We start from the raw sequence: 288,358 nt of genomic DNA on the forward strand, positions 1-288,358 counted from the left end.
GAATTATTCATTACTAAATGAGCGCGGATCATGTCCTTGTACAAGTATCATCCAAGGCCCTCCAAGGTCAGTCACATAGAATCCATTATGGGACCCACAAGAGGAGTGGATTTCATGTGAGTGGCTTTAAAGGGCCTTGAACGGTACTTGTGCAAAGACATGATCCGGTTTCTGAATGAGCACGTTCTTGTAGGTATATGTTTATAAACATATAGAGACATGCACAAAACACAACCAAACAACATCTACACATACCCACATGCATAGTAGTTTGGGACTAACTTATGGCAAGAGAATACATGCATGCACACACTAAAGAAGACATGTATGCATGCACGTGTATAGTGACTATTCATTGGCGGAAACTACACTTTGACATCGTAACAATCCTTCTCATTATATTTCATTAGTGATGCTTGTTATGATCTTTCTAGAACATGAGATATGATGGTTTATGGGTCTCGGTAGATTGGTATTTATCCGTAGGGAGATGTATAGGTACACCGCCTGCATGTAGTAAGGATGGGGTCATTTCAAAAGGAAAAAAGAGAGATAGACACAGTAGGATGCGCATGCATTTCCTTATCCATATTATTAAGGGTAAATTACATATGCCTCCCCTGTACTTTGTCCTAATTACACATTCCTCCCCTTGATTTTCCCACCTTACATACGATTCCCCTGTAGTTTTCAAAAATTACTAATTCCTCCCGTCGTTAGCATCCGTCTCGTATGTGCTGACATGGCATAATTAGATTTTTATAATGCCCAAACTAACCCTTGGTCATTGTGAGATGAACCATTTACCCTTTTGATAAAAACCAAAATAAGAAGGAAAAATTTGCCCTTTCTCCTCTCCCAACTTCATCTTCAACCTCGAACCTTGTAATCGCTGCAACGATACCCCTACCGTGCCGAGTATTTATGCTCACAAAGTGACCATTGTTGTCATTCGATTGTTTTACGGGTTCTAAAACGATTCCTTCCCAAACCGGTTTCTTTTTCTTTCTTTTACAATTATTAGAAGCCCTTCTCCATTCTTGTATTATAGGATTCAGTTTCTAGTTTTAAGTTTCAGGGCAGCCAGCCCCCATTCTTGTATTTGTGGCTTGTTAACGCAGAGAGAGAGAGAGAGAATGGAGTTGCTTCTTCTTCTTACGCTATCGAAACCCATTCCCACCTTCAGGCCTCAATTTCACCAACTTCTCTTCATTCCATACGGTTCTCTGCACAAGGTATGCTCTCTTTGTGTGTGATTTCGTACACCTTGAAAAAGCCTGGATTTATGAATTACCAAGTAAAGGAAACAAAAATTCCATTGAAAAGAGTGATAAAAAAACTACCAATTATGTTGGTGGAAGTGAATCTTTGGTGCTATTTTGGGTGAGAAGGGAATCAAACAAGGAAAATGCTGTTAGAATTCAAGAAGGAAAGACATAAAAGCACCGCCGAAATAAGAAGCAGAAAGAAAATAATCGGATCTTTCATCTTATCTCATCTATTGACAGATAAAAATTCAAAAGTCGATAAACAAATAAAACAAAAAGAAAATTTAAATACAGAATCTCTGCAATCGCATTGAATTCCGTCTTCTCCTTCAATCTCTCTCTTTCTCTCTAGTCTCTCCTTCCCGAAATTGATTGCCCCTCGGTCGGAGAAACCAAAGGGCTCCTTCCGCCTCTCTGTTTCTTCTTCTTTCTTATTTTTCTCTGGCAATTATGGAGAAGATGATTTAGATGAAAGACATAAATATAAACGTGGGTAACCGAGAGGTTCACGGTGTTTTTTCTTATGTGAGCGGGACGAGGTTGCTACTGGTTCGGTTTCTAATGTTTTAGTCCTACCGCAGCAACCTTTGGTGATCTTTTACCAATCGGTATCCCTTCTTTCTCCTCTAATCTCTTCTTATTTGTTTGTGGTGGCGGCGGGCTGCAGTGGTGGCGGTGATGGAGGCAGCGGCAGCGCAGTGGTGGCGGTGGTGGTGGTGCAGGCAATGGAGTAGGAAAGATATGAGTGTTTTAGGTTGAAGATGATGAGAAAGGTAGAATTGAAAAAGCAGTTTTAATTTGTTATTCTGTGATTCCTACGTGATAGAACAAGAGATGCTCCAGCGTGTTCAAGCAGAGCACTGGAAGATTGAAATCAACACCTTCTCGCTGTGCTCTTCACGCGGTAATGGAAGCTATGATGATGAACCCATCTGCTTTCGGTCTTTGCAAGGCGTGAATTTAAAGTTTTAGGGAATAAGAGTTCGAGGAGGAGGAGGCGGCGAAGTGGTGGCGGTGGAGAAGGAGGCAGCGGCGTGGTGGTGGTGGTGGTGGCGGCGGTGGAGGAGGAAAGAAATGAGTGTTTTAAGGTTGAAGATGATGAAAAGGGTGTCATTGTAATTCAACTTGTGTTGTTTTAGAACAAGGGTAATATTGTCTTTTCAAATCATTAACTTACAGCAAACTAACACCGTCAGCCATAAGGGGTCAAAATGTAAGGTGGAAAAATCAAGCGGTGGTGTAATTAGGGCAAAGTACAGGGGAGGCATATGTAATTTACCCTATTATTAATGTTACCCAACTGACGTACCATGCAATTAGAAGGCCACATGTTTATGGACATTATGTCAAAGAGGCTGGGGCCTGTTTCGTGCAAAAGTTTTTATGGCAAAATACACTTTTTGGGTGATAGCTCTCATTGGGTACGAAAGTACAAGGTGAGTTTGTGGTTGGGAATGGCATTTGCGTGTGTTTTTGGGATCTCGGAAACAAGAAAGGAGAATGGGAGATGGGAAAGAAGAAAGGTTTGGGCACATCTCAAGCAATAGTCAAAGGTAGGAGATATGAAAACTGTTTTCTCGGCCATTATGGTAGTGAGGCTTTCTCTTTCTAGATGGTGGATAAGCTGCGAGGCTTAATTTGGGCCAATCAGGATTGCTGAATTAGCATCCTAAGGGTCAAGTAAATTGGCCAAAGGTTAGACACATCAGCACCTACAACAGCCAATACAGCCTCTTGACCTGTGACAAGTCCAGGTATGTTCTCTTTGTCCAATGGATACTCCAGCTCCCGTCACGGCTGGAGGAGAGCCAGGTCCAGGATTCACCCACAGATCTACCGTCATATTACATACCACCCTATATGTTAGAGGTGCAAAATGTCCTCGACTGTTCCCAGACACTCATCGAATCACAATGATGGCCATTAGTGAAGGAATTCCTCTTGACCATGGGTGAGGGGAAATTCATTCCTCCCACTAATGTAATGCACTCTCACTGTAAGAATTTCATGGTGACATTTGATTTTTATAACCATTTATCATTTCTGTTACGCCGCAACTCAGATGAGACTGACAATTTGTAAACGGAAAGGCTCCATGGTTTTCTATTCACATGTCAAGTTTCTGCCAAATCGGAGTTGTTCACATTGTATGACAAACAATATAGGGTGCAAGGGGCTATATGAGAGTGCATGGGATTACATGAGAAGATATGCCATTATATGGAAGGGTAAATGATTGAATTTAAATCTGAAATTTATCATGTGGTCAATCTAGATTATTTCCTAGATATCCAATGGTCAAATTCACTACATCACTCTTTCAAGAGGCAGAATGAAAACCATGGTTACAATGCATTTGTCAATGGTGACAACAAGATTTTCCCTTAATAGATTATGAATTTGCACAGAATAGAAAATAGGCTTGAAAATTTGAAACTGAACTAGAATGTTTTGTTTGAATGTGCAATGAAATGAGAGAGTATCCTTCTAAGTTCCATAGAATGGAAATAGCGAGTGAATTGAACTGAACTTACACTGCTTTGGATAGGTTGCTAGTTTTCAGTTGGTCACATTTTGGTAAAAGTAGTTTATACTAAGTAGGGTACAGAAATTTGTTTAAAAATAAATCTAAATAAAGTGAGGAAAAGGTCCATCAAAAAAAAAAAAAAGTGAGGAAAAGATGGAGTTAATAAAACCATTACATAGGCTTAAGAAAGTGAACGATGCATTCAGAACACAAGCCATGAAGTATACAATGATAGTAATCCCAAGGGACGCAAAAGAGTGGAAAAAGGCAAAAGGAAAATTGAAGTAGAGAGGGAGAACAAGTTCAAAACAAATGAGGGTAAAGGTGAAAGAATTTGTAAAAGAATAGAGAAGTATCATATTAGTTGGGTTGGGTTTGGATTGGTCTTGTACAGGTTGTGCGGGTATGGATTTGGTGCTGATTTAGACTGGCTGGCTACGGTTTGGGTACAAATGCTAAATTAACTTATTGCATTCTTATTTGTCATGCAATGTCAATTCAAACAACCATTCCAACATATAATTTTCTGGTATAACAGATTGGTTAAATTCCAGCATTCAAATTGATGTAAATTAAAACAAAACAACCAATTGGCACTAAAAATAGAGATTTCCTATGTTTGATCTGCACAACCAATAAAATGAGTTCAGAAACAATCATTTTTTCAACTCCCAAAGGACACATAATTAAATCAGCACCAGAAAAGAAAATCTGAGAGAGAGAGAGCATTAAAATCAGGTTTAGAGCTTACAGATTAGAAACTCAAGCAGGAGGATCAGAAATGAAGTCCTTCAGCATCTGGAATTCATAGTAAGATTAGAAGACAAAGGGAAGACAGGGTAAGAATGATGTTCTTCCTCCCAACTGTTGGATTCCTCTGTCTTCCTCTCCCTGCAAATGAAGCTTTTGTTTCTGGTTTTTACGAATACTTTTGTATTGGATAAACTGGCGTTGAGGAACACAGAGTTATAGATGCAGTTTTCACCAGGCAAGCGAACAAATTTTCTTCTTGGAGAGAGGGGAACACGAAGAGCTATGGGGAGAGAAAGAAGTACTCTCCAAAAGGCACACCAATCACCCAAGGAGTGAAAATGGGAGAAAATAAAATTGAAGGGTAAAAGTGGAATGCTAAAAATGAGAGTAGACGAAGTTCAAAAAAACCTTTTTTATATGGTGCACAGATAACAACTAAGATTTCAATTCATTTGAGTTATGCACTTGGGTCTTTTTATCCAACATAGGGAATAGTGTAACTCATATCTCAGTTGAAATAAAATCTACCAACATTCACTGATGAAAAGCTAGAGTTATCAACCAAACCAGCCATGAGTGCACTACCAAACAACACCCCCCCCCCCAACCAAGGGGGGAGAAAAACAAGAAAAGAAGATAGATGCAGACCTTAAGGTTTGCTAAGAAACCAAGCAACAAGGGACCATCACATACTGCCCCAAATCACACCCAAAACTGCAAACTGGGTATTCATCCATCCTCAAAAAAGTTTTAAGCCCAGCTCCATATACACCCGTTTGACCTGTAAAAGATCATAAAGCAGATTATGTTTTCCCTTTCCCTTTCCCTTTCCCTTTCCCCTTCCCCTCCCACTTCCACTTCCACGTCTCTGGCCTCGTACTGAGAATCATCTTGATTCCCTACTACAAGTATCCATTCCTTTCCCAAAAAGGCATAGCAAAGCACCAAAATTTTCAATCATTTTATCAGCATTAGAGGCACCTTCCCTATGAAGTCTGTCCCGCCCTTCTGGCTTTTTGAAGAATTGACAGTCCTCTTCATTCTCTCCGTCTTGGTTCTTGTCTCCATACTCTATTGATTCACCGCTCAAAGCATAACCCAGATATTAGTCAAGCCAATAAAGTGATGGTAATAACTTAATTATTGCAGTAGAGAGATGATGGAACATTACTGGGCAGGAATTGGAAATAACTCCGAGCACCATTTGCTGAAGCTGAAGTTGAATTCGTCTCTGCCAAAAAAAACACAATAAAAAGTTTCAAAACTCCACGCATTGGTGAGTATATAATCAAGTTTAAAGTTGTTTCATGGGATTACATATTTGATAAAAAAATATCAGGAAATTAAATTTAAAAAGGAAAAGAATTCAATCACTTCAGTGGGAAATCCACTCAACTTTTTACCCGTCCACATCTCTTTCGTCAATGCCATGGACAGGCAGAAGCTCGCATGTTTCATCACTGACAAGTGGGGAAAAAGAGTGTAACCAAAGAGCAATCATGAAGTAGAAAGAGGCAGTTGATGTGAGAAGAGAAGCAGCATTCCATAATCCATATTCATCCTACTTTCTACTGTAATTTTTCATAGGAGAAAGGTTCCAAAGGACCAGGCCTCAGGAGTTACTAGAATGGTTTTAAGGCAATAACAAAGATTGTACAATGCCTTGCAATCTGACAGAATATCAACTCCAGAAATCATCAGACTACAGTTGACAGAAGAATGAAAAGTTGGTAATTTACAAATAAAACCTATATGAAAGTAAAGCTTCAAGGGCACTTCACAAAAAGACCTTACTTTTAGGGCTGAAGAGTACTGTCAACACAAATCATGCTCAGGTTGATTGCAGCAGTTTTCTCTACTAAAAGAGCTAGTAACATACAACACATTCATCAGGTCAGTGAATTGATTACCAGCAACTAAGCACATCAGTCAGCTAAGCTTAGTCTCTAGCAAGGGCATTTACGTTGGGCTATAACAGAAGCTATAATTTTATCAGAATACATCTTATGTATGCCTTATAAAGACTTTGTATTTCTTACATCTTATTGTATACCATGTACTTTAGTCAACCTCAAGTCCTTTTAGCTCTCTGATGGTATCAATAGATTCAATAGGAGGATATCTGTACAAAAATTCTTCATTCACAAATTCTATTTTGATTTATAATAATCTATGAAAAGAAAGGAGGAGTAATGTAGTCCTAGATAGGTAGGAGACCTACTAGGAGCCAAACAACAGGATCAAATAAAAAAAGGGGCTGCTGGTTCGAATGGACAGCACTAGGATTTAGGTCAATTCCTAGGGTTAGGGTTGGATATTGGGAAAGGGGTTTATAGGGTATTAATGGGCAGGTCTAGGGGGTCAATATGGTATAAAAATAATAGGATTTGGGAAGGTTTTAAAATTCTGCAGTTCTGGACAGAATTGTGTTGCAGGTTTTGGGTTTCAATGGAGTGAAGGAATGGAGGGGATAAAGTGGGAGTTTGGGGCTGAAACTTGGATCGAGTGTCAACAATGATGTAAGGGATGTATGCTGAAAGTTTGGTTTGAAACTGATGGACAGATTTGGAGTTATGGAGGTTTCCTAGTAGAAGTAGGAGAGAGGGGTAAAACTGTAATTTCAGACAATCGGCTGGGTGGATGGTGCTGAAATTTGAATCGAGTCTCTCTTAGGGTTTGAGAAAGACTTGATCAAATTTTTAGCAGATTCTAATGGTTAGATTTGGCTGGGCAGAATTCTCACGAAAATCACCTTGTATGTGACCTTCTAGAAGGAAGAAGAATAGTTGCAGAATTTCTTACTTGTTACAGGTCTTCAATGGCAACAACTTTGAAGATGAACAATGGGGTCTCCCGATCTTCACAATGCAAGGAGATAAGTAGCAGCCCTCCCGATCTTCATAATACAAGGAGTCGATTGGAGATCCACCAATCCCTTCAACCTTGATATTACTCACAAGGCAACCTTGATATTACTCACAAGGCACACTCACGATGGAGCAAAGGCAGCAACAAAGGCAGCAAGCATAAAGCTAATTTTTATTAATCAAATTCGTATACAATGCTGGCCTCCCTTACAAACTTATATAGAAGACTCAAAAATAGACTTAGACATTAAAAAGGAATGGCCTAACCTTATCCCTAATTTATTAGGCAACTTAAACTGACTAGGAAACTCAAATAGACTCAAAATAGAGTCCTAATGACTTAAAACAACTTAAACTACTTAAAACAAAGAAGATTCCCTAGTAGCCAATAGGATATAAGAACCTCTTAGCCAATAGGATCACTTCACTTAAATTAGACCAATTGAACCAATTGGATGCAACCAATTTAAACCGGTTCAATTAAAAACACAAAATAAAAACTAAGTATTGGACTAATCCCGTATGCAACCTATATACCCCTATTTCAGGCCCACTAAAGTGGCCTAATACATAGAAAACCCTTGGGAACAAAGGCCTAACATATATATATCCCAACCCTACACTTATTCCCAATGAAACAAGCCCTATTTGATGATGAATCTGCATCAACTCTCCCCAACTTGAAAAACTTCGTCCTCGAATTTTGTAGTGATGAGGGGGAATCAACATGCGATCAGCAGCTTTGACCATCCCCAAACAGAATTTCGGTGAAGCGGGAACATTGGGGATAAAGTCTTCAATGCATGGAGCGTTCTCTTCAAAGAACCATAGTGGCATAACAAACTCTATGTGCTCGACCTCTTCAAGAACAACATCTTGGATGTCGATGATTTCTTGTGGAGTGTTGTCAATCACCACTTCATCTTCCATGTCCTCAGCCTTGTCTACTTTGCCCTCTTCAGTAGTTTCTTCTACCATTGTGTGTTGGACCTCCACATCAATTTGATGGCCGAGCTTCTCAACCATGATCTCAACTACTGGTGCAGCTTGGTCTACTTGAATTTCTTTAGCTATAGGTTCTTGAATCTCTTCAACACAAACCGCTTTAGTAGAATCTTTTGTTGGTACATCTGCCATAGGTGAAACTTCAAACACAGTCGACGTCACTTGCATTTTAGTTGACATGTTTGGCAGTCCTTGTGGCTGTACAGTCGATGTGGTCACCTTTGGTTGTAATCCTTTTAGAGTAAACAAATGGTATAGACGCTATCGATCAGGTAGGACACACAAGTTGTTTTCCGGTTCAATCCAACCTTGTCGCTCGTCCAACCAATTGCAACCTACTGCAATAAAGATCCTTGGAGATGGTACCGGCTTACACCAAGCACCATCATGATATGAAGAATACCCAAATTCAACACAGACTTTACCTGTAGGCTCGATGCAAATCTCTCCTGATTGGGACAACATATCCACCACGGATTGTGAAATAATGTTGTTACGTCTCCTCTCATCAACAACTAAGATGGTTGTGCTCCCATTGGGTAGACGAACTTGGGTCTTGAAAACGAAGGGAGGTGGGTCTTTCAAGGCTTGGTTGGAGCTGCCCTCCGCCATAGCTTTGATACCACTTAATGTAGTCCTAGATAGGTAGGAGACCTACTAGGAGCCAAACAACAGGATCAAATAAAAAAAGGGGCTGCTGGTTCGAATGGACAGCACTAGGATTTAGGTCAATTCCTAGGGTTAGGGTTGGATATTGGGAAAGGGGTTTATAGGGTATTAATGGGCAGGTCTAGGAGGTCAATATGGTATAAAAATAATAGGATTTGGGAAGGTTTTAAAATTCTGCAGTTCTGGACAGAATTGTGTTGCAGGTTTTGGGTTTTAATGAAGTGAAGGAATGGAGGGGATAAAGTGGGAGTTTGGGGCTAAAACTTGGATCGAGTGTCAACAATGATGTAAGACATGTATGCTGAAAGTTTGGTTTGAAACTGATGGACAGATTTGGAGTTATGGAGGTTTCCTAGTAGAAGTAGGAGAGAGGGGTAAAACTGTAATTTCAGACAATCGGCTGGGTGGATGGTGCTGAAATTTGAATCGAGTCTCTCTTAGGGTTTGAGAAAGACTTGATCAAATTTTTAGCAGATTCTAATGGTTAGATTTGGCTGGGCAGAATTCTCACGAAAATCACCTTGTATGTGACCTTCTAGAAGGAAGAAGAATGGTTGCAGAATTTCTTACTTGTTACAGGTCTTCAATGGCAACAACTTTGAAGATGAACAATGGGGTCTCCCGATCTTCACAATGCAAGGAGATAAGTAGCAGCCCTCCCGATCTTCACAATGCAAAGAGTCGATTGGAGATCCACCAATCCCTTCAACCTTGATATTACTCACAAGGCAACCTTGATATTACTCACAAGACACACTCACGATGGAGCAAAGGCAGCAACAAAGGCAGCAAGCATAAAGCTAATTTTTATTAATCAAATTCGTATACAATGCTGGCCTCCCTTACAAACTTATATAGAAGACTCAAAAATAGACTTAGACACTAAAAAGGAATGGCCTAACCTTATCCCTAATTTATTAGGCAACTTAAACTGACTAGGAAACTCAAATAGACTCAAAATAGAGTCCTAATGACTTAAAACAACTTAAACTACTTAAAATAAAGAAGATTCCCTAGTAGCCAATAGGATATAAGAACCTCTTAGCCAATAGGATCACTTCACTTAAATTAGACCAATTGAACCAATTGGATGCAACCAATTTAAACCGGTTCAATTAAAAACACAAAATAAAAACTAAGTATTGGGCTAATCCCGTATGTAACCTATATACCCCTATTTCAGGCCCACTAAAGTGGCCTAATACATAGAAAACCCTTGGGAACAAAGGCCCAACACATATATATCCCAACCCTACACTTATTCCCAATGAAACAAGCCCTATTTGATGATGAATCTGTATCAAGGAGACATTAGCAAGACAAAAGGATAAACAACTAAAAAGCATGGATGGCACTCCCTGACCTAAAATAACCAGGACTCACGAGTCACGCCAGACCAGCTAATGCAGTATACGTCAGCAATTTCTTCCCCCTCTTTTTTTTCCCTTCCTCCTCTCTTCCTCTTCTCAGTTCTTCCCACCCACCCCCCTTTACACCCTTCCTCCTCTTCTTCTACTCAGTTATTCCCACCCCTTTTTTTTTCTTTTTTTTTGTCTTTTTCCCTTCTTCCTCCTCCTCCCCTTCTTCTGGCCTATTGCTTTCTTCTTCTAGACCTGAACTCTACAGCTAACAGGTCCTATCTCTTCAATGCTCAATTCTATTCTGTTTTCTTCTACTTCTGATTTCTTTTACTCTCTTCTTCTCCAACCCATCAAGTCAAATTTAGTATTCAGTTTGTTTCCTGCTGAATATAGTTTCTGGAATCAAATCTGCGATTCAGAGTTCTGCTTGAATCGTATCTGAACTGCTTCTTAGATCTGATCATCAAAAACAGGGTTTGTCCTAGGCTATGCATATTTCAAATTCTGTTAAGTGCTAATTTTAAGTGTTCATTTCAAGTATTTGTTTTTTCTTCAAAATCTGTTTGTCACTTGTAAGTTCTGATTTATGGTGGATTATGGTTTCTACTGGATGATGTTTCTGATTCACTGTTGATTGTTCAATTTATTTAATAATTAATTTTATGCTTTATTTTATGAATGTTCAATTTAATGGTAATTGGTTTATTTGACTCTTTTAATTTATTTATAATGTTTCTGATGTAGTTTTGTAGTCAGTGACTCATTGTTCTATCATATTGCATTGTTATGGCTTCTATAATTGATTTTCAATGTGCCATAAATATTGATTATTGATGTAACATACAAGGGGGATTATTTCATTGCTATATAAGATATAATGGATACATATAAATAGATGGTTCAGATTTATCTTGTGATTTCCGGAAACATCACATTCCTTTGTTGCTTATTATTATTAAGCAACATAAAGTTAATGCAAAATAGTTGAAACACATAGTATGGCCTTTTCAACCTAGTCGGTGAAAAGACCAAATTGAATCAAAGCTCTATTTACACATGCCCAATCTAATTTTCTAGGTTCAATTGATTTGTTAAGAAAACATAACTTAATGAAGAATAAAAAAACCTCAGAATAGCAACAAATATTCTGCATGCTGATCAAGCATTTAAGAACATTTTAACATACATATAGCACAATGAACATCGTCTAAGAATAAAATGGTAAATGATACATATACAAGGGAAAATAGGGAGGCAAAATTTTATCTTACCTCTTTGCCAATCCAACAGCATTCCGGAGTGGGAGAAGGCTTCCAACATGAGTTATTGCCTCAAAACAGGGTGGAAGTCCTCGGATTCGAATATCCCTGAATTTTTTCTTCACAGGGTCATAGAAAACCAGACATTCACCTTTATACGACATCAAAAGTTCACCATTTTTCATCAATCTTAAAGGTTTAAAATGGCTACTGTCTCTGCCCGAATCTTTCGATGAGATGACATATTCTTTAGTCCAAGACCACTTTATTCCATATTCTTTCATTACCCATATCTCAAGCCGCCTATCGATTGAATAATCGAATAAACAGAGATGTTCCCCTAACACACCTAAATTCATTCTATCGCTCCGGCCACCGAGGATGAAGTCTGGCGGTGGCGGAACAACTCGGAATTCTTCCTTACCCAAATCAAAAGATACAATCAGTTCTCTATACTCATCCGTCATCCAATGAAGAGCTCCATTCACGAATGCAGGCGATGATTTTCCACGAAGTGCATATGGCACATCTCCAATATGTCTCCATTTACCCAAACTAAGTGAGTACACTTCGCCTTCCAATTTAAAAGTCGAAGTGCCACTTCCACACCCAAGATCAACTGAATGGAACAACATCCTTACCACCTTAAACTCATTAGCCACCTCATCATAGCCAAAACCGAATACAATGTCAATATCAGTACGCTTATCAGGCTTCGGAAGCGAAATGTATTCCCCTGTAACAGGATTGCAGACAAATCGAGGACCATAATACATTGGATCCGACAAACAGAGCAAGCCATTACAAGAACCCACAACATCAAACTCCTTCTTTGGAGAGGAAAACAGGGGATTAGCAAAAACAGCACGGCCATCAAGAGTATCATCAGGAGTATCATGTTGTAACAAGTAAAGCGGTGCATCAATGCAATACCTACCGTGAAGCAGAAGGCTGGGAGGAATATCACCTTGGGTTGCCCTATTATGGTGCATTTTGATAAAATGACGGATGTGAGTAATGCGACGCATATCCTTACACACGCTTCTGCACCTTGCGAGGGTCTTGATAGGTAATCGAGAAAGAATGTCGAATGCAACTTCCGAAGGGAGCTTCGACATCACTCCGATGTCCATTGGCTTCTCTATCTGTTCGTCCTCTTCTTTTTGGAGAATAGCCATCTCGTAGGTATAGTCATCGTCCTCTTCCTCTTCATCTTCTTCTTCTTCTTCGTCATGGTAACCAGGGAGAGGGTAACCATAAAACTTAGCCCAGTGAGTCTGGTCACCACCCCAGTGACTGTAGTCACCCCTGTAGTTACCTTCCTCGTCGTAGCGTAAAGGATCGGTATAATCATCGTAGCTGAAGGGGTTGGAGAAGTCGATGTCATCGAAACCTATACCGTCGGAATCGTAATCGAAATCGAAATCGAAATCTTCACTTCAAAAGTACTGTGGATAACTTCCTATGTTCATGTGAGGACCAACCTCTGCTACTTCTTTGTTCTTCTGCTTCGCTTGGGGGTTGCTGCTTGAGACCATATGGCTTTGATCTTCCTTCCCTTTCTCCTTCCCTTTGTTGCATGTTTCTCCCATTTTGGAGAGGTTCCTTCTACTTCTACTACCACCCATTGGGTCTACGAAGTTTGGAGTGGAATTGGCAGAAATGCTTTCGCGGTTTTTCCAGACCTAAACAGTAGAAAACAGTGGATAACGAAATGTGAAGGACTAAAGGAACATTGCGTGGAGTCCAAGAAAATATGGTTACTTGGCTCCTGTCCAGGGAGCTCAGCGCCCAAGCACGCCTAGGGGCATCCAAGGGTTTGCCTGTGCTGCACATATCTCGGTATATACCTATGGATGTGTGCAGCATAACCCAACGGCTGGATGCTCTTTGGAGAGAAGCTCAATCCACTTATGTACCAGACAACTTTGGATCGGGCTCTTCTCCTTAGAAGGCATCACCCAAAGAGTGCCCAATGAAACATCCAATGGTTGGGTTGTGCCACACACATCCCGATGTGTGTCCCAAAAGTTTTTCATAGCCACACATGTGGAAGAATCCCCTTTAGTGGACAAAATATACAAATTCTTCTCCCACCAAGATTGATGGAATTCAAAATATTAAAAAAAAAATGGTAAGAAATCAACATTTGATTTGGATAGTCGGTGCAATAGTAAAGGTTGTTCTATTGTGACCAAATAATCACGGGTTCGAGTTTGGAAACAGTCTCTTTGCAAAAGCAGGGGTAAGGTTACATACATTATGACCCTCTCAAGACCCCGCAGTGGCTCGTACCCCTTTTTAGGGGAAAGAACTCTCTCCTCCACCTGACCAACCTCTTCGCTACAGCCATCGATACTATGGGTGGACTGGGACTTATTAAAGATCTTCTGCAATAATGTCTAACAGCTTAGGAGAGGAACATGATAACCGATCTCTGCATCTGTCTTCCATTTCAGTTTTGTGCTTCAAATCCTTCTGTGTCGGTTAAGGGTGTCAAAATCAAACCGAAATTGTTTATCGAAATCGAATCAAACCTTTTAAACTAAAACCAAAAAACCGTTTAATAAATGATTCAATTATGTTTTAAAATTGAGACCAATTAATTAATCGATTTAAACTGAATAAACTGTTTAACACTCTTAGTTTTCCCTACATAAAACCAACCTCCCAAATTTTCCAGTCTAACATCACAATAATTACCTAAGGTTCTTTATAAGCAGCAATCCATTTATTAAATATAATTCCTGGAATCGTTTCCTTTTACAATAAAACTATCTCTATTACAAACTCACCATAAGAAATAAAAACAAACCCACAAACAAATTTACATTGTACTTATCATACATGATCTCACATTGTATGTAAATATTAAGCAGTATAAGAAACCTAACTTCCACTTCCTCTCAAGGACAAGTTGGGGAAACACTCCCTATTTGAGTCCATTTGACATTCTCACATGAGGTAGTAGCTCTTCCCCTTACACTTACTAGATTAATATCTTGCAATGAAATCCCAAAACATGGAAAGCTCTTGCTGCAATCAAATTTCACAGCCACCTCTGAAGCACTTGTCCCTTTGATGTTCTTATACATCACTTGCTTTACTTGCACCGCCGACTTCTGCTGCGAAAAAGGATCATCAAACCAAGTTCTTAGTAATTAAAGGAATCAAGAGCTAGGTAGGCAGAGTCCTTACCAGTTCCTTGCATGGCTCATCTTCATCACAGTAGTTTTGATCTATTATTATTGGATTTGTGACATTGTACATGGCAATGTTTTGAAATATGATGTTGTTTGCACTCCCAGATCCTCCCTGCACAGTAAATTAACAAACGTGTGAACATTGTTACATCCTTATCATTCAAGAATGCAAAATCGCCGTAGAATGTATTCCAAAATGCATACCAAACACAGCATAACTGTACTTACTGGCCAAGTCTTGATTCTGACCCCATTTGTGGTTCCAGAAAGTCTAGCTCTATCGACTATCACATCTGAAACATGGGCTTCTTCATTACCTGCTCCCAAGCTTCCAATGCTAAATTCATGACCATAAGAAGTCCAAAGAAATATTAGGAAAATAGAAAATAAAATAAATTAAAAGATGAAAGTAGAAATATTTCAGCTGGGATTTGTTTTAAGGTTAGGATTTGAGTCCTAATACCTGATCCCATGACCTGGTCCACAGGTTATGTCAGAAGCTTGAACCTTTGAAGACCCACTTACAATTGAGATGCAGTCATCACCTTAAGCATATAATAAAAAGAAAAGAAGTTCATCAGCTATATAACTTTTTCCTCTAAAACCCAAATTTGAATTTTAAAAATCATAATTGAGTACAAGTTTTTTTTACCTGTTTTGATTACACAACTCTTGATCAGAATGTTTTGTGTCCCTGTAACATGAATTCCATCTGTGTTTGGGCTGTTTTCTGGTGCAGTTATCATGAGATTGAAAGCTTGAACAGTGACACAATTCTCAAATTCAACATGAATTTGTTGGGAGTCTTTGATCTTGAGGTTTCTCACCAGCAAGTTCTTGCATTCCAAAAAAGTTAAGGCCTGTAGAAATGAAGAATTTCAATATCTTCTTTATAATATATAGAAAATTTAGTTAGGTTCTGTTTATTTTCCTGTAAAAAGCCCAAAAAATAGAATGTGGTAGGTTGAATTTCTATGAATTGGTTTGAATTTTAGTTTATGGGAAAAGGTTGTGCTCGCCGCCAAGGTGCCCAGCATGTGTCATTCTATCTCCTCCCCTGCCCTCCTGTACCAGTCCAGCCCTGTGATTGATTCTTATTTTAAGGAAAATTTTCTCGTTTAAGAAAATGTATAAAAGGGTTTTCAAAAATAATTTGAATGTGACATATCATTATGTCTTTATCGAAAGATGTCATTATCATGTATATTTTTCAAATACACATATGAAATGACTCTACTACTCTCTTTAAAAAAAAAAAATTGTGTCATAGTTAAAAAAAAACAAAAAAAACAAAACCAATTGAAAAGCAAGGATTCATGTAGCCAACCCCATATAGGTGGGATTTCGTTGAGTTGTTGACGTTGTCATTGTGCTCTATTCTTGTTACTTTTTACTTCTATTCTCTTAATATTTTATATCTATTAGAATCCTTGTAAGGCTGTTGTTGGTGTTGTTGTTGTCAATAAGAAAATACAAATGGCTTAGACATAAACATACCGTGGGCGCAGACTTGCAAGGCTGCCAGAATCAAATATGGAAACAAAATTTAAGAATAGTTAGTCCATAAATGTAAGAAGATAATGGGATTGTATAAAACTAAGGGCCTGTTTGTTTGCTGGAAAAAAAGGGGTGGGATCCATCTGTAATGGGGTGAGTGAACAAGAAACGCAATGAAAGGAAAGGGAAGGATGGGAAAAGTGATTTTTGTAAGCTTCACATTAATAAAATAACCAATTCCCTCTTTTCCCTCACAAAATCCTACCTAAAAGGGAGTGAGAAATCTTGACTGCCACGTCAGCAGACAATCTTCTTAAATTATGGAAAAATTGTCTCCTCACTTCTCCCATCCAACAACCAAACAAACATGGGTTTCGATGTTTTATGAAAAACTTACATTTTTTCCACCAAACAAACGGGCCTAAGAGAATTCAAAGTGCTAAGTACTTACAAGTTTTTTATTGACTTTGCAGGAATTTTGCCACCATATATTTCCATTGCCATTGATGATTCCACCACCTTCAACTATTAAATTTTGTATATTTTCAAATACCAGCCAATGTTGACGATCACTTTCGTAGTCTGCTCGATCATCTGAAGCTTCAATTGTTCCATAGACCTGCAGGTATATAGAAAAGAAACGATTCTTATCTTGCATGGAGCAACCATTCATGTAAGAAGCTTCTTTATTTCTTCTTCTTCTTCTTCTTCTTTTTTAGTGGGGGAGGGGTGTTGGTGATGGTTATAATAATCTCACCATCATTGTAAGATCAGATTTGCAAGGACCAGAGAACGTAATCGGCTTAAGAAGATAATTCTTGTTTTGAGGCACAACAACAACAGCAGGGGAAGATGAACAAGCTACCTTCCAAGCCTTCTTAAATGCCTGAATGAACTCAATAAGCAAACAATCAATTAAGTTTAATATAATATATTAAGTAGAAGAAAATTAACCAAAAGATTAACAAGGATTTAAATTATAGTACACACCTCTGTGTCATCTCTTCCATCACCTTTAGCTCCATAATCATCAACATTAACCACTTTAACTGAAGTAGCAGAACTACCAACTTGATCAAGTTGCTCCAAGGCAGAAATTTCAGTTTTTTCATAGTTTATAAGGTTCCTGAAAATGGGCTCAAACTTCTTGTCTCCATCATTAATGGTGCTGAAGTAAGTAGGATAGGCATGGGTGTTGTAAACAGAGGCTTCATTAAGATAAGTAGAGGGTGATGGGTCCTCTTGCAAAATGCTATAAGAGGAGTTAGAAGATAACAACAGCATAAAGAGTGGGAGTAGTTGTTTTTGTATACCCATTGTACCCTTCACTTGTAAGAGACAAATAACAAAAAAATCCAAGAGATGTGCAAGATTGATTGCTTAGATAATTTGAAGGATTGTGGTGAAATCATGTTATGATAGAGGTTATATATTTATAGGAAGGAAAGATTGCTTAGTACCCATGTTTGTCTCTCTCTCTCTCTCTCACACACATACACACAAACACATACATGTATAGAAAGGGATTGTTTGTGTCAAAGTTGTAAGAACCAACCATTACTGATCATGATCTTGTAGGTATATGTTTGTACATTTTTTTTTTTTTGGGTAAACTATGTTTGTACATTTTTATTTTTTTTGGTAAGAACTATGTTTGTACATGTATAGAAATACAAAACACAACTAAACAACATCTACATATACCCAAATGCATAGTAGTTTGTGACCAACTTATGGGTAGAGAATACATTCAACCACTATGGAAGACATGTACATACCAGTAAGCAAGCAAGCTTCTATACATTTATGTACCATGTCCCATGCATTAATAAATATGCATGCACATAGCTGTTTGTGACCTAGTGGACCAGTGGTCGCGGTTTTGAGTCTGGAACCATTCTTTTCATAAAACAGGGGTAATTAAAACTGCATACATTGTGACCCTCCCTAAACGCCGCAGTGATGGAGGCCTCGTGCACTGGATATGCCCTTTTTTTTATGTTGGTCAACATAAGTACCATGCATTAGGACACATGGTTATGGGGATTATGTCAAAGAGGGCATGTTTGATTCAAAAGTGTTGAAAGCAAAATCATACTTTTTGGGTAATCTATCCCATAGAGTAAGAAAGTAGAAGGTGACTTGTGTTAAGGAATGTATTAGCGTGTGCTTTTGAGAGCTTGGAAAGAGGGAAGGTCTGGGTTTGGACTTTGGAGTAGTGTCGTTTGAGACTCTTAGGTTAATACTCTTTTAAGTCTCTATTGTTTGTGACATATGAGAGGGAAGACTTTAATTAGGCTATCTTCTAGATATGTTACCTTATAATTTCCTCTCTCTCTCTCTGTATCTATTTCTCTTTAGTTGATAAGACTACTAAGGTTGGAAACAGTGTTAGGTCTCAATATAAGTACCCCATCAGATGGGGCAACAGTTTGGGAATAGGAATTTCTGGTATATACATTGAGCGAGCTGATTTAAGGCATATGATCTACATCATGTCTTCCTATGACAAATGTAATATCGACACGTAGGATAAGGTGATTATATCAGATGTGATCGCGAGAATTGTCTTAATTAAGAGTCGTGCCGCCCTTTTGTCTACTTTTCAAGGTTACTTAAGTGAGATTCCTAATCGTCACTCATGCTGAATTCACAATCAATTGACTGTGTTGTATGAAGCAAAACTGAACAATTGACTGTGTTTATCTTGTTCTTGTTAGTAAATCCTATAATTATTAGTTGATAATAAGAAGCAATTTGGTTCATAACAGAGAGAGAGAGAGAGAGAGAGAGGTTTAAGCTCAGCCAGGATATTGTGTTTCTAAATGCCATTGGGAATTTGATTACACATTAAAATTTATACAGGCTTTGTCTCAATTCCCTATTATCAACTAATAAATGGGAAGATGATTTTTATTTCTCACATGCTTCACAATCTTGAATTGATACTTAGACAACTTTAGGAGATCGTTTCAAATATTGCTTTGAGTTTGAGGTATGGGCCTTGGAATCATGTCATAACTCATGAACAAGTGACTTTCTCCATCAGAGTTTCCTTTTTCCTATTTCTGATGTGCACACTTAAGCATAGAGAATTCATCATTCATTAAATGAAATGGCTTAAATACTTCAAGGTTAGATGGGCGGCCATCTTTGCTCAATGGCTGGTTCCTTGATTTAAGCCATGTGGAGTGCTGACGTGACCAAATACGACATCGAACGAATCGGCCACCTGTCAAATTTTGCAGGTGCTTTATTCAATGTATATAGGTAATTTCTGTCGACGGCAATACTATTAACACCAAGTAGGTAACTACTCTCCTATTCATCAAGTCCTTCACGTATAGCTTTCCTTGTAGTTTGAAAACTTGTTCATAGCAAACATTGTAAATAGTAGAGACTAGTAAGTAACATGAGGAAGGGTTTCCAGAACATTGACTCTAAATGAAATTTCAAAGCTTTATATGTTTACACTACAAAACCTGTTTGGACTGAAACTTGATACATGAACTTGGGTAATCTGTCTACCCTGCTAACCCTTGATTAATAGGAATTTCATGGAACATATCTCACGCAACAGTCACAGATGCACAGCCAAAGGTAGGAGTTATGGAAACTGTTTTACCGGCCTTTTTGGTAATGAGGATTCATCTTTCTAGTCTTCTAGATGGTGGATAAGCTGCCAGGATTAATTTGGATCAATCAGGCCTGTTGAATAAGCATCCTAAGAGTCAAGTGAATTGGCGAAAAGTTAAAAGACACATTAGCACCTACAACAGCAATTCAAAGGCATATTTGGAAATACATTGAATATACAAATGACATTAAATCCCATATATATACAAGCCTACGCTAGCACCTTAGGATCTCTCTCTCTTTTTTATTTCATAAACTCCATTTGAAGCAATTAATATAGAACAACATTAACAAATGGTATTAAACCTCTCTAAAGATAAAGGGTCCTCATCCTCACTCCTTGGCCAAATACACCCAGCCAGCCAGTTTTAGTATTGGTTTAGCTACCAACACATGAGCTTGGGTTTGGATTAGGCTGATCGAATAATGGCCTTTAAGTTCAAGCAAGTTTTAGAATTCGTTCAGCTTCCAACCCAAAAGCTCGGGTTCAATTCAGGTTGATCAAACTGTGGCCTTTTGATTGCTGGCCCTGTTTTTATTATCTGTTTTGGACCTCGCATGGCATCGAAACATTTTTTGCTTGGAGAGCACAGAATTGTCCAGTATAATGGTTTGTTTAAAGTGGGCTTCGTAATATGTTTACTTCCACAATGAAATCAGTATGGCTATGATGCCAGAGTGAAAAGAACAAAATGCCTTCCTTCATACTTGCATGCATCACTTAATTAAACTTTGGTAGAAAGTTTAATTAAACTGCAGAGCAAAATCAAACTCAAAAGTATAATAAGATTTCAATTAATAACAAACATTAGTCATACTGCTCAGGCAATGGATAGATGAAATTCCTGCTCGGCAATGGGCACTTGCGCATGTTAATTTCCATAGTTCTGGAATCAGGAAGCAAGTTGCAAACCGTCAACAGCGAAATAGAACCCAGCAGCAAAGAATGAAATTCACATGATTTTAATGGTGGAGCAGCCAGGATCATATTGCAGGCCCACAGAACAGAAACCCAATGATATTGGATACCTTGCGTTGGTCACGCATGAATAAATTGACTGATTTTTACCACCAAAAAATAAAGTCATGTTACCACTATGATATGATGGTGATCTGCAGAACACTGGAATGCTGGACAACAATCAAAAGAGGATGAAAACTGATACAGAAGCTCAATTGAGTGGATGTATGTGCCAGCAGATTTTCAGCAGTTGATAGGATCACTTAGAAGATTATATACAATAATCAAATCCACCTGAATAGCAGAAAACTTGTGCAAAGGCAAGAAGCAATATTAACAGTACTAACAGTAGTCAGTAGCAGTAAGAGTAGAATAAAAGCTAACAACAATTAATAAAGCAGCAGCAACAAAGCAAAATCAATCTGGCTATGACCCAGATCTTCATTCAATTCTAGAAACAAGCCCCCAGATCTTTTAAAAAGAACTGCTACAACCAATAATTGTATAGCTACAATAGGAATCTAATGACTTAGACTAGGATTTTTAACACTTCAACCGATTCCTCCTTAACCTTGCTCATGGCATCTACCTGGATTCAACAAAATAAAACAAAAGAATTAAAATCGAGAAAGTTAAATTTGTCTGGATTCTTGGACCTACCAACTGGACTTCATAAGTCGGCCTATTACAATATGAACCTTCAAAAATAAAAACATGACAAATAAACAAATCAAACTATCAGCAATTCATCACATAAAACCAGATATATTGAAAGGATCAAAAATCTAGATCCTCTACAGGATCCTCCAGCATCAACTACACATGCATAAATGCATTACAACATTAAAAAAAAAAAGTCTCCAAAAATACTTATTAAATTATATAATATACCAATAATTTAAACCAACCTTAAACTAATCTTAATATGTAAAGAAAATACAAGTTGAGTGGGGAATCTGTGCTTCATCTTTTATCTGGTGTTATTTCTATAGGGTGTTCTGGGCCCATTAGTCTCATTTATCAAGTCATCCAGTACCGAATTAGCAGATCTATCTCCAAGATTTAATATATATATATATATATTCAATGCCCACTCAAGAGTCCAGGCTCTAGGTTGGCTAGACACTACAAGAAGGAAGTGAAGCTAAGCTTTTCAAACCTGGAGGGAATTTACAACTTAAATTTCGTTTTCACCCACAATACCTTTCAGGACTAGGATTGGTTATAGAACATCCTCGGCCCTTCCAAATAATTCAATTGATGGGCTATCTATTCATTACTCTAACTTCCAATTGACAGATGGTTCTTCAACCATGTTGCTTTATATGACGGTTGAACAGAGATGGTGCAGATACCAGGATAAGATTCTTTCATATCCTAAACCTTACAGGAATAACTGCTTGGGCATGCCCCCAAACTTATCCACAGACTAAATTCAGGTCAAGTACCGTCTGAAATTCAAGTCAACTCTTATTCAGGAAGATTTCTCAGTAAAGATATCTAGCTGAAATGGTGGAATTGTTAAAAATGTCCTGCATTAACCAAACACTCAGAGAAGCTTCATTTGACATCAATAAACTAGCAATACAGATAGACCCTCTTTTTCTACACTACCTCGTGGAAAACAGAGGTGCAAGAGCTTCAAATATGTTTCTCTTACATAGTGGACGAATATTACCACTTGCAAACTCAAAATATAGATAACCATAATAGAAGACTCAGAAATCTAAAATGAATAATAGGTCATTGGTTTTAAGAAAAATCATTAATCCAAGATGCTATAACTGTGTGTTCGTGAATTTGATGTATTCTCAATGCCTGTTGTGTGATGACTGATGCTAACTTTCACCGCCATGATTGCTATTCCAACCCGAGACGAACTTAAAACCCAATCCAGATCCGCAACCATTGAAACCGAATGCCTTTTACTTCTCACTTGAAGAGCAAACCCAAGATCACAAACTACTATACTACCCTTTGGCTATTGCTGTCCTGTTTGGGAGTCCAACAGAAATCAAATGGTATCACTCCAATAATCAAAATTGCAAGTGATGCTAATGCCCATGCTACTTTTCTTAGGAGATGAACTTGTGCATGCCGATGCCCATGCTAATTTTATCCTGAATTATATATGGAGCGCCAGAAATCATATAGTGTTTAGACCAATGGTGCCATCTTGTGCAAACTTTGAACTATATTGCTAAGCAGAATGTCAGAGAAGCATACATCATAACTTAACACAACAAAAAAGCTCTTGGGTATTAGTACCTAATGATCTGGCGGTAACCAAAAAGAATTAAATCTCTTATGATTCTAATTATCGTAGTTCAGATCCACAGACAGAAACCTAGTGATGTTGGATTCTTATCAATGGATGTAAGTCTGAAGGAGTAATGAATACCATGATATGTGATGTAGACTTATAGGTCTCTTTTTTCTTTTGAGCTTCGTCCTCATCAATATGTGGCTTCTGATAATTATATTAGGAAGAAATTTGTTCATGCCTTCGTAAAATCTTCATTGTGCCCACTCACATGGGTTCAGACCCTTGGCCTCGCAAGAATTTTGGCGTTTGGGTGAACTCAACAAGCCTGATCCCAGCTAATAAGTGTATTAGTGTAGAAGTGGGGGCATAAGGATAAGGCCTCAGGCGCCAAAAAAAAAAAATTTGTCACCTACAGGTCATGACATGCAACATCCCCCTAAACTTTAAATCTATATGTGGAAATTGGAAATGATAGTTTACCTTCCAAGATAAACTACTATAATTGATGCAGAGAAATCACTGAACAAGATTTGCTTTAGTCAAAGTAAGAGTTGGGATGTGTTACACATATATTAGGCTTATGGTCCAACGGTTTTCATTTTTAATGGGTCTAAGGAATGGGTGGGTAGTAAGTAGAAAAAAGATTGCTGTTTTGGGGGTTCAGTTTCTACTTTGTGACTAGAGAGAGCTAGCTTTAGCCAAAAACTAATTTCAAATTTACTATTGGTGGCTAAACTCCTAGATAGTTTCTAATTCTGTTCTAGCTTCTAGACAATTTCTATCATAGTTAATTGTTTGACCTGTAATGGCAACACCATGCATTCAGGCCCTCTATTGACCATGTTTTAATGAAAAGTTTTGGACATCTTCATGGCTGTTGGGATTCATAGAGATGCTGATAGGGGAGGATTCTTCCAAGTTTGGTTGGATTCCCAAAGCTGCCGCATGTGGATTCCAGCAATTCTCTCACTGTTTTTCTTGCATTCTACTTCAGAACTTCTTGTTTAAGTTCTCAGATTGTCAAATTAGGTCAGCAGTTCTGATTCCCTGTTTAGTTCACTTCATAATTGATATCCAGTTTCTGAACATATTTTAGTCAATCTGAGAAACATCTCATTCTTTATCCATCCAAAGGTCTGACCACAAGGGCCACTAGACCAGGTTTGAGGTTCCACAGATGAGTGATTAAATAATTATTTTCTCCTTGAGCCATAATTCTGAGTTCTGATTTCTGTTGTTTCTTAAATCAGATTTTTAGCCTTTTATTTCTGTTACCAGATTAGTCCTGTTTAATAGTACTTAATCATTCCTATTACCTATTCTGTCCCTAGACCATTGCAGTTTCTTCTGTAATTCTTAAATTAGGGTTAGGGTTTTCAGGTTTGGGTTAGCCTGGCACAAAGTGCTGCCCTAGTTTACAAGGGTAAAAGAAGGGAAGCTTTTAGAATCCAATATATAGATGGTAGTCTCACCCAATATGGTACAAATACCTAATTTGATTAGTGATGCAGTGTATTAGCCCTTCCAAAAAATCAACTATACACAAGACAAAAGACTTGTAAACACTAAAGAACAAATCTAGTCATTGTTAGATTGTTCATAAAAAATCATTTTCAAGCAATAGGACACCAATTGGAAGACCACTTGAACGCACCAATCAAACTGTCCAAATTAATTCATAGTTGGGACTTCGACCTGGATGGAAAAACTTTTGCCCAACTTAAAAGCCAGTTTTCCCTGCTGATTGATAAATATAAATCTTGTCCCAATTAGCATCACATGTGCACAAATTTAACTAGAAAATGCTTCTGCATCAATAAATAGGAAAAACACAGCTTTACGAGAAGGTACCACTTCTATAAAGCAGAGCACAGGCTCAGGGGCTCATATGTAGACCCAATCAGCATCACCGTATTATAAGTCAACGAGGAAATGCATTTGCGATTATTATATATAAGAAAGACAACTGTCTGAGGAGGTACCTGTTATACCCGCACCCCGGGAGTATAATTAATTATTAATTCTTCCCCGTGACGTGTAGTTATCAGTACCACGTATGCCGGTGAGTTGTTCTCACTGGTGGTCAAACCCAGCTATATTGACCATAGTACGAGGTTGCCTGTGGAAACTAGTCGGGACCACAGAGGTTGCACCTTGACGTGTCGGGGTAAGTAGTTGACCAAATTTTGTTGTGTGCTTACTGCCCTCTCAAAGCCCTCGAAGTGTGGTCCAAAGGCCCTGACCTCTTATGGTGGGAACCACCTTCCTACTCGCATCGGAGGCAAGGTTATTGGCTGCCTCCGACCCGCATCCAATCCGCTAACAAGGACCCTTGTGGGTGAGACCCCGTGGCTAAGGTGCTATTGGTGCCTGCCATGTTTGACCCTACCCAAATAGACCCTAGGTTACACTTATGAGGCCTTATCCAAATAGGCCAATAAATGTGAAGTCTATATGAGAGAGAGGGGTAAGACTATTCCTTAGTCTTTCTTTTTTCTTTCTCTTTCCTAACCTAATCGTGAAAGGAGAGGAGAGCTTTGAAGAGAGGAGGCGGCAAGGAGGAGAAGGAGGAGAAGGAAGGGAAGAAGAAGAAGGAAGCGGCTGCTTGGGTTTGGAGCTTTAAAGAGGGCACCTCGTGTGTACCTCAAACCAGGTAAGCCAAGTGCCCTTTTCCCCCATTTTCTCTCTTCCCCCTTGCTCGTTTGAGCTTGGGTGGTTCGTTGGTTGCAGCCCCAAGATGGGGATTTCTTTTTGGAAACCCAAAGGGTTAGCTCGAGCCATGTGTAGTTTCCCCTTGTAGGATGCTATCCCATTTTCATTACAATCCTATAAAGACCTCTATTTTGACCTCTTGCTGAATCTATTTGATTCTAAAGCTTCAACCACCAAAGAAAACCCCAAATCTGGATTTTTGAGCTTTTGATCCTTTAAACCCCCTTAAATCTTTGAATGTTGGGTGTTTCTAAGACCCAAATAGACTCCAAGACACCCCTCCCTTGTCCCTTGAGGCTTAGAGAACCAAATGGGACAACCCTGGGCTTTTAAAGACCTTGAAATCACACTTGGGTTGCATCGGAGGCAAGCTGCGTGAGTCCGATGTTTGCCTCCGATGTGTCCCGAGCTGCGGGAAGGTCGGAGGCAAGGTCGGAGGCAAGCTGCCGAGTCGACGTTGCCTCCGATGCAGTTTTTAAGGCTTATAACTTATGTAAATGGTGGGGTTTCTCTATGAGGCCTCCCCTACACTCTCTCACACTCTTATTCACTTCCATAGGCGCCAACATATGTGCAATGGGGTGATTTTAAGCGGAATCGTTGCGCTTATACAAATTCCATTTGAAGTAATTGGTGAGTGGGTTTGGGTATTGTTTGAGCTTGTTTACTATTGCTTATTCATGCATTTATGAATTATATTGTGACATTATCATTCAAGCATGATTGCATATTTGCATTTATTCTTATTCGATGATGATGATTTGGATGATATGGATTTGTGTTGGGTTACGGTCCGGAAATCGCACGGAACCCCAATTACGATGGAATTGTATATTGCATCTCATTCTTGTCTGTATGCGCCGTGTTGTCTTTGGTACCGGTGTTAGATGGAATGGGACGTTGACACACCGGATGTACCTCTCAACACGATAGGATTCATGTAGTATATCGTGGTTAGGCTCGGTTCCTATGCTACGACCCTTACCAACAGGGGTTTAGGTGTTGGGTAGCGAGCACTGCTGCTGTGGAGAGTTAGAGAGGCCAGGCCGGGGTAGTAATGGTTATCGGGTCCGCCTCGGGTGGTGATGACTACGACCGCGGGCTCCATAGTAATAATTGAGGTTGCATTGTGGTGAGAATGGAAGGATCCACAATGTCTTCCCGAGTTATTGCGAGTAGCATATACCCATTGACTTAGCATTGTGTGTTAGGTGGTAAATGGCTCAGTTCCTATGCTACGACCCTTACCAACAGGGGTTTAGGTGTTGGGTAGCGAGCACTTCTTGCTGTGGAGAGTTAGAGAGGCCAGGCCGGGGTAGTAATGGTTATCGGGTCGCCTGCGGGTGGTGATGACTACGACCGGCGCGGGCTCCATAGTAATAATTGAGGTTGCATTGTGGTGAGAATGGAAGGATCCACAATGTCTTCGAGTTATTGCGTAGCATATACCCATTGACTTAGCATTGTGTGTTAGGTGGTAAATGAATTAATAATAGCATGCACCATGGACTATTTGTGATTGTGTGATTGTGCATCCCCTTTTCTCTCTCACTAGCTCGGTGGAGCTAACCCCGTGTACACATTCTTTTTAGATTTGGATGCGAGATGATTCTTGTGGAGCTAGAGACAGTGACTAAGGATCATGGCGATGGTTGCCCCATGATGATTGTGCCTACGGCTATCTTTGTTACGGGATCGTTCCGTTTTATTATTTTTGAGCATTGTGTTTTGTACAAACTTTTATGTTTTACCTTTTTGGTAGCTACTTGATGGTCATAGGAATTTTGTAACTATGTTACTTATTATCATTAGCCAATGAACATCTTATAGTTATTTCTTTTACGCTTAGTAAACTCGACCTATCTCGGAATGTAATATTCCTTTGTCTTTCGCACTCTAATATTATTGTATTGTAATATTGGTTTATGGATCGTGAGTTGGCCTGCATCGAGATCTGGCGGTGAGGTGGGATGACGCGTGTCACCCCAATCATACCCCGATATTGTATTCTATCCCTTGTCGGGATAGGGGTGTGACAACATGGTATCGAGCAATGATGCTCTGCACCGACCACGATCTTGCGGACTCTTGATTTACTCTCCACAATTAGGTTCTAAATTAAAAATCTTCAAGAACATAAATGATTGTGTGCGGACATAGGAGAAGCTGATTGTGGTGAAACAAGGACTTAGAAGATAATAGATAACATGGAACTTAGGACTTGAACCCATAGGTCGTTAAGCTACAACTATGTAATTGCTTGGTTGAGTCTTAAGTAGGTCATAGATGGGCAACTATATGTTAAAATTCATAAACAATAATGAATCAATTATAATCAAGCACAATTATCAACAATGATTTAAACAAGAGAGAATTAATCAAATACATAGAGATACATATAAGATTAATTACAAATATCCAATTGTTCCAAATCTTCTTGGGAGGCAATCATATCCTTCCTATTTCAACATTCATGATTTCATCTTTTCCAACAAAAACATATGACTCCATCCTGCTCAATCAAGAGATACTAATCTAAACACCATAATTGTTCGATTCTCTGTTTGGGCATAAGCTGTGCCTTTCCCAACTCGAATGCAAGACCCCATTTGTTCCAATTCGAAACTTTTGATTCTGGTTATCTCGGATTAAATATACAAGTCTACCATTTCTAAAAGTTCCCAGTTGTTCATCCTAAGACAAGAACTAGAAGAACGATCGGGATAACTTCAATTTGTTGAGAGAAAGTTGGGATAGTCATTTGCACCACCGCCACCATCGCGACCAAGAAAGGTGTTGATGTCATCTACCCCTCTCTCGATACCCTCTAGGCGCCGAGTCGGTCGAAGAGTTGCTTCGTGACCTCATCGAAGCCATCCACCACTCGAGGTTCAATCGCCTTGATGGTCGTCGAATGTCAATACCTCCCACGATGAAGGTATAGGGATTCCTTCTAGGTGAACAATAGGTCTTTGCTCCTCCAATGGACATTGATAATGCCGGCCAAGCGTGTCTTGCGTGAAGGCTATAGGAACCCCCTTTACATATGAAACAACCCGATAGTTTTGTGTGCCGGGTTCCGGTGTTGATTTGCATAGAAATGTCGGATGAGTTTTGGGTAGTATGGTTCGGAAGGTTGAGAATGTTGGTCCACCCCAATGCCTCAAATCTACTGCCCCACCTTGTAAGCTTGAGATCATCAACACTACATTCCGCCCTTCCATTATATTTTTGAAGCGGAAGTAGTCTCGGTAAAGCTCTTGGTCCTCTATCTTTTGGAACCATAGTGGATCTAGGGACAGTTGGTGCAATTTGTTCAACGCATGCACGTGTGTTCTTGGAGCCATTGATTGTTTTAACGCAGCCAAAAGCCAAGTAGATAGCAAATTAATACCTTGAATGCTAAGGCCTAAGTAGATGATCAATGTAAGGTTATGGGGTTTAAAACCTAGCCTTTGATTCTTTTCCCAAGGCAATTAAGTTATAGCAGGATTCTTAGGCTAGAAATTTCTGATTTTTTATCAAATTGTGATCTAAGAAGTTGGAGAAAAAAGAAAGGCATGGCCATTATGTGAATGACATGATAAATAATGAAGATTCATGGTCATAATATGCCTAAAAAGTAATATTTTATACAAAATAGTGGGTTCAAGCAAGAAATGGGTTTATTCAATCATGGAGCATGCCTTGAACTTCAAAGAAAATTTTCAGATTTTGTGGTTGAAAGTTTGAATCTTGGGAAACAAGTAAATATGATTTGTGACAACTCGGAATGTAAGCTAAGCCCTATCTAGTAAGACCGAATCAAATATGGCAAAAGAGAAGAGGAAAGATTCTAAGGATTTTATCAACAATCATGTATACAAGGAAATATGTTTGAAGATAAGACAATGTGATAATTTTCTATGAGATTTTATGGCATGTAAAAGAATTAGATTTGAACTTGGAGAGTTTTCCCAAAATATTGTGAATTGATAACTTTACCACAATCAAAACCCGAACATAATCCTAGTAAAATTCAACTAGACTTGACAAACATAGCAACATCTCTAAAATGCTTGCAAAGACTTGAAAATTTATAAAAGATGCAATAATCAAACGAGATCCAACAACTTAGTGCCATCGATCAAATAGGGCTTGATTTACATCTAAAAACCCTAGTTCGACCAATCGATTTTGGCATGGACTTGGTGTACATGGCCATGGGATTTCAAGCAAAATCAAGACATGATCACAACTTGAGATGATTCATCCCAAATCCAAGAAAGAGAAAGTAGGAATGAGAAGAAAGTCATATCATGAACAAGTAAGAGTTGAACCTTGAGGCTTAAGATTACAAGAAAACCACCTAAGGGGAGCTTGAGCGAAAGTCCCTATAGAGCTTTTTCTCCCTGCGGTTATGTCCTTTTCTTTGGAGCCAAAAATGAGTTTTAAAACTCGTGGCTCTGTTTTGTTAAAATTCTACGAACAAGCGAGCGAGCGGATCCACTTGTCGTGAATCCGCTCTGCACAACACTCGAAATTATCATTTTAAAGCGTGCGGATCAACGAGCAGATCCACACTCATGCATCCATTCGTAGATCCGTTTGACTTCAACTCTCTCGCCTTTGAGACTTACGAGACCGGACGAATGAGCGGTTTGCATTCTACATCCGCCGTTAATCCGCTCTACCTATTTTCACGAGGAGCCACGAACGCACCCGGATGCCGTCGCTTGTGAGTCCACCCGATTTTCTTTTAAGATTTTGAGCCTATTTTGGAGACCTTTTGACCACACCTATATGTGATGATCTTGTGCCTATACCCTAGATCGGACACCCCTGTTGTGTGACCCATTTGTGGGGACCACATGAGTCTAGTTAATACCTAAAAATTGAAAGAGGTTAGGACTTGTACCAGTGGGCCAGCTAATAAGAACTAGCGAGGCATTGGTAACTTGTGACTCCTCTCTTACCTAAAAGGAGAAGAGTTACCCTTGAGGATGAAGATCCTTAGACCCTATGAATGTAAGGACTCAAACCTTATGGATAGGGAAACCTAAATCTATGCGGGTAGAGACCCTTAAGGGGGTGCGTAGAATCTAAACCTGTGGGTAGGTACTAGGAAAGGAAAGTAATAGGCTGGTTTGGGCTATTTATTTGAGTAAGCCATGAAGGTCACGTGTATTTGGAAGTCACTCATAACACCTCAAGCTAGTGATGACTCTATTTGGACTTTACTTGGTCCATCCAAACCTTGTTTAGACTCATAGAGAAAGTCCTACACGTGATTCGACTTTCCAAAGAAAGGACTTAGCGAACCGTACACGAGAACTTCTTGTTAGTGGATTGACCTAGATGATGGATATGTCCATAGGAATTTGAATGTAATTATTGAATCTATGCCTACATATTGGTGTGATATATATATATAGTTATCCCTTAGAACCTTGGACTTGTGTGACTAGAGTGATTCTACGGTACTATAAGTATGACTTACCTCGACCTTCTTTGTGAAACTAGTTGGAGCCACGACCTTGGTTGACCAAACCTTAGGGTAATGAATAATGAATTTAATGACCGAGTAGGTTAATTTATTGAGACTGCTTGAAGAGTTGACTTGGACCAAAACTATTAAAGGGTTATTGGTTCTCGAAAGAGGGCGATGTGGACTCTTCCTTGTGGGATAAGCTGTGTAGTAGGTTTAAAGGTTGTGAAAGTTGAAAGCGAAGGATGTAACAAGACCTTCTCCAACGACGCAGGATATGAATGGGGTAATGGATCACCAAATGCGTTCCCTCATGGGAGTGAACAATAGGAGATTCCATCAATATTCCAAATCATTCTAAAGTTGGGTTAGGTAATGAGACAACCGAGATGTGAAAGCCTTAGAATGTAAACCCTATGTTGGGTCATGGGACAGGTTAAATCCTATAACCCAAGAATGACCAGAGCGAAGGCTAGAGTGGTATCACCGATCTGGAAGATCTAGGGAACCTTTGTTCCTTGAGACTTAACTTAGTAGTTGGAACCCTGTTTTCCTAGGGTTATTGTGAACCACACCCCTGTGGTAATGTGACCCTGTAAGAAAAAGAGAGTTGTGGAACTGACTTGCGTGACATGTAGGCACTGCCTCATCTTGACCCGACCTTTGACTTAGTTTAAGATGTGGGTGACTTGGGATGTTGTTATCCAACAACCCTTATCACTGAGACCCTAGGCGCCTCAAATTTCGGGGACGAAATTTCTTGTAAGGTGGGGAGAATGTTATACCCGCCCCAGGAGTATAATTAATTATTAATTCTTCCCCGTGACGTGTAGTTATCAGTACCACGTATGCGGTGAGTTGTTCTCCTTGGTGGTCAAACCAGCTATATTGACCATAGTACGAGGTTGCTGTGGAAACTAGTCGGGACCACGGAGGTTGCACCTTGACGTGTCGGGGTAAGTAGTTGACCAAATTTTGTTGTGTGCTTACTTGCCCTCTCAAAGCCCTCGAAGTGTGGTCCAAAGGCCACGACCTCTTATGGTGGGAACCACCTTCCTACTCGCATCGGAGGCAAGGTTATGGCGCCTCCGACCACCGCATCCAATCTGCTAACAAGGACCCTTGTGGGTGAGACCACGTGGCTAAGGTGCTATTGGTGCCTGCCATGTTTGACCCTACCCAAATAGACCCTAGGTTACACTTATGAGGCCTTATCCAAATAGGCCAATAAATGTGAAGTCTATATGAGAGAGAGGGGTAAGACTATTCCTTAGTCTTTCTTTTTTCTTTCTCTTTCCTAACCTAATCGTGAAAGGAGAGGAGAGCTTTGAAGAGAGGAGGCGCGAGGAGGAGAAGGAGGAGAAGGAAGGGAAGAAGAAGAAGGAAGCAGCTGCTTGGGTTTGGAGCTTTAAAGAGGGCACCTCGTGTGTACCTCAAACCAGGTAAGCCAAGTGCCCTTTTCCCCCATTTTCTCTCTTCCCCCTTGCTCGTTTGAGCTTGGGTGGTTCGTTGGTTGCAGCCCCAAGATGGGGATTTCTTTTGGAAACCCAAAGGGTTAGCTCGAGCCATGTGTAGTTTCCCCTTGTAGGATGCTATCCCATTTTCATTACAATCCTATAAAGACCTCTATTTTGACCTCTTGCTTGAATCTATTTGATTCTAAAGCTTCAACCACCAAAGAAAACCCCAAATCTGGATTTTTGAGCTTTTGATCCTTTAAACCCCCTTAAATCTTTGAATGTTGGGTGTTTCTAAGACCCAAATAGACTCCAAGACACCCCTCCCTTGTCCCTTGAGGCTTAGAGAACCAAATGGGACAACCACGGGCTTTTAAAGACCTTGAAATCACACTTGAGGTTGCATCGGAGGCAAGGCTGCGTGAGTCCGATGTTTGCCTCCGATGTGTCACGAGCTGCGGGGAAGGTCGGAGGCAAGGTCGGAGGCAAGCCTCTTGAGTCCGGCGTTGCCTCCGATGCAGTTTTTAAGGCTTATAACTTATGTAAATGGTGGGGTTTCTCTATGAGGCCTCCCTACACTCTCTCACACTCTTATTCACTTCCATAGGTGCCAACATATGTGCAATGGGGTGATTTTAGCGGGAATCGTTGCGCTTATACAAATTCCATTTGAAGTAATTGGTGAGTGGGTTTGGGTATTGTTTGAGCTTGTTTACTATTGCTTATTCATGCATTTATGAATTATATTGTGACATTATCATTCAAGCATGATTGCATATTTGCATTTATTCTTATTCGATGATGATGATTTGGATGATATGGATTTGTGTTGGGTTACGGTCGGGAAATCTGGCGGAACCCCAGTACGATGGAATTGTATATTGCATCTCATTCTTATGCTGTATCGCCGTGTTGTCTTGGTACCGGGTGTTAGATGGAATGGGGCGTTGACACACACCGGATGTACCTCTCAACACGATAGGATTCATGTAGTATATCGTGGTTAGGCTCGGGTTCCTATGCTACGACCCTTACCACTAGCAGGGGTTTAGGTGTTGGGTAGGGCACCTTTCTTGCTGTGGAGAGTTAGAGAGGCCGAGGCGGGGGTAGTAATGGTTATCGGAGTCGCCTGCGGGTGGTGATGACTACGACCGGCGCGGGCTCCATAGTAATAATTGAGGTTGCATTGTGGTGAGAATGGAAGGATCCACAATGTCTTCCGAGGTTATTGCGATAGCATATACCCATTGACTTAGCATTGTGTGTTAGGTGGTAAATGGCTCGGTTCCTATGCTACGACCCTTACCAACGGGGTTTAGGTGTTGGGTAGCGAGCACACTCTTGCTGTGGAGAGTTAGAGAGGCCAGGCCGGGTAGTAATGGTTATCGGGGTCGCCTGCGGGTGGTGATGACTACGACCGGCGCGGGCTCCATAGTAATAATTGAGGTTGCATTGTGGTGAGAATGGAAGGATCCACAATGTCTTCCCGAGTTATTGCGGTAGCATATACCCATTGACTTAGCATTGTGTGTTAGGTGGTAAATGAATTAATAATAGCATGCACCATGGACTATTTGTGATTGTGTGATTGTGCATCCCCTTTTCTCTCTCACTAGCTCGGTGGAGCTAACCCCGTGTACACATTCTTTTTAGATTTGGATGCGAGATGATTCTTGTGGAGCTAGAGACGGTGACTAAGGATCATGGCGATGGTTGCCCATGATGATTGTGCCTACGGGCTATCTTGTTACTTGGGATCGTTCCGTTTTATTATTTTTGAGCATTGTGTTTTGTACAAACTTTTATGTTTTACCTTTTTGGTAGCTACTTGATGGTCATAGGAATTTTGTAACTATGTTACTTATTATCATTAGCCAATGAACATCTTATAGTTATTTCTTTTACGTTTCCGTAAACTCTGACCTATCTCGGAATGTAATATTCCTTTGTCTTTCGCACTCTAATATTATTGTATTGTAATATTGGTTTATGACTGTGAGTTGGCCACTGCATCGAGATCCTGGCGGTGAGGTGGGATGACGCGTGTCACCCCAATCATACCCTGATATTGTATTCTATCCCTTGTCGGGATAGGGGTGTGACAGTACCACTTACACCAGGCGGAACTAGCTCATTCGTAGAGCTGTTCAAATCTTTTATCAGCCATCTGCAATACCATCCCTGTGATGAAGGTGCTAACCCTGATAAACCCTTCTCTGGTTCTAAACCTGTCATGTTTCAAATATGACATGACAACCAAACGGTGGGATGCCCCACTTAAATTGTAGAATGGATTAGAGAGGTCTTATATGGCATAAGAAAGAGCACCCGAGACACTATTCAGGTTTAACAGAACCAATTTGATCCTTAATTCCTCCCCCCTGTTACCCAGATACTGCAGCCGCCATGCCCAACTGCTGACTGCCGAGAATGCATCACTGAGTCAATTAATCCCAAGTCCTTTCAAATCTGATCCCTAAAAGGGAAAAAGAGAGGAGAGGAGAGTCAGGAAGAAAATGGAAGAGGTAAAGTTACAGAAGAAGAAGATCAGGAGAAGGAGAATGGGACAGAAGAAGAGACATATGAATCAACCAGAATCAATTGATTGAATAGGAATATTTCAGGAAATAACAATAAGGATGGGGACGATTGGAATAAGCAAAAGGACTAAAGGAGTATTTATGTAAATTACTTAGAAGATTACATCTTCTACCCTACAATAGAGAAAACAGACCAGCAGAAGAGGAAGATCTAGCAAGTAGAAATTCTCTCATATGAGCCATCGTTTGACCAGAAATTTCAGGGGTCTAATCCTAACCCAGGCTCCTCTTGAAAGCACCCAATTGCAGGCCCAAAAGATTATCCAATAAAATATTATAAATGCAGCAAACAGACTCAGGCGGTAATGCTGAAACAAGGTCTGAACTTTGCTATGAAACTCACACCAAAGGGCTTATATGGGCTAAGGCTATGAGGCTTAACTCGCCCTAAGATAGCAATTCTATTCCCCAACTATGAAGGTGGAAGGGTGAGTAATGAGAGAGATCCAAGTCTCTCTGTGGAACTCAGATTTCGGTTGAACTATAATAAGGAGAAAAGAAGAGGGAGGGAGGAAGGAATAGCAGATAAGAAGAAGAAACACTAGGAGGAACTTACCGGAAGGGGGGGAGGATGGAATTAAATGGAGGAGCAGAAGAATTCGGTTGACCACCAGAATCACATGCACACCACAGCTGTAAAGATATCTCAAACCCAACCAAGAAAATTTCTGAGAGATTCTTAGTAATGATATCAGTGATAGCAATCAGATGAGTCTTGGGTAACCAATCCAACCAAGAAAAAGGGCTGCAACCAACTTGTTTTCAGAAAAATACTACCTGCAGATGGTGAAACAAAGGCTATGGCACTGAAACTAATTGATACCATCAGAATAAAAGCCTAGTGTTGGTCAATTTAACGTTACAAACAATAATCTCACCAAAAACCTTTTATTGGATCATTATCCTAGAGGTTTGGCGGGACCAAGGCCAATATGGATTTGCCTACGTGTACATTTCATTGGTGATAGAAATATCAGAATTCTTGTTACAAGGTAATGTCACAAAGAAAATAAAAAGAAATAAAAAAAAAATAAAGGTTTGATGATTAAACCATGTTTAGTTAAGGCTTTGAAGCAAGTCTATTATTCAATGCAGATTGAACTTCCAAGAGAACAGTAAGCATATGGACTTTCATCTGCCAAGATGCAGCAAAATAGCAAAATTGAGAACTTGATTCAAATAAGGCACTTCAGTGAAGGAAAACCTACACCAGTGAAGCTCTTCACTCCATCACTGCAACACCACCCACAGCCTTGAGCTTCTCTATAATATCATTTGCCTCCTCCTTGGTTACCCCTTGTTTCAATAAGATTGGTGCCTTCTCTACTAGGTCTTTAGCCTCCTTCAGTCCCAGACTGGTAAATGCTCTTACCTCCTTAATCACCTTGATCTTTGCTGCCGCATCAAACTTCTCTAATTTCACATCAAATGCTGTCTTCTCTGCCTTCTTCTCCTCAGCTTTTGCAGACCCACTTGCAGCTCCCTGAGAACCCAAATCCATGCCTTCTGTTGATATTGGCTGCATCTTGGGATGCCTAAGCTTGTCTCTAAGTGTAGGACCAATCTGCTTGAGTTCCTCAGGGGCTAGAGCAGCAATACGCTCCGCAAGCTGGAGGATCTTATCAGAAGGTGGGGGTTTGGGACCATAGGGATCATAAAAAGCAGGATACTTGTACCTCTTAGGCTTGGCCTTAGGATCTCTGGGAACAAAATCAGGTTGGAATAGACGACATTGTAGTGGACCAGTTATTTTAGAAAGTGTGGGAGGGGCACGTACAACTTTGAAAAATGCAAGGAGCTTCATGGCAGAGGCTGGTGAAAGCAAAGATTCACGAGATGAAAACAGCTGGGAGAGGGAGACTATTTAAACCACCAACCTGCAACATTGAGTGCAAAACAAAGGCACTAGTTGTATATGTCACACTGTTTAACAATCAGTAAGTCCAGTTGGAGCTCTCTTTCCTACAAAAGAAAGGGGAAAAAATTAGAAAAAATGGGATACACGTTAACATAAGTTACATAACTAACTAACAAAAAACAAACAAAGCATTCTCCATTTTGAGGCATAAGAGCACCTTTTTAATTCATCCCTGAATATGAATGGACCATATCCTGTAAGCATAAGAAGCATAACACCCTCATCTAGAACTTAAAGAAAAATCCTAAAAAATGTGTCTAGTTTCTTTGGTATTTTCCACAGTATGTATGTTCAGGAAAAAACAAAGGTCCCAGAAACGTTCAGCCATTGTTCAGTTTGAGATAGGGGAAAATGAAATAGTAATAATAAAAAAAAAGAATGCAAAGCTTTTCAAATGCAAAAGTTTAGGTTTTAAAATTTTCCATAGCATCAAATATTTGTCTATATATTTGCATGTAAATATCAAGTCTCCTGATTTCCACACATCCAATTAATTATCAAATTCTAATAATTCATATGTAAAAAATATCAGCAACACAAAGGAGGGAGGGGAAGAAGAGGATATTATCTATTGGATTATGATCTCAATTTCATAAGTTAAACAACCAAAATGACTGCAGAGACTATCATCAAGCATAAAAAAAATCAAGTTGAAGACCTTAATTCAAACAAAGGACTGAAAGTAAAATGTTTAAAATCACAGATGCGGCACAGTGAGCATACTACAATAAAAGGACTGAAAACAAGAGCATACAATGAGTAGTGATATTCCTACGAAAGTAAATACAGTTAAAAACCAAATCAAAATGAACGCACTTTAAAAGTAAAAGCAAAATTCTGCTACTATGAATTATCAGAATACAGCCTCACTAGTCACTACCCAAGATTACTCAGGGTAAATTCTAGGACCACTTTTTCTCCAAGCATGATGATAGTGAAATCCCTTACTGTATTGAAGAGCACATTGATCTGCTAGGGATGAGATCTCAGATACGATAAAGAGGAGAGGAAGATGGCGGAACAACAAAGGGACAAAATGCAGAGAGTCTCTGTTCAGGGAAGGAAGACCTTCCTTTCTCTTTCCTCCCTCCCAAGTTAAAACCTAAAATCCATTGGACTTATGAAGCAAATAACCAAACAAGAAGCCACCCAATCGTTTCAGAGTGGAACAAATGCAGAAGCGCTTGTAGATTCCATTCAAACATTTGAAAGAAAGCCATAAAAAGAAAGGAGGTTGAGATGGAGAGAAAGGTCTTGTTTATTTCTAACCCTTTTTCCGTTACGCCGCTGCCTTAGTTGCAGAGTCGACCGTCAGTGCCGCTCACATCAACGCTGCTGTTCCACTACCTCAGATACTGACGGAGGAGGGAGTCTAGGGACTGAGGGAGAAAGGGTATGATGGGCTTTGTTTTGGGGGGCGGGGGTGCTCATTGGCAACGAGGGAAACAGGGTTTAGACGTGCCGTTGGAGAAAGAGAAGCAATATATGACGTTTTTTTCGTTTGTTAAAAACGGAAAGGGCCGTATTCAACGCGTTTCAAGTGGGGTCCGAAACAAGTCCCTTTGCTTGGGATACATACGGTAATTAAATGGTCAAACAGTAATAATAATACTCTTAAAAAAATCCGGTGTAATCAAATGTGTACGGCAATGATACGGTACATGTTTGCTATATGTTTACTGCCGCTTTGCTAGTAGATGTGTTGCTGAGAGAAGTGTTGGCTATATATGACATTGCTTGATGGATGTGCATTGTTCTGGACATATGCTAGATCTCATTGAATCCGATAACTTACATCTTATTAGGTTCTTATCGGATGGAAACACACCTTCGTTGTTGCTGATACGAACTATAGTTGATGATGATATTTCTTATTTATCATCTATGTTTACATCTTGTATTTTTCGTTTTGTTCCAAGGGAGATCAACATTGTGGCTGATTCCCTGGCCTGGATAGCTATGTCGGTTATATGCTTGACAGTTTGGCTTGTATCCTTTCCTTGGTTTCGTGTAGGATGTTCACTCTCCAACCTTGAGTTGTAGCATGATACCCCTTAATAAAGTTCCTCAATTTACCACAAATAAAAAAGACAATCAGTTTAGGAAAATTATCGGCAACACCCCCTTACTAGCCCATTAAATTAATGCCAATATGGGTAAAGGGTAGTTTAATCATTTTCATTCAACTAAGGTAATCCCGTTAGTTTTGGGGCTAAAATTGATTTTAGGGATGAGCAAAGAAGGATTCGATTAATGAATGTATGTAGGGACTCCATTAAGTGGTGGAAATTCTTTTGGGATGAGAGGCTGGGGCAATCAGCCTCTGAGAATGTTATGAACGTTTTAAGCTCTTTTCTTCCTTGATACTTTTTATCATTGAAAAAACATTTTAGACTTGGTAATCCACGGTCAAATCTTAACCCCCTCTCTCTCTCTTATTAATTTGATCAAGAGTGCTAGTGTTCAACATGGCCTCAATCTCATAACTTTTCTTCCATTCAACTCCCTAAAAAATCATGGTTGGGCAGACAAGCTATTTCTGCTAAAAGAGACAAGAATATCTGTTGCCTCTCAACATTTGATCTCATTCTTTATTCTCAATTCGTAAGATTTAAGGTTTTCCCCCTTTCCAGTATCTTAAACATTAAGAGTACAAGATTAAAAATAAATAAATGCCTAACACTTGGTGGATTTAATGTGGAACCAACTATATCATATCCTACTCAGACCCAGGCAGAAATAATAGGAGTAGGTGTCTATACATGAAGCCAAGCCATATCGAGTATCGATCCATCAGCAGCCATAGCTTTAGCATCTATTATCATTTGGAGGCAGAATGACCTCCCACTTATCAAACAATCACCAATTACATTCCAGTTTCCATGAAATTATTTTGAAATTATAAACTTTTAGAATTCAGAACCTATGCCATCAGTTGCCAGACCGAACCTGAGGGTCCAGTTCTATACCAATAATGGTGATAAGAGGATGCTTGGATTGCTAAGGTGGTAATGTACAAGCATCAATAACACAACTTGGGTTGAGAGAGAGAGTAAAATCCCATTTGTACATTAATGGAAAATGACATAGGTATCAGTAATCAGTATCCATGACCAGGCAATTTGGAGCAATAACAGAAAATGAAGAGACAACAGGCAATCCAAAATAGGATGGAGTTTCATGCACCATAATGCTCACAGGTATACCTACCAAAAAAAGGGTAAAAAAATTCACTGATATCCCAACAGTTGGAATAATGGAGTATAATTCCTAAATTTACTTTTCAGTATTAATTGAAATATCGCAGGCAACTGATTCCCGTTGAGGCTCCAAACACGTCTATGCAAAAAACAACAGTCACCTGCCACAGCAAAATTATAAACACGAGAATAAGCTTTTCATACCAATGAATACATCAAACAAAGAAAAGAGATGCTGAACATTTCAAACTCTATGATAACAACACCACAGGATTGAAAGAAAAGAGAGTAAAAATTTTTAACTCTACCAATCAAGGGTATCTAAAAAAACAACATCCAGAACATCCCTCAAAAATGCCTGCCGTCAACGAGACATGAGAACATGATTCCTCTCAACCATGCAAATAAGACCAATATATCATAATTTCATGCAAAGTTCAAATTACTAAATCTTTCATCACTGAGAACAAAGATAATACATCCACAACTTCCCTCAGAACGCCTATTATCAACCTAGCATGAAAACAAGGTCCCTCAACCTTTGCAAAGGAGCCTGCAAAGGGAGCACCCATCTTTCAGAATTTCTTGCAAAGTTCAGATTACTAAATCTTTCATCACTGGGAAATGTGGATTTAGGGGAGCACTTCCATTTAATCATTATCATAGATACAGAGAAAGTTTAGGCATGTTCAGAAATAGCAGGGGAAAATCTATAATCAGTCAAAGACAAACATCCAAAAGTTAATCACAGAACAATTATCCAGGTATTATTAAACTCTCCATATAGATTTGCAAATTTATGGAGCCTAGTGTCCAAATAAGCACAAAACCAGAAAAAACTTGAATGACCATCCAGAAGTAAAAAGAATATAGTTTCCATAAAAAGAAAACATACTCATTAAGCAACACCAATATATCAGGGATGATGCAATATGGTCCATGGCAAATACAAAAGTATTTGGAAATGGAACCCTAATGGTTGTTAACAAGTCCCCTTATATTTTCTTTCTTTTGAGTGTGGGATTTTTTTTTATTTGGAGGGGGTGTGTGAAGGGTATAGAAGAAAAAGAACAGAAATAGGAATCTAAGCAAAAGAAAACATACCCATTAAGCAACATATTGATACATCAGGGATGAATGCACTCTTGCCCAAGGCGAATATAAAAAGATTTTGGAAGCGGAGATGCAATTTCTGTTAGTAAGTCCCCTTCTTTCCTGTGCACAATATTTTTTCCTCTTTTTTTTTTTGTTGGGAGGGGGAGAGGGATGGGGTGACGATGGTGGTGAAGGTATAGTTCAGTGCCCACACTTCATCTAAAATCAACCTCTTCTTCCCTTGCTGCTGATCCAATAGTCCATTAATTAAAAAAAAAACACTATTCTGCTCATCCTTTCGCTCAATTATTGAAGGAGGAAGACAAGTAGTCTTATTTCTTGAGCATACAGTTCCAGTATTGGAATAAGTAAGACAAGGTATCAGTTAGGCCTTAAAATCCTCGACCAATTGGTCCTTCACTTAAAGATGTGGACATAAAGCAAGGACAAAAAAGAAGTCCAAACGAGTGCTATGCCCAATGCCCAAAGCTCCACCTCTCTTCAATTTTTAGATACAACTCTGATACCTGACATCACCAACGAATCCCCCATAGAAGCAACTTCATGGGAAAAAATCTACCACCATTACCCCAGTTAAATCCTACACTTCCAAGTTCAAATGCTAACTATGTTGATCTGACTCCTCTCCTCCAACAGAATGGAACTTGGATTTACAGTTGGGCTGTCTCTGCAAACAAGGAATAATAAACTGAGCCCAGCCCATGTCACAATGTGTCCTAACAGAAACCAATAAAGGGTACTACTCTCAAATTATAACTACACCCAAATTCATTCCAACCCAACCCCTCTACGAAGGACATTTGTTTCTGCTTTACATTTTGAATATCTGGAAGGACAGGAATCACTAAATTTCTAATTGTAAGTGTAGATGATGTTTCATATTTCCAAGAAATCAGAATAAAGATAATTTTTTGATCATCTGCCCACCAAGTTATGGGCCTAAGATTATCATTCTTCACCTCTAGGTGAGAGAAAACCCTTATCAGTCCCCCCTTTTTTTTTTTTTGGTGGGGGGGGGGGGGGGATGAACAGGAGGTTTCTACTTTCTAATAATAGGTCAGAAATTAAGTTTTGGGGCCTTGAACAAGGACTTGGTTCACCGGATATTCTAAACCAACTTCATCCATCCTTAGTAGGGGAAGCATCAGATTCAACTCAACTTAAAAAATAGAAAAGTACTTCTTTTGGGTTGCTCCCAGTTGTGATCTTGGGAATTCTATTTAGAAACAACCAAGAACCATTAAAAAAAATTGTCTTTTGACTCAATGTATGGTGAAGCACATACACTTCCCTCGTTCAAGACAGAATGGATAGTCCAACCATATATTAAATTCTAAGAACCACAAGTTATTGTAAAATGAGTACATGAATCAGAGGGTATAATCCTCTGAGGAAAAAATCCAAAAAGCTTACAAGAACATCTAGAACCACATCTGCTTGCTATGAACCAGAATATACAATAAAATAGAAAATAATTCAGACAGCTCATGACCAAATCTAGAACTGATGCAACTTGCAACAGAAAGTTTGCATAAATATTCCGCAATTTTTGTTAACATCAAATGGAACTTCAAGGAGGAAAAAACAAAAAGAAGAAGACTAACTTTGCAGTAAGATTTATCGTTTTCAATATGTTTTACACCATAAATTTGGTCAATTGCACTTTCAATATGGATGATCTGAGAACAAAATTAGAAAAGAATTGTACGCGCAAAGTAAACTTTTCATGAGTCATGACCATATACAAAAAACAGGATCATATCTCCTTGTAAACCCAGTTTGCATCTCAGTATTTCTGACTAGTAAGACAAACAAACTACCAAAACACAGAAAGCTGCAACTGAAGAAAATTCAAAAAATAACACAAACATAAACTAAAAAGGATTTCATTCTGTTCAAAGCGAAACAACTGCATTCAAATGTAGAGAAAATTAGCTTCAAATAAACAGGAAAGTCAAAACAGATTCGTTCTTGTTTTTTCCTTATTATTGTTATGGACAATGAATGAATGGTAACAGCATAAGATGGTAAACGCACCATAAAACCTGGTATTGAGAACAGTATCAGAAAATTTAAAAAAAAGAGGCATCTAATTAAACTTCCAAACAGACCAAAGAGACAAACCTAATCAGGAAGGTGAAAGCTCCTTTCAGTCGACCAGCACTTCACTTCCTGCCACAAGTTTTAAGGTAAACATAAACAGAAGGCACAGAAACAGAACTGTTAGTTCGAAACTAACTCATTAGTTCAAATACAGGAGCATTTACCTAAATTTGGCCCTTGATCGCATCCTTTTGACAGGAATTTCAAGGCTTTCCACATTAGCCCGACTCTCCTCCTCATTGGTTTGGGCATCTGATACCGGCTGTGAATCTGAAGACTTTGCATCATGCCCTCCATCTGAGACAGTTTCTTGGTTTGCCAAACTTGTGTTATTCTCATCCTGCTTACCAGCTAGTGATTCTGAACCCTGAACCTTCACCTCTCTTCCTTCTTCCCAATTATCCTTGTCTCCTGGCTCCACTTTATCTCTTACAGCTTCACAGCTCTCAATTTTTTGTTCACCAAGAACCTCAGGATCTTCTTCTTTATTGCTCCGAACTTCAGACGTTTCCTGGCTTCCATCACTTGCTTGCTTTGAATCAAATCCTGTCTGATTTTTCCCATAACCAGGATCTTCAGATCCTTCCATAGTGATTTTTCCACCAGTTTTCTTCTTTTCAACTATTTCAGGAAGCACATCAGCTTCCATGTCCTCTGAGTGCACAGTCTTCTCATCCTCAGCATTCCTTTTGACTTTTGGTTTAGACTTGCCCTTTTCTGCTGCCTTTGATGCTTTCTTTCTCATGATCTTTCCCTTCTTTTCAAGTGGTTTAACATCATTGACCTCAGTAGCGACCACTTTTGCAGACTCTCCACTTACCTCACTGCCATCGGAATCCAATTCTTTTTTACCAGGGTGAGGTTCAGCCTCATTGTGATGTTTCTGGGAACTAGCACCCACAACTTTGTCCATGTTGATTTCATCCATCACTATCTCCTGCTCAAATTTTTCACTTACTTTGTCATTAGCATCCAAAGCCAGATTTCCTTCGGTATCAGTATCTTTTCCACCTTGCAGCTTTGGATGCCTTTTTTTGGAAGCCTTTGAAGGTGTTCTCTCAATCCTAGCATACCTTTTCACTGGTTCAGAAGCCTCTTGCTTTTCCAAATTATGTGCTTCAGCAATTTGCACTCCCTCAGATTTTTTAGGATGTCCAATAACCTGTGTAACAGCATCATCTATAATACGTGAACCCTCATTTATAATGTCTCTACTCTCCCCACCATTATCTGGAATCTCACGATTAGGCTCCGATCTAGAAAATATAGTGAATCCCTCACTCGGCATAATTTCAAGCTCAAACCTCTCCGTCATCAAGTTTAACTCCTCTTTGTCACCATCGTCATAGAAAACACGGTGGAGCTTCTTCTCATTGTCAAATGATTTTATCTTTCCCAAAAACCACCTTCTAGAATCAGGCCAGAAAACCTTAATTCTCTTCCCCACAATTCTCTCAAAATCATTCACACTCAGTAAAACCCTATGGAAGGAAGGTATATCCTTCCTTGGGCGGAGTCTAGACGACCCCAGTTCAGGTGACTGGAAAAATGCCTCAGCTATTTCTTTGTCTGGGCCTCTTTTCCGTTTCTTAGCAACAGCTTTAGACATTTCAATTTTCTCAAACTCTTCAATCCCAGTCTCAATAACACCTGTTAGTTTCTTTTCCTCAGCTTTATCTACTGTTTTCCCTTCTATTTTTTCCATTTTGTATCCCCTTGTGTTCTCTTTGTTGCTGGTTTCCATAACTTGTGGTTTACCAGCAATGGATTTCTGTTTCTTCTTCCTATTTACCATCTCTAGAAACTAAGAAATCTAATTTCAATTCCAAACTTTCAGTATCAACCCCAGTAGGAAAATCAGATAACCATGTAACCCTGCAAAACCTAAGAAAGGCTTCCAAGGTTATTTCATCTAGAAAAGCATAGAAATGCATAAACCAACCATTCAAAGAACTCCTCAAACATAAAAACCCTAGGAACCCCGAACCCCCCACCCCCTTCCCCCCCAAAAAAAAAACCTTTAATCGTTAAATCTTTTAACAAAAAAAAAATTCAATCTAGAAGAAAACCCTAACTATGTAAATCTTCACAAAACTAATAAGCTCTCTCGAGCATACCTGCCAAATAAAGGTGTACAGAAAATATAGTACGAAATACAAGCATCAAAAGAGGAACTGAGAAACCCTAAAATAAAAAACAGAAATACAACCTAATACCAAATATCTCAACCCATAAACAACAAAGACCGAATTTTTTAGTGAAACATTTTTTCAGAAAATTTACCATAAAACAAGCCTAAAGCAATGCATAGAAACCCTGATTTATCAGATACAAAGCTACAAAACCCTAATAGTGATATCTGAACCCATAAACAACAACGATCGAAACTTGCAGTGAAACTTTTTTTAACGAAACTTACCATCCAATAAGCTATAGCAATGCAGAGAAATCATATACTAAACCATAGAAAACTCAGAAAGACGAAGGAACATAAAAGGAAAGAGATACCTCTCAAGAGCTTGCGTTTCTGGGTTTCTGCCCCGTCGTGGGTTCCAAATGCAAGCTGAGAGGGTTCTTATGCACATGAGTGGTATAAGGAAAAAAGCCATCTCAGCTACAAAAAGAGCGGGAAAGCAAGGGTAATTTGACACGTGGCAATAGGTGATTTGTGTATAACAGGAACAGGGATACCTAGGCGCCTAGGCGGACTTGTTTAGGCTGGAAGGACTGGTGGACGAAGATGAGTGCCTCAGTTCTTCCCACTCCCTATTTATGGAAACTCAGCATTTAATTTTGATGCATTGGCGGGTGTTTAAAGTCTATTGTTTCAAATCCAAGACAGGTTCGGTTCGACCATAGTTTTTTGTATTGGTTCCCTTTGGTGTTTTATACCGAACCAGAGAGGTTGAACCAGGCAGATCACCTTGTGAAACTGAGGTAATTAGCTCATTGCGAAACTTCACATATATAAAGAGTGAAAAGGTTTTTTTTTCATTGAGATGCCTTTACATGGGAAGACTTTTTTGCCATCATGGAGTAGTTTTTGGTTAAGTGAACTGATGATTTGACAAACTAACCGATTGATAGATGGAAGATTACCTAGATAACTCACTAGTTAGATGTTGTAAACAATCACAATCATATGGTCCGCCTTGTATGATGCGTTCTTCCTTGGGTTTTTAGTGTTTCTATTAATTCAATGCGATTTCATTGGCTTTTATGTTTCATGGCTTTTATTTGTTTTCATGCAGTGTTTTAAAAATTGGGATCCAATTGACCGATTCAGTTTGAAATCAATCGAGATCGATCCTGATTCAGATTAATCCATGTATAGAAACTAGGGTTAGGGCATTTTGGGTTGATTCTGATTGATTACTCACTGATATTAGGACCAGAATCAGATTCAAATCCCAATTCCGAGCTTTTAAACCCTGACTTTAGGATTTCAAGTTTTACGTTCTATATGTTCAAATTCAATGGTTTTAGGAACAACAACTCGGCCTTATCCAAGCTAAATGGGGTTGGCTACATGGATCCTTGCACTTCAATTAGCTCTATCAAGATCATATTTGAAACAAGGCCTAAGCCATGCATGTCTTTCCTCACCACTTCTCCTAATGTCATTTTATAGGTCTGCCCCTGACTCTTTTAGTTCTTTCAATCTGAATCAAATCACTCTTCCATACTAAAGCATCCAAAGGCCTCCATTGAACATTGTCATGACACCTCAAATAACTTTCTCGTAGCTTATCATGTATCGGAGCTACTCCCAAATCAGCTCTGATATGATCATTCATTACTTTATCCTCCCTGGTTTTGCCACTTATCCATCTCAACATCCTCATCTCTGCTACACTGAGTTTATCGATATAATGATTCTTAACTGCCCAACATTCTGTGCTATACATCATAGTCAGTTGTATAATTGTCTTATAAAATATTTTGTTAAGTTTTAAAGGAATACGACGACCACACAACACTCCAGACGCAGCCTTTTACTTCATCTATCATATTTTACTTCTCTACCAAACATCATCCTCTATCACATTCTTTATTTATTATTAAACCCAAATACCTAAAACAATTACTTTATGGAATCTCCCTCTCATCAATTTTCACCATCTCATTATCTGTCCTAGTATAACCAAAGTTATAAACCATATTCTTTGTCTCATCAATTTATGATTAGGTTTCATATATCTAAAATAATCACTTTCGAATATGCACTTACTAATTTACATATTCTTTTATTTTTCTTTACTTCCCCACATATCTCTTGCAATTTCATTTTCTTTCACTTTTGAACTTTCTTGACAACAAGCATAGTTTAGTATTGGGTTCCAATAAGAAATACTAAAATATAGTAAGAATTCTATGTAAAATTTTGATTAGGAGATATATATTTTACTTCTTAATATTTCCAAAAGAAGAGTGAGATATAGATTTACAAAAAGTGCAATCTTCTTGCTGGTTCAGTTGTTAATAAAGTTCCACATGCTGTCTTTCACATTGTTAAACATGACATTTTTTTTTTTTTTACCAAAACAGGGGTTAAATTGAGACTCTTGCATCCAATTAAATAGAATGTGGCTAAGCTTTGTGTTTTAATAGTTAGAAATTTCATGAACTTAAAAGCTTTAGCATAGCAATGCAATCCAATAATTTAGTATCTCAAAATGTTAACATTTGAACCACCAAAGTAATAGTTACTTTTGTTTCTTGTCCTCCCACTTTTCACTCTTTAACACACCCATTAGTACTGTTTAGAGTGAGGAAAACAATTTAATGATGTTAGATACAACCTCAATAGATTAAGAGAAATTTCACATAAACTTTTTATTTTCTTCTAGGTTTTTATCAATAGATGAAAGGATGTAGTGGTAACTAGCTGATCATTAAACCAAAAATAGAAAGAAAGAAAGTATTGGATACCATGACAAAATGATATTCTTTAGCTCAAGAATTTCATTTTCTTTTTTATTGAATAAGACATACCTATCTTGTAGGACATGGTTTTCCTTAAGCCATGCCAAAGGAGGAGTTCCTTCACCGATGGCCATCATTGCACTTGGATGAGTATCTGGGAACATTGAAGGGCATTTCGGACCTCCATCATATAGGGGGAGTAATGATGCCCTTAGATTCGTGAGTGAATCTTTTACCGTGGGTGTAGGAAAACTTTTCCCTTACATGTATCTAGGTCATGCATGTACCAAGAACAATTTGCGTGATAACATGATTGAAAATCTATACATTGAAATTGTACTGTTGTGATGTGTATATCAGATATAAAATTCATAAGAATGTAGAAACATGCATAATAAATTCCGTAGTCGATTATGTGTGAAAACTAAAAAGATTGTAACCAAGAAAGAAAGAAAAAAAGTAGTAATATAATTGTAATATGGAGTAGAAAACCATCAAGGGACAAAAAAAGAAAGAAATTAGACAAATCTATTGATATTGAATTGAGAAGTTTGGGAAGCCTTATCTTGCATTCATCATGTTGGCTCAAATCCATGGTTTGGGTCGCAGAAATAGAATTATCTTCTTCTACAATCTGCAACAAATTATTATTCAAGATGAAAAAGATCTTTTTTTTAAGTGAATTCATTGAAGAATGCATGCGATTCTCTATTGAAGGACGAAAGCTTCGATTGAATGCTCTGAAATCGAATGAGATCTAGGGTTAGTATTTGGTTATTTAGGGTTTTGGTAAAGAAGAAAGAGAATGAAAGGAAGAAAAATGAGCAAAATTTATTAGGGAAACAAGTTTTGAAAGAGTCTAGAATCATCGAACGTATCAAATGCATTTACCAAAATACCCTTACAGTACACTACGGTACCACGTGACACCCAACCACTTATTGAATAACCATTGGTATTGACTACTAATGGCTACTAAAACTAGCCTGATTGACCAACCCAAATCTAAACTCTTCCAAAAAGGATATTTTGGTCATTTCATAAAAGCAAGTCGAATTTCTTTTTGGATAGAGAAAGATTTAAGTAAATTTATTGATATAAAAAAATGCCAAATTCATACATTTTGAAGTAATGTGAGTAACCAAAAAAAAGCAAATGAAAGTAATGAACTTTATAGTAATTATAAAATGTATATTTTGAAAATCTATTCCACCGAGGCATAAAAGAAATACCACAACTTCTTGTGGAAGTATTGTTCATGAATTTATATAAAGATTTCTATGTTTTTCTATTTTCCATACAAAGGCACTGCACTTTAAGTATTTTGCTATTCTAATTCTTATGACTTGTCACCTTAAATGTTGACAACTGTATGGCGACTAAATTAAAAAGAAAAAGGTTGTAACCTTGTAATCTTGTATTAGTCCTACTTTAGTAGGGTTTCAAAAGGGGTGGACTGGAGTTGGTCCTTACATTTGGTATTTTTTGCACAAAGTGGCCACTAACAATTTTTACATATTAATTTAAAGGGCAAGAGAACGCTAACTGGCTGAGTAGCCCTTACACCAGCACCAGACCAATGAGGGTGCGCACAAAAGCATAGATTTGGATGGGATTTTCGATTTCAATGGGGACTGAACAGGTGCAGTAACCATGCGACTGGTAAGCGTTCTTTCTCTAAACTAAATTAAAATATTTACTAGATATTGGTCATGATCTTATTAATCACTTCAATTGACCTTATGCACCATGTCTTTCTTTAGTCTTTTCAGTTATTCCCTTCTGCATCATATCAACAAGATTAAATAATCAAACTCTGTTACATATGAAAGACCATTCCTTCACAACTTTCTTAGTGACAATGGATGTTATCCTATATTACCATGAGAGGATTATAGAAAAATTTTACCATAAACTTACTGCCCATAGTAAACTTCATCTTATCAAAACTACTCTTCCATTGAGAAAGTGTGGTACACACTTGGTTTAGTCCTCTCTTAGTATGAGTAGGGTTTCATTTCAGCTTATAATTCTCTCCAAATAAGCATGTGGTGGATTCTCCTTTTGATGGAATAGTTCTTTAAAGGTTTGGACACACTTCATAAAATTTTCCCACTCCAAGCATCTTCAAACACCCTAATTTTCTCCTCATTTCAGTCTTTTTTAGGATTCAGTTGCAATCTATCCATCCCAAGCTTCCTTATACAATTTTGGGTCCCAGAGCCTTTTGCTTTCTCACAAGTCTCTATAGATTAAGTTCTCCTTCACCAATGATTGGTGATTTGACCTTGTGATGGACTCTAGTATGATTCATGTGCTTGAACAATCTTGCTACCACAGAAAGACTTGCTTGTCTTTACATTCCAGCTTCAGTAGGGCCGGCCAGGTCAACAAAGTCAATTTCAGGGCCATACTCCCTACAGCTAACACAGTGTAATGGGTGGCTGGCTTAGCACATATTTGAAGCTAATGAACAGAAACAGGAACCAATCCCATCATAGGAACATTGCTAAAAATAGGCTTTACTTGACACAAAAGAAGGCACTGCATAAGATCAATAAAGATTACCACTACTACTAGTATCAGTTTTTATAACAAAGAGCAAAGCAAAACATTTCTCTACTCGTTCCCCTGAAGAAGATTCCCCCCCCCCCCCCCCCTTCCCTGTCTCTTTACATACATTAGCATAGCAGTGATAAATCAGATACATCCCCAACTCTCACCATGTACACCCTATACATGTCCTCCTTACTCTCTCTACAACCCCCAAACCTTGCCATCTCCCCCACAATCATGAAGTTTACTTTGTTTTTATGTTCTTCGGTTTCAAATCTCTGGTAATTAAACTTGGATTTCCACAGACCATCTGTACATCTCCTCCTCAGGGAAGGGGATGGTCAAAGTCAGTAGTCCAGTGTCAGAGTTGTAGCTGAATTCGGTTTTTTGGGTACCCACTGTACACTTCAGGGGGCATTGGGATGAGTAGGCGCCAAACCGGCCACATCCCCTGACTTTGAGGACTATAGTTGCAGATGGCGACCTATTCTCACTGAGCAAACTTGGATGCTCAGGTGGGACTTCACCACCAAACAGTTCTGATTTCTTCTCAGTATCCTTCCGAACTACAAATTGCTCCACAGACCCACCGGAGTTGAACATGTCGAGCAGGCCTATGGGTGCAAAGGAGATGTTGGCTGTGATTTCCTGCATCACAAAGAGCAGGGGAGAGGATAGGAGGGAAATTATCTTTATGCTAGAATAGGCATGTATGCTGTTGGCCAAATAAGAATCTGTATCACCATGAACAGAAATAAAACTTTCAAAGCTGGGGATCATTAAGGGCTCACCTTGAGGGGACAGAAGTGGAAGAGCTCATACTCCAGGACCTTGAGTGTCACAGGCAGTGAAGCAACTTTTGGTAGCCGAACCAACTCCCCTGCAGTGGCACCAATGTATCACATTAGTACACATTTGTCTCTCTACCACCATGAAACTTTTTTGTAGTATCACATAGTTGAGACTCACATCCAATAAGACTTTACTCACCTGATTTATGGGCATAGACAATTGTTTCACTATTCCATTCAGGACCAGCAACATGATCCATTACTTCAACATCAGTGGCGCGAACAGAGCCACTGAGGTTCCCAGGGGATGCATCGTGGATGCGTGCCTTCTTGGCAATCTTGCACCACCCAGCGCCTTGGCTGTTGAACACACCCACCACACCAGAGCATTTGTTTGTGTTCCATATTTTGAGCAAGCTGCGCATCTCATTTCCAAATTATATGTTCCAGAACATGCTCTTTAACTGCTGAGTCTTAAAGGAGATACTATGATTACTTTCATATCGATCACTAGACAAGAAGATGGAAATGGAGCAAAGAACCTGGTTCTATCCCTAGCAGGGTCCACAAACAGGCAGTCGCGAGTGGGCCTTCCAGGGAGTAGGGCACGCAGCACAGACCCATCAGGAAGGACCAGCTTCTTCAAGAGCTCGAAGTTGTGGTTGCCTGGCTTATCACTGGTCAAGGCCAAACAAAAAAAAACATCATCCTCCAGTAAGACTCAACAGACTGAGAAGACTTCAATCCCAGCTTTGCAACCAAAACAGAAGCTAATTAAAATGCTTACGAGGAGGCAATTTGGGTGTTAGGTGTGAAAATTACCTGACATAAATAGCACATCCGCCAATGGCTCGAGCAGCAGCATGATACTCTCCGGCTGGGTGTAGGCTCTGCAGAGTAGTTGTCAATCATATCTATCTTTGATTGTTGAAACTACTAGTGGCTTTCAACTACCAGTCAATTAGTGCAATTACAAAGCAAGACACCGATGATTACTTACGTGGAACATATCCCAGTCGGGTTGCATGAATTCGCCAAGGAAAAGAGTGTTGTATGCCACCGAAGCAATGTGGATGGTGTGAGATGCCGGGTCCCTGGGGTAGAAATCATCAGAAGCTCTCACCACGGCTGTCTGCTGGGCACTGTAAATTCCATCGGTGTTGTGGCACATGCAAGCAATGCAGCCATTGTCGGGGAAGTTGTGAGCAATAGAGGTTTCAAGGGCCTGGTGGTAGGCACGGGTGAGTGCAACACGACCACCATGGCCTGCTCCAAGGGTCTCAATGATGTTCTGGACGTCGACCTTAACTCCATCGATCCCACAGGAGGCAAGGTAGGCATGAAGCTCATTGTAGAGGTTAAACACCTTCTTTGGGTTAAGAAGCCCAAGACCGTGCACGGCAAGGGTGTCTATGACAGTGTCTGGCTGGTTCCCTAATACTCCTGGTGACTGAACTGGGTATGCCAATGCAGTGTCGTAGTGTTCCATGCCAGCAGCAGCCGGTTTCACCCCACCCCAATAACCGGCAAGAGCATGCTAGACGTATACAAATCTGTACAATATAACAAGTAGATTACACAAATTAATCAAGTTAGATGAGTTGATTCAGTTAAAAGATATCTACATTTATTTTTATGCTACAATCTTTTGCATGTAGAACCTCACTCCCATTGCCTCATACAATTGGTGAGCCCCATGAATGCTTCTTAGTTCCTTAGTGCGTTTGGGCAAGTATTTGAAGAGGGTGGGTTTTGTTTCAGTTAATTATAAACACCCAATCAGTTCATTAATTGGAATGAGGAAAGTAAATGAGGACGATGGACCACTTACTTCACATTGTGATTTTGCTTGGCTTCGTCTATCACGCTTTTTAGACCTAGCAAATGGTCGTTCTTGCTTTCCTTTTGGAACTTCGCATTTTCTTCTATTCCGGTGAGTCTGCTAGCGAATCTATTACGGATCAATTCAATTGAAAAAAAATAAAAATAAAATCAGAGCCAGTCAAAATCTATAGAAGCAATATATTTGAAGTGCCATCTGATCTGATGATGATGAAGTAATTCATACCAGGAGAAAGGGAGAAATATTTTACTGTGCTTCTTCTTGGACAACGCTGTTGGTATCCTTCACCTCGTTACCAATCTGTTGCCAACCATCATCGATAATCAAGAAACGAGGAGGCGCCCCACCCTCAGACAGGCTGCAAAAGAAAACTTAGTTTAATTAGTAATCTCTCCTCAGTGTACACTACTGTCTCTCTCCCCTCTTCTTTAGATATTATGGAAGAGGAAGAAAAACAACCTTCTCAGGCCTTCTTCGACGCCCTCAGCTGTGACGTCTGTATAGAAAGCATCCAATGTGCACCAGCCAAACCAGTCAAGGAAAGAAGGTAACTGCATCACCATAAACCGGAAAAGAGACCACAAAAATCATTTTGAATGTGAAGGTCATGCTTCCAAGAATTAAATGAAACTTACCCTTTTCTTCTCCCTGTGGAGGAAAGTTTGCATATGTTTTTCAATGGCCCTGTTTTCACAAGAAAACAAGCGAATGGATAGTGTCTATCATCCATTATCCCCACAATTTCTGCGTTAGTTGTAGGGGCTGGGAAACTCCCCACTCAGAACGTTTATAGAAACTCTCTTTCAAGATCTTCCCTTCAAGGACACGAGGATTTCCTCTGTTTCTTATTCCAAATTTCAAAAAAGAGAAGAAAGAGGGACTTACATTACAGCTTGGTTGATGACTGTTGAGAAGTACTGTTCACGTGAACAGTGATTTGGTTGATATGTGTATCTTCTATTTTCCTAGTCCTAGTTGGAGTCTTAGTATCTAATTATATCAAGTTCTAATTCTACTGAGAGTTATTAGTCTTAGTTTCAATTTGAGTTGTTAGTTCTAGTTCTTTTCCTATTATAACTTGGAATTCTATCATGATTAAGAATTCCTAATTTGATTAGGAGTTCCCTTTTCTATTTGTAATTTCCTCTCTATTATAAATAGAGGGGCTTTCCTATCAATAAAGACAAGAAGTTATTATTCTCTCATTCTCTCTTTTTTTCTCTTCTCTCAAGTTACTGGTTACAAGTCTTAGGTTTTCTACATGGTATCAGAGCTAGGCAACCAGTGACTGATTCTCTCCAAGATTGCCGGTTTGAGAGTCGTTTCAAGGTTCTCCGATTTATGGAGAAACCCTAGTTCATAAAAAAAGGAGAACTAGGGTTTCGTATTGGTTTCTTCTTCTAGTTGTTTCAGCACCGCATGCCATCATTCTTGGTCTGCATCTGCTGTTACTCTAGGGTTTTTTGGAGCTTCGAATCTGCTATCGTTTTCTACTGCTGCCATGTTCGGATTTTCCATGGTTATCATAAACTGTTGCTCGAGTTTACTTCTGAGTCGAAGATTACTGATTTTATTCACTAGTTCCGATCAAATTTGCAGTCGATAGTTGAGGAATATAAATTTGCTGCTGAAATTCCAGGTTACTTGTTATTTCCTTCGATTTTACTGATAGGGCTCTGGTTCTGCTGAATCCAAGATTGCTACCTCAAGTCGATGCTTTGCCACTGCTGATTCTTCGAATCCACCTCTTTTCTGCCTCTGGCTGTCGCTGCTATGGTTATAGTATTTACTGGATCGAAGGATTGGTCAATGGCTGCATCGATTCTGCCCAATTTTTTGAATCAGTTCTATCCAACAACTGGGAGATTGTAGATTGGAGTTTTTTTGCACATCGGTTCTTCTTTTTTGAAGATCGATCAAGTCTCCCCTTCTGGAAATCCCTGCTTGGTTCTTTTGAATGCCATGAAATTGATGCTTTGTTCTTGGTTCATCGATATATTGCGTTGATCTGCTGGAGAAACCAGATACTGCAATCTGACCTTGATTTTATTCTCTATTGAATGTGACTTTGATTTGGAGTAGCGAAGAAATCTCCCTGTTTGCTATCGAATTGAACTACTAGAGCCGTCAGAAGAGATATTGGTATGGTCGATTCTCAAGTTTCCGCCTCTGGTTCACGGTGGAGATGGGAGACCGCTGCTATTCTTCAAATCTCAGGTTTCCTTTTCCGCTGGATTTGCTGGTTCTGTTGAATCGTAAGAAAGGAGATAACATCATTCTCTATGATTTTTTTATTTTATTTTAACCTAATTTTCCCATATTACCCCCATCTTATGTCACTATACTCATATCACGTTAGCTCTTGTTGCCTCCCCCTTCCTCACGTTTCCTTTATCTTTTCCTTTTAAGTTTTAATTTATTAGGTATTTAATGCTACTAACCTACTACCTAGTACCTTACCATTTATTATTGTCCATCCTTTTTATGATTATTTACATCTTGCCATTAAGAGTTTCCTCATTCCAAGTATATCCCCCATCTATAAATCCAATTCCCTACATGACCCATTACTTTCTTATTTACCAAGGGCCCCTTGCAAAATTCTGCTTATTTACAAAACTACCATCCCTTATTCCACTTTATGTTATTTGCAATTTTGCCATTCCTCTATTTGACTATCCAATTGACCCTTGAAAATTCTAGTTTATTACCAGTTTATCCTTAGGCTTGGATTGTATTTAAAAGTGAATTTTCATCAAATTACAGTCATGCCATCCTTTTTTTTTTCCAACACCGTTCCCTTTCAATAATGCTAATTCCCTTCATATCCCAAAACATACATTTGGTATTTACCCATAACCTTTGGAAACTGCTGGTAAATTACAATTTTGCCATTCCTTCTTTTTTACTTACCCATAGCACCTTTGGAAAATTCTGAAATATTATGTTTTTGCCCTATCTCTTACATCATCTCTATTATGTCCACGTGTACTACACGTGAGGAGGGGATTATGTACAGTACACCTGCAGACATTGTAGAAGCAGAACTTGCAAGAACACTTGGTGCAAAGTATAGACGATTAGAGTTTTCACCATTGCCAATGGGTATCTACTTTGTTATTGGGTTGAGTCTGCCGTAAGGGGGAGATTGAAGTATTGAAATATTAAAGATATTTGGTTGTTGCCTATTTGAGGACTTTCAGTTGGGTTGATACAGTATTTTTTCCGCTGCTTGATTCAGTTTGTTTTCGCTACTTGCTGCTCTAGTTATTTCACTTTAAGATTCTAAGTCACTATGACAATCTGAGATTCATCACTAGATAGCTATTGAAGATCGTTGAAAGCTGTCTTTTTTGGAAGACATTCCAGTCCCGATTTGCTGATCATGTCTGTCTAAGTTTTGAAGATCTATTTTTTTAAGTTCTTGAAGGTTTATTTGGGAACTGCATTCATATGTCAAGTTGGATTCTACTACAACTTAATTTTTTTTTATTTTGTTCAAGTTGGGCATTAGTACCTTGTATGCACCAACTTGAGGGGGAGTGTTAGCATTATTAGGAGTTCTTTTTTCTTTAGTTCAAGCTGGATTTTCTTTATTTATTTATTTATATAATCCAGCTTGAGGGGGAGTGTTGAGAAGTACTATTCACATGACACTGTTCACGTGAACAGTGATTTGGTTGATATGTGTATCTTCTATTTTCCTAGTCCTAGTTAGAGTTCTAGTTTTTAATTATGTCAAGTCCTAATTCTACTGTGAGTTGCTAGTCATAGTTTCAGTTTGAGTTGTTAGTTCTAGTTCTTTTCCTATTGTAACTTGAAATCCTATCATGATTAGAAATTTTCTATTTGTAATTTTCCCTCTATTATAAATAGAGAGGCTTTCCTATCAATAAAAACAACAAGTTATTATTCTCTCATTCTCTCTTTTTTCTCTTTTCTCAAGTTATTGGTTACAGGTTCTAGGTTTTCTACAATAACTTTGAAAGGATTAGTCCCAGCATGCATATAGACCATGTGAAGTCCTTGGTTGGTCCGAACAGCATTGTCTCCTGCAAAATCAACCACAGCACAAACGAAAAACCCAATCGTTTTGGTTCTTCCGAACTCCACCTTTTACTTTGTTTTCCAATCCAAATCCTATAAGCTTCATAAATTTTGACTCATTGTATGATTGATTGATTGATTGATTTCTCCAACTTGAATTGTGTTTCCATGACAGAAAGCTCCGACCCCCCAAAATTCGAACCGTACATTTCCGTAAGAGGTAATTTACTTACCACTCTCAAGGCAAATCTCTAACTCATTCTTCTCGTTGCCTTGAAGAACAGCACGGAACTGGCCTTCAAGGATAGGAAGAAAGACAGTGTAGACAGTTGGTGTGTCCCCTTCATTGGCTTCATCAGCGTTGCCTTCTTTGCTCTCGATGAGCAAGAATTGGGTCTCCAGGGGAACATCCTTCCCACAAGTTCCCATTCTCTGTGTCATCCACCATAGCTTGAACCGGAAACAACATATGAAACGAAGACCCCTGTTGAAGCAAAGCAATCAAAATGCGCTTGAAAAAGCTAGTAATGGCGTAATAATCAAATTGTACAGTGATTGAACTCACTCAAATATACCCAAGGGGAAAACGTGGAGGCTTTTTCTAGCAGTCGCCGTTGCACCTATGAAGGCACCTGCAACGAGCCCCTCGGCGGTCCCGGGTGTCAGCACAATATTGTCGGGCAAATTCGTCAGTATAGTTTTCCCAAGAACGACTAAGTTTCCATCGACGATGGAGATTTTTGGAGTCACAGTCATCTTCGATATATTCTTACTATACACAATAAAGCAATAACAACAATATCAATCACCTCGTGATCCATCAAAAAATAAGCTGAAGCAATTCTTGCTAACATTTCTACCACCCCAAAGAAACAAAAAACAAAGAAAGACCTGTTTGAAGCAGAAAAAAACAAGATTACTTAAAGCAATACACCCTGCATATCAAGTTTGGAATCAAACTACAAGAAACCGATAATATACCCAACAAAATCTTCGTAAACCCTCAAATAAAACTCACCTGAAAATCATCAGTCGGCGAAGTAAGAGTTGTCGAGGTCGAATAAGAAAGAGAGGGAAGCAACAAATTCGAAAAACAGAAACGAAAGATGAACTCCAAAAATCACAATATACCAAATGCACAGAACGAACTAAGAAACGCTGGACCGACTATGTCCATTTTATAAACCGGAACCGCTAAACATTGGGCTGTCTTATTATTCTTATAACTTGGGGGATCTTCTTGACAATGACACATGTGACATGCCATATGAAAATAAATTTTTTACTGCTTATGCACTTCCACGTGTTATTTTCATCGATTTTGCCTTAGGTGTTAATCGATCCTGTTTCATCGATTTAGCAATGAAGAAAGACATGCAAAGTTTAGTTATTGTTTCTAATATGACGTTAAATAGAACTAATTGGAGGGCAAATATCGCGTAATTGATCCTAGTTAATATGTTTAATATGATTTCTTGTTGTGACGCGTTGTGTTTCTTTTCGTCTTTGCAAGGATCCGTGTAGCGGACCTGATTTAATTGGAATAAGTATGAGTTATTGTTATTGTTGTTAATCAATCTGATTTCAGTTCTAGATCAATTCAAATTATGAAGACTGGAAATCAAAATCGAATCATTTATTTAAAACATGGGCAATGGCCTTTTTTTATCCTCTCAAATGGTCAAGCATTAGGTATAAGCAAATCTATATTTTTCCCACTTGATTCAACTTCTGTGGGTCTATTATATCTCAGTTCTGAACAAAGACAAAAGTTAAGTTAGAATGTATTATCGATCTCAAATGCATTCCAAGAATTTATAGCAAATGCAGCCTTCCTTTTGCACCAACCTGTAATAGTAAAGTTTTACCCCAATTCTTTTGAATCCTACAAGTAAGGGTATCAAATTTCAGCTTGAACCAGTTAGATCGACTGAACCTGAACAGTTCCAACCTGAAACCAAATCGAACCCTTATTGGGCTGGTTTTGGGCTGGACTTTTGTGAAATCACAAAAAACCTTGCCAAACTGGCCAAAACAGACTGAACCCAATACATAAACCAATAAAAAATCAATAACCAATCATACAACCCTAAAAATATTTTTTTTTTCATCGAAACTGAACCAAACAGAGGCCAATATCAAACCGATAAAAATGTAACCAACAAAAGCAGAACCAAACCGAACCAAAACAGAGTCTCCTCTTATCGGGCTTGGTTTTAGTTTGGCCCAGTCTAGCCTGAAGATCAGTCCAGCCCGACCAAAATGAACCGTACGAACCAACCGATTAAAACCCCTACTCACAATTGAGCTGTTTAAGCCAATATACTTTGCATATATCACTGGGCTTGAGCCCAGTTCTTTTAGTCATTGGTCCATAAGGATAGGGTATGTCTTTAAAGCCCATTCGACCCATGCCCTCACAATTATAAGCAGATGGGTCCCCTTAGGCCATGAATGCGTCCACCTAGAGATTTAGACCCCAAGACCCTACTATGATTATGGGAGGAAACCAAATTAAAGTTAGGGATAATGCTGTTATTCCAAATCCAATAACATATGGTTTTCACATCCAACTACTTTTTAAGTCTATTTATTATTGGTAGACCCAAAAGGCTAAGAGACTTAAATAAAATTTAATCCAAGTTAAACTAACTACCAATTTGATCCTTGGGGGGTTCGACCAATTACAAGAAAGATTGGTTAGGAAGGTGGAAAGAAGATTTCCACCAATCCAAGGCCTGATAGCTTATAGATACAGTTAGTTGCAATTCTCTAGAGGGGATCAAGAATCAAGTAAATGGTCTTTTAGTATTTAGTAGTAGAAAGTTAGTGGCAGTCCATTCAAGCACAAATCTAGGATTACAAATTAAAGAAAATCTAAAGCCTAATTTAGACATTTTTTGAGATTAATTAGTGCTTCAATGACTACTATTTCTTTTATGTTTGGGTCTTAGGATTCTCTTTTTTTCTTTCTTTTTTTTTTTTTTTTTTTTAAATAAAGAAAAAAAAAATGAATGAGAGGGATCCACAATATTGGGGGTGTGGGGGTGGAGGTAGTTGTAGATGAATTTTGTTGTAACAGTTTTATATTCTTTGGAATAAAATATGGTAAGATTTGTTGGGGCCCCACCTTAGATGAAAATTTCTCTATCAAATCTGCTTATAGGTTGGGCTATCAGCTATCCTCTTGCTACTCCAAGTCAGTTGGAAAAGCACTCTCTACTCCAAAGGAGGTTTGGAGAATTTTGTGGAACTCCCCTATCCACCTAAAGTAAAATCTTTTTTTGTAGAAGGCGGGGGGTTATGGAGTCTTGACGAAACTAAAGCAGAGATGTGTTGTTTAGTCTGATGTTTATCTTTGATGTCTATTATCTTGCAAAATCTGGAAGCTCAGAAATGCAAGAGTGTTTAAAGCATCCTTCACCCCTTTAGATCTTGGGTGGATATGGTAAATAGAAGTGTTGGTGAAGTTCTTTCTCTTCTCCCAAGTACTGCCTCTTGTGAGAAGCAAGCGCACACGGTCTCGAGTCCTCCTCCCCCTCCAGTTGAAGCCCTATCTATCTTCATAGATGAGGCAACTGCTTCTAGGACTAGGGTGACGGGAGTTGGGTGCATTGTACTCAGACCATAAGAACCGAGTTAGGTTGATTACTTCCAAGGCCTAAGGATCTATTTGTCCACAAAATTTCAATCCCACTTAATACACCATGTAGCAAATATTTGTGTGATCCATTATTTTGTCATTTGATGTGCTGTTCAGGAAAACTACTCCCAAAAAAATACATGTTTATGTTTCAGTTTTTTTTTTTTTTTTTCACATGAAAAGCAATACAAATTCATATTTGTCAACTTATTTTGCTTAGCATGGATTATGTATCCACAAATTTGGGGACATCAAGTTGCAACCATGGAATTAAATCTCGGTATCATATCTTTTTTAATCAGATCCAACCAACACCAAAAAGTGGGGTTCCCATTAGAAGAGGGGACAAGGGGAAATTAACAAGATGTCAAGCATCTGTTGGGAAAGGTGGGGGGAGGAAGAGTCGAACAAGCAACCTCTCCCAAGACTTAAGCCACAGCTATAATGCGAATGGCAGCCACCACCACGCCAAGAGATTGCTTCCCCGTTTGTTTAACTTGAGTTCATGAACAAAACTGAATGCAGCTAAAAAGAGACCATCTTCATCTTCCCATCCCATTCGGAAAGAAAAATCAGAGCCAAGCACATCCACAACGAAATATAGAGAGAGGTACACTAAATTTGGAGAAAAAAAACCAAATATAGTTATAGTTGGCTGGTCTTCATCTTTTGTCACCCCACATGAAAGATATAACTTAGGCATAGTGATGGAACATTACCTTTCATCCCATGTGGGTGTGGCCATGGATGTTTCACTGTTTTGCACTTTTGAGGAGGTAGGGAATCTTAACTCCATACAGTAACAATGCAAATTACTTTGTTCATGAAAGGGCGTGTGAGCCAAATTACATATTTACAACCAAAACAATCTTCCCACATCTTAATTCTAAACTTAGTTCTCTCCTGCAATCCCTCATCAAATACAAATAGCTACAGTATAGCCCACTTCTGAAACATATGACAATCTCATCTCCATTCTTACAACTTCCCTCCCCCCACCCCCTACCCAGAATCCAAGATAAGAGAAAGAAAGAATAAAAAGAAATTCAAGAACCCATAAAAACAAACAAAAAAAGAGACGAAAGAAATAGGTGGGGGAAAAAAAAAACGAATTTTGATGACAAAACAAAAGCACAACGAATCTGTTTCGCTTTCATTTTTCAAAATTATTTCTTCTCTTTCTTGTTTCATCTGCCCTCATTTGTTGTTACCTGCAATGACCCATCTTTCATCAATTTCAAACTCAAAGTATTGAACCGTTCTCGAGAATACTGCCTTGATGCTTTCCTCCAATCTGTGCCTGCCTTCATCATCGCAGAAAATTCTTCATAACTAATGCGTCCATCCTGCAATTGTTCAATGATCGAGAGATTGGGTTATAATCAACATACTATACATGTATATATGTGGAAAATGGCATATAGATATGTAACACCAACCTTGTCCGTGTCCACATCGCGAATAATGGCATTGATGACTTCCTCATTGTTACCGACTTCATCAGCCAAGGCTTCCCGTAGCTCTTCAATCTCTATGTAACCACTCTGGTTTTGGTCAAAAAATGCAAAAGCTTTACGAAGATGCTCATCGTTCTCAATCTTTCTCATGTGTACTGAAACAGCGACAAATTCTCCATAGTCCAGAGCTCCATCACCATCCACATCGGCCTGTAAAATCAGTTTCAAACTTTCAAATTAACAGAGATGCCCCTTCATATAATGCCAACTAGCAGGCTCTTTAAAATAAATCAATAGTCTTGTGCATGATTTTTCAAGCTGCTAACTAACATTCACACAATTTCCACTCATCAACAACCCATCAATACAAGTAAATAAGATCTTGTCCCCATATCTCATAGAAATAATTGGTAGGGATATGATTAGAAGGTTCTCAAATGGGAAAAGAAAAATGTGTGGAAAAAAATCAAAATTTTCAAAAAAGAAAAATAAAAAGATGCAGAGTAAACCATGGGATGTACTTACAGCCTGCATTAGAATCTGGAGGTCTGCATCAGGGATAGGGTGGCCAAGATTTTTTGCTCCAGATCTTAGCTGCTCAAGGTTGATCTTTCCAGTTTTTGCAGTGTCCATCATCTCAAATGCTTCCTTTATTCTAGCCACTTCCTCATGTGACAAATGTTCAGCAATCACCTGTGGAAATGATAATTTCAGCTCAATGTCAACCATCAAGGGGCTCTACAATTCATATAGGAGAACACCCAAACAAGATAGATTATGTTCCACAAGCTCTGTAGCCTTACCCTTAAAGCTCTTTTTTTGAGCTTGTTCATTACAGAGAATTGTTGGAGTCTAGCTCTGACATTTTCACCCAGATTGACATCTGGAGCCTTCTTCGCATTTTGCAACCAAGGATGATCTGTATTCAGAAGTTCAGGACAGAAAAACTTTTTAAGTTTTACAGAGTTACACTTAGCCATGCTTCAACAAGAAGCAATTTTAAGTCAAAAGTGCATTACTCTATTTAGATGAGACACTAATTGTACAAGAACTGAACATTACCAAGTACTTCCTGAGCTGTCAATCGCCGCTTTGGATCTGGATCAAGCATCCTCTTCACAAGGTCTTTTGCATTATCAGAAACTTTAGGCCAAGGGTCTCTCTTAAAATCTATCACTGAGCGAATGATAGCCTGTGCAACTCCTTGCTCAGTTTCTGCATGAGCAGAATGCACATATTAAGGAAGGGGAATGAGTGATAAAATGAGAGATTCAGTGCCAAGAATATAGGATACAGAAACTTCTGATTGATATCATTACCTTACCTTCCTCCCCCCCCAAAAAAAAAAAGAAAAGAGCAATGCATATATCTTATACCCTAAATTTTATGAATCCTTCACAAACTGTACCAATGTGCACTTATTGACTTTGTATGGCCTCAAGTAAAATACGCTAGAAATAGAGAAACTGTCTGAAATGAAGAAAAGTACCTGCCCAGAAAGGTGGGACACCACATAATAAAATGTAAAGGATCACTCCAGCACTCCAGACATCAACCTCTGGGCCATAATTTCGCTTCAGAACCTCTGGAGCCATGTAGTAAGGACTTCCAACTATCTCTGTAAACCGCTCACCTGTGGGGAAAGATAAACCTTAGTCCATGATTGAGTGGAAATTTTCACCAAATCAAACGATATAGAACAAAAAAAAGGCAATAGCAATACTACAAATCAATACCTGGTTTAAAGAAAACAGATAACCCAAAGTCAATTGCCTTCAGGGGAGCTGTTTCCTTCTTGTTTGCAAATAAAAAGTTCTCAGGTTTGAGGTCCCGGTGCATCACCCCATGTTTGTGGCACATCTGGCAGGGAAGTAAGGAGACTAATGTCAACTTTAAAGGAACAACTTGAACACAGAATAACCAAACAAAAAAGGTCAATCTCAATTTTTATTTTCCCCTCAAAAGAACATAAATTATTATTAGTAGAACCCGAAAGGGAGTAACTGATACTAGATTCCCAGTACTAGTTATTTCCAAGAGGAAAATGGAAGCAAAGCCAATAGGGAAGTTTCAAAATACTGGGTAGGAAATAAAAATAAAATATAGGATAAGGAATAAAGATCAAGTGACAGGACTTTAGTGGGAACCTTGGACAAAGAATCATGGATAACCTAGAATATGACTCAGACTAAGGAAGAGCTGTGATAGGAAGACAAAATCAGTCATGTTTCCATTTTTTCTGTAATTGACAAGTGAATAGGTATCTCCCACACCTACTAAAAATGTAAGATTGGTGTGGTCTGGGGACTCAGAAGGATTTCATAAAGAGAAAATCCCAAAAATAGATTCTGTGCAAAAAGGTGAGAACTTGAATTCACCAGTTAAAGATTCGATTTCCAGAGATCCAAGCACTAAAGCTAGTTCAACCAAGATCCCCAAATACTTGGCGCGATCAAAATCATTATCAACAAATAAAAGCAAACATCTGTCCATAGGTGGAACCTATAATTACAATAATACACATGGACAAAGAACTGAGCCTTCAATAAGAGCTCCTCTCTTGATATTAAAACCCAAAATTTGCATCAAGGAACAAACAACCATAACCCCACAACAAATCAAATCAAATCAAATGAACCAGATTCAGAGTGAGATCTTAGGCATCAGTAATTAAATACGAATTCATCATTAAACGGAGAGATTGAATGGATCTAAGTGATCTAACCTGAACAACTTCAACGATGGTTCGAGTAACAACGGCAGCGGCCCGTTCACTGTAGTGTCCCCTCGCAACGATTCGATCGAACAATTCACCGCCTTCGCACAGCTCCATCACTAGATGGACGGCATTATCATCCTCGTACGTATCCTTCAAGCTCACAATATTTGGGTGTTTGGGCAAATGTTTCATGATCTCCACCTCTCTCCTCACATCTTCGATATCTACTGTACTTCTCAGCTTCTTCTTTGAGATTGATTTGCAGGCAAATGCGGCCTCTGTCGATTTGTCGGTGCACAAATACGTGATCCCGAATTCACCTCTACCAAGCTCGCGACCCAGCTCGTATGTGACCCCAAGGTCTCGACCCGTCGGATTTTTCAAGACAGTTAGCTTGTGTCCACCTCCGGTTCCATGATTCGCAGCATAATCAATCGAGAAAGGGTTGGGCTTATTTTTTTTACCCTTTTGCTTCCCCGACGAAGTCACTGGCGTTGCACAGCAATTCCCCATGAATCACAACTTATAATTTTCCAATTCTTCTGATGTCCGAACAAATCAAAAGACAAGATTTGGAAGGGGCGTCAAACGGTAAGAAAAAATATCCAATCTAAGGCTGCAGATTTTTTTTTCCTTGCAAAATTGTTGGAATCCAGGCACAACCTCAAGAACCCAATTTTGTGTAAGAACTCTCGCGGCTCTGCAGGGATAAACGCTGGAGAAACGAAGAGAAATATAAACCTTGGTGGAAGGACGAACAGAAAGAACTTGGCCTCCTAAAATTAGTCAAAAACCCAAGAAGCAACGAAGCAGAAGACGGGAGATTAAACACACAAAAACCCACCAAGATGTTCAGATTCCACCGCGTAGGAAAAGCAATCTGAGGGAAACCCAGATGGATTCAAAGATCCAAAGGTGATTTAATGGAACAAAGGAAGGGTTTGGGAAGAAGAGGTTGAAAAATTCAATTTAGGGTGCGAACACGCCATGAACGAGAGAGGGTCAAAGCTCTTTCGGAGAGACTTCTCTCTCCCTCTAAGCATGTGACTCCCTTCTCTTCCTCTCCCTCTCTCTATCTCTAAACTCTTTCTGTGAATTCAATAAAAAAAAAAAAAAATTTGAGAGAGAGAATGAAGAGAAACGCGTTCCTCTTCTCTCCTCCCAAAATGTCCAAATAGAATCTCAGAAATTTTCAGCAACAAAACAGATACCTTTCTAGAAATGCCCCTGAATCTAACAAATATTTCATGATGCATTAATCTTACCATAATACCCTTTACCTTTCTGAAATGACAAAAATGGCCACGAGAACAAACCAACTGATTAACTACCTACTTTGGCTTGGATTAAAGTGGATGGACAGCATGAATCACTGAGATGGCATGTGATCATTTTCAAGTTGCCGTTGAGTTCTACAGATAAGGATTACCCAAAATGTAAACAGTTGGGTAAATTATTGGTCCGCGTTCTCTATGGGGGAGCGTGGCCCTTGTGCGCATCTAAGGCCCAATGAAAGCATGCACATTAGCATCATGCATGGGGATGAGATTTCTGCCTTTCATGGGGGCAGGATGGTCATTTTATCCTCCTCTGTGTTTGCGCATCAACGAAATGTATTTAAGGTATCTCATGTTTATATATCAAGTTTCGAGTAACTTATTAATTGGTACAACTTAAAATTGATTATTTTTTCAATTTTACCATCTCACCTCCGCTCCATCTTCACCCTCTCGCATCTACTTTCCCTTGGCCCTCCGGGATTTGGCTCCTCTCCAGGGAGCCCATTGCCCAAGGAGTGCCCAGGGACACATCCAACGGCTGAGCAATCGTGTACAAATTCTGATGCATACAGGTCAACATGTGATATGCATCGAGATGTGTGCACCGTAGCCTAGCCTTTGGATGTGTCCTTGGGCACTCCCTAGAGAGGAGCCGGATCTTGGCCCTCCGCCACTGTCTCGCCCCTTCATGTCATTTGTGTCACTTTCAAAGAATGGGAAGGTTGGAATTTTCAACCCCCATCGGTCATCCAAGTATAATTGTAAGAATCAATGGTTCATGCTAACCTAATTATACTTGAAATGGATTAGATCAAAGTTTTCATAAGCGAACCAAAAGTTTACCCCAAAAACTTCGAGTTCTAGTTTTTGTCCTCTGGTTCTTTAGTCTTTACCGACTTTGACTCTTTGAGGAGAAAATCAAGCACACTTGGAAAAAGCCACAAACCTAAAAATTACTGTGGTTTTTTTCTTGAAATCATTTTTAATTCGATTTAGTTTTAAGAATAATGATTCGGATTAGCAAACCAATTTTAGTTGAGCTTTGACTTTTGAATGATTAGACCATGAGGATATGATCATGTCACCATTTTCTCTCCTTGCTATTAACTATTTTTTGTGAAGCATAACATTAAGATTATTTTTTATTGTTTATAACAATGGAACTTCTGCAATAAAAATTTGCCCCCGCCCTTTGTTTTTCTTTTATGAATGTCTAAATTAGCGAATACAAACTCTAAAAATCAGAATTTGCTTGATTTTCATCTTATTTCATATTTTTCTTAAAAAAAAACTGTTTTTAGCAATATTAAATAGATTTTCTTCAACTATATAAATGGTTGATCTGATCATTTTAATCATTGGATAGATAAAGTATCTTTTGAATAAAATATAGAGACCCATCTCAACCAGGCCGACCATGCATTAGACTCTTACCGTGTATGTTCATCAATTTAAATTGCCTTTTTTTAAAAAAAAAAAAAAATTTGCTTTCAACCATTTTCTAGACCATTATTTTAACATGTGAAAAATTCTACCTCAATATGTGTATAAGATGATATGGAGAATATGTCCACAAAGATTAAGTGTTAATCAAATTGCCACTTGGAAAATATAGCTAGTCAATATAAGATTCTTTCATCTTTCTTCTTTCAAATTTCATAAAGGCTATGACATACAAAATTTATTATTTGTGCTAATAAAAGTGAAATACATTACCTTCATTTTTTCATTTGATGTACAAACATTTAATAAAGAAAACAAATATATTAATCCCACGGCATTGATTTGGAGATCGACCACTATCGACTTATTTAAATATTGCTCACGGATCTTAAGCATCATAAATCACATAAAATGGTGAGATAACAAATATGAAGGATTTTATCTAAAATGTGATTTGACTATGACATCATAGAAGCAAAGGAAATTTTCATAGATAAAGGTATCTACAATCTATTTCTAGCTAATTTCATAGGCACCCATAATATTTAGAGTTCAAATTGATTACCCAACCATTTTTCCTGACATCATATGTTCCTTTAAAAAATAAATATTTACAATGAGGATATATATTCCGTTTATACTTACTCCCAAACGGAGTCTTTTTTGGAAAAAGGAATTGCGAAGAAAAGAAAAAGACAAGGCGTTTGTGTTGATTAGGTCAAATTATACTGCTTATCAATCCCATGCTCTTGATCTCCCCCCTCCTTCAACCCAGAAAGAGAAGAGCTAGTTTGTATACATTTCCATGTCTCAACACAGGACTTAGAAGCATGTTAATGATCCTTAGGGTTGCCTTAATTTTGAATGGAAATTAATGCTAAGGAATCAAGCTTTTCTTGCATCATCCCTCCAATCGGTTTAAGATCAGAGTTATTCTTAGGGCATTTGTAGTGTTTCCAAGCACTAACATCCTCTACGGTTAATTTTGATAAAAAAAAAAGAAGGGAGTGGGATAAATCATATTCTTATTTCATTTGTTAATGTTAAGTTCAAGGTGCCAATAGTTGTGAATCAATTAATAAATCATCTTCTATTACTAAAAAAAGTTTGATAAATCATATTCTTATTTCATTTAAGTATCAATAGAGTTGTAAATTATTTTTTTTTGCCCCTTGTTTTATTCCTAAATGTTATTTAATGCAGTACTTAATGTAGGGATAAAAAAGATTTTCAAAAAAGTGAAAATCTTTTAATACAACATTTAATGAAGATCTTATATTAAATAACAGATTTACCCTTATTGAATGAAAGTGCCAAATTCTAAAGACACCTATTGAGGTGACATTAAGACACTCCAAATTCTAAAACATGTTTTTCAAATCCATATTCTGTATTAGCATGTCAATGGGTTTAGATTGAAATACAATATGGGTGTTGAGATCTAGCGGATTCAATGGTTCTTTCTTTCTCTCTTATCAAAAAAGATAAAAAAATATAGAATTTAAAAAATTATAACAAAACTTTCAAATTCTTAAAGATCACCTCATATCCTTTCCAAAGTGATGCAAAAAAAGGGTGGAAAGTCTTGATGGTGGCATTTAGCAATTTTATTTAATCATTGAGGAGCTGGGGTGGAGTAACACGTTATTTACAAGTGGATGTGTCCCTTTCTAGTTGAAGAATTGAATACATATTCACATTCTTAATGTCTTACTAACACTTTATGGAAGTAATTATTAACATAGTACATACAAAAAATAGTAACAAAGAAAATATAAAATATACTATTGTTTGAAATTGAATTCTAAAGAGGAAGCTAAAAATAAAAAGAGGCATGACAATGGCAAAATCCATTCATAATCCCGTTAATATGATTACATTGAAAATACTTTAAATTTGCTAGTTTATTTTTTTACTTTTTATTTTTTTTTTTTTTTTTTAATTTTAAGTGAAAATGGTGCTTCAATTAAGTTATTTATTATTGTAATGTGATTCCGATTAGATGCTATATATGTCATTTTCTCTTCGACTATCAAGTATCAAGAAATTATTACAAGAAGTTTGTTATTTTAATAAGTCATTACATTTTTTTTTTATTATTTTCCATCAATTGCGTATATGTTTTTTTTTTTAATTAATTAATTTTTATTGAAACATGCAATACTGAAGAACCTAACCAAATTGTAATTTAGATTCTTAAGTTTCTAAGAGCCTTTGTTTTCCATTGTATCTACGGGCCAAAATATGACTATTTATCATCTATAGTTGAAAATAATGACTTATATACAAAAACATTACATAAATGAGTCATTGACATAAATGTTTTCTTACTTTCTTATCGTTTTTAGAGGGGGTTTTTTTGGTAACATCCTTTTTAGGGGATTAGTAAGTGGAAAACGAGTAATGCGTTTTATCAAGTGGGGTTTTCCATAGAAAAAAAAAAAAACACATATTCTATCTACAAAACAATAAATATTGTAGGTGAAATAAAACTCATAAAAAACACAAAATTAAAATGACCCAAAGCAATCATAAACAAAACACACCAATTTGCTTTCAAAATTTTTAATTTGGGGGAAGACTTCTTTATTATTTAGAAATTTAATCTTTTATTCACTTTAAGAGAGGAGTAAGGCTTATTTATACTTTACCCCCTAAAACAATGATTTCCTTTCACAATCATGGTAAAAGAAAATTATCAATCAAGAAACCATATCCTGAATCATGAAATGTTGAATTCTTATCCTCTGAAAGCTATGAAAAACATGCATTAGTCATGAAATGAATTTATCATGTGAATTCTTGTCTTTTTAAAGCAATAAAAAACATAATATAGTGAATAATCAAACAAGGAAACTTATACTAAATAAGGATATCAAATGGACCATCTTTTGAATTCTGATCCTTCTAAAGCCCCTATATAGTAACATAATAGAAGTGAATTATAATTCATGAAACCATGAACTGAATCATGAAATGGATCATACCTTGATTTCTTGTCTCTATTCCAAATTTCTTGAGTAGGATCTTAAGAAATACAAAATTACAAGTCTTGTATAGTTCTTATAGTAAATGTATAGGGTTTTACTGACTATACACCGATAAATATTTTTCCACCTAGACACAACCTTGGATAGTGATCGAGGTCTATTCTAGCAACCGCTACCATTGTTGAATTCCTGATTTGTACCCTTTTTCAAGAGTGTTTCTCAAACGAGTCTAGATCAACTTCTCGTACGTGATTCATGTATAGTTTCATGAAGTGTGTTCTTTTTCTTCTACAATACCCCTTTAAAAACTCTCAATAACATCATGGAGAGATATTTATGAAATCTAAAAAACACAGTGTCATCCCATAACTGCATGTAAAACCTTTACGTGCATGGAAATCATCTGAATTCTTATCAAACATGCAAATCTAGAGGGGGGTAGTTTCATCAATTAAAAGATTAAGGCATTTACTATGGGGCTCGCTGCTTTTGGTGTAAAGTTTTATCTAAAAAAATTTACTTGAAAAACCTTTACGTGCATGGAAATCATCTCAATTCTTATCAAACATGCAAATCTAGAGGGGGGTAGTTTCATCAATTAAAAGATTAAGGCATTTACTATGGGGCTCCGTCTGTTTCAGTGTAAAGTTTTACCTAAAAAAAATTTACTTGAAAAACCTTTACGTGCATGGAAATCATCTGAATTCTTATCAAACATGCAAATCTAGAGGGGGGTAGTTTCATCAATTAAAAGATTAAGGCATTTACTATGGGGCTCCGTCTGTTTCAGTGTAAAGTTTTACCTAAAAAAAATTTACTTGAAAAACCTTTACGTGCATGGAAATCATCTGAATTCTTATCAAACATGCAAATCTAGAGGGGGGTACTTTCATCAATTAAAAGATTAAGGCAGTTACTATGGGGCTCCGTCTGTTTCAGTGTAAAGTTTTACCTAAAAAAATTTTCCTTGAAAAATTTTGCATGTTGAAAAATTTTTCGATGTTTAATTTTTAATGAAAATAAATATTGAAAAAACTTTTCTAACATGTAAAATATTTTTTTTTTGAAGTACAGTTTCAAGTAAAATATGTTTTTTTTGGGTCGAGAATATCTAACCCGCTAAAGTCTACACTAAAAGGTAGAAACAGAGGTAGGTGACCAAACGAATAGGGAGAAATTTCAAAAAGGGTAATATCGTAATTTAACCTTCGGCTCATCTAGTCAACGTTTATTGTGGACACGTTGGTATCCTACCGTCCGCTCATCACGGGTTCCTTTATTACTCTCCAGCTCCAACCTTTCGGCGATTATTATCCATCTACGTGTCAAATCAAATTGGCCACAATAACCGTTACACGGGCAGACCTTTCTAGAAGATTCCCAACCTACAACTCTTTTGTTAGGTAATACTCCGGTAATTATTCGCTGTCCAAATCATTCCTATCCTTTCAACAAATAACAACATGTCCTCAGTTTCATAACGAGGATAACAGTGGATAAAGAGAACAAACGGAAGGGTAATTGCGTCAGCATAGAAATATTCAGTTGTGTACACATTTTGACGCTTGGAGATGTCGTGGATTGACTGGTTACCGTTATATTTAAAACATTTTAAACGTTTTTCTTTGCTTAATTAAAAAATAAATAAATAAAGCGTCTCCGTGGGCCAACAGGAAGACGACTCTTTCTATTCAGTCTGATTGACCATAATACCCTTTGTCGTTCCAAGAATACTCAGAGAAATCAGTAAAAATGGGGTATTCTTGTAATGTCGAAGGGCTTTTATATCAATAACTGCCTCCAAATGAATTCGCTGTCGGGGTAGTTTCGTCATTTGAAGAATAACAAAAAGAATAAAAAAATGCATCAAAAGCACCGCCCCCTTTGAGCTGGTCAGTCAAACTAGACGATTTGACTTCGAATATTACGTTTTCTGGAAGTTTTTAAATTCCGCCTTAGGATTCCAATTCAATTGGGATTACGATACTCTCTCAAGTGATGATGACTCAGCAGTATAACCGTCCAAGTGGCATTTGATCATTTAATCAAAATGAGTCCTATGGAATCGGGAAAATTATCACCTCCAGTTTGCTGACCGGCTCAATTCTCCTCTAATAGGGGGATGGTGGACCCCACCCAGGCAAGGTGTTTGGGCATGGGTAGAGAGATCATTTCAGCTCCCCTTTGTTAGAGGAACTGGGGAACTGACCCGGGCAGCCAATTGGAGGTGATAAAGATCCATGGAATCGTATGTCTGGACATTGATAACCTTTTATGCTAATCATGCGGTGGATGATTACCTAAAACCACCTAAATCTAATCTGACAGTTCTAGTTGTCTAAGTAATTACTCTTGTTTGATCTCACACCATTCGTGGATGTAGGACCCATCTTCAGAGTGCATGATCCACAACTCATGGACGATGTGAGTTCTAGGAAGAGGGTACCGAGGTGGCCCAAGTGGGGAGTGGATCCCTACTCCTTTGAATGGTCATCAAGTTTTCAATTCTATCTCCCGAAGAAAGCTTTTCAAGGAGTTTAGATCAACTCTCCATATGTGAAGGCTTCATGTACAGTTTCGTGACAACATGTGTCCTCTTGTTTTCACAAATTCCCCTCCATGTTACTATTAGGAGTGTTTAGTGGGGGCATTTATGGAAGAAAAAAGACATGCATCGTCATGACACCTTATGGGAAGAATTTAATTGTTCGATCTGATGATTGAAATAAGTTTAGAAGAATTTAATTGTGTGGTAGTAAAGTGGTTTACCATTGGGTTGAACTTTTGAATTTGGATTATCATTGCATCAATAGGACCAATGAAAGGAGTCTGCCTTCATTGTAACCGTTCAACACGTCTCCTTTTTGCTTCTAGAAATGTTTCCCTGTGTGCTCTAAATGGTAGGGGTGTTTGGATGGGACATGTGTTGAATACTGCTTGTACATGCCATAAATGACCTCTAGTTTTAGTTGTACTTGCATTTGTAGACTTCTACAGGTGACTTGTAATGATACATGCGCAACCCATTTATGGACCTATCTAATATCTCTCAATACTAAAAAAACAAACTTAGATGGATAGCTTGATATAATTTTACCAAAAAAAAAAACTGATCAATGCAGTCTTATATTTTGCTCTTTAAATCTTCTACCCTCAATTATTAATGAGAAAGCTTACAAGTTAAGATTTTTGCTAATGACATACATTAATATTCAATTGAAAGATTAGTTAATAGTTTTCAGCTGGAGTATTCTTCAATTGATCATTCTCTTCTCTTTTTTGTTGAAACCATCTTTGTTTTTTCTATTTGAATTGCGATGTTAAGTATTTATTCATATAAAAAGTGAAATGAAAAGTATAACCGAAGGGGAGGGGTGAGTTTTCTAGTCTTCTTGACTAGGTTGCTTCTACGATCGACACATGATTACTACTATGCACCAGATCAATTGCGACTAAAATTTTATGGATAAGTAGATCTTAATTTTTCTTGTTTATTTAACAAGTTTCAACCAAAATAAATTGGCCAAGTGGCAAAACATTGGATTATGTGTGTCTTGGATTCATGTCCCTGTTTCGAAGATTGACCCACTCTAACATATTTTGGTGGCGACCAAAATAAGAATTTTTCTGAGATTTGTGATGGTAGCAAAGGACTTGGGCCGTTCGACCTGACCCAATGGGTCGACTTGATGGAGGAGTATTTATATGCCTTACTCGCCTTGTTGTAAAGTGAGTGAGATTTGGGGTTTTTTGACTTAGGGTTTCTGGGTGAGAGCTTGCAGCACCGTTTTGGGTGTTCTTAAGAGATCTCAACATTGTAATTTTCTTCCATTGCATAGTGAAACATCTTCAGCTTTGCTCGTGGATGTAGCACATCATATTGGTGTGTGAACCACGTTAAATCTTTGTGTCGTCTTGCTCTGTTTCTTTTGTTTTCTCTTTGTATTTATTTTAACAATTAACATAATAATACGTTGGTACCTATTAATATTGAGTTGACTTTCAAAATAGATTAAGACAAGGAGGAAGTGCATTATCAAGTATGTTATATAAAATTTAATAAAAGAAACATAAGTTATAAGCAAAAGGGCATGTCACAAAGGTTGGTGAATTTTGATTGAGTCCATATGATAAATGGAATACAAATCTCAAAAAAATTAGAGCTCATGGGGCCTACATAGCACACCTAGGAAGGGATTCCTTTTACATAGTATATACCACATGGGAATTAAAATAGGACCCAAATTTTGTGGACAAATATAGACCCCAAGGTCCCCTACTTGCAATCTCAAATTTCAGCCCAAACTTGAGTTTTCCAAGAGGCAAAATAAGCTTAATTTGAAAAATCTATGAGTTGGACGAGTGCACAACAATGGTTAGAGTAATATTAGGCACGCGTAGATATACATGAGGATGTATACCAAAATCAAAGGGTCTCCGATTGATTAGACTCTAACCTTAACACATGACTAATTTAGACCATGTCCTCTCTAACAATTGGAACAACCATATCATCTGTCCATGCAGTATAATGAGAAAGGGTCACATAGGAAACCCTTTCTATTTGGTTGTGCAAGAGTCTTTTGCCAAAAAATAAATAGGGAAAAGGTTCTCTGAGCCACCAGGGTAGGGTAAACTAGCAATTTTGTGTCTATCTCTCTCCTCCTCATATGAAATGGCCTTGCTGCCTCCAATGTTTACCGTTTTATCGCACCTCATTGTTGCGCTAACCCTCTACCGAATATATAATAACTAAATAAAAGGAACATTATCAACTATTATTAAAAAACATAAACTATTTTAAAAAAAAGTGGGTGAGTCAAGCATGTAAGACACCTACCTATCCACAAAATCAAATTCTACCCAACTTGCCACGTGGTAGCTATTTGCCGCAATTTAGATGCACTACTTAGTAACAGAAAAAACTTCTCTGGAGCAAAATGGGCAAACTCTTTTTTTTTTTTCACAGAAGCTCTCATATTATGTGAAAAAAATATGTGATTCCTATTTGCTAGGGATGTAGAATATATATTTTTAGATAAAGTTTCTTCCACTGCCCAGGGAACATTAACCACCATCTTAGGATTCAAAAACCCCTATAGGATTTTAGAATATTCCTTAAAATGCCCTATTGATACCTCCGCAGGATTCCCATTCACTGTGACTGAAGAAAAACTCAGTCCTAAATTTTTTTCAAGAAATGCATCCGCAGAAAGATAGGACATGTCATATCCAAAGCATGTTGCATGCTCGCATAAAACCTGACTAGTTGAGAAAACCAAACATCTAAAAAAATATATGTTTACATAAATTATTATTAAATTTTTAAACAAAAGCTAACAGAAAAAACTTTTACAAACCCTTTCTGAAAAACTATTTATAATTTGTATTTATCAAATAGGAAAATTTTAACGTAAGGTTTGATAGGAAGTAAAAAAATTTTAGGAAGTAAAGCTTATTGGAAGGGAGATATAGTAATTGTCAATGGTGACTTCTAGAAGAATGAAAGTTTTCCATTTTAATAAGACAGATTGAAGAAGAAAAAGAAAAAGAAAAAGAAAAAAACTCAGGAATCTCAATCCACAGGGAAAGAGTCAAAAGGATGTGGCCAATGGTATTTGCATAAATCCATGGAGTCAACTATCTAAAATGTCTCTGGTGAGACCCTCTAGGAGTAGTTGGACCCAACTTTATAACCCACATTTTCTTCATCCACTTACGCCACTTTAAGATTTCTTCTCATACCCTCTCAGCCTTCTTGAGAACTCAATAGGATTTGGTCAAAGTCAAAGCAACCAACTTGCACATCTTCAATAATACAACAAGTTGCAATGCATATAATTAATGGGCTTGGTTTTAAATATGGGCCACATGGAAGTCCAGACTGAGAGAAATGTCAACTATATCCCAGGAATGGGCCAAGCCCAACCCAAAACACCAGGCAGGTTAGAGCTGTTTTCCTCAGTATGTGATTAGCCCTTCAAATACCTTACTTGATTATGAATCTTAGCATAAGAAACTAAGTATGGATCTTCATGACTGGGGGAATTACTCGATTTCAGTCAGAACAGAGTGCATGAATCTTTTATGAACAAGGCCTTCTGCATTATCACTAATTTTATGACCTCTTCAGGAGGAAAAGTCTCTTCAGTTCATGGGGGATACTTCTAACCAGTTTTCAGTAAAATGCCTTACATGGTCTGAAGCAAATGAAAGATGGGCCCTTAAGCTGCATCAATACAAAGATATACAATGTCAGCCTTGGGTTTTTACTACTAGTGGTGCCTGTGGCTGCACCCTTGGCTGGATTTGTAGTTTCAACTGGAACTGATTCCCTGCCATTCACATATGGTTTTATAATAGTAATGAACAAAATATTGTAAGAAAAGGTGAGCATGAAGAAGGCGAAAAGATGAATACGAAAGAAAAGATCCAAAAAACTCTGGCATTTCTTCCCTCAGTAGATCTCTCACTCCATCAGACTTGGAACTGCATTTGGTTCAAAAATAGTTCATCAGAGTTGAAGTAGACAAATAAAAAAAATTTATTTACAGCCCTTCTGAGTCTAGTATGTAAAGGTTTCCATTTAGACTTCAGGCAAACAAATTTTAAAACATCTGCAGTGATAGGAAGTTGGAGAGAATGTGCAGGATTTTTTGACAAATATTTTGTTCTTGGTTGCCTAAGCAAATAAAAGGTATTGTTATTAGGCCATGCCACAATACAACCTGGCAATGTGCTTAACCAGTCTGATTTGGTAAGTTGGTGACCAGATATACTAATGAGAAAACCCAATCTATTCAAAGATGATCAACCTTAGGAAACCAAAGTTCAAATCCATGGAAATGTTAAATCCAGAGTTGGACTAATAGTCAACTATATAAAAGAAGAGAGACGGTTGGTCTCAGACCCAGATAGAATATTTCTTGCCTATTTTTTTTTTCCTCATCTTAAAAAACAATTATAAACAGAGATGAAATCTTGTCTTCTTTTAATTAAACTACCACAAGAGGAGGGGGGCAGGGGGCTTAAAACCTGCAGCAATTGTCATTCCTTTTGTTGTGAATCCTTTTAGTGTGAACTCTGTACTTCTCAGATATCAATTCATACAGAACCTAAACCTAGTGCTGTTAAATAAAACCAATATTCACATTCAGATAATACATAATTGAATTGTGAAATGCTAGGAATTTTTCTTTTCTTTTCTTTTGCTAATCCCAGAACTCTAGAAACCCTGACAGTCATATAAAACTGTGAAATGCTAGGATGGAAATAGAACCATAATTGAATTGTGAAATGCTAGGAATTTTTCTTTTCTTTTCTTTTTCTAATCCCAGAACTCTAGGAACCCTGACAGTCATATAAAACTGTGAACTACTAGGATGGAAATACAACAGCAATTTATTTTTTTATTGTTAAGAATTTCTCATTAGTGCTTCAGCTTAAACAGTGGGAGTACTACTTTAGGAATTAGGGCTTCTCTTGACTTCAAATTGATGCTGTGAGCTAATCATAGTCATGTCTGGAGATCAAGAAATTGAAGTAATGCTTCATAGAGAAACAATCTGATGAAGAGGGAAGCACAATCTCATGTTCATGTGAGGAGAGAGACAAATTGTTGCAACTGTATCAGTAGGGTGATGAACACTAATTCTCCACATATTTGGTGTCAGAAAGACATAGAATCTTTTGTAAAAACTGAAACCAAACCACGAAGCAGAAAACACAATGTATCAGAAGAAAGTATAATCAAATAATCACAACGCAATGATATACGTGATTCGGCAAGGTGCCTACGTCCACGGTGAGATGAGAGCGGCTTCACTACGAATGGAGAATAGGGCTACAAGCTCTCTTCCTCTTGCCTCTCTGTTTTACAAAGAATTCCCTCTTAACCTAACTCCCATCACTACCAATTTAAAGGGAAACATAGAGATACAATTTGGATTCAAGACACCAATCCTCAATATCTCAGGCACCAAACTGGTTATTTTAAGAACATTCCTTGCAATCCATGACCCTTGCTATTTTATTCAAAGCTTCATTGAATAGAGAGCCACGAATTCAACATTGATTACATTGTCATATCCCAGTAAATTCAAAGGGTGCACACTCAAAAATCCCAAATTCAATTTGGACAAGAGGCCCAGAGTTGCTGAACCCGCACATAGCACCACTCTTTTCAGCCACTAAGACCTTGCTCTTCCCCTCAGCACTACAACCATCTATCAACAAGTGTGTGGGATGGCTTATTTCTCCTCTTCCATTTCAAAGTTGTAAAGTTAGATGGTTTTATCAATCGCAACCATCAAGCGATTATATATGAATATATTTGGTATAGAGAATCTGACATGTCAAAAGGTAGACATATGACATATCTATTACCATCTCTTGTAAAACAATAAAACCAACATCATTAAATGAAGGACACAAAAGATATGAAAAAAGACTGAAGGCTTGTAACTTTATGCCGATATCTAGAAAATCAATTCATCATCAATCACAAACAAAGCTCAGTCAGCAACCCCAATTTCAGTTAAGACAAAGAGGCATGAAGTTGTTGAACCCAGACATAATGCCATTCTGTTTAGCCATTATGATTTGCTGCCACAGCTTGCCTTGCTCTTTCCTAGGCGCCATAGCTATCTGTCAAGAAAGGCAGCTTATGGTTTATTACTCCATTTACTTTTGCAAAGCTGGATGGTTAATCAACTGCAAAACAACGAGTGATTGTATATAGTGAAACTGGTATATAGAATCTGAAAAGTCAAAGGGCAGACAAATCTATTACCATCTCTGACAAACTGACAAAAGCAATGTCATTAAATAAATGATACAAGTTACAGAACAAGCCTGAGACTCTCACCTTGAACTCACTTCAAATGTAATATGAAGGGTTGAAATTACATGTTCAGAAAATTATTTCATCATCATACAGCCAATTATTCACCTTGCCTTGTGATTTCCATGTCGATATTATGTCAAACCTATACATATATGATCATCAGTCAGCGGATAGGAAAGTGAATATTCTGGTTCAAGTCAATATATGAGAAAAAGAGTATATAGGGACATAATGATAACGGAGAAATGTGATTTCTGCCTCACCGTCACCCATGAATTTGTAACATTCGAAGTCAATTAATTTTGAGAAATCAAGCAGTAAGTATCATCAACCAACTTAAGGAATACAAATATATTGTCCTAAGATAATACAAAATCTATTAAGATCAAGTGTTTTAGATTAAGACAGGGAACATGACAACATTTAGCCAGAAAAGTGGACAAAATGAACAAAAAAAAACAAGGTAAAGTTTAAGAAAATCCTACAGACATTTTTTTTAAAATTTGATATAATGGCATAAGTCCACATTCAACCTCTAATCATAATGTGCAAACTCTATACAATATTTTCAACCAAGGGATAACCTGTTCAGCCTTATTAGAATTTGAGTTCGGTCAATACAATGAAATACCATCTCCTACTTTTATTCGATGCAAAGTGAAAAACCTTACCAGCGCTTGACATGCCTCAAAACCTCTTGAAAAAGAGGGGTGCTTTACCAATGCCTATTAGCATCATCAACCACTGTGACAGGCAACAAGGGATGTAAAATTATGATCATTGTCTTGGAAATCTTGGGAGACTTCAACAGTGTAGGAAATGAACCTGTTTCATTTGAATCATATTTCAGTTGAACAATGAACGATTAGAGTTTGATAGAGAGGGCGCTTTAGCCTGGGACTACACTATAGGGTGAATTGAAATTAGATTGATCTATAGATGGAATCTCTAACACTGTTTCTGTGTTGATAATAATATCTATCCACTGTTTAAAAGTAAATATCTTTAATTCTAAATAAAGTTCGGGTGAAAACTGTGTGATTTCATTGTGTTAACCCAATATAATTCAAAGCCAACTGAAATTAAATTTTCCGAACATTATAGGCTTTAGTCAAATTTGCTTGGGTTCCATTGGGTAGCTCTGATTCATTGGAGCTAGAGCTAAAATTTTGAAAATGGCATCATGCTTTGCTAGCATAAAAGGTAAGTGGCTACCTTAACAAGGGTCAGAAAAAGGTGCTTATCAAATTTCAACCGTTATGCTGGTGTCATTGCCAGTACACAACTAAGATAAATTTAGAAATCAAATTGCTATTAATAATGGTAGGCTTTGCTCTTTCATAAAACTATAGAGAAGGTATGTATAGATCTGCTGGTGTCCTTGTTCCCTACCCTGTCATTAGCATCTAGTCAGATTGACAAATTGAGTTAGATGAACATTGATTTGGAAGATAAAACAACAGGTGAAATTTTAAAAGACTATTGAGTTAGATGAACATTGATTTAGAAGATAAAACAACAGGTGAAATTTTAAAAGTCTATGTTACCACTGTAAAATAATATTTTCATCAATCAGATAATTATGAAAATTCATGAGACTTTAATAATAATTGTACCTGGAGATCAGATTTGCCCCTTTATTTTCAGTGAGAATCAATTTAAGGGAATGACTGGGATTTGAGTCTCATGCGAAGCGGGGGTAAGACTGCGTACATTATGACCTTCCCCAGACCCCACAGTGGCGGGATCCTCGTGCACTGGGTTACACCCTTTTTTACTGGGATTTGAGTCTACAAATTGTAGAGCAGCTTGGGGTTGTAATTCCATAAATGAAAAAATTTCAGCTAATAAACTAATAATTGGGGTTGTAATATCATAAATGAAAAAAATTCAGCTAATAATACAATTTACACAAATAAATAATTTTGAAGAAAATTTATGGAAAATAAAAGTGAACAGGACATAGAAGGCTGTGTTTGAAGGGGTACATGCAAAAAAATTGGAAAACAGTGGCTGTGATGCGGTGGATGCCTAACCACATCTCTGAAATTCCTCTAAAAAACAAATGAGATAATTATTTGAAGATAAATCAAGTACATCTCAAATATAGCGGAAAGAACCATAAACTAAAAACCCAAATCCTAGAGTTTTGTGAAAATTCATAACTTACTAAAAAATAGATATGGAAGTAGAAACAATTTAATATGGCTAAACCATGTAAAATTGGAATCTTCAAAACAAAATGGTTAGTAAGGCTTGTAAAGAAATGGACACTCTTAGCAATAATCAAGTGCAAGAAAACATTTTTTTCATAAATAACAAAAGAACTTTGAGCTTAACCTTAATTCAAGTGAAAAAAGTAAATGGAAAATAATCATGTTCAAGCCATTGTCCAATGTTATTTCTATTTTTCATAAGGAAAAGAGAGAAAAAATAGTAACCTACTTCCTTTAAATTGTCCTATGGATGGGAAGAGGACAACTCATCACAAGAAATGGACTTCTTCCAATAATTCTGGTTCCTTGCACATTTCTCTTCTGCATATTAGAAGCAAAGAAGCAAAGATCAAGAAGCAATTATTTCCCAAAACAAAAAAATTGAAAAAAAAGGAAGATTGGGGAAGATTGGGGAAGAGAGAGAGAGAGAGAGAGAGAGAGAGAGAGAGATGGACCTGAAGAAGATGAGAAGTGTAATTTTCTTTCCGCTTGTGTTTGGTCTCTTTATTGGATCTGTCTAAATGTAACATAGTAGGTTACAAATGAGTTTAATGTTTTCAGCCAATGAGGATATTCTAAATAAGGATAGTAGATGACAGAAGAAATGAGTGACAAGTCTTTTGTAACCTACCTGAGTTACAAGGACTAGACAAACCCCTCTTTATTCCTTCAAATAAATAGACTTGAACCCCGGGGAGTAGCTCAGTTGGCTTGAAGGGTCTCAGTGGTAGCTGCTATGAGGAGACCTCAAGAAATTCCGAATCTCAAGCACTTGAATCGATGCAAGGTTTCCAAGGCCTCAGGTGAAGTTGTCAAACTTTGACACTCAAAATTTTTTAGCAGTTTCAATGCAGTGAGATGTTGAATCCCTTCCAGTAGAGATCTCAACACTCTACATTCTGAAATTTCAAACTGAGAACATAACTTGAGATTCTCAAAGAAGTAGTCTCTGGTAATCTCACTAGACTTTGACAATGTGTGATGTTTAACTTCTCTGGTATTGCAGGAGCATGGAAATCAGGCAGCAACACCAATCTTTTAAGATATTCAATGGGCAAACACCGAAAGCATTGGCACTGTTGTCAGCTTGTTGCAATAACATAAGTCCAAGTTGGATTTGGTGAGACGTGGAAACATTGATGCAAATGATTATGTTGTGCTTCATCTTTCTGCAAATAATATGATTTACATGAATAAATATTTTTGAAGAAAAAAATAAGGAAAATAAAAATGAGCAATATATAGAAGACTGTTCAGACTTTGGATGGGTAAATGCAAAAAAATTTGGAATACTGTGACTGTGATTTCGTGAATGCCTCTGCCACATCTCCTAATTCCTCTAAAAAGAAACTAATATAATTACTAGAAAACTTTAAAATTAATCAAGTACCACTCAAGTTATAGAGGGGGAAAACTTTATACTGTGGACCCAAATCCTAGAGTTTTATGAAAATTCATAAATTACTAAAAGAAATAGATATGGTAGTAGAAAAACTTAATATGGTTAAACCATGTAAAAATAGCAATCGTCACAATAAAATGGTTAGTAAGATTTATAAAGAAAGAGACACTCTTAGCAATAATCAAGTGAAAGAAGAATATTCTTGTATAATAATGGAAAAAACTTTGAACTTAACCTGAAATCCAGTCAAGAAACTGATGAGAACAAAAATTTCCAAACAAACCCATGCCGGGAGGGGGGGTTAGGGAAGAGAGAGAGAGAGATATCTTGTAAGAGCACTCTTTGTATTAAAAAATAAATAAGTAAAACAGAACTCTAAAAATCAAATGGAGAATAATCATGTTCAAACCATTTTCTAATCTTTTTAATATGAAAACCAAAAAATATTACCTACTTCCTTTGAGTTTTCCTATTGATCGGATGTGAAGAGGACAATGCATCACAGGTACTGGAGTTGTTCCAATAATTCTAGTTCCTTGCATATTTCTCTTCTGCAAATTAGAAGCAAACAAGGATAGAAGATCAAGAAGCAATAATTTGCCTAAACAAAATATTGAAAGGGGTAGGGGAGGAGAATTGGGGGAGGTAGAGAGGGCCGGACCTGAAGAAGATGAGAACTGTAATTTCTTTCCATTACCACACGGTATCTTTATTCCTTAAAAGAAAGAGGCTTGAACCCCAGGGAGTAGCCCAGTTGGCTTGAAGCGTCAGTAGTAGCTGCTACAATCTTCTATGAGGGAGACCTCAGGGAATTCCTTGGAAGAGACAGAACTAGGTCAATCTGAAAATTCAATTACACCATCCGAGTCAAGGTCACTGAGCCCATCGATTGATGCTCTATAACGAGAATAATCAGAGTCGAGGTCTCCACGCCCATCGGATGATGCTCTATAACAAGAATAATCAGAGTCGAGGTCTCCAAGCCCATCCGGTGATGCTCTCAAACAAGAACAATCACTAATCTGAAACGCTTCAAAAAGCGATGAGAGACTTTCCAAACCCTCCGGTAACTTCTTCAGATGTAGACATTCTGAAATTATCAGCTTTTTTAGTGCAGTGAGGTGCTGAATCCCTTCTGGCAGAGACGATAAATTACAGCAACCCTCAATTTCAAGTTCTTCAAGTGATAAGAGACTTCCCAAGCCTTTGGGCAATGTCTTCAGACCTGGACATTCCAGAATTCCCAGCCTTCTTAGAGCAGTGAGGTGCTGAATCCCTTCTGGCAGAGACCACAAATCAGAGCAATACCGAATCTCAAGCTCTCCAAGCGATGAGAGACTTCCCAAGCCCTTCGGTAATGCATCCAGAACCGGACATCCCCCTAATACCAGCTTTTTTAGTGTAGTGAGGTGCTGAATCCCTTCTGGTAGAAACGATAAATTACAGCAATCCTGAATCTCAAGCTCTTCAAGTGATGAGAGACTTCCCAAGCCCTCCGGTAATGTCTCCAGAACCGGACATCCCAAAATATTCAGCGTTTTTAGTGCAGTGAGGTGCTGAATCCCTTGTGGCAGAGAAGAGAAATCAAAGCAACTTCGAATCTCAAGCACTTGAAGCGATGAGAGATTTCCCAAGCCCTTGGGTAACGTCTTCAGACCTGAACATCCTGAAATTACCAGCGTTCTTAGTGCACTGAGGTGCTGAATCCCTTGTGGCAGAGACGACAAATCAGAGCAATACTGAATCTCAAGCTCTTCAAGTGATGAGAGACTTCCCAAGCCCTCCGGTAATGCCTTCAGAACCGGAGATGCCCAAATATGCAGCGTTTTTAGTGCAGTGAGGTGCTGAATCCCTTGTGGCAGAGACGACAAATCAGAGCAATTTCCAATCTTAAGCACTTGAAGCGATGAGAGACTTCCCAGGCCCTCCGGTAATGTTGTCAAGCCTTGGCAGTCATTAATTTGTAGGTGTTTCAGTGTAATGAGGTGCCGAATCCCTTCCGGTAAAGATGCAAACTTATGACAACTCCAAATTTGAAACTCAGAAAGTGAGTTGAGATTCTCAAAGAAGCAGTCTGGCAATCTCACTAGACTTGAACACTTTTCAATGTATAGCTCTTCTAGTGTTGCAGGAGCAGGGCAATCAGGCAGAGACACTAATCCTTCAAGACCTTTGATTTCCAAATTGTGAAGAGAGGTTAGATGTTGTATTACCCACGCCGAAAGCATTGGTACTCTTCTTAGCTTACCGCAATCTTCTAAAGACAAGTCCTTGAGACGTGGAAACATCGAAGACAGCAAATGCAAATTATTGTTATCTTCTTCTTCTTCTTCTTCATCATCAACATCAGCTTCTTCTTCTTCTTCTACTGAGATTGTCCACTTCTCCAGATTTGGCATTGTATTGAGTTCAAGTTTTTCTAGCATTGGAAATAGTACAATTACTAATGGGTTTCCTTCTTCTTCTTCTTCTTCTCCTCCTTTATTATTATTCTCTCTGATCACCCTTCAGTAACAAACACTATATTGTAGATGGACTTCAGGGCATCTAATTTTTTTAGACAGAGACGCCTAAGGCAAGGGAATTCACCAATCAGTGGCAAATAGTAGAGATTAGAACAACTCCATAGCGTAAGCTCTACTAGATTTGGGAGCAGGGATGAAGAGTATATCATCCAACTTGACATCTTGAAGCCTTCGTACCACTCAATTTTCAACGCCTTAAGATTTGGGTGCGGCTGGAGATCCTCCAACACTTGTTCTTCATCTGCTACTGATAATACCCTCGTCCAACTATGCCCACTAGACCAACTCAATGTCAAAGATTGAAGCTCCGACTTCAACTTCAAATTTGCTTCCTTGGCATCTCTGACATCTTTCACATTTCTAAGCTCCTTGATGGCTAATTCCCCTCCAAGCTGGTTTAGGCCATGCAACTCCCCAAGCCCACCACCAATCATGTCTTTATTGATCATTTCCTTTCTTCTTCTAGGGAAAAGGCCTCTTAGGAGGTCTGGTTCTCCGTTGCCCACAATGAAACATCCCAAAGTCTGAAGAGAAGACAACTGCCCTAACCCAAGTGGCATGTATTTTATACTTGGATCCAGACCCAACTCAAGATGTCTAAGGTTAACCATTTTAGTCATAACTGATGATGTGGGCCACTCTTCGAATTCCTTACAACCCTCAAGTCTTAATGTTTGCAGCTTATATAACCTGCAAATAGAATTTGGGAGTTCTCTGAAATTATTGCCGCAGAGGTCAAGGTACCTTAATTGTTCCAACTGGTTACCTATCGACCACGGCACTTCACTCATTCTTAAACCACTTAACTTTAACACGCGCAAGCCTTGAAAAGTTGAGACAAATTGTTTCAGTTGGTAACCTCTTCCAATGCTGCTAATTCCCATCTCAAAATTACTTTGCATGTAAAGTGTTCGTAACTCTTGGGCCTTTTCATTAAAGGTTAACCCTAGAGGAGTTGGATGATTTAACTCGTCAGCCTCCTTAATATGAAAGTGAAACACCATGTGTCGTCCGATTCCCCCCTTATGAGATATAACAGAAGATATCACTGGACTACTACTATTTCCTGAGGAGGAGGAGGAGGAAGAAGAGGAAGAAGAGGAGGAAAACTGATCTTCTACCTGCTCCGACCATTCAATCCCTGCGGCCCATCGTGCAAGACAATGCACCAGGTCATGCATTTTGCAATACTCAATGTTGCCAAACCTATCTTCCCTTACCTCTTGAAAGAACGATCTCCATAGTAATTTCCTGAAATACCCATACCCAATGTCTTCTAATGACCTTATTGTACTGTGACTCTGACTTCCCACTCTAGATAGTGGTGGTGGTTGGATGAACCCATGTGCCATCCATTGATGGATCAAATCATCAACAACTATTTCATGATCTTGTAGGAACATAGAACAATAAGCAAAACATTGCTTCAAATGGGATGGAAGGTGGTTGTAACTTATCCTTAAAGCTACAGCAGGTACTATTTCTTCTTCTCCTAGGTTCCAAATTTGTGTATTTAGAATATCCAGCCAATCCCTTTTGTTTCTTTTAAGGAGCAACAAACTTCCAAGTGCCTTCCACATTTTTTCACTATATCCTTCCCTATTCCCACTAGCTCAGGATGATGGTTTGCTACCTCATTATTTCCTTTCCCAAACGCACGTTCATTGAATAATGATTCACAATCATTTTCATTTAATCCTTCTAAATGGTAACTCAATGATTTAATCGGCTGCATGGTTTTTGCAACCATCTCACTACGAGTAGTTACCAAGATCATACTTCCACTTGATGCCCTAACACTTATTAAAAGTTTTCTTGAGTTCTCCCATTTACTAGGATTATCATTCCAGACGTCATCTAGGACAAGCAGATATCTCTTTCCAGATAGTTTCTCCCTAAGTTCTGACTCTGCTTGATCTTCCCACAAACCATCATAGTTATCATTGGTTAGAGATTCTAGAATTTTCTTTGCAAGTTGCAAAACATCAAAATCAAATGAGACACATACCCACATTCGCAACTCAAAATGCTTCTTAATGACCCTTTCATCGTTATACACATACCGAGCAAGTGTTGTCTTCCCTAATCCGCCAATCCCAATTTTGGGAATGACCATCAGATTAATATTCTCTTCATTAGAATTGCTACCACCTGAAGTTAGCAATTCTATAAGAATTTCTTTATCTTTTTCTCTTCCCAAGACCTCAGATTCAATTACAATAGGGTCATCAGGAGTACTCCTATCGTCACCATTGATGTTCATATCCACAGTTTGAGTTTTAAATTGAAATTTGGCTAGCTCAGCATCCTTTAGAATACAATCTAACCTCTCCATAATATCCTTTATTTTATGAGCCATTTTCAAACTAAATTTAGCTGGATTTGAACGTGAAAAGTTTCTGCGTACCTGTTTTGCTACCACAACGTTGTTGTTGTTGTTGTTGTTGTTTGGAGGCATCACTTTCTTTCGCAAGGCTTCCGTTGCAAATTCATCCAACACATCTTCAACATCGTAAGCTACATCCATGACCTTTCTCAACCAATCTTTAACCACATCATTCATTGCACCTTTCTTCTCCGCATCCAATAATATGGCATTGGTTGTGGATAAACAGTTCTTAAGCTTACTCAATTCCTGTTTTAATTCTCCAGATTCTAGTCCAATCTCTTGAATGAGGAGAGAGTCCAAACCCTCTAAGATTTTGGTTGCAAGATCAGAAAGTATTGCTTGTGCCATCCTTAATTTCTTGGTTAATTAGGAAGGCCAAAGAGCTCCTGAGGAAGACAATTGTGAAAGACTGAGGACTAGAAGAAATTAAATATTGTGAAATTGTATGAAGAGATAGATGGTTCTCACAACTCACAATAGGCAATTTATAGAAAAGAAAAAGAGATCACAATGGCCAATTTCTAATTTTCCATTGGATTCCTCTCAGGTGGAAGAGAGGACCCACACGGAGGTGGTTCGAGTGGAGACATCTTTCTTGGTTAATAAGGAAGGCCAAAGAGCTCCTCCTCAGCCTTACCCTCTTGCTTCTTTTTGTAAAGCAAACTTAGAGACATGCTTTGCTGAATTTTTATCTCCTCCAATTCTGACACCATCCAATTTCCCTTCGATCCCTCACATGGGAGCTGAAATGACCACTTACCCATTGCCTAGACAAGTGTGTGTGTCCAGGCAGTGGGTAAGTGGTCATTTCAGCTCCCATGTGAGGGATTGGAGGGTGTCAAAATTGGAGGTGATAATAATCCTGCTTTGCTGAATTTTTATCTCCTCCAAATCTGACACCCTCCAATTCCCCAATTTCAGATGATGACATAAATAAATAGTGTAAAATTTATCTGATTGGTCTTTGATCGGCTCATAAATATGCCAAGTAGCATGTTAGATGAGGCCAATAAAGTTCCTTGCCCACCTGTCAAGTCTTAAACCCCACTTACAGCTGTCCAAGTGGTAAAACATAACTTTATAAGACGACGTGTACAAAAATATCTATATATATTTTTTGGTAAAAACGTGTACAAACAAACATACATGAGTGGATCTTTGATTGAATTTAAGTCTGAAATTTGATAGATGACTATTCCCAGATGTTGTCCTTTTTTCCCTCAATTAGAATAACCAGTTCATCCTAGCTACTATCTTACAAAATTGTGTATAAACCAAGGGAGAAAGAACCCCACCCGGTCGTGCACTACGGCATGTACCTGCGCCCAAACACAATCAGGCGTAAAATTACTAACACACACCTACCTTTCCATGGGGGTGGGGTGATCATTTTGCATCTGTTGTGTATGGGTGCGGGTACATGTCGCATCACACGATTCTTTCTCCCACAAACTAATTTGATTGGAACATGAACTGGCAAATTTTTTTTTTTAATATTAATAATTAAAAATAAATAAAGAGAATTAAAGAAGGGAGGATAAAGGCCATTCTTTGCTTTATTTTTCCAGCCAACTACTAGAGAGAGGGTTTTGTCCTCTTCTTTCTTTTTCTATAGAAATCTTTCTAATGCTTTAATGCTTTAATGTTTTAATGCCACAATCACTTTAGGGATACACTGCATAAGAACACGAATAAAAGCAAGAAACTGAAATAATTAAAGCATCTCACATGATGTGCTCTATTTCAACTAACCTTTCATCTCAGCTAAAGGAACAAAAGTAAAGTTTTTGGAGAAAAGGAACAAAGCAAGAGCATAAGAAAAGTTACTCGGTGCCCCTCAATACCACCCCGCTAAACTATGGGATCGCTCTCAGTCGATATCGATCCAGTTCTCTAAAATTCATATCTAGGGGTGGTGTAAATCGGTTGGCCCGAATCAGTCTCATCAATTTAAGGTTTCGTATTGTTACCGCATCATTTAGTTAATTGAACTGCATAAATTAGGCATGGACACATTTATATTTGGTCAGTTGATTATTGCTCCATGATCGAGGAGGTCAAATAAATTTTATGGACAAATAGACCCCCAAGTCTCCTACTTGCAACTCAGAATTTTGCCCAAAACTTGAGTTTATCAGGCTGCAAAACAAATCTTTGAAATATCTAGGAGTTGGAAGTGGACAGTTATAATTAAAATAAAAATAGATATGCATGAACATACATGAGGAATCATGCCAATACAAAAATTGAAATAGCCATATCATCTGTCCACGTAACACAATGAGAGATGGCTGCATAAGAAACTTAATTGAATGCTTAGATGGGTTGAAATTTTATGTTTCTGAAAACTATTTATAAATTGGGGAGATATAGTGATAAGCTTAATCGAATGCGTAGATGGGTCGAAATTTTTCAAGGGTGTATAAAAGCATACTGTGGGGAGATATAGTGATAAGCTCTTCAAATACCTTACTTGATTATGAATCTAAGCATATAAGAGCATAAGAAATTAAGTATGGATCTTCATTACAGTGGGGGATTATCCGATTTCAGCCCGAACAGAGGTCAGGAATGTTTTACAAACAGGGCATTCTGCATTATAACTAGTTTTATGACCGGCCACTTCAGTAGTAATATTTGGGAGGAAAACTCTCTGTAGTTCATGGGGTATACTTCTAATCAGTTTTCAGTAAAATGCCTTTGATTGTCAGAAGCAAATGAAAGATGGGCACTTAAGCTGCATCAATACAAAGATATACAATGCCAGCATTGACTGTTTACACCCTTGGCTGGATTTGTATTTTCATCTAGAACTGATTCCCTGCCATTCACAGATGGTTTTATAATAATAATGAACAAAATATTGTAGGCAAAGGTGAGCATGAAGAGGGCGAAAAGATGAATACGCAGGAAAAGTTCTAGAAAACTCTGGCATTTCTTCCCTCAGTAGATCTCTCACTCCATCAGGCATGGAACCACATTTGGTTAAAAAAATAGTGTGCATTAGAGTTGAATTACATACAACAAATCAAGCAGGTATTATTATTATTAGGGAAATTTACGAAACACCCCCCTAAAAATGGGCCGATACTCAGATCACCCCCTGCATTAGAGCCCTATACTTAAATTAGACCCTACCGTTAGTTAACTGATGATGAAGTCAGCTAGTTAAATTTTTTGAAAATCCTAAACTACCCTTGAGAAGAGTATAATTACTATTTTACCCTTAGATCTAAAAACCCAACATGTACTCTCTTTTCTTTTCTTAATTAAAATAAGGAATCAGAGAGGGAATATTCCCTTTCTTCTCTTCTTCCCCCAATGTAGAGTTACTATTTTACCTTTGAACTACCTGTGATCTACCCACCTGATCGAGTCAAGTTTTGGGGGTTTTATTCCTTTCTATAAGACCCTAGGTGGTTGGTTGGCGCTGGGCTATGCTTTCATGCAAAGTTCAGACGGTGACACCACGGCCATGTTCACTCTGTTTTTGGTCCTCCTCCGTCGAGGGTCGTCGGTTTTGGACCTCCTCAGGGAAGCAGAGGCGGCAGTGGCGGTGCTACCAGGGCGAAGCAAAGGCAGTGGGGTATTTTAGGTTGAAGATGAAGGAAAAGGTAGTATTGTAAATTTAATTCTAATGATTTAGTACAAGGATAAAGTAGTCCTTTTACACCAATAACTAACTGCAGACTAACACCGTTAGTGTAGAGGGGGTGATCTGAGTATTTTCAAATATGAGGGGGTGATCTGAGTATCGGCCCATTTTCAGGGGGTGTTTCATAAATTTCCCTTATTATTATTAGGCCATGTCACAATACAACTTGGCAATGTGCTTAACCAGTCTGATTTGGTAAGTTGGTGACCAGATATACTAATGAGGAAACACAATCTGTTCAAAGATGATAGACCTTATTTAGGAAACCAAAGTTCAAATCCATGGAAATTTTAAATCCAGAGTTGGACTGAAAATCAACTATATATAAAAGAAGAGAAAGGGTTGGTCTCAGACTTGCACATAATATTTCTTGGTTTATTTTTTATTTTTCCCATCTTAAAAAACAGTTTTAAACAGAGATGAAATCTTGTCTTCTTTTAATTAAACTACCACAAGAAAAGAGAGTTTAAAACCTGCAACCATTGTCATCCCTTTTTGTTGTTCAATGCATGAAGCATGCATTTGATCTTATAACTCTGATCCTCTAAAAAACTATAAAAGGCTTACCAGGTTCCATGCTTCAGATTTTCACTTGACAGGGTTTTCTTCCTCAAAACAGCACAAATAAGCAACAACAACAATTCTGGGATCTCTTGAATTCAAAATTGATGTTGTGAACTAATTATATTGTCTGGGGGTCAAGAAGTTGAAGTAATGCTTGCTTCACACAGAAACAATCTGAAGAAGAGAGAAGCATAATTTCATTTCAAGTGAGGAGAGAGGCGAACCGTTGCAACTGGATCAGTAGGGTGATGAATACAAATACTCCAAATATTTAGGGTAAGAAAGAATAGAATTTCTTGTAGAAACTGAAACCTAACCATGATGCAGAAAACACAACGAAACAGAAGAAAGAACAATCAAACCACCACAACACAAGGACATACGTGGTTCGGCAAGGTGCCTACGTCCACAGTGAGATGAGAGCAACTTCACTAGCAACGGAGAATAGGGTTACAACCTCTCTTCCTCTCGCCTCTTTGTTGTACAAAAAATTCCCTCTTAACCCTAATAATCCCCATCGCTACCAATTTAAAGAGAAAATATAGAGATACAGTTTGGATACAAGACATCACCCCTCAACATCTTTGACACCAAACATGGTTATTGTAAGAACATTCCTTGCAATCCGTGACCCTGGCTATTTTGTTTGATGCTTTAGTGAATAGAGCTAGGAATTCAACATCGATAACAACATCGCCACATCACTAGTAATTCCAAAGGGGTGCTTGGTCAGAAATCCCAACTTCACTTTGAATAAGAGGCCTGGAGTTGCTGAGCCTGCACATAGCACCACTCTTTTTAGCCACTAAGACTTTGCTGCCACAGCTTGCCTTGCTCTTCCCCTCGGCACCACAACCCTCTATCAACAAGTGTGTAGGATGGCTTATTTCTCCTCTTCTGTTAAAAAGTTATAAAGTTGGATGGTTTTATCAATTGCAAGCATCAAGCGATTATGAATACATTTAGTATAGAGAAATGACACGCCAAAAGGTAGACACATCTATTATCATCTCTTATATAACAATGGAAGAAACATCATTAAATAAAAGACAAAAGATACAGAGCAAGACTGAAACTCTACCTTTGGCTTCCCTTGGATGTATTATGAAGGCTTGTAACCTTATGTTCGTATCCAGAAAATCATTTCATCATCAATCAAGAACAAACTCAGTCCGTAACCCCAATTTGAGTTAAGATAGAGAGGCATGAAGTTGCTGAACCCAGACATAATGCCATTCTGTTAGCTGTTATGATTTGCTGCCACAGTTTGCCCTTACTCTTCCCTAGGCACCATAGCTTTCTGTCAAGAAGGGTGGTAAATGGTTTGTTTCTTCATTTCCATTTTACACTTGCAAAGTTGGATGGTTTATCAACTGCAAAACATCATTGATTGTATACAATGAAATAGGTATATAGTATCTGAAAAGTTTAAGGGTAGAAAAATCTAGTACTATCTCTGACAAAATTACAAAAGCAATGTCATTAAGTAAGTGATTTAAGTTACAGAATGAACCTATGACTCACCTTCAACTTCACTTCAATTGTAACATGATGTGCTGTAACTAAAAGTTCAGAAAATTATTTCATCATCTGATAGGCAATTATTCATCGTGCCTTGTGATTTCCATGTTCATATTATGTCAAACCTACACATATATGATCATGAGTCAGCTGATAGGAAGGTAGATCTCTGGTAAAGTCAATATATGAGAAAAAGAGTATATTAACTATAGAGACATAAATATTGCAGGGATAGTGAACTCTGCCGCTCCCATGAATTTGTAACAATCTAAGTCAATTAATTTTGAGAAACTAAGAATTATGTATCATCAACCAGCTTAAATGAACACAAATACAAATATATTGGCATAATATAATACAAAATGTAGGAAGATCGAATATTTTAGATGAAGACAGGGAGCATAGCAGCCTTAAGCTAGATAAGTGGGCAAAATGAACAAACAAAGAGCTAATATTCAAGAGAATCCTACAAACGTATAACCTTTTTATTCGTTATAATGGTATGTGTCCACATTAGAGGCTGGGCCTTGGCACAACGGTAAGGTTGCTCCATTGAGACCTAGTGGTCGTGGGTTCAGGTCAGGAAATAGTTCTCCGAAGCAAGGGTAAGGCTGCGTACATTATGACCCTCAACAAACCCCACAGTGGCAGGACTCACAGGAGCCTCATGCACTGGGTGCGCCCTTTTCCTAATGGCATATGTCCATAATCAACCTCTTAACATAATGTGCAAACTCTATGCAATTTTGACAACCAAGAGGTAACTTGTTCAGCCTTATTAAAATTTGAGACCGAGTAATATGATGAATATACAATCTCCTGGTTTATTGATGCAAAGCAAAGAACCTTACGAGGGCTTGACATGCCACAAAACCTCTTGAGAGAGAGAGGGGTGCCTGACCATGCCTAGTATCATCAACAACAACTTGGATATATATTCAAGCAGAAAGGGATGTAAGAATATATGCCCATTGTCTTCAAAATCACGGGCAATTTCAACCATCTTGGAAATAAACCTGTTTCATTCAAATCATTGTTTAAGTTAGAACTGTGAATGATTAGAATTTGATAGAGAGGCTTCAGCTTGGGACAATACTTTTAGGTGATTTGAAAGTCAAACGATCTCTAGAAGAAATCTCCCAACACTGTTTCTGGGTTGATAATCATATTTTACCCACTTTTTTGCAAAATATTAGAAGTTAGGGTGAAGAGTGTGTGATTTAATTGTGTTGGAGCCCGATATAATTTAAAGCCAACAGAAGTTACATCTCCCAAACATTAGAGAATAGGCTTGGGTCAAAATTGATTGGATTCCATCAGGTGGCTTTGATTCATAGGAGCTAGAGATAAATTTTCGAGTATGCATTTAAGCTTTTCTAGTAAAGCTTAGGAGTCATACCTAGACCTGGATTCAATCCCATTTGCACGTCTAATTCTCTAAAAAGTAGGCACCATCTTGCCTGTCCCACCATACTAGTCCAAAAAAAAAAAAAAGAAAAAATCTTTGTGGATACCTTGACAAAGGTCAGAAAAGGATAAATTTAGAAGCAGGGTACCATTAATAATGGTAGCCTTGCTCTTTCATGCAACTAGATAGAAGGTGTATGGTTGTCTCTTTCTCCTACAAAAAGTGAATAAAGTAACTCCACCAAAAACATAGTAATTATAATAATTTCAATTGTTCATGAATCATACCCAGACTAAACAACAGGCTTGATCATGCAAATAGCTCTCTAGAGGATCTGAAACCAGCACCTCTGTACTCAAAGAAGAGAAATCTACAAGCAACTAGGTGAGAGCTCAGTCCATTCTGCTTGTTTGCTGAACTATCTTCTTTCCCATCAGCTTCTATTGCAAACAAATTCTCTCACACGGGCCTTTTTGGTTCATGAAACATCTCCTACAGGAATTCAACAGACAATATGACATGTATCATATGCCCATGAATAAGTTTCTTGAACACAAAGTGCATAAACACACACACAAAACCTGATCACTTGTCCTCAGTATTCCTTGTTCACCCAATTAGTCCAAGCAGGTTCTCAACAGGTTGAGTAGTTTTGTTGACTGGGCCAGGATTCAGAATATTGTAGACACATTTGCGGGAGTCCTTATCACCTAGCCTGTCATTAGCATCTGGTCAGATTACTTTTTCATTAAACATCATCATTCCCATTTTTAACGGGGTTAGATAAACACTACTGATATGGAAGATAAAACAGGAGGTGAAATTTTATGAGTATATGGTACTACTGTAAAATACTTTTCATCAATCAGATGATATGGATTATGAAATTCATGACAGTTCATAATAATTGTAATTGGACATCAGATTTGCCCCTTGATTTTCATTGAGAATCAATTTTAGGGAATAACTTGGATCTGGGGCTACAGAAATTTGTAGAGCAGATTGGGGTTGTGATGACTTGCCATGTAAAAAAAAAATTCAACTAAATAGTATGATTTACATAAATAAATAATTTTGAAGAAAAATTATAGAAAATTAAAAGTAGGGGTGTCAATGGGTCGGGTTGGGCCGGGCCTGCCTAAACCCTGACCCGACCCTAGAGGCCTTAACCACGACCCGACCCCGACCCGACCGTCAGGGTCAAGAAACTCTCAACCCCGACCCGACCCGCCAGGGTCGGTCGGGCCTGGTCGGGTTGGTCGATTTATGGCACCGCCCACGTGTCTCATTAGAACATGTTTTTGTAACATAGGATCTCAACCTATGGGACAGCTAATAAATATGTTGAAAAAATGGCGTGTGTATAAACTCTCTCTACAATTGTAACGATGTCCCCTTAATAGGCACGGAAGCTTATAGGGGCTACAACTAAATAACAATCATGTCAGTGACTCTTTTTATGCCCTGATCAAAATAGTAGATGATCTACTCTTTTTATGGGTTCCCACTTCATGATGATACAAAGCTAGTAGTTATCTATGTACAATTCTCTTCTGTTTTTTTTTTTGTCAAGAAAATACTTATATTAAGTATATAATATATATATATATATATATATATATATATATATATATATATATATATGTAATATTATATACCTATAATTAATACGTGGTGGTCGGGCCGGGCAGCTAGGCCGGATCTAAACCCGACCCGACGACCACCGCCAGGTCGGACTATAACTAAACCCAAACCCGCCCTCGGGTCAAAAATCGGGGTCGGGCCCGGGCCGGGCTCAGGGCGGGTTCGGGCGGGTTCGGGCCAGCCGGGCTTTATTGACACCCCTAATTAAAAGTGAATAGTGTATATGGTTGCTGTGATGTGGTGGATTCCTCTGCCACGTCTCCCAAATTCTTCTAAAAGGCAAATTAGATAATAAATGGAAAAAACTTCAGTCTGAGAACCCAAATCCTAGAGTTTTGTGGCAGTAGAAAAAACTTACTATGGCTAAACTATTAGAATTGGAATATTGTTCAAAAATGACATCGTCACTGTAAGACATTTAAAGAAAAGGACACTCATAGAAATTGTCAAGTGAAAAAAGAGAATTTTTCTATAAATAATAAAAAAAAGAAAGAAAAAAATTGAACTTAACCAGAAAATCCAGTCAAGAAAATGATAAGAAATTTTTTTCCAAGAAAACGAAGGGGGAGGGAAGAGGGAGATCTTAGAGCACTCTTTGATTGAAAAAACAAAACTCTGAAAGAAAATGGAGAATAATGATGTTTAAACCATTATCTAATGTTATTTCTTATTTTCATATGGAGAAAAGAAAAGAAAAAAAAACTAACCTAATTCCCTTAAGTTTTCATATTCTTTGGATGAGAAGAGGACAACGCATCACAAGTATTGGACTTGATCCAATAACTCTGGTTCACTACAAATTTCTCTTCTGCAAAAAAGCAAAGAAGATTAAGAAGCAATTATTTCCCCAAACAAAATAATTAGATAAAAAAAAAGGGGGAAGAATTGTAGAGAGGGGGGGGGGGGGGGAGAGAGCCGGACCTGAAGAAGATAAGCATGATTCTTTCCACAGTCGTTTGGCAACATTATTCCTTCAAATAAAGAGGGTTGAACTGAACCCCAGGGAATGGCTCAGTTGGGTTGAACAATCTTCTATGAGGAGGAAACCTCAGGAAAAATCGGAGGAAGAGACAGATTAGGACAATCTGAAATTTTAAGTACACCATTCAATGCGAGGTTTCGGAGTCCATCGGGTAATTCTTTCAAACATGGACAATCCTCAATTCTCAGCTCTTTCAATGCAATGAGGCGCTGAATCCCTTGTGGCAGAGATGATAAACTAGAGCAATTGCGAAACACAAGCTCTTGAAGCGATGAGAGACTTCCCAAGCCCTTCGGTAACGTCTTCAAACCTGGACATTCTGAAATTACCAGCGTTCTTAGTGCAGTGAGGTGTTGAATTCCTTCTGGCAGAGACGATAAATTAGAGCAATCCCGAATCCGAAGCTCTTGAAGCGATGAGAGACTTCCCAAGCCCTTCGGTAACGTTTTCAAACCTGAACATCCCCAAACTACCAGCGTGCTTAGTGTAGTGAGGTGTTGAATTCCTTCTGGCAGAGACGATAAATTAGAGCAATCCCAAATCCAAAGCTGTTCAAGCACTGAGAGACTTCCCAAGCCCTCCGGTAATGTTGTCAAGCCTTGACAGTAAACAATGTATAGGCGTTTCAGTGAAATGAGGTGCCGAATCCCTTCCGGTAAAGATGCCAACTTATGACAAGACAAAATCGCAAACTCAGAAAGTGAGTTGAGATTCTGAAAGAAGCAGTCTGGCAATCTCAGCAGACTTGGACAGTCTTCGATGTGCAGCTCTTCTAGTGTTGCAGGAGCAGGGGAATCAGGCAGAGACACTAATCTTCCAAGTCTTGTGATTTTCAAATTTTGAAGAGAGGTGAGATGTTGTATTCCCCAGGCTGAAAGCATTGGTACTCTTGTCAGCTTATCGCAATCTTTTAAAGACAAGCACTTGAGACGTGGAAACATCGAAGACAGCAAATGCAAATGATTGTTATCTTTTTCTTCTTCTTCTGCTACCGATTCTTCTTCTTCTTCTCCCCCCCCCCCCCCCCCCCCCCCCCCCCCCCCCCCCCCCCCCCCCCCCCCCCCCCCCCCCCCCCCCCCCCCCCCCCCCCCCCCCCCCCCCCCCCCCCCCCCCCCCCCCCCCCCCCCCCCCCCCCCCCCCCCCCCCCCCCCCCCTCTTCTTCTTCTTCCTCTGTTAATAATACCGAAGTCATTGTCGTGGCTTTTACTACTGAGATTGTCCACCTCTCCAGATTTGGCATAGATCTGAGTTGAAGATATTCTAGCATTGGAAATAGTACCATTAATCCTCCTCCTAATGGTTTTCTTTCTTCTTCTCCTCCTCCTCCTCCTTCCTTAGGAGTAGTCACCAACAACACTTTATTGCATATGGACTTGAGGGCATCTAGAGAATATAGAGTGAGATGCTTAAGGCAACGGAATTCACCAATCAGTGGCAAATATCTGAGATTAGTAAATTCCGTCAGGTTAAGTTTCACTAGATTTGGGAGCAGGGAAGAAGAGTACTGTATCACCCAACGTGGCATCTTGACGCCTTTGTAGCTTCCAATACTCAATTCCTTAAGATTTGTATGTGGCTGGAGATTCTCCAACACTACTACTTGTTCTTCATCTTCCAGCGATAGTAGCCTACTATCGCTGCCAATATTCCAATTCAATTTCAGAGATTTAAGCTCCGACTTGTCCTTCATATTTGCTTCCCCAGCATCTCTGGCATCTCTCACATTTCCAAGCCCACCAATGCATAAAAAACCCCCAAGCTGGTTTAAGCCATGCAACTCCCCAAGTCCACCAACACCACCTCCCCTCGCCATTTTTTTATTCAAAAACATTTCCTTTATTCTTCTTCTTCTTCTTCTTCCTCTGTCGTTTGGGTTTGTGTTTGGGTTTGGGGGCTCTCCCACATAGAAAGAACTCAAAGTTTGAAGAGAAGTGAGTTGCCTCAACCCACGTGGCATGTATCTTATTGACTCACAGTGCATCAACTCAAGATGTCTAAGGCTAACCATTTTGGTCATATCTGATGATCTGGGCCACTCCTTAAATTGATGACAACGTTCAAGAATTAATGTTTGCAGATTATATAACCTACAAATAGAATTAGGGAGTGTTTCGAAATCATTCCAGGAGAGGTCAAGATACCTTAATTGTTGCAGCTGGTAACCTATGCAACTCGACACATGTTTGATTCCTAACTCACTTAAATCTAACACGCGCAAGCCTCGCAAAGGTGAGACGATGAATCCTGTTCTAATTCCCAACTCATCATGACCTTCCAAATAAAGTGTCCGCAACTTCTGGGGCTTGTCAGAGAGCATCATCAGAAGATTTCGAGGATTTAATGTGTCACCCTCCTCCTCAACATTAAACACCATGTGTCTTCTGACTCCCGGCTGATCAGAATTAATATTAGAAGAAGAAGAAGATGATGAGGAGGAGGAGTAGTACTCCGTCCCTGCGACCCATCGAGCAAGATTATGAACCAGGTCATGCATTTTGCAAGACTCAATGTTGCCAAAATCATCTTCTTCTACCTCTTGAAAGAATGATCTCCATAATAATTCCCTGAAATACCTATTCCCAATGTCCTCTAATGACCTTCTTGCTAATTGTGTACTACTTGATCCTGATCCTGATCCTGATCCTGATCTAGTAGGTGGTGGTGATGGTTTGATGAACCCATGTGCCATCCATTGATGGATCAAATCAGGAACATCTATTAAATGATCTTGTGGGAACATAGAACAATAAGCAAAGCATTGCTTCAAGTGGGATGGCAAATGGTTGTAGCTTATCCTTAGAGCAGGTAGGATTTCCTGATGTTCATCATCTAGTTTCCAAATTTCCGTGTCTAGGACATCCCACCAATCCTTTTTATTTCTTGTATGGCACAACAAACTCCCAAGTGTCTTTGCAGCCAAAGGCATTCCTCCACACTTTCTCACTATTTCCTTCCCTATCCCCACTAGCTCAGGATGGTTTATTTCTTCATTTCTAATCCCAAATGCCCTTTTATTGAATAATGATTCACAATCATTTTCATTTAACCCTTCCAAAATGTAGTGATGATTTTTATATGGTTGCATGATTGATGCAACCACCTGACTCCGGGTGGTTACCAATATCATACTTCCACTTGCCCCGCCTATTAAGAATTTTCTTAAATTCTCCCATTCACCAGGATGTTCATTCCAAACGTCATCCAGGACAAGCAGATATCTCTTTCCCGATAGTTTTACCCGAAATTCCGACCCTGCTTTATTTGTCAAAGTTTTAAAATCAAATGAGACACATTCCCACATCCGCAACTCAAAATGAGTCTTCACCCTTTCATCATTGTACACACACTGAGCAAGTGTTGTCTTCCCTAAACCCCCAATCCCAATTATGGGAATCACCATCACATTATTATTCACTTCTCCATCATTATTGCTGCTGCCTCCTCCTGATGAAGAAGAAGTTAACAATAATTTTACTAGTTTTTCTCTATCTTTGTCTCTACCCAAGACCTCAGATTCAATTACAAAAGAGTCGGTATGCCTCCTAGTATTGTCATCATCCATGTTCATACCCACACTTTGAGTTTTAAACTGAAATTTAGCTACCTCATCATCCTTTCGAATAACATCTAACCTTTCTATAATATCCTTTTATCTTATGAGCCATTTTCAAACGGAAAACAAGTGGATTTGAAAGCGAAAAACATCTCCGTACCTGTTTTACTACCATGTTGTTGTTTCGAAACTCCACTTTCTGTCGCAAGATTTCTGTTGCAAATTCATCCAATACATCTTCAGCATCGTAAGCTACTTCTTTAAGCTTTCTCAACCAATCTCTCACCGCATGGCTCATTGAACCCTTCGTCTCTGCATCCAACAATATGGCATTGATTGTGGATAAAGAGTCCTTCAGCTTACTCAATTCCTTTTTCACTCCTGATGCTAGTCCAATCTCTTGGATAAGGAGAGAGCCCAAACCCTCTAAGATTTTGGTTGCAAGATCAGTAAGGATTGCTTCTGCCATATCCTTTCTTGGTTAGGAAGGCCAAATTAGCTAGAGCTCTTGAACTTTATCAAGAAGCTGACAGCAGTAAGACTGACAATAAGAGAATGAGAAGGGCTAGTAATTAATTAAATGGGAAATTGTATGAAGAAGAAATGGCTCACAATAGGAAATTTGGAGATCGAGATGGAGGGATTGCAAGAAGAGAATTTGAGAAGGGTTCAGAATGGGAGATTGTATGAAGAGATCGATGGCTCACAATAGGAAATTTAGTTAGAGAAAGATTGCAAGATGAGAATGAGAAGGATTCACAATGGGCAGATTTATAATGAGAGTTACCTAACAAGATGGGCTTTGCAAATGTCATTTTCCCTTTATTCTTGCACTTCACAAGAGCAAAGTATATACAATCTGAAGCAAGTGTCTTCCAAAATTTCCTATTGTAACCAAAGTATATGATCACAATCTTGCAGTGTAAGAGCTGGTTTGAACAAAAGGCATATTTTCTCAAGGGCTAAACTGCAAGGCAAGAAGCCCACATAGAGAAGAAAAGAAGTTTGTGTTCAAACTCATTTACTCCATTCATGAAGGTGAAGAATCGTCACAATGGTTTCTTAATAAGCAAAGAAAAGAAGAGAAAGCAATAGTTTTGTGCTGGACAGAATCCTTTTGGCAAACGTGATGGTTTCTCAACTATATTCTTGTCTACTTTCTAGGATAAGGTGTAGGAGCTGGTTTGGACAAAGGTATATTTTCTCAAGTGCCAAACTGCAAGCTAAGAAGAAACCCATATAGAGAAAAAAATGGAAATTGGCTTTACATGGCCTCATTTCAGAATGGCTTCCTAAATGGTTCACTGTTTTGAGCCACATTGATTGAAAGTGTGAAAATTCCAACCCTTAACTAGAGAGATTTGAGTCTTCTGATAGCGCGACATGGTGTGTAGCGCACCATTCAACGGCCTATAGTGTTTGGACACGCAACCTAACACACATGTGGGGTGTTGGGTTGCGTGCCCAAGCTCTATGGGTAGTTAGATATACGCTACATGTTGGATGAAAGTTAATATAATGAAATGAGTCCGATCTTATGGCCCATATGTCCACCAAATTTTTGTTCTCCCACATGGCAATAAAATTAGGTACATGGAAAGAGAGTACTTCTACCCCCTAAAAAAAAAAAAAAACATGGAAAGAGAGTACTATGGGTTCAATTGGGTCAGGCTGGACTGGATTTTTAAACCCAGGCCCATCTTATTGAGCTCAACCCAACCCAATCCGGCCCTGATTGACCCTGATTGGGTCGTGCTAGGGCAGGTTGGTCCTGATTGACCTTGGCAATCCTTATTTTTGTCATTTTAGGATTAGGATCGGTCGGGCTAGTGCTGTTTTTTGACTGAATGTATGATATTATTATCTATAATTAATATTTGTATATACATGGCCAGATAGGGCCAGGCTCAGCCTAGGGCCTTCGCCCAGAACAGGTCTGGTCCTACCTAGGTCTAAAAATATCAACCTTAGACCTGCCCATGGGCTGAAAAACCTAACCCAGTACTTGTTGGGCTCAGGGCGGACTCGAGCTTGCTGGGCCAAACCTATAGCCCACCCTTCTTGACATTAAGTAGTACTAGTAGGTAGGTTTAATAAGTGTGGCCTTGTACCCCTTTGCTGGCCCCTAGTGGGTCCCTCTCTGAGTCCAAGGTGGGCCTACCACCAAAAATATACTCTCTCTCTCTCTCTCTCTCTCTCTCTCACTCATTAGGAAGTTTATGCTACTTAGGTAAGTCATATATATCTCCAGTACATATATATAGATGTCTCTTCCTCCCGAACCTCACTGTTATTAGTTATTACCTTGTAATCCTTCATAACAAACCTATCTTATTAGGTAAGTCTTACATCGCCTTCTATCATTATATCTTAATTCTCTAGCTTAATCAGTAAGTTTTAATTCACTATCACCCTTGTTCTTGCTATTGCTTCTAATATTAATGCTACCTTTCCTACCTATATATTCAGAATCGTCGACATTATAGTCTACATCTGATCAGTTAAGTCATTAAGAAAATATACATCTGTTGCACAGGTATGAATTTTTTTTTTTTTAATTATATAATGTCTTTATATTCCTTGTTGAAAATTTCTGCATAATTAAGGTCAATTCTCTTGTATATTAATCAATTGTTTAATTATTTTATATGTTTTATTTGAATTTTCTTTATTTATTTTGTTTAATGATTCCTTTGGTTATATTTTTCTTTTATTGTAAAAAATAAATCGTTACGTTCACTTTTTTTTTTCAAAAACTCTACGGAAGGGACAAAATTTTATTCATCCTCAAGAAGGAAAAAATTTACAATAGATACGAGAGAAAAGTTCATATGTATTTACTACATATGGTTATGCATGGTCGTCACTCCATGTTAATAACAGGGTTTTTATTGATGTCACAAGGTTTGTGACGTTTCTGAAATTCATGAGACAGATCTGAGGCCAACCTTGCTTACCCAATTTGTAGGGAAACCCTAACCTGAGGTGGGTATGGGGTAGGCCCTATGTCTTTAATTCGAATTAAATTTAGTCTTAATCTGTATTGGGAAATACCCTAACCAGCAAGGAACAGAGTCATGGTTCGTAATCTTGGGATCGATTTTTGGATTAGTCTCGAGTCGGGATTGATCTTAGGATTGCCGAGAATCAGGCCGGATTAGATGGATTTGCTCTTGTTTTTTAATAATAAAAAAATCAGATTTTATTACCTTTTTTTGGGGGGGGAAATCTGACTTTCAACTTCAATTCTATGATATTTTTTCTTTATTTGCTTCACTATTTGCCATTTTTTTATATTTTATATGATAAGGAAGTATAATTAAGGATAAGAAAAGCATCATATTATCACATAAAGACATACGATCATCAAGGTCTCTACACAAGTGTCTGGGTCAATGAATGAGCACGTTTGAGTATCTACACAGAGGTAGAGACATCATCTTACGATACCCTATGAAAAAGCATAGGAAACAGCACCAAATAGAGATCTTTTTACCGACCGGTAAATAGGAAGAAAATTTTTTTTCCATTTTTCCATGCTTTATAGTTAGTCATATAAAATATTATCTTGACTAGTCAGAGGACGACATAGGTGGGTGGATGCGTTACTTTATTGAAAATTGGATTTTTCATGTAATTATATTGATCCCTAAAGTAGGGCCCATCCAATAAAAAGTATTAATCAAATCCTCTTATGATTGGACACATGGCATATTATAAATTCCACATAATCTACAGACAACTTTATAGAACATATATATAGCGAAGGTACTACCTTAATTTGGATCAATAGATTTAAACCACAAATCAAATGATGCCTATAGACCAATATGCCAAGGCCACTTTCCTGCGACCTTATCACTTGAACATCTACCTTGTGAGTTGTGATAAAAGTCTAAAGTGACGTCTGGTCATGATTCCTTGTGCCCACACACAAGGGGTGAAATGACCATTACACTCTTCCTATTGGATACCTTTGAATGTCTCCTTATTAGCTTCTCGCTCTGGTACAAGGGCCATGCGATTGGGCAACAAACCTTTCTCCTTTCTTCGATCTTGGAAACCTAAATGATTATAATTTCCTTTGATGGTCTCCTAAAACACTAGTTATGAGTTAATCACCTCTTAAGCTCGGGTGAGTTGCCTAAGACACTACACCTCATCATAAAACAAATTTTGAGTTCGAGGTGCCAACACCTTGCCCTTCTTGTGTGTAATAAACACCGAGGATGAAAAGTTTCGTTGGGCCAATTCCTGAGGGTACAATAGCACCTTTTTTGTTGATCTCTCTCATTCTCACATGAAATGACCTCTCTATCTTCTATGCACGAAATATTTCATCGCTCTTTAGTGGTACGCTTCCTATGTCTGTCTTTACCCAAAGAGGATATTCTTCTTCATTTGCTGCTCTAGTTTACCTAGTCAGGTGAACTCATAGAAATATATATATATATATATAGTTTAGGTTTTGCTAATGATTCAATCACGTGTTAATTCTCTAGAAAAGTGTAGTCAATAATATATCGCGATCCGATCCGGATCCGGATCCGGATCCAAATAAAGGTCGGGTGTTCAAGTTCTTAATTGAGCAAGGACAAACCAAAAGAGAAACGTGGATGGTGAAGCCACCTTAGTTGTCTACACCAGGACACGTGTGAGATCCCCTTCACATCAGTAGGAAAGCTCCAAAAGAAGGGATTATCCAGGTGTTCCCACTTAATTGGCTATTATATGGAATACAAATAAATCTCGTTCAATGGAGGGCGTGAGACGTGGACATATTAATAACCGAAGATAATTTATAGACCCAAAGGTTCCCTCACAAGTGTGCCACCATTAATTTTTCAATGTCACGTCATCCATTGCATGGAGACAAAGTTGACGTGACTTCGATGTAGGTCCCACCAGCTTACCACATTCAACCACATGTCACTCATCCCATCGTCCAAATCTCACGCGCATCTTAGAGGTGGGGGCGTGGGGTCCACTCCACCCAAAAAAATTAAAAATACCGAGTTGGATTCCTCCAATCTCTTTTGGCCGACATCAACAACAAATAAAAAATCATAGTTTCCTTTTTATCTCTAAAACTTTGGATTATTGGATTTTATTTGAATAATTTAACATCTGTGGGTGTCAACATCGGCCTCATTTATGAGCCGAACCATTCTTTGAAATTTCATTATTTTTGTTTGGTTCTTTAAAAAACCGGAATCTGGGTCCGATCTAGATTGGTTGGAATTGTAATCAATTGGTCGGTTTGGTCCAATTTCAGACTGAATTTTTTTTTTAAAAAAATCAGATTTATCGGTTTCTGTCATCAATCTAGTTTGGTTTTAGTTTCTACCACTTTCATAAAATCCCAAACCAATAAGAGTTTGATTTAAACCAGACTGAACCAGTCGGTTTTATTTGGTCCAATCGGTTCTGGCTGGAAATTAACACCCCTAATTGTAAGTTTATATATGAATGGCTCAAATTTATCATTAATTATTTTCTTGGAACAAACGTGACACTTATATTTTCAAAATTTTTATTTTAAGCTGTGATTTGCATACAAACAAGAGCTGTCCTAACTCCTAACATTTCCTCCATTTTGATCGATCTTCTTTCTTTAGACATTACTCATAAAGTAGTATAGTACTAAGAACTTGACATGTCGAGTTCTAATCAAAGGGCTTCTTCTACTAGCAATGGAAGAAGAGAAGAAGAAGAAGAAGAAAATGAAGGTGATGAAGTAGTCAGGGAAATTCATGCCCTGACACCCCCTCGACCACCACCACCGTCGCAGAACAGAGCTCGCCGGAGTGACTCTTGGGAGACTAGATTCTCCACCATATCTAGTGGTGACAGTGTTTCAAGTGAGAATTTCACAACCATGAGTCGAGAATTTAATGCTCTAGTACTTGCAGGATCGATAATTGGGAACACAGGCAATGAAAATGAAGGTGGAAACAATCTTGCTAGAATTGGAGAAGATGATGATGTACCAGCAGAGGAAACAAACCCATTAGCTATTGTCCCAGATCACAGCCATTCCTTGGACCATGTTGGTGGTTCTTCATCTTCAGCTAATATTAATGGTGGTCTTACTGAAGAAAAGTCCATGCAAAAAGTGAAGAAAGAAGAGATTGAATCGAAGATATCGGCATGGCAGACTGCCAAGATTGCCAAGGTCAATAACAGATTCAAGAGGGAAGATGCCATCATCAATGGTTGGGAGAGTGAGCAGGTCCAGAAGGCTCAATCTAATTTAAAGAAAGTTGAGGTAATTGGGATCTAATTTTCACATCTCTAGATTACAAATCTTAACTTATTCTCAGGTTATTAACAATAAAGTTTCTCTTTTTGCAGAGGAAGCTAGAGGAGAAAAGGGCCAGAGCTTTAGAGCAAATGCAAAACGAGGTGGCAAAGGCACATGGAAAGGCAGAGGAGAGGAGAGCATCGGCTGAAGCCAAGAGGGGAACTAAAGTGGCCAAGATTTTTGAGATATCTAATCTGTTGAGAGCCATAGGAAGGGCTCCTACCAAACGCTCCTTCTTCTAAAGTCCATAACGTACCATTTTGCTTTTCAAATTTGAAGGGTGCCCTTATCATCAATTCAGTGATGGAAGGTATGAAACCCATACTCAAGAGGTTCAGGAAATGATGTTTTTCTCAAAGTGTGTTATTAGTGGTTAGTTAGTACTTTGATTTGAAAGTGTGAAAGTTTGAAAGGGGAAAAGGGATGCTGTCCAAGCTGATTTTGAGTACCCATGTACAGTTCTTTCGCTTTAAAGTATATATACTTGTTTAAGTAAAACTTGTTTTCTGTTTGAAATTTCAAGAAAGCAGGAAAGGAAAGCTCCAGAAACTCATCTGTGTGTTAGATAATTCAACCCTGATTTCAACAGAGGAAGACAGAAAGAAAGCTCCAGATGCAATATTGCATCTAAAACCAGGTTTAAAGCCCAGAGATTGAATCTGACTCATTTACTGATCAGACTCAGTGAGGTTGTAAGTAATAAGTTTACAACCAGAGAACCAGGTCTGAGTGAATGACCCAGTGATCAAATGCACGACTAGAACCTGACCATGTGAATCCCCCAGAGTGGATTCCATCTGCACGCCTATGAAGCGTTCTCGTCCGAGATCGGGATTACAACTCAATTAAACCTGACCCATTGGCTTTTCTCTCTGTAAAACACCACAGATGACATAACAGTACCTAGTCTTCAATCCTAGTTATGCCGTGTGGGAGAATGAAGTGATAATTCTGATTGTTCGATAAAGGTTCGATTACATTTCCCTAAACACAGACCAAATAGCCAAAATCCTTAATATTAATCAGAACCACCATACAACCCATGGATAGTGTAAGATCGACTCCGGTGGTTAAATATCATTGAAGAAGATCCCAATTCTACATGTTAGGAGCAGTTTTCTTTCACCATCGATGAAGGAATGAAGGAATTGCTCCTTCACGGATGATGCTATCAACTAATAGAGAGAGTGGTAACGACCCTAGAGGCATTTTTGTTTTAGTAATTGAAATTGGAATTTTAAACATTAAAACTAAATAAAAGAAATTTACAACATAGGTTGCCACCCTTTTAGTCCATCTTCATAAGAGGGGAAGAAAATTAGTACAAAAAGATTGGAGGTGGAGAGAGGATCGATCAACCTTGCAAGTATCAATTAAGTACACCATTAATCCACCGACGCCTAAATCCATGCGTTGGATAGAGAGTCTTCTTTGAGTCACTCTCACCATTAAACTGAAATGCTTATGTTATTCACACATCCCCTCCCGTGACTTGGCGTGAGAGATTTCACCCCACATTGGGCACAATTCTAACCCATTTCTAAAAATTTCACCCTAAGGCCTAAGCTTCTCCACTGAAACAAGATCCCTGTTTCAGGCTTCAATCTCGGGTAGTATTTGGTATGCATTCTCAAAATAGATTATGGGTCTAGGATGCATTATAAAACCTGATTCTTCTCTATTTTCTTGCTTGAGACCCGAAATCTATTCTAGAATGCATACCAAACACCTTAGTATGCAATCTTTTCATTTGTTTTCTATAGAAAATTAAATTTTGCAGTTCAAAATTTGTCTTACCTGAATATGATGGCAAATTGGAAATTCACATGATGATTATAAAAGCATTCATGAAAGTCAATAAATAAGATACAAAAACTATTTAAATGAGTAGCAACTCTTTAAGGCAATAAACATAAAACCTACCTTCATTATGCATCACGTTTCATTGGACAAATTTTCTGTGATTCAAATATGCCAAAATTTCCCCATCCAAGAGGGTAAAGTAATGATAATGACAACATGATATGAGACACTAAAAATGTTAGGGTTATTAAAAAAAAGGGTAAAGTACACGTACCCCCTATATTGCACCCAATATTCCTCGTATCCCCTAAGGTTCTGAAAAGTCCACGTACCACCCCTACTTTACCCCCTAATTCCAAATAAGTCCAAACTGTTAAGTGCTAAAAACTTGACCATTTTACCCTTTCTTCTACGTTGATAAATTTGAAAAGACCTAATTGCCCTGCCCTATTTGTTCATAATATGAAAAGACTTTTTTGCCCTAACCTAATTTGATAAGACCCTTTTATCCCCACTACTTGTTCTTAAGAACCTAACCCAATCTAATTACCAAAATGCCCTTATTAGGGCATAATTATCAAAAACTCATCCAAAAAAAGGGCATTTTGATAATTAGGTTGGATTAGGTTCTTAAGAACAAGTTGTGGGGGTAAAAAGGTCTTATCAAATTAGGATAGGACAAAAGGTCTTTTCATATTATGAACAAATAGGTCAGGGTAATTAGGTCTTTTCAAATTTATAAACATAGAAGAAAAGGTAAGATGGTCAAGTTTTTTGCACTTAACGGCTAAACTTAACGATTTGGACTTATCTGGAATTAGGGGGGTAAAGTAGGGGTGGTACGTGAAATTTGCAGGGGTGGTACGTAAACTTTTCAGAACCTTAGGGGGGTACGAGGAATATTGGGTGCATTATAGAGGGGTACGTGTACTTTACCCAAAAAATGCAAGTCACCGGCTTGTTTACAGCCAGTTAATGAAGTGCTCAATGAAGAAATGAAAAAGGATAAATAAAACAAAAGAAAAGTGTCTAAATACTACCACCCTCAGAATCAGCGAGTTTCCTCCTTTGCTGGTGCTCCGCAACTTTGTAATCCACCACCTCACGGAACAGGTTTGAATCAAGCACACAGTCCTTGCTTCCACAAACAGCAGCTTGAACACTAGCCATCAACTTTGCTATTTCTCTTCCAGAAAAGCCCTCAGTTTTAGCAGCTGCTTCCTGAATAACATCCTTGGACAAACCCTTGATCACTATCCTCTGAGGTTGTTTGCGAAACAGAGACAAAAGCCAGCCAGATTTACTTTCTCCAGCCTTAGCAATGTATTTGTCCAGAAAGAGCTTAAGCATCTTGAAGCGTTCTTCTTCCCCAGGCACTGGGAATTCGAGGACCTCATCAATATGGTCAGCAACAGCGGAGTCCAGATCACCAGGCCGGTTGGTAGCTAGAGCAAGGACAATGTCCTTGGACTAGTCATCTGTGAGGAAAAGGAGGGCGTTTAGGGCACTCCGTTGTGCTTCACTCATGTAGATTTTGTTTCGCCTGCAAAATTAGGCAAGCAGATTCAATCATCTCAACAAGTGTTCTCAATGGGGGCAAAAGACAATGGTTCCAGAGAAAGGCAGCATATGGATGCAAGTCAACATGTCTGTAAAGACAGCAATGCATGACATCCAATGCATAACATTTTTTTTTCTTTGAAAGGCACAGCAAAGTTACTACTATCTATGGCTTCTTATCAGGGTGACCTATAGACTACAGAAGCCTCCATGGGTCGAGTGATTTAGATTATTTCCTCATTACTTCAAATGGTAAATTAAGACCAAATCCACAGTAACCAGCATCCACAGTAAAAAAAGTCAAAGTCAACTGATTTGATCCCAAACATCCAATAAACTGACTTCGAAGAATGTCCAAATTATTTGTTAGGTAAGTGTGACCACTGACTAAAAACTAGAAAATTTCTGAAACTGAGACTAGTCAGAATATAAATTTGAGACCCTTTGACATGTCTTTCGCTGGAAGGTCTCTTGGTGTTGGTGATGGGCTACTTCAAAGATACACTGCATAGGGTTGTAAATGCAGTATAGTTGCAAGCTGTTCTTTTTGTTCAGGCCTGCTTCCAAAGCCCTGGAACATCTTATCCCCCCCCCCCCAACACACACACACACTGTTAGTTTCATATCCATCCTGGAAAAAGAAAATGCTACAGTTATCACTGCATTTGTAAAAATGGACAGTGTAGGCCCAAACTCAGTGATCTATGGCAGTACCAAACAGATCCCTCTTTGCCAGATGTTTGATGCCAGCTCCAAAGAGGTTTCAGGATTATGTGCGAATGAAAAAAAACCGTACCAAGACAAATGCAATTCATGATACATTGAAACATAATTCAGTGAGTAGAATGACTTCCAAGAAAAGTTGGTGCTAGGGAAATAGGACTAATCCCCATACCAAAATTGTTTTTTCAACAATCCCTTATGACTTGGCTTTTCTCATTTGACCATCCAAAACAGTGGATTTTACTGGTTGATTAGGACCACCCAGCTAATAGGATAATTGGAAAACCTTGACAAATTACAACGGCCCTTATCAGGGGAGGAAATATGAAAAAGAGTAGGTATCAGATGTCACTTACTCGCACAAGAATGCATCTGCTTCATCGATGAAAAGCAAAAGACCTTTCTTAGACTTCTTAGCCCAGTCAAACAACTGGTGTATCTTGGTAACAGCCTGTGATCCCAGTGGTGCAACATCACCACCAGTCATCAATGCATAATCCAACCCCTGAGAGCACATTAAACAGGTTTCAGATGAAAACACAAAACGGAAGCAGATAATTCACAAGAGAAGACATTGACATGGCTTGGAGGCTTCAACACACACATGCTACAATCCACAGTAAGAAACATTTCATAAGGGCAACAAAAAATTGGGGATAAATATGTAATACCTAAGCTATCAGATCAAGCCTCATAAAACAACATGCCAACTACTTTCAATTTTTTCATCATAAAAAGGCAGAGAAAAGGATAAGATTTCATACAGATTTTTGAGCAAGTTCTCTTGCAGCCATAGTTTTCCCTGTTCCTGGAGGACCATAGAAAAGCATGTTGCGGAATGGTGCCTCGTGAGATTTTGTATTTGCAGTAGCTCTTGCAAGTTGTTCAATTCTTTTTTGAAGAGAAGGGTTCAGAATTACGTCTCCAAACCCATTTCCATTTTCGGAACCAGAACTTTTATCCGCTTTATGTGAAAGCGTGCTCATTGCACGAGAGAATGAACCTGACCAAGGATACTTCCCTCTGGAGGATTCTCTGATTAGCGATGGTTGTCCTAGTATCCTGTCAACATAGCCCCAGATCACCCTTGCACCTTCCCTGCATGGGGATAAGAGACACTGATGAGCTTTCATTCCAAAAAAACAGCCACCAATAATAACAAATGCAAATTTGGATTGTAATATATGTCCATGTCAATGTATATATCATAAAACACATCAAAGATAACCAGTCAATTTAGGAAGCTAAATTAGAAGTAACACACGCTATATAGAAAAAACTATGAACTAGCTTCGGTTATTTCAATTTTAAAAACTCACCAGAGGAATGGCCTCTATGTATGTTAATCAGTCCACAATTAAATGAGATTTTTTTTTTTTTTAAAGGCTAGCAGACCGAAACTGTGCCTCATCCATGTACTGTAAAGACATCTGGTTGACCTCACAAAGATACTGATGCATATCTGAAGACATAATCTAGAAATGCATCATCATCGAAGGCACTGGAGTCGCTGAGCAGGAGCAGGAAGTCAGGGTTTCATGTTCTTGATCTCTAGATTTTTCAGAAACAAAGGCATATGCCCTTTTAAAATTTCTGAAATCTTCAATGTTCTTGCTCTGTTGTGTTTTTTTCCCCTCCTTTTTCTTCTCATCTTCCTTCTTCTTCTAAGTTGATGGCAGTAGTGGTGGTTGCTGGTGGTGTGGCCGGTGGCTGTAGTTCTGTGGTATGTGATTTTGTTATTCAAATCAAATTGTGCAACTGTTAATACAAGTCATGTAATTTTATCATTTTCTGATTATATGATTATGTAATCTGAGATTATTTGATTGTGTTTCACTTATTTTGTATTGTTGTGATTATATGATTATGTAGTTCCTTGATTGTTGACTTCCTTTTAATGTTTTATGGATGGATTGTTGACTTCATTGTAATGAGTCTAATGGCTGCTTTTAATGATTCTTTAATATTTATTTAGCATATAAGTAGAATTATATAATTTTTAATAAGCTATTTATGCTAAATAAAATGGTTATACATTAAAAAAAAAAAAGAACACTAGAACACCTTGTTCGCCGAGGCGATGCCTTGCGGCCGCCCTATCGCCAAGGCACTTAGGAAGGCCCTCAAACGCTTTGGTCGCCCTGCTGCCTCGATAACTATGCTGGCACATTTAATGGAGTCATCTATATTGACTAAGTGACTAGACATGCTTAATAGAGTTGGTTGAGGGCTTGTCCTAGTCCCACTCCACTTTTGTTTTGGATTTTAGAATATAAAGGAACTTGCATGAGAGGGTTCATCACCTAACTCATGATTCTGAAATTGAAGTTTGTTGTTGCAACTCATCTTCTCCATAGAGAAGCCCTCTGTTTGATCAAGGAGTAAGGGGTTGGTGTTTGATCCAACTGACACCTTGTGGTGTGAAGCCCGGGTGGATCTATGTACTGTTATTTCCCTCTTGCTACTGCTGGTTTATTGTTTACTATTACATAATCTCATATTCAACCATTAACAAGTAAGTTGTTCTTGAATTTTCTACAACTAGAACCTAATCTTCTCGTAGTTCATATGCTAGGTTCTCTTTTTAGATCAAGCACATCAGCCACTGACCGTTCTGAATCTTTTTTCAACTTTTGACATAATATCCATACCCTCAACCATGAACTCGATTTGAATTGCAGCGTATTCTGACTTGCTGATTTTGAATTATTAGAGTTATTCATGTTCTGCCCAGTGCTTAATCTAGTACTGTTTGCTGACCAGATTTATTGATGTCACATCTGAAACTAATGATTTGATTTGTGCATTGATTCCTGATTTTGTTCATTACCTATTTCAGATCTGTCATCTGTTATCAGTATATATATGATTACTTGCTACTGTTCTTATATATTGATTTCTGACCATAATACCTGTTACAAGTGTCCTATGGAGTGTAACTTAATCGAGTAAGAGTTGAGCAGTTATTAGGAGTTATTCGTAAGTGGGATAACCAAATAGGAGTTGAGAAGGTATTAGGAGTTGTTTGTAAGCGGGTAGTAATTGTGTTAATACGTATGTGATGTGTAGTTATGGATGTAGTTATCTAACCATGTAATACCTCTTTAAATAGCATTATCGTAATAGAAGCAGTAGCAAATTGAATCCCCTAATTTATCTCTTAGGGATGAGGTAGGCTTCCTCACCCAAGCTAGACACCCTTGCTTCGTCCGTAAAGCAAACACCTATCCTATTTTCACACACACACACACACTCTCTCTCTCTCCCTCTCTCCCCATATTTCTCTCTTTTTTTATTTTATTTCTAGATTATCCTTGCACGTAACAATACCCCTAGGCCTGTTTACTACTAGGAGTCTAGGACTCACTCATATCTGCTGATCTAATCATCTAGTTAGGCCCAGATTTTCAGTAGGTCTTCCTCATTCCCTTTAATGAACTTAACTTCAGTCTCATTACCTTTTGACAACCTGATTTGCTCCTGTTTGTTTTCTCCTTAAATCTGGATTTTATTCTCTGTGAAAAGATCCTGTTTGGTTACTGTTTTGATCATTCAAATTCAGTACTACATATATACTTTAGATGAAACATGTGCACATAGATAATTCAGACTTTTAAAAATAACTGCATAGAACTAGCCATAATTTTGTTTCTCCCTACCTAGAGGAAGGTTGAAAAATAACAGATACTCTCAAGAGAGAAAAATTCTTTATTCATGAAGAAAAAGGTCATTTAAGAAGCACAAGGCAGAGAAGCAAACAAATTGTCAACAAGCCAAGCCAGGTAAACGCCATAACCATGATTAAAGAATGATATCTCCCATCAGATATATAGCTTCCTCTGCAAGAGATTTCACAGGAAACCAATAGATTTAATTCACTATTTATACACCTTAGACATGTAAGAAAACACCAGTAAGAAATGTCAAGAAGCAAATCTTTGATTGGCAAAAGAAACAACAAATATCAAAATGAAACGACTCTAATTTTTTGTTCTAAATCCAGTCAGCACCTTGTTGTGTAGATGCCTGCAGCAAGAGCTGTCACTCCACCAACAGCAACAACCAATTTATTCTGATCCGTTAATATAGCCCGCAAGCCACCTACAGGAGATAGAAATCCCTACTCAGTCAACCTTTTGAATTATTTTGTATGTAATTCATAAAACAACAGCATACAAAAAAATCAGTTTGGACTCCAGTTTAGATCCCACCCTCTACAAGCAGCAAAGCAATCCACATACTTAACAGGTTTCATTTGTCAGAGGAATTTAGACATTATAAATCCAACTAAGCACAACAAAAATCCAACAATTTCCTCTTCTTTTTTTTAATTCTTTCTAGGAAAGAGGAACCTAAAAAGAAGCCTCAAAGAAAAACTCATCCCAGAAGCCCACTCCAAGGAAGAAAGAGGATATTAAGATCGACCTCACAAAAAATGACATCATATCTACAATTAGCTATCCCTCATTGAAGAAATATAAAGGAAAAGACTTTTTTATGTAGTAGTGGAAGACCTGAAAAATAGTAGACATAATTTCATATGGCTACACATAATTTCTTCCTAGCTGCTTACCTGTAGTAGGTATCTGTGTGGCAATTCCGTCAAGATCTCTTCGTTAGTTGGGGACGTATCCAGAGAGAAATTGGATTTGGTTAAACAATGTGTGGTTGGCAAGCAAGGATCATGGCAAAGAGCCGCCACCGAGGTGCCAACCCTTCCTTTCGATGTGAACTCTTGGGGAAGATCAGCACAAAATCGGAGCTAGAAAGGAGGTATGTTTAATCTGAAATGAAAGTATTCTGTCTGGGTAATTGCAAAAGTATCCTCCTTGAAAAATAGAATTTAGTGTGGTAACATTCACTCTATGTTATTTGAGCGTATAATCAAAACAACATGTAGGTTTTACCAATTTAGCCACCACAAGTTTTTGCCTAAGCTATTCATCAAAAGAAACGACATAGATAACACAAGATGATTGATAGAGTCTAAATTTTTCTTGTCCAATCAGTAACAGAACAGGAATACAATCTAAAATTAACAACTGCCATGAGGCCAGTTATACATTAAATTCTGTTTGGTGACCATCTGTACATGAGGCATGTAAATCATCACTAGATCTTGAATTCAGCCAAACCCAAGTAAGTTTACAAACTTCAACTGGGTTTAAAGTAAAATACGAAAAATAGAGATGCAGAAGACATAAGTGCATTAAACCAAGAAATTCCATGGTTAATGGAATGAACAACATAGGGAAATAACAACAATATTGCCCCTGGCATGTATGTACCCTCTCAAGGGAGAAGAGTAAATGAAACAATTATTAAAAAAAAATTATTACAAAATTAATGAACAAAATAGTGTTGTTTTCGCAATTTATATCATTAAACAGCCCACGGTGGTTACAGAATTCCCAATAAGGTGTATGACACTAAACATCTAATGCAAATCTGATAACACAGATCCTAAAAATTATGAATAATTGACACCTAAACAGAGAAATCCAAATGAATGTTCACCTCCCAAACAAGAGAAGAGTATCCATGAAAAGGACCGAGTGAAATGAGATATTTCTCTTCCCCCACAGAGAAATCCAAATGAATGTTCACCTCCCAAACAAGAGAAGAGTATCCATGAAAAGGACCGAGTGAAATGAGATATTTCTCTTCCCCCCCCCCCCCCTCCCTCCCTCCCAACTGAATGCTGCCATGTTAGTACACTCCAAATAATGCCCAGATGTACACTGTGTTGAGCTTTACAAATATTTTGTCCTGGGATATGTCCCATAACATAAGTTTAAACTCAAAATGCATATATATCATAGAATTGAGTTTGCACCTCCTACATGGTCAAAAGTTGTGTTTATGGCAGCAACCCATTTCTCTCTCTCTGCATTTGCATGTTCTACTAGCATCCGTTTATTTACATCTTCAGCTAGTTTTGCTTCATGGGCTCTCCCTTCTGCTTCTGCTATAGCCCTTACTTTGATTGTTTCACGCTCTATCTCAGCCTTTTCACGCTCTGTTTGCCGACGTTGTGCTTGAATCTGCTCTTCTGTTGCTCGCCTAGCTTGCTCCTGCCTGATGGCTGATTCTTCTTGCATTTTTACAAGCTCTTGGTTCCTTGCTCTTTGAAGTTCATTCTCAGCCTGCAGAAACATGGTGCAGTTTAATCAAACTCAGAGGACAAGGACATCTTCAGTATGAACCTAACAAGTGAAGAACATGCCTGCATCCTTTTCCTTGCCAATTCATCTTCATAGCTCGCCGTTTGAGCTTTTATTTGTGCATGATATTGAGCCAGTTTTCTCTTCTCCTCATATATTACCCGTTGTCTCTCCTGCATCAGAAGCATAGATAACCAGAAAGTTAAAGAGAAGAAATTGGTTGGCATAAAAACTCTTGAGAGAAAACTAATGATGACAAACTGTCATGTACCATGTAGAAGTATTCTCTTGTGTTAAGAATTCTATGCTTTAAAAGCCACGGAAACTACAGTTTTGATTAAGCTCCAAACTGAATGTTTACTCCCCCCATCCCCACCAACCCCTTTCTTTTTTTCTTTCCCTTGAGTGATGAAAACTGGTAATACCATAAAATTTTTCCAATATCACATGATGAGTCCCTTATTCAGTGATAATGACGTAGGGCTACGAATACCATAAAAAATAAATACTCATCACAAACAACCACCACTAGGAAAACAATTCCAATTGTTGAAACTGGCGAGCAGCCAGCAATCCTAAGTCAAATAGTTAAACAAGTTGAGTAAATAAATTAAATTTTCTTTTCTTCTTTTCCTTTTTTGGGGGAGGGCTTTCGTGGAAACACATTCAAACAACAATGCAACCATCTATTAAGGCAAAGAACTAAAACACAATAAGACAAACAAACAAACTAAGATTCACGAAAAAATAAGACATCTTTCAAATAATAAAACATATCTTAAAAACCTAGAATACAATCAGATAAACTAAAATAGATATAAAAATAATAATGATAAGAAAATGTAAGCTCATAGTTTCATCTTGAGCTTTCATCTTCTCGAACTCAGCTTTCTTCACAGCTAATTCTGCTTGTTTCGTATCTTCTCGTTTATGCATCAACTCCAATGCCTACAGAAAACAGTCAAACACTATATACCACATATTTCTTCCATAAACCCAAAAAAAAAAAGTAACAGAATCCCATAATTTAAAACCTTTTTGGCATCCTTGGACTTGCTAAGCTCTCGCAAAACCTCCACTCCTCTCTCCAGCGGTTCCGGATCAAACCCAGCCGCTGTTGTCCGTGGATTATTGTTCCGTACACGCTTAGGTTCATCTTTTGGCACTTCAGGCGGAGGAGCTTGTGGAGGGGGTTGAGGAGAAGAAGAAAAAGAAGGGAAGTTGAATGCGCCATCAGCGTAAGCATGTTCTGCAGCTAAAGAGGCAGAGGCCACAGCTGAAATGATCCCTAGAGCACAAGCCCTCGCCATTTCCAACTGAGAATCTAGGAACCCACGAAACCTGCATTGTGATTTTCAGGTAAAAATCTCTGCGTTTAGGGAACAAATTGAGAGCTTGAGGAACAAGAAAAGGCAGATAGAAAAAGCGAAAATTACATGACCACCCCTGAAAATCGAATGATACTCAAATCACTCCCTCTTATTTGAAAATACTCATCCGCCCCCTGTATTACAATTTAGTCCCCACAGTTAATTTTATGCGATTAATTTATGAAATCAGCAAGTTAAATATATTTGAATCCCTAAACTACCTTGATCAGTGGAGAGTTATTTTTTTTACCCATAGAACTTAAAACTCTAAAATCGATCATCTTCCTTACATGACATGCAATTCAATCTCGAGCATATTTACCCACCAAAAAAAAAAATCTCAAGCAGAATTCTAATCAATTGTCACCAACATCTTCATCTGCTTCTCCACCGTGGACGGCGTCCTTCAAGTGTCAGCAGCTGTGGCAAAGCAAGCTCTCTAAGACCATCGGAAAAGACATTCTGGGCCTTGTTCTGGCGATCTAATTTGCCCAATCTCAATCGAAGTAGTGGTTCCAAAAAATTTGAATAAAGGGGAATTGAAGAGCCCTGTTAGTGGTTGATGGGTTGAGGTACCCACTTGCTTGTAAACCAACTTAGTTGAAAATTCAAATGAATATTTAAACTAAAATTCCATAGGTTTAGATCAAAACAGATTTGCTTTAAGAAATAGTAGAATGCTTATGGAGAATAATATACAACATACGGGAGTGTCTAAATGACAGCTCTATATATATATATATATATATATATAGAATTTGTAATCTTTTTTTGATTGTCCTTTTGTTTTATTCTCAAAAGTTTTTTAAATCAAGAGTAAAAAAGAATTTTCAAAATAATTTGAAAGTAACTTATCATTATGTCATTATTAAAAATTATCATGTATGTTTTGCATGGTTTTCGAGTACACACGTGAAATAACATATTTATTCTCATTAAAAAATATATATATTATATAAATAGACAAAAAAAAATAATGTTACAAATTATTTAACCCCTTAAGGATATCTAGAAAAAAATTCTTATACATAATAAATGTTAATTATGATAGGGTCTTAATGAAACAAATCCAATGATCAAGAACAAACCACAACCAAGTGATCCCAAAGCCAAGATGAAGAGTCAGGTGACAGGTTGTCTTCTTCCTCTCCCATAATTTCTTCTTCTTCTCCTTTGACCAAGCTACCAAACCTTGCTATAAAACATTTATGAGAATGTGAGATTGCCATGAAACTTCCAAGAGATTTTTGTGAGAAAATATTGCAAAAAATAATTAAAACACATGTAAAAACCTTTACCAAGAACCCTTAAATTTATGAAAATAGGAAGATATAGAAATTAAAAAACAATCCCATTTTTAATTGATACCTTTTTACTTTTTTATTTTTTATGAACATTGTAAAATTGATACTTCAAAATGATATTTAATCAGAAAATATAAAGATGGATGAACGTACTTTACATACCTATAACCATAGATCAAGGTATCTGTATATTATACGGCTGATATATATTGGTATCGCCAGTATCCTATAATCGATATTATGCTAATATGGATCGAGAGTATAACTTTTGAATTTACATCAATACGGGCCTGATATGGACCGATACATATCGTATTGATATGGGTGAGGATCAATACAGCCACCGTATCTCATGACCCTTCTCCCTTAACAAGTAATCACAAATAAAAAAGGATCCACTGCCCCATTCTGCTAACCTCCGAATACAGCATTTGCCTCTGAACTACCAATAGCAGATGAGAAAATGTTTTTATTGCTTCGTTTCCATCTAATTCTTAGGTTGTTCTAAGATGGAAAATAAATTATTCCGATGGAGATTCTTACATGTCACGATTCCTACTAGGGAACTATTATTTAAGTATATTGATATATACGGAATCTTATCTCCAATGGCATGAGGACACGTGTAACAAGATCGAATCAAAGAGCGGTTTAAGAAATAAGAACCCTCAACCCGGTTGGACCCTCAAGTGTAGCTTCACGCTGGAATCATGTCTAAGGAACTTTACATGTGGTCTACCAAGAGCACAGTCACTGACAATGCTGACAAATTCGATTAACAATTCTCCCGCCTAACGTAAGGAATACGCAACCCTAAAGGAAGTGGAGGGACATGGTAGTACGAGTAGAAAAAGCAAAGGAGACAAAAGAGAGAACTCTGATGACTATTCAATTGGTTGAGGCTCTAGAACTAAATTTTCCGGCACGGTGAGGGAAAGGTTGTTTTCTCTCACTCAACCAATGATTTAGAATATTTATGGTGAATCATTTTATGCACTTACATGTCCGAATGATGTTTTAAATGGTAGTTTCAGTAAACTAAAAATACCCAAAAAGCAAGAAACAATAAATATAAAAAAAATTATAAAATGATGAAGATACAATGGATTAAATATTAAAATAAAATTTAATAATAAAAAAAAGGAACAAAAGAAAACACAAACAAATGAATATAAAATGAATAAGGGAAATAAACACTAATTGGTCAAGTGGTTCCTATGCCTAGATACACGATCCCATTCAATCAAATGCCCTTGCCAGTGCTCTTATTGGCCCTTGCGCTGTTGCAACGCTATATGATCAGATAGTGATCTCTTGCCCAAAAATATATACGATCTATAAATTTAGATCTAAGTAATCAAATTTCAAGACAATGAACCAACGAAATACTATGTTCTCATATATTCTTCTCACTCCCTCCTATTTTCAACAATTTAGTTGTCCTTGCCTTTTAGGAATTTTTTATTTTTAAGTAATATTTAAAACACCAATCAGCCATATATAAATACTAATAATAGAGATTGCCCTTAATTTTTTGCAATTCTTTGTTGAAAGTGTTTTCTCTCATTTTCTTCTTTTCCTGATGGAACATGAACTGGAGTGTTGAAATAATTGTTTAAGACAATTAATGAGTTTATCAAATTTGTTAAATGAATCAAAGACGTATTACCTTTTTCTCCTTGGTGAAGGCATTTTCTCATGAGCCCAGGTTTGTTTCATTGTAAAATTTGCAGGAAAATTTTCCTTTTATGTGTTTTTTTATATTTTTTTGTATTTTACGGTGGAAATTCCTATATTAAAAAAATTTTCTTTTCTTTTTTTTTTTTTACATGAAAACAAATAAAATGTTATTTTAGCCCCCTCACATGGGCCAGTGAAATGACCACTCTACCCTTTCCCTTGTTTGTATGCACAATCTAATGGGCAGTGGCCCCATGTTAGTACAGGAACCACACAATCTGGCATCAAAGCTACAACAAACCTCTTTTTCTTTATTTTATTTACATTATAGTCTATAAAATAAAACAAGAAAATAGTCAAAACGATTTTTTCTTACCCTACAGTGGCAGGAGCCTTGAGCACTAAATACGCCCTTGAAATAGTCAAAAACCAAATCAAGAGAACTTGTTTTTAGTTTCGTGTTAGTTTTAGTTGAGACACTGACCTTTATAATTAAGTGGAGGCAGGTGGGTCGGTGGCTCGAGCCAAGTCCAACCCAGTTGAGCTTGTGATTGAATTTACAAAATCCAAGTAGATCAAGACCTTCGTGACTTTACATAAGGATCCCCACTTGAGTGAGGTGAGTAGGGCACACACCCACTGCTTTGCCACGGAAAAAGACACAGGGTTGACTCTAGGGTTGCAACCCACTGTGTGGTCTCATGAAGTGATCCATTTAGGCTTAAGAGATGGTTCACTGTTTTCCAATGAAAACTTGAAAAAGTATGGTTGCAGGCTGCGTTTGGTATGATTTCAGCTTCTAGCTCCGTGGTGGCATCTAACCTGTGAAGGTCTAGTGTAAGTCCAGGGAGAGGTTGAGTCTTCGACTTTCAGACCCATCCTCTCTAAGTAATAGTAGTAGGTAGTAATAGTAAGTAAGAAATAAGAGGGCACACTGGGCCCCTACTGGCCCCATTATGGTTAGTAGGCAATAGTGATGTAACAAAAAGTGGGCCCTTTGGGCCCCCTGCTGGGAGTCCTTATCTGGCCTCTTGTGGGTCCTTTAACTGAATAGGTTTTATGTTATAGGTTTGTCCTATTACACACAGTATTTTAAACAACTCTTTCTTTCATTTTAAATTTTCAGAATCCAAACTGCACTATTATTCATTCCCAGATGTTTAGGATTCTCACAATCCAAACTGCACCCAAAAAATTATAAGAATATTGCACCCCAGAGCAATTCTAGGTTCTTAAAAAATGGTTTCCTACTTTGAAGCATAAAATGGTCAGTGGTGGTCCAAGAATGGAGGTTCTTTTAGCCAAATTCTAATTACAAGTTGTTTTTTATATATTTTTTTGAGGTCCTATCAAACTTTAAGTATTATATTTCCAGATTCCTGATTCTCAAGAGAATAAACCAATCACAATGTTCATGTAAACATAAGACAAGGAATTAACTTAAAATAAATAGATAGAAGGGGAAAAAAAACCATTCATTGGATAGGAACTTGTGGGTGCAATTTCAGTGATTCAACCTAACCTTCTGCCATTCACAGGATTCAACTCCAAGTCTACAATAACAGCCAAATGCATAGAAGGATGAATCTTTCTAGATGGATATGTCTAGTTTCATAATTTCAACATTTTAGACTTTGAATGATCAAAATTATTTTTTGGACAATGGTTTTCCACGATGCCAGAGTTGAAAAAGAAATAAATTTGTCCTAAAAAAGGGATCCATTTTTTGTATGACGAGAGAATATCAATGTGGGCTCAATGGCACATTATGTGAGAGGGCATCGGATTTCATCTACGTACGTCATGAAAATCTCTTTCCCTTTTGTTTTTTTAATGAGTGAACATAAACATTTGGAAGTTATTTTTATTGGTGTATTCTTTTTCCACTAACTATTCTTTTATATTTTCCTCTTGAAGTACACTTATAAATAAGATAAATGTCCATCTATGCATCGTTTGCCCCCAATGATGGCATCTTGGATCTCAGCTGTATTTCAATCGCGAAAAGGTGTTGATTTATAGATGGATGGATGATAGAAAATCGTACGCAGATCTCGCATCAACATTTGCTTCATTACCAATAGGGGCATTGATTTCTTGTTTGCCATGTCCTTCTAGGTGGTAGGAACCACTGATGATTGAACATAGTTTAAGTTGGTTACCAAATTTGATAATTGTCCAACACAATTACTATCATCTACCAATAATTAAATTGCCTAATCATCAGCTCGCGTGGATGAAAAAAAATAATATGGAAAGCAGGTCCAAGATATTGTGTGTGAGACCCTTAAAAAAAAAAAACAAAAAATTAATTATAAAAACAATAGACTTGAAAGAGGGATTTGTTGTAAGTTGTAACAAGAAAATAATTTACAAATGAAACCTTCCCAAAACAAGTTTGACTTGAAACTCAAAACAAGGTTATATAGATTTCTTTGACATGCAAAAGACTAACTTAGCTCTGGGAAAAGGTGAGGTCTACAAATTAAGCTTCCATTAATGTCCCATCTGCCATTTGGTGTATAGACCCAGCTATCAAATTTGACAATTTCCCCATATAGGTATTGGAATCTATCTAATAATTAAGTTGCCTAATTATACGTGGACAAAAATAAAATCATATAGGAATCCGATCCAAGAGTTTAAAAAAAAAAAAAAAAAAAACTAGACTTGAAGAGGGAATTATTTAAAAAAAAGGGCAAAAGTATCACCTTACCCCCATGAAAACAAAAATGGCATTTGTGTAAATGTCTTTGCGTGCACTCTCATTGGCCCATCCATTGATGCAAGTGATATAGGCCCTAACATCGAACTCTTGTCCCAACAAATAATATACAAACTAAAACTACCCTAAACAAGTTTATCTTAAAATTCAAGCCACATTCAAGAGATTTCTTTGCCATGCTAAAGACTAGCTTAGCTCTGTGAAAAGGTGAGGTTTACACATTAATAGGTTTCCATTAATATACACTTTAATCATACCCTGCATATCCCATATCTCATTTTCTCTGTTCCAGAAAATGTTTTAGTTGGTTTTAGTTTTTACCAATCCATTTATGGATACATAATATGATTTGATAGATGGTTTGAAATCATATGCTAACATCAGATTTTTTTTTTTTTTTTCCTCTTTCTTTGACAGAAAACATTTCCTAGCTGAGTTGGCCAATGAACAACCTCTCCAAAGCCAAAAGTGTTGGTCCCACAATACTGTTACAATATTCCATGTGGTGACACCTGAATGGACAGAAAATTCTCTCTCAATAGTGTTTGGTAACATGTTCACTAAATATCTTGAGATCAAAATATTCCCCATCCCCCATTTTTGTGAACTACTTTAAATGGAATGGAATTACAGCCAAAAACCAAACAGTTCCTAAGGTTTGATAATCAAACTGTAATCAAGCTTTAGGAGTCTAACTGAAAATTTAGACGTCAAGAAAGGGGGAGAGGAAACCCTAAATTTGGCAGCTTGTTTGGAAAGGGTAGTTTTACTTTTTCAATTCAAATTGGGTTTGCCTTTGACTCTTTCTCTCAAAAATTTCCTGGTTTTGAAGACCCAAAAGACCAAGAAGACCAAAAACAAAATAGCAAAAGAAGAGAGAAGCTTCCTTGGGACAATAGGCGGTCTTGCGTGTGTGTTTGTGTGTGTGTGCCAGTTTTCTAGTTGAGTGAATTGAATGCGACCCAGCGAGGCGGAGACGGCAAAAAAATTGACTTTCTTGAAGATTCTCCTTCCCTCCCTCCGTCTCTCCATCCCTGTCTCGCGCTGCTCTCTCTCTCTCAGTGATATATATATATAAGAACGAATTGTGATATTTTTTTCCAAGTTTGAAACAAATTATAATTCTTCTCTTTATATTCTTCTCTGATTCATATCAAGGTTAGAAACCCAGTTTCCGCATTCGAAGGAAGGCCAAGTCTTGAGCGAGTCTGGCTTGAGAGACCTTGGTATCAACCGACCCACCTTAAAATTTACTGCTTTTCAGAGGGATTCTCTTGATACGAGGTATTTTGAGTTTTTTAATTTTATTTTCTGAGCTTTTATTTGGACAGTACCTGTTGGTTTAGATTAGCTACAAATCACTGAATCCAATATCGTGCCTGGATTGCGGTGGCTTATGAAATTTTCTCTGTTACTCCTTTTTCCTTTCTCCTTTTGTTTTGTTTTTCAGACCCTCCCCTCCCGGGAAAAGAAAACGTTTTGCTCGTTAGTTTTCACTATTTATCTCTTTTCAGTTTTTTTTTGGGGTTATTTATTTTGTGATTTTGTTGTATTTAGTTCTGACTTTCTACTTGTTTAGGATCTGCATTTTTGTTTTATGTTTCTTCTTTACTGGTAAGTTGATTTTTATGAGATGCTCTTTTAGACTTAGTAATGTTCTGATCTCTTGTTTCTCTTATATTGATCGCTCCTCAGGTTGAAGCTTGAATCCTGGAGCTAGATTTCTCCATGGTATGATCTTTTTATTTAATTAGTTGGTGCAGAAATGGCTATTTGTCGATCATTGTAATCCGAGTTTCTAACTTAGAGGAACACGATTTGTCATTCAGGGTGAAGCTCAGGAGATCTTCCTAAATGGGATACATGGAGTTTTCCCTGTTGGGCTTGATTCAGAATCCAAAGGCTACCAGACAGCTACCATACTTAGCGAGAAGATTGTAAGCAAATTCAGATTTAGATCTTCCCCCTGCATTTCCTCTGATTTTGTTATATCTCTCCTTCCGGGTTCTTTGTAAAATGAATATCTATGCAAGTCAATCTTCTTAGCAATAGCGCCTGTGATTTGTTTAGTTTATGATCGGGGGTTCGGATGATGGATCCAACCTGTCCATAGGCATCCGGATTTTTGACAAATCGACGGGTAAATGGTGAGTTCTAGGTCCTCTGTGTTGCTACATTTGTGTTGGGATTCGAAGTTCTGTTTGTCAATTAATCATGGTGGAACTGACAGGGATATTCCCACTGTGTTGGGTACAAAACCCACCCCATGCAAGGGTCACTCTGCAGTTCTTTTAAATAAAGAAAGAATTTTGATTCTTAAGAGGGACTCCACCCCGGATGACTGTGCTTGGTTTCTTGAGGTTGGTATCAGGTCCCTGTGTAGAATCCTTTAGATCCATTGGTTCCAATTTTATACTCTCTTTGATTCTATATGCGTTTGTCATCTTGTTAATTGTTCCATGGTTTCCTTTCCTCCACCTATGTGCCGCTGTCATTTGTGACCCACCAACCTAATTTGTTGGATCTGCTGTTTTACTTTCCTGTCAGGTGGATACCCCATATGTTAGAGAACAAAAGAAGATAATGGAAACTGAGGTGGTTGCTTGGAGTAAAGGTGTTAAAGGTGAAGGTCCTAAACCAATTGTTATCAGTGGCCCCTCTGGAGTGGGCAAGGGCACACTGATATCTAAATTGATGAAGGAATTCCCATCTACATTTGGGTTCTCTGTGAGCCACACAACTAGGAGTCCCAGGGAGAAGGAGACAAATGGAGTCCATTACCACTTCACTGAACGAAGCGTGATGGAGAGGGCCATAAAAGATGGGAAGTTCCTTGAATCTGCATCTGTTCATGGTAATCTTTATGGGACCAGTATTGAAGCTGTTGAAGTAGTAGCAGATGCAGGAAAGGTAAACAGAATTTTTTATCATGTATATTCCTTTTATTTATCTTTACTGTCTAAATAGGTTACACCACTTGAGTTAATAGAGAATCAGGCCTCTTGACCTATATTTAGAACTTATGGTGGGTGGTTCTAGTGGCTTCCTACCATTAGGATGTAATGATGATCAACTCATCATATACACCATGTGCATAACAATTGCATCACTATGAACGGACATTGTATTTTGATGGGTTTATGTCTTCTCGATTTTGATTTGGTTCCGTCATCTTGTTGTAGAGATGCATACTTGACATAGATGTTCAAGGTGCCAGGTCCGTAAAAGCTAGTTCTCTTGAAGCAATTTTCATCTTCGTCTGCCCACCCTCATATGAGGAGCTTGAAAAGCGACTTCGTGCACGGTGAGCAGGAGATATCAAAGTTCTTTGCTTCATCAAGTTCTTGATTGTTTTGGTCTATTGGAGCCAATTCAAGCCCTTTTTTTTCTGTGAACAGGGGTACTGAAACAGAGGAACAGATTCAAAAAAGACTGAGGAATGCAAAAATGGAGCTTGAGCAAGGAAAGTCATCAGGTCTTTTTGATCATATGTTGATAAATGATAACCTTGAGACATGCTATGAGACTCTTAAGGTGATATTTGTTCCTTCACTTGGTATTTGCTCATTTTCCCCCCTTTAGATTCTCTTATCCTCTTCATTTGGAGAGACTTTGATTTATGAGTACTTGTCCTGATACAATATTACTGATGTAGAAACTCTTGGGTCTTGATGGAAGCATGGAGGCCATCTATCAATCATGTAAATTATCCCCTCCTTTGCTTAGGTCCCATGGGATTTTATTTTTCTCAGTTTACTCCACATTATCCTTTTAAAAGTTAAACACTGACTCACCTTAAATGTCATCCAGCTCCCAAAACCTTGGAACACCCCATAGACCATTTGGTATCTGAAATGGATCAGAAGGTCCTGGTTCAATGCGGAACTCCTGAACTAGAAAAAGTGTCAAAGAGCTTGTAAGTATCTTATCTTGTTTTAGCAATTTAGCATATCTAGATTGTTCAACAAATTACCCGATTAAAGGTGCAGCATAAGATCTTACTCAATACTTTCTGGCTGAGCAGGTTTGTACTCGATATTTCTACAATTAAAGGAGGGGCCCCAGGCCGGACAAGAGGACTAAACATGTATGCAATGGACCCATTTACAGATGGTTTGAATGGGTTTAAACAGCTCCAAAATCCAGTCTATTCAATGAATTGAAGTGGTGGACTAATCAAGACTAACTCTGGTGCTCAGTTTTGCATTTTTTTTTAAACTAAGAAAAAGAAGAGAATGGTGGAAAATACAGTCGAAACACGACTCTTCTATTAATCTCCTCATGCATTGCTGATTCATGGTGAATATATCTGAGGAAACCATTCTTTATTATTTTTAATGGGAACAAGGGCAGCTAGAATTTTTTTTTAATTTATTTATTTTCCTCCTCATTTGTAGTAGAGTTAAAGAGGATTCAGTCATTTGAATGATTTTTTTGATCTTCTGAATTCTCTCTTAGTTTTTGAGTTTTTATATTTGCAATCAATATATAATAGATTTGATTCTATTACTACCTTTCCAAAGAGATTTGACTACTGTCTGCCATTCCATTTAAGCAGTGCACAGCTTTGGTTTTTTTTTTTTTTTGTGTGGAAAGGAAATTCATTGATCAGAATCACGTGAAGCAGCCAAGGAGTCCTGGTTACATAAATCTAGGATCCAAAGAGTGGAAATAGGTCAAACTGTCTCATAGATACAAGACAGGGTCTTCCGGGCAAGGGAGTCAGCCATGCTGTTACTCTCCCTGAACGTGTGGACTACATCACAAACCGCAAAATAGAAAGTTAAAAGACGGATGTCCTGGACAATGCTTGCTATCTGTGCATAGCTTTGTTCAGTTGAATATAGATTGATCTCTATAGATACCTCAGAAATTTATAATCGGTTCAACATGTATGATTACATGCGTGTACATAGTTTGTTTACTACAGTTTGCTTTTATCGCCATCTCTTCACGCATTCTTGGGATCGCAATCCTCTGAGCAGCCATGTGGCCAGTGTGCGGCCACACAGGAAGAAGTGGATCCCACCCGGGCAGGGTGCTTGGGTAGTGGGTGGGGCGATCATTTCACTCTTGCTTGTGTGAAGCCACACGTTGACCGCACAGCTGCCCGGACGCAAAGGATCCAAATGTGCATTCTTGTGGGTGTTCAAGTATTGGAAGATGGCCCAGTTTCTCTTAACTAATGGCGAAGATAAAATCTCTTCATCTACACGATCTGACCCTCGAATTCAAGTGGGGAAGGGTATTTTCGATTTTGTACAATAAGGGTGGGGGAGTTCATGATGATATTAACTGTTCCAAGAGTTCAATATTTCGTCAAATCATTGTGGATGAAGAGATTCATGAAGAAATGCTTCATTGAGAGAGAGAGAGATGTGACAAGTGGTTTCAGAGATTTTTGACCGACAAGACACAAGTTATACCTTGAATGGGATAAAGGGAAGAAGGAAATGGAGGCATCAATCAGCTTACCAATTCAAATTCTATCTACTGAGGTGAAGGAAAAGGTCTGAAAAGGGACAGATGCTTAAAAAAAAAAACAAACGTGAAGAGGTGACTAAATTGAAGAGAGAGAGATTAGTATGACAAGATTTTGAGGTGCTGTTTGCCAACTCCTTACTTATCTTGCCGACGTTTTTCTGTCATTTTGCAAGTCCATTCCTTGCTATAGAGGCATTGAATCCACTCTATTGGGACCCCATCTCCACCCAAAACAAAAACTAAAAAAAAAATCATTTGGGATAAAGTTAGCTTCCTTCCAATCTTGAGCCTGCAAAATGATCTCTTAGGCCCAGGTTTTCTTGTGAAGTTGTCAATGTCTCTTTCGAATTAATGGATCCTGCTTATGCCCAAGAGATTTGATCAGACCATAAATTGTGCGCAAAAGAAAGTTCTTCCACGGTTTCTGTAACCTTTTGTCACATCTTCAAAGGTTTTAAGGATTGGGACATGGGAGCCACTGCTAGGTGGTGATCGTCTTCATCTATAGATTACGGGAGACAATTTATGACTATTTACGATATCTCTCTACAAGCATATTTAAAACATAAACTTTATTTCATCGCTTTGTTTTATTCATAAAAGTTCTTAAAAAAACTTAAGATGAAAATTTACGGATCTTCAAAATAATCTACATGTGAAATGATAGGATTTTATCTTATAAGAAGTCGATAAAAAAACTCATTTTAATAAGATTTGGGTTTTTTAACATCCACACCCAACTATTTCAATAAAGTCTCACCCATAGTTCATGTAAACATAATCGGCAACAAAATCGACCTCCATGAATTCCAATTACAAATCGGACAAAATCGATTGAAATCTATTTGAGCCCTAGAAATCAAGTACGAATCGTCCTGAATCAAAATCAGCCAACTCTGATCCAATTCTTCAAAGCATGATCTTACACTATTTTTAAACATTTTAGACCAAAAAATCCCCAAAGCTTGAGAAATAGAGTTATTAATACTTTTTCCGTTGAATTTTTAAATGATATATCCATGTCTCTATTACAAGTTTTCTAAACGGATAAGATCGTTTTTGTCCTTACCTCCGCTTCACCAATTCACTATTTATTTATAGTGTAAATTTGGTTTTTCCTTGTCAAACTAATCCACTCTGCCATCTTCCCTTGGCGTACCATTCAGAGCTTACCCACACTACATATTATCTTCTTCAATTCCTAAAGTGTGGCAGTTTGGCAGTGCTAGGTGGAGATGTTGATACCCGGCAGCTGTCACATCCAACAGTCTGAGGTCATTGATATGAACGATTGGATGCGACAGCTGCCAGGTGCCGACATCTCCACCTTGCCGTGTTACCACGCTCTAACGAATTGGAGAGGATAATTTTCCATACAAAATCAAGAGGCATCCTTGTTTCTTCACACTGAATAACAATAGGTTTTTGTTTGATATGCATTTTTGGAATAAATTCCAAGTCTAGAACATATTCTGAAACTAGAAAATAGAGAAAAATCCAATTGCAAAATGCTTTCTAGACCCATAATTAATTCCAAGAATGCATACCAAGCACAGCTTTAATAATACTCCCTAAGCCTTTTTTTTCTAATAGAATTGAACTCCCTAAACTTACTAATGGAATCGAACTCCCTCAACTTATTGATAGGTGATATACATAAAAATATACTTGTACAGGTGTCAATGCACATACAAAGATCTTCTGACGTTATACGACCTTGTGGGTCCCCCATCATTAATGTATCTAAGATATTATGTGTTCTAATCTCTTCCAAAGACGACTCAGCACGATCGACCTAGGACAGTCGGTTGTGACAGCCCACCATCCACTCAGCCGGATCATAATACAAACCGACCCGGACTATATAAAGAATTAGTGTCTGACAAAGGTACGTATTCACATTTATTACTCTTATCGAATTTCATTCATTACAATTGCCCAATTCTAACTTCATCATTAGAGTTACCCCAAGTTAATCTCGGGTCTATCTGACCATTTTCAAGTCTTTCTTGCAGGTCATCCACTTCAACTCGGACAGAATTAAGCGGTAACAATAGGCTTGCTCACTTTAGCTTTGAAAATTTCCTTTTCCTTTCGTGCAACCAAACATTCCACATTGCCACCTCTAGAGCCACATTCTGTATCTTTAGAGAGGTAAAAAGAGAACAAGACCAGACCTGCATATATCGTTCGTCTAAGACCTGACCATTCAACGTGGATCCAACCTGATCTCTTCGAAAAAGATTGAGACCAGTTCTGAAAGTACTTAGCTTCGTTGAGTTGGATGTATCAGAAACGTTGATGTTCTAGCAGTCAAGAAGACACCCCTGTCTAAGCCATTAAATCCACTCTGCTCTCTGCAAAGCAGAAACTTCATATCTCTTGATTACTCACTGTGGAAGTTTCTGCACAACTTTGCCTCTCCCATGCAAATTAGACGTTTAAAATAACATGAACTGTTGAAAATCCAAGGAGGTGCTGCCATTCCAGAATCAAACTTCGGTTGGAGGGAATTTCTTTGACCCACAGGGAATGTCCACGGAAATATTGAAGAGGTACTACAGAAAAAACCTATTTATTTGTAATTTTGGTTAGAATGGTATAGAAAAACTAACACTGAAATTTGACGGTGAAAACATATGATCCCTCATCTTCTCCCTCAAAGATTGCTGGCGACTTCACCAGCTGGAGCAGGAAGCCAAGGGCAAAAACAGCACTCGAGCCACCAAGGGTCTCAAGAGAGCTATGGTGTTGGTCTAAGTGAAGTTTCCAAGGCTGATGGTGCATGATAGGGAGTGTATGAACCAGCTTCTTTGGAGACTGCATGACCCATCTCATGTGCAGCCAAGAACAAGACACATCTGGTGTATCCAGGAATGAGGCACCAATTTGACTGAGCCTGTGGAGAACATTTACCTAGTCTTCAAGCAGTTTTTAGAGTGCCACCAAACCCAAGCTTTACAAGCAGCAGAAGCATCCCCAGTCACTGACGACGACAACTATAACTGCTGAATCCAAAACAATGGCCTTGGTTTTGATAGAAGCCACAGATAGGAAACACCCAAGTATCCAAACACCAAAAGGATCCCTCTGGTCTGGGATCATTATAAGTAGTTTGTGTTTTCCCTTCTTTTCCCTTCCCCATCAGTGGACACAGGGATACTAGATAAAATAGCATTTTTAAAATAAAAATAAAATATAGGACGATGCAGTAATTAATTTATAGTTTCTCCATTTTTTATTAATCTAGTCCATAGAATTTTTCTTGCTACACCCAACCTCCACACATCTGGTTTTAATTAACAGGGTGAGATAGTGAAGATTTAAAAATAAAAGTTTATGCTTTTATTCACGAAATTGGTGGGGCCACAGTAATCATATCCTGTCAAATTTGCAAAAATATATGGGAAAAGAAGTAATGATTGATTGTGGGCTCTCTTAAAACAATAGACTTTCACAAGGTTTCAAAGTATAAAACTGCTGATGAGTGACAAGGGAGGACGCCCATAAAATCAAGTGTCACAACAATAATGAAGAGGATAAGCACAAAAAATTTAGGTGAAGGGAAGTCTACCACCCGCGAGAGCTCAAATATGCAATCACCGGCCCCAGTGTTTGGTCTACTGTTTTGTTCCAGAGGTGAGCCAGCTCCACGCGAGTCTTCTTTCCAAACATGGGCTCCTGCATCTGCATTCAATGCCACATACTGTTATAACTTCCTCGCCGCACCAATAAATGTGGTTAAGCTGTCATAAAACCAACTGTTCTCAGAATTTTGCTCAAGGGTTATCCTATCCTAGTTGGAATCTACCCTTCCCCATGATATTGTATATAACTACTCTCATCCATTTTTCCCCATCCCTGCTATTAAAAAAAAGGGCGTACCCAGTGCACAAGGCTCCCGCCACTGCGGGGTCTGGGGAGGGCCATTATGTATGCAGCCTTACCCCCGCTTCATGGAGAGGCTGTTTCCCCATCCTTCCAGTTAGTGAACAATAATGTATGTAGAGTATGATAAACCTTTAAAATAAGTAATAGAAATCATTGACATGTATCCCAATGTAATTTTCATGTTAACCCTAGAAGTTACATTAGTACAACAGAAGAATATCAGATGCCTGTCCCCTCTTGCCCTAAATTATTGTTCTTATTTTTCATCCTCCTCCTCCTAGGGTGCCATACAATAGGGAGCACCAGCAGAATACCTTCATCATTTCATTCAAAATATCATCAAGTACACCAACACATCTATTTTGAGAAAACTCAAAAAATAAATTCCTACTTCTAAGCACCACTTCCAAGAAACTACCTGAATTAACTATTAATGACAACATTAGATTAAGAAACTAGATAACAATCTGTTCAAACAAGTCAAATTCTAAACGAACTTCTACACATAGAATATAAATCCTTAGCAGGATCCATGACATTAAACTTTTCTGACCATTATGAGGTATCAACCACAAACACAAGTGGCTTTTCACTAGGCCAGCCAATCTACACACTAATTCAGCTAGTCCATCTGGATCAACAGATTGGATTGTATCACTGAGGAATGATTACAGTCATTTCAATTTTCAGTTCCATGCCTTCACCATACAGACCACGTCTCAAGGACATTTTGATAGTTTCAATCCTTAGACCAGCCAATGTGTACACCATGGACCAATAATATTTTGATTGGATCCTATTCTCAATATCATAGCACCATGATATGCCAAGGGACTTCCGGAAAAAAAATACATCATCAACTTATGGAGTTCATATTATCTTGATCGATTCAACTCAACATAACCTTAGACAACTGCCAGGGGTTCAGAACACAAACCCTGTAACACCATTCCACTCAGAGTCTGGAAAAACAGATTTTCAGGTCCATAAATGGTTTTATGCTCGCTGTCAACCTGACACAACCTTTTTCTTCATCCACTTGAGAGATATTAAAAAAAAAAAAAAAAAAAAAGAAGAAGAAGAAGAAGAAGCTTGTGAGTCTGTAAGTCTACTAGATAGGGATGCACGCATAAAAATGGATGCAAATATTTCTTCTTCAACATTAACAGTTGTAAGGACCAAACAGAACAATGCATGGCAAAAGCACCTGGTAATGGATCCACCCTCCAATAAAGACTAGAAACCAAAGAACAACAGAATGCAATTGCAGATATCTAAAGTTTGTCTTAGAAACCCAAAATGATCCTTTGTATAGGGAACAAAACCTACGATGTGTTAAAGTAGGATTAAAACAGTTGGATTTCCACATTAAAGTATACTTGCAAATCCTCCCCCCCCCCCCCAAAAAAAAAACACACACAAAAAAAAAAAAAGACGTCATCCTGGCTGTTCTGCTGGAACAGAAAAAAACAGTTTGCTCAATCAAGAAAGACAAGTACATTTGAATGATGTCATATCTGGCACCACAAAGTAGTACCACCAGACCTGCTACTAAGGACCTAAATATCAATCCAAAAGGAGACCCTATGTAGGATTCAGAGCTAATTGATCTCATTGACTTTTTTTTTCTAATTCTGATAGTAGAAACTTTAAATAATAAGAAGAAATAAAACTAAACACCAAAATAAAATATGTATCTGGTGGAGAGCCGGTAGGAAAGAAGTTGCAAGATAGAGGGGAAATGGCATAAGAAGAAAAAGGGGGGGGGGGGGGAGAGAAGAGTGCACACGCACAGCCACACAAGCTACTCGAACCATAACTATTCCATTCTTCAAATCTATCTCCAACGATGGGGAATTACATCATATATAAAGAGAAATAAAAGACTCTTAAAAATAAGACTAACTCTCTAACTAGGAATTAGGAAACTAAGTCGAATAAGGAAACTAAATATACTAGGTTCTAGGTAGCTGACTTCTAAATAAACAGAATAAAATAAAAAAGAACCACACGTGGAGCAACCATGAAGAGAAAGATTCAGCCGTGCTCCTATAGGATGAACTAAAAGACATTATTTCCCCAAATAACATAAAGGGTGTACCAAGTGCACGAGGCTCCCATCATTGCAGGGTCTGGAGAGGGTCATAATGTACACAGCCTTACCCCTGCTTTCACAAAGAGGTTGTTTCCAGGCTTGATCCCATTACCACTTGTCACAATGGAGCAACTTTTACCATTGCACCCGTTTCCCCAAATAACAAAAATTCCTAAAATCGTAGGATATCCAAAAACTCAAACTGTACCCGGTTCATCTTCTCCTGGATACCCAACTGGCTTTGGATCGGTCCAAGGTAGTGTATCTGCATCAATTCCCCCGGTGTCAAGAAAAAACCGTCCACGAGTTTTGTAAAATGAGATAATCAGTATCACTTGATCTGTATCCACAAAGATCAGCTTTGATGGAGCGATGATCCAACGCATCTCATGATCAACCGCCATGATCGTCTGATGGTTGTTAGCAAATGACGTCTCTTTGATGGGAATCTGATCGTGGTGTTTCACAACTAAAATTGGATCGTCGGTCAATTCTTCAACTGCAACCTAGATCGGACCGTGTACTTCAGTTTGATCGTCGTTTTCGCTGTCTACATTTTCTTCCACTTCTGATCCGACTTCTAGCGATTGTATCATGCTTGACATCTTATAACAAGAGTAGTTGTTAATATTGGCAAGCTCCCGAAAACCTGTCTTCAAATTAAAAAGCTTTGTTTGCAGTTTACGGAACCCATCACTAATCAAAAGTAGTAAATCGTATCGATCAACTTCCATGATGTAGTGGGTTTATGATAATGGCAAAACAGTAAAAAGATGAAGTTTATGACTACAGTGGCAGAATTGTAATTAAAGGGATCTGGAAGGGTTGCTAAAGCAAACTAAAGAAGGGGTATAAAGGGTAATAAAAATTAAAGATTAAGGGCTAAATTGGAACAAAGTGAAAAAATAAAAGTAAAGGAGAATTACCTGAAAGGAGAGGGCAGTTTAGGAAATAAAAAAAAGAATAGATACAAATAAAAGAGAATATTGTGGGGTTACCGAACAGAGTCCTATTCGGAGTCTGCTACTCCAGAGAGAGTAACAGCAGAGGTGAAACGACTTTGAAGGAAGAAGCGAATGCGCGACTTTGAAGGAGGACGATAATATGGAAGGTGCTGTTGAACTCTTCAGTCTCTTCTTCCAGTGGAAATCCTGTAGAAACAAAGGGCAGAAATCTCGGCTTCGAGAAAGGAGTTGATCTTCGTCTTCAACAAGGATTCTGCGACTTCAACGGAGGCTTTGACGCAAGGGAGGGAGGCAATTACTCCAGAGGGTAAGTGAATCCGCTGGACTTCGACGGAAGGAGGATGACTCGCTGCGGGAAATTGAGACCAGGTTTTTTTTTTTTTTTTCCCACCGTCTCTCGTTCTCTCTTTTTCTCTCGCTCTTTTTTTTTTCTTCCCCTCTCTCTCTTTTTCTGTCCTTCTGGTTCTCTGCCTCTCGCCATCTCTTCTCTGCTTCCCCTTTTTTTTCTTTGGATGTCACCGGCGGAACTCTAAAGCATGGGGGAGAATCGAAGTCACAGGGAAGGAGGTGAGGGTTTTTGCCAAGGGAATAGGTAGGGAAGGGATTGGGGTTTGAGTGGGGGCAGTGGGTTGGGGAAGAAAGAGGTGAAAGGAAACAGAGACGACGTAGGGTTTTTTTTTATTCGACTTCTCTGTCTTGCGACAGAGACATTTTTTTTTTGCGCAATAGGTGAGGAAACAGCACAGTAAAGGTACTGCTGGTACCTTACGGCAGACAGTAACAGAAAGAGGAAAGAAATAAAAAGAATGAATGATAGAGAAAAAAAGGAACAGGGGAGAGAAAAGACAGGGAAAGAGAACGATTGATGGGTAAGGAAGGCTCTGATACCAAGTTGGTGGAGGGCCGGTAGGAAAGAAGTTGCAGGGAAGAGGGGAAATCACATAAGAAGAAGAGGGGGGGGGGGAGAAAAGTGCACACTCACAACCACACAGGCTACTCAAACCATAACTATTCATTCTTCAAATCTATCTCCAACGATGGGGAATTACACCATATATAAAGAGAAATAAAGCCTCCTAAATATAAGACCAACTCTCTAACTAGGAACTAAGCCGAATAAGGAAACTAAATATACTACGCAGCTGACTTAAAAAATAAACAAAATAAAATAAACTAAAAGACATTATTTCCCCAAATAACATAAATTCCTAAAATCCTAGGTGATCCGAAAACTCAAATTGGACCCGGTTCATCTTCTCCTGGATACCCAACTGAGTTTGGGTCGGTCCAAGGTAGTGTATCTGCATCAGTATCTTATGGGGTTAACTTGCAGGCCACAAACATTCCACAATCATCTTAATTTTTATACACTAAGAATTCCCTTGGAGAAGAATTCAGCAATCAAAGAACAGAACCAAAAGAAGAAGATATTTGCAATTTCAAACAAGGACTTATAACTCAAGATCACAGGACTGCATCAAGCTCTGCTGGTCATCATACAGATCAGCCTATACAGCTTGATTCCATCTGAGTTTTTGGCAATATAGTATGGTACTAGCCTGGAAATGCTGGATCCATGTAAGCCGTATCCCGTTAGTTGAAAGCTTGATCTGATAGTATAATAGAGAAGCATAAGGTCACACAGCTACAAACAATGATGCAACTCTTGACCCAATGAAGGTTAGATCCCAATCGGTCAATTGATTGGTCATCCCCTTTTTTATACATAATTTTTTCCTTCAACAAATAAGCAACCATCACTCTTGCATACTTGGACATGACACAAATTAGGAAAATTCAATTACATAAAAGTTGCCTAGTCTTTTTCAGCCCACCAATAACAAAAACACCCCTACCTAATCAACCAATCCCCAACTGAAAAAACACCCAAAGGATAGAAACCTCAAGAGATTTCTCTAATCTCCAAAACAATAACTGAACACCTAAATTACCTTGGGTTCAAGATGCTTTCTAATCCCCCAATAACTCAACCAGAATCAAGTGAAAAGGAAACCGTTAGATGGACCTCATGCTCAGCCTGATGCAGATACAATGATACATCACCAAAAGAGACTTATTTTAATGGAAATAAGTCTAAGGTTGGGTTATATACATGTTGGACCTTTGATCCCATGGGTTTTCAATGTAATAGGCCACTTTTATGGGCCTAAACTATGGGTATTAAGATTGCATACGGGATTAGTTAGTTTATTTCTTTACTTGGTTTATTTTAAGTTCTTTTGAGTTAGTTCAATTGAACCGGCTCTATGTGGTTCAATTTAAGTTGCAAGTAATTGTTTATTAAGTGTTTTAGTTGGGCTGGATTAGGACTCTATAAGTCCAGCCATGTTTTGAGTATATTTCCTTCACATTTCAGTGTCCTAGTCAGTTTAGGTTCCCTAATACATTAAGGATTGGGTTAGGCCTTTCCTTTTTAGTGGCTAAGTCTATTTTTGAGTCTTTTATATAAGGTTGTAAGGGGGGCAAAGCATTGGACACGACTTTGATAAATAAAGTTGCTGCTTTTGCTGCTCTCTTCTCCATTGGTGAAGAAACCTTGTGTTTGATCGAGGAAGAAGGGATCAGTGTTTGATCCGATTGACACCTTGTGGTGGGGAAGCCTGGGTGGGTCGTTTGGTTACTCTACATCCTCCATTACTGATTTATTGCTTTGATGTTTTGAAATCAAGCTTTACCATTAACAAGTAAGTCTAAATCTGAAAACCTGCAACTAGATCTTCTTCCCTTCTAGAAGGTCACATGTAACGTGATTTTCACGAGAATTCTGCCCAGCCAAATCTAACCGTTAGAACCTGCTGAAACTTTGATCGAATCATCTCCATACCCTAAGAGAGACTCGATCCAAGTTTTGCATCACAGTCCTTTGATCAGCCTTGAGTTGCTTAAGAGAATATGGACCAGATGCACCACTTGAAGCTCATGATAATGCACCCGCATATCACAGCGTCCATTAAGTAGCTCCAAAAGTTAAGGAGATGGAAAGTCGTGTAGATGGCTTTTGATTTGAGACACAAAGATTATATTGCTTTAAGCTCTTGGATAGAAATGGGACCCTCTGAATTGACCATGTATCTAGTTCCATAACCCATACCAATTGCTTGGCCCCCATGCATTGAACTTCTCCCCTTGTGTCATCACATGTAAACCATTTACACCATATTAACTTCTCAACTATTTTTCAAAGCATTGTTTTGCCACATGATCAAATGTTGTTGGACTGAATTTCCGCAAGTACACAGTGAGGATGGTGAAGTTCCGGTTGGAAAGAAGTTGCAGGGATTGGAAAAAACACATAAGAAGAAGAAGGGGGGAGAAGAGTGCACATGCACAGCCACACAAGCTACTCAAACCATAACTATTCCATTTTATTCAATCTGTCTAATACATTGGTTACAAGCATATAAATAACAAACGAAACTGACTTCAATAAGGAAACAACTATACTAGGATTCTTAACAATTTAAAACTTGCTAAAACTATTCTTAACATATCCTACTCAAATTAAAGATCTCCTTACATAAGTATCCCAATAAAATAAATAATAAAATCCTAAATATCTACCAGAATAATCCCATATTTGGACCCGGTTCACGGTCTGGATTCCCAAACGGGTTTGGGTCGGTCCAAGGTAGTGCCTACATCAGAAGGTGACTTGAGCTACGTGTTTACCCTCTTCCAGGAGGCAGCTGAACTGCTACATGGCAAATGTTGGTGCATCTACCCAAGCTTGACTAGTAAGTGACCTATTGAACTAGTGCCTTTTGCTTACCTTAGGAATTTAAAGAGGAGCGGGGGGACCCTTAAGTTCCATAGACGATCCAATTAAACCAACCATAGTTTAAATACAACTTGATTACAAAATGATTCTAGCAAGAGGGCGAGGGATTAGCAACTTAGATACCTATGTTACAAACATTATTTACATTATGTGAAACAAAAGTACTTTTAGTTACAACAAGAAACAGTCCCCGAGTTGCAAAATATATGCAAACAAGGAGAGCTGTTTACTCTTTTTCGCATTACCTATGGACCAAATGGAGTCCTACAAACAGCTCCAAACATTAAGACCAACAAAAGATCAAAGCATGCTCCTCTCCCTCCCCCCCCCCCCCCCCCGGCCAAAAAATAATAATAATAATAATAAATAAATCTATCAAAGCTAACATTCTAAAAGCAACAGGCAAGATCAGAAATACTGTTTTAGAGTTTCAGCTAAGTAATTAATAGAGAAAGGTAAAAGCCAAATGATTTTACCTGAGGAGGTTTGTACTCGGGCTGATTTTCTGAAATTAAGCCATAGATGCTCCTGCGCTGCTCAAAAACAATCATCCCTGTGAAAATACTGCCCAAGGCTGCGCCAAGAAGACGTTCCTGCGTAGTAACCCGGTACCAATGAACAAAATGAAATGACAAAAGGCTTTTCATGTTCCCAATCAATTGCATACGAAGAACTCGACCTTCCAAAGATAATTTCATACATAAGAGGGGTGGGGGGGGGGGGGGATCCTCCAAATAAAGAGGAGGCAAATTGAACACACTGAAAATTTCAATTTTTAAGAGGCAAAATCATTTTTCCACTGATTTCATATTTTTTTTGGGGGTGAAATTAAGATGATTAAAGAGATTTGGAAAACAAGCTTCCCCCAAAGAAGAACTGCGTTCGCAGCCAATCATCTAATGGAAGGGTTTGTTGGCTTACCTGAGCAAGAACGCTAATCATGGCGTCCCGTGTTGTTTTCCTCTGCACCAACAACGTTTCGTCTTCGACCTTCGAAGAGCGAAGTATATAAAACGGAAGAGAAGAAAAAAACTGTCGAATTTTTTGCTCTGGGAAAAGACCGAAGGTTGCAAGAGCTTGCGAACAAGTAACAGTTATTAACACCCTTCCCCCCTTCTTTAGGGGCTTTTATGTAAATATTGATAATTTTTTGATTCGATTTAAAAACAATCCGGAAAACAGCTCCATAACAGGTTTACCAAACGCCCAACTATAGGTAAAGAATGATCTAAAGGAACAGCAAAAGATGATTTTGTCGAAGAACAACGTTCCCATAATAGAATTGTTACCAAACGCTGCCTAAGTATATGAGAGCATATCAACGAGGTGCGATAAAATGGTTTTGTACATAGAGAGCGGCAAGAAAGAGAGAGAGTGCATACCAACGCACTCTCCCTAGTAGTTAGAGAATATTTTTCCTTTTTCTCTGAGGGGAGGGGGATGGGGAATTTATTGGGGGATGAGCATTCTCTGAGCAAGTGGTATAGAGGAGAGCACCAATGAGGTATGATGAATTGGTTTTGTACATTAAAGGACAGTGAGGTCATTTCATTGAGGAGGAGAGAGATAGAAAGAGAGGGTGCCAATGTACCCTTCCCCAAGCGGCTCAGAGAACATTTTCCCTTTTTTTTGTTGGAGGGAGGATGAAGATTCTTTGAGCAAACGGTATAAGGCAGTGCACCAATGAGGTGCATCGAAAAAGTTTTGTAAATAAGAGTGTAGCGAAGAAATTTCTTATGATGAGGAGTGAGGTAGAAAGAGAGGGTGCTAGTGTACCCTCCCCTGACGACTTAGAGAATATTTTCCTTTTTTTTTAAGGCAGTTGCCCATGGATTAGGCTGATTGGCTACACGATAAACTTGGTGGCTCATCTCAATTATATGACCCATTGTTCGTTGTATATTGATTTGTTCCAAAATGCTAACCACACAAAATGAAAAATGTGCATCACACATTCACACTCATTGCTCCCGATACCAACCAATTTAGCATGGCCAATTCATGCCCCAAAAACATTGAATCAGTGTTTTTTTTTTTTAATCTGAAGGCTGGTTCTAGGGTTCTTGGAAACTATTTCGTCCTTGAATTCTGTCTTTTAAAACTTATTAGCAGTTAAAAGTTTATGGGAAAGTGTTTGCTGTCAGAGATCATGGCCCCGACACACAAGGGGGGGCAATGGGAGCACACGCAAAAGCATCAACAATGGCAACATTTATGCTTTTGATGAGGGGTGGGGCAGTCATTCACCCCTCCATATCTAAATGCAACATGCACGCTCCCAGACAGAGTTCCTTTTTTCCAAATCTTATTTATTTTCCCTTGTCCCTCTATCTTTTGGGGTTTAAGATGCAAAAGAATCATGTATGACATATTTGTATTGCAAATGTGAGCAGTGTCCCTCAATTTATTTAAATGTGAAGTTAGCAAAGTCCATTACCTAGTCCACCTGAATTTATAGGTTTTGAATTCTAAGAATCCTAGACTTTTCAAGCATGTTTTTGAATTTTTATTCTCCCTCAAATTCCATCATATATTCTCGCTCTCATGTATATTCATGCACCTTTATATTTTTCAGGTTTTTGCCATGTAACAACATGCACTGTCCTATGGTTGCATTGTCACTTGGGTTTCAGCATCTCCTCTCTCTATTTCTCGTTAGCAAAGAATCCTCTCCCTTATCCTAATTAGACATACTGGATTCATTGGAGTAACCCAATTGGCATCCCTATGCTATACGCGTCGCTAACACAACTCTTTTTTAACGGCTTTCACTATACTCCAGGTTGCCTTTTCCTTTTCCGTGACTCGAACCCATGACATGGTACCCAACTCTAATACCAAATGTTAGGTATGATGCACAAAAAGCTCTAGAGCTGGAATACATTAAATCAAACTCTTTTAACCTATCTCATACTAAGTTGGCACAATCTAACATCCACACACTAGATCAAGCCCCATTGCACATGACAACAACAACTTACAGGAGCTCTTCGCTTTACTTAGTCAGGCATCCTGTCCCAGACAGTACCAGAGACTACACCTGCTAAGCAGTAATTAAAATATCCTCCCTTTCAAGGTTCAAACTCAAGAGTCCATTCGATCACTACAACATATCTACCCAGGAACTTATGTTCCAAACTGCTACTACATCAAAAAAGATTAGGATTTCCCACGGCGCAGCAGTTCTTTCATACCAACTTAGGTATTTACCCGGGGGAAAAAAAAAAAAAAAAAAAAAAAACTTAGCTGCCCAACGCTGCTATTGGCATAACAACTGGTACACCATAGGTTGGCCCAACCTAGTCCTCATGTAATAGGGTTGGAGCATCGGCTGCTTCCTGAGCTTTTGGTTTCGTGGGATCAACTCGATAAATGGATGAAACAACCACCTTGCCTGTGCAATACAACCACCTTGCCTGTGCAATACCTGGCTCTGGTGCTCCTATCATGGGGTACACTTGAACTAAGTAAATGGTGAAGCCCCAAATGATCTTCTGATCGTAGACCACCCTCCTCGATCTCATGGAATAGCCTGAATTGAGTGATCGAGGAACTCTCGTCGTTGTAGTGTCCGTAGAATGTAATCCAATCAAGCCACACTTTCTGCACAACCTGAAGCAAGGAGAATTCTATAGCCTGATGCTCCTTTAAAAAAGAGCGTCCGAAGACACATGGGCAGGAACTTGGGATGTTATTTTAAGGTACACTACATTAGCATTCCACATTGAAGCAAACTAGAGTAAAAGAACAAGATGAAACACAAAGAAGGTTCACATAGGCCAAGACTTCTGTTAATCAAAGAGGTCTATACATAACCAGATCATGTTTTAAAAGTGTGTGAAATCCTCAAACCAAAATGGTTTTGACCATAACATATTAGGAGGTGTTTGTTTTTTCACATCTGTCAAATTTAATCCTTCACATCCATAACATTTAATTCTACAATACGTTATACAGGAGAAAAATCTGGGGAATAAGGAAAAGAGCAGGAACCATGCTATACTTAGAAACCACAAAGCTACCATATTTCCCTGGCCCTTTTCTTCCCCTAAAAACACACAACCAAGCCAAGAATGAATTGCCGTACAAACACCAGATAAACAGGGGTTTCCCTCTCCCATCTCTCGGGTCGGATGGGCCTTTGTGCCTCCGGTATCACCTTCCTACCATTTCTCCCATGTTCGGTCCAAGGTAACATGTTGAAGACATCTCTGTCGAACACGAACACCTTTCACACCAACAAAGATGCAAATGACCAAAGTACTAGACCAGTTTTAAAGATAGCAGTGATGGGACATATATAATGATACTGGAGGAGACCCTTGGAGCCCACACAAGTGGGTGCTCATTGGATGGTGAGGACCCTGTTTGGGGCCTGATTCACCGTTATGCTTCCCCGCTGCTGGCCCGAGCAGTCTCCTTCCTCCCCCCTTTCCTCTGTGAGCGAATGAAATTTAGACAGCGAGAAGCCCTGATGATGTTGGTAGCAGCCACTGCCATTGGAGTACATTTCCTGATCCAAAGGCCCCTTTACTTCTTTTTGATTATTAGAAGAACATATGTTAGCAGTTGACTCAGATGGCAATGCTTCAGAACCGGATGAACTCCCTGACTGGGTATAAGGGGCTGCACCAAAACTTGCACCCTTCTCAGGTGTGGACTTAGAGCCATTATTGTCAAGTTTCTTTGTATTGAGAAAACGGCCTCCACAACCTCTTGCTCTTCTCATAGCATGCTGGTGCCGAGATTCATGAAGGTAAGGCTGTAGAAAAAAATGTCAAGTCAACCCACGTGTCGTATTCAGAAAGAATTTCTACTGATAATCTGGTACAATGAATCACACAAAAAAACTGCAATATACTGACCACTGAATTTCTTACAAATAAAAGACTATAACAGTCTTTTTAAATCTCTACTAGCCGGGCCATCCATGCAAGGTACATGGTAGGCCTTTACAACTTTTTATTTTTGGGGGTACCCTTTTAACACCTATTTCAGTTCACAAAACAACTGAAACAAGTATTTAGAGTAGGCCTTAATTTCATCCCAATGAAGGAGAGCAGAATAGAATTACGGGGCAAATAAAAGAAATCCCTCGGGGTCCATCTAGTTGGGTGTAAATGCTGTGAAGTCGGAACATTCAAAAAGAATGAAATGTTTCACTTAAAACCAGCTATTACTGTGAACAGTAGAAACATGGAATCTGTGGATGAGCTCAAACAAAAAAAAAGGGTAAGCAATCAAAGTTGCTAACAAATATGAGACAATATGATTCATAAATAAGGGTAAGCAATCAAGTTGAAGGAATTTTATATTATTTAAATCGTATAATTTATCTACCTTTCTAGCTTTTATCAGTTTCTTTTCTAGTTCAGCCTTTGCACGTGATTGTCTCCGCCTTAAAATTCCATGGTACTGCTTGGCATTCACGTAAACAGGCTCCTCTGCCATTTCCAGGGGTAAAGGCATTCTGCTGTGATGCATTCCAACCAAATGAGAATGTGCCTGTCAATTGAAGAGAATCATTAGGCAGAACTTTCATGGTTACAAAGATCTATTTAGTGATAATTTTTTTCCTATATATGGCATCAATAGTCTCATTAGCGCAGAGCACATCAAAGTTTCACATCCTTATATCCCATTAAATAAATAACAAATATGCACCCCATGAATTGGATGTAGACATCAATTCAGGTGAACCAGAAATGAGAAAACTGGGATCTCACCTAAATGTATAGATCAACAAAATAGAACAGATTACATGAGAGAGACCTTCACATCTAATAATGTTTGCATAGAAACCAAATCACAACCCAACTAATGGAATGAATCAATCTGATGTAAATCAACCTCATTAGACGGATCTGATCAATTTAACCATATATGCACAGAAGACCACAGGTTGCATACCAAAGCCTGAGCTCCGTACGCAGTAACTACTCCCCCATAATACGGATCGGAATATGCAAAGGGAGCACAAGCCTGTCGCATAAAAAAAAAAAGAAGAAGAAAATTTAGATCATTTCAGCAGTCCTGTATATCCAAAACCATCCAATGAACATATTCATGATTTCATATAAAAGATGTGGTGCAATTCCGGTTCAATAACCCTGATTATGGGTTCACAATGGAACCACAAGAATGATAAATATATAAAAAAATAATGATTAAGTGGCAATTCCGCAATTATATGGGAGTTTAGGACCAACAAATGAAGCGAAGTAGAATTAAGGACGTCTGGCAACAATTACTCAAGTGGGGGGGGTATTTCAGGAAACAAATATTACGGATGTAGTGGAATAGAATAACAAAGGACTAGAAGAGTAATTATGTAAACAAGCAAGAATCTGTCCCAAAGAAGAATTCCTCTTCTTCCTTGCGACTGCACACAACCAGTGGTAGATCTGATTTGCTTTCGGGTGAAGGATCTCCTTCGATATAGCACCGACTGACTCAAGATTTCAGGCAATAAATCACGACTCCCAGCCCTCCTAAATGCAATGAGTAACAGACTAGGTAATGGATTATTGCAATTGAAAATAATCTCTGAAATCAGTAGTGGCGGTACACTAGGAACCAGACTTGAAGTTCTGGTTAGAACTTTCAATCGAGTTCAGATTTCAAAACCAAAATCTGCAATATGGGCTGTTTCTAGCAAAAGGATTATGTCGTAAAACCTTGGATGGTCCGATAAGAACCAGACTTGAAGTTCTGGTTAGAACTTTCAATCGAGTTCAGATTTCAAAACCAAAATCTGCAATATGGGCCGTTTCTAGCAAAAGGATTATGTCGTAAAACCTTGGATGGTCCGATAAGAATCAAAGGAGTTCGAGCTCAAGATTGGAAGCTGCCAGTACCACCTGAAACGAAGTACCCCAAACCGCAAAGAACATCACAACAGCACAGGATAGGACGGATGGATGATCAGAAACAAGAAAAAGAAAGACAGTCAAGAAAATAGATAAAGTGAGTTATGAAAGCCAGACCAAAGAAGTAGTTCTGGATTGAACAGACAGGTAAGCAACCATAATACAGTAGCATAGTTAACTCAAATAAACTTCATTCAATTCCAAAACTTGACTGATTTTGATGGTCTTGCTTACATATATAAAAGAAAAGGCCAAAAAAGAAAGAAGGTTTCCTAATCAAACTCTAAAACTGAAAATAGAATTCAACACTAACTAGTCTATCTCCTACGACTCTTTCACGTGAATAAGATAATAAAAATAAATTGCAAAGTAACCCCTAATTAACCCAGTGTGTAACTGCATCAAGATGACTACCTGAGCAAATGGAGCAATAACAACATTGAGAATTTTAAATATTTTGGGTGGGGGGGGGGGGGGGCGGGAAATGATGAGAGGAAAGAAATGGCCAAGTTCCCGCTGGTTATAGAGAAAGAAAAAAATGCTTACAACTGAATGACCAACAAGTTCAAGTTGGGTATGTGGTACAAGGCATTCACCAATTGTTGGAGGAATTCCATCTGAACCTGAAAGTAATCCAATCCAGATTATATAAAAGAAATAATAACCAATGAATATATCATATATTACAAAGCATATCAATAGGAAAATCTACAAGCAATTTCACAAGCTCAAAGAACCGAGAAAGAAAATGAGACCAGGAAAAAGGACAAATAGCATTTAAACTCGTCCTTTATAGAATGTAGTTCCAATCATTTCTCATTGGTGCATTTCTACCGGACGACCAGAGAAATCCTGATTTGTCATGTCAACTGGTCATTTCTAACTCTTGGTTAAAAAAATGTGACAAGTCCCTTGAATGTTTTAGCACAAAATGCTTTATCTGCAAAACAAGCCATCAGAGAACAGTTTGGCAGCACATTACCAAATCAAAAAAAGTTAAAAGGAAAAAGATTCTCCCAAAAGGGTGAAATGTTTATAGAAAAGGAATTTATTTAGAAGTAACCAATGAAGAAGTTGGGTGTCAAACTGATGTAGATCCCAGCCCCATGCATGGCTGACATACAATCGAAGGAAGAAGATCCAGTCCAGCCAAGACCAGTCAGCTCGAGTCTAACCAGTCCCTAACTTTGGGACAGAATTGGACCAGCCAATTTGTCTCCATCAAGCCATTCCCTAAGCAGCTTCTCGGCAGCAGCTTCTCCTCAACAGCTTGTAAGCAGCTTCTCAGCAAGTATTTACTAGTGTTCACTTGGCTAAGCCCTCACTATATATAGAGGCCTTATTGTAAGTTTTAGATAGAATGAAAGAAAAAAAATGAAGTTTGTTTTTGCAAACCATTGTCCTGAGAAAGGCTAAGAGATCAACTGAGAGAGTTGAGAGTGAGAGACCCACGGCTGAGATAGCCCTCTATCCCCATTTCCCTTCTATCCCTCCGTCTTCTCTTCTATCTTCTGTTTTCTTTGCTGATTTGTTCCCTTAATCTGAAGTTTATTGATTAAGATCAAGATCCTGCATGGGGTTAGATCATTCGTGATTTAACCTTACATTACAAACAGGAGCAATATAGTTCCACCAGTTGAAGATGCAAGTAAGCCGACTAGACAAGGACCCAGAAAATAGTGATCCAGGTTCCAAGGAAAAACAAACCTGACAAGATCTCCTTGGCTAGGCATCCTTTTAGTAACTTAGAAGCAAATGAGTCAATGTCAAACATGGCCATGAAATAATAGAGACATTGAACCCCCCCCCCCCCCCAACCCTACATCCACCCAAAACAAAAAAGATAAGCTAACTCCCACGAACAGTCTATTCCCTTGCCCTAGATACAACTTGGACATAATTTGTCTGCGTCATGTGAGGAGGACATACCCAGAGAAGCTCATATATAAACGTTACAATAACAACAGTGAAGACTACACTCCTCGCAGGGTTGATGTGTTTACATGGGCTGTTTCTTTGGACAAAGTGTTTCAGTCTATAGAGTATTTAAACTCGCCATTAGACGCTCTTTATGCAAATGCAATATGGAAGCAACAGACCTTTTGTGCTCCCTTCTCAGCTGAAGTTAATATTCACTTCCTGGCCTTCTCTGGAGCATAATCCAAATGTGCTATGATTTAGTGGATAATTGTTGCTGTTTAGATTTCTTGTAGGTCATGGAAGGAGAAGAAGCGGCATATGTTTGATGAATAGTTTGAAACCTGACCTTACATGATAGCTGTTATTGGTCTGTATATTATAACATGGGCAACAACTACAAATGAATTATAAGACCTGGAAGTTTTCCTGGGGGTATCTTACAGCTGTGGCAATTATTCAAGGATGACTGACAAAGAGATGGGAACAGCTTCTTCTTGCACACTTCTAATTTTTAATCCTTTCTTTTATTTTTTTGGAGCACACTGTTAGACAGGTCATTTCTATATGTTCGGTTACAAACCCCTCCCCCCCCCCCCCCTTAAAAAAGTTCTACATGTTCATTTTAACATTTTTTTCCTGTTGTCCTAACAAAAAGAAGTAATTCGTACTTTCAGACAAATACAACCAAGATGAGCAGGTTTACAAAACCCAACAAAGGTTTCCACATTTTTCCATTGAGACCAATTAGCCACATCCTTCCTGATGAGGTAGGTGTTGAAGGATTTGGGATTGACCTGGTTCGGTTCGGTTCTCTTTAGTTCCCTTGTTGAAGTGTGTAATGTAACTAGGTATACTAGAGTGTCTAGATTCATTATGCACATGTTAATTGTGCTTGAGTAAATCTTCCATATTTGTAATTATCCTAGATTATAAATAAAGTAGTGGCCTCTGTCATCTTGACAAGCCAAATCATTCTCTTTCTCTTTCTTTTTCTTTTTCTCAACTTAGTATCAGAGCGCCAAAAAACCCTACAAAAAATAATTTTGTTTTTTTCCACCGCCGCTGCCAGTAGAGCACCACCACCGATCTCGAGGCTCTGGCCTCACCGCGTCAGACATGGTTGACTGAACATGCACCAGCGCATGTCGTACCATGTATGACAGTCTCTAACAACCACTGATCGCCATTGCCACCTATATCCGCCACCACCATTCGGCTCCAATGGCCGCTCCATCACTGCCTTTGCGCCTCCCAGGGCCCTTGCCCTCTGTCCGCATCTACTAGGGCCCTGCCCTAGCCCACTAGTGATCGTCTAAGGGCCTCCAGCCCCCTGTCGAACAAAACCAGGGGCCTCCGCCCACTGCTGCCGACCTCCAGGGGCCTCTCGCTCCCTGCTGCCGACCTCCAAGGGCCTCTTAATGGGGGACCGGAAAGGAGAAAGAAATCAGAATTGCAAGGGGGGAAGAGAAGAAACCGTGACAAGAAGAAGAAAGGGGGGGGGGGGGGAGAGAAGAGTGCTCACGCACACAGCCTTAGGCTTCAATTCATTCTTCAATAATCTCAATACGTTGGTTACAAGCATATAAATTAGAAAATAAAAGATTTAAACAAGGAAACAACTATTCTAGGACAACTTAACAAAAAAAAAGATAATCTAAAACTTACTAAAACTCATCCTATGAATCCTACCCAAATTAAAAGATTTCCTTACATAATTATCCAAATAAAATAAATAATAAAATTCTAAATATCTACCAGGAAAACCATACTTGGATCCAGTTCATCTCCGTGTAACTGGGTTTGGGTCGGTCCAAGGTAGTGCACTAGTTGGGTTGGCCCGGTCCAAGATTCTCCTTCATCAATTCTCTCGGAGTTCAGAAAAACTCGTCCATGAGTTTTGTAGAACGAGAGAATCAAAAACTTGCGATTGACGTCAACTATCAGTCCACGTCCAACTTTGTATAAAATCCACGAGCTGAAATTCTTGATTGAAGTAACCATGGGAAAGCACATATTCAAATGGATCAACTAAACGATCAACAGCCACGATTTCTTGATGTTCATGGGCCAATGGCATTGCCTGGATTAAAATCTGATCCGTTACGATTTCTTGATGTTCATCAGCCAACGGCATTGCCTGGATTGAAATCTGACCATGGAATTTCAATTCTTCGATCGGACTGTTGATTTCATTGTGATCTTCAACTGCTTGGGTTGAAATCTGATCATGGAATTTCAATTTTTCGATTGGATCGTTGATTTCATTGTGATCTTCAACCGCCTGGGTCGAAATCTGATCATGGAGCTTTAACTCGGCCTTCAACAATTCATGGTTTGCTTGAAGGGCTCTTATGACTTTGTCATGTTTTTGGAGCTTTAATTCAGTCTTCAACCATTCATGGTTTGCTTGAAGGACTCTTATGGCTTCGTCATTTTGTTGAAGTATTCTGGTCCACTGTTCATGACTCATTTGGGTAGTGGATTTAAAGAGAAGAAAAGAAATATGGTGTATTGATGGGTGGGGAGGGGTAAACTTGAAAACTAATAAAATTAGAGGAAAAAAAAGAAATGAGAGAGAAAGACGAGGGTATTATGGGGAACAAAAATAATAAAAAAAAAAAAAGGAAACATAAAGGAACCGTAAGAGGGAGGGGTATACTTGGAATAAAACGAAAATAAGGGAAATCAGAATTAGATTAAAAGGGGATGACAGTTTAGGAAATAAATATAAAAAAAAAAAGACACAAGCAAAAAGAGGAACCGTAGGTTTACCCAACAGTCCTATTTGGAGTCTGCTACTCCAGAGAACAGTGAGGAATGGAGTTTGACGGTGTGTTGTGACTGTGGACAGAGCAGTTTGAGTTCGATTAGGACTCGACGACTTAGACGAAGAGGCGGTGATGTCAAACAACGGTAACTTCGACCTCAACGATGGAACCAGGTATGATTCCTATGTCTCTCTCTCTCTTCTTTTCTTTTGTTTGGTTCGCTGCTTCTCTTCTAGATTTTTTTTTTTTTCTGGTTCTCTTCGTCTCTTCTTGATTCTTTCTTTTTTTCTTTTTTTTTTTTGGGTTTCTGGTTGCTGGTGGAATACGAGGGCGAGGGGAAGGGAATCGATTGAGGAAGGGAAAAATAAGGCAAGGGTTGTGGGAGCTTGTCGCTGGAATTGACAGTGGCCTTTTCTTTTCTTTATGGAACTGCTGGGGAATGGGAAACTGAAATGGAAGGATGGACTGGGGTAAGGTTTCAGCGGCAGATTGGAGAGAGAGGGTTGATGCGGGAAAGGGGCAGAGACGATTTTTTTTTTGGTTCGCTGTTACAGCGAGGAAGAAAGGAAAGGGAAGGTGGTTGAGTTTTGCTAAGAGGTTGGAATCGAATGGGAGTGGCGGTCGCTGGAGTCGAAGGGTGTTTTTTTTTTTCACTGTACCTCAGAACAGTAACAGGAAAGAGAGAATAGGGAAGAAAAGAAAGGAAGAAGAATAGAATGGGGAAGAGAGGGAAAGAGGAAGATGGGATCCTTCGGCTTTGATACCAGATAATGGGGGACCGGAAAGGAGAAAGGAAAAGCTAGAAAGAAATCAGAATTGCAGGGGGAAGGGGGGAAGAGACGAAACCGCGAGAAGAAGAAGAAGGGGGGGAGAGAAGAGTGCACACGCACACAGCCTTAGGCTTCAATTCATTCTTCAATAATCTCAATACATTGATTACAAGCATATAAATAAGAAAATAAAAGACTTAAACAAGGAAACAACTATTCTAGGACTTTTAACCAAAAAAAGGCAATTTAAAACTTACTAAAACTCATCCTATGAATCCAACCCAAATTAAAAGATCTCCTTACATATTTATCCCAATAAAATAAATAATAAAATTCTAAATATCTACCAGAAAAAAACCATATTTGGATCCGGTTCATCTCCATGCAATTGGGTTTGGGTCGGTCCAAGGTAGTGCACTAGTTGGGTTGGTCCGGTCCAAGATTCTCCTACATCACCTCTTGCTCCCTGCTTCCAACCTCCAAGGCCTCCTGCCCCAGTCGCCCGCCAGCCTCACCTGGCTTTGCCACCCTGCGCCAGTTCCATTGTGGCCCCTGCTGCCTCTACTTAGGCCTCCATGGCCTCCTGCCTCTTTGCCTAAGCTCCGCCTGGCCTGCCTGTGCTTCTCTAGCCTTCATTTGCACACCTCTGTTGTGTGCTTGGTCTTTTGTGCTTGCTGCCACTGCTTCGTTAGAATCTTTTTCCTTTTATGTGTTGTGAGTAATGACTTTCTTCCCAACTTTAGTGCATTTGTTTGGTCCTTTTAATGGAGGGTTCTAGCATAACAATTGGTACTAGGAGCGGCGACCTGAGTCGCCCTACTGCCCCTCACCATCATCACTCTCTCCAACCAGGACCCATTAAGTTGAATGAATCAAATTACCTCGCATGGTCTCATGCCTGCCTCCTTACCATTCTTGGTAATCATTTTTTGGGCTATATTACTAGTGACACACCAATGCCCACTGAAACTCCAGTTATGGATAACTGGTTAGCTAATGATGCCCTGATCATGTCGTTCCTATTGAACTCCATGGAGTCTTCCATTGGTTCCAGCTTTGTCCTCCTTAATTCAGCCAAGGAGTTATGGGATGCTGCGAAGCACACTTACGGTCAAGCCAACAACTATGCCCAAATCTATGAAATTTGTCGTCAAGCTCAAGAAACTAGACAGGACTTTTCTGTGTCTGCCTATTACTCTGCTCTTATGACATTATGACAACAATTGGATTTCTATCATCTTGTTACCGTGACCAGCCCCATTGATGCAGCCACATTTGTGAAGGAACGTGAAATGAAACGAGTATATGCCTTCCTCATTGGATTTAATCCTGAGCATGATCAGATACGCATTCAGGTTTTGAACAGGAGAACATTCCCTACACTACTTGAAGCCTACAATATTATTCAGCATGAGCATCATCGCCGTTCTGTCTTGATGCCTCCTACTTCCCCTCCTCGCTCTGCTCTAGTTACTACACCACAGTCCTCTTTACCTCTGGACAGTGCTGATTCGGTTAGCAAGGCTGGTACTTCTCGTGATCCCGTAAAATGTGACCACTGTGGCCACCCACGTCACGCTCAAGAAACTTGCTGGAAATTACATGGTAGTCCCAAAGGGGATGAGAAGGGCGGAAAATCTGGTTCTACTCATCCTCAAGCTCACTTAAATGAGACTACAGAGGTCATTGCTGGTACTCTATCTATGTCTGCAGAACAACTTGTGACTCAGTTCCAACATATGGTGACTCAGCTTGGTTCTGCCTCTTCTACCACGGCTTCCTCTACCTCACCTGCTTCTCATTTAGCCCAGTCAGGTATTTTTCCTGCATCCTCTCATACTGACTTTTCGTGGCTAATTGATTCTGGAGCCTCAGATCATATGACCCGCTCCTCGGACTTGTTTGCCTCTTATAACCCCTTGTTTGGGCAAGGACAAGGTCTGAGTTTCTGATGGTTCTCTTTCTGCTATTTCCGGTAAAGGGTCTACCTCATGCTCTTCCTAGTGCAGTCAAAGATTGGCTGCTGCCAGGGTTGATTCTGGTTCAATGGAAGGTAAAGAAAGGGGCCACGGTTGGAGGTTTTAATGTAGAGAAAGGCTGCAAATGAAGGGGAATGAAAGGATAGATTGTGATGAAGATGTGATTGGTGGTGGGTATGATAAGGATGATGGTTGAAGTTGAAAATAAGGAAAAGAAGATAAACAGAAATTAAAAGATAATTTTGGCTGCTAGAGATCCACTAGAGCCCACTGTAGGATTCCACCTAGGTCCACCAAAAGAGATCCACTTTTGAATGTAGTTGCTGAGATCCACAGCCCACCTGAGTCCACAGGATATGGTCCTTCAAGAGGAGAGTTCTTTTTCTTTTTTTTCAATTCTGGCTGCAGAAACAGCCTCCACGAATTCTATTTATAGGGGAGGAAAAGCTTCAGTTGAACCTTTGATTACATGCTAATAAATAGACTGTTGGAATTCCCAAGCTAGATAGAATTACAACACCTAGGAACAACCGCCCATACATAGAAACAATCCCCCAAAAATCTAGCAACTAATTCCCATACATAGGAACTACAAACAAGAATAATAAATCTACCTAGAGAAATGAAAAGTCACAAACTGCTGTTCACTTGTAGGGCCAAATTTGGCCACCCAAGGAGTCCACGAAATTGCTGTAAGGGCCAGAGTTACTTCAGTCCAGGCTGGACAGAACTGGGCTGGACTTGAACCTGGGCTGGGCTCGAACCTACCGGATGTTCTGCATCAGTCCTACTCTACAACCCGGCCCCACTTAGTTGAATGGATCGAATTACTTAGCCTGGTCTCGCGCCTGCCTCCTTACCATCCATGATAATCATTTTTTAGGCTATATTAATGGTGATACCCCTATGCCCACTGACTCTCCAGCCAAGGACAATTGGTTAGCTAATGACGCCTTGATCATGTCATTCTTGTTGAACTCCATGGAATCCTCCATTAGTTCCACATTTGTCCTTCTCAACTCAGCCAAGGAGTTATGGGATGCTGCGAAGAATACTTATGGTCATGTCAGCAATTATGCCCAAATTTATGAAATTCGTCGTCAAGCTCAAGAAACTAAACAGAAGGATCTCTTTGTGTCTGCCTATTATTCTGCCTTAATGACTTTATGGCAACAATTGGACTTCTATCACCCTGTTACCATTAGCAGCCCTACTAATGCTGCCACGTTTGCGAAGGAACGTGAAATGGAACGAGTCTATGCTTTCCTCACTGGTCTTAATCCAAAGTATGATCAAATAAGGATTCAAGTTCTCAACAGGAGTACCTTTCCAACTCTACTTGAAGCCTATAATATGTTTCAGAATGAGGATCACTGCCATACTATCATGATGCCTCCTACAGCACCACCTCAGTCTTTATTACTACAACACAGACGTCTTTACCTCTGGATATTGCTGGTTCTACTCATCCTCCAGTTCAATGTGACTACTGTGGCCGCCCTCGTCATACTAGGGAGACTTGCTGGAAATTACATGATCGTCCCAAAGGGGGTGGAAAGGACGGGAAAGCTGGTTCTACTCGTCCTCTGGCTCAGGCACACTTGATTGAAACTTCTAAGGCTACTAGTACTTCACCTATGTCTGCAGAACAACTTGTGACTCAGCTCCAACGTATAATGACCCAGATTGGCTCTTCCTCTTCTACCACGGCTTCCTCTCCATCCCCTGCTTCACATTTAGCCTAATCAGGTATTTTTCTTACCTCTTCCCATACTGATTCTTCGTGGCTACTTGATTCTGGAGCCTCAGATCAAATGACCAGCTCCTCGGACCTGTTTACCTCTTATACCCCTTGTCCGGGCAAAGATAAGGTTCAGGTCGCTAATGGTTCACTATCTGCTATTTCTGGTAAAGGGTCTATCTCCTGCACTCCTAGTATTTATTTATCTTCTGTCTTACATGTTCCCGATCTTTGAGCCAACTTGCTTTCCATTCACCATCTTACTACTAACCTTAATTGTTCTATGCACTTCTTTTCTTCTCATTGTGTTTTTCAAGACCTAGCAACGGGGGCAACAATTGGATATGGTAGAGTGCGGGATGGTCTTTACTAATTGGAACCATATGATACTGCTCCCTCCCCGGTTTCAGCTCATATTACCCGTGGAGACAGTGCTCTCTGACAGCTCCATCACTGGCATCGCCTTCTCGGTCACCCCTCTTTCTATATTTTACATCGTTTGTTTCCTTCTTTATTCAAACAATGTAACTTGGATCACTATAACTGTGATATCTGTGAACTTGCTAAGTACACTCGATCCTCATATTTTTCTAGTGATAATAAAAGTTTGATTTTTTTTCTCTATTATTCATTCTGACTTATGGAGTCCTTCTCGAATAGTTGCTCGGGGTGGGTTTCAATGGTTTATCACTTTTATTGATAACTACACTCAATCAACCTGGATCTATATTCGTTCTCTTGTTTTCAGTCTTTTCACAAGATGATCCAAACTCAGTTCAATGCTTAGGTTAAAGTTCTTTGCAGTGACAATGGGACGGAATACACTGATGGCTCTTTTCTCCAGTATCTCGATACCTATGGAATTCTCTCCCAAACCTTCTGTGTCCGCACACCTGAGCAAAATGGTATCCCCAAACGAAAGAACCGCCATCTTCTGGAGGTCACTCACTCTCTGATGTTTACCACTCAGGTTCCTAAGTGTTTTTTGGGTGATGTTGTGCTTACTGCTGCCTTTCTTATTAATAGAGTTCCTTTTGCTGCTCTTGATTTCCAAACACCAGCCAGCCAGCTTCCTGATCCCACCATTGCTTCTCATCTTCCTCCTTGTATTTTTTTTTGGGTGTGTCTGCTTTGCCCACAACTCTTCCCCTTCTCGGTCAAAACTTGACCCAAGGGCTTTCAAGTGCATCTTCCTTGTGTATTATGCTTCTCAAAAAGGTTATAAGTGTTATCATCCTCCCTCCAAAAAATTGTTTGTTACAATGGACATGACTTCTCATGCGGACGAACCTTATTACCAGTCGTCTCTTTAGGGGGAGACCCTAGAAGAAGAGAATCCTTGGTCTCCTTTTGTCATTGATATTGTTCATCTTTAGGGGGAGCACACTGATGAGATTAATGCTAAACAAAAGGATTTCACCATCTACTCCAGACATAAGAGAAAGACTATCCCAAACATACCATGTTCATCTACGCCTCCCGAGAAGGTTCTACCAATCCAAGCAACTGGTAATGAATCTCCTCATAATCCTAATGATCCCCAATTGCTCTTAGAAAAGGAGTGAGGGATTGCACCAAACACCCTATTTCCAACTTTGTATCTTATAAGTCATTATCCCCTCCTACTGTGCCTTTGTTTCTTCTCTGTCTCCTATGTCTGTTCCACTGGTTTGGAAGAAAGCTCACAGACCCAAAATGGAAGAATGCCATGGTAGAGGAGATGCAAGCCTTAAAGAAAAATGATACTTGGGAACTTGTGCCTTGTCCTAATGGAAAGAAGCTAGTTGGATGCAAGTGGGTATTCATAATAAAGCAAAATGCAGATGGAACCATTACGCGTTATAAGGCCATACTGGTTGCCAAAGGATTCACTTAGACCTATGGCATTGATTACCAAGAAACGTTTGCCCCAGTAGCAAAAATGAACTATGTTCGAGCCTTGTTATCTTGTGCTGCAAACATGGGATGGGACCTTCAGCAATTGGATTTGAAAAATGCCTTCCTCCCGGCTTTAAATCATCAGCTACAATCGGGAAAGTGTGTAGACTCCAAAAATCACTTAATGGATTGAAACAGTCTCCCCGTGCCTGGTTCAGCAGATTTTAGAAGGCTATGCTGAAGTTTGGCTTCAAACAAAGTAATGCGGATCATACCCTATTTGCCAAGCACAGAACTGGCAAAGTCACTGCACTTATTGTTTATGTAGATGATTTAGTAATCACTGGAGATGATCAGGATGAAATCTCCCTTCTAAAGACTCGACTAGCAACAGAGTTCGAAACTAAGGACCTAGGGCACCTCAAGTACTTTTGGGGAATTGAAGTAGCTAGATCCACTACAGGAATCTTCATTTCCCAAAGGAAGTATGTCCTAGACCTTCTTGAAGAGACTGGGATGCTCGGTTGCAAGCCGTAGATTCTCCCATTGAAGTTAATCACTAACTCAGCGGCACTAGTGGTAACTCAGTAGAAAAAGAGTGATATCTACATCTCGTTGGCAGACTTATATATTTGTCTCACACCAGGCCAAACATTGCCTATGCCGTAGGAGTTGTCAGTCGTTTTCTTCATGATCCGAAGACTGTACATCTTGAGGCAATTTACAGAATTCTTCGATATTTAAAGTTAGCTCCTGGAAAGGGTATTCTATTCTCAAATAATGGGAACCTGAAGTTAGAAACCTTTACTGATGCTGACTAGGCTGGCTCCATTGATGATCGAAGATCCGCTTTAGGGTATTATAGATTCCTTGGAGGGAATTTGATAACTTGGAGAAGCAAGAAGCAATTTGTGGTTTCCAAGTCCCATGCTGAGGCAGAATACAAGGCTATGGCACAAGGGATTTGTGAACTTATTTGGTTGAAGAAACTTCTCTAGGATTTGGGAGTTGCACCGGAAGGACGTCTGAAACTCTACTGTGACAATAAAGCTACAATCAGTATAGCTCATAACCCTGTTCAGCATGATAAGACAAAACACGTTGAAATTGATCGACACTTCATCAAGGAGAAGATTGAAGAAGGTCTAATTTGCACTCCATTTGTTACAACTGAAAACCAACTGGCCGATGTTTTCACTAAAGGCTTAACGGTTAAATCCTTCCATCCAATTATCTCCAAGTTAGGCATGTAGGATATCTATGCACCAGCTTGAGGGGGAGTCTTAAAGGATGACCCATCAATCCGTGACCCTGGCCCGGATACATTAAAGTGTCCAGGTTCATTATGCACATGTTTAATGTGTTAATTGTGTGTGTGTGATTGTGAAATCATACCATATTTGTAATATTCTCAAGATTCTAAATAAAGTGGTGGCCTCTATCTCATTGACAAGCCAATCTATTCTCTCTTCTCAACTGATACTCATATGATTAAACTAATACCTACTGTGAGAAGTACAATAAGATTAAAAAACAATACATGGCTACATGCATCATTGGAATCCTACCGTAAAATATTAAGAGGGATTGAAATGAGCCAAAAAGTAAATCCTCATCCTTTTTCCAGTGGTAAATTGGAAACTGACCATCCAATCTGGACAAAAATGCATTGCACTTTTTCCCTTTTTCCTTCTCTTAGTTCCAACTACGTATTTTTTAAGACCCAGACAATCTAAGATGAATATTGGGTTCAAGAATCATTTGAAGCCAACCAGGTGAACAGTACTAAGAACTAGGAACTGGTTTTCACTGATTCAGAAAATAACAATTTTTCTTTGTTCTGAGAAGGAAACAACAAGAATAATATGGTCAAGCACAGAGACAAAGAAAAGTACCAGATGGTGGTGCCATAGAAGTCTGTGTTTCTTTACTAACATTGGCTTCCTTCTCCGGCACAGCATTGGTTTGTGATTGCCTTGCTTTGCTCACCAACCCACTATTTATATCATCCATTGAACGTGATTTTGATGCATTCTCTGCTACTGTAGTTGGTGGGACAGCATTATACCGCCACCAAGGTTGAGAAGAGACTGCGGAAACTGGAATGTTTTGTGCTCCAAGCTCAAGTCGATTCACATTTTCAGATTCTGACTCCATACTATTTAACTTCGAAAGCTTTCAATTCCCTATCCAATCGCACCAACAAAGTGATCAGGATAACCAAAGGAGATGACAAGATTAATGCATGCAAAGACAAAGAAAGGGATGGGAGTTATAGCCTAGCCACCACACAAAGAAATCTGTTTCTAATCAAAAGAGCCAGAATAACCCATAAATAAATGAGTATAGAAAGATCAAGTGAAAGAAGAGACATCAATGGCAAATCCTTCCTGAAAGACACCCGAATTGTCCCGCCAAGAACATTGGTAAGCTGTACTCTGTCCCACTAACGCAACAGAACAAAGTTGAGCTCGAAATTATCAGAAATTCAACTAATACACTATTAAGGAATTGAACTCATAGAAAAGCCCACTTTTTCACAAAATGTCCAAAAGGAATGTTCCTCTTAAGAAACAGTAATCAGCCAAACGCAACTAAATCACAATAAGAGACTAAGCTAAAATTCTAAGAAAATGGCGTATTAAATCGATGGAATTCTCAAACAAAACCAATTCCCTCACGCACCCAAGTCTAAAATCTACTCAAATCAATAATTTACCGGACAAGAAGATCAAAACCCTAGTCCCAGAAGAGAACAAACTTTAAATAAATCATAAAAATTAAACAAACAAAGCAAAATTTCCACTCACAAACCATGGAAATTCCACCCACAATACTGCAAAATACAAAATCCAATCCAAACAACTCCAAAACCAAACTAACAAATGAACATCAAATCAGAAGAAATCAACATGCCAAAAGAGAAACTAAAAATCGAAGAATAAATCACACAGACAATCTTAAACCCAAAATTCGCCTACAGACAAAGCATTAAGGCAAAAAAAAAATAAAACCCAACTTCGCCAAATTACAAAACCGGACTTTCCACCACCACCAGCTTCAAAAGCCTGTGAATTGAGCACACTTAACTAACAGATACTCGACACCAAAAGATGAACCACGAAAGCTGCTGAAAGTACTTACTGACTCAGAACAGCACTTAAACGAACGCTTCGTTTCGCTGAAACCGAACTCAAAGCCATCGATGTAAATCCATGTCTCTGCAATTCTCAACGAGAAACTGAACCACTAGCAAAGGTAGAAAAAATATAAATTAAGAAATAATAATCAATATAATTTTTTATTTCTCAGTCACGCAAAGGTCGCTCTCTCTTTCTGATTAAAATAATTAATTGTTTCTACTTTCTAGAGTTTTTGTTACTGGAGGAAAGAGAACATTAAAAAACAGAAGCCGATATCATAAATACATCTAAAGACGAAAGAACCTCTACCATTTTATCTATGACGATGTTGTCCTTAAATTATTTTTTTTCTCTCCTTCACTTCACTGAAATTATCAGTTTCGGAAAAAATACTTCGGTTCTTTAAACACAGAAATCCCCACTTGCTCGTTTGTTAGAACCTTGAATTAGGGGAGTTCGGTTTGGTTGAGTTTGATTTCAATCTGATTGAGTCTGTTTTGAATTAATAATGGGTGGAATCGAAGCCAACTCGATAAGGGAAGGCTTGGTTTTGGTCGGTTTCAGTTTTATTTTGGTTTTCTTTTATCGGGCTGTAATCAGTTTGGTAATAGCCTCAAACCTGTTCGGTTTCAGTTTGTAATTTATGGATTTAGACAATTGGGGGGGGGGGGGATTTTTTATTTCAGTTTGTTATTGGTTTAGTATTGATTCCGGTCTCATTTTTTATTTTTTGTGATCACAATTGTACCAATGTCAGTCAATTTCTCAATTTCGGACTTATTTTCGTTTGATCTAGTACAGTCTAATTTTAATCAATATCGTAATACCTAAACCAACGCCGGCCCAATAAGGAACCGATTCGGTTCATGTTTGTTCAGTTTGGCACCCCTAACCTTGATACCCATTCCCTTTGGATTGGAAGCAATGGTCTAATGCCAATATAATGAATATGGTCTTTGTCCAAAAAAGATTAAGAGTTACAAAATTTAAAAGGGTATTCAAACTTCATATCTCTACATGGGAAAATAAGATTGGATTGAAATTTGTCAAATACATGATGACGTGTACAACATGTTTATCAAATGTGAGCCCAACACAAAATGTTAGTTGAGGGAATTTCAATTGTGAATCCGTATTTGAGTAACTTGAATAATTGAAAGAACAAAAAAATGGAAAAAACCCATTTGCATGGAATGCATAATATTAGAACAAAAGATAAGTTTGTTTTTTCCTCGACTTAGCAGAGGTAGCAATGTGATGTCATGTCCCATTTTGTTGAACATTAATACGTCTTTTATTTCTTCTAAAAATATTGTTCATTTTCAAGCTTGTTTGGTTTTTCTCATCTTAAATTCTTTTCCTGTTTTGAAGCTAAATGGGATGCTTGTGGTAGTCAAAACAATAATGATTATTGATGATCAAACATTTTGTAATTTTATCACCCAAGAAAAGTTTCTTCATTGCAAACACCTAGTTGTAACATGTAGATGAATGATACGACAATTCTGACCAATTTTATTTTTTTGGTATTGCAATTCTGACGATTATATAAGTAGGAAATAGTTTAGATCAGGTACATGTAAAATTTCTACTCAATGTCAATCATATCCACTTCCATCTATAGCATATCCTTCTTATATTTTCAACAGTATATTATTTTTAACAATTTTTCTCAATTGAATTTAGAGTTTAGTTTGCCACTTGTCGAACTTCATCTGGATAAAAACTTAACATATGAACAAGGATCTTAGAGATTAGTTGTCCACAAAATTTCAAATTCATCCATCATATCATATATCATGTACTTTTGTTGTTGATGAATTCCATACTGGGCAAGCTTCCATGAAAATCACCACATAATAATAATAATAATAATTATTATTATTATTAGTAGTGAAAGAGGATGTTGACTAACCGTGTGCCTCCTACGCACAAATATTACCTGTGAGAGAATTTACCATCGGTCCCCATGAAATAAAAAAATCGCATCTATATTGATGCCCTTGATGGTTGTTGTTGTTGTTATGAAAAAATAATGTAAACAACCCACGTTCATCGTGTCGCATGTGGCTATTCCAACCATTTGATATAGATGATATGGTAAAGTTATAGATTTGTGAATCTATATTTTTTCTACAGTTTTTCATAATTTTGTTGATTTTATATATCAATTATTTTTTTTAAAAAATATGGTATGTCTTAACTAGGTTTGACTCGCTCAAGTCATCCGGTTTTGTTGAGGGTGAGGTGAGCCAAAAGACCTAATTTTCCAAAAATAGTACAAAGATGAACCACTCTTCAGATGGACCACTGCTTTCATTCCTATAGTAGGGCCTTGGTCCAGAAATCAAATAAGGTCAAAGTCTTTCATGGACCACTCTACCGGCAATCTATTGCAAAATCGAATGAAGTATAGAATCAGATTCCATTGATTACAAATTGAATCGTTTCAAATCGGCTTGAATAGTTTAGAATCGATCCAATCGGATGAGAACTAAGTGTACTTGATTGAAAGAAAAATAAGTGAAGAATCGAGGTTAATCGAGATTGGTAAGGGTAGATTTCAAGTCAATGAGGAACCCATTGTACAAAATGTGAGATGGCGTGGGTACGAATCTCCACATCACCAATGTACATGGGGATCTTTTTCCAATATTTTATTTTTATTTTATTGTAGAGCGTTCTTTGTAGGGAGCATAGGGGCCACGTGTGCGGGGCAACCAACGAGAATGCGCGCTGGCATCTCGAGGGGCAAAATTTCCGCCTTTCGTGGGAACAGGGTGGTCATTTCGGCCCCCCATTGTGTCTGGGTGTGGCCTGCACCCCAAGAGAACATTTACTCTTATTATTTTATATATGAGAAAAGCCACCCGCATGCCACATGCTATTGGATGCTATCTCTTTCTTTCGGGGAAAAAATCCTCCGCAATGCCCTAATCTGGTGGTGCACTGCAGTACGGGCCTGAGAGCTTGACACATGGATGATTCGACATCCAATGGTGCCGAGCTCGAGAAGAAAGAAAAGAAAAAAAATTGTCTTGCATTGATCTCGCATCGTTGAATGAAGCCTCTTCCATGTGTTGAGCTCTCAGGTCCACAATGTAGTGCATCGCCAGATGCATGCACTGTAGAGGATTTTAATCCCTTTCTTTCCTCTTTTAAAATTACCTACTAGACTTCCTATATGATGCTGACATCGTATTACGCCCCAATTTGGGCTACCTGCTAGTGTGCGTAAGCGGCGTGTTTATCCCTCACCCTCTTAAAAAAGAAAAAAATATGAAAATAGAGTACGTGCCCAGTCCGAGTCTGTCTCTCTCCCATCAAATGGAAATGACCCCCTCCCCTCCCCTCCCCTCCCCTGAATCATTATCGTCTACGGTTCCCAGACCAGGGTGGTTCCCTAGTGCCTCTCACAAGAGGGGGTGGGATCCACCTGGGGCACCTGACCGAACACTTTGCCAGGGTGGGATCCACCCTACTCTTGTGAGAGGCACTAGGGAACAGCACTGGTTAGGGACCTCATACGAAGAAAATTCTCCCTCCCACCCTCTCCATTGAGTATAACCACAAATTCCAAGAAAGCCAGTACGTGCTAGTGAGATTTTCATCTTCTCAAATGCCAGTGCACCAGACTTAAGACTCCAACCGTTAAAACATGGACAATGGTGTCATTTTAGTGTTGGGTGGACGGTTGTATTCTTGTGTGGTGCACTTGAGCGGCGCAGTTAAGCTGATAAATTTCCGTGTCGGTGCGTAATCCATTCTAATGAATTAAAAAAAAAAATAGACTACGAGTTAGGAGTCATTAAAAAGTAAAATAGGGATAAATTAGTCAATGTGTAGTGCTAACTACTAGCCAGCAGTGGCGTTAATAATTGGCCAAAAACAGATGGTGAGAGAAAATAATTTGAAGGCATTTCAAATCTTCAACAGCATGCGCTGACACCCGATTTGACGGCACAACGTGTCCTCTCTGAACAACAGACACTGGCCCCACTAGGCTATAATTCTACCACGTGGCGACATGGCCACCGCTAGTTGTTGAATTAACGGCGTGAACGACGGCGCTCCCCGTTTGCAGACGTAGTCCTGTCTTTGCTGGGGGTGGCAGCCAAGATCCCATCGGATACCGTCATCTGCCACGCGTCCCTGACACTTTAATATTACACATGCCGTCTCGATTTTAATAACATTATGACACGTGTCGATCAGTAGCTTCGAGAAGAATTCCTGAAATGTAATAAGAGAAAGGACTATCCCATGATCCATCCGACAAAGGCTGATGCCGTTCTTTTCTACAGGACTCGATTTGTCGTTTACCTTATTTTGGAATTTTCCCGTCTTGTACACTATTGGTATTTAATGTTCTAGTTAGGGGTAGTTTGGTCAAACAAAAATGGTGTATTGAGGATGCAAATATGGGTCGGGCCAATACTGAAACTCAGGTCCGAAGCGGGGCCTTAGAGGACAGACTAGAGCCTAACCCAACCCAGGTTTCCCCTTGCTCAACCAAGGTCCAATAGAAGCAAACATTTCAATTCTACATACGCTCACAGCTTCTCAAATAGTTACACGACATGGACCAATTTCTAGGTCTACATATCAAGCCAATAGTGGATAGTAAATTGGTATATTTAATAAGGGAGAGGAGATAGATTGTGAGATGACAGTACATATTCACAAGCACGATTCTAGGGAGCAATAGCGGACGAAGGAATCGTTCAAATCATATTGATATCAATGGAAGACAATACGCCAAAACCAATTCTGTTGCGATCCTGGATTGGTGGATCAGTATGTATTAAAAGCAAAAAGATTAAAAAAAAAAAAAAAAAAACATTCTTGAAATGAAAATCATGGATAAATCTGTCCGATCCAGATTGATATCTATTGAGATCGATCCCATATCCAATATCTATTCCTAGAATCCTGCTCGCAGGTGTGTACTTTTGCGGGAATTTATTCTCTTAAGTGTAGTGCATTGCCCCGTGCGCGACACTTAATAATCCAATTGTTCACCCAATACTTGAGAGGATAAAAAGACGTCACTACCCATGTTTTTATGGTTGGATTCTTAAGTGTGGTGCACTGGACACTACACCACCACACTTGAGAGGATGAAAATCTATATTTTTGCCCGAATCCTTTTCTGCACTAATCTAGATGACCACCCTATTATTATTCCTTGGTCCTCATCCATGTACATCTCAAAAATGGTGATCTTGATTTGGTATTGCTTCAAATACTCTTGATTATGGTAGGCAAGGAAAAAAGCCCAGACCAAAATTACAATTCAAATCCTCTATGGTGCACTGTCCGTAGCGGCCTGAGTGGTGCAGACACAAGGTGTAGAGCAATGACTGCCTTACCCCTGCTCGAGCAAGGCACTTGGGCAGGGGTAAAGCAATCATTACGCTACACCTTGTGTTTGCGCCGCTCAGACCGCTATGGGCAATGCGCCATAGAGGATCCGGATCCCCAAAATCACATGTCTCTAACATTGGCAAGATTTTAAAGCAAAAGATACAAAAGTTCTTCTCCTCTCTCCTCCTTTCGGAAAAGGGTTGGGATACCTCAGATTTCCGGAAAAAAGTTGATAATTGATAAAGGGGAGGGACTGCGAATTGAAAACTAGTAAAGTCTATACTCAGTATTATATATTCTATATTGTAAGATAAGACTTAAAAGGCTCCGTTTGAATGTAAGGGAAACTAAAGGGAAGCAAAGTGAAGTTTTTTAAGTTTAAAAAGAAAGTTTTTGTAATTATTATCGAATGTGATTATATAAATAATTTAATTTTCTTATCATATTGAGTAATGATGCATTATAGATTTGAAATTTATTTTACTATTTAAATTCAAGAGATTTGAATGAAAAGTAAAGGAGAATTTAATAATCAAAGAACGAATAAATTTTAGTTAATGATATAAACATGTGAGATAATAAATTAATAATTACAAAGGTTTCTTTGGGAGAGAAATATATGAAATCGAATCGAACCGAATCAAACTGACCCCATATTGAACGGTTTTGGATTGAGGTTTTTGGAGATTGTCAAATGACAAACTAATTCAATCGATCAAAACCAAAAACCGAATCAAGAACCAAAGCAATAAAAACGACAAAAAAAAAAAGAGAGTGGGGAAATGCTTATTAAATACTTTTTATGTAAAAACGAAACGAACATACCGCAAACAAATGCTTGGTCGATTGCTTGGTGGTTTGCCGATTGTAATGCATACCCCTCAAGAGGTCAAGAGATCGACTCTCCTGGTTTGCATATTGTGCCAAAAAAAGAGGCATCCCCTCCCCCTTCCCCCCTTAATTAGTAGTTGTAGGTTTCTGTTGGCTTATTTTACCTTATCCTCTCTGATTCCTTAAAGTGTGGTAGTGCGGCAGTGTTAGGTGGAGATGTCAACACCTGGCAGCTGCTGCATCCAAGGGTCCATATAATCCGATTCTCATATGGTAATTTAAAAATAAAGTCAAGAATGAGCCCCCAAACATGGGAACCATAGGGGACTCAATAGGGTAACCAAAAGGTAAAGAAGTTAGAAACAACCCTATTTAAACAAAGGTCATTGATCCAAAATTAAATATAATGTATTATAGTATAAGGGTTAAGAGACTTACAACAAAAAAGGACTTGTTTCGATGATCGGAACTAAAAATAAAGAGTAATGTGTTAGAGTGCTAGCATTGCTTTTGATCAATGTATTTTGATTATTGAACTTGAACTCTTACTTGAATTGAAATTTGAAGCCAAATTGAGTATGGAAGGTCATATTTTCTATGTTAGAATTAATTTTATTAATGCTATAATATGCAAATACATTTTCTTTGGATTAATTTTTTTTTTTAATTCGATGACTAAGAAAAAATATTTTGCTTCGAATCAGTTAAATTAATAACATGAATATATAATATGAAACAAAGGAAATATCTATCATGTTGTAGATTGGATGAGACCCAAATATTGTAAACAGATAAACCTTAGAAAATATATTTATTTAATATATGGTCTACTATATTGCTATTATGGTGCATTAAAAATGACACATGGCCCAAATCAGTCATCCATTTCTTTAGAAGACCTATGTTTCTAGATAGAAACTTCCTTTGGAAATCCTAAAGAACTTCTTGCTGTTAATCAGTTTTTGCCCTCTGGGTTTCAATTATAACTCCCCTCCCCATTATCTAGGGTTTTTTTTTTTTAAATTATATTTTAAATACCAAAAGAAGGATTTGTCTGTTTTAATATAAACTACTTGAAGTAAATTAGAATATATGCAATATTTATCTGGTGTTTTAGACCACTAAAATGGAATAAAATTCCCTTATTAGAAAAGTGTTTGAATTATGCTTGTGGACTTGATTTCTATCCCTCTCATGTCCCTAGACCACTATAGCAGACAAGAGAATCACTCCCATTATTTTTTATAATATATTTTACAATTTTTAGGCATGAAACAAAGGGACTCTTCTATAGAGTTGTGCGTCCCTTGTATTTGCTTTGGATGAAGTAATCTCAATAATAAAGAATTTTCTCATAAAAAAAAAAATAAATTTAAGTTCTTCATTTACCTATATGATTATATCTATATAATTTAAGGTATGGTTTTTGTTCAAGAGCGTATATATACATAGCCTGTGTTTCAGTCTGTCATCCACTAGGGATACATTTGATGATCGAAGTAGTGGCCATGTGCATACATGATCATTCATAAAAATTTTGTATTTATAATTTATGGCATAGACAGTGCCACCTCGGGCGCACATCACATGCCACCCTTGGGCCCTGACACAGTGGCATACAAAATGATTGTTGCACCCCTTGGAACCCTAGAAATGACTACAGGTGTGACGATCATTTCACACACCCTTGTGTCAGTGCACAGAGGCGGCATGTCTGGCACGACCGGATGATGTTTTTTCTCTCATAATTTATTAAAAATTTTCCTTTTTAATTTGAAACAACCAATGCAATGAAAAACAAACTATACCAATGTTTCTAATTAGACCACTATGACAAGGTACTCTAGACAAGTCTTGGTTCTGTCACATGGCAGATCAAACACCATTGTAATTTTGTGAATTGGTGACCTGTAAGTCCCTTACTTATTTATCAAGTAAAATCAAAGTTGGTATAAAATTTAGTATTGAAACCTTAATGAACATGAAGAGGAAGCACATTAAAGGATGGAATAATGGATGTGGAACAAAATGCATAGACTATGCTCTTTAGCAATCTTCTCTATCACCAATAGGAATATTATCCCTCCCTTTCTCTATGATATAAATATGTTTTTTCTAGTTTTAAGTTGAATATATTACTGTTCTCATAAAATTAAAAAAAAAAAGGCATAGACATATATATTAGGGTATAATTTACAAAAAAAAAAGGAGACATATATTAGGGGAGAGGTTTTGTGAGCCGTTGGATAGTTTGAGGGTGGATCGTAGATCTTCATCCACCATTAAACGATCGATTGTGTGCATGACTGCACCGTTGAGCACAAAACCTTTTCCCTTATTTCAAATAAATGCAATTTTAAAACGGAAAAAAAAAATGAAAAGAAGGTCGGATGAGCGAAAAAGTACGTGTAAAAGCGTTAACTGTCGGTCTCCAGATCTACGATAAGATCAAACGAAGGTTCATCTTTTCTCAAATTTCTTTATTATACAGAAAAACAATCTTCTGATAAAAAATCGCCACTCGCCTCTTTTCCCTCCCTGTTCTCTCTCTGTCACTCTCCACACTCACAAGCACGTCGCGTTGGAGGTGTGTGTCTAATTTTCCCTCCGGCCAAATGCCGGCTTCAGCGTCCACAAACCTACCACTGGATCTCATTGGTCGCCTGAAGTCGAGCGAAGGAGAGGCGAAGCTAAAAGCCCTAAGAGAAGTGAAGAACCAGATCATCGGTAACAGAACCAAGAAGCTTTCTTATATCAAGCTCGGCGCTGTACCTGCCGTCGTCGGAATCCTTGCCGGCGCCGCCGATTCCGACGTTCCTCTCCTAGTCCAATCCGCCGCCACTATCGGCAGCTTCGCATGCGGCATCGACGCCGGTGTCAAGGCGGTTCTCGACAGCGGAGCCGTCCCTCATCTGTTTCGCACCCTTTCCAATCCAGATGCTAAGGTAATTCTCATGCATTTTGCTATAATTGACGTGTTCTGTTTTTCATGGATTCCTTTGTGTGAATGTGGACTATTGAGTTTGAATTCTTTTGTAGATGAATTAATAATCCTTTAGAATTAAATTGAAAATTGGTCGTTGCTAGCATGTGATGTTGTATGTGGTGGTGGTTGTGCCTTCATATCAATCATTTAATTCCCCAAATGCATAATTTAACGAGAGGAAAACAATTACTAACAGTGCATGTTGGCATCATAAACGTTTATTTTTGATTGGGCCTAAGTGAAAATGCGGAAATTTCCTGCTGTGATATCATGTCACAATCTCATTCTACTATTTAACATTGTTGTAAAGTCTTGCATGTATTTTGGGTGCAATGTGAGGGCATTGGTTGCAAACCTATCAGGTACTGTCCTGCTTCTTATTTCTGATAATTGTATTCCTCTTAAATGGATTTTGACAAATGAAGTTTTCTCTGATATGCTTCCTACCCTGTGCAGGGTGGTCTATTACCTTAGCATGTGAACAATGTGGTTGTAGAAATTGGAGTCCCTCTTGTACTAGAACATTGTGAACCGTGTTAGCAAAACCGTAATTTTTTGTGGGGCCCCTAGGGCTTATCGGCTTTTGCTGTGTGGCCCACATTGGTTGAACGGTTGAACCTTCTGAATTTTCTATCTATGCATGTATCATATTAGTGTTAACATTAATATTAAAATTTGGAAATATTTCATTTAGCCATCCAAAGGCAAATATGATGTAGACCATTAAGAAAGAGGCCTTGAACTTGGATTTAGGATGCATAGAGTAGGTGAACGTCCAAATGGTTCATTTTGGGTTCATTCCAATTGAAGTTGAAGAAGCTCTATGAGTGGAAACTATTATTTCCCCTTCTTTGACTTGCAGCCAGCTGTGGGGGCCCCTGATGTAGTCCTACAGCCCTTGCTCCACATCATGGCATTTATATCTGAATCACTAAGCGTATATATCAAGGCTTGTTGCCAGTAGTTATTCAAAGCGGAGGGTAACACATTCAAATGTTCCAAAAAACTTGTTGAAGAAATTATTTTAACTATGGAATAGAAATTGGATTTCTAGCACATTCTAACTATGGAACCTACATTTGAATATTCATTTGTTTTCTTAAGATACCTGATTTTTTTTTTAATTCTGTTGAAGTTCTTCTGTATGAAAAATATATGCTGTGTTTGGTACAAACCCTAATTTAGAGTTTTTTTTTTATTGGCAAGAGATTGCTGCCAGGCTGCGTGGCTCCTGCTTCAGTGAGGGGGCCAATGGGAGTGCGTGCATGGGCATCCAAGGGGAAGGGTGGGGTGGTCATTTCACTGTCCCATGTGAGAGGGCGCAGGGGGGCGCTGCCGGGCAGCGTTCTTTTTTCCTCTTTTTTTTGTTGTTGGAAAGTACCTGTTTAATCCTATGTAAACAAATATTTAGTGTATGTGAATCCACAAAAATGACAAAGTGATTCTTAGGATTGATAAGAAAGGTTTTAAGATCGGCAGATCCTCATCGGATAACATTATCTAGATTCGGATCGGGTGATCCACTGTTTAAATCAGTTATTGAGCCCAAATTGCTTCAGCTCCATCTGATTGCAAGTGAAGGGAATTAAAATTAAATTAGAAAGGAAATTGGAGTTTTTGTAATCACTATTGTATAACTAATTTAAAATCTGGCCAAATAAAAAAAGGATGTACCCGGTGCACAAGGCTCCTGCCACTGAGGGGTCTAGGGAGGTTCATAATGTACGCAGCCTTACCCCCGAAGAGGCTGTTTCCCAACTCAAACCTGCGACCACCAGGTTGTAATGGAGCAACCTTACCGTTGTGCCGAGGTCCGCCCTCAACTTAAAATCTGGCAGGTTTTTGAATTAGTTACACAAACACTGTTCTCTCTCCCCCCCCCCCCCCCACCCCCTTTTCTTGCATTCTCTTGCCAATCAAACGTAACTTGAAACACTTCATATTTGTTATGGAATTAATTCTTTTGTCGACTTGTCAAATAATCACCTTTCTTTTTTCTTACATAGTATCTGATGTCAATGGGAACTCCGCCAGTGTTTGCTGCCGGTCCCAAGCCCGGATAAAGGAGGAGGGTTGGTGTGTCAGGTCGGCAGCCGGCACCGAAAAAAAACCAGCCAAACCTTTTTTCATGGTTGCGATATGGCCGAGTTGTTGTTGTAGTATCTGATGTCAAAGGGATGGCTTTGTTTTTATTCTTTTCAGGTTGTAGATGCTAGTGCCCGTTCTCTGAGAATGATTTTTCAGGCAACATTGGCGCCAAAATATGATTTTCTTATAGAGAAAAATATGGAGTTCCTTCTTTCGCTTCTGAACAGTGATAATGAGAATGTAACAGGACTAGGTGCAAGCATCATTATACACTCGTGTGAGACAAATATAGAGCAAAAAGCATTGTGTGATGCTGGAGTTCTACAGAGGCTTTTCTATCTACTTGAAGGTTCTTTAAATCAGAGGGATGCAAGCTTAGATTCAATAGCCACAATTGTCAAGAATAACTCTAACGTCATCTCAAAGTTTGTGGGACTTGTGGGTGGAACAGCTTTAAGTACTATAGCTGAGTTGACAAAGGACAGGAACCCCCGTACAAGACTGCTTGCTTGCATTTGCTTGATTGTTATAGGAAATGCTTTTCCTTGCTATCTTCAAGACATCGGAACAAAGACTAAGTTGATCTTGATCTTAGTTCAGCTTCTTGGAGAGCCTGATCAAGTTGGGGATGAATCTCCATTTGCTTTGGCGAATCTAATTGCAGAAAAGGAGGATCTACAGAAACTGGCTTTTGAGGTTGATGCTGTTGATAAACTTTGCAACTTCTTGCATAAAGGTCCGCTACAAGTCAAACGTCTACAAGGAATATTGCTGGCATTAGGTGAACTATGCTCAAAGGTGGAAATCTGTAGGTCTAGATTCCTCTCACTGCAGGTAAGTTACTTCACAGGAGACATTAACTTACATATGTTTAATTTCTAGTTTTCGTTAATTACTCTTGAATAGTCCCTTGATGCTTTCTATTCCTCTAATAAATAGTTCCATGGTGTAGTATCATGTTGCATTTGTGCCTTGAAGACCAATAAAGTACTGAGAAGTATGATTCTTCCATTGCATTTGGCTGAACAACCATAAGAGATTCTGACCATTCTAACCATGTTAGTTGTTTTATAAGTGAAGATGATAAAGTACTAATAAAGGATGGGAACATTAAGGAGAGATGGACAAATTATTTTTACAACCTACTATATGAAGACATTTCGAATAATAATGTCCTGGCAGGCTGCATTACCCATCAAGAAACAACATGTTGACTAGTACTGTAATTCGTTGAAACTTCGACTATAAGAGAAGAGAGTGTGAAGATGGAATAAAACATATAAGCGAAATGGGTAAACTAGGAATGGGTGATAAAATAAGGACAACAGGGGGTTAAAAGAAATAGGCAAAGACTGTCTTGAAAATCAGGAAATAGAGATTAAAAATAACCAACAAGAGCTTGAACCAGGACCAGCGAGGAAGAGAGAGAGAGAGAGAGGTTTGCGCACCAGCTCTGGGCAGCACACGGTGAACACTTTTTCAATCCAAAATGCAACCTCAATCTTTGGGTACAGCCAAGCACATAAAGGAAAAACAACTCATAATCCTAATCCTATCTTGAAACTGAAAGTAAAACTTCACTCTTAACTCTATCATAACAGAAAGACAAATTCAAATATATCTGAACTCTTACCTTCTTGCGACATGAATAAATAAGAAAAGAAAAATTACAAAAAATCCTTATTTTACCATTTGCGTAACTTCATCAGTTGCGTTCCCTGTACCCAATTCAATATTGACTTTACTCTGTAAACATCAAAACCTTGTTGAGTTACTTGATTAGCAGCAAATGTATATATTTCATAGTGTGTGATGGTTATTTGTCTTTTGCTAGCCTCTTCCAACCTCTTGTTAGAGCACCATATTCATGTCAAGTTGTTGGAAATGGGCAGAGAATAGAGAATAGAAGCAACATTCAAGGGTCATTTGCCAGACTGCATTGGAAATGCATGGCTCTTAGCTGTAATTGCTCATTTGCTCTAAGGGTAGGGCATATGTGATGGGGATTGGTAAAGAGTTAATCCTTGAAAGAAACCTGGCTCTCATAATCAGCAGATTGGAATATGTGATGCAGACATTTGGCAGGACCGGTTTGATCCGTCGGGACTACTAGACCACAAGGAACCGATTCCAAACCGGGTTGTCGGTTCAGTAGGATATTTAGGGAGATTTATTTTACTTGGGAGAATATTATTTAATCTTTTATTTTGGGTAGGGGTTAGATACATAGGATATTCCAGTTTAAGTTTGCTTCAAGTTTCCTTGTTAGGTGCAATTTCTTTATTATAAATATGCTTGTAATCCAACAATTATTATATGAATTTGAATGGAATATTGAATTTGGTTTTGAGTTTGCCTGCATGGCCTGGGCAGCTTGTTTGCTGTCGTTCCCTCCTCCTCTCTCTCTCTCCCTAGTACAGTCCCTGTCTTCTTCTTCCCTAATCTGCGATACTCTGTTTTCCAAGATATTTTCAGACCTCTCGATTTGATCTTAACTGCTGTTTCTGTGATCTGGTCTGCAACTTAACCTAGTTTCTTTTTGAATCCCATCATCACTGGAGGATATACCTCACTTTTGACTCCAGTCACTAGCGTGCTCTGTTTTCTGGCAACATAACAGTCCTTCAATATTAAGTGATCGATCTCCTTCTTAATCAATCCTTTCGACCTGTTATTTTGGGCGTGAGTCATTTTCCTGTAGGGCTATAGGCAATTAAACCCCCTGAAACCCAGACATGAAAGCCCCTTCTATTATGAGAAGCAAATCTACAACCAGGCTAGTTCCTGCAATACAGTGAGATCTTACTTCAGGGAAATTTTATTAAGTCTCAGGTTGTAAATTCGAGTGCTTGTTGGGTTGATTTAGTAATCCAGAGGGTTAGGGATCTGCCATCGAAGTTCTAGATCAAACTGAGCCTGTTTAATTGAGAAATACTTTCTGAAACTGAGTTTTTTCTCCGCCACTCTCCTTTCTATCGCAAAGAAGAGTATTACTTTTAAAAAATGAGCTGGTAATTACCAAAAGACCCTTATTTTCAAAGTCCAGTTGTATCCTCTCTCTCTATTTTATTTTAGTTCCCAGAAAAGTCCTCCTTCAAAACTTCAATTCCAGTTTGCCCCCTCACTTGTTACTTTACAGTTTACATATAAGGTGCTGGACTATTACAGAAATTATTGAACAGCCAGCAATCCTATTATTTGATTGTTTGTCACTTGGGTGGGCCCATAAGTGATCTGAATCAGAGTTTTCGAACCCTGGATTGCATCAATATGTATGACAGTATACTGAATAAAACTTTTCTCCTAAAGGTTATCGTCCTTCTGAACTAATTAATTATTCCATCTTTTAAAGAATAAAAACACAAGAAAGAAGTGTCATTATATGTGATTGAACAAGTGCTTTACATTTACTATACAGACTACTCTGTTTTCTGTTGGAATACGGTTATATGAAGATATGCATTGTGCATGCATAAATCAGTTTATGATTTGTGACTCATTTTTCATGAATTATCTAGGTCTTGAATGTGGTAACAGATGCACTGAATCATGATAGTCTGGATGTGCGGATTGCAGCTTGCATCTGTATGAGAAATGTTTCTCGCTCAGCTAAGGTTTGTGATAGAAATGCTGATTTGTGATATTAAACTCTGGTTTGGTCTGCTAGAGACTTTGCTAACAGGATGTTAATCAGAACCTGAGTGCAGGTCGTTTTATGAACGAAATGATCGTCACCTCTCTGGTGCAACTTTTGAATGACCCTTCTACATCAGTACAGGTTTGTGTTTTGATCACATTCCATTTTGAATAATCTGGTAAACTTTGGATTGCTGAAGGTTACATTATGACTAATTGTGTTCCATCACTTTCTCTAGGCATAACCTTGAGTCAGTTACCTATGCATATTGTCCATTGCCAAATATTAGAAACTAAAAGCTGCAATGGTTGAAACTGCATTGTGTTGATGAATGATTTATAAAAATATGTCATGGAATCCTTTTTGCCAACCGGGGCTAAGGCTGCATACACAAGACCGTCCCTAGACCCCACGGTGGTGGGAGCCTTGTGCTCTGGGTACACCCTTTATGTCATGGTATTTGATTAAATATCTCTATCAGATCAAGAACTCGGGAAGGCATCACTCAGTAATGGTATTTACCAAAGATCCTTTATATTCTTTTATTCTGGACTCAAATAAACTGAATGGGAGAGCTCATTTAAAAGGTTGTATCTAATTATGGTTTTTAGTTGGTTGAGTAGTTTATGAGATTCTAAATTCTGTTTGTCACTCATAGTAGAAGTAATGTAGACGAGTCACAAGTGATAACCACTCCACAAGAGGATCGCAAACTTCAGGTCCAGCAACAGTAAATACTTCGATTGGCTCTCAGATTTGCAGGAAATTTTAGAACAATAAAATTTACAAAATAAATAAATATAAGAAGGGAAGAAGAAGATAGGGTAGTCTCTCTCAGACTCAGATCTCTCACCCTCGACCTCTCACCATACTCTCTCACAGAGCAAAGCCGAAAGCTATAATTATTTTTGTCAATCTCATTAATCAAATTCGTGTATAAGGTTGTAACCCTTTACAAACTTATATAGAAGACTCAAAAACATACTCAAACGCTAAAAAGGAAAGGACTAAGCCAATCCTTAACAAATAAGGTAACATAAACTGACTAGGAAACTAAAATAATGAAGAAACTGTCTCAAAACAGGGCTTTAACTAAACTAATGACGGAAATTCCGTTTTCCTACTTTCTACCCATATTTTAGGCCCATTAAAGTGACCCATTGCAAAGAATGGGATCAAAGGCCCAACACCTATATAACCCAACCCAAGGCTTATTTCCACTAAAATAAGCCCTTTAGATGACCTTATCTGCATCAAGAAGTCAATGTCTGTTTGGGAATTAGTCGAGGGAGGGGTTTTATATTTCTCAAAGCATTGCCTATATAAAGGCATGGGGTGTGGTTAAGCTATATAGTTGAATTGTTATTTATTAAATCAAAGTTGAGTTATTGCTCTACCTTGCAGCTCTAATGGTTGTTGACCTTGAATTCTGGTGCTAGTTGATGCTTGCACTAAACCCTTGGAAAGATGTAGCTCATCTAGATTCTAGATATCCTCATATTCTTGTTAGGCATAACTTATAACACTACACATCCAACCAACATGCTCTAGCTGATTTCGGATTTTTTCCTGCACTTATTTTTCTATCCACCTGTCACGGAACCCATTGCAGACCCTACAAACCAACTTCTACCTTCACAAGACCGTAGTTTCCCTCAACCCTCTTCATCTTCATAAAATCCTGACACCATTTCATCCTAAACCCACAATTTCCCTTTACGGTTTATACTTCTCTGAACATAAAACAATGGCATTTCTCTTCCTGCTTAATTTTAATAGATTACAATCAGAATGTTTGGCACCTGTGTCCAACATTGTGTAAGCCAATGAGTATGCAGAAAACGGAACATTTTCCATGCCTAAGTTGTATCCTTGCTGTGTCCGGGTAACATAGCTTTTTTGAGAGGGTAATAATGCTTGATTCTTCTTATTGTAGGCTCGTTGTTGTGGGGAGTTCTTTCCTATATCTGATGGATTGTGTGAATATTGAAAATCTCATGTCTTGGCCTGTGGGCTCTTTGCCAGGGGAGTGCAGTTCCATCTTTATTTAGTTGTTACAAGAACCTGTCACACCGATTACAGCATATTTACTAGCCAGTTTGGGTGTTGATTAAGCCGCGTGTAGTCCAACTTGATTGAGCCACGTACTTAGCAATGTTATTTGCTATATATTTGAAGGACAAAGTTTTCCTCCACTCATAGAGGACGGTTCACCCACCCTAGGGTTCACAAACCCCTCTTAGGGTTTTAGTATGTTCCAAAATACCCTCCCAATACCCATTCCCACCCCTCGTTCAATAGGATCCCATTCACTGTGGGTGGAGGGAAACTCGGTCCATATTTGAAAGTGAGTTGGTCAAAATAGTCAACTAGACTACTGATATGCTTCATAATTCCCTGAAGCTTGCAAAAGGATCCATTCTTCCGTGATAAAGGTTCCTGTATTATGTATTCTCATAGCTTTTGCAAAAGAAGCCCCATCCTTTACTACCATCACCTTTGCCTCCTGTGCTAAAACTGTATGAATGAATAGTCCTCCTGCAATGTAAAGTGTAAGCACCACTATGAGATCCAAATACATGACTTCAGTGTTTGAGTTAGGTTTATTACTGTATGAATGAATAGTCCTCCTGCAATGTAAAGTGTAAGCACCACTATGAGATCCAAATACATGACTTCAGTGTTTGAGTTAGGTTTATTTCTGGACTACTGATTTCAAATCTACTTCAGTGGTTGAATGAAAAGTTTCGAATTAATACCATTGGCTGCCAAGAGCTGCGCATCCCTGTCTCTCCTCTGATCTTCTCACTCTCATCTCAGATACGACTCCTCCTTTCTCAGTTCAGTTCTTTGTTTCCCCCCTCCTTTCCTCCTTCCTTTCTCTCATTGCTGTTACTACTACTGCTACCTTGTTTCTAGGTAGCAATTCAGCCCTAGATGTTGTGTTCGAAGTCCCTGACTACCAACCCATTCAACCTAGGGTTTTGGGAGTTAATTTACCCCCTTTGGACGACCTAAACACCAGGTGCATGCCCCCCTAATCATCCTCTGCGGTGATATTGAAACCCGCAAACATACCTGGCTCCAAGGGCTCCGCCAAGTTCTGATTTCTGCAATTTTGTTAATTTTCCTGATTGGTGCCTTGACTGATTGATGGTTGGAATCAATAGATCCATAAGTTAGGAACTTCAGTCTAAAATCTCACCGTGAATGAGCTTGATTTGGGTGAGTTCTTCTCATCTGAATCAGAAGCTATTCTACTGCCCTGTTTGTAAAGTCGAGAGGTAGCAGACGATCTCTTTCCCCCCTTTCCTCGATAGTTCTAAATTCCTTTGGTTGTTGGTACTTAAATACCCCAGTATCTTCTTTATTCCATTAATTTAAAAAATATCCTTAAAACACTTATTTCAATTTGAGTCTTTTTTGTGTTTCTTATACCAAAAGGTACCATACTCTACTCATAATATTTACTAATCTGCCATTCAATTCTTGATTTGAGTTATTTAGAGTTTGGGTGGGCCCATGGCAACCCAAACATATGGTTTCGACCCTGGATTCGGGTTCGCATCAGTAAGCTGCAGCATTTCATTAATATCTAATTGGGGAACTAGGAAGATTACGTATCTGATTTGCCTCAATAATATGTCCAGGTTGCAGCTCTTGGTGCTCTTAGCAACATTGTGGTTAATTTTACAAGACAAAATTCTATTTTTATCCAGTGTGGAGGCATGAAAGAGCTTGTTAGGCTATCGAAATCCATGGATTCTGCCCTGAGGTTAAACTCTGTATGGGCTTTAAGGAACTTGATGTTTCTTGCGGATAAAACTCACAGAGGAGATATTTTTCTGGAGCTGACATCATCCTTGTTGGCAAGCCTCATCTGTGGTAATATGAAGCTCCTTCACCAAAAGTTTTCCAATCCAATGCCAATTTGATATTGATGTATCTCTTAACAGATGCAACTCTCTGACTGCATTCATACTGCAGATCCAGAGCCTCTTATCCAGGAGCAATCTCTTGCCCTTGTCCGCAACCTTGTAGATGGATGTATCAACTGCATTGAGCTTGTGTTAGCAGATGATGGTATTATTATAAATGCTGTTGGAAGGCAATTGTGGAGATCTTTGAAACCAGAAGTCTGCATACAGGTGAAGACTTGGTATTCTTTTAAAAAAATTGAGCATGGATGGGGGGGGGGGTTTGTTATCAAGTTATCAGTATTCTTATCAAGAATTTGATGCTTATAAGACACTATGCTGGGAGATAAGGAGGGGGAACGTCTTTCTTCCATGGGATCAGTTTTTTGTTTTTGAGTTCTGACAAATTCTGCAATCTTTCTCATTAGGGAATGTACATGCTAAGTAATGTTGCAACTGGGAACGAGTTCCATAAAGATGCAGTTATGCATCAACTCCTTCCATCTAAAGCCAGTGAATGCTCCCAATCTTTTGTAATGAAGTTTTTGCAGAATAATGATAGTAGGCTACGCACTGCGGCTGTTTGGTGTGTTGTAAATCTTACTTATCCTAATTGTCCTGGTGCATCTGATCGTATCAAGAGACTACGGAATGCAGGCATAATTTGTCAAATGAAGAATATGGTTAATGATCCCTCCTTGGATGTGAAGGTCTCCATCATATCTTTGTGCTCATACATGTTATACATTTCTATATGCTTTCTTCAATGCTCTGTTTGTTGTGACATGTTTATTATTTGTGTCTGCAGTTTCGAGTAAGAACAGTTCTGAACATTGTATGATTTCTGGGAGCACAGCTAAAAGCTTGATCTTTTCTTCACAATCATTCATTCCCAAAAACTTTAGGAGGGGATTTGGCTTTGGTTGGTGCTGGATTTGGCCTGATTTTTATCAGTGTATAACTGCTCCAAACCCTTTTGCAGGGTTACAGTGACAGGATAGGCTTTACCTTTACAGATACAAGTTCACAATGTTCTCTATGAATTGAATACCTGCATTTATTTTTGCAGAACTTGCATGTTTTCAGTTGCTAGTTTAAGCAATGGAGGAACTTGCTTGTCTACTGTGCAGTTTCTAGCCTGTTAGGTTATCTGATTGAGATCCCTGTGTCTACATCCATGAATCTCAGATCTCATTGGCTCGGATCTTTTTTTAGCTATCCGTCACTGTGCTGAGGTAACCCTGTTGTAAATATATAATGTGGTAAATGTGCTTTATTGTAATCAATGTTTATAAAGCATAAGCATCAAATTTACTCCATCAGTTGAAATTTAAGTTGTTTGTATGGTCACAATTGGTCTCCCTCATTGCTAGGCGCAATTTTTCTCTTAACCTTACAAGACATTTTGTTAGTTGGGAATAACCAAAGAATTGCAGATTTATGATGGAGGCAGAGGTCAAGGGTATAGTCTCATTGAGCGGCTTGTTTAAGTGGAGAAACAGGTTTTACAGGTTACCTACAGAAGCCATCAATTGGATATGTTAATGATTGTGTATGATACACATGACTCTCCAAATGGAGTTACAAAGGCCGTCATCTTGCACTCTCTTGATAATAATGCAATAAAGAATTATTCAATTAATAACTTTAGGGAAAAGGAACGCTAATCGGTTGTGCAGTGCAACTGTGTGTACCTGCACCCAAATTGTGCAGTAACAGGATAGGATAAAAATTTGGGTGGAATCGTTATCCTCTTCTGTTAGTATGCCACATGGCCTTTGTAGCGCCGCACGATGCAACATTGCACCGTGCAGTAATAGGAGAGGATAACGATTCCCCAGACACAGCTGCAGGAAATGACTGGCACACCCCTTGTCCTATCTGCCTTTCCAGGGGGTGTACTGGTTATTGCGCTTGCAGCTGGGTGTAGGTACATGCCGTGCTGCACGACCGGTTGGCATTCTTTCTCCTATAACTTTAAACTACTAGCCTTACCTGCCGCTCTGGTAGCTAGTAGCTTCCGTAGTAATTGACAAAGACTTTAAACATATATTTACATCTATCTCAAGAAAGTAGGATGAAATTGTGACTCCTTAAAAAAAATACCATGGCCAGCCCTTTAGATTACTTTGATTCAGGCATTTAACCAAATCAGAGTTGTCAACCCATACTTCTATGTTCCTGTGTCCTCTTTCCAATGCATTGGATAGTCCTTGGCTCCTTGCATGATGCTTTTGGCTTTTGATGCCAGGTGATTCCCAAATGATATCCAATAACCGACTCAGAATCACTTCTCAAAAAATAAAGAAATAAAATTATGTTACCTGCTAACCTCAACCAAAATCCAGTTGATAGGGGATTGGTCCAACGGACTTAGTTTGTTTTCAGGTCCACCATACCTATTTCCAAGCAGATGCTACAATTTTGCCATATGGAAGAGTGATATGACAGTTGTGATTGTTGGATATCTAGAAAATGGTGTCCACTGGTCATGTGTTAAGTTTCATAACCTAATTCAAGGGGAAAAGTTTATTTGAGTCACTCTTATCTTATGTCTACTCATAGAAAATTTGTAATATTTTTTTTCTCTCCTTTAAAAATGAATAAAAAATTAGGGATGGGAATCGACATCAGGCTGTGTACATCAGTGTGGGGCCAATGAGAATACATGTGGGGGTATCAAATAGGGATGAGATTTTTTCGTTTCACAGGAGCAGGGCAGTCATTTCACTGTTCCTGCGTCTGGACGCATGTTCCATGCAATCCTGGCAGCCTTCTTTTTGCCCTTCATTTAAATACTATCACATGTAAATGTTCAACATGACTATGGGTAGTTGTGTACTCCTACTAGGATTTTAATCCTCTCCAATTCTCTAAAGTGTGCCCTTCCCCAAAAAACGAGAGAGAGAGAGAGAGAGAGAAGTTCTAATGTGAATGCTCCAACTTCCCAACTTACTAAGTGTTCTAGCTTCAGTAAAAAATGCAGGGGCCATGGTGTATGAGATGCGGCTATAGCAATCCCCTGTTTAAAACCTTCAAAGGTAGATGGCGGGATCTGTTTGCTCTGTATTGTTTAAACATTGAACCAAACTTTCTATCTATAAGTATATATATACACATGCAAGAATACAGATTACAGCATTTCTCCCTTTGGACATGGAAAATAATCAAAATGGAAGCCTTTGGGGACCCATCTGGTTGAACATAGAGAAAGATATGCTGATTCATTAAGAACAACAAATTGAGAACAGCACATGAAAGCCGAGATCAAGGGTTAACCCATCAGCCAATCTTTTCTGTATTTGTGTCATCTGATGGCCATATAACAGTTTCAATGAGCCGCTCACGCATCAATTCCAAGTTCTGATCAGAGATTTCTTTATATATTGCAGCATGGTCACATTTCTGAATCATCACAGCAAAGAAACATTGGGCAACTTTTATTTTCATGCTCAAAATCAAATCAAAGCAAAGCTCTTGATGTAAATAGCATGGTTTCATGCATACCTTGGCCCATTTACCATACAGGTGAAGGCGAGTTACCATCACCCTTTCAGCGAGTTCGTGCTTCTCCTGATAACAGTAGGGGTTTGTAGTGAACACTCTAATCCAATTAATATAGAGTTACTAGAATTCATTTAACATAATACTACCTTTCCAAGGTTACGAATAAAACGCTTTCCATCTCCAGGTTGATTTGTTGCCACAAAACTGTAGAAAAGGGGATGGAACAGGATTTAGAAGAACATAGCAAAATGAAATGAGAAATTTTAAAAATAGGATGAGCATGCCACCAAAAAAACAGAAAAAGAGAAAGATATAATCAGAAAGAGGTTAATGCCTTCCCACAGAAGGTGGCTTCTAAAAACAATAATCCACTTACTCATAAAACCACCTGTACTGTGTTGGGTTCATCTCGTAAAGCTGGTTAAGAACAGTCCTTACAGCTTTATATGTGAAATAGTTGAGTATTTGCTGCAAGTAAAGTAAAGAAATCCTTTAATAGCGTGAAGATAATACAATTAAAATAGGATCTACTAAGTGATGTTATACAAGCAGTAGCATAATCCCACAATTAGCTAGCTCATAGCAACACTAATGAGACCAGACAAAAATATAATAAGAAAATGAGGCAATGAAATTTTCACCCAAGATTTAGTACTCGGTCATTCTCATTGAAGGCTAAGTGCATCTTTCTGTAATAGGAATGAAGCTGGTTAGGGGCACCCCGAAAATGTTTGGATCAATATACAAATTCTGAATTAAGTTCCAAACAGTGGATGCTCTTAAAGGTAGTGGGACCTTAAATTAGAACTTCTGGTGCCTCTTAGTGTTTCTTCAAAGATTTGGTCTTTGTGTACATTGAAGAAGTCATGAACAAGTGCAGGCTACCTTTCAAGCTCTTAGTATCGATTTGTAGGTACTAGATACAACTATGTATGCATTTTTCCGCATCACAAGGGTTTTAATTAGAGAAGATTCAGTATAATTTTGCTTCTTAATGTAATGAAACAAGTATAAGAAAAAGTAATGAAACACATATTCAGTGCATTGTAAGTTTAACTGAAAGAAAAGAGTGTTAAGTTGCTTACGGCTTTAATCGGAGTCAATTGTCACCTAGGAGAGTTTTGCTGAAAACCCTTCAATAAGATCATCATCATCATCAAATAGGCAGTTTGGAAAATAATTATTTCATCCTCATCCATTTCTACTGAATCAAACAGTACGGATAATGCACAAATGATGCTTCAAAATTTAACAAATTCAATTCCCCAAGTTCTAGAAGCTAAAATTTTCAGATTTGTGAGCAATGAAATGAAACCCATCAAGTTTCAGATTGAAAAGAAAGGAAAAGAAACATCAACAAAAGCTTTTAAATCTAAAATAAATCAAAAACTGTTTTAGTTCCTCACCGTTTTAACATCATCAAAGCTATCTTCGTATTGCCCTGCCACTTCACTGACTATAACAAGACTTTGGCCCTTGTTCTGTTTCCTTGAATGCTGGTCATTAACAAATCGTGAAAGTACTTTCGCAGAGAGACGCCATTCTTGCCATGAATCCACGAATGAGCTGCTCAGCTCCAAAGATCCATGCCTTTTGAATTGCTTCCTTCTCACGAAATTTCTATACAAACCAATATCCCCTGCACTCTTAAACTTCATATCAGATGATGAAAGAGAATCCAAACAAAGACATGGACAGGTGTGGGAGTCGATAACCGCCGAACCCACGATTGATAAAGCTCCCACCATCATTTCCTTTCCTTTCCTTTCCTTTCCTTTCAATCACTCAACCCAACAAGTTTTTTCAAGAGAGATACCAATATCTCTTCTTCAACACTGCAATTTATATTGAAATAAGAGATACCCACCAAGGGAAACTGCGAAACCAGTAATGGGTATCTGAGTAAGTATAAGAATAGCGATGAGATTCATAAATAAAAGATGAAAAGAATTGCAGGTTTATTAGGGTTGGTGGAGCAAAGTTTTTTGAGGAATTAAGAATAAGGATCTCTCAACCCTCACCTGACGATTTTTGAGGTCCAAATCTCTCTCTCTCTCTCAACCTTCACAAATTCACACGATAAAAACCGTAAAACTCAGCTTCGAAAAAAGAAAGCTTCAACGGTACTACACACCTGGACAGTTTTTCCAGTTTTAATGGCTCTTTTGCCACGTGTCAGAATATCTTTGGTTCCAAATGTCCAATAGTCGTGCAAGAGATTCTAACCGGTGCAAAAAACGTGAACGTACGGACCATGTGTTAGTTAGGTAAAGATTCTGTTCACACTTCCGAATTCCAAACTAGCTACCAAGCCTTCAGACTTCAGTGTCCAGGAAGCAAGGAATGCCCAGGGAGCTGCCAGTCGTTGGGCTGTGCCGCACATATTCTTAGATGTGCGTCGAAATATGTGCGGCACAGCTCAACGGTTGGATGTCCCTTGGCAGCACTTTGGGTGCACGCCTCCTAGGAGACGAGCCTGTAAGTAAGGATGAATGTTCTTGGCACCACAGCGCGTCACGGCTAGACACATGGCACAGGACAGGACAGGAATTTTGGCCATTCAGGGGGTGGTGCCATCATTTCGCCCACCCCCATGTGTCTAGCCGCCACCTATGCCCCAGTGAAAAGAACATTTTTCCTACCAGGAAAAAAAATCTCAGGAGAGTTGATAACTGGTAAGCAATCTCTCAACACTCCACATGTTATCTCTAGACTTCAGCACAGGTGCAGACCCCAATGGAAGCATGTGCGTAGGCATCCAACGCAGGGTTACATTCTTTTTCCCATAATATTAATTGGTTATGGTATCAATCCGTTCGGTTCATGATGCATAATATATAATATATAAATTAAAAGTTTAAAACTGACCAAACCGAGAATACCAACACATTTTCAAAACCCAAAACGAATCGACTTGGTTTTGTTCGATTTTGATTTTATATAGTCGCTCTTTATTAAGTTTCATCTTCAGTTTATGTTGTATCACTCGCAGATATTTCACCAATAAATAATTTAGAATTGAACCTCTAACCCTACATGTTGACTTAAATGCAAGCACAATCCATAGAAGAAAAAAAATAGAAAGTTCTAGTATCTTGCTTTGGAAAGAATCAAAGAAATTATAGTTTACATTTAGTTAATAATTTACTTGAATTTGTAAGGATAATTTAATAATGTCCCGTTTGTTTAGAAGGGATTTATGTGGGGTGGGAGAATTGGCGTAGAAAAATGCTACTGTGACACTTCAAAATTCGAGCCTGACTTTGTTTAGTTATCTTGGAGTGATGAATTTACAAAAGCTCAAGGAATATCATAAAATGCTTTGTGTGTTGATATGACATTTCAAAATCTTACCCCTATCCTATTAGATAGATTGTAATAAAAGAGAGATTATATAAATAATTTGTTATTTTGGGAAAAATGCCTTAGTCCCACATCTGGAAAACTACAAAGTTATAAATGGTATTTATTATATTACCTTCTTTATCTCTTGAATTTAAATCGAAAAAGCCGGAGTGATCCGCTCTGACAGGGAAGATCCGGCGTCATTCTCCTGAGCAGGGAGGTGATCATGGTGTAATGGTGTTCATTCTGGTTTAACTGGACCGTTAGATCATACATATTCTAAGAGGTGCTCCACTTCTATAAAATAGAGCCATGTTCAAACGAATTATCTCTCCCTCTATGATTGCAAGTATCGGAAGAGCAGTAGTGTTCCGAGACAAAGCAAATGTTGTTGAATCTGCACCACAAGATCTAGTCGCAATGGTGAAAATTGGTATGATTATTGAATTGTATATGGCTAGTGTGGTGAAATCTCAAGATTGGTGGCTTGATTCGAGAACAGCGGTTCATGTGTGCAATGACAAGATACGATTCAAGACCTTTGAAGATATTGCGGGCGAGATGTTCTAATGGGGAATCACAATTCTGCTAAGGTCACAGGAAAAGGAAGTGTTGAAGCGCAATTTACTTACGGGAAGAAATGAAGTTAATGAATGTGTTGTATGTTCGAGAATTCGTAAGAATTTGGTCTCTGCTAGTATACTTTGTAAGAATGGTTTTAAAACCGTTCTTGAGTGCGATAACATGATGTTGTCCAAGGGGGTGTCTTTGTGGGAAAGGGTTATTACTATGGCATAGGCAGAAAGAAAAATAGGACACTTGTTAATATGGTAAATGCTATGTTATCGGTGCTAGTTTACCAGAATAACTTGTGGGGTGAGGCATTATTAAGCGCATGTCATATAAGTAATAGGATTCCTTCTAAAAATACAATCAAGTCCATATGAGTTATGGAAAGGAAGGAAGCCTAACATTGGATATTTTAAAGTGTGGGGGTGCTTAGCCTTTTATAGAACACCAGATCCTAAAAGGACAAAAGTGGGTCCTAGAGTACTTAAAAGTGTGTTAGGTAGGATATGCTGAAAATTCAAAAGCATATAGACTTTTGGATGCGGATTCTAACATAATTGTTGAATCAAGAGATGTAGAATTTATAGAAAATAAATTCATCAATGAATCAAAATACGAAGAGGTACCTATTCAGACATCATCTTCTATTTTGGAGTCTAGTGGTCACACTAACATGGAAACTCAACCATCTCTTAGTTTGAAAAGAGATTGAGTGTGATTAGTGAACCCAAAGAAGTCAAAGAGTTAGAAAAGGGAAAAGGACTTAGGTCAGGTTTTATTTCCTCACAAGCTCTTGTTTTTCTTATGGAAGGGAATAGGAAAGTTGTTCTAAATGAAATACCAATAGTATTTAATTTAGAAGATGGTCCTAAAACATATAGTGAGGCTATGTGTTCCAGGGATTCAGCTTTCGGAAGAGGCTATAAATGATGAGATGGATTCCATAATGTCTAATGGCACATGGGTGCTAGTTGATTTACCTCAAGGATCTAAACCCATAGGTTGTAAGTGGGTATTTCGAAAGAAATTGAATACAGAGATGGATCTGTCCAAAAATTTAAGGCAAGGTTAATTGCCAAAGGTTTTAAACAAAAGGAAGGCATTGACTATTTTGATACATATGCACCTGTTGCTAGAATAACATCCATTAGAGTGTTATTTGCCTTAGTTTCATTATATATGACCTATATGTTTATCGAGATGGATGTTAAACAAAGCGTTTTAAATGGTGATTTAGATGAAGAAGTCTATATGGAACAACACCGAGAGTTTGTTCTCGTATACATAACTATTTTAGTTAGAGATATTAAGATGTTTATTACAATCTAGTGGGGGATTGTTAGATAGATTGTAATAAAAGATAGATTATATAAATAATTTGTTATTTTGGGAAAAATGCTTTAGTCCCACATCGAAAAACTACAAAAGTTATAAATGGTATTTATTATATTACCTTCTTTATCTCTTGAATTAAATCGGAAAAGGAGACATTCGGTGTATATGCGAGGACGGCGTAGGCCGTCGCTGCACACGCACACACGTGCGGCGTGGGCGTGGGACAGAGGCGTTAGTGGCGTACGCACACACTTAGCACTTTGCGCTTGCATCGCGATGCAAGCGTCGTCTGATCGTGCGTTTTTTTTTTTTTAAATGATGAGATCCGTCGGATTAGAAGATCCTAAGGTCACGTCTCGATAGGATATGGCTGTTGTGAGCGAGGTTCATCTCGGTTTAATCTAGACCGTTAGATCATATGGCAATAGATCTAATGGATCTACAGAATAAATAGATATGTCTATTCGAAGAGGTGCTCCACTTCTATAAAATAGAGTCATGTGTTCAAACGAATTATCTCTCCCTCTTACAATTCAGTATCTCTAAGTGGAGTTCTGTGTTTTATATTTATTGCTTTGTTGATTCTGAAGGTGAATTTGTCGTGTGGGGTAAATATCTCCTTTAAGATAACGAGATCGCGTTCAAAGCAGTTTGAAGTTTCGTTCTTCAAACAGAGTTTTTTCCAACATATCAATTACTGTTCATGAAAAAAGTAACTTTACGCAATATTTTCACCCCAATAAAACCCCACAACATGTGAGTCCCATCTTCCAAACAATCCCACCCCACCTTCCCCTCTAATCAAATGGAGCCTAAATGTACCAACCTTACTTGTAACTTAATGAAGCTTTATGTTCTTTATCATAAAAAAACTCAGTTGATTCTTTCCTCCATCATATCCGAGCCGTAAAAACGATTGCTCCACATAGAATTTTTCTTTATGCACCAATGGCTTTCAAAGTGCTTTTGGTCATAGCTCACAAACACTAACTATAAACTATTGATACAATTTAGAGAAAATTTGATTCGGTTAAATTCTAACTTAACGATTTTACCTTTGAAATGAAATCAAACCGAACCCAACCCCTACCTCACACCTTTCCTTGCTGAACACCTACTTGCTCCTCCATTGATTATTTACACTTTACAATGAATGACCATGACCGGCCTATTATGAACTTTAATGTTTTTTTCGAGCCCAAATGTGAGAAGGCAGTTTGTGACATTTGTGATCCTTTTTAGCCAAAAGTTAGTTTTTGGGGCCTATGGATTATGGTATTGCACGATGTTCACAAGAGGTGAAGGGAATCTTGTAGCAAACACTGGACGAGGCAATGAAGATGGAAATCGCAGAGCTAGATGTGTGGAAAAATATTGAAAATTTGAAAAAGATGACTTAATTCTATGACTAGGTAGAGTTAGGGGTGTAAATGAATAGTCGAAATCTGTATCTGTATCCGTGTAGCACTATCCGTATCCGTCCAAAAGCTAAACGGATATGGATATAGATAGACTATAGCTATCCGAAAAGCTATATTAACATGTAAATGGATAAAATTTCTGATCCATATCCGTGTCCGTATCCACTTAGTATTATCTGAATTCGTTTGAAAGTTAATTGAATGCGGATGCGGATATAGCATTATCCGAGCCAAATCCGATCCGTTTATATCCCTAGGTTGAGTTTGTCCATGAAGAAAAAAAAGTCTGGTCATGTGGCTATGCACCCAAACACAAGAGTGTAAGGAATTACTATCCTACCCCTGGAAAAAAAGAGCCTTTGTACGTGCTCTCATTGACCGTGACGTCGGTGTAGGGGCTTTGGATTTTGTATGTCTCGATGCTTAACAAGGTAAAGCTGAACCGCTGGGACAGGAGGGTAAGCCAGCGTCCTGTCTCTCTCTTTTTCATCTAAAATGACGTTGCTGCCCTCTTATATACCGATACGGTTTCGTTAGTATCGCAATGCATCAAAGAACCCTACGCAAGACACGTGTACACTAAACCCTATATTAAGTTCTAGCATATATTAATTATGCAACCATGCCTTCCCTAAAAAGTTCGCCAGTTTTTCTTTTCTTTCTTCGGCTCAGCTGTTTATAGTCTTCAACAATATCGATTCTTCAAGAAAGAGAGAAAGAGAGACAGAGAGAGATAAAGCAAGAGCGAGGGCCAAAAGGGGATCCGGGAACGTTGAGAAAAAATGTTCTACAGAGGGTAAGAGGGTTTTCGAACTGATTTTGGTTTATGTTTTACTTTCTGATACAGATTTCAGTGCTTCCTTTCTCTTCTTTACATTCTGTTTTTGTTATACTTCTTTATGCGTTCTTCAACATGTCAAACAGCCGTAGTGCTGTGGGATCTATTCATTCTCCATTGGGGATTATTTATTTTTGTACTGTTAGCTCTTTCACTAAAAATTTATGGGTAGCTTCAGACTGCAAGTTTAAGTTTCAAAGGTTCTTTTGTCTTTCCCTATATCTGCTACATGGTTTCTCGCTATTTGATTCTCTAAATATTAAATTTTTAGTTTTATTTAGGCATAACTGTGGTTTACGAGTCGAAATTTTTTTTGGGTTGTCTTTATTTTGGTTCGAAGATGTGAAAACCAAAAATAGGGATGTTTAGGAGGAAAGGATAAATCGACTCAAATTTTTTAATGGGTGGGTAGTGTGGAATTAGAGTATTGACGGGTGGGTTATCGTTTCTTTTGGTTTTGTGGGTTGTTCGGGGACTGAAGGAAGTACGTCGATGGTGGCGATGGCCGGGAAATGGGTCCAAAACGGCAGCGGATACTTGATCAGCCTACACCATTTTATGGGGCTTCTGCGGGTTCGAGTTTCATGTATAATGATGCTTCTTCTCCTTATGCTTACGTTGGTCAGCCTCCATTCCCAGTTGTTCGACTGCGAGGGCTGCCCTTTGATTGCACAGAAGCTGATGTGACTGAGTTCTTTCATGGTCTAGATATTGTCGATATTCTATTCGTCCACAAAAATGGCAGGTTCAGTGGGGAGGCCTTTGTTGTTTTAGGCTACCCCATTCAAGTTGATTTTGCAATTCAGAGGAACAGGCAGAACATGGGTAGGCGTTACATTGAAGTTTTCAGGAGTAAGAGACAAGAATATTACAAGGCCATAGCAAATGAAGTTTCTGATGCCCGTGGTGGTTCACCCCGCCAGAGTGCTCGGGCAAGATCCTACGATGATGCTGCAAAAGACTCAGCTCAACATACTGGGGTATTGCGATTGAGAGGATTGCCATTTTCAGCTGGGAAGGATGATATTATGGATTTCTTTAAAGATTTCATGCTCTCAGAAGATTCTATTCATATCACACTCAATATGGATGGGAGGCCCACAGGTGAAGCATTTGTGGAGTTTGCGAATCCAGAGGATTCAAAAGCTGCGATGGTGAAAGACAGGATGACCCTCGGGAGTCGTTATATAGAGCTATTCCCTTCATCAAATGAGGAGTTGGATGAAGCAGTTTCAAGGGGACGGTGATGCATTCCAGTAACAGTTTTGTATATTTGACAATTTTTGACTTTATAAGATTTTTTGTTCTTTCTTTTCCCCACTCTGCTAGTTTTATTCTAGTTAGAATTACTAAACCTTTTATCAGCAGTTTTAGTGGTGAGATATTTCACATTTAAAAGCAGATACCGGAACTTTTTTCTGCAGGAAGCATAGATTATATTTATGTATTTTGGTTAATTTATGACTTATACTTATATATTCCTGTTTTATCTATTGCATATATATTTACATATGACATGCTTGCTGTGACACTATTATTGGAGTTATGTATAAGTTGGACCCTTGTTTTGTATCATCCGTGCATTGATATTTATTCCTTACTACTAAAGTATGCTTGTTGTTTCCAGTTTCCATGCTTCTCGTGTTTGAGTATTCTGCGATGGATTGTATAACAGATTATTTTCCTTTTGCATTTGATTTATTTATTTTTGTAATTTCAGTAGTTTTGCTTTTGTGCATTTTGGGCTGCCTCGAATAAGATTTCCTGTTTCTAGATTGAGAATGTTGCTCTTTGTTTGAAATTTCTGAAATAATTATTAATTTCGCACAAGGAGCCAGATATTGGATTTTGATTCTAGACTCTAATAGAAATTTCTCATTAAAAATTGTTCTTTAAGATTCTGTGCTAATTTTGATACCATCCCTATCTATCAGTAGTTCTTTTTCCAGATGATTGTTTGCCCCTTTCATTATAAAAATTAAAAGGGTAGTTAGTTATGGTACTATAGGAATTTGAGGAGGAGCATGATAAGTATAAAAATGTGGACGATGAAGGGTTGAATTGGGTGATCCTCTCTTTTATAAGAGGATTAGAGGGTAAGTGGTAGGATGGGACTTTCTTTTTGTAGCTAACGAAGGAGATTATATTGTAAAGGAAAAGATAATATTACAAATACATAAAAAATACAACATGAGGCTCAGTCAAAAAAAGGGGGGGGGGTTAAGTCAAGGGTGGTAAGATCCACATACAAAGATTGTCTAACTGCTCCATCTCTGCGTAATTCATCAGCTAAGAATTTGCAGATCTTTCAATGAGAATGAAAAGTTTCCTAATGAGGTGATAATACCTCCAAGGCCCATCCTCATGAGACTGCATCCACCAAATCACCACCATTGAGTTTCCGTCAATTATATTGTTCACCCAACCATGGGAAAGAGAGTCCTTCAGGCCCTTGATAATTGCCTTAAAGATCTGAAATGATAAGAGTCTTCTGTTACCAATAATACCTGAGAAGGTGAGGGCATTCCTTCCCATGGTTCCCTAACGCTCTCGTAATACTTACCAAGCCAGAGTTACCTAGTTGTTGGAAGGGAAGTGACTAACAAGAAAAGTCTCTCCTATGAAATGCTCTAATATAGAAGGAAGAAATGGATTGATGCAAGAGTATCCTCTGAGGTGGTTCCATAAATGCTTCCACATAAGTGGGGCATTGGCCAGTTGAGACCCTTGAGGTTCTATCCAGTAAAGAAGGGCTAACCTTTACAGATCTAAGAAGTGAGGCATTGGCTCGTTGAGACCTTTACCAATCTAAGTGTTGTTATAAGGTGTTAGTCCTTTTCCATAAATTGCTTTAATTTGACCAGGTGTCTATCCCATATGTGTGGAAAATCAGCTAACCATCTTACCATTCTTTTTGGATTTGTCGTGGGAAGGTGGTGCCATTTGTTGAAATTGATTGATCAATATTGGATTTTTCCAGAGTGTTATAATTGTATATTTGTTGTATTGGTGCCTCAACCCTTTGGCAAAGGAGTACGATTCTCTGGGTATCTGTCATAGTTGGATAGTGGGTTTTAGAGGAAGGAATTATAGCGGATATTTAGGGAACCCCAGCACCTCCTTTATGGGTTTAGTGAGCAATCATTTATTATGGTTAATTGGCTTATTGTCCCTCGCTTGTTTTGGGGCTCATGCATGAATTCAGTTATGCAAGATTGATTTTGGATGTTATCTTTATGGTTTGATCCTCCTTGTTCTCACTCCTCCCACCACCACCCCCCAACAATGAAAAAGGGTGTTTGGGGGGGGGGGGTGTCATCAAGCTTAACTTCAATGTTGTCTTCATGAGAACTTGGTTATGTGCATTTTTTAAGCTTGCAAGCCATATTCTATTAGGGTGGAGACCAGGGCAATTTTTGGTGACCCTTTTTTTTCACTTTGAAGTATGGGAATGGGAATGGGATGGCCTAGGGTGATTCTTGAGACATTCAATGATAGGCTGTTTTTGAGACTATAATCTGTAATGGAGATATCAGAACCATAAGTCTAAGGATCAGCTGGATCAATTTGGAACTGGCCAAGGTCCATCTGAGATAGCTTTAGCTAGGATCAATCTGTCCAAGATTACTTTGGGTCAGATGGAAAGAGGTTTTGATTTGCCAATGCGGGCTGATCCAGATTGGGACCAATCAGGGTCAATCCTCCCTGTCCCATATCCTTTGACCATCGATCAGAATCCTTCATACTCTTGGTTATTGAATTTCAACCTCTCTTCTCATTAGAAGCTCTATTGAACAATGAAGTAGCCACTTCTCCCCCTCTCTCCCAAAAGGAGGGTGGGAAGGAATGGAGAGGGAGGAAACATGAAATGTCCCAATATTACACTACCTTCTTCCAACCATTGGATTTCCCTCGCCTTTGGGTTGCAAGGGTTTTGTATTGATGTGAGCACCCATTTGTAACCATCTTTGGTGGTTCTGTTAGTGATAGTGCACCTGAGAGTTCATCCGCTTCCTTAACCCAACTAGTTCTTACTCTTAGATACTTGGGGTCAGGTAGAGGAACCTTGTTTTGTCCTTCAATTCTATGTATGCTATTTTTCCCCCTTAAAAACCAAGAAAAGTTGACTACCCATCAAGGCCATCAAGGATGGTAAGTAATGCCCCTTAACCAAATCCTCACCATCCAAACACTCCTCGCCCATTTACCAGTCTACCTTTTGTCCACATCCCCTAAGTGTAGCATGATTATATCCGTTTTGGATTTTTTGATGGTCTCCATAACCATCTTGTAATTCTTTGAGGTACCCAATCTTTAAGATCCTTGTGAGCAACTGTGCATCTTTAAGATCTTGGTACTCTATACTTTCTAGGCGGATACCCTTGGTGGCATGGTATGATGGAATGCCATCATTGTCACTTTGAGCATCATTTGAAACCCAAACTTAGAGCAAAAAAAGTAACAAAATAAAAAATCTCCAAATCTTTCTCAAAACCAACTCCTCCCCCTGTTTATAAGCCATTTGCGTTAACTACAGCTGAAGGTTATGCCCAGGTCATTGTAGAAGATGTATGTAACAAATGTTATAAGGTGGAATTAAGGGGTGTCAAAATGTGGACTGACCCGACCCAAGCTGAAGCTTATTGGATCGGCTTCAGATTGGGGTATTGTGGAATCGGTTGAAAACTGGACTGCATTGAAACCAAACCCAAACCGATGTAAAACAATAAGAAACCGATACCAACCCGAAAATCATAAAAAAACATGTTTGTTCCCAAAATTATGTGTGTGTGTGTGTATATATATATATATGTATACGCACATAATATATATATACACACACATGATAAACCGAACTGAATCCGATAGCAAACTTTGATGTTGGGGCGGGGGGGGGGGTAAGGTTGAAACAACTCTAAAACCCTCCCGGATAGGATCCCAAGTCAGTACCCCACTCAAATAGAAACCCGAAAACCAACTGAAAACTCAAACCACTCAGAATAACACCAAACTCTAGGAAACAATAGTTAATAGGAAGGACAAGAACCCTTCAAAGATGGGAATGATCCGATGAGTGGTTTGGAGTAATTTGGGTAACAGTGATCTCACGGGCGGAGATCTCATGAATAGTAAAACTAAAATTAAATCCAATCAAGCCAAAGGATTCCCCTCAAACTTGGATCGGGTATGAGTTTAAGTAAGATTAATAAAACCCCCCAAGATTGGAACTCAAGCAGATGGCCAGATAAGTAATTAGGAAAAAAATTTTGAAATTCCAAATTTGCAGGTTTGAAGTGATTTTTAAGAGCAGTCAAATAACAGAACCAAAGGACTCCAAACTCACGTTGAGTTGCACCCTAGGAGAGGCCTTTAATATTCCAAAGTATCACTGCAGACAGCCTAAGGGTTTGGGTTTAATCAAAGATCAACTATTTGCTGAAATACACACAAAAACAGAGCATTCGCAGGTATGTTAAATCAGAGATTAAACACTGTTTCGAATTCACCTGTGGGTTGGGGTATGATGATGGAAGAAAAGGCAGGCAAATCTGTTGAATTCAGTGATCGAACTCCAACCAGAAGCAGCAGTTGTTGGACAGATCTCAAGTCAGGGTGTAAGTGGCGGGTAGAACACAGAGAGAAGAAGAAAACCTATATCAGGTCTAGCGTGTCCCACCCACTGTCTCTCACAGATTCTTAAGGCTAAACAGCACTCGGTAACTTTAATTAATCAAATCATATCTGGCTCGACAGCCTTACAATGTATATATAAACTAAAAAAAACAACTCCTAGTAGGAATAGGAGAAACCAACTCCTAGTAGGATTACAATTTTGCTGAAATAAAAACACCTAATAACTAACTATTCCTACTTGAACTAGGAATGAAAATAAGCTATTACTAAGCCTAATCTCGTATGCCTACCATGTACCCACATTCTAGGCCAATCAAAGTGGCCCATTACAAAGAAAACACATGGAATTAAAGGCCCAATGCATACATAACCCAACCTAAGGCTTATTTCCACTAAAATAAGCCCTCTAGGTGACTTATCTGCATCAAACCGGTAAGAGGAAACCAAAATAAATCAAATCAAATCCAAACCAAACCTTCCTTTATTGGTTTGGTTTCGGATCACTTATTCTCACACCGAAACCGATTCAGCCTGACCGAAACCAAACCGAACTGACCGAATGACACCCATAAGGTGGATAATAATTTAGACACGGAGCTTTGAAGATTATTCCATATGATCAGTTCTATCAGACATATCGCTTCCCACATGAGATGCTTTTTCCAGTTGATGCTGAGGACAGCTAATTGTCTGTTGTTTTGTTACTAATTATCTCTTTAAAGTGTCACTGAAAAGGGGGGAAAAAAATTTTCACTTTGGTGTAGTAGCAACCATATGTTGGTCCTGGGCTTTTAGTATATTTAAATTCAGTTTGATATAGATGGGAATTGGATCAGCCCAAAACGTTTGCCATTTCATTTATGGAATGTAATAAACTATTAGAAAATTCTGGGGTTTATTTGTGGAGAGTGGATCCTGCTGCCAGAAGTGCATGCTTTCGGATCGGTTTACAGCTGAAATACCCTATTAAGGGACCATGGCAGCCATAACTACTTATAATCTTGGCATTGTGCCTTATCAATATCAATATTCTGGCTAGGAGAAATAGAAACAATAGAAGGAATTGCCAGTGGACTGTCTACACATGATCGATTGGATGGCTGAAAAAAAATAACCCTTGTGTCTGAAGAATTGGGTGTGCAACCACTGCTCCATTTTGGGGGTTGTGGAGATGGTGACACAAGAAACATTTGATACACCATATTTAAGTTGCAAAACACATTATCTCCAGGTCCATCAGACATGAGGGAAGAAGACACTTTCAAGGAAAGATGGGTGTAAGTGGAACCCACAGAGGGGAATCAAAAGGGGATATCAAGGGCCTCTGTATCCCCCACCCCCCCCAACCCAAAAAAAAATTAAAATTATGAAACACCAGAAAAATCTAAATCAGATGAGAGCAGCAGTAACAATTAGAACTGGGTTGGCCACAGATTACGAGAATACAGAGAGATGTTCGCCATTTTACCATATATTCCTTTCCCTCAGTGCCTGAAGATTCTATAGGTATCTCAGGGTTAAGATGATAACATAATTCTCAGGCGTTGCCTGGGCGACGAGGTGGTTCTTGAATGCCTAGGTGACTGGTCACCATATTGTTCAAGGCGCCCCAGATAGAAAATAGAGGGAAAAGAAAGGAAAAAAATGAGGAAGATGGGAAGCACAAGAAGGAAAAAAGGTGAAATGGGAAGTAAAACCTGAAAGAACAGAAGAGTAAGAAGAAAAAATTAGGGAGAAGAAGCAGTAGCAGCTGCCACTACCAACAGAGGTTGCAGCGGCAGCCACTGCTGCCACCGTCCATCGCCTTCATAGAAGTAGTAGTAGTAGGAGCAGAACGAGAGAGGTGCGTACCTGGAACTCATGCTGCAAACACCTCCTCTTCATCCATCCACATCAAAGAGGAATAAGATGATTATGTGTGTGTCATTTGTTAAATTGTAACTTTGAAGATGATACTTTCTTAATTTATACATTGCTCTCCTCACAAGCAAGGTACTAAAACTCGGGTCTCGGTACCAACTCGGCCCTTTGAAAAACCGAGTCGAGTCGAGATCTCGCCGAGTTGGTGCATTTTTTTTTCTGACTCGAAGCCTCAACTCGGTGGGTTTTAGACCTAGTTTGGGTCTGAAACTTGGTATTCAGTCTATTTTAGGCCATTTAAACACAATGACACTGTCAGATTTTGCAAAAACAAAGTCCAAATATGAGTTTCAGTTCGGACCATAGGTTGGTAGGCGATGACGTACTAAAATACCCTAGTCTACACATAATTTAGTAATAGAAAGCAAGCAAAACATTCAATTAATAGCTAAATAACTTAAATAAGAATTAGAAATGTTAAAGTGATACATCAAATTGTTTAACAGTGTTACAACTATCATCACATAAAATGACTTTGAATCAAGTATTCAGTCCCCGCTAGTGTCACATAGTCTTCCTATGACATACTGTTGCTGTAATGTTGCATATAGTGCTTCACAGCAAGCATATAAGAGTTCTGTCGAGTTAGGTAAGTAAATACATAGTAGATGAGTCATTTCCATGGGTCGACCCGAGATCTCGACCCAAGATCCGAGATCTCGCCGAGATATGTTGAGTTAGGTGAGTAAATGCATAGTAGAAGGGTCATTTCCATCGGTCAACCCGAGATCTCGCTGAGATCCTCGTCTCGGTTTCTCAGAATACCGAGAAACGCGCTGAGTCGAGACGAGTTTTAGCACTCTGCTCACAGTAAAAGAAAATAAAATTTTTATTTTACATATGAACCTCTCTCAAAATTACATCTTAAAAACCCCCCTTTGTATATGCACGCCTTAGTTGCCTAGGCCACCGCCTAGGTTTGCCTTGATGCCATTACAACTACGGATGATGAAACCTCAGAAAGTAGTAGCTTAAACCTATCTCAAACAGTCAGTGGAATGTGATGAAGGGGGAGCTGATTCAATGGTTTATTCAAGCATATTTGACAATGAGAGGGAGGGTGACAACTACTAGAACTGATCTGTGACGTTTTTTTTGGGGGGGGGGGGTTTGGAATGGCTGAGCAAAGCCCTGTCCCTTGTCAAAGCCTCTATTCAACCACCTGATTTGTTATCTGTTTTGCTGGGAAATCGAAGGGGAGAGTGAAATCATGAGCAACAGCCTTGGGGACTCTAACTGTTGTTATGTGTTGATATACATTGTCCCGGCCCTTACCTCACAGCTCGAGTTGTTGGGATAAATGGTTTTCTCATGGTATTAGAGCCAAGAGGTCGGGTGTTCGATATCTGGTAAGTACGAGGGGTTTGTATTGTGCCCTTACGCGTTGGTTGTGCCCCCTTAGTGCCACATGATGGTGTCATGTGCAAAGCCTTGTGTGTGTGTGTTTGTGGGCCTGCACGTGCGGAGGAGGTTGTTATTTGTTTATATACATTGTTGGGGCCCTTACTTAACAGCTTGAGCTTTTGGGATAAGCGGTTGTAACAATAACAAAGCAGAGTGTTAGAAGTCCAGGATCCTGTAAGCCGATTAGAGAAGAGGAAGGAGAAGAGAGGAGATAAGAGAGAAGAAGAGAAGAGAGGGATCGAGACAAGCAGCCAAGGGGAGGAGGCTACCTGCGGCTAGTTTATAATACCTAGCCACAGGCCTCTCCCTCAATATATATAATCTCCCAAAAAATAAAGGGAGAACAAATGACAGAAATTCCCCTAGAAACTCAACACACAGAATATCCCATGAAGCAAGTATATAGTAGAGCGTACCTTGGCCGTAGGACTTAAATTCACAGAATGAGAGTGGGGATCACCCTAGAAACAATAATTATTCTAGGTACATATGAGCATAGTTGTCATGGCGATCCAAGTCGGTGGAGGGGTGTCACGTCGATATATCGACATGTCGCCCGCCATGGCAACGCCATGACGAGCATGTTGACCATGTTTTATTTTTTATTTTCTCTATTTTTAATGTTTTAATAGATGTATACTCAAGCCATGTTTTATTTTTTCTTTATTGTTTCTCAAGTTTTAAGAAGAAAATTCAGAAATCGAAGAAGAAATCGAAGAGGGAAAGAAGAAATCGAAGAGGGAAGAAGAAATCGAAGACAGGAAGAAGAAATCGAAGAGGGACGCCATGGCGTAGGTCGCCATGCAACCTTCTCCAGCTCCAGGACGCCATGGCACCGACGCCATGACAACTATGCATATGAGACCAGAGAGAGAGACCCATTGGATTATGATTTGTTGGGATTGATCTGAACTGCTTTACTGGTCTTTAAAACCTTGCTCACCAGTGTGCACTGATGGCTTCAGTGAGAATCGGAAACCAACCACCCACAGGAATACAGGATAACAAACCCTGCAGCCTGGTTGATAATGTTCTCAGAGCCTGTTCACAAACAGAAATGATGAAGGTTTACTTGACCTTGTGGTTTTATATCTAGGAAAAATTACCTTTTCCCCTTTCTCTACTCAGTTGGAGATTTTAGCAAGTGACATGTAGCTGGATAGATAGTAGAGGGTGGATATAGAATGATAGACGGATGAAAGATTACATAAGCTGATGGTTTATCTTTAGGCAAAATTATCTTTTCCCCTATCTTTTAGTTTGAACAGCCTCAACATTCTTCCTAACTATCCGCCTGCTATGCTTACCTGAACACTTCAAATTATGAGCCATATCCTCCCGATGCTTCATGTAAACCAAATAGAACACCGGATATGCAATCCTTGCCATGCCCAAGTTGAATCCCTTACCATTTTCAGGTAGCATAACCCACCAGTTCTTTTCCATTCTTCAGCCAATTAGCCAACAGTGCAATCGGGAATTCCCCATCCATTTTTTGCAATGGTAGGACTGGATCTCTTTCATGATGGAAATACTGAAGTAAATACTTGAGTATTATAGGCATGTTTTTACATTTGCTTTTAAGTATTGACTGCAATGCTTGAGTGAGATGAAGAACCTGTCTAGACTCCTGAGGATGGGAGGAGGGTTTGTTATGTATAGCTGGGTCAATTATGATAGGTCTATCTGTTAATTTTTATTGGAGTTCATGAATGCCACTCATTGCCAAGGAGCTCCCACATTATTTCCCAAGTTCTTATGAACAACATTGGACTTGGTTCATTTTTTTTATATTTTTTCCTCTTTGAAATCCAATTCAATTGTATTTAAAAGGAACATACCATTGTGAAGAGGGTCTGGACTGATTGTGGATGAAAATGTAAAAATGATGTTTTTTTGTTTAGTAAGATAACTAGTATTTTTAAAATCTAAACCTATTTGGTGTTGGTGCATTTTTTATATTGGTATTGCTTTGAGAACTGATGCAATTGTATTGAGTGGAGCAATATACCAGAGGAAGAGCATCGGGAACTGATTGTGGATGAAACTGGCATATGAGTCTTTGGGATCAAATGCCTGGGGGTGAAAAATGATTTCTGTTTGATATTGTACTTTGCATTTGTTCAAATCAAATCTATTTTTGCTGGTAAAACCCTTAATGACACTGCTGCATTTTTTACATTTTTATTGTTCTGAAAACAAGCAGAAATTTATTGAGTAAAGAAATATACCAGTGGAAAGACGATCAGGAACTGATTGTCCATGAATAACTATAATAGTTGTAGTCTTTGGGTCAAATGCTTAGGGATGAACAATGACCCTTTCTGTTTGGTATGATAATTTATATTTGTTTGAATTAAACCTATTTCGGCAGAAAGGGAGTGTGTAGAGACTTGCTGTAAGCTACTATTTTTGCTCTCATAAATGACTGCCAAGTATGACCAGATCGTATATATGAAATTGTATAGTCACAGTTGCCTTCTGTGTTGGGTTATGCAATCAAATGGACAGTATGCTTGTCTTGAATTATTCATGTAATATGCTTGTCTTGAATCTTTCAGAGTTTACATGATGGGGGTACTTTCACCATCTGTATAAGATGAGATGCTTAAATGGAGATCCCAAGATTCCAATGCTACTTTAATGAATAGTTTTCTTGGGAGATACTAGATCATGATGACAATGTGATACTATCTCGGATGTTTTGGACTTCTTAATCAATAAGAGTTGTTTTGTTACTTGAGCAGATATTTTATTTTGGCAGAATGAACCCAAAATAAGATGGCTGTTGAAGCAAATTATTAAGAAAATCAAATCACAATGTCTGTCTATGGAGTTCCTCATTGTTGTATTTATTTATCAAATTTTGATTTGGATTCCAAACAAGCATTCGTTGTTAGGAAATTATTTGAAACAGCTATGTGCATGGTGAATTAAGTTTTGAATGGTCAGATTCATACATCAATCTCATCTCCCCCACACGTGTATTTTGACTTGAATACTTCTCGGTTGGCTCCTCCGTTCTTACTAAATCAATGCCCTTCCATTGTTCTATTTGTAATGGCAAAATGATGTCATTAGAGGAGGTTGATACTTTGATGTTTTACTCAACAGTTTGGAAAGATTGTGCTCAGGGGTACAAGTTTCACGATGCAAGTTCATGATTTCTTTGCTTTAATTTGGATTAAGAGTAAGTTCCTGGGTGAGGAAGCATCAAAACTGGTGTAATGAGGTTTATTTATGGTTTCAGTTGGACTTTTTAGGAGCCGAAGATATTGTTAGGCAGCCACTGACAACTTACATTGGTTATTTGATTGGTTTTTTTTTTGGATGAAACAACAAAGTGTAATCATACAGACCACAAACCAACTACACACCAATCCCAAAAGGTTAACCGACTTTTGAGACCGAGGAATGGTAGATATACAGTGGGTGAATATGGTCTTTATTTAGTTTAGATCCTCTTTTCAGTGGGTCCCTCTCAGATTGGCTGTTGTGGTGCAGTAATGAGGATTAGCCTCAACCTGATCCCAGGGAACTCTTTTCCAATATTTATGTTGAATCAATATTCAGACTTTTACCCCTACAAATGCGCTACTCTGCTAATGTAGAGGATTAGATCTCCAATCTCCTTGTGGGGTCGGGGAAGAGAGAAGATGGACACTTGAGACCAACAATTTTTTCCTGTTTTGGGTAGTGGAGTGTCTTTGTGGGTTTTGGTACCCAAATGAGCTGGGTCATGTTGGATTCCAACAATATGGTGGAACCCGCCTCAATAGTCAATATTAATCCATTCTGGTGATTGACCCACTCGTTCAAATGGGTTTAGAATCCAATCAATTTAACCTGATAAAATCTTTTTGCAACTTAATGTGGGTGTCCACATGAATCATGTTTTGCCATTCAACTCTATTTAAGAAATTATTATTTGTTAGCTTTGTCAACTCTGAAGTATTCATATAATCTGCCTTCTCAAATTGTTTAAAAAGACCAAACTACTTTGATCCAGCTGTTCTGGTAATTGGTTTACCATATTACTTCAGGTAGCCAATCCAAGTCTCTGAACACTCTCTTCTAATGAATTGTGGACGAGGACCAGGTTCAGCATTCCAGGTCAAAAAGAACATGAGCTTCCTGCCCAAGACTGTGACCTTAAGAGTGTCGGATCAATAAGATCCATGGTCCAACCCAAGTGGGTTCCATCTGATCACTTTTCAGCCAAAGAAGAGTGATTGATGAGCCTTTGTCTCTCTTTGCCGCATGTATATGTACCCATATAAGCCACAAAGTTTGGGCCATGAACGAATTTATGATAGGGAGTACCAAGTTTCTTTTCGAGCTCGGCACCATTGGATGTCACACCTTCCACATGTCGAGTTCTCAGGCCTGCTTTACAGTGCACTGTCCAGTGGATAATAATGGCAACTTTTCTTTTACTTCTCCTTTGTCCCTTTCTCCAAAAATTTACTTTTATTCCCTTGAACTGCTGTTGAGATAGAAAGGTTAGATGAAATGGAGAATACAATGAGAGAGTTTTCCAAGTCCTACATATATGTTCCTATCTCACAAAGTTGCTTTAATTATTTCAGTTTGTTGCTTTTCTTCGTATTCTTAATTAAGCAATCATCGCATTAAAGCATTAGAATGATCGTGCACGGTGCTGTACTGCATCGTGCGGCGGTTGCAGAGGCCATGTGCACCATGTGGAGCCTGTTGTGCCACATGGCCTCTGCTACGCCGCACGATGCAATACAACACCGTGCAATTATTGGAGAGGATAACGATTCGAGGATAAAACAATGTCTCAGTGGTTGGCTGGCAAAACAAAGCAAATAATGACCTTTGTCTTCCCTTTATCTGATTCTCTCTCTCTTTTTTTTTTCTTAACAGCAACAGATCGCTATTTGGGCTTCTAGCACCTGCACCAGCACGGGGCCAATGAGAATGCACGCACGCAGCACGAGGGCAAGAGATGCAATTTTTTGATTTCATGGGAGGGGGGAGGGTAGGGCACTACTTTCACATGTTTCCGTGTCTAGGTGCAGAAGCCACACGGGTCACGTTCTTTTCCTTTTTTTCTTATTTCTATTTGGAAAAAGTAGTCATTTTATGGTCCAATTAGATAAGGTTATGTAGTTCATACATAATTTTGCCACGTGGTAAGATGATGTGATGATTCTAATTGAGGGATACAAAGGACATCATCTGAGCCATATATTAGTATGATCCTCCGATAGTTCTACCATAAACTTGGATTTTAAAAACTTGGTGAACTCTAAGTGGACTAAAACTTGACAGGTGGTTAGGGGACTATATGGTGTCCACGAAATAGCGGCCTGATCTAACGTGCTACGTGGCAGATTTATGAACCGGTCAAATAAAGTCAACTGATGGTTGATCAGACCAGTAAGATAAACTTCACACTGTTTATTTATCAGATAAAAGTTTATTGTGGGGGAATGTACCACCCATGTCAAGACTCATACATCAATCTCATCTCCAAGATTTTCATCCTCTCAAGTGCGGTGCACCTTTAAAGTGCATTGGACGGTGGCCCCATACGAAAGTGTGCTAAATAGTTCACTTAAAAACCTGTTCTAAAGAAGGTTATAAGATTCTAAATGGAAGTAATAGAAATTCATTTTCAACACGAATGATTACAAAACGCCACCTACATTGAAGTTGTGTGCATACTTCTGCCTGTCCAATTGATTCGGGAATTTTTCGAAAACCTTCTCTACATCAATCTGTAAATCAATGCCGTCAGAGAAATTTGGTCCAGATGATAGTGCATGTTTGAACCATTCTGGTCCTTAAGGTAAGGCCTCAAAGGTTCTAATGTTTATTCATCCAAAGAAACAAAAAGAGTGAGTTTATTTTAAATAGGACAATCGGATCAGGGGTGAACCAACTCCCAATACTAGCTAGCAGAACATTGCTGTGAAATGTCCATTTAAAAATCTAACTTGCATTTTGTTTCCTTTTTTATACTGATATTAGCAGCACTAACACTAAACTTGAGAAGAGGAACTAAATAAAATGTGGCAACAAAAATGTTTAATGGATTACGACAATGTTATTGTACCTGGTTCAATCCCAATTTATTTTTGTGATTGATCCAATGGTTCAAAGGGTTAAAATTAAAGCCAATCAACTCAACTCAGAAAAAATCTTATCCCATCAACCAAATGAGGACCGGAATGGTGGTCCAATGACCTAGCTAGCTACACCTCGTCCTAGAAAACATGCAAGAATACAGTTGATCCAATTGAGCTTGCTCTACACCTCATCTTAGAAAATATACAAGGATAGAGTTGGAGTAACCATCTGGGTTTCCCCAAAAAAGAAAAGAAAAAAAATATGGGTTGGCCCCTATTTGATAAAAATCCAGAATTTTTACATTTTAAAATTGGATCGAATCCCCCATTCATCGAGGGGCGAGAGAGGGTGAGAATAGGTATCAGGAGAGTAATTTGAAACACACAAAAAACCTAGGATGGTGGGTAAAACATCCGCTATGGGTGGAAGAAAACTTTATTCTTTAAATTTGTCATTTTGATAACAGGAATTAAGAAACCACCATAGCCATTGGTTTCTCTTCATTATTTATCAGGAGTCTAAGCATTGATTCATTTCTTCACTTTAAATGAATGGAATAAATGAATCCAAGACTTTTACTTTTTAAAGGTAATGGGAACCAGAAGCATTGCTTTCTTTCTTCAGTTTCGTGAGTGGAATAAAAAAGTTTGTGTAAACTTCTTTTCTTATCTATGTGGGCTTCTTGCCTTGCAGTTTGGGGCTTAAGTTAGGTTGTTGCCCCCATTTGATAAGAATCCAAAACTTGAAGTTTTTAAAAAGTAATCATTCAAACATATGGGAGCCAATTAAACCATTGGCTTATTATGACATAAATATATATACTTTGGTTTTGCTGAGTGCAAAGAATAAATGAAGGCAACATGATACATGTACATTAACCCCTTGTTGATGGGTACCTCTTACTATAAATTTGCATATCTTGGTAACCACGCGTAGTGAAAAGGTTGCACAAATCATGCAGCCGAGTAGTAAATCACTTTACCTTTTGAAAGGGTTGAATGAAAATGATTGTGAATCATTATTCAATGAACGGGCATTAATTGGGAAGGCAATAAACCATCCCGAGGACGAGGACGAGCTAGTGATGATTAGGAAGCGTATAGTGAACAAGTGTGGAGGGGTGCCTTTTGCTGCAAAGGCACTTGGAAGTTTGTTGTGTGATACAAGAGACAAAAAGGAGTGGTTGGATATCCTAGCTAGATACGGAAATTTGGAAGCTAGGTGAACAAGAACATGAAATCCTACCTGCTCTAAAAATAAGTTACAACCACTTGCCATCCCATTTGAAGCAATGCTTTGCCTATTGTTCTATGTTCCCGCAAGATTATAGAATATTACATGTTCCTGATTTGATCTGTCAATGGATGGCTCATGGGTTCATCATCAAACCACTAAGAAGAGGAGAAAGCAGCCACGCAACAATAGAGGACATTGAGAATAGGTATTTCAGGGAATTATTATGGAGATCATTCTTTCAAGAGGTAGAAGAAGATGATGTTGGCAACATTAAGTCTTGCAAAATGCATGACCTGGTTCATAATCTTGCACGATGGGTCGCAGGGATGGAATGGTTGGAGGTACCTACACAAAAGTCCTCCTCCTCCTCCTCCTCCTCCTCCGCTGGAAGTAGTAGTACTCCTCCTCCAATAATATCATCATTGTCATCATCTTCTGTTGCTAATAATAATCAGGCGGCCGGGGGCTGGAGCCGGGGGAGTCAGACGTCACATGGTGTTTAATGTGAAGGCTAATGACAAATTAAATCATCCCCCAACCTTTAATCTTCGGTTGTGAATCTCAAGTTACTTTCCAAGTTTGCTTTCGGTGCTGGGAATACAACATCTCACCTCTCTCCGAATTTTGACAATCCATAGTCTTCAAGAATTGGTGTCTCCTCTGCCTGAGTGCCCTGCCCCTGCAACACTAGAAGAGCTACACATCGACAACTGTCCAAGTTTGGTGAGCTTACCAGACTGCTTCGTTGTGAATCTCAAGTTACTTTCCAAGTTTGCAATTTGTCATTGCAATAATAAGTTGTCATCTCTACCGGAAGGGATTCGACGTACACCTCATTGCACTGAAACGGCTATACATTGAGGGGTGTTCAGAATTGACAACATTACCTGAGGGCTTGGGAAGTCTCTCATCCCTTGAAAAGCTTGAGATTTCAGATTGCTCTAAGTTATCGTCTCTACCAAAAGGGATTCAACACCTCTCTCTGCATTGAAAGAGTTGAAAATTCATTAATGTCCATCTTTGAGAGCATTACCCGATGGTCTCCAAACTCTGGCATCGCTTGGTGTTGTAATTGAAATTTCGGATTGTCCGAATCTGTATTCTTCCAAGTGACTTTCCTGAAGAGGTCTCCCTCTCATAGAAGAAGGCCGGTTATACTACTTAATTGTAGCAGCTACTACTACTACTACTACTTTCAGCCCAACTGAGCAGCTACTCCCTCCCTGGGATTCAAAGCCTCTTTATTTGAAGGAATTAACAAATTACACTACTTCTCATCTTCTTCAGGTCTAACCCTCTCTCTCTCTTCCCCAACTCTTCTCTTTTTTTAATTTTTTGTTTAGGGAGATAATTGCTTCTTGATCGTCTTTGCTTTTTTGCTTCTAATTTGCAGAAGAGAAATGTGCAAGGAACCAAAATCATTGGAACAAAGTCCAATACATGTCATGTGTGCTCAACTTCCCATCCAAACAATTGGGAATTTTAAGAGAAGTAAGGTAAGATTTTTTTTTGTTTTTTTGTTTTAATTTGTTTGAACATGATTATTTTCCATTTGATCTTTAGAGAGAGTTCTGTTTTTTTCAATCAAAGAGCGCTCTTTCAAGAACTCTCTCATCCCTACCCGCTCCCCTTGTCGTATTCTTAGCTCATTTTTCTTCTACTATTCCTGGTTAAGCTCAAAGTTTTTGGTTATTTATACAAGAATACTCTTCTTTCACTTGATTATTGCTATGGCTGCCCTTTTCTTTACAAGTGCTCCTAATTTTATTTTTTTTTTCCTGAATATTCCAATTTTAAATGGTTTAGCCATATTAAGTTGTTTATACTGCCATATCTATTTCTTTAGCAAAGTTATAAATTTTCAAAAAAAAAACAAAAAACCTCTAGGTATATTCCACGTACCATAGCCATATTCCAAATTTTTTGCATTTATCCCTCTGAAAAGTGAAAACAACACCGTCTTCTATATACTGTCCACTTTTATACTCGATAATTTTTCTTAAAAAAAATTCTTTATTTATGTAAATTATATTATTTTTCCATTTGTTTCATACATTGTAAGCCATTACAACCCCAAGTTATTCCCTTAAATTGATTCTCACTGAAAATCAAGGACCAAATCTGATCTCCACTTACAATTATTACTGAAGTCTTAATGAATTTAACAATCCATATCCTCTTATTGACAAAAAGTATTTTATGGTGTTAAAGAGTATAGTTCTACAAAATTTCACCCGCTATTTTATCGAATTTAAATCAATGATCATCAAACCCAGTTAAAAATGGAGATGATGATATGTTATAAAAAACAATCTGACTAGATGCTAATGACAGGCTAGGTAACAAAGACACCAGCAGAGGTGTCAACAATATTCTGAATTCTGCTGGCGCTGCACTTCTGGATCATCAGTTTAAGCTTAACCAGTCAACAAAACAACTCAACCTGTCTGCTTTGAGTGGTGAGATGATCCGAAGCCCTGGTGCAGAGGTGGTGGTTGCAAATCCTGTAGCGAGCTGTTTGCATGATCGATCATGCCTGTTATTTAGTATGGGTATGATTCTTGAATATATTAAACTTATGATTACTCTATAGTATTGGGCCAACTTTATTCACTTTTAATAGCATTATTAATAGCATTTTGATTCGAATATCTTCTCATCTGTGTATTGACAGTGACACAAGTCCAATGGTAGAGATTTGAAAAGCATAATTTTTCTGACACTTGTTAAGGTACTATTCAGATTTGGATAAAAATCCTTTCCAATTCTCTAATCTGTGCAATGCTAGTTTCACAGTGCGACATGTGGCACAAACTAATAGTGGTTGAAAAAGCTGTGCATCATTTTGAGCATTCCAACCCGTTTTACGTATCGGATCCTCTCTACCTGATTAGAAGGTAATACAAAATCTGAGAAAAACCCTTTCAAATCGTGACTTTCCCTGTCTCTCTGTTAATCTCCTTCCCTCCTTCCCACCATGCTAGAAGGGAAAACCCTCGAGGGTTTTTGGGATTCAGACTAAATCCCAACTTTCCCTCTCTCCCGTATCATCTCGTTCCCGCCATTGTCGAGCTTCAGATGCTCTGAAACCAGTTGCTGTGATCTAGGGGTTTGGGGATTCAGACCTGCGAGCTGCTAGAAGGGAAAACCCTCGAGCATTGGATCATCTCCTTCCCACCATTGCTGTGTTGTCTCAGATTTCCATTATCTCAGTATTGTTCTTCACTGACCCTCTCTCACTCGACAAACGAAACCAGATCTTGTAGGTAATCTTGTATTCTTTATTTTTAGCCTTATTTTGCTGCATTTTACTTCATTTTCAAGCCTCATTTTGATGTCTTGATCAATCGTTTTAACATGAGCAGAAAAGTTATAGAACTTTGCTAATTTGCTGCACTTTACTTCATTGAACAGCAGAGCCAAAATTTGTTTTCCTGTCTTGGTCGGTTATAATTCACTTAGTGGTCCTCCTAATTTTACTGCATTTTACCTCATTGAAGAGCAGAGCCAAAATTTGTTTTCCTGCACTCTACTTCGTTCAAGAGCAGAATTTGGAGTGTCAAACTAGCTTGTTGCTTTCAGAATTAAGTGAAGATCATTAAGTTGTTTTCATTGGTAATTAACCCCTCCTGTGAGTTTGTTAGAGGTGCTAGTGTTGCGATTTTGTTGAAGTACATAATCACATCCTTTATTTTCCATCTACTACTCATATGATGCTTTCACAGAGAGTACACATGTTCTCACTTATAATCGTTGTTTTTAAACATCTCTTATGATTTTCTAAACACTAATAATGTTATATATGTCACTTGTTCAGGTACCCCATTTCTTATGATTAAACAACTCATGGAATGCCTACAATTATGGAGTGGAATTTTATTTTCCGAACATTGGTTGAGAATATGTTTTTTGTAAAATTATTGTTTATCAACATTAGTTATGGACACTTTATCCCCTTCTTGTTTGTAACATTTCATTCCTCTATTATAACAGTAACAGTACCTTCATAGTTTTCTCTGCCTTCATTTTTTTTTTTTTTTTTTGTAGTGTATATTGATCTAACATGTATTTTTCTTAGGTGAAAACTTAGCCCAATTCAGGCAAGAGAAGCTGGGAGGCGAGAAGGGTATGATGGTTTGTATCTCTGTCTCTCTTTTATGTATCTTGAGATCTAACCTTGAGATCTAACATGTTTTTTTGAAGGTGAGTCCTTAGCTCAAAATGGTAGAGCAGGTGGGAACAATCCAGAGTATGATGGTTCAAATCTATCAGGATTCTTACTACTGAACTGATATGCATAGAGTTTAAACTGTCCCTCCAAATGTGTCTGGAGGGACAGAATTTGAACACCTTGTGAATGCTCATAAAAAGGCAAATTACAATGTTGGATCCTGAAATTAATGGTCATTGGGGTGAATCTGGAGTTAATAGATTGGATGGGTCTATGAGATTTCAGTCATTCCTCAGGCCAAAAGCCAGCTAACAGAAGATGAAGAGAAGGAGATTGGAGATGTTGGTTGGAAGCCATACTTGGATTATTTAAATGTCTCAAAAGGGTCACTTCTTCTTGTTTTAAGTATATTTTCTCAGTGTGCTTTTGTTGCTTTCCAGCTTGGTGCAGCCTATTGGCTTGTTGTACCACCCATCTAGGATTGAAGGCTTCAAAAGCCTTCTTTTTGGGTTTCACCAGTTCAGTATTCAAGGCTCCTATTGGCTTGCTGTACCACCCATTTGGTTACTCCTGTAATTTTTGATTCATTCTTGCAGGTATGAGTCCTTAGAGATTAAATGTTAGAGCACCTAGTTTGATTACTGTTGGTTTAGGTATGTTAGGAGTCAAATTCTTGCAGCTTAAATCTTATATCTGCCCTATGGAGTTTTGAGAATCTTAGTCTCCCTATGTGTCTTCTATCATTTATTTATTGACATTGCTTTCGTCATTTTGTCAAAGATAATAATAGATTTGTCTACCCTTGGACTTTTCAGATTCTAAATACCAACTCTATCTATAATCACTTGATGTTTTTTGCAGTTGATGAATCATCTAGCTTTACAAGTGTGAAATGAAAGTGGAGAAATAAACAATCCACCGGGCTTGTTAGTAGATGGTTCTGGTTCTGAGGGGAAGAGCAAGGCAAACTCTGGCAGCAAAGTCACAGTGGTTAAAAAGAGTGGCGATATGTGCAGGTTTAGCGACTCCAAGCCTCTTGTCCAAATTGAATTTGGGATTGGTGACCTTTTGGATTGCTGTTGATCATATGGCATGGGTTGTGGGTTACCCATATGCCTTAATGTTTTTCCTTTTAATTTTTAGTGAGGGGGTCATTAGGATTCATTAGAATTTTTTTGTAAATAGAGAGGCGAGAGAAAGAGAGTTTGTAACCCTATTCTCCATTGCTAGTGCAACTGCTCCCATCTCACCGTGGAGGTAGGCATCTTGCAGAACCACGTATATCTTTGCGTTGCGGTTGTTTGATTGTTATTACTTTTGTTACATAAGTGTTTTCTGCATCATGGATAGGTTTCAGTTCTTACAATGGTGATGCTATTATCAATGTTGAATTCCTAGCATTGAACAGTCATGGATTGCAACGAAGGTTCTCACAATAATCATGTTTGGAGCCAGAGATTAGGTGTCTTTTTGAGCCCAAATATTTGGAGAATATTCAGAATTCATCACCCTACTAATCCAGTTGCAACAGTTTGCCCCTCTCCTCACCTGAAAAAGAGGTTGTGCTTCCCTCTTCCTCAGATTCTTTCTCTATGAAACATTACTTCAATTTCTCTATTCCCAAACAAGACTGAGTTTTTGGCTGTTTTGTAGAAGAAAAACTCATCAAATGAAAACTGGATCATGAAACCTGGTAGGCCTAACGTTTGGCATTTATTTCACAAAATGGCTACCCTCAGGACTCGAACCAAGGCATTTGCCCTGGCAGCCCACGAATCTTTTACCTTTGTTCTAAGCAACGGTCCCAATCCCAATTCTATATATAAGGAAGAAAAGAGAGACTTGTGCATTGATCTAACAAAAATACAGTCTAAAGAAGACTGTAACGGATCAACCAAATTCAAATTCAAAATTTGAAACCATCATTAATAGAGTTAAATACTAAAATCTCTCCTACAAAATAGGAAGAGATATGAAGAGGGATTTTATCCTTGTAACAGCAAATCAAATTGCAACGTTAGAAATACAAATATAAATATACAACTCCTTATCAAGAAAACGATAAGGAAGACTTTCACTCAACTACTCCCATCTTTTACATGGTATCATCGTCGCCATTGACTAACGTCAACCACAGCCATGGGTGATTCAAACAACTCTTCCACCACGGCTGCAACAGCCACCACCGCCACCTCCTTCGTCTCTCCAACCAATATCGTCTCCTTGCTTCCTGTCAAGCTTGACAAAAATAATTACCTATTTTGGAAATCTTAGTTTTTACCTCTTCTCCATGCTCACGACCTCTATGGCTATGTCGATGGGAGTACACCTGCTCCACCACAAACTCTGTCTCCTTCTTCAGCCTCTACGTCTACTGATCCACTTCTTCCCAACCCTGCTTACATAGCATGGCGCAAGCAAGACCAAATAATCCTCAGTTGGATTATATCTTCCATGACCGAGAGCACCTTGGCTCAAATAGTTGGTCTCACAACCTCACATGCGGCATGGAGCACCCTTGAAAGAACCTATGCCTCTCAGTCTCAGGCAAGGATCATGCAGCTGAAATATTAGCTATTGCAATTGATTGCAATTGAAGAAAGGTACATCCACTATGGTGGAATATCTGCAACGAGTCAAGAACTTGGTGAATAATCTTGCTGCCGCTGCTCATCCGGTCTCTGAATCGGATGTGGTTCTCAGTATCCTTCAAGGACTCGGCCCCAAGTACGAGTCATTTGCTACTTCAGTCACTAGTTGGTTGGAGCCGCTACTGCTAGATGATTTTACTGGACTTCTCCTAAGTCAGGAGATCTTAAAGGAACAGAGGTCCTCTCCTCCTGACTAACCAGCAGCTGAAGCCAATATTGCAGCCCGAAATATGACCAATTCGTATTCAAATAGTGATCGTGGTTGCGGAAACTATAACCAGTACAGCCGCAATCGTGCAGGTCGTAATAATATGGGTCGTGCAAGAGGATATCAAAATCAGCAGCCTCAACATCAACAAGCTCATGCAAACCTTGGCTGGCAAATTTGCCACAGGCACAACCATACAGCTGCCACATACTATAATCGGTTCAATCTGAATTACCACGCTCCAGCTCCAACCATAGTCACCACTCAAAATGAGGCATTACTTGCTACTCCTTCAGCCTCCTTTGACTCGGCATGGTACCCCGATTCGGGTGCTACACACCATATTACATTAGATATGGCCAATCTGAATATCAGCTCTCCTTACACAGGATCGGACCAAGTCCGAGTTGGAAACGGGGCAGGTTTGAGCATAAAAAATACTGGCACTTCTCTCATTACTTCTCCTTTCCGTCAATTTACACTTACTGATGTGTTGCATGTGCTTAAAATCACCAAAAATTTATTGTCTGTCAGCAAATTTATGAAGAATAATAATGTTGTTTTGGAATTTCACCCTACATGTTGCTATGTGAAGGATCCACGCACAGGGACCACTCTGCTCAAAGGATTGATTAAAGATGGTCTTTATCGCCTCCCACATCCATCATCCACATCACTGCTGCCCACTATTCACATTGGCGAACGTGTAACCAGGACGGTTTGGCATGATCGGCTGGGTCATCCGTCATCAAAGTGTCTCAATAACTTGCTCCACCAAACATCCCTACCACTGCAGTCTACATCTACTACATCTGTTTGTGCTTCCTGCCAAATGGGGAAGGCACACAAACTTCCATTTGGCATCAATAAATCAGTAGCTTCTGCACCATTTGAATTAGTGCATTCCGACATTTGGGGACCTGTACCTGTTGCATCAGTTCAAGGATTTAAATACTATATTTCCTTTATAGATGATTTCAGTAGATTTACTTGGATTTTTCCCCTTGTATCTCGATCTGAAGCTCTATCCGTGTTTATGCAATTTAATGCTCATATTCGGAATATTTTTAAATGTGAGTTGAAATTTTTTCAGTCAGATGGAGCAAAAGAATATCAATCTTTTGACAAATATTTCAAAACACATGACATAGTTCATTAGTACTCATGCCCTCACACATCTGAGCAAAATGGAAGAGCAGAGCGCAAGCATCGCCATATAGTAGAGATGGGCCTAACACTCATGGCATGCTCTTCAGTCACTATGTCATTTTGGGCCTCAGCATTTGAAACAGCTGTTTACTTGATAAACCGACTCCCCACTCCAGTGTTGGATAATCGGTCTCCATATCAAGTGCTATTCAACAAAGACCCTGATTACATGTTGCTAAGAACCTTTGGCAGTGCATGTTATCCATGGCTACGCCCATACAACAGGAATAAACTGCAGTATAGGTCTACAAAGTGTGTTTTTATTGGCTACAGTGATCGCCATAAAGGGTACAAATGCTTCGATCCATCTCTGGGCCGGATTTATATTTCCCGACACGTCACCTTTGATGAAACGTGCTTTCCCTATGCCTCCATCACCAAGACCACTCAAAACTCCTTACATAGCCCTGCATCTCAACCCATTATTGTCACTAATGACAATATAGTCTCAACACCCATTATTGCATTAGAACCACATGAACTAACACCTACACCCACTGCTGAGCCTACACCCACAGCCGACCCACATGAAATAATACCTACACCAACAACCGAACCTACAACCATAACCCAACCTACACCCACAACCGAACCAACACATACCCAAGGATCCCCACCACTCCATGGTGACCCGTCTAAGGTCCGGGGTTACAAAACCGATTTCCAAACTCAACCTACTAGCCACCCGATACCCTATACCATCGGCTTACCTCACCCAAACCCAAACCGATGAAGTGAAACCCACATCGTATACCATGGCTAGTAAGGATCCACGGTGGAGAATGGCAATGGGTGAAGAATTTGACGCCCTTTTGAAAAATGGGACATGGCAGCTTGTACCCAGGTAATCTTCAATGAACTTGGTTGGCAACAAATGGGTCTACAAAATTAAAAGAAATCCAGATGGCACAGTCTCACGCTATAAAGCACGCCTCGTGGCCAAGGGGTTTCACCAGCGTGAAGGGATTGACTATTTTGATACATTCAGTCCAGTTGTGAAACCCACCACAATCAGGACGGTTCTATCCCTTGCAGTATCACGTGGTTGGGTCCTAAGGCAGCTCGATATTCAAAATGCCTTTCTAAATGGTGCAATTCAGGAGGATGTCTATATGACACAGCCCCAAGGGTTTGTTGACCCAGCTTACCCAAACCATGTATGCCATCTAAGGCGTGCATTATATGGCCTTAAGCAGGCCCCACGAGCTTGGAACAATAGACTTGGGACATTTCTCATTTCACTTGGGTTCCGCTCCTCATCATCAGATTCGACCCTGTTTGTTCACAAGTTACTGGGTAATGTCATGTACTTACTCGTCTATGTTGACAATATAATTGTCACAGGGACAAGCTCTCACCATGCACAGGCCCTAATACAAAAGCTTGGCACCGAGTTTGCAATCAAGGACTTGGGACATCTCAATTTCTTCCTGGGAATAGAGGCTATAAGAAGCTCTACAGGGTTGCATCTGTCACAAGCAAAATACACCCTAGATCTTCTAAAGAAAGCCAATATGATTGAAGCTAAACCCATGGCTACCCCAAGTGCTACAGTGTCACTAAGTCCAAGCACATGAGCTTCATTTAAGGATCCCACTTTGTACAGAAGCATTGTAGGAGCATTGCAGTACCTGACACTCACAAGGCCAGACATTGCATACTCTGTGAATCGGGTTTGCCAATTTATGCACAACCCCACAGATGATCACTGGGCTGCAATAAAAAGAATCTTGCGCTACCTAAAGGACACAATTGACATGGGCATTCACATTCGGCCTTCAAAGTCCACTCAACTATACGCCTATACGGATGCAGATTGGGCTGGCTGCCCGTATGATAGGCGATCCACAAGCGGGTATTGCATTTATCTTGGAGATAATCTGGTCTCATGGAGCTCGAAGAAACAACATACAGTGGCAAGGTCATCCACTGAATCTGAATACAAGGGGGTCGCTAATGCATCAACCGAATTAATTTGGCTACACCAATTACTACTTGATCTTGGTCTAGAAACGTCATCTCCAATGCTTTATTGTGACAATATAGGGGCAACCTACCTTGCAGCAAATCCTCTATTCCATGCACGCACGAAACACATCGAGATTGACTACCACTTCGTAAGAGAACAAGTAGCGTCCAAACGTCTCTGTGTTCAGTTTGTGCCAAGCCAAGATCAAGTGGCTGACATACTCACCAAAGGGTTATCAGGACCACGGTTCAAGGTACTCCGCGACAAGCTCACCGTTTGCAAGCGGTCGTTTCACTTGAAGGGGAGTGTAACGGATCAACCAAATTCAAATTCAAAATTTGAAACCATCATTAATAGAGTTAAATACTAAAATCTCTCCTACAAAATAGGAAGAGATATGAAGAGGGATTTTATCCTTGTAACAGCATATCAAATTGCAACGTTAGAAATACAAATATAAATATACAACTCCTTATCAAGAGAACGATAAGGAAGACTTTCACTCAACTCCCATGTTTTACAAAGACAAAGGAGTTCAAGGAGATGCAAATACCAATGGAGTTCCAAGATCATCAACAAATTGCATAATCATAGCTGACCAACATATGAGATTTGACTTTTAGATAAGTACTCCAATCGTTCCTTCTTGAATTAAAGCTTGTCTCAGGGAGAAGTAAGCATTAAAAAGTACAGCATTACTTCCTGTTGAAACCCTGGAATTGCTTACATACTCCTTGAGCCCTGTTTTATATCTATTGTAATAACACTCTACATATAGTTAAGTATGATTTGCAGAGCTCCACCCATTAGACTTTCAGCAGAAGACACAAGTCGTACTACTATACTAGCTTAACAGATACAAGGTTATACAGGAGAAACATGATTTTTATATAGGTTGCGTAAAATAGTTGTTTTCATCATCCGAGAATGCGAAATCATCGATCTAGAATGCATTCCAAGAATGCATACCAAACGCAACCATAGTTTGGAAGTTGTTTTGATCCACTGATATCCCACTTGAATATCAAATCATGAATCATGGTTTCTTGAAATTTAGGCTAAAAATATATTATTAACAGTATGAAGTCTAGAAATAAACTTCTGCACAACATTAGTAAAGAGATTGAGCTCATCTAAAGAATCAATTTTTATCAATATTGGAGTTAATATGGTTGCATTGATGACCATAATTACTTTCTTGAAGTGTAAAATATTCATCGACAAATTGTTTCAGTTCAATAGTCAGGAAAAGATATGCAGATTTGGAATTGGCAAATGAGTTGGGTGGATGGGTTAGGATGGAGTAGTTAGAAAGCCCAACTTAAGCAACATCTAGTTGATCATTCCGGCCCAATTTCTTAACGGACCCAGCCTAGGTCCTCTAAACACAAAGAGAATTCTTCCATCGTCTCCTTTCCCTGACCATATTACTTCTACGTGTACTCCATCGGCGGGTTAGGGTTGGATTTTTCATTTTATCAGGCTCGAGGTCAGAATCGGGCTGAACCAAGGTTGATGCCTCGGTTTGAGCCGAGCCCTATTTTTTGTTATACTGTAAATTCAACTTCTATTTGTAGCTTGCATGCATTTTTAGGATAATTAAGTATTTTATCTTCTGCTTAATTAGATGTTCTACTTGTGAATAATTATGTGCTTAAACATGTGTTGAATATGTTTGAAATGAGGCAAATGGATTTGTGTATCTTTTTTAATGGTTTTTAGGAACAAATATTTAGGGGTAAAATAGTCTTTTCTAATTAGGTTAGGGTAATACATAAGTGAGGGCAATTAGGTCTTTTCATTTATAAAAATAAAACAAAGGGTAAAATGGTAATTTTCAATTAGTTTAGGGCAACAAATAAGTGAGGGTAATTAAATCTTTTCAGATTTAAGAAAATGGAGCAAAGGATAAAATGGTCAAAATTTTGGCATCTAACGGTGGTATTTAACGGATTGGACCTATCTGACATTTGAGGTGTAAAATAGGGGTGGTACGTGGAATATTGAAGGGTGGTACGTGAAATATTGAGATGCTTAGGGGGGGATACGAGGAATATTGGATGCATTATAGGGGGGTACGTGTACTTTACCCTTTTTAATAAGTCTTAAAAGTATTAGGGAGGTCAGTCCGCCCCAACCTGGCCTTGTTGCAGCCCTCTATGTTATACCATGAAGTAAGAATGTAAGATCTGACCAAGATGATCAATACTCCTGGAGAAGGTTACCCAATTGAGTAAAACAAATTATGGCTCAGTGAATCTTTTAAACAGGGTTTAATTTTCGGGGCCAATGAAAGCCCAAGACCAACTTGGTGCAGGCTCAATCTGGGCCAGGCTTGAGAAAGGATGAAATAAAAAGAAAGCCCAATTTAAGCAACATCTAGTTGATTATTCTGGCCCAATTTCTTAATGGACCCAGTCCAGGTGTTCCTTCCATAGGGCCCACAAATTACTATATCAGGGGACCTCAATGTCGCTATCTTTGTTTCCCATGTATTATTTATCTATTGTTTTTCGGTGGCACTTATCTTTCCTCTTACTATAATGTTCCGTGACTATGGATGGACCCAATTAATTTCCAATCGTTTTCAATCGCCACATCACAAAGAAATATAAACAAGAGAAGCACTCTCTCTCTCTCTCTCTCTCTCTCTCATATTCAATATTGCTGTGTTGGCCCATCATCCCATTGGACTTTTGTAGCTAATTTGTCTTCTCCATGTTCAACTCAATGTTTCATGAATCCCTGTAGGGGGATCATGACCCTTGTGTGAGTATCACAGACCATCATCAGGATGTAAATCAATGTCTTCATGGACTATGCTCCGGATGGTAGGATCATGGTTGGACCATTCTGGTCAGGGTTTAAAAACTCGGAATCGAGATTTGAATTGGTTTTGATCAATTGCGATCCAGTCTTGATTGGTCCGGATCAGCTTCAAAAGCGGTATATTTTGGCATTTAGGGTTTTTTTTTTCCCATACAGAATCAATGCGAGCCGTATCAGAAGGAATCGGGATCTAAAACCCTGATTCTGGTCTTTAAAAATAAGGCCTCAAAGGTCCTGATGTGTGGTCAACCCAAAATAAAAAAGACTCATGATTAACACGAATCCGGATCAACTACCCACATGGGGACTGGTGGGGACAGATCTGAACCCTCCACGGGGGGTGTGGGACTCGCCTCTAGGGATGTGCGATTCACTACCCATGGAGGGGTCAGATCTGTCCCCACCCGTCCCCATGTGGGTAGCAGATCCAAACTCGATTAATGCCTCCCACTCCCCCTTTTTAATTACATTACTCTGAAAGATCGAGTTTTCCTTCACTTGCAATGAAAGAGAGAATCTTTTAATCCATGGTTTCTGATGGTTGAATGCAACTCTTAAAGGATATTTTAGACCTTTGAGAGTAAGAAGAGGTAATGAGAAGAAGAACATATGCCATGGGTGAAGGAAAACTTTCGAAATTTAAGTGGCATTTTGTTTCTGTTTTATGGTTATCAGTATCCGAAATAAGAAGAAGTTATATTGGTGGAATAAAAACCTCTCCAATTCCCTAAAAGTGCAGGTTGGTGCTGTTTGGGGTTGAGAGCTCAAACCATTATAAGTCATCATTCCCCAAAATAATGGAAATTATTAGTCATCATTGGAACCATAACCTCGACTATCGATTTCATTTAATTTACTATGCTATTATAATTAATTAAAAATATTATGTTTTATATATTAGAAGAGTAATTATATAAATTTTGGCAACTAGATCTCAGTTAATTTTTTTGTTAGTTTTATGCACCTGGAGGCTCCACTAACAGAAGTAAAAGGAGATTCTCAAATCTCAAGGCCAAGAGGACTGGTGTAGATCTATGCAATACTCCAATACTTTCCTTTTGGCCCTATTATCTCACTGTAAAATAGTACATGTAAAATTTTATATGAAATTTTTTATCAGTAAATTATATTTGTCAAAAAAATTTCCAATGTTTATTTATAGGGGTAAAATATCTTTGACAGAATTTTCAATGCTTATTTATTATTTATTTTAAATAGTTTTAATTACATAAAATACCATTATTGAGGTTATAATCCCACATCGACTGTGGGTGCTCACACTATCAAATATAAATGCCACACGAAGCCACCCCACTTTGAATCAATTGTTTTTAAGATGAAAGTTTAATATGATATCAAAGTGGATACGTTGGACCTCCGTCAATGATGGGCCCTGCTCCACCCACAGAACCCAAGAAGGTTTGCATGGAAGGGGGAGTATTGAGGTAATAATCCCACATCGGTTGTTTTACGTAATATTGTGGCACAAAACAAGGAAAATATGTGGTTCCTTGTAAAATTGTTCCTTATAAAAATTTTACAAATTTAAAAACAAGCAATTAATACAATGAAATTTTTTTTTAATATCTTACCGAAAACAAATGGAGCCCTTTGAACATCATCAATCTTGCATAATTTTATCTAGCACAGCAACTCTAATAATGAGTAAGCCTGCACATCCAAAAAAACAAAGGATAAGCAAGAGTTTGATTGATAAGATGGTCTGGGTCATCTAATTCATCATTATTTGCTTGTAATATGTCCTTAGGTCGGCGTGACTTTTTTAGAATGCAAAAGTTTTCCATCACCCGTGGACGATGAAGAATCTGTAATCCATTGATGATGTGACCATACGATAGAATAAACTCCCACCTCTATTGATGCGAATTCGAAAATATTAACTCAATTTGATAAAATCTTACCTCAACTAAATGAGAAAACCAACATGAATCTTGTTATCATTTAACTCTACCAAAGGTCATATTACTTGTTAACCCAAAGGTATTCATACGATATTTCCTTTCAAATTGTTCAAAAGACCAAACAACCCTGTTATCGGTTTGCTCCAGCCGTTTTGGTAACTGGGTTACCATGTATCTCATCAGGTATCCAATCCAGTTCCCTGACTCTGATATGAAGAGGGTCACGTCAGTAAAATCCAAAGTCCAACCCAAGCTGGTTCCACACTGGAAAGGTGTATTCTGCTTGCTTTTCAGCCAAACAAAGGGTGTTATCGTCTCCAGTTCGCTGCCCGAACAAGACAGTCATGTCCCTCACATGGGGGCGTGAAATGACGACTTAATCAACCCCCATGTGAGGGACGGGAAAGGGGATTAGGTCGTCATTTCATGTCCCCATGTGAGGGACAGGACGGTCCTGTTCACTGCCAACGAATAGGATAGGATAAAAATTAATTGATGAGCACCCTTATAAGGGTCTTGGCAGCATCTACATGTACCATCACCCCTCTCTATACCACAAATTTTGGACCTCTCCTTGGAATAAGAGAGATTCAAAAAGAAAAAAGGGAGAGGGTTCTTCAACAAGTGGTCTAGAGAAACGCACCAATGAGTCGCAGTTAAAAGATTTCACACATAAAAGGGTAACGAGGTCATTTCATATGAGAAAAAGAGAGAAATAGAAGGTGCTAACGTACCCTCCGGTGACGATTCAGTGAATCTTTTCATAAAATGAAATTATAAGATGAAAGGCAATGAAGAATCAATTTCCATTTCTCATGACCAAAATTATTATGAAGAAGAGCCATCAACAAAGCTCATGTGATGACAAACATCAAATCAACTAATATAACCGATAAACCAATACGAAGATGCCAAGTGGATGGTGATGGGATGTCAATTTCCCCCTAGAATCAGTCATCTTGGTTGGATGGACAATTGACAAAACAGCCAATTTCCAATGTCACAATCTCATAGAGAGAGGGCCACCATTAGATAAAAATGGGCCATAGGCATGGTAGTGGGAGTCACCAAAGTAATTTGCTTTTGCTCTTTCTTTGTTTCTATTCTCCAAAAAAACACTACTTTTTTCTCCCTTTAACTATTAATCAGGTGAAAGGGTCAGTTGAAATGGAGCAGACCATGAGAGAGATGCAAAGTTTTCCAATCCCTTAATGTGTCTATCTCAATACAGATGCGACTAATAGAGATGTGCAAATGTTAAGTAGTGTTCATGTGGATTGATGTTAAACCAACACTAAAATAAGGACCAAAGTTTCTTTCATGCCTCTATTCTCAAGCTATGAAAGTGAAATAACAGACACTGAAAGGGGGTCAGTATCTTGAATTCTTGATTCTTGCATGGAAAAGAAGGCAAGAAACAAACTTGTCAAACTCCCTTAGCCTCAAATCCCATTAGGTCAATTCACAAACCAGTCTTTTTCTGATCTCTTATATTAAGTATATACCCAACCTTTTAATTTGGGTTTATTCTCAAAGTGTACTGGTTCAACTTTTTTTTTTTTTTCTTCTTCCACAATTTGTTTAATCTCTTTTATCCCATTTGATAGAATAGAATAATCATTGATTTAAGTTTTAAAATTAAGAGAACAATAAACAAAAGGAAACTTGTAGCAAGGGTTTCTCAATTGGAAACCTACAGCTTCTGTTAAACAAAATATCAAATAAATCTAATGACAATGCTTGGATTTATAAGGATAAACAAATCTTATATCATATAAAATATTACCACTAGAAGAATAAAAGTATAAATAGTTTAGAATCCTTCTTTGTGAACTTTATTCTATAAATAAATTATTAAAGTTACATCAAAATCCTTATCTGGGTGGTGCAGATGTTCTGATTTCTTGATAGTAAAACTTGGGTCTATTCTATCAATCTCAAAGAATAGATTCCAACCAAAACCAATGGTTAGTACAATAGATGTATATATTTGGGTCTATTCTATCAATTTCTTCATTATTCCAATTAGGAAAACATCTTGAGTATGAGCTATAGGAGTTGAATTATATTGGTTTGAGGCATTTATTAATTCAAAATGCCACCATATATATGGATGGATTGCAAATAGGCAATGAAAATATAGGAAATATCAGCATAAATTATTTCTTGTTTTACTATTCAAATATTAAAAAAACAGTTGGATTATTTTATCATATCTGTATTTATTCTGCATAATTTCTTTTGTGAGACCATGTCTAGATAGGCCTATTCCCTCTCCTCCCCCAAACAAAAGAAGAAATATTCCCTTGAAAAAAAATGGAGGGGATTGAGTTTACTTGCTTCTTGTAAATATGATCAAAATTATTATTTAAAAGACAAAGAGAATCATATAGAATTTTTTTAAAAGAAAAAATTAATAGGTAAGATGGTTAAAGCCATTATATTTTTGTTAAGAATTTGCATAGATAGTGGGGTCGAATCTCTTGACTATTGAACACATGTTGATAGATACCTCGTAGATATGAGTTGAGACATGAGTGCCCCAAGAATCAAGTGGGTTCCAAGGAAGAATAATTTATTTTATTTGCACTCTCTCTTTTCTTTTTTTTATTTCAATTGGGTTTTTTTTTATTTGTTTTGGTATTTTCTAAAGTCATCATGGGGAAGGCACTAAAGCATTAGAAAGATTTTTTTTTAATATACCATTAGAAAGATTGCTTTAGAAAAAGAAAGAAGTGGATAAAATGGTGCCTTAATGGTTGGCCGGAAAGTGAAGCAAAGCATGGCCTTTATCCTCCCTTTGTTTTCCCTATTTATATTTAGAAAAAGTGCCACTTCATGGCCCAATTAGATAAGATTATTTAGTGTTTTTTTTTTTTTTTTTTTTGGGGGGGGGGGGGGGAAGGGGGGGTAACGATAAGATTATTTGATTGATAAATGTAATTTTGTCACGTATATAAACACATACTTCAAAAGAGAAATGAGCATTTGGTTACCTTCGGAAGTGGGTATCATAGTGGCCACATAGTTTAAAAATAGGTTGTTATATAAAGATTATAAGGTTATACCGAGGGAGAGCTTGATCATATGGTATAAATTAGTGGTCAGAGACATTTGTCTCATTACACTAAATCATAAGAAATGTGAGCTTATTTACCCTAGAATAAGGTGGTGGAACTTAAAACTTGATATCTTGAAATCATTTACTAATGATTTGATCAAATAATGAAGATGACATTTTGATGGAGACAATTTAATGTCGAACGAAATGCTTACTTGTATTAAGAATATTGCTAGAGAGAGAGAGAGAGAGAGAGAGAGACATGGGTTTGAGACTTTAAAATCCCAATAAACTTAAAAATCAAAATAAATGAAATAAGCATTATAAATTATACCAAACACCTAAAAAAAAGAGAAATAGTTCAAATAAATACAAATACAAATCATACCAAAGAGAGCCTAAACTAGATTCTGAAGAATTTAATTGATCTTAGTTAGTTTATTGAAATGAGTATTATTGCATAGAAATGTAACATAATTATTGAATATTTACAAGAGAAACCACTATGAAGGACTCTATGTGATTGTTTTGCTTCTTTTCAAAGTCCTAAACATTATTTAAGGAGGAGGTCAAAGTAATTTTGGTCTAGTCATTTATGCAATTCACATGATATCAATTCAATGACACCAGTCATCAATTAATGAGTTTTCTTTTTAGGAATGCTTAGCATTCATCTAATACATATGTAAATGGCGCAGATAATATCAGATTCTTAACTTATAAGCATATATTTGGCTCCTATCAACTTGATTTTGTTTTGTGATTATGTATGAATCCGTAGTAATTAAGCATGCGTTTTGCTTTCATTGTGATGCCACCATGATGGTGATGTTTTTTTTATTACCATTGGAGTGAAATATATAACTTAGGTATCGTCACCATGGTGGAATCTCCATGATAGAACCGTTCACCCAAAAATAGAAAAGTTAGGGAAGGGGCAAGAAGTTCTAATTGAATAAATACCAATAAAATTTAATCAACATAGAGTGATAATTTAGTGTATGAGTTATTTAATGGCCAGCCTTAAATTTAAATTAATTTTGTACCTTCTCGAGAAGATGTATCTAAAATCTCTAATAGAACTAATCAATTGTAACACATTGTAAGGAAAGTCGATTCTAATGCAAGATCATAACTAGTTTAATTACTTTTATCATGCTATTAGGTCATCTTTGTCTTATGTTAAATGTGAAATTAAAATTTTATAGAACAATTATTAAAAAATCAGGATTTTAGGTAAACTTTAGATAGTTATAGCTTTTCTTTTATATTAATAAATGTATAAAGTAGAAAAGATGTACTTTTTGGAGAGTTGATTTTGTAGAATTTATTTCTTTTCATGATTTTATTATAATTTTTAAAAAAATGCTTCTTTTTTTTTCTTTCAATTTTCAATTCACCTCTTTCTTTCTTTCTCTTCATATACATTACGTTCAATTATATAAAAATTATACATTTCTATTGAGAAAATTTGTCTTTGGCCAATTAGAGAACAAGTTGACACATTAATAGGATCTTTGACTGAATTAAAATTAGGTATCTAAATTGATGGTTGAAATTTTTTATTCATAAATATTTATTCAGATAATTATCGAGATTATCAGATGTCGGATACATTTTTTTTTAATCTGTTGGTATCTTAATACAAGTTTAGTTTACTATAATGAACTGAACTTGAATTTGGATATCTAATTCTTTGCAAATTCAAATTCAGATTCTTAGTTGAAGTCAGATATCAAATTGGATATAAGTAGTTAACTTTATTTTTGGGGAATAGACATGGGTAGATGATATGTAAAATGGATTCAGATATTTGTGTATCCACTCTGTTTTCACTTCATTTACTTCCCTAATTTAAAATGAGTTAGCAAAATAGTTGAGTCACTTGACCTCTCAAACCTAAAATTTATAATCTTGTTACCTGCATTGCGTCAAATATTATCTTTAGTTTAGGGGTGTTTTGAAAATTGGTGTAACAAAAAATCAAATATTATTAAAGAAATCAAATATTAATGTGTAAGTAATCTAAATATCTTCATTGTTACACAGGCAACTTATAAGAAGAGAGCAGACTCAATCCTCCAAGCTTGCATCATTGAGAGCATTATTTGTCATGTAGCATGTTAAGTAGAACCCAAATTTTAGTGTTGTTTATTTCTATCCTCCCTTTATGTGTTAGAGTCAAGTGTCAATAATTAGTATAAATAAATAAAACAAAAGTCATTTGTAATTTAGGACCACTAAAAATACAAGGAAAATTAAGCAATATTAGGTGATCCATATATGTCAGCTACAAAAAAAAAATTCAAATTTTGACACATATTCAATATATGTCAGTTTCTTCCCACTCAACTAATGGGATCCAACTCTTCAAGGAGCCCAACGCCCAGGGAGTGCCCAGGGGGTATCCAAGGGTTGGGCTATGCCGCACGCATCCCAATGCATGCCTAGTTCGTCATAGGGATGTGTGCGACACAGTCCAATGGCTGGATGTCCCCTGGGCACTGGGCTCCTTGGAGAGGAGCTCAATCCCAACAAAAGGGGTTAGTCTAGGTGGATGTCAAATGACCGAAATGAACTGCAATAATTGCATTCTCCATATAATGTGGACCTTATTGAGTTCGGAGCGGCATCGCATCCCCGGCAATTAACCTGGCGGTATATACTTTTAAAAATAAAAAGTCGGCTTCATAACCACCAGCGGCAATTCCCCCCCCCCCCGGCAAATACCCCCCCCCCCCCCCCCCCCCCCCCCCCCCCCCCTTTTTAAAAAACGGGCATATATTCATTATATAACATGCATTCACCACCTAATAAACAAAATAATATCATGATTTTATAAACTAAAATAAACACAATAATATAATATCTTATATTACATCTCTAAGATTAGCACTTAAAATATCAAAATATCAATAAAGTAGTCTCTAAACGATAAAATATCAATATAATAGTCTATTACATCTCATCAAACATAAAAAAAAGTAAGACATAATGTATTCGGAACCATGAAAACCCCATAAAATAGTCTCTAATAGGAACAAGTCCCATAAAATAGTGTCTAACAATAACAAATCCTTCATGTCATAAAGAAGGAAACCATCAATCATTGATATCTAATGGTTCTTGTGTCTCAGAAGTTGAACCATGTGTGAAAGGAGTCTGTGAGAGATTGCGCAGCTGACTTAGAGTGCCACCATATGTTGGAGTTTGAATACTATCACTGTCTCGTGCATATTCTCCAATCCCAAGTTCTCTATGAAGCCAACTGCATCATCTTCCATTCTTTCATACGAAATAGAGAAAGGGATACTAACCACGGTGGAAGAAGTTCTTAGAAGAACAACGATGGAAGAAGAAATAAACAAGGAGAAACGTCGCTGCTGCGCCTTGCGAATCCATTGCTGCGTCGCCTCTGCCGCTGTATGCCGCCGCTGTGCCGTCCTTCTTGCTGCCGTCGCCTCTGCCGTCCGCTTGCCGTTCGCTATAAGCGTCTATCTTGGCGTCGAAGCTTTGACAATAGCGGTGTTGAGCGGAGATGGAGGGGCCATTGCTCTTGAGTCTTGCCTTCTAGGGTTGGACTTTGGAGTGAAAACGCAAATCACAAAAGAAGGAAAGTGAAATCGTGAAAAATTCTAATCTTTGGGGGTTTTTTTTTTTTTTTTTTTTTTAAACATTAGAGTAAAACTTAAAAAGTATAAAGCGTATAATACCGAATTATACGAGTATAATCTGTGATCGGTTAAAAACGCGTTTTTATAAAAAAAAATACGGAAAGTGCGGGACGGAGTATATCGTTCAAATGGATGAGCGTATAATACACGTATTATACGCGTCTTACTAACTAAGGGTGGACATGCATCCTTTTTGCAATTTTGTACAAGTTGCAATTATGGATATAATAAAAAAGTACATAGAAAGAAAAAAAAATTGTTTTATCTACACTACATTACTGTAGAAATTTGTGTCTATACGTGTTAGACAAAAGTTGACCCCGCTATGCAGGGTTCAAGTAACATACAAAAGCAAAACATACTAAGGACAAATAGTGCCAAAAAAGAAGAAGAGAAAAATACAAGCATGACAATTTTTTTTGAGTAATCTACAAGTATGACATTTGAAATGTGTTAGGGACTTGGGTCTCATCCTCAAAAGCAAGCCGTTAAGGAGAGGGTACCCAAGTATCTATTAACTCACCCACATTCTCTTTCATATCCGATGTGAAACTATTCTTTTTGTCTTATGCATGGATATCCCAACAATCTCCTCCCTCCACGCGGATGACAAACACGTGGAGCTTGAGATCCCGATCTCTCCCTCTACGCAGGAGCTGACGTGGAGCCTGAGATCAAACTCCGAGAACCTTCGGTCAAACGAGAATTTTCACGCATCGACTCTGATATCACTTGTTAAGGACTTGGGTTTCATCCTCAAAAGCTAGCCGTTAAATAGAGGGTGCCCAAGTACCTATTAACCCACCCACATCCCCTTTCATATCCGATGTGAGACTATTCTTTTTGCCTTATGCTTGGATATTCTAACAATCTTTGATCAAGATTATTATATATTTTGATTTTGAACAACAAAATGTTGAATTGTACCTTAAATTGTAATATTATTTGTAATATAAAGAGAACAATAGGTATTGCTGACTAACCTCAATAGTTTTTTTATTGTTAAAAAATTGTCTGAGACATATAATGCTAGAACACAATTAGTACATGGGAGTAATTATTGGTCAATTTCGCAAGCAAATGAAGAATCCTTGGACAAGGCATATGTCAAATAAAATGACTACATTATATTATGTTTCTTCCATTGTTTTCAAATATGTTGAAATAGAGATAAAAGTTTTTAAATAATTTTCAACATTATATTGATACGTGGAAAAGATTTGTTTTAAAAATATAAACGATAAACAATAATTGTACCAAAGGTTGGCCTTAGAATGTAACTCACATGTGACAATGTGGGATTTGTAAAGCTATGTTATTGAACTCCTATGTAGAAGTGGCATTCCTCTCTAATGAAGCCATGAAAATATGATTGAACATACCCATTGAATTTGAGACTTACCCACCTGCCACATGATAATAATGCCGGATTAGAAATTGGGCTTGTACATGTTGGAAAACTGCCCTTCTTCCTTCTTCTTTTCTTTCTCCCAAGCAACTCATAGCTTCCACAAATTGATTACTAAAAGAGGATAAACCACTTTTATCCTTTGAGAAATTGCAAAGGAAACCACCCTATATGTTCACATACCCATTATCATGCTTGTAATGATCAAGATGAGGACAATGCTCATTCCACTACTTCCTTCTCTCTCAAAAGTGGCATTCATTGATATTTTTATAAATGCTTTGTGAGTCTCATTGTAATTATTATGATTGTATAATGTGTGCTAAAAATTATTCACAGAATGAAGTAAGTTTGCATCCGTAATTCTAAGAGGAAGACTTACCAAAAAAAAATTCTAAGAGGAAGCGAATGGAGTTAAATAAGTTAGAGAAGGTGAGCAAAATATGTATTTCTTTCATACAGATGATTTGACAATAGGGAATTTCAAATTAGAATTAAGCTTTATTTGCTTGATTTGTTTGTTTTCTTCATGAATGAGGCCCTTGATGCAGGATTTGGCCTTCATTTGTATTGTTCTTTTGATATCTTCAGGTTTCCTTCTCTCATCTTCTTCTCAAATAAAATTACTTGTCATAAAAAGTTAGATAGGCCAAAAATCCCTTTTCCCCATTCATTGTGAATAAAGATAATAAGTTAGAAATCATAACACATACAATATAGTCTCTTCTTTTAGCTACATTTCTTCAAATTTTGGTTCTTTATTCTTCAAAATTAAAAAAAAAAAAAAAAAAAAAAGAGATAAGGGAGCTATGTACACCAAGTTCTACCATGTAGTAGGTAAGATAGGATCGAAATTTTATGGACAAGTAGAATATAAGGTCACTTTCTCATATATCAAGCTTTAGTCTAGATGAAATTGGCTAAGTAGCAAAATAAAGTATTGATAACTCCACTTATGAATTCTTACCTAAACAACCCCAAAATTCTAACAAATGGCTGATTATATAAGGGTCATATTCTATGAACCGGTAGACCCCTAGGCCCTAGGTCCCTTGTTCGCAAGTGAAGTTCATCCCATGTAGAGTCTGTCAAATGGCAAAATAGATTTAAAAATCCAAGACCATGAGAGAGTGCACAATAACGGATGGAGATTTTAGGCTTGAGTAGACATACACGGGGATCCATGTAAATACATGAGAGTCCATTTGATAGAATTAGGCTTTGAAATTTGACACAATGCTTATACATACCACATCCTCGCAATCCAATGGTTTGAATTCTCACATCATCATTATATGTGGCTCAAAATATTGGACAATTTAGGAGGCCCTTTCTGAATGGAGCCTTGTAATATTTATATATATTGGAATTGTATTTCAAGCATTAGAAAGAAATGTAGTTGGTTTAATTTTTTAGAAAATAAAAACTTATACTATTATGCACATAATTAATTCTTTTGATTGCTTATATGTATTAAACTCTTAACCTTTTCTATATTGTTTATATATTCTAAAATAGCTCTTTGGTAATGTCATACTTGTAGCAATAGGGTTGCAATAAGGTCGGGTTGGGCCGGGCTTTATGGAACCCTAGTCCAACCCTAAGTCCCCTTAACTGGGCCCAGGCCCGGCCTGACCCGACCCTGACTCAGGACCAGAAAAATCCAACCCTAACCTGCCCTCAGGATCGGGCTGAGCCGACCCTGATTGCCCCTGATCATGGGGAGGGAGAAAGAAATGCATGGGTTGGAATGGACTGGGAAGAACATTATTAATTTTACATAAAATAACAATATAATAAATTATATTATAACACTTATTGTCTTCATATATAATATATTATACAAAAAAATGTGGGTGAAATTTAAAGTTTATAGTGTATAAATTATATCAATATATATTTTATAGTATAACTGAAATCAGGGTCGGGCCGGGTCAGACTAAGCTTAGCTCGAGGCCTCAACCCTAACCCAACCTGACCCTAACTCAGGGTCAAAAAATTTCAGCCCTGACCCACCTTCAGGGCCAAATATCTCAGCCCAGACCTTGTTCGGGCTCAGGGCAGGCCAGGGCGGGTTTGGGCCGACAAGGCCAAACTTGCACCCCTATGTAGCAAGTTGATATAAATAAAATAATAATAAAAGAAAGATAACTTTTTCTTATATTGCAATTCGACTAAGAGCCCTAATTACTTGGTCATGTTTTAATCTCTAAATGTTTTTGCAGCACAAAAATTAGGGAAAAAAGTAGACAAATTCTGAAAATATGTACTTAAATATTAACAAATACTTATTCCAAATAATGGAGTGTTGATAGCTTCATGTTCTTTTAATAGGTGATCGATGTGACATGTAACTATAATAATTGGTAAATTTTGATTTGCCCCTTCACAAATTATTAATTATTTGAAGAATGTTTGTTGTCGTCTATTTTTTTTTAAAATTCTCTAAAAGCATGCTTCAGACTTCAGAGCACTCATCATGCATTTAAAAGGTCGACCTTATACATTTGGATCAAATAAGATTAGAACCCCTACTTGATCTTTGAGTTTCTTAAGCTAAATTAGCAATTCAAAAATAAATTTCAAAAAAAAATTATATTTAGGTCATTGTTGCATCAATGCAACTAAAATGGATCTTGTCTAAGAATTAGTTAGGGTTATGACATCTTATATGTACCGTCTTAGAAGTAAAGATCATAATTTCTTAAACAATCTAAACTTAATTCCATATTTGAGCTTATTGTAGGGTGTACATTTTCAACCTAACTGGGATCTACTTGCCATTGCTCGATGCAACCTAGTATAATTTTATTTCGTTTCATTTTTTTTCTATCATTTTTTAAAAAGGACTCATCAACCCCTTAGAATTTTTTTCACTTGATCAGGTTACAATCTACGAGTGTTAATCGAACTTAATTTTGGCTTGGACTGGGTTCGAAAATCTTAACACGAAACAAGGGAATGAAGTTCTATAGATTATTCCTCAATTTTATGTAGATACTAGAGACTATTCTAGCTTCAACAGAATATACGTTGAAATGCTTTATGATGCAAATTAAACTCTAATTTATAACCAAGTTGTGACCTGATCTTTTGAAAGTGGTGGTTAATCCTCTCCTTCGAAACTGGATATACAATTTTACATCGTTGTTTTAATGGTAGGAAGACATGTCAATTTTGTCTAAATAAATTCATCTTTTTGAGTTTTCTTATAATCTAAATACATCCCGAAGAACATGTCAAAGTGGACCAAGGAAACCCAAAGAATTGAAAAGTGGGGTTTAAGAATCAGAATTGGAATGGTATTCTTTGGAACATCATTTTGGATAAAACAAAAAAAATTCCAGTGCCGTGCAAACTTGCTTTTACCCACTTATAATATTGAGAAAAGTTTATATAAATCTAAGGCGTTTCTTATGTCTTCTCACATATGAATTTTTTTTCTCTTTTCAAAAAAATAAAAAATCACTTTTTGAGAATATGTAGGAAATGATTGAGGTTCTGAGAGCCCCTTCCCTATAATATTTAAGCTATAGCTTTGTGTTTCAAGTTTTACAGCCTTCGATTAATGTCATTCTTTTGGTGTTGGAAAGAGGACTCCAAGCACCTCAAAATGACATAGAATCACATGTTGGTTTGACCAAAAGGGCAATTTAAAGTTTGATCCAAAGTTAAAACTATAACTTTGTCCCAAGGTTTAGAAGGGAAATCTTTGCATTCTAGCAAGCCCAAAACAAATTATTATCAAATCATATAAAATATTTGATTTTTCACAATCAAACGCAATATCTTTTTATTATTTAAGTGAAAAAACAAAGTCATCTAATGACATTTTGATAATTAATCAAAATCATTTACAAGGTATGTATATCTCACTTGATGATCAACAAGAGATCAGATAAGGTCCCTTTAAGTGTACAATATTGTTTCAACCATCCCTCATAGTCATCGATGTTGTGCACAATCCTTGGTCAACCAAAATGTAGTCAACTAAAAAACCTTAGGTATCAAAGACACAAGCACCATGGTCACAAACACTTATTATTGTCTTCCCAATTAGTTATTGAAATAAGGTCAAAGTTTTCTCCTTCATCGCACTAGAAGGATGTAAATACCTCAAATACCCTCCTGCACATCTGAAGCCCTAGGGTGAATGAATTCATCGTGGCCTTAGAAAAACTCACTCCTTGAAATAATATATCAACAATTTTTATAAATTTTAGAAAGTTTTTAATAAAAAACAAAGAAAGAAAGTGGTGATATCTTAGTAAATGATACATTTGCCACCATTGGTGGACTTCAATCTCGAAATATATTTCAATTCTTTTCCTCTTTAATCATGTATAGATGAACAAATTGTAGATAAATACAAAATAAATTCTATAAGTAAAAGTTGATTTTCAAGAAAAAATTCACTTTAAACAAATGGAACCAAAGCTCTTACCCCTTAGGCCAAAAGACCAATCGCAAAGTCAGTCTTCTTGTTTTGGTGGCTACACAATATAAACCTTATAGTAGGATGCAAGTAGGGATGTAAATGGATAATCGAAATCCGAATCCGAATCTGCATCTGTGTCCGTTTAGGGGCATCCGTATTCATTTAGAGATATCCGGGAAATAATCCGAATACTCCGACTAAAATCCATCCGAAAAAAAATTCGAATACTTAATAATAAAAAATTAAGTAAATAATGATTTTGAGAGTTTTTGAAGATTCAATAGGTTCTAGAATATGATGAAAAGAGAATCATGATATAAGAGATATGGATTGAGAGTGAATTGTATCCACTAGGGGGAGGAAGGTCTGAGTTACACAAGGCAAAGATGTAAACGGATGGTTGAAAATCAGAATTCGATCCGCATCCGAATCCGTTTAGAGGTATTCGAATTCGGCCAGGGAATATCCAGCTCCGATCACATCCGATCTGTATCCAATCCGAATCCGATCCGTTTACATCCCTAGATGCAACCTAAGAAATTTTTTTTGTATGCAATCACATAGGATGGTTAAAACAAATTTAGAAAAAAAAAAACTCAGATTGTTTTGGTCAGGTTTTGCTAAAGCCTATTAATATAGCATCCCATTCAGTTAGGACCTAATTAATCTCAATTGTTACTAGGACTAAGAGTATCAAACTATCAATTGGTCTGGTTTCAAATTTTCAGTTCAATTTAGAATACAATATGAACAAATTGAAATCAAACCAAAATCAAATAATTTTCATAATCTCAATCGAAATCGAATTGAAGTGGTTTGATTAATTTAGTTCCTATTTGGTTTTTTGTATTTTATTTTCATTCGGTCCATATATAATCACAGACTTTAATTGGTTCAGTTACAATTTAAGTGAAAATAACCGGTTAAAACAAATAAAGTTTAAAAAGAAATTATAACCTCATGAAGATACAATCTCACAATGCAAAATTTGGTATGCGGTAAATGATTTTTGCATATCCCAACAAAGAAACCCGTAATAGGTAATTTCACACAAATCAACAAAAAGTCATGATTATATTGTTTAATATGAATGGAGGTGGGGATTTACGTACAAGAGTAGCGTAAGAAGGAATCTACACACTACAACGAATGAGGGTTGAAAAATAGTATCATCCATATGGGACCCATATAGTCAAAATAAAAGTCTCACTATTTAGTTATTATGTGAGGTCTGGAAATAGCTTCTCTGCGAAAACAGGGATAAGGCTGCGTATATTATGACCTTTCCCAAATCCCGTAGTGGTGGGCGCCTTGTGCACTAGGTACTATTTTTTTTTTTTTTTTTGATGAAATGCACTAGGTACTATTTATTATGCGAGGAAGGTATAAAAGAATAAGAGAAAAGTTCTCTCTTGGGAAATATATCGTCCATGCCAAAATAGAGTGGGAATGACATAATCGCCCGTTCTCTATGAAAGCTGAAAATCCCACTCCCAAAATGCCTCTGTGCCCCCTGTGCGCACAGGCCATGCTCCCCCACAAAGAATGGTCTCTCCAAAGAATATGTACATAGGTAGTATAACAATGTTTTTCTATTCTAATAAAAAAACAATCTCTTTCCATATAATTTAAATTCAATTTAATCAATTTATACGGGTTATACTTTATTCATTTTGGTTTCATTCAAACACACAATTTAAATCTAAAACCAAAATCAACTATATCAAAAAAAGAAAAAAAAAACCAAATTGTATCAAATAAAATTTTGGGGAAGAAAACACCACCCAATTGCACAGCATATGTGGCCCCTACATCCTAACATAGGGGCACGTGAAAATGACCTTCACACCCCCTAACCCAAAAATGACCAGGGTGACGGTCATTTCGCGCACAACCCCCCCTCCCAATCACCGGTGTTTTTTCTCCCAAAAAGTTTACATCAAAATCAAAACTTAACTGAAAATTTTCGATTGAAATTTTGAACCGGTTTGGATTTCAATTCTGTAGTCTGTATATGGTTATTATTAGTAATTTGATCATGGCCTAAGAGATATTGAATCTTGTGTTCTCGACATGAAGATGGATAGGGTAGGACAACAAAACTGACATGAGGTTTTACTAATAAACCATAAATTAAAACCGGAAAATCCGTCGGAAATTTCGAGAATCCTAAAAATTAAATGGATTCTTTATTTGCTGCAATTATATTTGATTTATTTTAATTATTAATTTCTATTATCCGCTCTTCTTGACTACTTTTAGTCCATGGGGGCGGCGGTGGGTCCACCAGTCCAAGCTGCTGGCTAAGATTCACCATTTCCACTCCCTTCTTCCCCCTCCCCCTCCCCCTTATTCTATTACCTCGCACGTGGGTAGCAAGATCTTTACCGTACAATGGGACCCATCATCCTCTGCCATGGGATAACACTATGCTTGAATCTGGGCCGTTCGTAATAGCCCGCTCGTGTGGATAGAATTTTCATTATTATTTACTTAAAACTGAAAATATATTATGTGGGGTTTTGGTGCTCTATTGGCCTTTTTCCTTCGATTTGACTCCACAATTAACTGGATTTGACTAGTGCCTGGAGTCCGCTCGTACGCTCAAACATGAGTTCTCATTCGCGGAATCCATGCCGGATTCTATTCCAACATAATCTTCTAGAGACGTCCGCCCTGGGACACCGTTTCATCCGGTCACCACTCACAACACTTGTTGCAGCTTCTCAAAGCATTGAGATGTTTACCTAACCGGTGATCTTCCCCTACCTTTCACCGACCCGACCAGTTTCCATCCAGTTTGAATTCTCGAACTTAGCCCTCATGTGTAGTGAATTTGGGTTGTATTTCGATGTGAATTTGGCACTCAGTGAGAGAAAGAGAGGCCCAAGAGTTTAACTTTTCCAAATTCATCTTGCATTTGGGGACATTTCATTTCATTTCATTTTAATTTGGAGACGTTGAAGTCCCTAGTGTCTTCTTCTCGCTTCTCCCCCTCGATCTTCATTGGATCGGCGAGTTTTTCAACAAAGGCTTTTGGGTAGAACTTATCGAGGCATGGCGATCGAACCTTTGCTTCTCTTCGGTTCTTCGTCGCGATTTTCTTGTTCTCATCTCCTGGTTATCGGGGCATTCTCGGCTTTCGACCTCTGTTTCTCTCTATTCTTTTCAGATTGGTGAAGGCTTGTCTACGGATCTGTGGAGCTTTAATGGAGCTGTTGATCGTTTTTTAACTGCTTATCGTCTTCAAACTCTGGTAATCGGTGAGTAGTTGTTTCATCAATCTATAATGTTCGATGATCGGTTCTTTCCTGTGACTGTCACTGGAGGATTTACTTTCTCTTTTTTTTTCTCCCCTTTTGCTTACTTCTTGGAGGTTGGGTTACTCTGTTTTCCCGTTGTTTTCCCTCTTTCACACTATATTGATCGGTAGGTGGGATATGAATGTATCGTTGTTTGTGATAGTTGTACGCTTTGAAATCCACGAATCAACAAAATCTGTGTTCTTTAACGTTTTCGTAAGTTATGATGAAATGCCTTTTGATATTTCGATGTTATCTTCCAATTTTGTTGATTATCTCTCCAAAAGCGCATACCTTTCTTGTTCATATCTACCGTTACTCTTTTTCTTGATTGGTTAAGTTCTGATATTACTTTTTAATTTACTTTCGATTTTGATCAGTGTAGATGATCTGGGTGAAGGAATGGATACTTTGCTGTAGATTATCTATATCCGACTGTTTCACAGGATTTAGTCTTTTATTTTTCCTATTTCGTTTCTTCTTATCCACCTACGCTCGTGAAAGCTTTAATATTAGGGTTCAGTGTTTCTGAAACTACTGAATATCTTGTCGAGATAAATTCTCTATACTTTTTTTCTAAACGAATTATTACCGTTTTGAATCGTCGAATCTTTATGTTGCCTACATTTTAGCGGCGATCGTTTCCATTTCATTTTATGCTTCTCTTTAGATTTTTCTTGTTTTATTCTCAGAATTGTAATTATCGATTCTCTTGTTTTATGAGAAAAATATTTTCATTCTTTTTCTCTGAATCGTCTTGGAATAGTTTACGCTTTTTACCCTTTCCCTTGATCATCTGCACCGGTGGTATCTCGTTCCGATTGGTGTTTTTTTTTTATTTTTCCTCCTGTTTTTTATTCATTGGTTTAGGTGAGTATATATATGGTTCCTTGAGGGAGGTTGAGTTATTTTCGTTCCACTCAGGTGGATTTCCAGTTCGTCGAAGAATGTGCGGTGGTCCGGAACACTTAAAATCTACGTCGTCTCCATCTCCATCTCCATCTCCATCTCCATCTCCATCGTCTTCTGAAGAAACCAAATCCACAACTAAAGATATGAATCACTTGACTATTGAAACTGATGATTCTTTCGCCAGCGTACTCGAGCTTGCCGCTAACAATGACCTTGGAGGTTTCACACGCTCAATCGAGCGCGACGCCTCTGCCATTGATGAGATTGGTCTCTGGTATGGCCGCCAGAAGGGCTCAAAACAGATGGTCCTTGAGGATAGAACCCCTTTAATGGTTGCTGCCACCTATGGTAGCGTTGATGTCCTGAAGCTCATCCTCTCTTTATCTGAGGCTGATGTAAATCGGTCTTGCGGCCCAGATAGGACTACTGCCCTCCACTGTGCTGCTTCTGGTGGATCAGTAAATGGTGTTGATATTGTGAAGTTACTGTTAATGGCGGGTGCTGATCCCTACTGTGTTGATGCTAATGGTCGCCGGCCAGCTGATGTTATTGTTGTATCTCCAAAGATACCCAACTTGAAGGGTGAACTGGAAGAGCTCCTCTCGAGCAACATTTCTGATGATTCTGTTGCCGTGCGCAACCTTCGAGTGTCCACAGATGCTACTAATTCGAATTCTCCTCCACTCTCGTCGTCCCCAGAGAATGGATCGCCATCTTCTGCATCGGATTCGACATCTTCTCCTATGACTTTGAAGTTCAGTGATCTCCCTGTATCTTTGGTATCCGAGAAGAAAGAGTATCCGATTGATCCATCTCTCCCGGATATCAAGAACAGCATTTATGCAACTGATGAGTTCCGCATGTTCTCGTTCAAGGTCCGACCTTGTTCCCGAGCCTACTCCCACGACTGGACCGAGTGCCCCTTTGTTCACCCAGGTGAGAACGCTCGCAGAAGAGACCCAAGGAAGTACCACTACAGCTGTGTTCCATGCCCTGATTTTCGCAAGGGTGCATGCAGACGAGGAGATTTGTGTGAATATGCTCATGGCGTGTTTGAATGCTGGCTCCATCCTGCGCAGTACAGGACTCGCCTCTGCAAGGACGGAACAAGTTGCATGCGAAGGGTCTGCTTCTTTGCCCACACATCTGAAGAGCTCCGTCCCTTGTATGTATCCACTGGCTCTGCTGTCCCATCTCCTCGCTCAAGTGCTTCTGCTGCTACAGCCATGGATATGGCTGCAGCCATGAGTCTTCTGCCTGGTTCTCCTTCATCTGTCTCTGTCATGTCACCCTCTCCATTTACACCACCCATGTCACCATCCGCTAATGGAATTTCTCACTCTTTGGCGTGGCCACAGCCGAATGTTCCCACCTTGCATCTTCCTGGAAGCAATCTTCAATCCAGTCGTTTGAGATCATCTTTTAATGCAAGAGACATTCTTTCTGAGGACTTCAATATGTTGGCTGATTTTGATGCCCAGCAGCAGCAGCAGCTCCTCAATGACCTGTCTTGCTACTCGCAAACCCGTCTTGGTTCGATCTCTGTGAACAGATCGGGGCGACCAAAGGCCCTAACCCCATCGAACCTTGAAGAGCTTTTTACTGCAGAAGTTTCTTCCTCTCCTAGGTACTCTGATCAGGCTTCTTCTGGTGTCTTCTCTCCCTCGCACAAGTCGGCCGTTCTCAATCAGTTCCAGCAACAGCAAAGCATGTTGGCACCCATCAACACAAATATGTTCTCTCCCAAGAATGTCGATCATCCTCTCCTGCAAGCTTCCTTCGGTGTTCCTTCTCCCGGAAGGATGTCACCCCGGAGCATGGAGCCACACTCTCCGATGAGCTCCCGGATTTCTGCCTTTGCTCAGCGTGAGAAGCAGCAACAGCAGCTTCGCAGCCTCAGCTCACGTGATCTTGGATCCAGTCCTGGCGGAATTGTTGGGTCCCCTGTAAATTCTTTGTTGAAATGGGGATCCCCAAATGGAAAATTAGATTGGGCCGTTCATGGAGACGAACTGGGTCGCTTCCAGAGGTCATCTTCCTTCGAGCTTGGGAACAATGGTGAGGAACCTGACTTCTCATGGGTTCAGTCTCTGGTGAAGGAATCACCGCCGGAAATCAAAGACAAGTTAGCTGTTCCGACCTCTGTAGGTGCCCCGTCCGGTGAGGGTTCAAATTCGAATTCTCATTTGGATGCCATTGATCATTCAGTTTTGGGAGCTTGGCTGGAGCAGATGCAGCTTGATCAGCTCGTGGCTCAGTAAAATTTTTCAAAAAAGAAAAATTCTTTTACTGAGCGAAGAGGTAGTTAATCAACCAAGAAAAACAATTAGTAAATATCTCTATCATATATTACTATTTTTTGGGTTCGGTGGAAAGGGTAAAAAAGAAGGGTTCAAAAGTTTTTTTCTGAAAGAGATTTTATTTGTCACCATTTATTACTAGTGGAAGAAGAAAAACAACCTCTCTGGGATAAATTCGAAGGCCCGGTCTTTGGATAGGTGAGCTTCTCTCCCTAAAATCTCAAATTTTTAGGTCTCCATTTTTGCCTTTCTTTTCTCGGCTACATGTTTCATTGAAAATGAAACTCGAATAGCTGTGTGTTATTTTTACAATGTAATTTTACTTTAATCCTTATCTTTTTGTTCCTTAATTTATTATTCTCTCTTAGTAGATTCCATCAGTAACAGGGTTGAACAGAAGAAAGTGGGGGGTAATGTGGTAATTGATGACGGGTTCCATTGTTATGTTATGTGGGTGGGAGGTGGGCAACTAGATCGGCTAGTACAGTACAGTTGTTGAACATGGGGTTCTCTGATGTTGTAAACATGGAACTAAAAGTTTATTATTGGTATTATTGTTATTATTTCGTTACCTTTATTATTTTTCCATAACTGGTTATCTCGTACTGTGTAATACAGATGTTGGGTGTTGGATTTTAACTTTTAAGAAAGTATGGGAATCTGTACGAGTTGTGGTGGATTTTCTCTTTTCATAGTGGGAAGAAGATGGGGGGCAAGGGGGGCAATATGAATGGTATATATTTTTTGGTTTGAGTGGGAGATGAATCTTATCTATCAAACTTTATGGGGGATCGGAGTAGTGCATTTTTTGGAGAACGGATCATTTGCACGTATCAACAGGGGAACGGACATGTGAAAGCAAATTACATTTTAATTTTGTTTCTGTAAAATCCTTTCTTTCTCTTATAAATGGCAATTATAGAACAAGTGGTTGGCTTTTACACGTATGATCACCTGATGGTATACGTGCAGCGGCAGAATTGAGCCATACCGAGTTTTACAACTCTGATTGAGCTGGTAGGTATGTAGGTCAGATGGGTTTGATGCCGCTGGTGGTCCAAAATCCAATCTGTTGGTCTAAGAAGGTGTGGGGTTCTGTTGGGGGGTTGGTGATACAAAATACAGTCTGTTGGTCTGTAGCAGCATTGATTGTTTCTGGGTGGTTTTGGTGTTGCTGGATCTCCTTGAATCTAGTATTGAGGTGTCTTGCTTACAGGTAACCCGTCTTACTCGTACGTGATCGAGTCATTATTGTGCTTCCATCGTCCCCTCTAAACTGTGTCCAAAGATGGTGATGTTTTTTTGTTCGAAATCTATGGATTTTGAGTAGCAGATTATGTTTCTTGGTGGGTTGTAGTTGATTACTCTCCAAACCCGCACATTCCAAAAGAGTCACTTCATTACCACGATCTATGTTTCTAGTGGGGGACAGGCATGCTAATTGTGTTAAGGTCATTTTCGCCTCGTATGATCCCTAACATGTAAATTTCATGATCAAGTAGGGTCCTTTGGCTTATTCCCCCTGGGTTCTTGCTTTGTGAAGAATCAAGATACTAGTTTTCTGGTCTGTTTATTTAATAAGAATTAGGATCGATGGGAATGAGTTTTAGGGAGGGTATAATATGAATTGTAAAGGTGTCAATGAGTCATGAATGGGCACTATAGTAAACCCACAAAGGCCACAACCTTCATTACCTCTATTCTCCTTTTTTTTTCTTTTTAGTTTACATGGAAATGCTTTGTTGCCATATTCTATTTGGCTTTTTTCCAGATTTGTTTGCCAGCTTTGAAGAGGTAGTTGCTTTGAGCTATCAATCCCAAAAATCCAAAGGAGGTGTAATGGCCGGTGAGTGGGCAGAGGACAGGGACTTGTCGCTGCCAAAGATGTCATGGTATAAAGGCTTCCGTAATGGCAGTTTTGAAAGTTTGATTTGAAGTTAGTGGTAAATGGGTAGGTCATCAAACTAGCTGTGCTGATGTTTATATAAGTGCGTGGTTGACATGGAATTTGATTTTGATGTATTTTTGTTTAGGAGAGGGTTTTCTGAGCAAGCAGCATGGGCAAACACATTAATAAGGTACAATAAAACGATATCGTATATAAAGGGGTAGCAAAATCATTTCATATGAAAAAGAGAAAGAAATACATAGGAGCTAATACTCTCCCAATGGCTCAGGGAACCTTCTTTCGTTTGTTTTAGATAAATTTTTTTTCCAGGGAGGGAGCTTTAAGAATTTAGATATGGTTTTGTAAGATCAGTTTCTTTTATATATATACAAATAAAAGCAAAAGCATTGTCTTTGTTTATGATATAATAAATATTTTATATTTTCAGGGAGAAAATATATAATTTAACATCTCTTAATGCAATTTCATATATTACATTTTATGATGTTTCAATGAATAATTATTATTCATTTTAGATTGAAATTTTTTTGTTACACTTAATTTTATCAAGTTAAAGTATATTTATAATGGGGAAATGTCCTTAAAAATATGTTATAATATAATAACAGGTGGGGTCATGTGGCAAATAATGTATTAAACTATTGTTTTATAGAAATTTTATCTGTAGATTATAAATAGACTTGGTCATCCAGCGTGAAATGTCTACACTACATTAGTAAATGTTTAGATTTAAGTATTAAATTATCCGAAATAGGCTTAGAACCAAATGACAAAAGAAAATCTCCAATAGTTTGCAATTTCAATGGGAGGGGCTCATGATTCTTATATGGCTTGAAATGGATGGCATCTTGTGACAAGCCAATCAGAAGTCGTGCATGCTATTCTTACATCTTTCGTTTGTTTTCACTACTTAAAACGATTTAGTTTTTCTTCGTCGTAGGTGAAGAAAAAATCTCTTCATCCACAACGATTTGACACTATAATGGAATTCTTAAAACAGTGAATGTCATCATTAACTTCCACCTCGTTGAAAGTATCTTTTCCCAATCCAATCAGATGGTTTGATGCTATGGATGAAGAGATTTTCTTTTCACCTACAGGTGAAGAGAAACTTTGTCCCTCTTTAAATGTTTTTCTTATTCAGGGCTTGCCTGCTTTTGATCCATGTTGAGATGTGCTCCAATTCCTATAAGTATGCAGTGTGGCAGTTTGGGGTGGAGATGTCGACACCTGGTAGCTCGGACATCTAACAGTCCAAGCTCATTTTTGACTATATAGGCATGGACCATAGTATGAAATTGGAGAGGAGAGTATGGGTTGGAGACCAATTAAGATGTAAAATTATTGTAACAGAGAAAGCAATAGTTTAATGTGATCCTTTATATCATCTCTGTATCACGAAATCAAAATTGCATATGCCGATTATTACAATAGGTACAGTGGATGCTTTGCCATGCGCCCATGCACCATTCCTTGGTATCCAAACTCCTTTATGATCATGTTCTTTTGAAGTAAACAAATTTCTTAAAATCTTATTAGGAACTTCAAGAACTGTTAAATAATCCTTCCTTCATTCTTGTGATGGGTTTTGATGTGGCTTCTGTTCAAAAAGCCTGTTGCAGAACTGGGAAAGTGTACAATTTTGTTATGATAAAGATGTGGGGAGCTGGAGTTCTGGTTTGGCCTGATCTAGAAAGACATATGAGCTGGGACCATTTGATGCAGAGTGGTTATAGTTGAATAGGGTAGTAATTAGATGATAGTTAGTTTGTTCCTTGTGTTTATTGTGAGTCAAGTTTGATCAAACATTTTGCTTTTGCTAGTTTATTTTTGGTTCAGATTGTTTCCAAATCAATGATTGGGTATTGTGTAATACTTTATCACTTAGAACTGGGCTGTGGCACAGTTCTGAATTATATGAAAATTTTTCTAAGAAAAATCTCTCCTTTTTAGCACTATGAAATTGTAGCATATATGTGAATGATTTAGTAAATTCTTAATTAGTACTAGATCCTAGTTAAATCTAATCTTGTTAAGGAAGTTCTCAGTAACCCAAACCCTGAAAATGATTCAAGGATCCCAAGCTGGCCCTTGGGAGAAACAAACAAGGAACCTCAATTGCAATGGAATAGTGTCAAGGGCCATCCCATTTATCATATGAGGCCACATTACTGGAAGCAATCTACTCTGGATGTTTATAAAGAAAAAGAGTCAACATTGAACTAAAACAGTCTGAAAGGCTCAGCACTGAAGCAATAACAAATGAGCACCACATGAGAGATTCACAGACCTATCCCTCAGGGCAGAAAAAAAAACAGAAGAGGGAAAACTCTACATCTATCTGTATATCTGTGTATAAAAAACTAGGGAACAAGAGGCATTATTCATATATAGAGTGTACAACTAGCTCCTTAAGAATCTCCAAGGTCCAGTTCCAGTTCCCATTCTGCAATATTAAAAAAGTTGAAATTAATAAAAGGTAAAGATAAATTTGAGTGAAAATGAATCATATACTACTGAGAATGGAAAATGGTATTACCGCCAATAGCCGGCTAATGCACGTAGACTCATATAGATTGTCAAAGCAATCCAAATTCCAACAAAACCATTGCTAGAAGACAGAAAGAATAAGGACACAATGCTCACTGCAGCTACAAGGACCTGAAGAAGGAAGAGTGGAACATTTTATCAGAACAGAATTAAAATGAGTTATATAGTCCTAATTTTTCTACTCTAATTTGTATAGGATACAGTGCTTCCATAACTAAACTGAATGTTGAACTGTTTGGGGCCAGCTAATGACACTGCAACAGTCCAACCATCTGATTCAATTGTTCAAAGCATTTCAACACGGTTTATGAACTACGGATGTTTCTGTTCTCCAACTGAACCACCTGACAATGGCCATTGGTGAATCTGATGGTCTGACTGACCTCCTACTCCTACCTGGTTTTCTTGGAATACTGATGGTATGTACAGTTGCACTTCTCTAACATACTTACCATGGCGTATCCGGTAAAAGCAAAATCAGATGCTCCAAAGTTGACACCATCATAAACAAATGCTAAGGAATTGAGAGGCTGAGAAGCTGCGACAAACTGATGGACAAAAGAAGATAAAATCCAGAATTATTTGTATTTCTGTAAATTAAATGGAAAGAACATAATCTTCTGTGTTATGCTCATAGGCAGAAGGACATACCGGAAGGCCTATATGTATGAGGTGAATAACTTTAATGTCCCTTGTAAATATTCCAGCTCCAAAAAACAAGCCAATTCCAATAAACATTGAAAGCCCCAACCCCAATACCAAACTCATCTGCAAAATTGTTCGATCCACAACTTTCAGAATAAATCATGACATTTAAGAGACAAAAAGAGCAGACTTTGATTCTTCTGTTGACAAATGATGCACCTGCAATACTCGGGCTGCAGTGGCTTTTGCTTTTTCGTAATCCTTTTCAGCAAATGCACTTGCAAGTATTGCCTGAAAGAGCATGAGAACATTCAGTCTACAGAATGGGATATGAAACTAAGAACAGGAAGACTAAATAAATTGGTAATTGAAAGCATGAGTTTTTGGATAAAGGAGCTCAGTATGGAAACTCTCCAAGCCTAAGAAATACTGATTGATAACGATGAGTGATTGTTTTTGTTAATGAGAAAGATCTGAAGTAATTTGAGGCCAGACATTTTGCAAACACAGGAACAGAGCATATTGAACAAAGTTTGTGATCCAAAATGGATGCACTCTTAAGTTTCAAATTTTATTTTTTACACGACATCAAAGAATGGATCATTTTAAACTTAGTGGATCCAGCTCATCAGTGTCTATGATAATTCAAGTTGTTACTGTGGTGCTTTTGTTTAATTGAGTCCGCTTAACAAACTTTGGTATGCTATACAGACACCACTTCCTTAAAAAATTGGATTCTGACCAAGGCGAGTTGTGGGTTTCTCACCTGTCCAGCAACAGCCAATCCATCAGCAAGAAGAGATGTTGTCAACCAGACCTGTAGGCAGATCTGAAATGCAGCCATTGGAGTTGGACCCTCCCGTGCAGCCATTGATGCTGCCAGCGTAACACAGAATGTTACTGCAATGACCCTCATAAGGAGCAGAAAACCTGGTTCCAAGTACAAAAACAGAGTAAGCAAGGGTCTACAAAAAGACAGCATCAGAAAAACTGAATTCTTCATCTGGAAGTAGATTTAGTAATTGGAATCAGAAACAGGAAGAAGAAATAGGATCACTAAAACTAAGAACTTGATAGAGTGGTCTAGCTGTTTGGCATTCTGAACATTGCCAGGTTAAAACCAACATTTTTAAGAAACCTACTAAATTGTACAGAGAATATGAATAAAGAGGAACTGATAGGCACTTTAGTAGTACAGGAAAAAAAAATGGTCCTTACCATTTTTAAGAAACCTACTAAATTGTAGGTCTTTAATACTTGGAGGTAACAGTTCAATATGTTTCATTAATCTCCACAAAAGTATTACAGCAATGAGGTACCTAAAGATTAAAAAATTATGTGAGAAACACCAGAGAAGATGTCTGAGCGTATTAATTCATGAATTTAACCGGTAAGAAAGAAATATTTGATCCATTGAAACAGAAAATGGTGTTTAACATAAATCTATTAAAATAATACTAATGATATGATCTATCCATCCAAATAATAATAATAATAATAATAATATGATCAACTTTGAATTGCAACCAGATATGACTTACTGAGAAATGACATGGGCAAGTGCTGCACCACTGACACCCAAACGGACAACGAACATCAGTATGGGGTCTAAAATTATATTTGTTAGATCCCCTGCCACTGAATCAAATAAGATTAAAAATATGCATTAGATGTACTGTATACTGATCCTGAGTAATATAGGTGAAAGGTTGGTGCAAGTATACATACACATGCATACTGAAAACAAAGACATCCGCTTACCAGTAGCAAATAAAGGAGTTTTCGTGTCCTTAAATCCTCGAAAGATCCCTTGCATGGCCAAAGAAAGAAGAACAGCAGGAGAACCAAGTGACCTCAATGTCAAGTACCTTAGAGCTGGGGTCATCATAGGGGAACCCTATTTATAAATGAAAATTACAATCAGTTAATGATGGTTCATGGCCATGGAAAGTACAAAAAATTAGAACACAGTTATATTAAAAATTCACAGATCATGCTAGCAATATCTATCCTCCCTCCACCAGGAAAATATATGAAGAACCAAAATGCCTTGTATGCAAGATCAAGTGAGCCTCAATATTCCTAGTGAGAATACTTACAGATTTCACACCCATGAAACTCAAGACTGGTTTTGATGCAAAAATTAGGAATATGGTTTGGAGAAGGCCAAGTATCCCGCCGATAACCAATGCTGATGATGCTGATGGAATATGCCTCTTTACATGTTTAGATTTCGATTTTTTTGACTTTCCAACAGTGTTTGAAGATGGCTGGCAAGCTGTTTTTTCAGTATCTGTAATAGAGACATAACTCAAAGGAGTTATTTATTTTCTGAAGAGATTGAATTATGTAGACTGCTTTTTACCAATTAGGGGACCTTAATGCAAGCTATTTGCCTATTCCATGACTATTTATCCCACTATTGAAAGAAGTTAAAAATAAAAGTGGACACATACCACATTCTGGAATAAATTCCTTCATATCTTTGCATGTGGACAACCCTTTTTCTAAATTGTCAGTTTCATGTTCATCACCATGCACTCTTGCAACAGTTTCTTCCTCCGCAACAAAAGAAGTTGTGATGCTAACAAGTGGAAATATTGTTACCCTTGAAACTTGATTGAACACTGCAATAGAGACTCCCACAGCAGCAAGCTCCACAGCACCTATACATTACAGATAAAGAGAGAAACTTCATTAGCAATGAAGGAAACCACTAATGGAAAGTCCCATAACAGCAAGAAAAATTGGACAATAATCAACAAATTATCACATTAATGAAAAATCATATAGAAGCATAATAGTTTCAAATAATCATGGCTACAGATCAATCAAACATTAGATTTAAGAGGAGCAAATCAGCTACCATAAAGACTAATTATGATGGAACACTGAAATTAGAGTGACAAGCTCATTTGAGTAAACATAGAGAATGAAGAGGACATACCTATTCGTCCAATGAATGCCGTGTCGATCAGAGAAGCAATGGGGTCAGCTGTTAGAGCCAGTGCTGCAGGAAATGCAATCCTTAATATCTCCATGCCCAGTTCATCCTTCTTGAAGACACGGCTGGCCATGAAATTACAGAATCCCACATTAGCACTGTTGAACCTTATTGTTCTTTGTATTCTTTTTTTTTTTCCAGTTAAACAGAAAGCAATGGAAACAGAATTCAAGACAGCAAAACATTTTGTGTGATATCAAGGTGGGAGACATACTAAATATAGAACTACACAACCCTGTGTTAACTTTGGTAAAAGCATTTGTTGTTTCATTCATTTTAAGTTACAAAAAAGCAATTCCAAGAGTCCATTTTTAACATGAAACCAACAATGGGGGGAAAACCCAGGAAAGCCAAGCATTTTATGCTGTGGAATGGTGATCACCTTGCATCCTTGAAGATGACAAAAAGGGGTATCTTTCTCTTCTTTCCTGAAAGAGTGGTCTCCTCTGTGCTGACTGGAACCTCCTCGGAGCTAACTGGGACCTCCTCTGCTTTGGAAACAGGTGGAACCTCCTCTATGACTGCTGGAACTAGAACTTCTGCCATTAATGGACACTCTAAATTATCAAACTTAAAAGCTCCTCAGATCTACTCCTCAACGTGGAACGGATGACTCTAACGTGAAATGCTTCAAACAAGTCAAGGGCTACAACCTGCATGCAATAGTTCATTCACAAACGATCAAAACAAAGACAAAACAAGAACTTTATCATCAGACATTAGAGTCTAGAGATGAAAGTAAAGCAGAACACCAGTGAAGTACCCATGAACATGAACAGGTGATGTAATTAGAATAAAATATGGTCAAGAAACCAGTGGGCGAGAGGAGCATGCAATAACCCTGATAGTGTTTGAACTATTTAAAGCAAAAGCTGCCTAAGCCACCCTCAGTTTCAATTCCATTGCCAATGATTTGTTTAGTGCTTTTGAGTCTAGAGATGCGAGCCAATTTGTGGAAATAATTAAGGAGAAGGGTTGAATGTTGACAGTTTAAGAAATCAATAGAGAGGGAACAGCATTCAAATAAATATTTTGAAGCAAGATCCAATGGCAGACCTTGCTGAATCTAGAGATGAGAGCCAAGAAAAACACAAGAACTACTAGTAGTACTACTACTAGTACTCATGAACATGAAACAGAGGAAATAAGGAGAGAATGAATATGGTCAAGAAACCAATGGGAGTATTGGTGACCATGGGAGCAACATGCAATGTAACCCATTTAAAGCAATATTACTTTTGAACTAACTTTACGCCAAGGTTGCATTTGCTTTGCATAAACCTCCCTCAGTTCCATAACTATTGCCCCAATACTGTCCTTTAAGTCGGTCAATGGTCCATACACTCTTTCTCTCTTTTCTTCCCTTTTTTTTTTTTTCTAAAATTTTTTATGGGTTTCATAGATTTCTTGAGGACAGCCATTAACAAGTGTGAGAAAGCTACAACCACATTCTCTCTCTACACTGTACGTGTCTGAATGAGTAAGAGTGAGAAAGAGAGAGATGGTGAGGGTGATGGTTGTCCTACCCCGGAAAGGACCTGAACAAGGAGGGGGAAGAAGAGGACAATGAGGAGGTAGGCAAGAGGGAAATGTGAAGTTGATGCCACGTGGGACCCACAAAACCTTTATTCCCATTGACGAGTGATGCGTACGGTGAGAATTCAAGATTTATTTATCAACCGGTGACGCCCCCCCAAGTAATAAGTACGGGGAACACGTACTAAGTCTATAATTAATTTGTTTCACGTCAGTGGGTCAATTACTAGAAACTAGTACTAGTATCACCTATTGAAGGATGGAAATTTCGTCCTTCCACTACAGTGAAGCTAACACGTAAAAAACCGAAATGCAATTTAAATTGAAAAATTATAAAGTTTTCTACGTGGGAGCACTGAAATGTAAAAGAAGAAAAATCGTCATTAAATTCCAAGGTGTGTTTGGTTGGTAAGAAAAAGAAAATAAAGACCCATAAATTTAATGAAGGTGATTTGATGTTATGATTAAACTGTTAAAACAATGAGTTTCATCATTAACTCTAATCCTTTATTATCTTAAGGTCTGATACTCTTATATACTCTCCTTGGGTTTAATCAAAGGGTCAAACTCCATGATTAAAGAGATTCTTCCTTCATTATTGATGAAGAAAAAAAATTTTAATCCTAAAGATATTGCAAATTTTTTTAGGAAAAAGTTTTCCTTAACCCACGAGCCTACCATCATGCACATGCCCCTTGTATGTTGGCCTAAAATGCCTTTTACCGTTCCCATACTCTCATCGAACTGCAACAATGACCGCTAATGATGGGATTCCTCCTTCACTATGGTTTAAAATCAAAATACATTAGTTTTGATTTGGTCTCAAAGTCTAGAAACTTATCTTGGTTTAATTTGATTTTTTATTTAAATACTAAAATCGTCTATTCAAATCGAACCAAATAAAAAAACAAATAAATTATATATTTAATGTTTTAATAAATGTGGATGATAAATTCTATTTAAGGTTTTTTTTTTTAATGAATATGTAAAGAAATTGGTCCATAGACCTAAAAATAAATCCAGACTGAAAACAAATCGTGTTAAAATCAAATATGAAACCAAATAGAGAACCGAATAATAACCAAACCAAGTCAATTATTGTTTGAAAAATACACTTTTATTTGGTTTTGATTTCCCCAAATTGTATTTTGAATCGCATTCTAGCCAAACTGATTGACACCTTGCTTAGTTGGCACTTAACATATCAAATGAGATTTGATCTCCATTTGAACCAAGGTTTGAAAAACCAGTCGGCTTAAGTCAAAATTGTTCAAGGCCAATCCGATTCCAATTAATTCGTATTCGGATTAAACCGATTCTTAAACAATTCTAAATTTCTAATCCAATCATGATCAGAATCTAACCAAAACCGAAAGCGATCCGGATCCCAATTCTTATTTTACAAAATCCAACTCGTTTGTTCGATTCTCCACAAACAGATATGAGATTTAGGCTCAGATCTAAGTGTTTTTAGAAAGATTTTAATACAAAAAAAAAAAAGGCACTCTTGTCAGAAAACACATTACGTAACAGAACAAATGGGAACATGCCCACTTCTGCAATCTAGAATCTCTGGAGTCTGGACCACATAGTTTCTCCTTTTTGGGATTTTTAATTCTCTGAACTGAAAGAACAAATTTGCAATACCTTATAAGGTGATGAGTATTAATAATAAAATGCTTCTTCGTTCAAGAGATTGGTTTCTGTCTATAGGGAATTCCGGATTCTCTGCCGCGTGTGAAAGCACTGTTGCGCTAACTACGGCTTTCCCCGATTGCCCAGAAAAAATATATATATATTGTCAGAGAAATTAGAGTAGAACCAGTGGATTAAGTCGACAAAACAATACCTTTAATCCCTTTAAAATTTAACTGAGTTCGTCTGACTGACACCTATATAGGTAAGTGTAAAATTGTATTCAGTGCACAAGGTTCTCGTGTTTAGTAGTGTCAAATGTGCACAGCTTTATCCCTGTTTCCAAAGAAGCGAGAGTCAAATGTCAAATGTACGCAATCTTATCCCTGTTTCCAAAGAGACTATTTTCGAGACTTAAACACATGACTAAGTGTTCAACAAGTGAACACTTGACCAATGCACCATAAATATATATCTATCATTTGATGGTTCTCTTTTTTTTTTTTTTTTTTTGGTACACATTTAATGGTTCTTTGTTAGATTTTCAAAAGTATATAAATTAAAGGTTAAAAAATGATTTGATATTTTAAAGAGTATCATCCTTTGTGGCTGATTCCTCTTCACACTTGGGTCGTAGGGAATCCTGTCCCTTTTTTTTTTTTCTTTCTAATGGACTAAATTTCTCTCCACCACCTGGTGAATAGATTCCCACCATCTTAGGGTTGGCAAACTCTTTCTAAGTTTTAGTATTTTCCTCAAAATACCCTTAGATACTTTTTTGTGCATCTAAATCCGCCTAGTTCCCATTCACCCGTCTGAAGGGAAACTCACTCCATATAGATAAACCTCAAAGAGAGTTGAATACATGACCGACTTCTTAATTGTGGAGTGTTGGCCTAATTAACATCTCACCAAGAAAAAAAAATAAAAATACCCAATGCACAAGATTCTTGCCACTGCAGGGTCTGGGGAGGGTCTGCGTGGCGTGAAGGATTGCTCCGCACTAGTGGGGCCCCTTCTCCAATATATACATATATTCCAAATTAAGGTACCTAACCATTTACCTTTTTGAGGACCTCAGCTCACTGGATCATACATGATATAGAACAAGAATTTAGATTGACCCATGTACCTCACATGTATGAATGAATTGTTGGAGTGTGTTAAGGGTCAAGAAATTTCGATGCAGAGTAGGTAGATATCTAGAAGGATTTGTGGAATCCACCACTTAATCCATCAAATAATCCTCACCAAATGGACAGTAATAACATCTAATTAAGATTATAAACATTTAGATCTTAATTTTCACAGCCTCTTTTGCTTTTCCATGCCCCATTAGAGCTTAATTCACATGTAAACTATTGGTACATTATAATTAAGGCTTAAAAAGTCGGAATTAACAGGTATTAGACACTCCATAACTCAAAATTATTTGATTAGGTGCCCTTTGTCCCCAACCAAAGACCAATGACTGCCAAAAGGATTAAAGTTATAATTAGATAATATTGGGTATCTTCATATAACAGTTGGGCTCGATCTCAAACTAAAAATACAAGTTTTGAGGTTGGAATCTAACATGGTATAAGAGTCTCGTGTGTCTTTCCACGTATATAGTTATTCCGTTAACACATGAAGGGTGTGTTGGGAATATATAATTTGTATATCAATTATAGTCTGTATCTTAGATGTCTTCGTATACCAGTTGATCCCTCTACCTAACAATTCAAACTACATAAGTCAGATTATTGATAAGTAGATTTCAACAAACACATGGAAGTCTTATTTAAGTCTACCATTTGCCGTCCCTTGGAGACCTCTTGGCATGGTTTGAGATATCAGATCGGATCGGTCGATTTTGGCAGAATCAGATCAATATTGACTGAGACCGATTTTGATACCAATCCGATCCAACTGTATGTATAGGGGTAAAAATTAAAAAAAAAAAATATATAATTTTTTTTTTAATAAAAAAATAGAGACAAAAGTGTCATATTTGCCCTTGGAGTATGGGCAATCCTGATCTGTATCGACTGATCTAATCCCAATTCGATCCAGCTGAACCATGCCCCTTGGAGACGGCAGGAGCTATCACTGATCACAGAGACAAAAACAGTTAAAGGTTGGACCCTTAATTATTTAATAAATTTTGTTTTCAGAACCTTCAATTTGATGTTTCTGTTTGTCGGTGGTAGTTTGATAAAAGGAAAAGGAGAGAGAGAGAGAGAGAGAGAGAGAATAATGGTGTCGTAAAGAATCTTTCAATTAAGGGAATACTATATACAAATGTAACTTGGGAGTTATAGAGTAAGGAAAGAGTAGTGATGATTACAGAACAGATTCTTCTGTGTCACTTGAAGAAGAGGAATTTTGAATTTCTATATATTCCTTCTTTTTGACTATGGCATCATATATATAGATGGAACCTGCCTAGATGAGAGCTGGAAACTATATTACAATAGATAGAACCTGTCCAGGAAATTTCAAGGCCAGATGAGATAAGAGAATCCCTTATAAGGAAAGAAAAAGAGAACGACCAAGATCCAAAATAGAAGAAGAAACCTAATTAATTAAGAAAAAAAGAAAATGAAGATTTTGTTATACGGACTACTACGGACTATGGAGATCCCGAGATAACGGAAAGTCCGCTGTTGTTCGTTGAAGGTGGAAAGTTTGAAAAGTGTGAGACCTTCTCGGAGACACATTCTTATTGGATAATTTTATTTGGAGACTGTAATTTACTTCACCTATTACATTAGTCACCATTGGAGACAGATAACGAGGGTTTCACCATGGGTGGGTGACACACGCCACATTCATCCATCCCTCTTCCTAACTGAATCCTGATTTTTCAACATTTTAACAGTAATAATGCCTGCTTTAAGGGTGCAAATTGGTTCTGTTCTGGTTGTTTTGATTTAGTTCAAGATATAATATGAACAAATTGAAAGCTTAAAACTCATGTTTTAGCCTTTTTAGGGTTTAGTATGGTTAAGGTTTGAGTCGAGTTCGATTTATATGAGTTAAAATTTCATTCAATTTGTTTCAGTTCAAACCATCGGTTCTTGGATCTGGCTCTCCTCCAGCCGTGGTGGGAATTGGAGAATCCAGTACTCGAAAACCACCCCAAAAAAAAACAAAGGGAGGGGAGGGGAGGGGAGGGGGGGGGGGTTGGTCATTTCACAGGTGGGAATTAACCACCTATGAAATGACCAGCCCACCCTTGTTCTTGCTATTGTTTAGCGGGGCTGGACCCTCTAGCTCCCGCCACGGCCGGAGGAAATCCATTTCCTTGATTTTTAAGCTAAAATGAAACTGCTCTAATTATTTTGTTCAATTTGAAGGTTTTAAATGGCTGGTTTTGGTTCCAGATCTAACGTACCCTCCACCGCTTAGTTAGGTTTTCTATACCCTCATTTGATAATTTTGTCTTTATTTTTTATTTTTGTAGAAAATAATTTAAGAACAAAATTTTCCTCCACCCAAAGAAGATAGTTCACCTACCGTCTTAAGCTTCACAAACCCCTATAAGGTTTTAGTATTTTTTCAAAACACTCTCGCGGTGAATGAAATCCCATTCACTAGGTTAAGGAAAACTCGACTCTTTAATTTAATTATTCTTTATAAGGCGGTGTAAGTACCTCAGCGGCGGCTCAGAGAACCCTTACCCATAATATAAACCTGTCTAAGGTAGCAGTTGCCCAGATAGAGATATAATTAGAAAGTCCAGTATGGTTGAATTTGTCCCTCTTTCTACTCTATAGCTTTGCTCTCCTCCAATCCTCTTTCAATATTTGAAAGACCTTTAGGCTTCATTGCTTCAGGGCTTTAATTCAATTCAAAGTTCAAACTTTTTAATTAAGGTCTTAAAGCAAAGTAGTGAAGCACAGCTCGAAATTGGCACGTAGAGGAGACAGTGGGTTGTTGGTTGAATGGAAGACGACCCAAAGCACCCCACCCCACCCACTCGTAGATTGACATATGATGACCAAAACTTCCAACACAAAACAAAGACAATAGATGCTAGCTAGCTAGAGAGTCCTTAGCTACCTTTAGCTATATACCTTTCCTTTTCCTTAATTTTCTCTTATCTATATATAATTCTCTACTGTTAACTTTTAAGTAAACAACTAACAAAGGAGTTAAGATATTAATTGTGCTGTCACTTTCTCACCACATCAGCTCCTCTAGATTTCAATCCTTTATAATACGTAATCCATTACTCCCATTTCATCTTTTGCCCCGTAAATATCTCATTAACTATAATCATAAAGAGAGACCATGTCTAGTTAAGAATGATATGATCGATAATTCAAGTTAAAAGTTTTTGTTGTTGATGTATACATTGACGTTGCCTTTCCCTAATAATTTGAATTTTTTAAGTGAAATAGGTGGCCAACGTACTATTTGAGTTTGGTAATTTAAAGTTGCACTGAAGATATAGATTGCAGGGAGGGGAGGAATTGAGTTAATTAGGAGCTTTTCTTATTCACTTCATGCTTATCTTGAATGGATGCAATTGATAATTGCTAAGCTAATCAATAAATACTAAAAGTAGATTCTTTCATATAGAGAGAGTACTGAGTACTGACTGAGGAAAAGTAGCCGCAAAGCGCGGCTAGCACTAAGGCTTCAGATTATTAGCTCTGGGAATGGATCTGCTTTTCCAATGCAAAAAGCCAAAAAATGCTGTTGTTGGGTTGGCTGAGGGTTTGATTTGATATATAAAGCTCACAAACTGAATCATAATTGTGGGGCAATTCAAGAGAAAGCTATTGTCTTTCTTATCCAATTACATGATCAACCTAGAGGGCTCCATGTACTCAATGAATTTGTAATTTATTAATTCATGTGAAATGAATACCCATGTTTAGGTGTGGGTAAAAATGTAATCCTTGTCTTATCATCGAAAAGTCCAAGGGGATGGTAGTGGTGGAGTAGGAGCTGCTGGTGGTGGAGGTAGTGGGTAAGGGAAAAGAAATGGGTATAGGGTTGGAAGAAAAGGGAATATTGTGGGGGTAGATGCAAAGGAAGGGGAGGATGTGGTGAAGGGGGGAAGTGATGATGGAGGTTATGAATGGGAATGGGGTACCAGTGGTGGCGGAGGAGGTGGTATGGGGAGGTTGGAACTGCCTAGTAAGGGATAGGTTGAAGGGTTTGATTTAACGCGTTTTATTAGCTCTGAAATTTTTTGAGGTAGAAATCCTAGGATAGAGTGAAGCCGTTTGAAAAAGGTTAACTATCTACCACCAGAGTGAGAATCGTTGAGGACAATGGATGCAAAAGTGTGGTGGTCTGTTATGTGCTTAATGGGACTCGATCTAATGTTCATACACTAGATTGGGTCAGTCTAGTATGTGATAGATTAAAGGACTTGATTTAACGCATTCCATCAACTCTGAAACTTTGGACATATCGATCGAGTAGCTAACAATATATACTCACATTAAACAACGTGGAGAAAGTTTTCCTTCACCACATGTGAAAATATAACCATACTCTTTTTCCTATTTATGAATAATAAAAAAATGCCCCTTTATTTTTGTGCGACACCCAATAAAATTTAAGTTATAACAAAATAAGACACCAATAAAGGTGTCAATTAGCCAAACCCATAACTAAAAGTTATTAAAACATGTAAACCTATAAAAAGATTGTGGTTTTTGTCAGGAGCTTGCCGAACAAAGTGATTTAAGTTTTTCAATCTGCTGGACCAAGAGAGATCCATATAAATTAAATTCCCTTATGATTTTCTCGCAAGGAATCTAAAGTTCTTAGTAGACATGGCATAAACAAATCAACTTCAAAACATCTCTTCTCTAGTCTCACCAAGAGATTCTAATATGAGGAGGGGATAGCCACGCCATCGGTGTAACCTGTACTTCCCAAGTACAACCAAAGGGGGAGGGATGGGAACATGTTTCGTATAATAGGATCGACTCAGGTAACATGCAGAGCATTTTCCCTTGTAATTCTACAAACATTTTGTTATGTGTTTAATGAGGTTGGATCTAATGTATGAGCCTTAGATTGGGCTAGCCTAGTATAAGATAAGTTAAAGGATTTGATTTAATACGTTTCATTAATTCTGAAAGTTTTGGCGTATCAGTTAAATACCTAATATTTGGTATCAGAGTCAGACATCACGTCACGGATTCGAATCATAGAAATGACTATCTAAAAGAAGACTACCTAGAGTAGAGTGAAAACCATTAAGAAAGAACTTGATTTAATGTGTTCAATCAGTTCCAGAGCGTATCTGCAGCAGGGAACAGGGTATGAATCTAAATTAAAGAAAGATGAAACCTTTCTTTCTAGCCATAATTATTTTTAGAACACCCCCCAAAAGAAATTAGCTCTCTATGTACATAATAAGTGAGTTACCATGTGAGGATCACACTGCAAGGTTGTTTATTTGTTCGATTTTGATTAAATGGTTGTTTTTTGATGAAATTATTGTAAATCAAAATCAAATATCTTTCAGTTCCAATTGAAATCGAATGTTATTTGATTTTGATTATATAGTTTGATTTCGAACTGGTTCGAAGTTGATTCCATAAGTTCTATAATAGGGTTAATAGCATTGAGGAAGATGAATTTACAAAATTATTGGGATGCCTTAAAAGCGTAAACTATAATTATTAACATGTTCAACATCATTTAAACACATCGGAAAATCTAAACCGTTGAAATCAAAGAGATTTATGGTTATTATGGTTTTGGATTGATCTAACCGAGGTTTATTCGAATTCTATTTGATTTATTAGTCGTTTATTTGATTGATGGTTTATTAATCTATTTTGAACTAGGGCTGTAAATGGATAACCGAAAATCCGAATTCGATCCGCATCCGTAATCGATTAGAGATATCCGAAAAAAAATCCGAATAATCCTATAAAAATCCGAATCCAAATACTTAATTATAAAAAATTAAGTAAATAATGATCTTGATGGTTTTTGAAGATTCAACAGGTTCTAGAATATGAGAAAAATTGAATCATGATCTAAAACTGTGGATTGAGAGTGAATTGTATCCACTAGGGGGAGGAAGGTTGGGGTTACACAAGGCAGAGGTGTACATGGATGGTCGAAAATCCGAATTCGATAAGCATCCGCATCCGAATCCGTTTAGAGGTGTCTGTATTCGACAAGGAAATATCCGAATCCAATTAATCCGATTACATTCGATCCGTATCCGAGCCGAATCCGATCCGTTTACGGGCCTATTTTGAACCAATGGTTTTCAATTCACAATTAAATCGAACTAAAAATTCACCCAAAACAAAAAAAAAAATGAAAAAGGGGAAGGGGGAGGGAAAATTTTCATACACAGTTGTGTAAGGTGTATATATGAGAGGGTGCGATTTTCAAGGCATTAATTAATGGGTGGAAGTTTATGATTTTTTTAACTCTTTGTGAGAGGGGACACAATCCGACATGCTTACACGACCATGTATGAAAACTTCCCCCAAAATAAAATTTGAACTAAAGATTAATAGTAAAAATCAAAACACAACCAATTAGTTTTGATTTGATTTGACTTAAACGATCGGTTTTGATTCTAATTTTCGAGTTCCCTTCATGATTGGCATCTAGCACCGACAAAACCAGTAATCAGAGAATAGACGATTCAGAAGAGAACCTAAACATATAAATGTTTAATTATGAGTGATATTCCATAGCTATCAGCTGAGTCTTTATTGTCTTTATCAAAATATCAATTTTGTGGCTCTCTTGATATCGCTCTTTCCTGCATTTGGTTGGTGTCCTTATTTCATTTAATCTCTATCTTAACCCATAAATGTCGGATCTCCCCCGCCGCAAAAATAGCAACTCGATCATGACAAAGACAATTCAAATAATTGGGCTGATATCATATTTACCAACTTGTGCTTCTGGCTTAATTAATTTCGGTTTATGTACTTGGGTTGATGGCCAATCCAAGAGTGACGCATTCTATTGATCGATTTCAAGGTTTTAAAACTCGGAATTGATCAGAGAGGATTCTGATCTGAATCAGATCGGAATTGGCCTAAATCTAAGTTATTTTATTGTGAACGATTTGGTTTAGAAATCGAGAATATCGGCCCATGAATCAATTCGATTCAAGATGGTTGATAAAGAAAATGCCTAAAAATCGGCCGATTCGATTCGGCTTACAATTCAAATGGGATTAATCTGGTCGTTGGCTTTGTTGGTGTCGTTGACCATCATGCTGCATGTTGGTGGGATTAGGATCGTCTCCAGGGAGCAGGGAATGCCCAAGCCACTATCAGTCGTTGGGTTGTGCTGCACACATCCCTAGGTGTGCATCGAAATGTGTGCAACACAGTTCAACCGCTGGATGCTCCTTGACAGCACTCTGGGCACACACCTCCCTATCCATCCCCCTCAACTGTTCCTTATTGGTACGTGCTTGTTCGTGTTGCCTTCAATGGGTAGTGCAGCGAAGAGGAGTTCCCTGCTACCGATCCTTCTCGCGCCCCTTATCGTAGGCAGAATAAGGGTCACAATATTCTTCTTGTGATGATGGGGGCATCCAAAGGCCGCAAGCCCTCACACTCGCTAGTCCTCCCGTTCTGGTCCTTAGGCTATCAATTCCATTGATGTTTACTTGATTTCTCGTTGATCATCGTCTTTCGTTGATCAAGGAGTGACTAATATATATATATATATATATATATATATATTTTTTTTTTTCATTTCAAAGTAAGCCCTAATGCCTAGTTGTTATGACTTATGAGATCTCTCCTTTGTGTGTTGGCCAATGGAAGTGCACGTGTATGCATCGGGTAAGATTTTCACCTTTCCATGGGGTTAGGACAGTACTTTCCATGGTGATAGGACAGAATCCTGGAGCAGGGTGGAGTTGCCTGGGTAGAAAGGGCTACCTGATCCGGAGTGGGCCACCGACGTGCCATTGAAGGGTGGGGTAATGTTATGTACGTCCCACATCGGTCCCGTAAGGGCTTGGATGTGGCATATATAACATTATACTTGAGTTTACACCAATTATGACTTGCTTAGTACTAATCCAACCCCAAAATCAAACAACTCGTCAAGTTATCAACATCAAAACCCAAATATATATAAAAATGTTAGTGTTTATTTAAGTTCTGCAAAATGGGTTCCTCCAAACGTGGTTTCTATAGCTTGGGATTACTACGTGGTCACTGATCTCTTCTAATGCACGTCAATATAAACTTTCAAGTAACATAAATCAAAACTTGTTTCAATAACTACTGTTATCTGCAACATTTTTTCTAGACATCTCATGACTTATATAACAGAGAAAGAGAGAGAAAGACAGAGACAAAAGAGAGCAATTAAAAGACAGAGATCAACATTGAAGTGGTAGATGTAGTAAATGCAGAGAGAAGAAGACGAAACGCAAAGGATTAACTGAAACGTACATACCTTAATGTTTCCATTGGGAGTGTGAGTTAAAGAGTGTTGTGATTTGTGAGGCTCCTCCTCCTACAAACATTCTCTTCTTCCTCCAAATCCCAAAAACCTAATTTTACCAAATACACACACACACACACACACACACACACACACATATATATATATATATATATATATATATATATGTGTGTGTGTGCCTTCAATGGAAGTGATGCTTCATTTCTGTTTTCCACTCTCTGCACACTCTATCAATGGAAGGATTCGTGTAAAGGCAAGCGTGCGGCCGGTGTGCAGCCTCACACAGGCAGGGTGTGGATCCCACTTGAACAGGGTGTTTGGGCAGTGGGTAGGGTGATCATTTCGCCTTCACTTGTGTGAGACCGCACACCGACCGCACGGGCAGATAGCAACAGAGGATCCAAATTGTGGAAATAAAACCCTAACATATGGTCCACGTAGGATTACCATAACTTGTTAGCTAGTGGCTTATATTCTTTTAATTTCTTACCTTTATGCAGCCGAGCCCACCTTTTCATTTCACTTTTCTTCCAATCAGAAACAAAATTTTGTCATCCTTGCCAAAGTTCTTATCATGTTGGAAACAACTTTAACCATCTCTCTCTCTCTTTCTCCTTGTTGATGATAATTTAACTTATCACCACGATAAAAAAAATAAAAAAAAAGGGTGGTACTATGGTATAGCAGAAGGGAACACAATTTGGATTAAACAAAAAAATCCCAATTAATCATTTTCTGGTTCATGGTTAATGAAATGTCTAGGGAAGCTATAAAAGAAGGTCTACTTTGTCATCTGTGTGTGCACATAAATGTAGAGTTGGAGCTACTATATATCTCGGGCTATGGTCATGTTATGTGCATGGTAGGGAGAAGAACAAATTGTAAAAGAGAGAGAATAGGGAAAAAGATAAAATACGATATCGCTTAATAGATCAAGTTTGAGGTCTCAGCTTACGAAGAAAAAACTTATCTTAACTCAAAGAGTTTAATTGGATGCAAAAGTCTATCTCCATTATCGCTTATTATTTATTTAAAGATTATAATAAGGAGTTATAACAACTCCCACTTCTTAATAATTGAACAGATACCTCTCCCACTATCGTCTAACTCCATCAATTAATTAGCATCCTACTAACTCCCTATAACTAATCCGTACGAATAAAATAATTAATTCAAATTAACTAAAACGTAATAGGTCATTTGGTGAAGCCATTTCCTTGCTCCACACACTATCTCAATCCAAAATAGGCAACAATAATGGAAAAGTTGTTTCTAGGTACTTAAAAAGACCCAACAAAAATTCTTAGAGATGATAGAGTGGGATACCATGCATATTGCAATAATGATAAAGTTAAGCTTCAATGTAGCATTATAACTTTGTGCAGTTTTGCAAATTATTGGAACTTTAATGAAGATCCAATTTTTTGTAACAACAAAGCTTCACTCTGATTTCTCCTCATTTCTATCATCATTTTCTTAAGAAAAAGGTGGTAGCTATAGAATTGATTCAGTTTTTATTTTTGAAATTAACTAGTAAGAATAGCCTTCACATTCCTTCTTCCCTATGATTTTTATCAATGTTTCCAGAATGAAAACTACATGATCAAGAGTACTCTTAATTGGCGACCAACATATTAGTAATATCATATGTATGAGGCAATCATGGTTCTGCGATCCTGTGTAATTGGTTTTTTGGCTCATTGTAACTTCTATGCATTAGGGGCAGAGAGCCGCCCCTTAAGTATATATAAAAGTACCAAAGACTTGAATAAACCAATGTGGAACTAGTACTACTCTCAACACTCATTAATAGGTTGGCAAGTTCTTTTATTTTATTTATGGTAAAAGTTTTTGTGCACGACCATGCTCATGGGCATTGGATGGAACAAAGGTCGAAATGACCAAACCCATCTTTGTCCGTTTTAAAAAAAAAAACAGCCGTGCACGAAAACTGTCCCCTTTATTTATTTATTTATTTGAGATCCAAGTGCTTCTTACAATGATTAATTAAGTGTTTGTAATACAAGATCCGTTTACCCTCAAAAGTTGTGTCACTGTTGAGGTGGGGTAGAGATGACATCAGCAATCTTGGCCCCAATATTTCCCTTGTGATAGGTAAGGTAGATGGGGCTCAAAAAGCATTATGCAGGAAAAGAATAGCATGCAAATTCTCTTCTCAACACTCAAATTTGAAACTCTGATTCAACTGTAATATTCCACCATATAATTGCACCTTTCCTCTAATGATGTATACTTATTCTCAATGGCGCAAAATCTTTTCAGGGATTTGTGGTGGTCTTAACTTTTTCACTTTATTTTTATTTTGTGAACTGGCAGAATTTGTTAATGCTAAAACTTTTAGCATATGCGAGTGCATGGGCCTGGGCCTACCTATCTGTAAAACTTGAGCCCTACGTACTGTAGGAAGCTCACATAAGCATCACAAATTAATGCACGTATTACATAAATAAAGGGACGCCGTTTTTTGTGTAGGACGCAGGGGCCACGTTGCATGCGCCAGCCAATGAATGTGTGTGTGTACTGGGACATTGGGCAACGTAATTTTTTGGCATTCATAGGAGGCAGGGCAATTATTCCGGCATCCACTGTGCGTGGGTGTGGGCCCTGCATCCCATGTAGAAAACTTTTCTCCACAAATTAATTAGGGACTACATTGGCATGCATCCTTGTCGTTTTCAACCATCAATTTATGTGAATACAACCTCATGTAGTCCCTAGATTTTTAATAGCCTTATTTTTCGATTTGGTAAACTCAGTTGGGGCAAAAACTATATAAATAAGCCGTGGACATTTACGTTTATCTTTCCACAAAATTTGAGCCCCATTTGGTTCTACCTCGTATTATATCGTATCCTATCATATCCGACCTCTTTTTTTAGACAAATTTTCTTATTGACACCCCCATAAGGTGTCAAATAATTTTGTAATCTTATTTTGTTACCTTCTTATAACACAGTTTTTCTAGGAAGGTAAAATAATCTTATCATAAAAATATAGCTCTTGAGAAATGAAAATATGACAAAAGCTTCAGCTATTAAATGAAGATTGTCCAATGGTACATGAAGACATATCCAAGGTCTCTGAAAACTGATGTAAAATTATACTTCTATAACTCCCAACATCTCAACAGTAAGTAGCAATTAGTGAGAAGGTACATATATGATCTGCACAGACACCTAATGATCAAAAGAGTGTCTTTTTCAAAAAATCCAAGCAAGTGAAAATGGAAGACATCTGTCGTGATAGCATTTTCTCTATTTTTAAACAATTCTTATACACACCATTACGAAAGGTAGTGCAAGATACATCATACATGGATGACAGACTGGCACAAGTGGCAAAGTTAAAAACTAGTAAAGCTTAGAATGTATTATGTAACATACACACTAATAGATATACGGGCGTGTGGCTTGGAGAAAAAGGGCTACCTTTTCTCTCAAGCATGTATAACCACCATGTCAATCAATAATAATCCACACTATCTACCTATCTATCCATTGTTCATTGTCCATGGCCTAGTGCATGATTCGTCAAAAACCATCACAATTTCACAACAAAAGCAATTACATAATTCTAAGAACTGAATTCACCAATCAAACAAATCACAGGTTTAACTGGGAGGGTTAAAAAGCATTAATGTTAATCAAACTTTAAGGATCATGCTCAGATTATCAAACTTTAAAAAGCGGCAAAAGGGGAACACACCAATGAGAGATGATAGACCAGAGAAGTCATTTCATGTGTGTGTGTGTGTGAGAGAGAGAGAGAGGGTACTAGTGTATCCTCAGCAGTCGACTCAGAGAACCCTTATTCTTTAAATTATGTGTGGTGTCAGTTCCATTCCAGTCTACCAATCCTGTTCTTCCATCAAATTATTACAGCAACACAAAACCAGTTAAGAGTTAAAGACTTAAGACTAAGAGGAGTAACTTTCTGAAGATTAGTATTAACCAGAATTTGAAAAATGAAATAAAAATATAAAGATTGGGACTCAATAATGAATGGATCCAACCAGAAAGGTTACTTACACCACTGAAACCAAAGGACTCAACAATGAATGAATCCAACCAGAAAGATATTACTTACACCACTGAAACCAAACACTTAAAATGTTGGGATCATGCTTAGCCCACCAGACATGTGTACATGTTCCTGAAACCTCTTCTGAAATTCTTTTTTTCTTTTTTCTTTAATAGGCTCTTTTGATAAAGTTCTCTTAGCCTAACTATCAAACCAGAAAGAATACTTACATCACTGAAACCAAACACTTACCATGTTGGGATCATGCTTAGCCTTAGCCCACATGACATGCATACATTTTCCTGAAACCTCTTCTGAATATTTTTTTCTTTTTCTTTTTCTTTAATAGGTTCTTTTGATAAGTTCTTTTAGCCCAACTCCAGTCTTCCAATTGAGCAATTACCTATATATATTACTGTTTTGTGTCATGCACAATTTTTAGCAAATGCACAGATTCATCATTTTTCATAGAAATAATCCATAGAATTTGCTTATGAAGAAGTTCCTTGAGACCCTAACAAAACGCCACCAATGATAAAAAACAAACAGTTACCATGTTGGGATCATGCTTAGCCTTAGCCCACATGACATGCATACATTTTCCTGAAACCTCTTCTGAATCTTTTTTTTCTTTTTCTTTTTCTTTAATAGGTTCTTTCGATAAGTTCTTTTAGCCCAACTCCAGTCTTCCAATTGAGCAATTACTTATATATATATATTACTGTTTTGTGTCATGCACAAATTTTAGCAAATGCACAGATTCATCATTTTTCATGGAAATAATCCATAGAATTTGCTTATGAAGAAGTTCCTTGAGACCCTAACAAAATGTCACCAATGATAAAAAACAAACAAGTTAACTTGTTGTGTGCCGAACTTCAAATTCAGTTTACATGTTGTCTACACCATCTAGTCACATATTAATTTTCAGTCCAATCCAACACTGCCATGTATCAATATTTGAAAACTCAATTTTGATGAAGAACAAGACAAATTGCAATGATTAAGAAAACAATGGGAAAATCCCACAGATATTGGTTATATAGTAAAGATAAGCCACCAAATTTGATAGAAATCCAATCCAGAGATTCCCCACATCTACCTAAAAGTGACAATGACTGAACCAGTAGTCCAAGAGGCAGAAATAGGACACCCTCCTACACTGTGGGCCTAGGTTCCCTTTTTTGTCCTTTTAACTTATGGGTGCATATGTTTTTCACCAAGAAGGTTACAAACGGAGTTTGTCCCCAGACTTTTTTACCCCCAATATAATGATATTGCACTAGAATAAAAGGTCTAGATATGTAATTTCACTACATGATAGAGAGAGTGCAGGGTATAGGGAGGGAGTTGCAAGGGCAGCCAGAGGGGAGGGGAAGGGAATGGAGGGAGAGGGAGAATAGCGACATCAAAGCAATCTCTGAGCACCTCGTCATAGATGTAGAGATGGAGGGGAGATAGGAAGGGGGAGCCAGAGCCAGGAGCCAGAGATGGTATGATCCAACCGAAGAGGGACCTCATTGATCTCCACTGTCTGCAAAGGCAGGCTATCATTGGAGTTGCAGGTCAACAAATTTCACGTTTTTGGCTCTCTGTATCTAGGTTATGATCCCAGACATTATCAAAGCCCCTAATACACCATGTGCAGCCTCCCTCCATATTCCTGCTACCCATCTCTACCATTGCCAGCTCCAACCATCTGTACATTACCCATTTTCACCATCGCCCTCCCATCTGTCCTCACTGGGCACTCAGAAAGCACCGCCACCTAGCTTCTGTCCTCCCTCACCCACCCAACCTGACTGCAAACACCTCAACCATCACTAGTTCACCATCATCCACCCACACCCTTTCTGCTCCTCCCCAAATCGTCAGGCTACCCATCTCTGCCATTGCCAGCTCCAATCATCTGTATGCTACCCATCTAATCATTGCCCATTTTCTGTTCAGCTGAATTGGAAAATTTGATATGGGAAAGCATGAGTTTGATTCTGCAAGTATGACTGGTAATTGTTTAAATTTGGGTTCTGTGCATACCAAAATTAAAGTGGAAATATTAAAATTTGGGTTCTGTCAAAGTCTGTTACAAATATCATCACGAAAAACATTCTTGATGAAGATCTTCAAGACACGATGGATTTCCTAGGTGCTTATTTGCTCCTCCCTTTTGTCATTACTAGATCTACTCAGCAGATGACTCATTTTAACAATGGAGATATTTGGGGGCTCGCTCTTCCTAATTGGGGTGGGCACAGAAGTTGGGGCAGTGGCAGACAGAGGAGGGATGGGAAGAGGGGAGTTACAGGGGTGGGTGGGTGGGGAGGGGGGAGTTGCAGGGGATGGGCGGGGTTGGGGGAGCGAGATGTAGTGAGCATGGGGAGAGAGATGCCGGGGACAGGGAAGGGAGAGGGATAAGGGTAGAGGGAGGGAAAGGGGGAGGGGGAGCCAGAGCCAGTGAGGTAGGGATGAGGGAGAGCCTGAGGGGGAGAGGAGAGTGAAATTACAAAATAAAAAAATCCCCACTTAAAAAAAGCGAGAAATATAATGAAGGGTAAGAAAAGAAAGAACAAATTGCATACATCAATCAGTCGTAAACCACCTTGGTTACAAATAGATTTTCCTTTTAACTATTTTCAGTTGGATCATTGAAGAACAAAGAGAGTTCAATACACAATCGGACATGTAAGTGATTGGGAGGGGGGGATCCGACATGAAGCTAATACAACAAGTCCCATATCTACCCAATAAGGGCAAATCAAGCCTTCAAAATTGCTGTTCGGACAAAAAAATCGAGCTACCACTCTGCTAAACCTACATATATTTATAGATGTTAGTACTCCTAATATCCTGGGCTAAACCTACATATATTTATAGATGTTAGTACTCCTAATATCCTGGAAACTGGAAAGAACAAGCTACCTAGCTCTTTGCAACGCAGCCTAGATTCTTCAGTTGCATCTGAAACCCACAAGGAAAACAAACCCAGCCAACTTATCCAAGCTCAATTCAGTAATGCAATCAGAGAGATAAAACAATAGATGACGTACCTCGATCTGTAGTATCCATATCTGATAAAAAGTCATCCATGGTGCTGCAATATTTTTTAAATGGTATGACATCGAATAGAGCTGATTGAAGGGCAAGAATCCATGTAGCCAACCCTATTTAGTTGGGAAAAAGGCTGAGTTGTTGTTGCAGATAAACTTTCCAGGGTTTCAGCCTTCAAACCAATGAGCAATTCAGATTTTCATCCCAAAAAAAATGAACACTTCAGGTATTGGGAACTTAAAATCAAAGTGGCCACACTGAGATCTTTGAGGGCTAGGAACCAGTCCATATTTTTATGTTAATCGCATGAGTCCAGACCATCACAGGAGTTGGTCCGCCATCCTGTACCACATGGAAGTGCTCTGCCAGATGCACAAACCCAACAAGCACAAACGCTAAATAAAACTGTTAATATTGATCCAAAATTCACCACATGACCCATTAGATGGAACATTCTGAATGTAAATTGATCCAGGCTTGACAAGGAATTAAAATTTTTTTTTATGAAAAAGGGAAAAGAAATTTAAATTTTGTCCTTCTCCTCCCTCTCCCTTTTCTTTCCTGGGCTTGTTTAATATTCATATATGTTCTTTTCTATTGTCAACTCAACATATATATTTGTTTGCTCTCCCAGCCTAATTGTTTCTTCTAGTTGTTTGGTATGGCTGCCTAATTTTTTTATTCAACCAATTTAGTCTTATTCATGTGCACTTATAAATCAAAGTTGTAAAAGAAAAAGCAAAATATTGTACAGCAACAAATGATTTTTTTTTTTGGGGGGGGGGGGGGGGGGTTGAAGTGTTTGAATATAGTAATAAACAATTACTTGAGTAAATAGTAAAAGCTCTTCCCACCATGGTATTCCTTACTAGGTAGCCAAGTGTAGTTCTCTTTTTAGCCGCTGTGATATGCAACTTGCAAACAGAAAACCAAACAATTGTAGAAGAAATATACAAAGATATAACATATAGAAGATAACACAGATACAAAAGATATAACATATAGAAGATAACACAGATACAAGTGTTAAAAACACCGAAAAAATGTTGATAGGAGATACTCCAAGACATCAAATGCTTCCCATTGTACGACTCATTGAGAATTTACAACTTGTACAAAATTCCTGTTGGGCTATAAGTTGTCACCATAGGAAGAAAATGATGAGGTTCTGAGAAAGCTCCAAGGCCCACTGCCAGTCCCAATCCTGCACATATGGTGACAGAGAAGATCAAAATAAGTTACTATTTTGGCATTCAATTAGAAATGGTTATCATGGGTAGCCTTTTTAATTTAAGCCATGGGCTAATTATAGTGAAAGTTTATGGAACCTTTTTCAGTTAAGGGTCAAACCCCTCACCAATACCCACATGTCTGTCCAATTTGTATAACCAAGTAATTTAAAATTTAAACAGAAGGATATCCATCTAGTATTTTTAGCAGAGTCTGATTAAGTGAGGATGTCCTCATGGGAACGTTTGCATACCCCGCCCCCCCCACCTGCTCACACAGTCAATCTGATTGGGAACCACTAACAAGTTCTTCATCAGCATGAATTGTCATGTTTTATAAGTGCATGCTTCCATTTAGTCTTGGATGGTAATACAACATTATTTGAATGGTGTTCTAAACTTCAGTGCCAACTGGCAGAGCAAATGCCTGTATGCATTCTTCATTAAAGAAGAGATGGAATGCACAAGCAGGGAGGGAGGATAGAATTGGAAATTTTAGAAATAAAACAGACTGCTCTTGCCTCTTCTAATCCTGTCCATCAACCAAAATAAAAGAAGAGAATGATCTTATAATCTCTAGGATAAAATATTTTGGGTTTAGTTGATTTACCTCCAAAAGCCAGCAAAGGTGCGAAGACTCATATAGATTGTCAAAGCTACCCAAATTCCAATGAAACCATGGCTTGCAGAGAGAATTGACACACACAAGATGCTCACTATGGCTACAAGAACCTGAAGAAAGAAGAATTTTCTCATCTTCATAAGCAAACATTTCATCAAATATAGTTGAAAATGAATAACTAGAAACTTTTACTCCCTAAATCATGTTAGCAAGGGCTGCTAGACTTGCCATGGAGTAAGCAGAAAATGCAAAATCAGACGCCCCAAAGTTGACACCATCAAAAACAAAAGCCAACGCATTGAGTGGCTGAGAAGCTGCTACAAACTGATGGGAGAAAAGAATATTTTAGTACCAGATGTTTGGGATCATTTAAAATAACCAAAAATAAGAAAATGAGTACTACACCAACCGGGATGCCTATACTGATGAGGTGAAGAACATTGATGTCCTTGGTGAATAACCTTGATGCAAATTGCAAGCCAACTCCAAGGACAACAGAGAGCACCAACCCTAGAACAAAACCCAACTGCAAAACAGATCGTACACTACTTTCAGAGGAAATCACAATAAATAAGAAAATGAAAATGTGATATTTCGTTCTAGAGGTAATGTACCTGTAATATGCGGGATGCAGTAGCTTTTGCCTTGCTATAATCCTTTTTAGCAAATGCGCTAGCAAGAATTGCCTGAAAAATCCTAATACCATTTTAATAGACATATCTGCTAAAGAAATTCAGAATAGAAGATGTCCTAATGAACCTTTCTGGTTTATTACTTCCATATAAGTCAGAATTCCTCAGAAACAGAACACAATTTGAAAGTAACAGTTTGAGGGACTAGTTACTTTTGAGTAGGCATGAAGCATAAATTAAAATGGATGAATAAACATTACATGATGTATGACCATAAAACTGAAAGTTTGTGCCAAAAGTTTTAATATTAAGGTAAAGCACGAACTGTTAAATTGTGGGAAGGGAAACTACAAATGGACAATGAAATTCTATGTCAGAAATCTAGGCAAAAGGCAAATAAGGCATTCTGTCCTGTAGCTTATTGTAAACAAGAAATATCAGAAGAGACAACTTACTTATTTTCAAAAAAAAAACCTCCAACTTAATGTAGTACCAACTCCATTGTTTCCTATGGTCTTAATTCATGTTAAACACAATTAAACAAAAGTCATTTATTTAATGTGCCAAATGTGAATGGCCAGAAGACATTTATTTAAGTTTTGGCCATACAGGTCAGTTTCCAAGATTAAAATGAATATATGTTGTTACCTGTCCAGCAACAGCCAACCCATCAGCAAGAAGAGATGATGCCAACCAAACCTGCAAGCAGACCTGAAATGCAGCCATGGGTGTTGATCCCAGCCGTGCAGCCATTGATGCTGCCAGGGTCACACAGAATGTCACAGCTATCACCCTTACTAACAACAAAAAACCTGAGTCCATGGACAAACAAAATAGGACATCAAGGATTGAAACTGAAGTGTCAAAAAAGAATAAATAATATTTAACAACATTAATCGATGCAAACACACAGAATTCTTCATAACGAAAGAACAGTAACATGAAACCAGCATCATGAAGACCGAGATGTCTCAATTAGGTCAAAGACAGATTTAATTACTTGGATCTACATACATTCTCAAGGTTGAATATGAATGGTCTTTAAACAAACACCTCAACACAGTGAAAACCTCTCTTCAGCATTTTAGCTGAGAATACATTTGGTCAAAGTCCAACTTCTCAGGCAAGCTAAGGGAGCTATCATCTGTAAACTACAGGATTCTGAGGTTCTTGTCAACCAAACACTAAAGCCCATCCAGAACTCCATAATGATCCTTCATACAAAAAATAAATAAATAAAGGGGAGAGAGAACGAGAAGAAGAAAAAAGAGAAAGAAAGAAAATTTTGGAACCGCTTCCTCTAAAAGGCCGACCTCGTAGGAAAGGGAGGAAACAATATGTATATCATACAGGAACTCTAACACGGCGGACTATCCAAAAGGGGACACAGGTGGATAAATAATTTTTTAACACCTGCTCGCTCCCAGGGGGACTCTATACCGTGATCCCTGCCTACTCTGATACTATGTAGAACCTCTTTCTCTAAAAGGCTGACCTTGTAGGAAAGGGAGGAAACAATATGTATATCATACAGGAGCTCTAACACGGCGAACTATCCAAAGAGGGACACAGGTGGATAAATAATTTTTTAACAAAAAATAATGAAAAGATTAACCTTTTCTGAAGCATTGACCTAGTCTGTCAGCTTACAGAGCCCAAGGAAGAGGCTTAACAGCTACGTCCAGATGTAGGCAGCATCTTGGCCACCTTAAAGGATAAGGGTCCCACGCACACATCTTTATTACTTTTCTTTCTTACTTAGACATAGTTAATCTGTGGTTCTTTTTAGAAGTTGTCTCAGTTGTTATTTAATTACATTGCTTTAATTGAAAAGAATCCTATTTCAAATAGGATGCAATTAAGAGTTGTGTTAGGCTAGTTGTTAGGGAGCTAAAGTTTCAGCCAAGTGACAGTCTATGTGGCCAACCATGTGGATGCATCGTTATGAGGATGGATTTCCTCTTGTCCAAAGTGAATTCCTAGAGGATGACCCCCCCCCCTCTTCTCTCTCTTTCTCTCCTCTACTTCTCCTGGTTATATTTCCAGTTATTCACATATGATTCCAACACCATAGAACTTCAATCAGCCAGGTCAGTTTCTTCAGTCTAGATCACTCTAGTTTTTTTTTTTTTGATAGATGAGATTATTCTAGTTGATTGAAAAGAATTGTGCATATTTTATGCTTTCAGTAGTTTTGCAACTTAACTTACTTTCTATCGAGCAGGTAGTTTCTTTTCCCTTTTTTTCTGGATAAATAATGAACTTATTAAAGAAAAAAAAGGGATACAAAGAAAAGAGCCACAGCTCCACCCTCAACAAAGGGAAAAGAAAAAGAAAAGTGGGAAACCAGGGACAGCAGGCTATATCCTCATACAACAATACTCGCCCAATACCCAATCTTGGATGAACTACTCGATGCTTAACTAAATCATTAGAAACATAGTTGAGTAGGAAATATTGTATCTGGTTTCACCAAAGATCTTTTACCATACATAACATAACAAAAGAGTATGCTAGATTTCAACTCTAGAAAGGAAAACACAGGATCTTTTACTGATATTGAATTTAAATCTCACCATTTTTAAGAAGCCTCCCAAGTTTCAAATCTTTGAGACTTGGTGATACAAGATCAACTGTCTTGATCAATCTCCATAACAGTATTAATGAAATTAGGTACCTAAAGAACAAAATATAGTGTGAGAAAAAACCACCAAATGAATTTTCTAAAAGTACATACTAAATTTTTTTTTCCTAAAAGTACATACTAAAAGCCAGCATAACAGGAAACAGAGAAACACTGAACTATTTTGAAAGTGATCAGATAAAACTTACTGAGAAATAACATGGGCTATTGCTGCGCCACTAACACCCAAATGGAAAACGAACATAAGTATGGGATCTAAAATAATATTTGTTACATCTCCAGCCACTACATTGAACCACAACAATTAGTAAGAGAGATGCAGACAATTATTTATTATGTATGCATGTATGCGGCCCTAATTTCTGTCTTGATAACTTCCAGCAAGTCATAGAAAAAAAAAAAGCAGGCCTTCAGTACAAGTCTCGCAAACTGACTTTTGTTTTACTCACTTTATTATTATTTTTTTTTTAAAAAGGAAAAACTACACATTGAAAGAAATAACAATGATCTCTGCTTACAAGTAGCATATAAAGGAGTTTTTGTATCTTTAAGTCCTCGAAATACCCCTTGCATGGCCAGCGAGAGAAGAATTGCAGGAGCACCAAGTGACCTCAATGTCAAGTATTGCCGTGCTGGATTCAGCATAGGGGAATCCTATATGCATAAAAAAGATTTGTTATTTACCATTATATAATGATTAGCAACACATGCTTAGAAAATATCCCAACCTGAGTATTACATCAAGGGTACAATATGCATTGTTCTTCAGAATCTACACCATGGAAGGGAACATCATATATGGTCTTCCTTAAGACAAATAATTAGCAGGAGAAATGGACTCATTGTAAAGACGACATGATAGAATTTAAAACATATCCTATTCTAACTTCTATTAGTTCTAACTCCAACTAAATCTTCATCACAACACATTTTGTCCCAAATTTATGGATATGCAAGTAAAAAGGGTATCATAAACACACTAACTGTAACTCAAAATCTCCCTAATTTTGAATAATATTTCATGGGGTTGGTATGATTTTTTTCACCTTATTTATGAGGAATTGATATCAATTTTATCTGAAATAGTGAAATATCTGAGGAGCTATTTCAATAATGAGGGAGAGAAATCGATTCTCACCCCACCTCTTTCTCTTCTCTCACCTTACTTCCCTTGGTCACTCCTCTCCTCTTTCTCTTCTCTCATCTTACTTCCCTTTGTTCACTTTTATCACTTTGAACTCCGCACCACCACCCTCCCTTTCCGCAGTCCCACCCCACCCGCTTTCTGCGCTGTTGCCAATCTCCCTCGGTAAAATTGGAGAGGAATCAGGAATTGATAGGAGTTCGAGCCTGAGATTTGTCCTAGCTAGACTCATATGCTTTGTTTATAGTTATAGGACATTAAAAAAATCTTCGCCAGGATGAGATGGACTCATCCAGAGTGTCACATGGCTTCAGAAAAAAGGCCCCACCCCCATTATGTGCTCAATGCCATGCACGTAACCATGCAACACATGGTAGGCTGGTCAGTTACCTGAGTTATCAAGTGTAGTTAATTGTTGTGTGATGTTGTTAGTTAGGATTAAGTTATTGAGTCATAATGGATTAGTGGTAGAGTGTTATGGAATGAGTTATTGTTAACAAAACCAGAAATATGGAGAATGCTTGAATGATCGATGTGATCAGCCAAGCCATATATTTATAACTTAAAAAATTGCATCATAAAGACAATTATACCCCTGCCATAGCCAACATAGCTAGGCAGTACATAAAAACATAAGAAACATAAAATAAAACACCAAAGTGACCAGAATACCCCCACGGTATTCTAGTTTACATTATTCAACACTCCCCCTCAAGTTGGAGCAAAGATGTCGATCATGCCCAACTTGACTAGATTAGGATGAAATAATTTTCCAGGCAATCCCTTGGTGAAGCTATCAGCAAGTTGATCAGCAGATGTCACAAAGGGAATACAAATCAGCCCATCTTCTAACTTCTCCTTGATGAAATGCCTATCCACCTCAACATGCTTGGTACGATCATGCTGTACTGGGTTGTGTGCTATACTGATTGCAGCCTTGTTGTCACAGTACAACATCATAGGTAGACGAATAGAGACACCAAGATCTTGTAGCAAACCTTTGAGCCAGAGTAACTCACAAATACCTTGTGTCATAGCTCAAAACTCAGCTTCAGCACTAGAACGAGCAACTACATTTTGCTTCTTGCTATGCCACGTAACAAGATTTCCACCTACAAAGGAGCAATACCCAAAGATAGACTTGCGATCTACAGAACCAGCCCAATTAGCATCAGTGTATGCCTCTATCCGTAGGTGACCATGTGCAGACAAAAGAATGCCTTTTCCAGGAGCTGACTTCAGATAGTGCAAGATACGAAGAACAGCCTCCATATGAGAAGAGTAGGGATCATGCATAAACAGACTCACAGTCATAGTTGTCACGGCGTCACGGCGATCCAAGTCGGTGGAGGGGTGTCACGTCGATATATCGACATGTCGCCCGCCACTGCAACGCCATGGCGAGCATGTCGACCATGTTTTATTTTTTATTTTCTCTATTTTTAATGTGTTAATAGATATATACTCAAGCCATGTTTTATTTTTTCTCTATTGTTTCTCAAGTTTTAAGAAGAAAATTCAGAAATCGAAGAAGAAATCGAAGAGGGAAAGAAGACAGGAAGAAGAAATCAAAGAAGAAATCGAAGAGGGAAAGAAGAAATCGAAGACAGGAAGAAGAAATCGAAGAGGGAAAGAGAGACAGGAAGAAGAAATCAAAGAGGGACGCCATGGCGTAGGTCGCCATGCAACCCTCTCCAGCGCCAGGACGCCATGGCGTTGCCATGGCGACACCATGACAACTATGCTCACAGTACTCATGGGTACAGCAATGTCAGGACGAGTATGTGAGAGATAAATCAGCTTCCCTACAAGTCTTTGGTACCGGCCTTTATCAACAGGCTCACCCTCTTTTTCCTTAAGCCAAACAGTAGGGTCCATAGGAGTATCTGAAGGATGGCAGCCTAACAACCCGGTTTCAGCCAATAAGTCTAGGACATACTTCCTTTGGGAGAGAAAAATGCATTTAGAGGATCTGGCCACCTCAATCCCAATAAAGTATCTTAGTTTCCCTAGATCTTTAATCTCAAATTCTTGTCCAAGGAAGGTCTTCAACCGTCTGATCTCATCACCATCATTGCCAGTAACCACTAAGTCATCAACGTAGACTATAAGAACAGTGAGTTTTTCACCAACCCTCTTTATAAAGAGTGTGTGATCAGCATTACTCAGCTTATAGCCCACAGAAATCATGGCCTTGTGGAACCGGCCAAACCATGCTCGAGGTGACTGCTTCAACCCATATAGTGCACGCTTCAGCCTACACACTTTTCCTTGGTTTTTGTCACAAGAGAACCCTGGTGGAATGTCCACATACACCTCCTTATCCAGTGCTCCATTTAGGAAGGCATTTTTTACATCTAGCTACTGCAAATCCCATCCAAGGTTGACTACACAGGATAATAACACACGAACAATATTTAGCTTCGCAACAGGTGCAAAGGTTTCCTGGTAATCAATGCCGTATGTCTGAGTAAACCCCTTGGCCACGAGTCGTGCCTTATACCTATCCACAGTGTCATCCACCTTCTGTTTCACCACAAACACCCATTTACATCCAACGGTTTTCTTCCCAGGTGGAAGAACCACAAGCTCCCATATATTATTTTTCTTCAAGGCCTCCATATCTTCCATCATTGTTGCCTTCCACTTTCCATCTGATAGAGCTTCTTGCCAATTGTTAGGAATACAAACAGAAGAAGGAGAAGAAACAAAAGCACGAAAGGATGGGGAAAGGGAGTCATAAGAAACAACATGAGATATGGGATGCTGAGTGCAAGTCCTGACACCTTTGCGAAGAACAATAGGTAACTCAGGAGAAGGAACATTACCAGGTAGAGAGGCAGGTTCTGGATCCGGGTTCGGCAATTGGATGGGTACTGGAGCAACAGTTGATTGAACCTGCTTATGTTTCCTTGCATAGGTCTTCACAGTACTGTCATCAATCCTCCTCTGAAATTCACTAATAGTCCTCTGGACAGGAGTCTGGACTGGGGTAGTTTGCTCCCCCTAAATAGAGATAGTCTCCCCCTGTATAGGGACCTCTCCCCCTGACTCAGGAGGAGTACTAAGAGCAGGCCGAACTGGTACAGGCTCATTGTAAACAGATTGGAGTAGAGGTGGAGAGTCTATAGTCAACACTCTTCCCCTGAAGAGGTGGGGACAGATAATAGGAAACACCCTCATGAAAAACGACATCCATGCTGACCAAAGTCCGGCGGGATGGAGGTTAATAACATTTGTACCCCTTCTGTGTAGCAGAGTAACCTAAGAAAATGCAGCGGAGACTACGTGGTTCAAGTTTACCAGGGGACCTTGTATCCCTGGCATAAGAAACGCAGCCAAAGACCTTAGGGGGACAATAAAGGAAGAAGAGCCAAGTAAGAGCTCAACAGGGGGTCTAGAATTAAGAACCTGACTAGGCAGCCTATTAATTAAATAGGTTGTAGTAAGGACAACATCCCCCCAATAAAGGGAAGGGACATTGCGAGCAAACAGAAGAGCTCTAGCAACCTCCAAGAGGTGGCGGTTTTTCCTCTCAGCTACACCATTTTGGGCTGGAGTATCAACACAGCTGGTCTGATGGAGGATTCCATGGGCAGCAAGGTATTTTTGGAACTGACCTTCCATATACTCTGTCCCATTGTCACTCCTCAAAATTTGAAGAGTGGCATTAAATTAGGTCTTAACCAGCTGGTGAAAATGCTGAAAACATGAAAACTTCATTTTTTGTGTGCATAAGGTAGACCCAAGTGAACCTAGAATAGCAGTCAATAAAAGTTACATACCACCGATGACCAGAAAAGGAAACTTTTCTACTAGGACCCCACACATCAGTATGAACAATATGAAATAAGGAAGAAGATCTTTTATTAAAAATGGGATAATTTGAACGTGTCTGTTTAGTCATGACACAAGGCTCACAAAAAAAATATTCCTTATTACAATCTTTAACTAATGCTGAAAATAAAGTGGATAAAGTACCTAAGGGGGGATGTCCTAGTCTAAAGTACCATTTGTGTAATTCAGAAGAGAAAGATGCTGGGTGACAGAGCCTAGAAGGTAAAGCCTGGGTAGATGCAGGGTCTCCATCAAGCAGGTACAATCCGCCATGCACTTTACCCGATCCAATCGTCTTCCCCGATTCCAGTTCCTGAAAAACACAATGAGTGGGAAAAAAATGTCACTTTACAATTCGGAGATTTGGTGATACTGCTAATGGAAAGAAGATTAGTGGTAAACTTGGGAATATGCAACACAGATGACAGTGTAAGAGAAGGAGAACATCCAATGGATCATTTTCCTGAGATGGAGGAGAGGGACCCATTAGCAATTTTGACTTTTATCTTTGCCAGAAGCAGGAAAATAAGTATTAAAGAGGCTGGAAGAACCTGTCATGTGATCAGTAGCACCGGAGTCTATAATCCAAGGAGTAGAGACTAGTGATGCACAATGACCAGCAAAGGAAATACCTGTACGAGCAAAGAAGGAACCTGAATTGGCAGCAGATGTAGTAGAGACAACGGATGTGATCAACAGACGCTGGAAAGCCTGGAATTCTTCCTGGGAGAAACCAATGTCAGCAGTGAGATCTGGAGCTACACTTTCAGTGTGATTGACTTTGTTTTTAGACTTAGCATGACCACGTTTGGCCTCAAAATCAGCAGGCTTCCCATGTAATTTCCAACACTGAGCCTTAGTGTGATATGGTTTGTGACAATGATCACACTTCACAAGCTCTTTGGCTGTAGCAGTAGTAGCAACACTGTCAGAAGAAGTATCTAGGGTGGAGCCAGTAACCTATAAGGCTGATCTCTCAACTTTGGGAGTAGTCATCATAGCAGCCCTGCATGTTTCTTCACTGTGAACATAAGAAAAGGTCTCCTCTAAAGTGGGGAAAGGAACCCAACCAAGAACTTGCACCTGAATAGGATCATAAACATCATTGAGGCCAGCCAGAAAATCATAGACCCGAAACTGATCCACATAAGAGTGATAGGCAGTAATATCAGCAGTAGTAGTAGGCTGAAACCGAGCATAGTGATCCAATTGCTGCCATAAACACTTGAGGGTAGCATAGTATTTAGTGACAGACATCTCCTTCTAAGTAGTGTTTTGGAGTGTCTTCCGGATTTCATAAACTTGAGCACCACTACCTGACTGACCATAAGTTCCCTTGACAGCAGTCCATATCTGAGTAGCAGTGTCAAGGAGGAGGTACTGACTAGAGAGGTCAGTGGTCATAGAATTCAGAACAAAGGACATCACCATAGCATCGTTGGCAGCCCATTTAGTACGGGCAGCACCTTCTTCAGTAGGCTGTTTGGTGGTACTAGTAAGATGGCCAATGAGTCCCCTACCAGCCACGGTCAAGGATAATGATCTGGCCCAAATTAAATAGTTCATACCATCAAGCTTAATGACAGCAGCATAGGGAAGAAAGTCAGTCCTAGTCTGACCATCTCCTCCTGAAGTAGCAGTAGTCATCTCGAAGCCAGCCATGATTCAGCCAAGTAAAGATCGATCCAAAAAATTTGAAGAAATCTGATCTTCAAAAAACAGCAGTAGATGTGGCTGAAAAATAGGTCGAATGCAGCAATATAACAAGGGAATCTTCCCTCAAAAAATCTCCCCAAACAAACAGCCCAAACCCTAAGATCGATAAAGTGTCAGGGTTTTTCAAAACCCTGACAGTTGAGATCGATGTAAGGGAGAAGAAGGCTGGAACTTGAAGAGCTTCAATAACTGATGAAGTAATGGTGATAGATGCTGTCCAGAGGTCTGCCGGCAGTGCTCCAAAGGTGAACAATCAATCTCCCAAGTCGATAGGTTGATTTCCAAAAAAGAGGAACAATCCAAAAAATCGCCTATCAAACTTTAATTATGGCATACATGGTGAGGTGGGATGGAGGGCAGCAACTAGATCATAATGTGATCACCTCATTAGTGCTGCCCTTGAAGAATGGAGAGAACCAAAGAAGGAGGAAGAAGAAAGAGAACAGAAAATCAATAGAGAAGGGTGGAAGAGAAGAAAAAATGGAGGGGGGAGGTTTTGAAAACCTAGATCAGAGAAGATAGCTTTGATACCATGTTAACAAAACCAGAAATATGGAGACTGCTTGAATGATCAATGTGATCAGCCAAGCCATATATTTATAACTTCAAAAATTACACCATAAAGACAATTATACCCCTGCCATAGCCGACATAGCTAGGCAATACATAAAAACATAAGAAACATAAAATAAAACACCAAAGTGACCAGAATACCCCCACGGTATTCTGGTTCACATTATTCAACAGTTATTGAGTAGTTATGATCGGTTGTATTATTATCTTGTAGGAGTGGTAGAATATGTGGAAGTCGTAGTGGAGAGTTGTAACTAAGAAGATACAAGTGTAACAGCTGCATCCTTAGCGACCCTATTTATTAGTAAGATGAAGAGAAGAGAGTTATCTGGAAAAATCATACTTAATCTCCCTAGATGTTATCTTGAGAAGAGGTTGGCTACCTCCCAATAGGCCAAGACGCCAAGCTTCATCCGTAAATCCAACTCTCTCTCTCTCTCTCTCTCTCTCTCTCTCTTATTTTATCTTTAGGTTATCCATGCACGTAACAACCCCCCTCTCAGCACTCCCTTTCTGTAGATCCATGGAAAATGTTTGCTAGAATGTGTCAAAGAGATTTGGATGCTTTGTTCGGTAGAGGAAGAAGAATAGATGAAAGCTATTTTTAAAAATTAAAGTTACCAAATGAATTTCTTATTCATGATTTTTTTTTCAATTAATGTAACCAAACAATTTCAATTTCTTGACCAAAAACCTATTTGTTGACTTATTTCAAGAAATCGATGAAATTTTGAAATTGAAATCATACCAAAGAGAGCCTTAGAAGACAAATGGCAATAACCTCTCTACCGACCATGGACTTAAAGTTAGTATCAGAACAGCATCTGATTCAATCAAGCCGATCTATGTATAAATCACATCGGCCAACCCACTATGTACAACAGGTTTTGCTGACAGCTCAATCCAGAACAATCCAGACCAGTTGACCAGGACCAATACAAAGCATGATGTCAATCCTTAAATCCTCGGTACCAATAAAGCCTACAAGTTACACTAAAGGGAACCAAAGGACCCAGAATATTCCAACTTCAAAAATCATGATGCCAACCCTTAAATCCTTGGCCATAGTAGAGCACACTGATGGCACATGGTATTCAAAGTATTAGCATAGAATTCAAGCCTCACAACTCGGCAATTGCAAATGGTTAAACCAACACAAACATAAAACCAAAATCACCAAGGAGCTACCTGTCTCATGCAACACCGAGGTTTCCTCCCAGGAGCAGTTTGTGTGAAAATGTGTGTTTACACATGCATGAGGGAATTATCCACCCTCATAAGTGCTTGATTTCCACAAGCATACACAAGTTACAAAGATTGGAAAGGTAGATATATATTCATGAGTTTATGTACAGCAGCAGTAGTAATGTATTTATCACAAAAATTAGAAATGTTCAGCATATTGGCAAAATATAATTGGACAACAAACAAAAACAACATAGATAATAAACGAAAAGAAATATATTACCGATTTCACTCCCATGAAATTTAAGAGAGGTTTTGATGCAGAAATTAGGAATATGGCTTGGACAAAACCAAGCACCCCTCCAATAAACAATGCAGATGATGCTGATGGGATTTGCCTCTTCTCATGCTGAAACTTGGACATGTTTGAATTTCCACCAGCAAGTGGTTCTGAACTGTGCATGCTTTTATCAGCATCTGATAAAAAGAATACCACATAAGTAAAGCATGTTAGTTTTCCATGTGATTATTTAGGAAGCTAACCATAAAACACATCTGAAGTAGCTTATACCCAAAAAAAAAAAAAAAAAGTAAATTGTGGATACCTATAGTAAAACGACCCCAAGTAATTGGAGAGAGGGAGAGAGCTTAATGCACACCATTAACCCAGGTCAAATAGTCCTTTAAAATGATAAAAAGAGGGGAAATTAAGAAAAAGTAAAGAAAACATACCAAATTTTGGAATCAACTCTTTCATTTCACTAGTTGGAGCAAACCCCATTTCCAAGTTTTCATTTTCATAGTCACAAGTGTTCATTTCTCCAACAGTATCTTCCTCTGCAACAAAAGAGGTTGTGACACTGACAAGTGGGAATATTGCGATCCTTGAAACTTGATTAAACAAAGCAATAGAAACTCCCACAGCAGCAAGCTCCACTGGACCTGTAAATGAAAAAATCACTACAAGCATTTAATTATAAATATTGACTGAAAGTTATCTGGCAAGTAACTTCTTTTAGAGATGAGGTAATTCTCTCCTGCAACTGTACAACAATTACAGGTATCCAGCATGCAGTAGGGTTGGAAAAGCATATAAAGAAGCATTCCTTCCTCAAATACATACTACTAGAAATCAAATCTTCATTAGATTAAAAAAAAATTTGCAGGAAGAGCTAACTAGTTGTTCTCTTTCTACATAAGAAAGCTAGTTGCATGTTAGCAACAAGAATAATCAACTATATCAGACACATGAATGAGTAGCCTGAACCATATTGAATTAAGGAAGTAGGCAAAATTCTTGACAATGAAGCAAATGCAAGCAAGTGGCTAAGCTCAAATATATTAGATGCCATCCAGAAGGTGTGAACTAGCATTATGTTTAAACAAGTCCAGTCCTAGAACCGTGAGACGTCAATGTTCCAGAATGTGACTAGAACTAAGCTCTGATGCCACCCAATTCCTAACATTGTCTACTCAAAAACTGTTTACTAGTTACCTAGTGCCTGCACCCTACTGCAGGGTATGTGCGCTTGTGTTCATGTGCATTTGATCCTTAACAACAGAGATCTTATCGAAAATAATAGTGAATACAAGATAAATCAACAAGCCAGCCGAGGAAGCATAGTGGCAATTAAATAGAAAAGCAGAAGAGAAAACACACTACAATTACAGGGAAGCTGCCTCAACCAATGTGTACTTCATGATTCCGAGCTCATTCATACGCCATGGAATTGTGTATTTTTGCAAACCATTGGAATAATGAGCTCTACACTGCAGTTTCATTGTATTATTTCTCAAAGAGACAAACAACAACAACCTTGTGGTAGCCCTTGGTCACAACTCATCAAAATCACAAGATTTAGCCATCCTTTAAAACTCTTAAATTATCAAAGAGGTTAATTGAGATAGAAAATGTCAAGATGATGGAACTTGATCTGTCTAAGAAAACTTCACCACTCATACAGAGGCTTGTCTCCCAAGTGAACAACAAACAAAATAGTAACATTTGAATGTGGATGGGACCAAAAATTAGGATTGCATTTAATAAAGATAATAATATGCAGAGAATCAAATGTGAAGGGACCAACTTATAAGGTCGTATTAGTGGCTAATAAGATCTCCAATGCAATACTAATATGACATATTAAACAAGATGATCACCATGTCAGACCACATTGACACTTGCAAGATGGATATGAATTCTTTGTCTATTGGACCAAGCCATAAATTATTTGAAATTAGACACATACTAAGGATTGTGGCAAAGCTTTCCTTGATGGCCCATAAAGGAACCATCGAAGAAGTCTCACCTTGACTGCCCAAATATCTTCCCCATGTCATCTCTGTTGGGGGTCAAGTTTTGAGAACATGTCATCCACATTTGGGGATATAAAGCTTTGAAAAAAAAATTTCAGTAAAAGCTTCAAAAATTGGTTGGGAAAATAATAACTTTGCCAACTTTGAGGCAACTGGAAAATACAAGAGTAAAAATCCTAACATGGTGGGACATAAAGTGGAGTTAGGAGCCAAAACTTGAGATGTGGCAATCCAAGGTGAGGGCTTCCCATCCAATGGTCAATCTGGCCACAGCAGACCTCCTAGTGGCTCAGAAAAGGTGGACCGTCAAGGACAACCCCCCCCCCCCCAATCAAGGGAACAGTCATTTATGCCACTCTTTGAAGGATGACTTTAGTTATTATAAATGAGAAAGGACAAGCTTTGAGTATGCAAAGATAATCCCCCTGGATGCCTGTTTATATTGTTGAATACTATCCTTCCCTATAATTAAAACATTTGGGAATTTATGGTAATTAGTAACTCTAATTATATCTCTACACGAGTCATTATTAAAATACTTTCAACCTATTTATATCAAAATTATTAGTACTTATTATTTAACAATGCAACAACTCTGGCTGAAAAGTGCAGAATTGATCAATACTTTCATTAGAGACTAGGCAAGAATGGAACAGGCAGAAAGTGGACCAGAAATTATGCTGCCACCAGGACCACGATGATCAACAAATCAATCAGCATCAGATAATAGAATAGCAAAGACATTAATGGCGCATGATTAGCATAATTAGCATTCATGAGCACATAATAGGAACAGAAACTGAAAAGCAGTACCTATTTGGCCGATGAATGCAGTATCAATTAGGGAAGCAATGGGATCAGCTGTCAAAGCCATGGCAGCCGGAAATGCAATTTGGGCTATCTCAGAGCCAAGCTCATCCATCTTTAAAACATGCCTGGTCATCCAATGGTGGAATCAATCATTAGAAATTATAACTTATTACTCAAATAAAGGCAATTCTGATGGTCCAATTCACTAGGAAACCAACCAGTGAAACAAAAACTCACTGTGCTGCTGATAACTAAACCTGGTATATTCAATTCTAAGCCAAAAGGTTCCTCTTTCTTTTCTTTTTTTCTTTTTGGCAGATAACACTGAAGAAACTTTGCAACAAGGAACACAATGAAACAGTACCTTGCATCCTTGAAAAGAACACAAAGAGGCATCTTTCTTTTCTTTCCACACGGAAGGCAGTCAGCATCCTCTGCCATTATTGGATGGACCAAATCTCTGTAATCTGCAAATGATAACTCGAATATAT

The 288,358-nt window shown here is 38.3% G+C and overlaps 21 protein-coding genes, 1 long non-coding RNA gene and 2 pseudogenes across 28 annotated transcripts in view; 5 read left to right on the top strand and 19 right to left on the bottom strand.

The window, feature by feature from the left end:
* Positions 1–5,226: 5,226 nt before the first annotated feature.
* On the bottom strand, positions 5,227–13,343 carry LOC122642034 (F-box protein At3g07870-like). The gene is made up of 3 exons (XM_043835427.1): positions 11,722–13,343; positions 5,720–5,779; positions 5,227–5,630 (listed from the first exon to the last, which is right to left on the bottom strand). Exons 1-3 carry the CDS (start codon positions 12,885–12,887, stop codon positions 5,435–5,437), a joined length of 1,422 nt encoding a protein of 473 aa, XP_043691362.1. The 5' UTR covers positions 12,888–13,343; the 3' UTR covers positions 5,227–5,434.
* A 1,206-nt stretch (positions 13,344–14,549) lies between these two features.
* Positions 14,550–17,796, bottom strand: LOC122642035 (polygalacturonase). 2 transcript variants are annotated; one of them, XM_043835429.1, is made up of 9 exons: positions 17,400–17,796; positions 17,167–17,295; positions 16,861–17,028; positions 16,410–16,430; positions 15,565–15,772; positions 15,376–15,457; positions 15,141–15,249; positions 14,908–15,024; positions 14,550–14,831 (listed from the first exon to the last, which is right to left on the bottom strand). In XM_043835429.1, the coding sequence occupies exons 1-9, from the start codon at positions 17,724–17,726 to the stop codon at positions 14,616–14,618; spliced, it is 1,377 nt and encodes a 458-aa protein (XP_043691364.1). In that variant the 5' UTR covers positions 17,727–17,796; the 3' UTR covers positions 14,550–14,615. The 2 variants fall into 2 exon arrangements, with proteins under 2 accessions (XP_043691364.1, XP_043691363.1); XM_043835428.1 differs by having other exon boundaries at positions 14,550–14,834.
* An 18,647-nt stretch (positions 17,797–36,443) lies between these two features.
* On the bottom strand, positions 36,444–37,490 carry LOC122642039 (50S ribosomal protein L7/L12). The gene has a single exon (XM_043835435.1). The coding sequence runs from the start codon at positions 37,310–37,312 to the stop codon at positions 36,731–36,733; it is 582 nt and encodes a 193-aa protein (XP_043691370.1). The 5' UTR covers positions 37,313–37,490; the 3' UTR covers positions 36,444–36,730.
* A 2,980-nt stretch (positions 37,491–40,470) lies between these two features.
* LOC122642037 lies at positions 40,471–44,812 on the bottom strand. Of its 2 annotated transcripts, none has more exons than XM_043835431.1 (3): positions 44,223–44,812; positions 43,867–44,180; positions 40,471–40,787 (listed from the first exon to the last, which is right to left on the bottom strand). In XM_043835431.1, the coding sequence occupies exons 1-2, from the start codon at positions 44,771–44,773 to the stop codon at positions 44,006–44,008; spliced, it is 726 nt and encodes a 241-aa protein (XP_043691366.1). In that variant the 5' UTR covers positions 44,774–44,812; the 3' UTR covers positions 40,471–40,787; positions 43,867–44,005. The 2 variants fall into 2 exon arrangements, with proteins under 2 accessions (XP_043691366.1, XP_043691365.1); XM_043835430.1 differs by having other exon boundaries at positions 43,867–44,173; positions 44,216–44,812.
* Positions 44,807–45,454, bottom strand: LOC122643795 (DNA mismatch repair protein MSH6; the record flags this gene model as incomplete). The annotated part of the gene is made up of 1 exon (XM_043837377.1): positions 44,807–45,454. A coding segment is annotated over exon 1 (648 nt), but the record flags the coding sequence as incomplete, so codon positions are not given.
* A 6,106-nt stretch (positions 45,455–51,560) lies between these two features.
* On the bottom strand, positions 51,561–58,764 carry LOC122644180 (annotated as a pseudogene).
* Positions 58,765–62,802: 4,038 nt separating this feature from the next.
* On the bottom strand, positions 62,803–66,507 carry LOC122642094 (calcium-dependent protein kinase 20-like). Its single transcript, XM_043835511.1, has 8 exons — positions 65,834–66,507; positions 64,845–64,968; positions 64,598–64,741; positions 64,171–64,323; positions 63,912–64,027; positions 63,634–63,801; positions 63,091–63,318; positions 62,803–62,997 (listed from the first exon to the last, which is right to left on the bottom strand). The coding sequence occupies exons 1-8, from the start codon at positions 66,338–66,340 to the stop codon at positions 62,839–62,841; spliced, it is 1,599 nt and encodes a 532-aa protein (XP_043691446.1). The 5' UTR covers positions 66,341–66,507; the 3' UTR covers positions 62,803–62,838.
* Positions 66,508–84,839: 18,332 nt separating this feature from the next.
* Positions 84,840–86,491, bottom strand: LOC122643796 (disease resistance protein TAO1-like). The gene is made up of 2 exons (XM_043837378.1): positions 85,396–86,491; positions 84,840–85,251 (listed from the first exon to the last, which is right to left on the bottom strand). Exons 1-2 carry the CDS (start codon positions 86,427–86,429, stop codon positions 84,840–84,842), a joined length of 1,446 nt encoding a protein of 481 aa, XP_043693313.1. The 5' UTR covers positions 86,430–86,491.
* A 12-nt stretch (positions 86,492–86,503) lies between these two features.
* Positions 86,504–87,532, bottom strand: LOC122643797 (putative disease resistance protein RGA3). The gene has a single exon (XM_043837380.1). It carries the CDS (start codon positions 87,530–87,532, stop codon positions 86,504–86,506), a length of 1,029 nt encoding a protein of 342 aa, XP_043693315.1.
* Positions 87,533–88,041: 509 nt separating this feature from the next.
* LOC122643798 (putative disease resistance protein RGA4) lies at positions 88,042–89,265 on the bottom strand. Its single transcript, XM_043837381.1, has one exon. It carries the CDS (start codon positions 89,263–89,265, stop codon positions 88,042–88,044), a length of 1,224 nt encoding a protein of 407 aa, XP_043693316.1.
* A 7,042-nt stretch (positions 89,266–96,307) lies between these two features.
* Positions 96,308–96,728, bottom strand: LOC122642095. The gene is made up of 2 exons (XR_006330011.1): positions 96,647–96,728; positions 96,308–96,557 (listed from the first exon to the last, which is right to left on the bottom strand). It is a non-coding gene; the product is annotated as an uncharacterized LOC122642095 (long non-coding RNA).
* A 2,013-nt stretch (positions 96,729–98,741) lies between these two features.
* On the bottom strand, positions 98,742–100,504 carry LOC122643799 (disease resistance protein RGA2-like). Its single transcript, XM_043837382.1, has 2 exons — positions 99,899–100,504; positions 98,742–99,704 (listed from the first exon to the last, which is right to left on the bottom strand). The coding sequence occupies exons 1-2, from the start codon at positions 100,502–100,504 to the stop codon at positions 98,742–98,744; spliced, it is 1,569 nt and encodes a 522-aa protein (XP_043693317.1).
* A 200-nt stretch (positions 100,505–100,704) lies between these two features.
* On the bottom strand, positions 100,705–102,713 carry LOC122643800 (disease resistance protein RGA2-like). The gene is made up of 3 exons (XM_043837383.1): positions 102,405–102,713; positions 100,833–102,304; positions 100,705–100,729 (listed from the first exon to the last, which is right to left on the bottom strand). Exons 1-3 carry the CDS (start codon positions 102,711–102,713, stop codon positions 100,705–100,707), a joined length of 1,806 nt encoding a protein of 601 aa, XP_043693318.1.
* A 5,160-nt stretch (positions 102,714–107,873) lies between these two features.
* Positions 107,874–108,899, top strand: LOC122642900 (remorin 4.1-like). The gene is made up of 2 exons (XM_043836518.1): positions 107,874–108,512; positions 108,599–108,899. The coding sequence occupies exons 1-2, from the start codon at positions 107,901–107,903 to the stop codon at positions 108,788–108,790; spliced, it is 804 nt and encodes a 267-aa protein (XP_043692453.1). The 5' UTR covers positions 107,874–107,900; the 3' UTR covers positions 108,791–108,899.
* A 2,390-nt stretch (positions 108,900–111,289) lies between these two features.
* On the bottom strand, positions 111,290–120,222 carry LOC122642901 (annotated as a pseudogene).
* Positions 120,223–126,949: 6,727 nt separating this feature from the next.
* On the top strand, positions 126,950–130,386 carry LOC122642730 (guanylate kinase 2-like). Its single transcript, XM_043836306.1, has 11 exons — positions 126,950–127,161; positions 127,573–127,608; positions 127,707–127,814; positions 127,948–128,024; positions 128,108–128,237; positions 128,425–128,787; positions 129,060–129,181; positions 129,276–129,411; positions 129,533–129,578; positions 129,688–129,793; positions 129,902–130,386. Exons 2-11 carry the CDS (start codon positions 127,606–127,608, stop codon positions 130,038–130,040), a joined length of 1,230 nt encoding a protein of 409 aa, XP_043692241.1. The 5' UTR covers positions 126,950–127,161; positions 127,573–127,605; the 3' UTR covers positions 130,041–130,386.
* Positions 130,387–134,686: 4,300 nt separating this feature from the next.
* LOC122642731 lies at positions 134,687–143,138 on the bottom strand. Of its 2 annotated transcripts, none has more exons than XM_043836308.1 (3): positions 143,033–143,138; positions 142,588–142,704; positions 134,687–135,042 (listed from the first exon to the last, which is right to left on the bottom strand). In XM_043836308.1, exons 1-3 carry the CDS (start codon positions 143,051–143,053, stop codon positions 134,932–134,934), a joined length of 249 nt encoding a protein of 82 aa, XP_043692243.1. In that variant the 5' UTR covers positions 143,054–143,138; the 3' UTR covers positions 134,687–134,931. The 2 variants fall into 2 exon arrangements, with proteins under 2 accessions (XP_043692243.1, XP_043692242.1); XM_043836307.1 differs by having other exon boundaries at positions 134,687–135,048.
* A 2,980-nt stretch (positions 143,139–146,118) lies between these two features.
* On the bottom strand, positions 146,119–163,293 carry LOC122642988 (nuclear transcription factor Y subunit A-1-like). Of its 2 annotated transcripts, none has more exons than XM_043836616.1 (6): positions 163,181–163,293; positions 161,932–162,222; positions 149,527–149,603; positions 148,022–148,093; positions 147,443–147,616; positions 146,119–146,873 (listed from the first exon to the last, which is right to left on the bottom strand). In XM_043836616.1, the coding sequence occupies exons 2-6, from the start codon at positions 162,191–162,193 to the stop codon at positions 146,457–146,459; spliced, it is 1,002 nt and encodes a 333-aa protein (XP_043692551.1). In that variant the 5' UTR covers positions 162,194–162,222; positions 163,181–163,293; the 3' UTR covers positions 146,119–146,456. The 2 variants fall into 2 exon arrangements, with proteins under 2 accessions (XP_043692551.1, XP_043692553.1); XM_043836618.1 differs by having other exon boundaries at positions 147,452–147,616; positions 163,181–163,287.
* Positions 163,294–171,848: 8,555 nt separating this feature from the next.
* On the top strand, positions 171,849–183,284 carry LOC122643910 (armadillo repeat-containing protein 8-like). 2 transcript variants are annotated; one of them, XM_043837481.1, is made up of 8 exons: positions 171,863–172,322; positions 174,566–175,285; positions 177,970–178,065; positions 178,146–178,229; positions 181,739–181,973; positions 182,076–182,236; positions 182,434–182,715; positions 182,814–183,284. In XM_043837481.1, the coding sequence occupies exons 1-8, from the start codon at positions 171,993–171,995 to the stop codon at positions 182,844–182,846; spliced, it is 1,941 nt and encodes a 646-aa protein (XP_043693416.1). In that variant the 5' UTR covers positions 171,863–171,992; the 3' UTR covers positions 182,847–183,284. The 2 variants fall into 2 exon arrangements, with proteins under 2 accessions (XP_043693417.1, XP_043693416.1); XM_043837482.1 differs by lacking the exon at positions 182,434–182,715 and having other exon boundaries at positions 171,849–172,322.
* Positions 183,285–185,061: 1,777 nt separating this feature from the next.
* LOC122642743 (chaperonin-like RbcX protein 2, chloroplastic) lies at positions 185,062–187,482 on the bottom strand. The gene is made up of 5 exons (XM_043836320.1): positions 186,919–187,482; positions 185,889–185,980; positions 185,659–185,716; positions 185,513–185,578; positions 185,062–185,410 (listed from the first exon to the last, which is right to left on the bottom strand). The coding sequence occupies exons 1-5, from the start codon at positions 187,261–187,263 to the stop codon at positions 185,288–185,290; spliced, it is 684 nt and encodes a 227-aa protein (XP_043692255.1). The 5' UTR covers positions 187,264–187,482; the 3' UTR covers positions 185,062–185,287.
* Positions 187,483–192,835: 5,353 nt separating this feature from the next.
* LOC122642742 (heterogeneous nuclear ribonucleoprotein F-like) lies at positions 192,836–194,476 on the top strand. Its single transcript, XM_043836319.1, has 2 exons — positions 192,836–192,979; positions 193,503–194,476. The coding sequence occupies exons 1-2, from the start codon at positions 192,966–192,968 to the stop codon at positions 194,266–194,268; spliced, it is 780 nt and encodes a 259-aa protein (XP_043692254.1). The 5' UTR covers positions 192,836–192,965; the 3' UTR covers positions 194,269–194,476.
* A 45,373-nt stretch (positions 194,477–239,849) lies between these two features.
* On the top strand, positions 239,850–243,331 carry LOC122642076 (zinc finger CCCH domain-containing protein 30-like). The gene is made up of 2 exons (XM_043835491.1): positions 239,850–240,117; positions 241,081–243,331. Exon 2 carries the CDS (start codon positions 241,104–241,106, stop codon positions 243,327–243,329), a length of 2,226 nt encoding a protein of 741 aa, XP_043691426.1. The 5' UTR covers positions 239,850–240,117; positions 241,081–241,103; the 3' UTR covers positions 243,330–243,331.
* A 4,149-nt stretch (positions 243,332–247,480) lies between these two features.
* Positions 247,481–264,079, bottom strand: LOC122641531 (protein DETOXIFICATION 42-like). Its single transcript, XM_043834795.1, has 14 exons — positions 264,062–264,079; positions 251,859–252,129; positions 251,420–251,541; positions 250,929–251,138; positions 250,572–250,765; positions 250,234–250,369; positions 250,014–250,110; positions 249,691–249,791; positions 249,239–249,402; positions 248,692–248,763; positions 248,479–248,595; positions 248,280–248,375; positions 247,817–247,938; positions 247,481–247,723 (listed from the first exon to the last, which is right to left on the bottom strand). Exons 2-14 carry the CDS (start codon positions 252,020–252,022, stop codon positions 247,681–247,683), a joined length of 1,638 nt encoding a protein of 545 aa, XP_043690730.1. The 5' UTR covers positions 252,023–252,129; positions 264,062–264,079; the 3' UTR covers positions 247,481–247,680.
* A 7,911-nt stretch (positions 264,080–271,990) lies between these two features.
* LOC122642713 (protein DETOXIFICATION 42-like) overlaps positions 271,991–288,358 on the bottom strand; it is a 16,947-nt gene continuing 579 nt past the window's right edge. For both annotated transcript variants that reach the window (XM_043836276.1, XM_043836275.1), the window contains exons 2-14: positions 288,232–288,334; positions 287,871–287,992; positions 285,474–285,683; positions 285,025–285,218; positions 276,805–276,940; positions 276,475–276,571; positions 276,219–276,319; positions 274,291–274,454; positions 273,625–273,696; positions 273,420–273,536; positions 273,239–273,334; positions 272,999–273,120; positions 271,991–272,363 (exon numbers count right to left, since the gene is read on the bottom strand). In XM_043836276.1, coding sequence (XP_043692211.1) covers positions 272,291–272,363; positions 272,999–273,120; positions 273,239–273,334; positions 273,420–273,536; positions 273,625–273,696; positions 274,291–274,454; positions 276,219–276,319; positions 276,475–276,571; positions 276,805–276,940; positions 285,025–285,218; positions 285,474–285,683; positions 287,871–287,992; positions 288,232–288,308 — 1,581 coding nt within the window. In that variant the 5' untranslated portion in view covers positions 288,309–288,334 and the 3' untranslated portion in view covers positions 271,991–272,290. The remainder of the gene's footprint in view (positions 272,364–272,998; positions 273,121–273,238; positions 273,335–273,419; positions 273,537–273,624; positions 273,697–274,290; positions 274,455–276,218; positions 276,320–276,474; positions 276,572–276,804; positions 276,941–285,024; positions 285,219–285,473; positions 285,684–287,870; positions 287,993–288,231; positions 288,335–288,358) is intronic.

The sequence above is a fragment of the Telopea speciosissima genome, chromosome 10, assembly GCF_018873765.1.
Source record: "Telopea speciosissima isolate NSW1024214 ecotype Mountain lineage chromosome 10, Tspe_v1, whole genome shotgun sequence".
NCBI classification, from domain to species: Eukaryota; Viridiplantae; Streptophyta; class Magnoliopsida; order Proteales; family Proteaceae; genus Telopea; species Telopea speciosissima.

Coding starts and splice junctions, on each gene's coding strand:
- LOC122642035 (XM_043835428.1), bottom strand. CDS start 17,726: ATGGGTATACAAAAACAACTACTCCCACTCTTTATGCTGTTGTTATCT. Junction 15,250..15,375: donor GGACCAGGTCATGGGATCAG/GTATTAGGACTC, acceptor TCATGAATTTAG/CATTGGAAGCTTGGGAGCAG. Junction 14,835..14,907: donor ATGAGCCATGCAAGGAACTG/GTAAGGACTCTG, acceptor CCTTTTTCGCAG/CAGAAGTCGGCGGTGCAAGT.
- LOC122642988 (XM_043836616.1), bottom strand. CDS start 162,193: ATGGAGTCAGAATCTGAAAATGTGAATCGACTTGAGCTTGGAGCACAA. Junction 149,604..161,931: donor TTCTATGGCACCACCATCTG/GTACTTTTCTTT, acceptor GATTACTTTCAG/GTTCAGATGGAATTCCTCCA. Junction 148,094..149,526: donor AACTTGTTGGTCATTCAGTT/GTAAGCATTTTT, acceptor TTTATGCGACAG/GCTTGTGCTCCCTTTGCATA.
- LOC122642730 (XM_043836306.1), top strand. Junction 128,238..128,424: donor ACTGTGCTTGGTTTCTTGAG/GTTGGTATCAGG, acceptor CTTTCCTGTCAG/GTGGATACCCCATATGTTAG. Junction 129,579..129,687: donor GGAGGCCATCTATCAATCAT/GTAAATTATCCC, acceptor AATGTCATCCAG/CTCCCAAAACCTTGGAACAC.
- LOC122643799 (XM_043837382.1), bottom strand. CDS start 100,504: ATGGCGAGGGGAGGTGGTGTTGGTGGACTTGGGGAGTTGCATGGCTTA. Junction 99,705..99,898: donor AGAGGTGGACAATCTCAGTA/GTAAAAGCCACG, acceptor GGGGGGGGGGGG/GGAGAAGAAGAAGAAGAATC.
- LOC122643800 (XM_043837383.1), bottom strand. CDS start 102,713: ATGGCAGAAGCAATCCTTACTGATCTTGCAACCAAAATCTTAGAGGGT. Junction 102,305..102,404: donor ACAACATGGTAGTAAAACAG/GTACGGAGATGT, acceptor GTTATTCGAAAG/GATGATGAGGTAGCTAAATT. Junction 100,730..100,832: donor TACCAGCTGCAACAATTAAG/GTATCTTGACCT, acceptor CATCAATTTAAG/GAGTGGCCCAGATCATCAGA.
- LOC122642731 (XM_043836307.1), bottom strand. CDS start 143,053: ATGATTAGCGTTCTTGCTCAG. Junction 142,705..143,032: donor TGATTAGCGTTCTTGCTCAG/GTAAGCCAACAA, acceptor GTTACTACGCAG/GAACGTCTTCTTGGCGCAGC. Junction 135,049..142,587: donor CCGAGTACAAACCTCCTCAG/GTAAAATCATTT, acceptor CATTGAATGCAG/ATGCAGGAGCCCATGTTTGG.
- LOC122643910 (XM_043837481.1), top strand. CDS start 171,993: ATGCCGGCTTCAGCGTCCACAAACCTACCACTGGATCTCATTGGTCGC. Junction 172,323..174,565: donor TTTCCAATCCAGATGCTAAG/GTAATTCTCATG, acceptor TATTCTTTTCAG/GTTGTAGATGCTAGTGCCCG. Junction 182,237..182,433: donor AACCAGAAGTCTGCATACAG/GTGAAGACTTGG, acceptor CTTTCTCATTAG/GGAATGTACATGCTAAGTAA.
- LOC122642034 (XM_043835427.1), bottom strand. CDS start 12,887: ATGGCTATTCTCCAAAAAGAAGAGGACGAACAGATAGAGAAGCCAATG. Junction 5,780..11,721: donor GCTGTTGGATTGGCAAAGAG/GTAAGATAAAAT, acceptor TTTTTTTGGCAG/AGACGAATTCAACTTCAGCT. Junction 5,631..5,719: donor TTATTTCCAATTCCTGCCCA/GTAATGTTCCAT, acceptor TGCTTTGAGCGG/TGAATCAATAGAGTATGGAG.
- LOC122642900 (XM_043836518.1), top strand. CDS start 107,901: ATGTCGAGTTCTAATCAAAGGGCTTCTTCTACTAGCAATGGAAGAAGA. Junction 108,513..108,598: donor CTAATTTAAAGAAAGTTGAG/GTAATTGGGATC, acceptor CTCTTTTTGCAG/AGGAAGCTAGAGGAGAAAAG.
- LOC122642076 (XM_043835491.1), top strand. CDS start 241,104: ATGTGCGGTGGTCCGGAACACTTAAAATCTACGTCGTCTCCATCTCCA.
- LOC122642743 (XM_043836320.1), bottom strand. CDS start 187,263: ATGATGGTGGGAGCTTTATCAATCGTGGGTTCGGCGGTTATCGACTCC. Junction 185,981..186,918: donor GCTTTGATGATGTTAAAACG/GTGAGGAACTAA, acceptor CTTTACTTGCAG/CAAATACTCAACTATTTCAC. Junction 185,579..185,658: donor TTATTCGTAACCTTGGAAAG/GTAGTATTATGT, acceptor TACTGTTATCAG/GAGAAGCACGAACTCGCTGA.
- LOC122641531 (XM_043834795.1), bottom strand. CDS start 252,022: ATGGCAGAAGTTCTAGTTCCAGCAGTCATAGAGGAGGTTCCACCTGTT. Junction 250,766..250,928: donor GGAATTTATTCCAGAATGTG/GTATGTGTCCAC, acceptor TCTCTATTACAG/ATACTGAAAAAACAGCTTGC. Junction 250,111..250,233: donor AACTCCTTTATTTGCTACTG/GTAAGCGGATGT, acceptor TATTTGATTCAG/TGGCAGGGGATCTAACAAAT.
- LOC122643798 (XM_043837381.1), bottom strand. CDS start 89,265: ATGGCACAAGCAATACTTTCTGATCTTGCAACCAAAATCTTAGAGGGT.
- LOC122642037 (XM_043835431.1), bottom strand. CDS start 44,773: ATGGATGAAATCAACATGGACAAAGTTGTGGGTGCTAGTTCCCAGAAA. Junction 44,181..44,222: donor TGGGAAGAAGGAAGAGAGGT/GAAGGTTCAGGG, acceptor TAAGCAGGATGA/GAATAACACAAGTTTGGCAA.
- LOC122642039 (XM_043835435.1), bottom strand. CDS start 37,312: ATGAAGCTCCTTGCATTTTTCAAAGTTGTACGTGCCCCTCCCACACTT.
- LOC122643797 (XM_043837380.1), bottom strand. CDS start 87,532: ATGGTGTTTCACTTTCATATTAAGGAGGCTGACGAGTTAAATCATCCA.
- LOC122643796 (XM_043837378.1), bottom strand. CDS start 86,429: ATGCTAGAAAAACTTGAACTCAATACAATGCCAAATCTGGAGAAGTGG. Junction 85,252..85,395: donor CACCTCACTACACTAAAAAA/GCTGGTATTAGG, acceptor TGCTCTAAGAAG/GCTGGGAATTCTGGAATGTC.
- LOC122642094 (XM_043835511.1), bottom strand. CDS start 66,340: ATGGGGAATTGCTGTGCAACGCCAGTGACTTCGTCGGGGAAGCAAAAG. Junction 63,802..63,911: donor TCAAAAAAAGAGCTTTAAGG/GTAAGGCTACAG, acceptor TCATTTCCACAG/GTGATTGCTGAACATTTGTC. Junction 62,998..63,090: donor GCGATGTGGACACGGACAAG/GTTGGTGTTACA, acceptor GAACAATTGCAG/GATGGACGCATTAGTTATGA.